The sequence below is a fragment of the Gallinula chloropus genome (genome assembly GCF_964237585.1).
Source record: "Gallinula chloropus genome assembly, chromosome: Z".
Lineage (NCBI taxonomy): Eukaryota > Metazoa > Chordata > Aves > Gruiformes > Rallidae > Gallinula > Gallinula chloropus.
This window is the reverse complement of record NC_140089.1, coordinates 34,092,913-34,381,270: the sequence shown is the minus strand read 5'-3', so window position 1 is coordinate 34,381,270 and position 288,358 is coordinate 34,092,913. Positions and strand designations below refer to the sequence as shown.

Genomic DNA, 288,358 nt, shown 5'->3' with positions numbered 1-288,358 from the left:
ATGCTACTGAGGTGTGTAAGTTACTTATTTTCTAGGCAAGACCACAAATGGGTAAAAACCTGAAAATCTGGAGAAGTCCAATAGCTATGAACTCAGTCCTTCTGAAAATACTGTAGGCCAAGAATCATAATTTTTCTCATGTTTATACCCAGTCCTTACATCAAGGGCTGTTGTGAGCTCCTCTCTTGCTCCTTCAGGCTGAAAACCTTTGAGAAAGTGGCATGACCCACTTCCCCATGTGCTAGAGCAGACGCTGCAAAAGGCTCGTCTACCATGTCTTGAACATTTTGTTCCCCTCTCCCTGCTTTCTGTACATCTTTCACTTTCAAAGCTGACGCTAAGGCTTCTGGTGCTCCAGGCAAGCCATCAAATATCTGTTCTCACCACAGACACACAGACAAAAATAGTGATGGATTTCTTTACTGCTCCTCCTGTTTCACTTCCCAGGAGATGCAACGGTTCATGCAGATTCAGAAGGGATTAGGTTCTAGGCTGTGTTAAAGCACAGGGTTGGGTTTTTTTGTTTGTTTGAGCGGAACTGCAGAAAGTGGAGTTGGAATAAAAAAGAAGACGGTTTGAAAACTGTAATGGAGATCTAGACAGTGGCACTGTGCCTTGGGGAGTCAGAGATGAGCACCTTGAGGAGCTGGTTGTCCATTCTGTTGTAAGTCAAGGCCGCTTTTGCTTTTTGCATCATCCTGGAAGTCCCTAGCAAGTTGCTTCCATATAACAATTTATCCAGCCTTACTGAGTACAGATGCAACTTTATTTTCCGGTTTTCCTCCTGCAGGCCTTAAAAAGGACTCACTGCTCACTCACTGAGGTAGGGTATTTCTACTCTCTTATATTAGGCCATTTGCAAGGCCAGGCAGCATGTGATGCCTGCAGATTGCAGAGCTTAGCACTGACCAGGTAACACTGTGGGGAAGATTAAAAACAAAAAAAAAGGTCCTGTTTTCTTGCTGTACTCTTACATCCTATATGCCACCAGCTATTAAAAACACCCTAAAATCAAGCCTCTCCCTTTTCTAGCTGGGGCCCATGAGTACAAAGCCTGATGTTTTAAAAACTGTTATCTATATCAGCTGTCATTGACAAAGGATAAAAGGAAACTGGGCAGGCTGTGATTTACAGTGAAATCAACATTTCTTCCAATACCTGAAAGAGATGTTGACCGAGATATGACCTGGTTAATTTCTTAGCTGCCAAAAATTGTGAATATGTTGCTAAATGCAGTATGGATGCAGACTCTGAGATCATAGAATAGAATCATAGACTCATAAGGGTTGGAAGGGACCTCGAGAGATCATCGGGTCCAACCCTGAAACATGGAGCTGTGATATTCACTCACTGTGTGGATCTGCGGACAGTCCTATTCCACTAATTATGAATCTGCTCACCAGGAGGCATCTGTTGGCATTGTCTTACCTGCAAGTCTCAGACTGTGTGGGCTTTTTTGGTGCATGCTGGGACAGTACAGCTGGTACACAACAGATGGCACGAGGGAGTCCCTAGTCAGAGGATGCATATGTGCTCAGCCCCAAAGTCAAATCCGTGTTGCTATAAACCAGGGAGTTGTCAGGCAGAGCCCGAGAACGTGTCCAGAAGGTGCCAAGAGAAACTAGAGTAGAGCTGCTAAGTTTGCCATTTTTGCAGTGGCCTAAGGGATGCTGTAGTTTAATGGACCATGCTGGCTCATTAGAGGTTTGCTTTCATTTTTGTCATTGTTCATTGTAGCTAAAGGTATCAAAAGAATTAAACACCAAGGGACAGCACAGTGGGCAGTTCTCAGCTCTTGGCTATTTTACAACATCCAGGAGAGAACCTCAGGAGGAAGTTGAAGAGTGGGAATGAAATTTGGAACATACCATGCAGATAGGGTAATGTGCCTTGCTTGCAAAGAAGTGCCTGAATACAGGCATTTCCTGTGCAAAGAGAACCAAAGACATAATTTAAAATATACTTAAACACAGAAACCCAGGTGACTGTATGCAACCAGGAAGCAGGTGCTAGTTTTAAGAAAACCTCAGGGCTTGTTTAATAGAAGCACATCTGGTCTTTAAAATTCAGTGCAGGTGTTTGCATTTTAATTGCACAAATCTACCCTGCTGCCCCATGTTATGCCCTGGAAAAGTCAGAAGTCAACTCTGAGATATATGTACTATTAATACAGATGTGGCTAATTGATCACATGTTGGTCATGAAACACTGACTTTAGACCTATGGCATTACTTCTGTGTTTTCTCTTGTGGTTCTTTGTCATATTTCATTTCAGAGAGATATTTGTATCAATTAATGTTCTATAGTTTTATGGGTTCCTTCGACTTTATAAGATAGGCCAGGATTTTATCCTAGCAGAGTAATATCTGCTGTCATCATGAATTTATTTCAAGGCTTGGCAAAATAATTGTCATTGATTTTTAGAGATTTTTAAAAACTCTTTGGCTGTGTTTTGATCATTTTATGGGCTAAGTTGCAAAATACGAGAAGAGAAAAATATGTTTGAAGTGCAAAAGCTTTTCATAGTTAGAAAGAATGTTGGGAAATCATAGATGGGAGGAGTTGAGATTTATGTGCTGAAGATTAATAAACAGTCATGAAAAACAATGAAATATAGATGCACTAAATAAAATTCAGTGACGAGCAGTGAAGCTGATAATGGAACTAAACTGGCTTGGTTTAAGATAAGAATATTCAATAAACCTATCTTAAGCATTACTAGGTAATGGAAAGGAGAAGTGTCCATCTATAGCATCATTTAGACACGAACAAAGCCAGTATTACTGGGGAATATGGGAAACTGAACATCTATAGGCTAGAAATTACAGGTTGGTATCTGTTGTGGTCAGAAGGATACCCGTGTGCTGCCAAAGATTCTAACCTAAGAGAAAATGATAAAATTCAGAAAAAAACCGCAACAGTCTATGGAGGAAAACAAAACAAAAAAAACCCCAACCAAACTCCACAGCAATGAAGTCTGGATTTTCTGTGGATGTTTTGGTAAGGTCACTGTAGAGCAAGGAGTTTTAAATGATGATCTGCAAAGCCAGGATCTCAATGCTAGTCTGCACTTTGCAAGTTTGAAGTGTTTATTTTACTTTCAAGGATTTGTTTGTTTTGAGGGGTTTGGGGTTTTTTCACTTTAACTTTCAGCTCCTGAGCTGGAGTTCTGATTGTAGCATTATTTCTTGAAGTATCCTGTGCAGGTGGCATACTTGGAATGGAACTGGTTTAATAACTGAGGGATTTAAGTCAGATTTATTTGAGATAAAAACAAGGAAGAATTAAGCTAGTTATGTTTCCTTCCTGCTTTTATCTATGTGACACTTCAGTAGGCTAAAAATTATGGAGGAATGAGACATTTCAAGAGGAGAATAAAGTAGACATGAGATATAAACATTAGTGAGGAGGGAACTATTTTATTTTAAAAAGCCTTCTTTTTCAAACCTGTGTTTCCGGATGAGAAAGAAGGGAAGGTGAGGGAAAGCTTTCCTTTTTAATTTAGAGATGGCAGAATCAGCCTAGAATAGTAAAAAAAATGTTCTGCTCACAGGAGTGAAAGTCAGCCACTAAATGCCTGAAACTAAGACAGGGTATGGTAAAATCAGACAATGTTTGAAGACAAAGAAATATATTTTATGGCTGGGAGAGGACAGGGGGCAGGATGAGGAGCTCTATTTACATCAGAAGTTTCATGCATCTGGAGAATGCCTGACAGGCATAGAGCACAAAAAAAGGACTGTTTTAGCCATGGGGACCTCATTGTGAGGCTTTGAAAGCATATCAGGCTTTTGGAAAAGGACGGAAGCCTAAGTCAGAACCAAATTTAGGTTATTCAGCACAGTTATCATCCCAGTGACAAACGTGAGAACCAAGCGAGCACAAATACAATGGAAGGTATTTAAATTTGGATGGGTTTGAAAACAAATGCTTGATGAGGTTCATAAATGTCAAATGAACAGATGGAGCTGAGAATGAAAGCAGCAGGGAGATAAGGCAGAGATTGCTGCGAGCAGGGGTGAAAAACAGGAAACTCCAGTCGGTGGGCTATGGAGTGAGGATGAGGGATTGGGAACTGCCAAGATAAGAGCTCAGACAAAGGCGGATACGGATGGTCCTCAGGCTGCAAGGAAGAGCTGAGGTCAGCAGGACCAGTTAGCAAAAGAAAGACCCCTGCTTGCAAATCTTGGAATCAGAGAGGGTTCTGGAGTGAGAGCTGGGTGGGAAAGGGAACTTGTTCAGAGCTAGGGTGCATTTGAGTTTCCTTGCAGATCAGCTTGGTTGTCTTCATGTAGGACCATGTCCTGACACCGCCAAATTTTATCATTGCCTTATAGAGGTCCATATGTCCCTGCCTGGTTATTACTGCCTTATACATAACTGTTGTTGTGCAGTGTGTTTATATATGGCCATGTGGCTGTGTGGTCACCTGGAAGTGTTGAGCTATGCTTGCGCTGCAGCTGTGTCATAGGCACCAGAGACTGGAGAATAAACCAACCTACACATTTTTTGTCCTGATGAAATTAAGTTCTTCTAAAATCAGAATCAGCAACTTCATTTCCTTTCAGGGCATGTGCTTCCCAACATCATGCCTTTTATGAGGGTTTCCTGAGATTCAGCTGTCTACCATAGAAGAAGTGACCTAATGAGTGCATGCATGATTCAATGAAGTGCTGGTTTAGAGTTCTTCCAAGTAAATGACATCTTCTGTAAAGCTCAGCTGTCTCATAATCTCTGTGAGTGGTCTGTCTTGATGTTGCTGTCCAGTGACTGCTGCAAAATGGGGGCATGCTGCAGGCTTCGGTGACTATAAGACTTGGACACCTGCGATTTCCCTACATGTCAACTGCAACAGGTTTCAACATTCAGTGGCTCTCAAAACTAGGCTGTAAGCACATTACCAAGTATATGCTGGTTCCTCTCAGCATCAAACATCAGTTTTTTGTCCACACTTTCATTTACCTTACAAGAAGAAACATACAGCTTGCATATCATTTATGTTCGTTGGTTGTCTGATTTCCTTATACGGTCTGGTTTACCATAGTACAAAAAAAATGAGATTGCTATTCCCAAACTGTGTTTAAAAGACCCCTGACAAATTTTAAATACTCCTTTAGTTTCTTTTTTTTTTTTTCTACCTTGTTCTTGTTTCCTGTTTTACCACCACATTGCTTGAAAACAATGTGGCTAAAGAGTAAGGTGGTCTTTTTTTTCTTTAGTTTGAGCATAGTCAGTTTTTTACTGTCCTTGGGTACCGCTTGTGAACTGCCCTGTTAGGCTTACTGTGGTTTGGAGAACATCAGGATATGATATGTGTGCAGTAAAAATTTTACATGCACCAAAATTCAGCTGGTAAGAAATTTGATACTACACAGACTAATGCTGTTCCTTCATATAGTTACGATATTAAAGAATTGCATTCAAAGCAATTTATTTTCCTTTCTACCCCTCCTTTTTTTTTTAAAGATGAAATCACAACTGTATCAAAGTACCTCTTTTATCCATCCCCCACACAAAGTAGGAGCAACAAAAAGAGAAATGTAAAATGCTTAATGACTCCAAACACTTGATATGGACTACTTACAGCACAGGCAGGTTTCTTTTAAGAACTATTTAGTCTTCTGTGCCATTCTAGAATAATCACTATATATAGTGAAGAAAAAATTAAGAGTAAGTGAAAAATGTTCTGTAAGAATAAATGTGTTTTTTTGCAGCCAGATAAAGGCACTTAAAGATGTCCTTACATGAAGACTGCTCCAGAGTTTTTATTTCACTAAAAATGGTTCTGGTCCAATATTCCACCCTCCTTACACTCATTTAAAACTGAATCAGAATTCAAATAAGGATTAACCACCCACAGAGTCTGGCACGACAATAGAGGTGCTCACTAACTTTTTCCTACACTTTATTAACAGAGGGAATTTAGGTTAAAGAGTTTCATTACAAAAACATAATTTTTAATTCTTGACTGTCCGCCTTTTCTTTTTTTTCCCTTCTAAATGACTGAAAGTTTCCACATACCCTTGTGGCCCAGGGTAATCTTTATTCAATAAATATTTTAGATAGTGTACAACAGACATTCTTATGAGTGAGTGGAGAAGTCACTCAGCACGACAAATTGCTTTGGTTTGCTGAATTGGAATCTAGTACTGGGAAAGAAAAAGAAATTTCTTGTCTATCCCTCTTTCACCTTCAGCCATTCATTCAAAAGAGTTAAAATTGGACAAAGATAAATATTTATAGATGTTTATGACATCTGCATATTTCAGATAGCATTTTTTCAGGGTTTTTAAATATTTGTAGCAAAAGAATAAAAAAAAATATTCTACTTTGAGTTATCAAACACAGAATTTATTGGGCTAAAATAGCAGTGGTTTTTATTCCATCCTAATTTTCAGATGTTAATGTGTTAATGGATGGTTGAATCTTGGATGCTCCAACTGACACTAAATGCAACCACATAAAATTACTGTTATTAAGCTTGAGAAGGCGTATCCAAATGTGGAATATAGCCAGGTTATTCAGTCTTCATCCCTGGGTATCTGCACATACAACAGCAGTAATGAGGTCACAGAGGTAACTGCATATGTATGTAAATATCTTCAGCAGAGTTTGGAGCTGTAGTTACAAAGTATTGTGACATTGCCTGAAAATGTCACAGCGAAGGGGGTGGTCTCACAAAATGCTTTATTCAAGTTAATGCCAAAACTCCCACTGGTTTTTAATAAAGCAGGAACTTCATCTCTGAAAAAAAGCAGAATGCATTTCTCCCCAAACTACAAGGGAACTGTGGTAGTACTCCATGTTGCTAAACCATTCATCTGGAACTTCTGGTCCAGGGAGGTTGAGAAGAAAGCACTGACAGAGAGCATTGGCCTCCAGCATTGTGAATCAAGACCCCATCAGATTCTGTCTGCATGAATGTGCTAGCATAGGTTGAGCAGTAACGCAGTGCTAAGACAAGATGGAGGTGATGTGATCATTAAAGTAGGAGTTTGACAGAGCTTTACTCTCCTGGTTTATTGCATCACCCATGACTTTCGATAGAATTGTGCTGTCATACTATATAACTTCTTACCTAGGTTTATTAGAATGAACTTATGATTTTTAACCACAGCTAAAACTAAGGTGGTTGGCCAATTAATAAGAAGTTTCCTCCATTTACCCACACAATGGTGCATTTTTAAATCTGGTCCTTCCTTTCTATTGTCTAGTTTTCTGCCTTCATTTGTCTTCCTTAACAGCTAATTCTCTGTGAGGATGTAACATAGAGACAGAGTTTTTCAAACATCAGTATGTATTGTATGCGTTGTGACTAGCTCCACTGAAACCAGGCAGATGGGATGAGTTTTTGTAGGACTGGATGTGAAATCGTACCACTGGGCTTGCTGAAAAGGAGATTCTGCGACTAGATGCTCCTTCCCACTTTTGTCTATTAGAAACCCTGATCCAAGAAAATTAAAAAAAAAATCACATTTCAGCTGGAAAACTAGTTTTAGAAAATAATTCTTTCAATAGCTGGCATCCTTTTTAATTAAGAAGAGCTCATCTTTCAAGATATATATTTTCTCAGCTATGAATTTCTTGTCTGAATACATCATTTGCAAAGACACAATGTTCCCTGATTTAAAAGAAAACAAAACAAAAAATCCCATACCCCACCAAAACTAATTTCCTTAATTTTCTCTTGGCCAGACTGCTACATTTCTATAGAATTACATCCAGTCCAGAAAACAAACTATGCAGCAGGGCTTTTTTCCAGGCGTTCATAGCTTTTATTGTCTTTGGATAAAATTTTGTCTTGTGCAATGAGTCTGCTTGGGACCTTATCATACCTTAGATTTAATGTAATACTTCTGGGGTGAGTGACCAAATGGCATAACAGTCTTCAACAGTACTCTGATACCTCAAGTTGTCCTAGAGAGATCTTGCTAACCACAGGAAGTAAAAAAAATCTTCAATAGTCATCCTCTGAGGTGTGAGAGCTTTATCTCCAGCTTCAAAAACAAGTGCTGTGTCATCATGATGGGTAGGGCCAACTTTCCTCTCCTGTTTCCATGGGCATTTTACATTAATTGTGTTCTCAGTGCTTTTCCCTGTTTTCACTGTTTACACATTCCAGACGTTCTGCCTCAGATTACTGCAGGAAGCTGCAAATTTTGAGTATCTCCAAGGAACCAAAAAGACTGAACTTCTGAAATTTTTTCTCTAGTGGTGGGACACAGCTGCACCATGTGGCAATACATGGAGGCACTAGGTGCAGGAATGACATCCCCTCTGTTTAAACAGGAGCAGCAAAATATGTCACTGTTCCTTCAGAAAAGTTTAGGTCAGTGTGAGGGTTGCTTTGAGCATTACTTGTCATCTATGATCTTTGATGATCACTGGCATGGCTGTTGACTACCCAGTGGGGATGTCTCTTTCTGCTACCCATTCAAAGCCGAGCTAGACATCAGCTCTTCTACATGAAGCATGACTAGCAAGGCAGGTGAAAGTGGGTCATAAGCATTGCACCATGTATGGGACCGTGCTAGAAAACATTCAGACACAGAGGCTCAAGACTATTGCAAGGGTATGTAGTGGTAAGACGAGGGGCAACTGTTTAAAGTAGAAAAGGGTAGATTTATATTAGACTTTAGGAAGAAGTTTTATACTATGAGGGTTGAGACACGCTGGGACAGGTTGCCCAGCGATGTGGTGGAGGCCCCATCCCTGGAGACATTCAAGGTCAGTCTTGATGAAGCTCTGAGCAATCCAATCTAGGTAGGCATGTTCCTGCCTATTGCATGGGGGTTGGACTAGATGACCTTTAAAAGTCCCTTCCTACTTAATGCATTCTATGGTTCTATCACTGTGTGCTACCTGGTGAGCCCTAACTTTCAGCCCTACACTTGTATGTTTAAAATGGGAAATATGGAGGATGGGCTGAGATACCTTTAACCTTCCTCAGGGCCACGCCTGTTGACCTGACAAAAGCTTAAAAGGACAATCTGAACTTCACATGGGTAAAGTTACAGAGGTCCAACTACATGCTGCCAGGTAAAGTGCAAAACAAGAATTATACACAGGAAAATCTTGAGAAAAACATTTCCAGAAAGATACACTATTGAAGGAATTTTATGAATGGATAAAAGAAGAAATCTGCTAGTCAGATATTTTTCTGTAAAGTATTTCCTTGTTTCTTTTGTGACCAGTTCTTGGCCCTCAGTTCAAGAAGGTCAGGGAACTACTTGTAAGAGTCCAGTGCAGGGCCACCAAGATGATTAAGGGAGTGAAACATCTTCCTTATGAGGGAAAGCTGAGGGAGCTGTGTCTCTTTAGCATGGAGGAGAGGAGACTGAGGGGTGACTTCATTAATGTCTATAGATATATAAAGGGTGAATGTCAAGAGGATGGAGCCAGGTTTAGTGGTGTCCAGTGATAGGACAAAGGGCAATGGGTGCAAGCTGGAGCATGGGAGGTTCCATGTGAACATAAGAAAAATATTTTCACTGTGAGAGTGACAGAGCACTGGGACAGACTGCCCAGAGAAGCTGTGGAGTCTCCTTCTCTGGGGACATTTAGAACCCACCTGCATGTGTTTCTGTGTGATCCAATCCAGGTGATTCTGCTCTGGTAGGAGGGTTGGATCTTTTGAGGTCCCTTCCAACCCCTGTCATTCTATGATTCTGTTTAATGTTAAACTGGTCAGTCCTGCACTTGCCTTCCAACCTCATGTTTTATTATGGACCTGCAGACAGACTGAAAATGACCAGCTAGAGAGACAGATGGAGCACGGGGCTTTTTTATTGTGTTCTGGGTTTTTTGGGTGTTTTGTTTTCTTGTTTTTGTTTACATTTTAATTAAGAAAACAGGTATCCAAATTAAGTGTTCAAATTACCATGACCAACTCATGTATGCCATTTGCATGAGTTGCTAACACTTTTGCACATTTCGGGAAATTCATTTGCCTTTTAAAATTGAGGCTGCAGTGTTCAAATGAAGTGCCTACCCTTCAACTCAGTAGGTGCTTGATGGAGCTGAACAGCTGCACCAGCTTGAAAAGAGTTGCTATTGTGCATTGCACATTATGGTCCTGAGAGCAAGAACTGACTGCTGCCAACCCGCACGGCTCTCCACATTCACTGCTGATAAGTACCCTCAAGTTGCAAAAATGATGCGACTGAATATTTTTCCCTGGCTCGCTTTCCCCCTTAGTGACATATCTCAATGGACAAACCTTCTCTCCCGTAGTTATGGTCAGGAGAGGAGAGGTATAAGGGATGCTGCTATGGGTAATACAGATGGAAGACAAAGTGCTGACCTCTGCTGCTTCATCACTAGCTGGCCCTTTTTCTCTGGCTGCCGTCCCTTGGTGGCACACCCATGGCTAGTCAGCATTAAATACTTGCTATTCAGTCCACGCTGCAGCCCATCAAGAAAGAGAAGGACATTGTATTGCAAGTGTCGACTCATTTTGAGTGCCAAGTGCGATAGTGCTAGCCTCAAAAAAATAATGCTACATTCAAGAGCATACCACGTTGCCTTACCAGTGTGCTCTTTAAAGCATTGTATTCTAACAAGGCAGGAGGCTCCTATATGATGATGACCAGCGCTGGCTTCTTGCTCTGCTGGCTGGCAGGTGTGGGTAGCCCTGCAGAGGTGGCACAATCAGCCCCTGTGGAGGAAAGAGTCCTTCACACCACTCAGCAGCAATCTCTGCTGCCAATTAAGGAGATTTGTGGATGAAATCCAAGGGGAATTGCAACTCGTTTGCCTTGGCTGAGAGAATGAAGGCTCTGGTCTGTGCAGGCAGGGCTGCAAGCAGGGAGAAAAAGAAAGAGCTGTTTGCAAACAGCTCCCTTTTGGGAGACACAGATGAACTGGAGGCTATTTTAAGATTAAAACAAAATTAGTACTTTTGAAAGGACAGGGTGAAATTTTTAACCCTTCATCTCTTGCTAAGCTAACAGGCATTGGAGCAGAGAATGGTACAGCATTTTTAAAGACTCATACCCCCATTACAGTATATGAGTGAAATATCACTGAGCATTTGCACTCTATTTATTCAGTCTTGGTCACAATGGCATTCGCATCACGAACAGTTTGGGACAAATGCAGCACCGTGAAATGGATGGCTTTCATGGGAGTAATGGAGGTAGTGGAAGGAAACCCCAAAAGACTTATGTTGCAAGGCTCTGCCCTCTGTGTTTTCCACTGTCAGACAGGGCCAATTAAAATATCTTTTAGTGCTTGTAAGTGTATGTATGGGATATCTGCTGGATAACCTGCCCATACCAGAATGTCCTTGACTGCCACTCTAGGGAGAGCAAGATTTATTTTGGATTTGAGGGTGTCTGAGGTAATATCTTCAAATGAACTCTCAGTGGCAGAGGTGCTGGGGCTGAGCTAAAACCCACTAGACAGAAAAAGAAGATTATCTCTGTCTAATATCAGAAACCTTATCCTTCCTTCTCCTTTGCAGAGCTTGGGTTAGTCAGACTAGGGAAGGCTGTTGTTGTAGTGCCAATCTCTGTTAGATCAATAATCATTAATACTTCATGTTTTATAGAAATCTGTTTTTTGAGATGGTGAACTCATAGCAACCTCTCAAAAACAGGCATGACTGTGACCACTTTTGCATAAACTGAGTTTTTCACTTTAAAATACTGTGTGTAAGGCTCAGTTATCACAAGCCATTGGACCCATACATGCCTTCCCTTGTATACAGACTTGCCATCAAACTACTCTCTCTTATACCTAGCAAAACTCAGTGGTATGGAAAGTAATCTGTCTATGGAGAAATGGTCTTTAGTCGTTCTGTTGTTCTGTGGCAGCATTACTGTGTGGATGTAAATGAAGGTGGAAAGAATATGACTTGTTAGTATTTCTCTAGGTGTGTTAGTAAGATAACACTTTAGATCCTTCTCTAAACAGATTTATCTGATAGTATTAAATTTTAAAGGAAGTTGAAGAAAACAGCCTGCTTGGAAACTTGCAGTCATAGAACATCCATTGAACATTCAAAAAAATTCTTTTTGCAATTTTGTGTCTTCCAGAGGAATACTGCCTTCACCACATCTACAAAAGAGGTCTTTCCTTCCAACGATGTCCATTCATGGGGTTATAGTGATGTGACCTTGGAAATCCTTTCCTTTTCTTTGGTGAAGGGTAGTAGGATAAAAATAAAATTTTGAGGAGTAAATCACACTGATATATACTCTGCTGCCTCCAGGCACCATTAGAATTATATCTCCTGTTACTTTTCTGCAGTAGCATCTCTTGGCTTCCAAGAGAAATATACAGCTTGCGTTTCTGCAGTTAAGAAACAGGATGTCCTGACGCAGGTCCCATAGAAGCTCTCCAGACTGCTCCAGGATGTGCCTGTGCACTGGAATACACATTGTGAACACGGCACAGAGTCAGTTCCTCAAAATTTTCTAACAGTAGTCTTCAAGTGCTGTTTGCTGCCCTCTTCCTCCACACCTTCATCCTCAAGTATGAGACAACTAGCAGGATTTCTTTTTTTTTTAAGTTGTGGTGCAGTGTTAATTACAGGATTACCCTGACCACTCCAGGACATGTATCCAGCTGGTCTCATTTCTGTGTGAGGGCAATAAACACCATGCACATTTCCTGTTTCCTGATCTCACACTGAGTATATTTATATGTATGTAGATTTGATGGTTGATTTCAACATTTATCACTGTTTCCCAGATCATTTCCGGCTTTCCTTCTCCCCAGAGCACATTCTTTCCTGAATTGTGTCAAAGTAAAGTACATTTCTGGGTGGTGAACATTTGTTTCCGGACAGGTAACACCGAGCAGAAGCAGATAACTTTAGAGAGTTGATATTTCAGCATGCAAATATTTTTGCAGAGCCACTAAATCCCAACACAGCTCCTGCACATCCTACTAAAGTTGGCAAACCCCAAGTCTTTGCCAGCTGGTATGGATCAAACTTTTCCTCACTCTTCATTTTACTTGGAGCTATGTACCACACAGCAGTTGGTGGTGTGTGTAAATGTAGAGGAATAACAGAGCTGAATCTGAACAGTGAAGTCACATCGAGTCTGTCATCTTTGCCTACACATTATATTTCCAGTGCTTCGTCCCATCTTAACTCATGTTTAGCACGTAAGGGATGGCTTTCATTGCACATAAGATAATACCTTTGGCCTTAACAGGTGCACAGAAGTTCTATTTTGTTGGCAACTTTGTTGTTACAAGGTCTGCCTATTAATTGATGATTCTTTTATTCTTGTTTGGGTTAAGCTTTTTTATAGTTCTTCAAGCTTGGGGGACCCATTTTTTTGCCTCATCTTATGCAATTCCTTAGGAAGGAAAGCCAAATCTGTATGAATCCACTAGTCAGCATTGATGTATTCCTGGAGGTTCAGCTCCCAAAAAGAACTCTGTCCCCATACCTTTCTCACGCTTGTTTTGGACCCAGCTTGGATATTCAACAGAGGTGCCCTTTAAAACAGTTTTTCACTTACCTTTAAGAACTGAGAAAAGAGCATTTCATAAAGGTCACTGATACAACTATTATTCAACACTCTGATTTCAATGATTAGAACTGTTGACATCCACATGAAGGACTTTTTAGGCCATCAGTTTTCTCAAAACTCTGCATTAACATTCAACCAACCTGTCTCCTGCTCTTCACACAAAACCCCTTTGTATTTATGTAACTTAACTTTTCTGTCCAAAAATTACAAAAGTAGTATCACTAAGTTTTAGTGGTGGTTTTTCAAGGAGTGATGTAGGGGTTTTGCCTCATGGTGCTTATTAAATTTCATGAGTCATATGACTAAATCCCCTCACAAAATTAATGTAAAGTTTAAGTAACAGTCAGTTAAAATCAACAGACACAGATCTAGAGCAAAGAAAACTTACCCTGACTGGAGGGGGATTGGGCTAGGGAATATTTAAGTGAACTGGACACACACAAGTTTCTGAGACCTCACAGGATGCATCCATGACTACTGAGACAGCTGGCCCAGGTCACTGTGAAAACATTCTTGGTTATCTCTGAAAAGCCATGGGGATCAGGTGAGATCCCTGATGACTGGAGGTAATAAATGTCACTTCTGTCTGAAGGAAGATCAAGAAAGAAGATCTTGAGAACTACGGGCTGATTGGCCTCACCTCAATCTGTGGGAAGGCTGTGGGGTAAATAGTCCTGAAAACAATTTCCAAACATACTGAGGACAAGAGGGGAGTTGGAAGATGTCAGTAGGGATTTATGAATGGGAGATCATGTTTCCTACAATGAGACAACTGGCTCAATGGATGAGTGGCAAGATGTAGATGTAGTTTAGTTTGACTTAGCAAAGCTTTTGTTACTGTCTCCCATAATGTCACCATAAAAAATCTGGTGAGGTGTGGGCTAGGTAGTTGCACAGTGAGGTGGATTGAAAACTGTCAAAACAACTCAGCTCAAAGGGTTCTGAAGAGCAGCATGAAGTCCTGCTGGAGAACAATCATTACTGATGTACCCCAGTGGTCAATACTGGGTCCAACACTGTTTGACAGCTTCTGTAATGACCTCAATGATGTGACAGAGTGACCCTCATCAAGGATGGTATAACCCAAAATTTCTTCTGTTCAAACATAAGAAAAAAAACCCTTTTTATTAGGTTGTTTTTGTGTTTTGGGGTTTTTGTTTGTTTTTAAATTGCAGTGGCAGCCAAATGCTGGAACAGAGCCCAGAGAGGCTCTGGAGTCCCCATCCTTGGAGACAATCAAACCCAACTACACATGACTCTGAGCAACCTACTGTAGCTGATTCTGCTCTAAGCAGAGGTGGGACTGGGCAGTCTCTAGAGCTGCTGGCCAGGCTCAGCCACACTGCAATTCTGTAACTGAGACAATAAAATACAATGAAAAATTAAGTTTTCTTTATGTTTCTAATATACAAAGGAAAATGGAGATTAAGGATTAGAGTAGCTGTGTGGAAAAAAAAGTAACACAAGAGATGGTATTCTTTTTCCATCTTGGAAGTTGTTCCTGAACAGATTAATTTCAGTGAGATAGGATGCAGTGAGTAGAATCATAGAATCATTTAGTTTGGAAGAGACCTTTAAGGTCACCAAGTCCAACCACAGCCTAACCCTGCCTAGTCCACCTCTAGACCATGTCCCCAAGCACTATATCCACATGCCTTTTAAATACCTCCAGGGATAGTGACTCCACCACTTCCCTGGACAGCCTGTTCCAATACTTGACTACCCTTTCAGTAAAGAAATTCTTCCTGATATCTAACCTACATCTTCCGTGGTGCAATTAAATTGCAAGAACAACTCCAAACATTGATAGCTTCTTATTGCATTTGTGAAAAATATTTCATTCCATGGAGAGTACTTAAGGCTTTGAAGTGCTTCATTTGAGACCAAAAGATAACATACCACATGCAAAACAGAAGAGATATTGTATGTCTTTTCAGTGACTCTTCCCAAAATGTTCCTTGAACATGTTTAAAAACTAGATTACATGATTCTGGTGGATTACACCTGGGTTAATGCCAGTATGTTACACACTCCAAGAAAGGTGAAAATATTCACAAACTACAGTGAAATTAATGCTGCCAAAACTGGCTTGAATACTTTCCAAAAGTATTTCCAAATAAAACTCCTCCATTACTCACTTGGGTGCCAATAAACAGGTCAACTTTAAACCTTGGAACTTTAAATGCGGTGAAAGCCAAGAGCTCATTCGTTACGTTTTCATGACAAGCAGAGTTTTTTTCTTTTTTTCATTTAAGCTACTACAGGACACTTTCTATATTAAGAAACAAGTTGCATGTCCTGGATTTACTTAAGCTATCAACCTATTTTGTGATCTTAATAGAACAAAAGAACTGCAAAAATAGTTCCAAGATTAATTCCCTGGTCAATTAAATTGGTGAACTTAAAGGGTTATCGTTCTCATCTATACCATTGTAACTGGGGAGACGACACGTTTTTCATTTGGAAATTTATTGTAAGTGCCTAGCAATCTACCCATACTTTAATGCTTTTTTTTTTTAATAATGAAAGTTAGTCTAATGATTAAATGTTTAGTAAGATAATTCATGATACTGCCTATATTGAATCCAACTTCTCAGGGTCTCATGTGTGTAACTACGTAATTGAAACATCCTACCAAGTAAATGTAACAGTGAAACATAATAGTATAAATGTGTATGAAATAATTAGGAAAAAAAGTATCTAGTTATGCATATGTTTATTTTTTATTTTTCACATTCACTACTCTTTAGAAATCAATTTTTTTTTTTTTGTAATTGTTTTATCTCTACCAGAACACTCTGTGCCAGATTTTGCTTTTGTGCTGCTTTAGTCACTGTTGTGCAGCTACATCAGGAATATATTTGGTCCTCTACGGGACCCCTTCAGAGGTGGGGAGGACAGTTCATTTCAGACAATCGTACACATTTAGCTGTGACAATTCCAGGCAAGCAACACTATGTCATATTATACAATGTCATGCACATACGTGTGTGTAGTGGTACCTATGGGTGTTTATGGTACCTGCTGCAGACCAACATGCTTCTTATTCAGAATTCTGTACACATTTTAACTTTCCATTGAAGTCTGTGTGTGCATAATGATTTAAATAAGTAGAAAGGCATTTTAATGGTAAAACCCATCAGATTTTGAAGATGGAAAAGTACAAGGCAGAAGAGGAGAGACTGAACTGATTTGCTTTTGAAAATGGAATTGAAGTGTGGAACAGGGCTTCACAGGAAAAAAAAAAAAAGGTTCCATAAAATCTCAAAACTCTTTGGAGAAAAGGCCAATAAAAGACTGAGAAGAAAAATGATTGACCACTATTTAGAAGGGAAAAAACAAAGTAGAACCAGAAAAACAGGTATTTGGAACAGAAGATTAAGATGAAGGAGAATGTCTTTAATAAAACTAATTGTAAACACAAATTGAATAAAAATTTCAATGATATAGCTAAAGAAAAAATTCAGTGACAGGACAAAAATAAACCAAACACAACCCAATCCCCAAAAATCAAGGATTAAGTCTGTTATAACATGCATACATATGTAAATACATACATACATAGAGTCTACGAAATGATCACAGACAAGAAGCTCTGTTCTTTGGTTTCCATCAGTGCAGTGAACCTGCTAGAGAGATCCAAGATCCTCATCTGATGTATGATATTAAATGCAGTGAGATTTTATAACATTTTGCTTCTACCTATTATATTCCTATTCTGTACTGTGGATTAACTAGGATTTTAGACATAACAGTACAATGGGGAAAAAAAGTCCTAGTGTCTCTGCTCTTTTTTGCCCTTTACCCCTGGAAAGTGCTGGAAAGTTCTGGAAAGATGGTATCTTATAAGGCAGTTTACTGACTGATAAAACTCTCTGTGCTTTGGAGAAGGAGGGGAGACAAAATGGTAAGGAGCCAAGAGCATGGAGAAATGTACTTCCTGCAGTGCTGTGCTGGAGGAGTTTTCAGGGTCTCAAGCAGCGTCAGCAGAGGGTATCCCCAGCCAACCACTCATTCTGCTGCTGCCTCGTCTCTGCACCCATGCCTGGTTTGGCACGTCACTGCTCTCCTTTCTGCTACCCAGAATCAGATCTGCTCTGATCCCCAAATCCCCATCCCGATAGCAGAAAAGGGTCAATCCTTTCATCTCCTGGCCTAGGTCCCACTGCTTGCCCTCTCCAAAACTCACATGGAAGCCTGCCCAGCTAAGGCATTATTACAAGGACATCAAGTTCCCAGTAATAAGTCTGATGCTAGCAAAATTATAAGGTGTTTGCGAGAGCATATGGAGGGCAGAGGAGCATGGCTATAGCAGGGGACAACAGAATAGGATCAGGAGGATCTCATGGGGCAGGTAAGGTGTGGAAGATGAGATCAGCTGGGAAGGAGGGAAGGGAGAGGAATTCTGTTTGTCCACAGCACCTTGCTTTAGTAAGTATAATACTGTCACTTGATACAAATATTTTCATATCTGATTCTTGTGACTGTTTTCTGCTGCTTTTTACATGTATGTTTCGACATGGGACACACACCAGTGTCCTATGACCCCATGGCTTTACTATTTTTTTATTACAGATAGCTAAGGATTCATAGGTAAACACAAAGCAGGTTTTGAAGTAAAACTTTTGTTTCAGGGTTGTTTTGTATTTTTTTTCTCAGTATCTTAAAAGTGTCCAAATAATTGATCTTGGTACTTCAAAATATGTATGGACTCATTTACTCTTCACATAAAGGCTTTTCTGACTTTCTTTCCAAATTATATTGTCCCTGTTGGTTGTGTCAAAATGCGTGGCTCTATCAGTGTTAACAGTGTTGCATATAACTTGTGCCTATGGAAATCTGTGGGATATGGAAGTAGCTTCTCAGATCTTTCTTTATCATCCACTCTGCGTTTTGAATTTTTCTTCACAGCTCCAGGCCAAGAGGGGGGGGAAAAAAAATATTGTTTTCTCCCTGCATTGCTCACGGGGAAAACAGAGTGAAGCAATTAATCTGAAATAAAATTATTTTTATTATTAGTTCTCTCACAGACAAGTTCTAACTATAGCACAACTTCAGTGGAAAGCTCATTCAGCTATGCTGTAAATTTCCATGTACAGGCAAGCACTGAAAATGTAAAGCCAAGATACAAAGAAGAGTTATCCTTGCAAGCCCTTTGTGTAGATGGAGCATCTGTCCCAGGCATACCAGCCAGCAGAGACCTCTAGAGTCTGCTCATGGCTTCTTCCTCCTGCACATTGGCATCCATCATACAGGAGATGCATTTAAATACTCCACCATCTGTGGGACAGCCATTTGCTCCCATGGTGCATACATGAAAGTCCCACAGCTTTCCCATTTCTGGACCATATGCTGCTCTCATTTATATCCCATGGATTTGGAACTGAGGCATAATGTAAATGGGAAAGCCTAGTTATCGGGATCTGCTGTTTAATTTATGCAAAACTGGGGCACTGTCATTCTGCAAATCATATGGTACATATTTTAGGAATCCATCATTTACATAAAGATGGGGGTGTCCTGAAAAGTAGTATGTGTATGAAGACACACATCTGAATCCCAGAATTCACACCCAGATTTCTATTACTACCTCACCTTCAGACTCCGTGATATTCGTTTCTCACTTTTAGGTTAGATCGTTGCAGACACAAAGATGAAATTTGCATCTGGGTTAGGTTTCCAAATGCCTTCAATATTTAGCTGCATCTGTGGTTTTCAGTCAGTCGCTCTATTTAAAAAAGTTCTAATTTTCCTCAAAATTCTGTGAAGTCTCTTCTTTCTGTCTTTAAAAAGTACTTTTCTGACCAATTTAATCAACAGTCACACTCATTGCTTCCAACCATGCACATCCATATGTAATTCCATTACTTCCACAACACATGCTTTCAGTATGTTTGATTCCAGCATTTAGAGTGTTGTGAGCCCTTTGTTGATGCCAAGCCATTGGGGCTATGACAGCGCAGTCCTGAGGGCACCACCAAACTTTGACTAAGCTAACCTTGTCCACCCTTCTGTGTTCCAGTCTTGATTAACTGGACACCTGGTGCTATCTATAAAAAGGTGTGGAGGAGGCTGCAATAGGGCAGACTTGTCACTGCATTTGCTACTAATTTGCATACCCTTGTACATTTTTTGCCACCAATCTGCATGGCCTTGTACTTTTCTCAGATGACATGGGTTTTTTTTAATATTGCTCTGACTGAAGGCTGTTCTCCAAACAACTGTGGGCTAGGACCTGGGTGCCTAAATGTTTTATGGATTTGAACCTCAATGCCTTCCTCCTGGCACCATGATGGTATCGCCTCTGCCTTAAGCCACCCACCCGCTGAGGCAAACCACTGAACAACTGCTGATGGCACCAAAAGACTTGTTTATTGCTGTTGCTGTGAAGACTTTATTGGGGCAGACTGCTTTTCATGTCCCATTTGTGGGTCTTTCTCGTAACTCTCAGTATTGAAGATCCCCTTCAGTAAAAGGGGGGAAAAAAAGGTGAAGACCTAATGTCTCAGTTTACCCTCCTTTTACTTTTTGCAACACTACCATACAATATGGAGGGTAGGAGAACACATGGCTGCCCACTCTAACTCAGCCTTGAAACAAGCTAGTAATACCGCATATCTCATCAGGTTATGCCAAGTATTTGGTGCAAAGCTAGAGAAACCAGAGCGTCTTGCTATCTCATGGCAGTGCAGAATGCGTGTGTTGGGACACAATCATCGCTTGCTAAATTCATGGAAAGAAGTAGGTAGGATGAACGATGGTTTAGCCAACTTGCATATGTTGTTAAGTGATGCCACCATCTGGCAAGCTATCATTTTTTCACAACAGACTGTCATCACACCCTTCACCAATGAAGCACAAGCTTCAAAGTCTGTGGCTTCAGCTCAGGTCACCTGTGTCTGGACAGACATGCCTCTTAGAGGCTAGGATCAGGACAGCTGCCTTAGGGTCAGCCTAGCTGTGTGAAGGAGAGCAGTGAGCAGAGGAGATGTGTGACAGTGAGATCCTAGCCAGTTGTGCTCAGTGTTTCTCTTGGACATTATGATTTTCCTACTGAGGTCAATTTTGTGACCTGGTGGTGAGACCAAGTCACCTAAGGGTTATTAAAACACTGGAAGCTCTTGCACATGCAATAACACAAGGCATGACAAAGTGAACCCTCAGCCAGGAAATATTAGCAGGGTCTGAATGATTATGTAGCCTGGCAATTCAAGACAGGCAGTCTCCTATCACATTTTAAAGTAATTTTTAAGTTCAAGTAAAATGCAGTAGTACTTAATTAAGTGCAACCCTCTCTCTCTCGCAGAAAGTCTGTACTTGCTATGTTATACCGTGTGAAATTTATCTTCTTACTGATGGTTATAAACCTTCATCTCTCTTTTCAACTCCAGTTACTGAGAGGACCAAGTTTTCCCTTGCATTTTGTCGAGATGTCAATGACTGACTTTAGACGTTTGGCTCATCAGAGAGCAAGTGGAAAGGTTTTTTTCGTTCCCACACAACCCCTGCTCATGTAGTACCTTTTGCTGGGTGATTGATAGAAGCACTGGAGAAACCGGCAAAAGGCTTTGCAGTGTGACATGTTACTTTCCATTTGCTTTCAGGGGTCTGTTGATCTTAAGAGGCTAGTCCATTCTCTCTTGTAACAGAATATCTATTCTTCTCTGTCTTTGATCCTAATCACATTTCCGAGGCTGTATATTAACTACAGTCTCCTGAGTGCCTGATTTCATCTCTTTTCTTTCTTGTTCACATATCTGGTCAGAGAACTGACTGTCACCGAGGTATATTCATACCAAGGTCTGCAGCCATCCTCCTGTACTGGATATTGTGTACTTTATACATCTTAATGCCAGCTGTCTGGTAATGATCAGCAATGTGGGACTGATTATTGACTTTCAGGAGAACTGTAGAGATTGTAAATAATGCAGTCTGTTAAGTTTGATGAAGAGATGTGAAATTTTCTATGATTCATGAAGCCAAGAAGGATATTAGTCAAGAACAGACCTGTTGCTGATTAGCCTGGCGTCTTTCGAGAACAATGTGCATTTCTCAAATCTGTCATGAAATATTCCACTTCATTGTAGAAAACTGATATTTGTGCACAGCCAAGACACAGACAACAGGAGTCAGAGGGAGGAGACAGGAGCATGTGCCTTGGTGTAATTCCTCCATTTCACTCCAATCTGCATTCCACTTTGAGGGTTCGCATATGAGTTTCTAAAACTCTAAACAACTATAGCAATTTGTCCATAATAAGTTTCTTTAACATGATAGTGACATGTCTAAGATTCTTTAAAAATGGCCATTTAAAGTATTTCTTCTCTCTTCTCCTTCTCTTGTTTCAAATAAACATCTCAACTGATCTCATTCTTCATGATGTCCATGGACTTTGTGTTTTGGAGTGAGTCTTGTGTGTATCTCAATAATTAATTCCATAAATAACATTAAATCACCATGCAGAATATAATTTTGTGTTCTTCTTTAGGTGTCAGATTATCATCAGTTATTGCAGGAAAAAAATTTAAGAATTGCAGTCTTGGCACACACAAATTTAAAATCTTTATTTCTTAATGCAATAGAAAGCCACCAACTAAACTTATCTGACCTCACCAACTTAACTGCCGTATAGGCCACCATCCATACATATAGATGTGAAAAACATAGGTGTGCATATAAGTATAAAAGGAATGTGAAATACGAGAATATGAGTGTGGTGTTCAAACTAAAGCAAATTCTTTCTGCTTAGCTTGGATCTCATTATTTGCATGAATAAAATTTCTGTGCAAATTCCTCTGTGAGAAAAAAAAAAACCCAGGGCTTAACCATGGCTGTTGTAACACTTGGGGGTTTTTACCTTCAGTTTGTAAAACACACTGATGTCATCAGGTGATAAAGCAGCAGGAGGTCAAAAAGCTGTCAGAGCAGTCCAAATCCAAAGGCAGAAGCCAGGCCTTTGTGCTTCCAGTCTTGTGTCCTGTGGATCAGTCTGTCATCTATACAAGGAGAGTTGAAGAATCAAGGGAAGTGTATCCGCTGCACATGGATAAAAAGAGCAAGAAACAGGTCCCTGCCACGTGTGAAGTGCAAGCACTCTTCTCTACAGCTATCCCAAGGTGCCCCAAGGCAAATGGCCATGTGAATGACGCAGAAGTCCCACAGCAGGACAGTTAAAAACATACACACTAGAAATAGCCAAACTGGCACAAGAACAAGAAATCCATTACAACACTGCTCAATCAATACTCACCAACGGGGAGGAAGGGTAGCACCAGCACAGAAGGGAAATCCTGTGCTACCTCTGTGCTACAGCTCTGCTGTCTTCTCTAGGCTCATGGGGTTCACGCCCTGACTCTGCCCCTGGGTCCACCACACCCAAGCACCTGCCACACTCTCCATCACTGACCCACAGCTTTCCTTCTCTATGTCCAGGGCAAGGCAATGCCAATCTGCTTGTAGAAAAATAACGACAGCAAGTGACATCCAGGTACAGCTCCTTGGGCTTCTTTTAGAATATCTGTGGAGGGTGGTGAGTATAAGCATGTTGAATGTAATAGAACAATGTAAGAGACATGAAGGTAAGCTGGAATTTGACACTGTGTCCATTCATATCTACCATGTCTGACCAGCAATCAGTTTGTCTAGGTGGCACCTGAAGGCCTTGGAAACGGATCATCTGCTTGTGGCAGCTAAAGAAGATGAATGAGAAGGTACATCTCATGTCTGATTCTTTATTTTGATGGATGCTACTGTTTTGGTCCAAGGTAAGAAAAACCAGTCTCTGTTAAGGATTCAGTATTCAGCGTATTGATACTTGATAATATTTCTACCCTGGAAAGTAAGGAAAGTAATCTTTCCAGACCAGAGCTGATAAATGCAAATTTGCCTTGCCCTTGTGCAGAGATGATGTAAAAACAGTCTAGTTCTGCATTTGTTAAGGCTGTTATGATGCCATTCCTACCTTCTTTTTACTTTGAGGGTTAACCAATGCCAGTGACCCTGCCTATAGACCACCTCTAGTTTTTTTTGAAACTTCCTCATTCCCTTGAAAGTCAGAGGAAAATGTTTGTAATTTAGGCTTAATGGAACATGAGTTGTAGTCAGCTCAGTTCTGGAGTCATCCTTGAAAGGTCAAAGAAAACTACAGTTCTCTTTGGGAAGTTGTAACCATTCCTTTGGATGGACTTCTAATTCCAGGTCCTGGTTGGAAAAAGACAAGCCTTAATTCCTAATTCTGTAAACACTATGAATTTTAAATTGAACATACAAATGGTTTTGGAAGGAAAATTGAAAATTAGAGTTGCTGTTCAGGAAGTAAAGAAAATGCCTGGAAAATACCTTTGAAATTTCTAACACTGAAAATCTCTTCAAGTTCTTGATGTTATAAATTAAGCCATTAAAACAAAAAACCAAAACAAACCAAATCAAAAAAACAGGACTCATTCTTTTCCAAAACTGTCAGAGTGTTTCATGATGTATTCTCATAAGTATACCTTAATTTCATTCCATGCTGTCTGCAGTAGCGAATATGAAGAATATACTCTGCTATATTGAGTTCAATGATTGCACTGACATCTACTGGTACAATAATATTTTGACTATTATGTGTGATATTTGATGTAAAGAATGACAAGATTGTTAGTTGTGGTATAAGAAAACATAAATCCTTGCAAATTTTTATTTTAATTTTTCTGTGTTGGGTTGTTTTTTTTTTTTTTTTCTTATTAATACAACAAACTATGCTACTGTGCTCACATATTGATAATAATGGAATACATTTCCAGGAACTGTATTTTCATTGTAATGAAATATACCATTGCCAAGATTACAATTGGAGTGGTTTTGGTTGTTATTTTGGTTGGTTGGTATACCAAGCAATTTTGGTTGGTTTTTTAGCACTCCCTAGTTGCACACTGAACCAGTGATCAGGGATGCTATAGGCTAATTTGGCACTCAAAAAATCTCATTGAAATGACCATCACTCACCTCTCTACAACTACCTGAAGGGAGGTTGTAGAGAGGTGGACCATGGTTTCTTCAGCCAGATGACAGGAGATAGAACAAGGGGAAATGGCATGAAGCTGTGCCAGGGCAGGTTTAGAATGGACATTAGAAAAAAAATTTTACTGAAGGAGTTGTTGGGGCCTGGAACAGGCTGCCCAGGGAGGGGGGTTGAGTCACCTTCCCTAGATGTGTTTAAAAAAAGGGTAGATGAGGTACTTAGGGATATGGTTTAGCTTAGGATGGGAATGGTTGGACTTGATGACCTTCAAAGGTCTTTTCCAACCTTGTGTGTGTGTGACATAAAAATGATAGAAGACAAATTTAATGGTAGGCATAGGTTTTCTGAATGAGAGTTTAAATAGACCATTAGAACTTCTGTATTAACACTCCAGCAGTACAGATATCCTGCAGGACAACATCTGTGTGAAGACAGAAAGAGGCAAAACTCTCTGCTGAAGTCACCCTTGACTGAAATTATTTTGATACTTATTGGAGGAGTTTTTTATTTATAGCTGGCAATGCACACCCTGAAATGGAATTCAATACCATTAGGAATGAACATGCTAAAAAGCTAATGAGCAAGGAACAATACACATGAATTAGTGCTCTTCACAAGTCTTGTCTTTAAAACACAAGAAGACAAAGAAACAAGACCTTTTAAAGGCAACAAAATTTCCAGCGGAACATGTCCTCAGCCATATAACACATGAAAGAGGTTATGTTAGTCTTTTTTCAAAAATCAGTCTGTAACCTCCTAATAGATAACTTTTGCTCTATTTTAGATGCCTTTTTCCTCAAAACCTGAGAAAGAAAAAGGTATGTTAATGCACTGCCTTTTAAATGGAGCTTCATTGCTAGATTTCAAGTCACATTTCACAAAAAGTCCAATATGGCGAATGTTCTCTCTAATTTGGGTTGAGCGTCCTGATTGCAAAGCAACATTTTTATCTTGATCAGGGAAGGGAGACACAATGGGCACTGTGCCAGTTCAAGAATAGAGAAAAAGGACTAAGAAATGGGATCTTCTGAAATTTAGTAAGAAATTTGTGTGCTTTGTCTTTCAAACGATCTTTGAAAAGGTCTGTTTGATAATCAAAACTGCAGGATAAAAATAGCAGCTGTTGTTGCATTTCTGTATATGCTAATCACTAAATCTACTTCATTAATAAGATGTGCAAAACACCACATAAGACATTATAGGACCATGCTAGGTTGAATAGAACAAATCTTGAAACTCTGGATTTATGTTTTTCCTGAATTCAGGCAGTCAGGCAGGAGCTACAGTTTTATCCACTTCTTAAATGTGAATATATTTTTTATCTCTGGCTTTGGATTCTATCAATCAAAACAGTAATAAATTATGAAGGTTGAGAAGGAAGAGCAGTAGTCTTGATAAGTGATTAAATGCTTAATTGGGGAGGTGAAAATACTGACAGATGTCTTCATTACCAGTGGGTTTGGAAACAAGGATATTCTGTGCATGCGAAGACCTAATATTCTTTCTTAATTAAACATCATAATTACACTAGATAAATCCTTTTATGCTTCAATTATTATAAAGATACATGATTCATTATAGTTTGCTCAGAGAAACTGCTGACCAATAACTATGTGAAGTGCTTTTCCCTTATTGATGTGAAACTTTCTAAAACTACAGCAAATCACAATCTGGCCCAATCTAGCTATTTTGACATGGCACGTTCTCAGTGTGGCATTAGAACAAAGCACTAGGAGCAACTTATAATAAATAACTGGTTTATAATAAATGTTTCCTGTTTTAAATATATTTAAAAGAGTATTTGAAAAGGTATCTAAAATACTAATTTGTTACTGTAGATAGTAACAAGATAAAAAGAAGCTTGGGCTCCCCAGTATACAAAAGACAGGGGTGTCTTGGAAACAGTCCAGGGAAGGGCTACAAAGGTGATTAAGGGCCTGGAGTATCTCCCCTATGAGGCAAGGGGGTGTTCAGCCTAGAGAAAAGAAGACTGAGAGGGGATCTGATCAATGTTTAGATATATCTGAAGTGTGGGACATGGGGGGAAACAGCCAGCCTCTTTTCAATGGTCTGTGGGGACAGGACAAGCGGCAATGGCTGCAAGTTGGAGCACAGGAAGTTCCGCACCAACATGTGGAAGAACTTTTTCACAGTGAGGGTGACAGAGCCCTGGGACAGGCTGCCCAGGGTGGTTGTGGAGTCTCCTTCTCTGGAGATATTCAAGACCCATCAGGACACTTCCCTGCATGACTTGTCCTAGGGAACCTGCTTTGGCAGGGGGGGGTGGGCTTGATGATCTCTTGAGGTCCCTTACACCCCTACAATTCTGTGATTCTGTGAATCTGTGAAATGAGTATTGCACAAATATTAGTTAAAAACCAGTTCCTTTGCAGTGCTAGTTTATGAGAATTACATGATTTTAAAAATTTTTCAATACAAAATAATCCTTGCATATAAATCAATAATCCCTTATGCTGTCATAATGGAAAAATCTAAACTGACATCCAGAGCTGCAAATAGTGTATTTATTTAAGAAATTATGGAAATGTTCCTGTGACTAGAAAACCTAAATATTTGAAAATGAGAATTTTGTACTCCTAAATAGGCTTAGAGTTTATCTTTTATTTTCGAACTGTGAGAATATTGTGATAAAGCTTGCTCTCTAAAAGAAGATAAAGGCAAGGTATCTGTAAGGTATCTGTAACAATGAGGTAAGTTATGCTTAGGATAGGTAAGGAGGTAGGGATGCTTTTTAGAAACTTGTCATATTATTAAACATCACACTTAGATGCATATATGACCATGCCATCACGTGCCTTATGTATTGCAAAATTTTGCCATATGTGGTGAAATCTACCTCATACTTGTCATAGAAAGGGTATGAGTCTGATGTGTGGCTGAGGGATACCCACTTGTGGAGTCACAAGTTCCAGAAAGGACCCCCTTGCTTTCCAAACTCCTCAGAGAGGAGCCAAGTTGCAGCTAGGTCCAGTTCTAGTGCCAGACTTGGACAATAGCTTATGCCTAAAGGAGCTATATATCAAAAAACATATATCAGAGTCAATATTTTCCTTGAAGGACTTTCACTGAGACAGTTTTGCAAAGTTGAACCTCATAGAAAGTTTATTACAGTGACAGGGTTGCTGTTGATTAGTGCTCCTAGTGCAATAGTGTCAATACATGACTGTAATTAAGATGCTAGCAAAACACTATCCTGGGTATTCTCATGAAAAAGGCAAAACTGTAATTATTTACCAAGAAGGTGTCCCTATCTTGGGCAGAGGAGGAGCACAGCTCATTGACTGCTTCTTCAGGGTCATGAAATTCTTCTCTCCATACCCCAGGGTTACTCTTTACACCCCAGTCTTAGCTGGTACCCCCTCAGGGGTGACATTTAACATGATTTTAGTTAACATGATTTAATATTAATTTCATGGTTAGTGAAGCAAAACGTCTCACTCCAGGCACCGTGGCCTTCAAAATTCTTTGTAGAAACCGTCCGTCTGTCTATTCTGCATTCCCTAATCAGAACAGGGGCCTCCCTCCTTCAGCTTCTTCTCACAGCAACAGTTCAGATCTGCATCCACAATATTTGTATAAAAGGTAAGTGGACACCAGTGTTTTTAACTTCTTAGGTGCAATTCCCACAACAGTTTGTGACAGTTGACTCAACATCCACCTTTGAAGGACTGTCAATAAACAAAGCAAGGGTTCTAGCATGAACTCGTCAATTCACTGATGCTGTAACCATGAAGATAACCTTAGGAAAGTCAGCCTAACTTTCTCAGTAGTTTGCGGCATCAGATTTTAGATTGCTTTTGAGCAGGTTGAGAGATGGGCCACACAATTGAACTAAAGTACCTCTCCTGTGAAGAAATATTAAGAGACTCCACAGTGCAGTGATCTGAAGATCATTTACTCCAGCCCCCCTGCTAAAGCAGCAGCACCTACAGCAGGTTGCACAGGATTGCATCCAGGTTTTGAATACCTCTAGAGGAGGAGACGCTGCAACCTCTCTGGGCAGCCTCTCCCAGGGCTCTGTCGTCCTCACAGTGAAGTTTTTTTCTCATGCTCAGTCAGAACTTTGTATGTTCCAGTTTGTGGAACAAACTTGTCCTGTCACTGAGCACTACTGAGAAGGGTCTGGATGAGCATCAATGAGATCCTCTGCCATTCTTCTTTTATCTGGGTTAAACAGACCCAGCTCTCTCATCTGTTCCTTATACAAGAGATGCTCCAGTTCCCTAATCATGTCTGTAGCCCTCCAGTAGTTCCTGTTTTTCTTGACCTGAGGAACCCAGAACTGGACACAAAACTCCACAGGTGGCCACACCAGGGAAGAGTAGAAAGGGAGGATAACCTCCCTCAACCTGCTGGCCATACTTTTCTTCATGCACCCCACGACACCATTGGCCTTCTTGTCCATGAGGACACACTGCTGGCTCATGGAGAACTTGTTGTCCATCAGGACTTCCAGGTCCTTTTCTGCAGAACTCCTTCCTAGAAGGTCAGCCCCTATCCTGTACTTGGGGTTATTCGTCTCTAGGTGCAGGATGCTACACTTGCTCTTGTTGAATTTGATTTTGTTCCTCTTTGCCCAATTCTCTAGTCTGTCAAGATCTCACTGAATGGCAGCACAGCCTTCTGGTGTGTTGGCCACACATCCCCATTTTGTAACACCAGCAAATTTCCTGAGGGTGCACTGGGATCCCTTGCCTAGGTCATTGGTGAATATGTTGAATAAGACTGAACCAGGCATTGACCCTTGGAGTACACCACCGGATACAAGCCTCCAAGTAGACTCTGCACCACTTACTGTAACCTTTTGGGCCCTGCCATTCAGCCAGTTATCAATTCACCTCACTATCCACTCATCCAACCCACACTTTCTAAGTTTGCTTACAAGGATGCTATGAAAGATGGTATCAAAAGACATCCACTGCTCTACCCTTCATCCACCCAGCCAGTCATGCCATCACAGAAGGATATCAGATTGGTCAGGCATGATTTCCTCTTTGTGGATGCCTGTTGACCATTCCCACTAACCTTCTTCTCCACATGCTCACCAATAACCCCCAGAATAAGTTTGGGTTGTTCACCCTGGAGAAGAGAATGCTTTTATGGTGGCCATCCAGTTCTACAAGTGGGTTTATAAGAAAGACGGAGAGACATTTACCAGGGCCTAGTGACAAGGGTCAATAGTTTTAAACTGAAATATGTTACGTTTAGATTGAATTTAAGGAAGAAATTATTTAGCATAAGGATGGTAAGACACTGGAAGAGTTGCCCAGAAAAGTGGATGCTGCATCATTGGAAGTGTTCAAAGTCAGGTTGGATAGGGCTTTGAGCAACTCAATCTCTTGAAAGACATCCCTGCCCATGGTGGGGAGCTGGACTAGCTGATGATCTTCAGAGGTCCCTTCCAAGCTAAACCATTCCATGATTCTATGATTTTTCATTGTGTCTTCTTTCATGAAGATTATTGGTATCTATTTTAATAGAATATACATTCTAGTTAGCTACCTTACTTATTCTAGCAAGGAATCCAGGCATTCACTGTCTAACCGTAATGAAGAGTATGAGCAAATTATGATCATAAAAGTAAATACTTTCTGTACCCCTTTCTGTCTCATTTTTTTCACGCCTTCATATATAAATTTCTGACAGATTTACTTCCATAATTTTTTTAAGTGGAAGATAAAATGAACTTTTGTTTCCTTTTTTTCCCTTTTTGTCTGATTTTCTGCTCTACAGTGTCCCTCAATCAGTGTTGGCTTCCTGTAAGCAAAGACTGAAACAGCTATTATGGCATCTGTTGGGGAAAAATGTGATACCAACCAACTAAGTTTTACATCTTCAATTTAAATAACTTCTATTAAAAACATTGCCTGTATTTTATTGTATTGTAAAACAGTAATGTTAACCATTTGCATGCATTGTGGATTATTACTTCCCTATAAACTGTTTGATAATTACTTGTGTCTGCATGATGCAACCCCATCAGTACTGTGGGCAAGATGGTTACACTGGCACAGTGTCTACCTGGGCTAAAATGATCTGTTGCCTAGAGCTAACTAGCCGAGTCAAGGTACTGTAATAATGCAGATTTAGTGTTTCTGGTACCTGTGCCATGTCTTGAACACCTGGAGCTAGGTTGCCTGTCTCTACACAGGAGTGTGCTCTGCTAGGTAGGCATATCTGAAATGCTAGTTAGCAACAAGAAGCCAGGACTGGTCCCAACAGCAGCTTGAACCACCCGTGGGATCAGTTCAGCAGAGAAACTACTAGGGACCTGGCGCCTTTCCTGTCTGTAATATGTTCAGCAAATTGCAGTGACAGATACTTGATTACACTATCTGCTCCCTTTGACCGACACTTATAAAAAGTAGTTTTCTCTAGCTTTCTCTTGGGGGTTCAATCGATTTGTCTACAATTTTGAACAGAAATCAAGAAACTCCTTTTTGAGCCATCTGCCAAATTTATTTGAAGTATAAATCTCTTTTGTTGATTCTCTGAAAGCTTTTGTGCTGAAAATCTATCAGATTTATTATTTCACTCATTGGAGAAATGCTTATTGAGTTTTAACAGATGTTCAAATTCCATAATTTCTAGAGTTTGCAATTCCCCCATGGCATTAATGAGCATCTTTGGTAACTGTGGGTTACTAGGCATTTATGTTCCCACAGAAAATTTGACTTCTCAAATCTCCCATCAAGGTTGAAAAATCACTTACCTCCTGCCACACTTGTAAGGAAAATACCCTTGCAAGCAATGCATGACTGTCATGGCTGTACTTGGTATACACACTCCCCTATCAGACTGATGATGCTTATGGCTTAATGAAAGCCTGAGGCAGCTGAAAGTCAGAAGGAAAAAATGGCACATTATTTTCTTTTCTTAAAACTGTCTAAACCTGGGAATAAAGAGACTGTTCCTGAAGATAATTGCAGAGGTAAAATCTTACTACACTACTCAGAAGATAAATTTGCCTGTTGAAAATATTTTGATGATATATTTTACAATTCATAGAAAAGGATTCAATTAAAGATGTTCCCAGAGACCTGTTTGGATGTTTTCCTGAGACAAAAGTAGAAGGTAACCAAACTGAACCTGGACCAAAAGAAAATGTGATTAATCTAGCCTGGTATATGGTTACAAATATATTAGATGCCTACTTCTTGCTAGGATTTCACGTTCTTGATGGAAGTACTGAGACATGAGATGTCTTACGGAATGGTTCCGGGCCAAAAGCTGCCCTAGCAAGGAAGAACTTACTTAATCTTTCTTCCCTGTTGCACTGAGACACTTCCTGTCATGTAAAGTTTGTGAATCATGAAGTCCTCTAGGTAGTTGGTACCTAAAACTAAAGTTTGGCTCCTGTTCATGCAGAGTAGAGATGGCCACCGGGAGTGTAGCAGACAATGATTCAATTTATATTCCTCCTTTTGTTTGGACTAAGGGCTCTCTTGATCAGGAACACTACTGTGACTTTCCTGGAGTGAGCTAGGTTTTAAATGTCATTTTAAATGCCATTAATACCATGAATGAGGACTGCAAGATCACAGAATCACAGGGTTGGAAAAGACCTTTATGATCATCAAGTCCAACCATTCCTCCCCTATGCTAAACCATATCCCTAAGCACCTCATCTACTCTTTTTTTAACATATCCAGGGAAAGTGACTCAATCACCTCCCTGGGCAGCCTGTTCCAGGCCCCGACAACTCTTTCAGTAAATTTTTTTTCCTAACATCTAACCTAAACCTGCCCTGGCACAGCTTCATGCCATTTCCCCCTGTCCTATCTCCTGTCACCTGGATGAAGAGACCATCGCCCACCTCTCCACAACCTCTCTTCAGGTCTTTGTAGGTGGTGATAAGGTCTCCCCTCAGCCTCCTTGTCTCCAGGCTAAACATCCCCAGCTCCCTCAGCCATTCCTCATAGGATTTGCCCTCCAGCCCCTTCACCAGCCTGGTTGCCCTTCTCTGCACTTGCTCAAGGACCTCAATGTCCTTCTTATGGTGGGAAGCCCAGAACTGCCCACAGCACTCGAGGTGTGGCCTCACCAATGCCAAGTACAGGGGCACAATTACTTCCCTAGACCTACTGGCCACACTATTTTTGATACAAGCCACGATGCCATTGGCATTCCTGGCCACCTGGGCACACTGCTGGCTCATATTCAGCCTGCAGTCAACCAACACCCCCAGGTCCTTCTCTGCCTGGCAGCTCTCCAGCCAGACTCCCCCCAGCCTGTAGCTCTGCATGGGGTAGTTATGTCCCATGTGCAGTACTCTACACTTGGCCTTGTTAAACTTCATCCTGTTGGTCTCAGCCCATCAGTCCAGCCTGTTCAGATCCCTCTGCAGAGCCTCCCTACCCTCAGGCAGATCAACACTTCCTCCCATTTTAGTGTCATCTGCAAACTTACTGAGGGAGCATTCAATCCCTTCATCGAGGTCATTGATAAAGATGTTGAACAAGACTGGACCCAGGACTGAGCCCTGGGGGATGCCACTCGTGACCGGCCTCCAGCTGGATTTGGTTCCATTCACCACCACTCTTTGGGCCCGGCCATCCAGCCAGTTTTTAACCCAGCTGAGGGCCCAGCTGCCCAGGACAGTGGCAGCCAGTTTCTCAACCAGAATGCTGTGAGAAACTGTAACAAAGGCTTTTGACCAAAGATGGTGCCTCAGTGTAAAATGCAGGGACATTGCCTAACTCAGCATAACATTAGCTAGGAGAATTTAGGTTATTTTCACAAGAAATATGAGTTTAAATCCCTTCCAATTGAAGAAGCTATATGCCCTACGGTCACTGTGGTACTTTTAACAGAGAAGCCTAGGTACAGTCCTTAAAATCAGATAGAAAAATACCTGGTTTATGAATTCTACCAGGGCTTGCCTTAGGGTAAACCAAAAGTCTATCAGGAAACAAAGATGGAGTCATCTATGTAAATTCAGTATCACGAACAATGGCAATGGATTTAAAAGTATGATGAAGAAAACAGCAGACTTGTATGGGGCAGAGTGTTGGGTATAAACAATACTGGTAGCCTTTTCTAGGTACTTAGGTGGATCTGGAGAAAGGCTTTTCAATCTCTCCAGCTTGAATAAAGTCTTTAAGAACTGCTTATCTCTAACTTTTCTGAGGAGAAACATTTCTGAGGAGAAAGTTTTCTGAGGTCCAACATTTCTTTCACTACAGAGCAATAGACAGTAGCATCACTAGAAAAAGCACCTACAGAAGATCTGTGCAGGCACCAGCAATTCCTGCAGTGAAGTCCAGGTGAGTTGCCACACATTAGGTCCCAGAAAAGAACACACAGAGTAACATGTAAGGGGGAAAGAAAAAGGCTGCTTGTAGTCACATGAGAGGGATGATGGGCTCTGTGCTGTGGGACAGGGGCTTGTATGCAAATTGTGGTCTAAGTTTGCATATGCGGCTAGTTCTAGTTAGTTTATGCAAAAAGCAGTCATGATGTTTTGTTGGGTTTTTTTGTTTGGTTTGTTCTTTTCCTGCTGCTGACTTCCCTCTTGCCTCTTGTAAAGTCTTTAGTATTGGAAAACACTCAAGGGCGGTGGTGGTGGGGGTATCGAAACGTCTCTCTTGATGTCTGTGGAAGCTCCTTTCTGCTGTTAGAGCAGCATTTACAACACAGATGTGCATTTTGGACCTTCTTCATGTTCCAGAACATCTGCATACATTAAGGTAATGCAGGGTTATTGGTTAAATAATGCAGGATAAAATTAATTCAACATTTTTGTGCCCTTTATCTTCCCATGTTCATGTAGTTGCCTGGGCATTTAAAGTTCTGTTTTTCAAAGCTCAGGTTCTGAAAATATGTGTACCTGAGAGACAAGAGCATGGGAGCTAAAGGGTCATTTTTATTTAGTTGGGTTTTGTTTATTTTCTGAAATGACATTATTCTTCATTCCTTCTGCATACAAATTAGATTCAGAGTTCAAATATTATTAACAGCGGCTTTAAAATTCATCACTTTGCAGTTGTTAAATCCATTTCCTCTTGGTTTGTCCCCTTGGCAACAGAAATTAAAAGGCAACCATATGATGAAAAAAAATTGCAGCTCATCTGAGCCTGTCTTTGCATAACATACTTTGAGGTTCTGACTGGTGTAGACTTGATGTTGGTTCAAGTCAGAAAACTGGAGGAAGTTTACGAGTGGCTTGAGAGCTTGTCCTGTGCTCTGCATATTGTATGAATCCTTAAAAGGTTAGAGAAAAAAAATACAGGCTTGGCCAATGGAAGTGGAAACACCATCCAGCTAGAAAGTTAACTATTTCCTGCCTACACAGTTGTGAGTAGAGATGGGCAACCATTTTCCTGCTTAAAGGGAGGGGTTCTGCTTACTGGTTGCATGGTTTTATATGGAATAGTCATTCTTATTTTTTAATAATGATGGAAGCTTCTGGCATTTAGTGCTAAGGGTGAATTTTCACATTTTATATCATAGCCTTAGAAGCTCCTCATGGCAATCCCACCGTGAAAAGGAACCCTTATCTGTAAGAGATGCCGCTGACCTGAACCAAAGTGTACTTTAACAGAGAAAAAAGGATTCACTGAATCAGCTTACCATGATAACACAGCTTTTTTAATGCTGGTGAGAGCACAGTTGAACAAAATTTATATTTGTTTCATTTGCTTAAGTAGAATGGACCTTTCAGTTGTCAGGTACTTGTATAAATGGACTTATTCCTGAAACACCAACCTTTCAAAGTCTTTTAGCCAGTTCAAACCTCTTTCCTCACTGTGTTTTTTTCAGTTTTTGTTAGTACTTTCTTGGTGGCATGTATGAATGGTGGACTCCTTTGCAGTGGCTGGGCACATAGAGAAGAAGGCAAGTCTGGCACCAGTCAGATCAAATTGTAAGGATTTTTACATCAGTGAACCTGCCAGGGACCTTAAAATCTTGGCCAGTTACAGACATACTTATTCACATCTGGGCCAATAGTTGGTACCTTGAAGTAACAGAAGTTTCCACCTCTCATTCAGCTCGCTGAATAGGAGATACTCTCAATATGGGAAGGGTTCCCCCCAACTCCTCCTGTTTTTCATGAGTGTTGATCTTGATAGACAGAATAGACAAAATTAGTATAGGATGACAGGGATAATGACTAAGAGAACTTTTTTCCTGGGTAGCCTCTTCAAGAGATCAGGGCTATTGCCTTTGGAGATGTCACCTACTGTCCATAAATGACTGGGCTGATGTGAATGAGCAACACATAGTTTTCCAGTTCCTAGGCAGAGAGATGTGTACTTGGCATGTCTGAATTTTAGATTAAAAATCTCCATACCAACACCAACACTACATATTAATGGTATGAACTGAGTTAATAATGGTAGTAATACTAATAGTTTCAGTCCTAAACCAAAGTGCAGCTACACTGTAAGTGAGGTAAAAGAAGATCACAGATGGACATTTCGGTCTCTTTTCTATAAGTAACTTAAATTTCAGAGAGATAACACAGAGCCACGTGGTAACAGCCCTTTCAGAAAAGTATCCATCAGAGGTCATGAGTTTTGTTTGCAAGGTCTCCCTGTACACACAGTAACTTGGCAAAGTGATCTGTAAATCTTTGTTCCCCTCCCAAGCAGACCACCGTTCTGGTGCTTGTTCTTGTCTAGGAATGGGAGATACCATTTTGATGGTTCGGTGGGTAGCAAACTGTCCAAAATGGGCACTATTGGGACTGCTTCTGGGAATACAAGGCCCAAGACTGCAAATGTGGGGCTGTGTTTTTCCTAAGCTTTTCATTCTGAAAACCACTGAAAGAGAAACATGTCTCCAGTGGATCCTTTGGATCAGAAGCAAAGAATTGAAGATGATGTGTACTCTTAAAGATAGTCTGCTTCACACACTGTATAGGACAGGATCTCAGACACACTCATTAGCTAAATAGCGCATACAGAGGAAAATACAAGCTATTTGGACAGTGATAAACTGCTGAGACTTATGATAAATTAATCTATACATACTGCTCTGTTTCCTTGAGTTTCACCAATTCATCTTCAAGAGGATTTATTCTGAAAATAAATCAACCTGCCAGAGAAAGATTTCCTTTTCTTCCCATAAACATGTCTCCCTCTCAACTAATGTACTGTAGTTTGCCTGATTGTAAAACTGCGTAGTTACATGGCAATTTTTCAGATAAATTTATAGGCCTGTCCTGATACCCTAACACATAGGGAAGAGGTATCATTTTCAATACAAAGCATTAACATGCCCACAAACTCCTGAACTAGTCGGGTGAGTTCCTCCCACTCTGAATTTCTTAAAACTCAGGGAATTATCATGTAGGACCTACCAATTTTTCTGATGCAAACTCTATCAATGAGATAACTGTCTTTTGAAATAATGGAACAACTGTTGCACTGACAGATACCCCAGATCATGTTTTGCCCTGGACTGTGTCCCTTGAGGCACTTCTGAAAAAAGTTTTTCTTTAAATTAGATTTTCTGAGGGGGGGGGGAGTGTCTGTAAAATATGGAGGCACCATTGGTAAAACACAATGGTAGCTTTTTGGGGAAAAAAAAAGAAAAAAGAAAAAAGAAAAAGAAGCCTTAATCTGACAAAACCAGACTCTCCTTGTAGGTATAATGTGTCTGAAAAATCTACGATAAGGTTAATATGCTTTGTCACTTATTTGGCTTTACTTCTCTGCTATGGGCAAGGCCTGTGGTTTTAAACAATCCTGTTTGTGTGTAAATAAATGCCCTTTTAATTTGCCATAATTTCAAGTATTTTGTTTTGTAGTTATAAATAATTAACATACCTTTTATGATTTTTTTGCTCTGTTTTCCCTTACAGGGCATACTTTCTCTTCTACGCACATGTGTAACCTCCAATAGCAATAATAACACTTATGAAGTATGTCCCCAGGGGAAACAATTTCCCCAAAAACCTTTAAAATGTAAATCTATGCACCATTCTTGCCAACATGTATGCTCCAGTAAGTGAAACTAATATTCTGTACTTGCCAGCATAATAATCGAAAAACTGAATAAATTCCAAGCACCAAAGTTAAGAGAAAGTTCCGAATTTTAACTCTGTGTAACAAGATGCATGGTGTTACTTCCAACTGCATAGTTACTTTTTGCCATCTGAATTTTCAAGCATAACTTTTATGTTGAGGTGATGGAAGAGAAGAGCATTACATTTAATTTGACTGTACACCTCTGCTCGTATAACTTCTGGAAAACGTAGTACAAAAGTGTCGTATTTTAAAGAGCTCCAGGAAAAAGAAGAAGAAAGACGGTGATCGAGCCTAATTTGGGTAGGTAAGGATAGAATGCAAAACCACATACTTAATATATTTAGATTATCAGATATAGCAGTTAGGATTGTTGTTACCTTTGATCTCAGATTGGTTTTCAACAGTTTAATTCCACTTAATGCAATGGATTACTCTTGGTTTACACATCTGAGCATAAAATTTGATCTATAATAATTATTACAATTTTCTAACAAAGAAGACTGTTATTAGTTGTGTTTAACCTAAAATTTGAGTAAATGCTCTGCAGAAAAGTGTAATAGTGTGCCTATGTATTATAAATACACATGAATATACTTTAACAAAATGAATGCTGTAGTATTGAAGAGTAAGGTTATAAAAGCAGAAATGCATTTGTTTTTTTAATTAAGGTAGTGCTTATGAAAAGGGTTTGTTGGTCTCTTTTTATGTTTTATTCTAATTTCAGAGATGGAATTTTTCAAGCATAAATATAAAATAGATAAATATTTCTGCATCACTCCTGTCATTACTTCTTGTAGATCTCTAAAATACATACTCTACCCATTCTGTGGTTGGGCACGCAATACGAGTACCCATACCAAAACGTAACACCCAGAGTGATGAAACTAAACAATTACTACAGTGAATGCATCTCTTCTGTTAGGAAGTAAATTGACTTGTGTGCAAAGTGGTGTCAAATGTGTTCCATAGACAATATCCTTCTCACAGTGAAGTCAATTTTTGTGACATAGATGGAGCAGGATTAGACTCTCACTCACATTTCATTTGCTAGATCCTGTGCCCATTACTATTTCAAGAGATTGCATTCCCAACAGTGGTCTGATGAATGATTTAATGAACACATAGCCTTGGTTTTGGTGCCTCTGTTATTTTTGTAAATACTTTTTTTTCCCCCAAGTTTACTTCTCCTGCATGTTTTTTAATAAATCTAAGCAGTGTATCATTAATGTTAATTGCTGCTATTTTACCACTAGTAAGTAAATCAAGAGGGCAGACATCTCATCCGATATTGATACTTCTACCATGAGTATATTATAAACTGGCCTAAGAAATTAAATATTACTGGAGATTGATAACAGAGAACTTTTTTTTTTTTTAGTTCTTCACCATCTCCTTAAGAGTCTTTTCCAACAGAGCATTACATTATGGATTCTGTTGGTCGTAATGGTCTTTTGAAGAAAGCTTATGTTTTAAAAAATCTCCTTGTAGTTTTTATTTAAATTCATGTGGATAAATGTATGTAGGTATATCGATTAATTTTTTTAGTTTGCAAATATATTTACATTGAAATACAAAATAGATTCTATTTCCACAAATTTCAAGGGTATTTTAAGGACAGCATTTCTCAGAATGGCACAACATGAATGGCGACACTACTTCCAGTAATGAAGCCATAACATAATTTAAACATTGTTTGTCACTGTACATTGTCTGACTCACCCTGGGGAACCATGAATACGTGGAGACCTTCTTTTCCTGGGAAGGGGCTGGGGAGGTAACATGGGTTCCTCATTGTGGAAACAGTGAAATGATTGTCTTTTTGTCCTACTTTATAACACTTACAGCAAAAGGAAGAAATAAGCAAGTACTGATTGCTGATGTCTTTCTAGTTCTAAACCTCTTAGCAGGTTATATCCACAGGACCACTTACTGTACTCCAACCCCTAGTAGTGTGCTTTGCTATTTTGCTAGAACTGTGTCTGACTGACTTCATTGGAGTCATCAGTTACTGAACATGAGAGCTCATTAGTTACTGTCATGTGAATTTCTGTCACTGATATGCTGTGTGCTTAAGCAGAGAGTTAGGTTCATGGGTACAGCCATGTTACCGTAATTACACCAATGCAAATATTTTAATACAGGCAAGACCTTAAGGTAGCATGATGTTTTGAACTTCATTAAGTATAATCTACTTATTATGTACTGAAGGGACTTGACAAAGTCAGAATATAATTGAAAATGCAATCCTATTTGAGAATTTAGGTTTGAATATTTAAAAATAAATCCGAAAGGTATATCCCATACAAATACAAATTGAAGAACTATTATACAGCTGATACTATTATACACCAGGAGTGAAATACAATTGCCCCTAATTGCCATCTGGTTTTAGATCCAAATAAACTGACTAGAGTCACCATATTTTATTTCAGTGGGATGCCATGGTTAAAGCCTGAGCAAGCGGAAAAAATAACAAAAGCTGTCTGATATTTATCTAATCTACTCTGGTTTATTTATTGAACTATGATACATGCAAACAAATTGTCCCTTCTTTTTTAAAGATTGCATTCTGGATTGAATTAAGACTATATGTAACAAGAGAGTGGGTCAGACAATTTACAGAGCATTCTATGTCTTAGCTATGGCAAGCAGCATCTATATTTAATTTTTAAAAAGCAATATGCTCATCAGCACATGCTGGATCTGTAAATAAAATATAACTTGTGAATAAATATTCTGAAAATTACTTTTTCTTAGGAAGTGAATAAATGTAAGTGTTAATTACATGTGCGTTTTAATATACAGCAGAGAAAAAGGTACCTAATCATTTGGAGTTCTTCAGTCTGCCAACTGCAGTAGGAAAGAGAAATATTTTTGGGAGGGTGAACTTTTTTCAAAAGTTAAAATTTCAAATTAAAAAAAAAACCCCACGCGAAGAACTGTGTTTCCTAATGCGTGCATGACAAATGTTCCGCTTGTGAAAGTGGCTGTCCTGGGGCTGCATTTGTTGACCTTCCCTCAAATAAATACGGCGGTATTTCGTTCGTTCTCCACAACAACAACTTTCTTTACATTGTTTGTGGCACCAAAAAACCCCACAAAAAGCAAAAAAAAACCTACCCCAAAACCCTACTAAACATCCCTCCCTCCCCCCCCTCCCCAATCAACAAATCCCACCCAATGATGCTTACGGATAAAAGCCGCTGAGATAAAGAAACAAACTAGACCCGAAGGCGAGGAGGTGAGGGGGCGCGGGCCCGGGCCCGGGGCCAGGCCAGGCCGCCTTGCCCAGCCCACAGCCGCGGCTGCCGCCCCGGTGCAGGGTGGTACACGGACCGGGCCAGCCGAGCGCATCGGCAGCGATGAGTTACCGCCTCGCCAGGGAGAGCGGGCACCGCCAGCCCGGTGACGTTTGCTAAGGGGAGCAAAGTTTTAACAAACAGCAAAACACTTCCACTTTAGGGCAGACTTTTTTTCCCTTTTCCCCCTGGTTATCACTAACGCTTCTGCGTTACGTGCTGTATCGTTACGACGTGCGTACGAACGTCGAAGGTACCCAGCATCATCTTTAAGACCTTAGCCAGACGATGGTTAGAGAGAAAACCATCCTCTCGTTAACCCTATGACCTTGCTCATCATTTTGCCTAACGTCACGGCGAGCTCTTCGCTATTTTTTTTTTTTTTTCTATTTTTCTTTCCTTAACGCTCCCAAACGTTTCCCGTTCTCCGCTGTTCCAGCCGGGGCTCATCGTGTTGAACCAGAAGGGGTAAAGCGGGGCCGCGCCGCTCGCACCGCGGGGCCAGGCCCACCCGGAGAAGGTACAGCACCACCTGAACGAGCCGTCCTTTCACGGGCAAACCGTCAACCCGGGAAGCCGGGGAAGGAAAACCAGGACAACCCGGCTCCTCGGAGTCATCCTCCGCAAGGCTTGCGCTCCGCCGCTCGCCTGCAGCCGTGGGAAACTTTGCTGGACGCGACACGGCAGGGAGGGAGAGGCCGGGGAAGCCCTCAAACAAGCCTCCCCGACCCCCTTGACACCCCCGCCTCCCGGTCGGGCTGTAGCCGCAGTCCCGGCCTGCGCGGTTCCCGGGGAACGCCTGCCCGGGGATCGGCCTGCGGAGGAGCCGCGTCGCGCCGGCGCGGGGTCGGAGCCGGAGTCGGGCCGTGTCGGGGGGGCGGCAGGGCAGGATTAGGTTTCAGGCTGCCGGGGCGTGCCTGAGCGCGGTTTCCCTGCGGCGCGGCTCGGCGCCGTTACTTGGGGTGAGGGAAGGGCGGAGGCGCAGAGCGGGGCCGGGACACGGGGCCCGCCGAGCCGTCGGGGTAAGCGGGGCGCCGGGTTGCGGGGTGAGCCCGCCCGTGTCGTCCTCTGGGGATGCGGTCGGGGCGGGGAGGGGCCCGCGGTGCCGGTAGAGTTTCGGGCGGCCTTTTAACATGTGCTTATCTCGCCGAGTTTTATTTCGTGTTCTGTTGATCCGTCAGGTTCGCGGGGCGGGGGGGTGGTTAGAGAGAGAGGTCGAGGAGCCGCTCCCTACCCCGGACCGAGCTGTTCGCGGGCGGCTGGGAGCGGTGCTGGGCGCCGGGCCGGGCCGCAGCTTCGGCCTGCGGTAGGCGGGCTCAAGCGGCCTGGCGGGGAGTCGTCCTCATGTAAACAAAGGCCGAGCTTCCCCCCGGCTGCTGCGGGGAGCGCTGCTCTCCCCCCTCCGCTCACCTTCCTTTTCCCTCCGCTCCTTTACGGCGGGAGCGTTTCATGCCGGCGGCGGTATCACCTGCATCCGCCACAGACCTGCGAGCGGCGGGGGTCCCTGGGCGCAGCGGCCCTCGCCCAGCGCTTGCGGTTGGCGCCGCCGAGACTCCTTCGGAGCCAAAGTCGGCTCAGAGGCCCAAGCGAGACCGGCGGCTTCCCCGGCAGCGGGTGTGCGGGCTCCGGGCGGCGCGGCGACGGCGAGTCCGCGGGTGCCGGTGCCGGTACCTGTTGCCGCGCTGGTGTTGGCGCGTCTCGCAGTGCCAGACCCGGCTGTAGCTCTCAAGCATCCTCCCGGGTCGGCATTTAAAGGTGACCCTTGCGGCAGGGTGGAAGCGAAGGGGTGAGGCGCAAGCGTCGGTTGTGCCCTGTGATGGGTCTGGCTGTGCAGGGGAGCGGGTCTGCTTTTTTTGGGATGTTCGTTTCTCGTGTGGTGTTCTGCCTTGCTGTCAGTACCTCCCCTCATTACTGGGCAGAGTAATGGGTAGAAAGGAGAATAAAAAACCACAAACCTCGCAAAGCCGACCATTTGAACTCCGTGTACATCACTTAACAGATTTGATCTGCTCTCTGGCTGAACAATCCTGTATTCTTTTTTTCCCCTTTGCCTTTTATTTCGCTTTTATAAACGCTGCCTCATCCCTTTATATTTTTTGCTTCTTAACACGTGCATAATATTTTGTTAGTACAGGCTGTTGTACAGAAAATGTCCTTACTGGCTGTGATGCCAGAAAGGGTAGCAGGAGTCCCTTGCCAGGGCGGGAGTAGTGATTTACTGTAATCAAGCTGAAAGGTCTGTATTCAGCCCTTGTGGAAGTCTATTGTGTAACGCCTTGCGGTTTCCATATCAGCCCCGCAGCTTGCAAGGACGGAAGGATCTAAACTGGGAAACGGGAAGGGGTGAAATATTCTGGGGAAATGTTATTTGATGCTCCCGTGGAAATGGAAAGTAATGTGACACTGGGAGAAAACGCAGAATCATGTAGACGTAGCCACCTGAACTAGCAGCATTTTTTATGGCAGGGGACTTTGCCATATTTTTTTCTTTCAAAAAAAGTTAAACGTTTTTGGTATACGTATATTTTATCTGTCAGTATCTTGCTAAGAGTATCATGAATGTAACATCCCCTGATTAGCATGGGTATTTCTAATGGCTTCCGTTGTCCTTTCAAAAAGCTTTTTCATCAGGAACTGGATACATTCTGCCCTCTCTTCACACAAAGTGCACTAGGAAAGTTAGATCAGTATCAGCACTAGGGAAAAAAGAGAACTGCACTACTTACATACTAATGGATGACCTTTATATTCCATCTGGCTCTGTGTCTGTGAATTCTGAGAGGAATGCCATACAACTTCTCAGTTGTGCTAATTGCTGTAAATAGTTTTGTTTTAATAGATAAGACTTTAATAAGTGTATTGAGAACCATTATAAAGACCTTTTAAATCATCTCCATGTTTCTTGTAAGAAAATTTAAAATTCTGTGGAGCGTATCCAGTAGATTTTCTAACTGGCTTTCTATTTGAGCATCCCGCTGAAGCAGTTTAAGTCAATGCAATGCTGTGCTAGCAGTATACTATATCATCAGTGGTAAGGGCACTTACATTTCAGCATTGGCATTACCAGCAAGTCAAGATATAAATAGAACATTTTGTTTTCAGTGCTGCCTTGTCACATAGAAATTGCTTTGGAATGCAGGTCACTGCTTATGGAATAATCATCCTATGCGGTATTTGAGTATTTATTTTGTGGGCTTTCCAGACCCTGTCCTTGCCCCTGAGCCACACTATGCAGTAGTCAGTAAGACTGTAACGTGCTGTAATGATTTTTTTTGCATTGCTCACCTGTTACTGTCACAATGTATAATGAGAAGTTTGTGTTTTCAGTTTGTAAGGAAAATGGCAACTCCTGGTTGAAGCTTACTGGCAACTGTTCAGTGTGGCTTCTTATTTATGTATGCTGTTGTTGCCTCTGTGAAGAATCCAGTATACATTAAGAGGTGCGACTGCTGTAGGAGCTATGTTTCACCATTTAACTGAGTTTAATGAATATGGTAATCAATTGCCTATGCTGAAAACATGAAGAGACAATATTAACTATGCGTGGGTTTCATGCATTAATTCAGTATGTGTAGTGTCACTTGTATTCTGCATATACTAAAAAGTTGATTTTAAGTTTCTGAAGCTAATCCTGTATTTCAAAGTTACAAGAAAGTGATGCCTCTTAATGTCAATTTAAAATATTTACTGAAAGATTTTTTTTAATAAACAGATGATCTGTCAGTTTTCTTAACAAAAAAACCCAACCCAAACCAAACCAAAAAACCTACAACCCCCCCCTCCCCCAACGAAAACCCAAAACCCCAAAACAACAGTCAATCCCTGGCAGAAGAAGTCTCCTTATTATGTTGCCATTTTTGCAATACTTTTTGCAAATTACTTTGGATACCCCTTATCATACAGAGCTGTCAGTAGGTGAAGGCATTAAGTATAGTTTAGGCCCATTTCCAGGTTGAAATCATGACTTTCATATCAGGTAACTTGGACATTGCATGCATGTCGTGCTCTGTAATGTGTTACAGAATATTATTAATTAAACAGAACCAAAGAGAGTGCTTGTTCATCCATAAGCAGTGTAAGTTTCCTTGATGCATTAGTGTGATATGTGTAGAAGCTTAAAAATAGCTGAATATTCACCATTCTATTTTCATAGTTGTTTCAAAATACATAATGCTGTTCAGTTCTGTCACAGTACTCTGTAACATACAGAGACACTACTCTCATCTTTTTACATCTTTTTTGATGCATTCAGTGTTGTGCTAAATTTCAAGACGATAGTAATGTCACTTTTCAAACAAAACTGCTTATAGTCTTAATATAGGCTGTGAGTTTCTGAACTGCCTTTTTATTTCTGCTTTGAATGTTTCAGAACAATTTTTCATTAGCATAACTTTTAAATGTAAATTTCTGGCTTCTGCTTGCCTGTTACATTCCAAGTAGTCAGTGGAAATCTGCTTTGTTCTTTGTGGAACAGTGCATGTTAATTTTGCTTATATTAAATGCTTAATTTGAATCAGTTCTCCCTTTTGTCATCCAGAAGTGTACACTCCAAGGTCTCTTGACTGACCAAACCAAGTGGTTGATGCTGATTTGGCAAGCTGATGTCCTGTCAGTAAAACGGTAGGCTAGCCTTTTTTCCCCTTCTTTCTTCCTTTCCACTTCTTTTCATTTATCCTGCTTTTCTTTTTGTCCTCCTTTCCCTGTTGGTGACCACTGTCCTGCATCTACTTCCACACCCCTTCTCTGTGTGCTCAAGTATGGGTATCACTTTCACTACCAGTCGTCAGGGCTATACCAGTCAGCCTGACGTTGTCAAGTCCTTGTGATGTTGCTCGTCATCCTAGAACATGTTGTCTGCAGCAGCAAAATCACCTCTGTGACAGTGGAAGTATACATAGAAAATCCCAAGATGTACTGTGAGTGGTTTCAGCTACCTTTATGTTGACAAAACTCCCCCCCATGGGACCTGGGGATCCCAGGGATGGTAACCAGCGTGCGATCGGTCACGGGGTGAATGGAGTAGCTCCTGGAAATTGCAGGCTAAGCAGAAGGTTTAGCTGTAATTAGTATCTTCCACTTCCTGTGTGGTTTGGTTTTTGATCCCGCGCCAGACTAACAAAACACGCTTGTTTGAGGAATACCCAGAAAGTAGGGAAGGGGAAAGACATGGGATGAAAATCAAGTAGAAAAGGGCATCTCTAGCCCAGCCAAATCCAGGCCTAGATGTTGAAATTTAGAGCAGAATCATTTTAGCAGCTATAAATTGCATATTGTGATTAATGCACTGTTTAATTGAAACAAAATTTAATCTCAAGGAACTCCTAGTTTGTGCCTGGAGATAACTCTTTCAGATAGGCATTTCTTCTGTATCCTCATAGCACTTCAGCTAATGCAGGAGCTGTGGGGCAAAGCCTGTTACTGTGTTGTCTATCTTTGGCATCACATGTTTGCTAATCCAGTGCTCTGAGCATTAGTTTCCAGGGTATTATTTGAAATGGGTCCGTGAAATAGTAGCTGGAGTATCTGTCAATGAAACAGAGTAAGTTTCCTTGTAGGAACTACGTGATTAGGTGTGAAAGAGTAATTATTGGGAATGAGTCATCTTTCCTTTTTCTTGACACTTGTGGCTGTTTAGCTTAGTGGCTTGGGTGGTTGCAGTGGAAATGGGGTGATCAACATAAATTTTGACGTCTTTTTTAAAAAAAAAATTATATATATGAGTTTTAGTCTTTTAGGAGTGGGCATAAAGAAACCAGAGCTGCAGCATGCCAGCTGTTGGGTTTTTTTTTGCAGCTGCACTTTCAGAAGAACAGCATAAAGAATGGAGAAATATACACATATAACACATTTTTGTTTGGTAGCGTAGGAAGAATCAAATTCCAGATTGAAAGGGATCATCTTTAACTTTTATGTATAGATCATAGGAGACAGCATGTTTCTTAACCATGTACCCGTCTAAAATTCCTTGTGTTTTCTAAATTCCTGCTATAAAACAAGAGGAGGAAAAAAAAGAAAGTGCTTTTAAAAAAAAGCAAACAGCAAAACTCAAACCAAAAAAGGCCCAGATACCTGTGCCTTTAAACATTTGAACGTGAGTTAAAGTTGCTATTCACTTCACAGTATTTCCTCAGGTTACAGATAAAAAAGGTCTCAGTCAGCCTGTGTTCTTACTACTGCAAAGAGATTAATGAACTTTAGCACTGAAATACAAAAATAGTTAAATCTACTTTGGGGTTAAGCTAGTAAGCTCTTTGAGGCATGATCAGTATTTGTATCATGTATTGGAAGGCTGGGTTTGGCTTTGGACTGTCAGGAATACGCAGAACTAGAGAATCAGAACTAAAACACCCTTTTGTGTGCACTCCTGGCCAGGAGTTGGAGCTGTAGTGTGTGGTGGTGGCTCTGGGTATGTGCCTGTGGTGCATTTTGGAGAGATCTGTGCTTGCTTCCCCTGTACCCTGGCAATGTTCATGTGCCACTAAGCTGGTGCTGACAGATCCTGCTTGTTAGCATGGATGTGGCACAGCAGGAGCACAGTCACGTGGCCTTTCGCCATTTCAGAGTTCGGGCAGAGCGAATGGGGGTCATCTTGGACTGCAACGTGTAAGAAGGGCTGATGTGCCTCTGCGTATGGCCGCTGCCTCAGGAAATGTCCTGAAGGAAAACATCCGGACAGCAGCTTCTCTCTTGCTTCCACTTAGTGTCGCAGTTGACAAAAGCATTAAGCTGATCAGCTGAGGAGGGATTCCCCACTAACATAAACACAAAATAAGGAGAATTAGCTGAGAGTTAAAAATGGATTTACTGATGCTGAGGTGGTGCTGGAGCACTATTCTGACCTCTAAAGCAAGTAAATTAAATAGAAAATGACATTAGTGTCTTAGCACAGCTAAGGACTTCCTTTCATTGCAAATTTGATAGGATCATCTCCATCTGTAGAGTACTTTTAAGAATTGTGTCCACCTTTAGAAAGTTTCCATTATAAATTATCAGAGTTTGTACCCCTGAGGTTGCACAAACACAGCGGTGACATTGTCCATTCTGTTACTTGTAAAGCATGCCTTTCTCTGGATACCAAGAATGAGATTTTGATCAAGTTGAAACATAATATAAACCGATATCCAGCTACTCCACAAGATACAGACTTTTTACAGCTGCATCTCTTTTTGAGCTTCTCAGGAAGCTATATCAGAACAACAGTAATCCTGTATTTTTCTTGTTTAGTTTCCCCAGAAGATGAGACCTGAACATACAATGAAGTGGTCTTGTGCATATAGTACAGAGATAAACAGGATTGTGGCACTGAAATGACTGAAAAGTACTCCACAGTTTTCAGGCAGTTCTCTGGTTGCATTCATAACAGAGCACAGTAGCTGTAGAGGAAGAACTGGAATGGTGAAACCCAGAAGAACTGCTTTGGTTCACATTGCCACTGAAAAAAACACCTGTGAGCATGACATTAATGCCTCTATTTGTAAATAGGGGCTCTGAATAGAAGAAGAAGTTATTGTAGCTTGTTAATTTAGAAGGAAAAGCTATGAGTGTTAAGGTTTGGGGAGGCCAGCTTTCTTCCATGTTTAAATCCTACCGATCCCTTCCTATGTAAAATAGACTTTTTTTGGTCTTGTATTTATAGGGTGATATGGTGAAAACACAAAATACTTGTTCTGTTTTTCAGGTCTGGTAATCATGTGCAGGGATTTTCCTTGCTGAATAAAAAAACCCAAATTCACGAAGGCCTGTGTTATCTGTTATTGATATCCATAATTTGGATCATGGAATAAGGTGACTTTGATATTCAAAGGACTTGAACAGGACATTGTCCTTGTGGTGGTTTAGCCCTGGCTGGAGGCCAGACGCCCACCAAAATCAGTCTTTTACTCCCCTTCTTAGTTGGACAGGGGAGAAAATATATGTTTAGAATCCCAGGAGTCAAAATAAGGATAGGGAGAGATCATTCTGTTAGCAATGACATGGGCAAAACAGACTCACAGAATCACAGAATTGTAGGGGTTGGAAGGGACCTCGAGAGATCATCGGGTCCAACCCCCCTGCCAAAGCAGCTCCCTAGGACATATCACTCAGGTAGGCGTCCAGATGGGTCTTGAATATCTCCAGGGATGGAGACTCCACCACCTCCCTGGGCAGCCTGTCCCAGGGCTCTGTCACCCTCACTGTGAAAAAGTTCTTTCACATGTTGGTGCGGAACTTCCTTTGCTCCAACTTGCAGCTATTGCCCCTCGTCCTGTCTCCACAGACCACTAAAAAGGGGCTGGCTAATTCCCCCTGCATTCCATGCTTAGGATACTTATAGACATTAATTAGATCCCCCCTTAGTCTTCTCAAGGCTGAACAGCCCCAGCTTATTCAGCCTCTCCTCATAGGGGAGATGCTCCAGGCCCTTAATCATCTTTGTAGCCCTTCTCTGGACTCTCTCCAGGAGATCCCTGTCCTTTTTATACCAGGGAGCCCAGAACTGGACACAATACTCCAGGTGGGGCCTGACCAGGGCAGAGTAGAGGGGGAGGATCACCTCCTTTGACCTGCTGGCCACACTCCTCCTGATGTACCCCAGGATCCCATTGGCTCTCTTAGCCCCCAGGGCACACTGCTGGCTCATGGCCAACCTGTCATCCACCAGGACCCCCATGTCCTTCTCCACTGAGCTCTTCTCCAGCAGGTCATCCCCCAGCCTGTACTGAAATGATTCTGATTATCAAGAAAACAAAGACACCATTGTGAAAGATAAGAATAAAATGCACAAGTCAGTTGATATGCCTGCGGTGGTATTTGGACTCTTGACTTTCCAGCTGTACGTCTCCATCAAACTTACTCTGTCACTACAAGTTTCTGAGCAATTCCAGACACATTGTTGAAAAAAAAAAAAAAACCAACAACCCAAAACCAAAACTCACTCCCCAAAAAGCAACAAAAAAGAATAAATAAAGTCATCTAAATTTTTTTTCCAGTTTGGAATATTCTGCCTAGAAACCCACACTGGCAAAAGCCCAGCCACCATCCACATCCAAGTCTTGATTCCAACAGGGCTGAACAATAGAGGCTGTAGTGTGAGACTCCTGCAAGTCAGTACAGCGTGAGGACTGTGGCTTCGGTGACTTTTGTCTTTAAAGGCAACTTGAAAATATGTGCTGTATCTCATGTACCTGCACAGAGCTTAAAAACTGAACCCACAGGGAATGTGGTTTTTTTTTTTATGAATCACTGAAAAGGAAAGCGGTGAAACCCTGTAAAGTATCAGTGACAGATGTGAATCATAACTGCTGATTAAAGCAGGGGAGAACTTGTGCAACAGTATGCAGACAGCAGCTTTGATATGGAAATACAAAAATACTAGAAAGTCTATTTCTAAAACCAATTTTCAGGCAGGTTTTAAGCTCCAAAGTGACTCCACTCAGAATATGGTTCCTTTAATTATCCAAGGAGATACATTTTTTGTGTACTGTTACTTTGTAGGGCTGTTTCTTGTTTTCCCAAAGTCAGGATTTTTTTTCTCCTCCTTCATAGCTTGGTGGTTCTATAAATGTGACTGTCTTCTTTTTATGTTGTTTTTCAGGGAAATACTATATTTGCTACTCATACTGGAATAGAAGCTGAGAAGCAGAAGACATGTTGGAAACAATTGGTAATCATCTTATTTGTATGACAGTATCTTTATGGCCAAATCAAGTGTGCATGATAAATTTTAGGACACTGATATATGATATATTGCTGGGAGAGTTTTTGTAAAAAATACCTACTGTGTTTAGAAATACATGATGTACTTGTGGGGATTTTTTTGTATTTTGTATTTGAAAACAAAAGGTATACAATCATTTGTTTTGTGTATTTAATTTTTAGTTTGTTGTCTTGATTTAATTGTTTTAATCTTTACCAGAATTCAAAAAGTCTGTATTAAAAAGACAAATTATTTCTGTTATGACTGGTTTTGTCATTACTTGTGTCCTACTTGATACTACTTTGTATCCACAGTTCCTTTAACTGTAACAGAATTTTAATAAAAGCTCTTTCAGTTCTGTGACCCAGTTCTTGACTGACAAAAGTACAATTTTTGCTGGCTTCTGTTTTGTGCTCAGGCTGATTCACTGTACATGTTTGAGTTAGGTTTTCTGTTCAGAACTGAACCATTCAAGTCCTCTGTAGTTTGAGCAGTACAGAGGAATACCTTTAAGCCTGTTGCTTGCTTGTATGTGTCTGTTTCTGAACTGCTGACTTGGGATGTTTGTCATTGCAGATACACATCGGGCCCTCCAGGCCATGGAACGCTTACAGGCAAAACTTCGGGATCGAGGTGACATTGCACATGAAGAGAAACTGAGCTTATTAAAGTCAGTGCTGCAGAGTCCTCTCTTTAACCAAATTCTCAACCTCCAGACTTCTGTTCAACAGCTGAGAGATCAGGTAGGAAAAGTAGCCTCCCAGGCACAAGAGAGAACTTGCTAAGAAGGTGCAAAAACGTGTGTGTCTCTTCATGTTGAATAGTTAAATCAAATAGCCTGAATTAAACATCTGATCCAGAGCTTCAGGGAAGTGGAGGGGCGGGTAGATACCCATTGAATTGTCTAGGCTTTGTAGAGATGTGTTGCTGTTTGTGGCTTTTTACATATAAGCTTGTTACTTAAGATATATATGGTAGGGATATGGTGATATTGGGTGGGAAGTTCACATAAAGCTTTCTTTCTCTGTCCTTCAAAAGGGAATTGTTTTGTAGGAGATCTTAGCATTTTTTTCAGAGGAGCTTTTTTACTGCTCTCTGTGTCTTACCCTGCCAAATGAGAATATATAAGGGAAGCTGTGGAATGCTGACTTTGTAAGGAAGTGAAGATGTCTTTTTTTTTTTTTTTTCTTTTCTTTTTTTGTGTACCGGAATAAAAGATCAAAGAGAAGCAAGAGCTCCTGCCTCCTTTTTCCTTCCTGAGGGTTTTCAGTAGAAGTATTACTTTTCTGCGTATCGTCCACAAGGATGAGAAAAGGGGCAGTAACTCAGCTATATTGACTCGATCATTTATTATTATAATTTAATTTCCTTATGAGTAGAATAAGATCTCAGAGAATATAAAAAGTAGTTCAGAAACTGTATCTGGCTTTGCAAATCACACCACAAGATGTGTGTCTCTGTGGCTGGCATGCGGAAGTGCTCAAGTGGGAGGATGCAGCCTCTGAACACTGACCTTACAATGGTCAGTGGGCCTTGCTCCTGCATCTGGCCTCTGACCAGACTGTGGCTGCTGAGTTGTCCTTGTGGTCTTGCTGCTGCTGTAACTGTGTGTCAGAAGAGCGTGATTTTGCCCTTTATTGCCTCATCTTCATGTTACACAGACAATAAAAAAGTTAGAATAGTGTCCACAGTGCTATACCTGGCCGCATTTTTGAAATTGTGCATGTTTCTTATGTAGAGGCTTGATGACACTGGAAGGATTTAAAAAAAATGTATGAAAAAAAAGCTCTTGTGGAGATGTGTTTGCTCTGCTATTTGAAAAGGAGAAATTAACAGCGACATCCAGAAATCAGGTGGATTATGTGGTGATGACTCTGGCATCATGTAGTGAGAAATGAAAGTGTGCCTGAAGCATTAAATTAATGGGAATGTGGTGAAAAGGCAAATTGAATTTCCACATCCAGACATCAGATGTGAAGTTAGAGGATTCTTCCCTTTTTAAATACAGCCACGTAAGGAGGTAAAATGAAAAAGCTGATACTACATATGGGTAGTTTCAGATGTGTATGTTTTAAAAAGCAAGTAGGAATTTTACCTTCTGTCCTAACCCTTCAGGTTTATCTGTGCAGGAACTTCAGAGGCCTATGCTTGTTGCATGGTACATACCCAGTCTAGTTGACAGGGGATCTACGTGGATGTGAATTTCCTTCTTCATATGTGCTTGTATGAACACATGAACGTGTGAATATCTGTTTCCAGGTTTTCTTAGATTTGGGTTAGTTTTTCACTGTATCTTCTCCATAGAATCATATCTGCCCTACAATGCGACATGAGATTGTCTGTTTCTTTTTTGCTTTAAATACTTATAAAGCATATTGAAACACACAAACAATAAAATTATTAAAAAGGCAGTCATGTTATAAAATTACATTTCTTGCTATTTTCAAAGGCTCAGTTTTGTTCAAGGACACCTTTTAGTTTTCTTTTTATGTGTGGGAAGGCATTGTGCTCTTCAAACTCTTAAACTACAGGTTGGTGAAAACTACAAGCGGGTGAATAGTGACCAGGCTTTTCCACCAAGCTGTGCCAGACAGAGGAAGGAGACAAGTCTGTTCCCAAGTGCTTGCAGGCAGTGCTGTGTTTCAGACAGGATGACAAGTGGTACTGAGCTGTGCAGTGGCTAGGTGTTGCGGTCATTACCCACTTGAGAGTAAGATGAGTGGGTCTTTTTAATGCTTTACGATGGGCTGCACTGAAAATTGAATGGTGGTCTGTTTCTGCTCAAGGTTAAATGTAAGTGACAGTCTGTTAAACTGCTCATATGTTTTTAATTAGTTTATGAGTTTTTAAAGAGCTACAAGGCTATTGCAAAATCCTCTGGAGAAGGCCATCTTCTAGGATATAGGTTGAAAGAGAGAATGTGAGCAGAGAAGCAGTAATAGCATTTTACTTTCTAGGACAAACTGATTCCTTGCAGACATCCCAGCTAGGTCACTAAGTGAGACCTTGTTGTGGGCCTGTAATGGCATCAATAAATTTGAGGGTGGGACGTATTCCTGTCTTGAGGCACCGTGTCTGGAAGGCACAGAGGTAATAGTGAGAGCCCGATCTTCTGCTTGTGTAGCGAGTCTGGAAAATGAGCTGGCAGATCTTGTAAACATCTGTCATGTTCTCCTAGCAAAAACTAGGAGGCAAACACGCAGTTTTAGCAGACTTGCATTCCAGTGAGAGTTGCTACCACTTACTACTAATAATTAATAATAATAAAATTATTATTAATAATAAAATTAATAGTAGTGATGCCTTGGTAAGCTTGAATCAAGCTGGGAGGAAGTGTTGATCTGCCTGAGGGTAGGGAGGCTCTTCAGAGGGATCTGAACAGACTGGACCGATGGGCTGAGACCAGCGGGATGAAGTTGACATGGCCAAGTGTAGAGTGCTGGACATGGGACATAACAACCCCATGCAGCACTACAGGCTTGGGGGAGGTTGGCTGGAGAGCTGCCAGGCAGAGAAGGACCTGGGGGTGTTGGTTGACTGCAGGCTGAATATGAGCCAGCAGTGTGCCCAGGTGGGCAAGAAGGCCTATGGCGTCTTGGCTTGCATCAAAAACAGTGTGGCCAGTAGGTCTAGGGAGGTAATTGTGCCCCTGTACTCAGCATTGGTGAGGCCACAACTCGAGTGCTGTGTGCAGTTCTGGGCTCCCCACCATAAGAAGGACATTGAAGTCCTTGAGCAAGTGCAGAGAAGGGCAACCAGGCTGGTGAAGGGGCTGGAGGGCAAATCCTATGAGGAATGGCTGAGGGAGCTGGGGATGTTTAGCCTGGAGACAAGGAGGCTGAGGGGAGACCTTGTCACCACCTACAACGACCTGAAGGGAGGTTGTGGAGAGGTGGGCGATGGTCTTTTCAGCCAGGTGATGAGATAGGACAAGGGGAAATGGCATGAAGCTGTGCCAGGGCAGGTTTAGGTTAGATGTTAGGAAAAAAAATTTTTACTGAAAGAGTTGTTGGGGCCTGGAACAGGCTGCCCAGGGTGGTGGTTGAGTCACCTTCCCTGGATGTGTTCAAAAAAAGGGTAGATGAGGTACTCAGGGATATGGTTTAGCTTAGGATGGGAATGGTTGGACTTGATGATCTTCAAAGATCTTTTCCAACCTTGTGATTCTGTGATTCTCTGAAAACTCAGTAGCCTTGTTGACTATTGAGCCTTGGTAACCCCTTTTAGCTGAAAACATTGGTCGTTGGTCTCATTATTTATGACTCCTCTATCTTCACTTTCTTTAACTTCAGTGTTATGCAGTGTTATGGCTGAGTTTTGTAGCCGTTTTCATAAAACAGCCCACACAGTTACAGCCATAGTCTACTAAAATCCAAACCAAATCTATTCTTAAAATACACAGTTATATTTTCTCAAGATACATCTACATTAATCTATTCAGCATTATTACATTTCATTGAATCAGTAGACTTCCTTTTCTTTCTTTCTTTTTCCCTAGAGATAAATTTTCTTTTAAGCAGTAGAAGTGAAAAAAGTGCATGTTTCTGCATGCATGGAGGTGTTTTAGATTTGCTGTCACATTTACTTAAAGCTTCTATGTGTTAATTGGAAATTGATCCCCTTCATTTCTGGTGTGTACTTCACAAGAGCTGCCTGAGTTTACACTTGTGTTACATGCAGTGGGGTGAACCTGGTGGTATGTTGCTTCCTCTGGATGTTGGTGAGGCATGGAGCTCAAGTCAGCAAATCTGATGCTTTGCTGCCCATTAGTTGGTGCTCTAAAGTTTGGGATTTTTCTTAAAAGGATAAGCAGGGTTTTGTTGGCATTGCAAATTGTCCTTGTGAAGTTAAGAACTGGAGTGGGAAAACTCTACAGACAGCAAAGGGATGTTTTTTGAGAATTACTATCCTGACTTCAGTATTCAAGTTGGGGAGAACTAAAGGAACGTTTGAGTTGGTTTTTTTTCATATAGTTTTTTTTCTGGGGGTAGGGGGGGGGTGGTCTGCTTGCTTGTATCCTTGTTCTTCAGTGGATGTTTGTTTTCTCATGCTGAAGAGCAGTCTCATTGTTTGAAGGTAAGGCAGTGACAGAAAAGAAAAACAGACGTTGTGATGTTTTGAACTTTTCAATAACTTTTTTCCTTATAAAATAATTTAAATAATAGACTGTGGTGTTAGTCTTCTCCACTTCTCTTCCTTTCCTTTTTGTCTCTCCTTTGTCTACCTCCTCCTTCTCTCTTACTCACGCTTCCACGGCATTAAGGGCTCTGCCAGAACAAAATTCTTCTCCTTTGCCTGGGGTGCATTCCTCAGATTTTTTTTGCTAGTCGGTGCTGCCATAGCGTTGTAGCAGTGGTGAAGAGCCCCCCTTGCAGCGTGGGGCGTTGCATAGGGTGCCAGGGTGCCCGCGCTAGAGTGGGTTTAGGGAAGTGCAGATACTGTGTCTTTTCATCTTGCCTTGGAACAGTTACCCACCTCTGGTTGGTGCAGCTAGAGGAGACTTCTAGTTCCTATCGTGAACTCCTTTCTGCAATGACACCGTTTGCTCTGTTTTGAAATGAAATCCTTATAAGAAATGCTATTTTGGGATGTGCTTCTCCTGCCCTGAGGGTGGAGACCTGAAGGAGCGGTGAGCAGGGTAGTGCTGCAGCAGTGCCAGTTCCCTGGCAGTCGGGGGTGTCTGGCTTTGGGGCAGGAGGCCTGGCAGCCTGGTCCTTCACTGTTGCAGCCACCTTTTTTGCTACTCAGGGCACTTGCAATCTGCTGAAGTACTGCCCTGAGCAACTTGGGGTCTCCAAGGATGGGGCTCAGTGGCTGGAGAGCAGAAACACTGAGAACTTGTTCTTAAGTTGATACCTAGCAATGCTGATTACATTGCTTCAAATGTGGGTACACTGCAGACATGTCTTGCCATTCTCCTTTTTTGTTAAAAAAAAAAACCCCAAACTTTAACAAAAGCATTATTGTGGTTTTAACTTTGCAGACAGCTAAAAAAACTACACAGCTGTTCACTCAGGCTCCCCCACTTGTGGGGTTTGTGAGAGAGCAGTCAAAAAAAAAAGGTAAAACTTATGGACTGAGGTAAAGAGCATTTAATACAACAGAAAAGGAGGATAATAAAAGTGTATTTCAATCGTCATGCAAATAAAAACCACCCAGAGTCTTCAGAATAATGGAGTTAATAGTTACGGAAAATGTCTTAGAAAAGCATGAACTTCCATCTTCTGGTTTGGAAGACAGAAAGAATTTCAGAACAGTTGTTTCTTTTATGTTTGCAGTGATGTCCCAGCTCATGTGAGTATACAGAAGGGATGAAATGTCAGACTGAGAAGGCGTGTCCTATATTCCCAGTCTGAACAGGATTTGGAGTACGAAAACAATGTAAAAATAAAATACGTATTGGCCTGGTGCTACTTATGTTTTAGCATGGGGATCTGCCAGCTTCCTATGGGAGAGAAAAGCTTAAATCCCTAGGGATACTGTCATGTCTTAATTGAAGAATGCCTTCAAACCTACCTGGAGAAGAAAATGGTGATACTGGGCACATGTTCAGATGGAAGTTAGAGTGCCTGTCGTGGATGGCCTGTTGTTTGAGCATCACAAACAGGGAAATGATCTGCCTAAAGCAATATGCTGTTAGGCAGTAGTAACAGAACATATAGAGAACATAGGACAGGGTGTGCACAGAGTTCTAAATAACAGTGGTTGTGCTGCATGTGATTTTGAGTGATACAAGAAGGATTTTGGATTCAGGGAATCATATTATGCAATTCATGGTAAGGACAATGTGTCATACTCATTAACCTTTGATTTTTGATGTGTTGTTCCATTTTTCCTTTGCTGTTTGTGCAAACAGGAAAGTGTTTTACTGTATATTAGAGAAAAACAATAGCATGACGTAAACACCATTTGTATCATTCATGCTGTTCTAAAATTGTCCTATCCTCAGAATACTGTTGCTTGCATGTTCTAATTGGTTGCGAATTGCATACTTTTTCCAGTGTTGGAACTTGCTCCCAATGCATTTCTGTGTAAAGGAGTCCTCTAGTTACAGGAAAGACATTGACTTTCTATGGAGAGAGAGGCTTCACAGACTGGATCTCTCTCTGTTAGCAGTCTGCACATAGTGTGGTAACATGGGAAAAGCTTAAAGTGGAATTCATGAAGAAAGGTGAAAGAGAAGTAGACAGTGGGATGGGCACTGCAGCCATTACTCAGCTACAGTCAGATTCTGTGCCTTAGAATTCCATGTCTGCATTTTTTTACCTGCATGATTTATACTTTGTAAATCTGTAAGGGTGCTAGCTTTCTGTATGTAGTATCAAATTTTGGTTTTAGCATTATTGTAGGGTTTTCTTTCTTTTCCTCTTTTGTCTCTGAGGATGACTGCACACTCCATTCAAAGCAGGGAATTCATGCACAGTTGGGTTTTATAGGGCTATCAGTAATACCAGTGACCTTTCCCCTTCTGCCATCCTGAAGGATGAAACCTCAGGGAGGTTCTGCTGCATTAAAAGGGCCCCAAGACAGAGTAATGCCATTCTTAGAATGGTGCCAAAAAAAGTGAAAGCATTTAATGTTTTTTTTTTTCCTCTGGGTTTAACTGTGTTGACCACAGTCATTACCACTCTGATCTGCTAAGCTTTGCCTATGTAGCTTGAGGTTGCCACTCCAAAGGCTGCACCAAAGAGGTTATATGAGCTCTCACTAATCTCCATTGGGCAAAATCTGTAGGTTTTGCACATACTACCCTGTTGTGTTTAGTCTGACCTTGCTGGCTTTCCCTGAGTGCGTGATGAGTTCTGTAGTGACTCCTTTCACCAGGCAAGCTTGGAGAAGGGCAGACTTCAGGAAGGGCAGTTCAGTGCTTTTTTTCAAATTGACCACTATAATTTAGAAAATGAACATATATCTATGACTTACATTTGTGATATCAAACCCATATAATATGGCCTGTGAGTACACGTGAGAAACAGTGTGTGTTTCCATATTACATACTCTTAGGCTGCTTTAACTTGCTGTGGAAATGTAAAAATATTTTCAAATCAAAGCAGGACAAGACTTATAAATAATAACTTGACCCATGACAGATTTTTACAGGAAGGAGCATGACACCAGGATGTGTAAAAAGATTTGATGGCAGAGGAGAACAAGAAATGAAGCAAATTAATTGACCAAATTGAGTGATACATTTTAATATGTTGAAATGTATGACATTGGGAAGGTGGAGGTGAATTAACCTGTTGTATGGACTCATGCAGATCAGAAAAGCAGTATGGCATAGAATTCATTAGCTTCAAACCCGTGCATATAATGTAAGGGTAAGTCTTGCATTCACAGAAGGGCAGAATTTGATTATGTCTCTGGGTGTTGTTACATGTAATGGACTGTGAAACAAGGCTTATCTACCTGTACCTTACAGGCTTGCTGAAATGACTGTGTGTGATTAAAGAAAGTGCGTGTGTGCACGTTTTAGGCATTATGATTTGTTTGAAACACAACCCAAGTGATTCCTCACAAACACTGACAACAGAACATAATCATCATATGATGGAAATCCCAGAGTTCCAAACACCCTAGTTTTTACTTTGCGGTCTTTTATGGCAGAGCAGGCAAAGTGCTGTGGAGGACTTGTCTTTCCAGTGCTTCCTTGAGTGTTTTTTCTGTAACCTGAGGTCCTTCCCAGGCACATCAGATGTCAACAAGTTGGCTTTGTCCTATTACACTTTCCTAAAGCACCCAGATGAGCAGGAATAGAAGTAACATGCTTAAACAGTTGAGGCTGATGCAGTAGATGCTTAGAATACAGTTCCAGTTTTGAAATTTTTTGTTGATATTTGCAGTTTAAAAAATAAGAAGGGGGATCCCAGTCTTTTGTATTGTGTTGCATAATGCTAGAGAAGTTGCACTGTAAAACTATGGAAATTATTTGAGGCTGCAGTATGTGTGCTAGCCAAGTATGAAGCAGATCAACGTGGAGTTAAGACAGTGCCTGTCAAGTGAGACAGCAGCCAGATGAGGGTTCCTGTTTCGCCTGAGCTGTATGCATGTATATAATGTGCTGCCTCTACTCTCCCCTCACCAGCTATTCATTAGATTGGTTGTCTGAGAGGTGCTTCAAAGTAAGTAATTTATTATGGCTGGACACAGACAAGAATTCTCTCATGTTCTTTTCTGCTCTGAGGCGTGTGTTGTCAAGGCTGACTCTATAAAGGTATGACCAGATCAGCCTGGTCATTGTGGACTTGTTCAGTAATTTTCTATTTAATTCTACCTCATGTAGAGAGTCACATTGGCAGCCATAATGCTTAGTGATGCAGAAACCCAGACCAGTGAAATTTGTTCCCTGTGTAGCTGGTGAGGTTTCTTTCTTTTTTAATCCAAAGGCACATACTTTTCTTTATATATTTATTTTTCTTTTTGTTGTGATTTAACCCCAGCCTATAGGTAAGCACTACGCAGCTTCTCACTCACCCTTCCCTCCACAGTGGGTTGGTGAAAAGAATGGAAAAAAAAAACCTTATGGGTTGAGATAAATTAATAGGATAAGAAAGGAAGATAACAATAACAACAGTCATAATATTTTTTTTAAATGATAGACAAATGCAGTTGCTCACCACCTGCAAAAAATCCCCCCCACACTGATGCCTAGCTTATCGAGCAGTGATCCCACCTCCTAGCTACCTTTCCCAGGTATATCCAGCATGTGATGTTATATGGCAGCGAATGTCCTTTTGGCCAGTCTGGGTCAGATGTCCTGGCTGTGCTCACCCAGTTTCTTGTGCACCTGTGTGGTTTAGCCCAAGCCTGTAGCTGAGCACCATGCAACAACTCACTCAGCTACACACCCCCTCTAGCCTCCTCCATGGTGGAATGAGGAAGAGAATGGGGACACAAAGGCAAACCTCATGTGTTGGGATAAGGACAGATTTCTGGGACAGCACAGGGAGGGTGAAATAGCAACACTTAGAACATACAAGACTGGTGATACTGTTTCTCACTAAACTGCACAGCTCAGACCATATAGCTCAGGGATGTCACTCAACTGGACCCTCGTTGAGCGGCATGTGCTAGAGCCAGCCCCTCCCCCTGTGGCTCCCTTTTATACTAAGCATGACATCATATGGTATGGAATACCCCCTTTAATTAGCTTGGGTTACCTGTCCTGGCTGTGTCCCATCCCAACTTCTGGTGAAAATTAATCCTATCCTAGCTGAACCCATGACAACTTGACTTAGTGAAGACATACTACTTAGCAACAACTGCTAGTGTCATCAACATTATTCTCATACTAAATCTGAAACAGCATTATGCCAGATCTTAGAAAGAAGATTAACTCCAACCTAGCTGAAACTGGACACTTGTAAAGTAGTTGATAAATTTGTTTTTAAAAATACTGGTATTGTAGAAGAAGTTTGTTCATACTCGTTTACTTCTATTATTTTGTGGAGCACTTCAAGCTGCTGCGCTGATACGAACAAAAGAATTTTAGGCAGAGTGTTGACAATAATTTTAGATTATTTTCATCAATTTCTTACATGTTTTATGCTTATAATTCACAGCTTTACATAAATTATAAATATTAAAAGAATACTCTTTTTTTTAAATGACTTGTTATAATTGGAAAATGGGATTTCAAATATTTTTAATGACCAATTGGCCTACCATAATGCTCTTTGATAAGGAGGAGGTGTCTGCTATGTCTGTAAATCTATGTTGCCATCAATCTTTTACAGATAAATATTACACCTTCAATACATTCCAGCAGTGAATTCCCCCAGCTTCATGGTGTGAACGTGGGGTCCTTGCCCCGTAATGAGACATATTCGTTGGCTCAGCAGAATGGCAGCACAACTAAAGAGTTAGAAGCATCACTAAGATCCATTACACCTCAGATCAACGGGAAGTCCTCTAGTGATGACTTTGAGCAGCTGATCAGAAATATGTCTCAGGTAAGCATGTTGTCTGGTAACCACAAAATGTGGATCACTGATTATTTGTAAGATTAAAATACGTACATGCTTATTTAAAAGCAATTGAGTTATTAACCAAAACAGAGCTCACTTGCTAGAAAACAAAAGTAACCTTTTAATTTAAGGACAGTTGGCCAGTGAGGAAACAGTTGGAGAAGGAGCCTTCATGTTGTCACAGCTGAGTTATTTGCCTTAGCTGGCTAGTATGCCTCTTACAGATCAGCATGCCATTATCTTTCTGTACTTATTGTAGGACTGCAGTTCTGTGTGTGAGGGAAGTGCTTTGTCATAGCAGGCTCCTGTATGCATAACTAATGAAATCTAGTTCTGTAACTTGCTTGGAAATAGGATGGAAAATACCTTTTCGGCTTTGCTATGCGTTGTTCTGTAATCTTGGTGCTTTCTGTGGTAGGCAGAAGTGATGCATGAGTTCCTTCAGTAGCTGGAGCTGAGAATGGCTAGACGTATATTAAAGCATTTTTCTAATTAATCTGTAATAGAACTAAATAGGGGAAATCTGCTGTCCTGGAGGGGCTTTTGTACAGTCCTACTTCTTTCCTCTTTCTGGAATTTAGTCCTTTTTTTTTCCTACTTCTGCTTGAGAGTTGGCTTGTACTCTTAACATTTTATGGACACATACATCGTAGTTCAGTCGCCACTAAACTTACATTCTGTATGTTGTTTCCTGATTTCCTCTTCTGGGACATAATGTCTCAAATCTTTCATCATTGTCAGTTTTCTGTATGATGGTAAAAAATTGAAACTGAAAAAATATTTCAGTTTCTAGCTAGTGTAACCTTGTCCAGTTGTTGTTGTCAAATTAGAAACTCATTTTCAAGTTGCTTACCACATTCATTATTAGTGCATTTCAACATTTTAAACATTTGTGTCTTTTTTTTGTTCTACTGAACAGGGCCGTCTTGTGGAGACCATTGAGCTTTCTAAACCTTTAAGTGGTGGCCTGGGCTTCAGTGTTGTGGGACTCAAGAGTGAAAACAGGGGAGAACTAGGAATATTTGTGCAAGAAATCCAGGAGGGAAGTGTGGCACATAGGTAAGATTGCTAGTGAAATACTTTACAGTACCAAGTGTTAACACAAAACTGCAATTTAGTTGTGTAATTGCTGGTTTGGTTTTGGTGGGTTTTGTGTGGGTTTTTTTGCTTGTTTGTTTTTGGGGCTTTAATTTGTTTTGGGTTTTTTTTTTTTTGGCAGTACAGGGGCACTGTTCTGAGGCATGTATCATAGCAGATTTAAAATTGCTCATCACTGCAATTTATGTAGCGGTAGAACAGGGCAGCATATGATTTGTTCTGAATTTCCAGAAACTAAAGGTGTAGTTTCTCTGTGGTTTGTTTATAGTATGTCCTTTACAGCAAGGAAAACGGGGAGTTTACTGCCCTGTGTCATGGCTTTTAAAGCCAGACCCCACATTTTGTCACCCATGAATGCATGTAAAAATGATTAAATGCATGTAAAAATGATGAAAAATGATGCAAAAATTTGTTTGTAACTAGTAGGGTTGTTTGCTAGGTATAGTCCCACTGGGCAGGTGTGAAACCCATCTTTAAAGTCAAGCAAGGCTTGAACTGAAGTTATTGCACTCTTAGAAATGGATACTCAGCTGATGTTACCAGAAACTCAGCAGTAATAATAGTTTGCTGAACATATGCTTTAGACTTTAATCCTGATTATATAAGTAATTTTGAGAGAAATGGATTTCTGCTGCAAGAACAGCCCAAGTGAGCAAATTAACTCAGTGGTGAATGGCAGCAGCAGTGGTTCACTGCAGACTGCTGAAGTGTATCGCTGTGTGTGGATTTGCTCATCAGGATCCCAGCCAGAGCTGCTTCATGGTGTACTCCGTATGTTGTATGGTACGGCAGAATCATCGTATTGCTATTTCTCACTGTGCTGTGGGGGGAACTTTTCTGATTACTTGTGGTTTGAACACTGTCCTTTCAACAGTTATTTCATGTAAGAGAACTGGCGTGCTCTGTGTTATTGCGATATTTTTTGATCTGCCTAAATGTCCCTTTCTTTATTTTTTCCTTCCCCTTCAAGATGTCTTTGCTTTTACTTCTTATATTCCATGGAGTTGAGAAGCTTCTTTAATGAATAAGGCCTTGCCTGATTCACTGGTGAGAAGAGAAGCATTCAGCAACTCTTACAGGGTTCATAAACAAGAAAGCACTGGCAGTAATAAGTTTTTGAGAGCATTCTGCAAAAAAGTCCAAATTCACAAGTGAAATATTGCAGGTTGAAGCTGAATAGTCCTGGATGCTGTTGAGTAAGCTGGCTTCTACACTGTAGATGCTTACTAAAGCTGGTGTAATACTGGTGTTTTTGTTGTTACCCTTTGTTGTCAAAGCATTGCCAATTTGGGACATTGAAGACAAGACTCCAGAGGTTTTGCTGTTTTGTTGTGGAGGCTGGTGGAAGGGGCAGAGGGTAACTCATCTATCTAGACTTCCTACACTTCTGTTGAAGTAGGTCTGGGGAAGGGCTCAGTATGTAATTTTACAGTAGTGCTTCCTTTGTCAGAAAATGAAGAGTTGCTTTTAATTTGTTCAGGGATTTCCCCCCCCGCCCCCCATTTAAAAGGATGTGTTTTCCTTTTCTTCCTGTTTCTCTCTCTGCCTCGCCTTTGTCTTTTTTTTTTTTTTTTAACCCCTTGGATTTGTGCAAAACTAAATTTGTTTCCATAACGTCTTGATGAAAGTGTGTTCCACTCCATAGTTTGATGAATATTCAGAATGGTGCACTGAACAAAGTGGAGCACTTGGTCTGTTAAGCAAGAGGCTCAAAGTCAAGAATAAACATAAGTTCCCAGGCTATGGTTGGGCGCGACTGACATCTAATATGCTTAGTCTCGGATGGGGGTACAGAGAGAAGAAAGCTGGCTAAGGGGTAGTAGCCAGGGGAGAGTGGCAGTGGGATTAGCTTCAAAGGAAGTGATCACCAGGGTGCCGCATCAGCTCCTTTCAGCAGAACTGCAGGGAGAGATTAAAAAGTGGGGCGAATAGAGAACAGGCTATTAAAAATACTGGAAAATTGTCAAAATATTGTAATTCCTGTGGCAACACTTCTTTGTTTTTTCTTGTTTGTTTATTTTGTTGTCCTCCTTCTGTGTTTACACGTCCGTGACAGAGATGGAAAGCTGAAGGAAGCAGATCAAATCCTTGCTATAAACAGACAAGCCCTTGATCAGACAATTACACATCAACAGGCTATCAGCATCCTACAGAAAGCGAAAGATAATGTCCAACTAGTTGTGGCCAGGGGCACATTCCCTCAGCTCATCAGTCCTGTAGTTTCCCGGTCTCCATCTGCTGCTAGCACAGTTTCAGCTCATTCCAACCCGGTGAGTATACCCCAAACATCTGTGTATTCAGTCCTGAGCATGTATGCGCTTACTGTGTCTGGTACTTTTAGAATAATTTTTGTAACTTGTATCTACATTTTCTTGACAGTTCTTGAAGTTTTTCGCTATTTATCTTACTACTTTTTCCATGTGAAGAGTAGAAAATATTCAAGGCTAGCTAGGAGAGTATCGGTATCTTGGCTATATTCCTTATTCCCACCTGCCAAACTCTGTACCCACCAATGCAAATACATCATGTTTACCTTACTTTATGAAGCTTTATTTTGAGATAGCAGTAAATAGGATCTTTATTTCATTCTCTTCTGCTTGGGCAAACAGATGTTGGCAGTAACTGCACCTTCTCTCAGGGCATCTTCCTGGTCTACTGGTTTGTCCTGGGATGAAACAGCCAGTGTAGGTTTCAAGTCATCTGTCATTCTTGTTTAAGGGAACTGATAATTAGAAGTATGTGGAGCAGTCAGTCTGGGAAAAGCAAGCTATTTTACTGTTTATTTTAATTATTAGTATTTATTTTAGTAAAGAAATTTCAGAATTATTATTTTCTTCTGTGTGCATGAATAAAGCTGATTGGTCTAATTTTTCCTGTGTCAGCACATAGAAGAGGCCTGCTCTTTTCCAGTATTCCTGCAACACACTTCTTTCTCTGGATGATTGCCTCTGTATTCTCTGATCAGCTTCCCTTGCTTGAAAAAATGCTCCTTTCAAACATGACACAGCCCCTTTGTTTTGATTTTTTTTTGTTGTTGCTTTTTTTTTTTTAAAGCATGCATTTCCCAGACCCTGTTTTCCCTTCACTTTCAAATGCTGGGGGAAAGCAGCTTATCTGGAGCCATTCTTTTCCTGTCAGGCTTTGCTGTGACTTACCTTAAGACTGTGGATACTCAAACAGGTACTACAGGGCTTTGAATTTGCAGTACCTTGATTATTCCACAACAACCGCTTATTTTCAAGATCCTACCTGGTGGGGCACCATCTGCGGTTTTAAATTTCAGATGAGTTTACAGTGTGGTTTCTTCTTCAAGGAAAGAATACCAGAAGATTCCTGTTGTCCTTTCAGTACCACTCCACATGAGCGAGCTAGCCTTTGTCTTTCTCTCAGAGGAGTTTCGCTTCTGTCAGAACACGAAGCCTGCTGTTAGAGCCACCAGTGCTGTTGACATCAAGCAACCCAGAAATCTTTGTTCATTACACAAGGGGCAATTCTGCTGAAGAGTATTGCACAATACCTGGTGCTGCTGTCAGCCATAACCTCTGAATGGGGTTTACACTTTCTCCTGTGCTTTGTTACAATGGCCATTGTGAACATACACTTCTCTGAAAATTTGTGGTTCCTGGTCTGTAAGATTTCTGAGCAGCAGTATTTTTCTGACTGACTGCAAGGGAGCATGGAGGTGGACAGTCCTAGGTTGTGGCTTAAAATCATTCAGCAAGTTTTGGAAGGCCTGACAACTGCCCAGCACTGATTCCCAGACAGAGAAATTCCATCTGTTACGAAATGAGCAATTTCTATGTAATCTGATGCCTAATAGTAATTGTTTGAAAGGTCCCATATTTCCACTTTCCTCCCACCCTCCTTTATTCAGAAACATACCCAAGAAATAAGATAAATTGTTTGCAAGTTTTAATACCATTTTGCCATTTTCAAGCTGATATTTATTCCTTTTAGGTTCACTGGCAGCATGTGGAGACCATTGAGTTGGTGAATGATGGCTCAGGTTTGGGATTTGGGATAGTGGGAGGAAAGACAACTGGAGTGATTGTTAAAACCATTCTCCCAGGAGGTGTGGCTGATCAGGTAAATTCAAACTCCCCTTGTATTTACTGCTCAATAAGGTATGAAGTTGCTCTTTACATTTATAACCATGCTAAATAGTGGTATCTTTTTTCCTCCTAAGGAAAGAAAAAAGAGAGTAAAGATGTGTTCAGTGCATGGGATCTGTGCATTTTGATTTGAAAGCTGGGTTAGGCTCTACATCATATTTTCAAACCTGTTACATTATACACTTTTGGTGCAGGTGTATTTAAACTCCTAATTCTTTAATGAATATACTGGTTGCAATCCACAGGTCAGGGGGACACCAAATACTTTGTTGCTCTGCCTAGACAGCTAAGAAGAACATCTTTCTGATGGGCTTACTGAAGCTGGGAGCAGTCATGTGGATTTGTGCATCCACTTCAGGACATAGGCTCTTCTCCTGCCTGAAGAGCTCATGAGAATTGAATTTGGTGATCACATATCATTTCAAGCTCGTCCATTGGACAAGCATCTAGGATTGCTTTGATGATGGTCAAGGATTGAATAGTCACAGGGATTGATCTATCTTCCAATGACAGAAGCAGTAGCCAGATAACAGGTCCTGGAGATACATGGGCAGGATTTACTTCCACGTTCTTTCTCTGAGCACATAGATGTGTTCCTTTCACAGACCTGTCTCTTTAATGCTTTTCACATAGGCTAAATGAATGTAAAGTGGGTTTTTTTTTTTGGTTAAAGATAAATTGTGAGGAGAGTATGTGAGTGTGAAGCAACATAAATAACTGGATCACATTAAGGAATTTTATACTGAATTTATGATTAATCCTGAGGACCAGTTTTTAAATAGAAGTGCAAAGCTGGATTTATGTTTGGATCCTGTATTTTGGAAGTGCGTTTGGAAATGAAACCTGAAGTTCTCTAATCTTCATATAGTTGTTAAATATTAGTAGGTGGTAACCATATGATTTTTTTCTGTGCCTGGGTAACTGACCTCTTGAAAATGGATGTCCTGGATAATTCTAGTCAAATTAGCATGTCAGTAGGCAATCTTCTCCATGTTAACAGGATGGGTGTGGTACCATATCACCTGGTTCATATCTCTTAAAAGTGATTAAAGCTATGTGGTCTTTGTCTAATTGTATGGTACATGGGGGAAATGGCAGAATGTTAATAGACTTTCTTTTTTTTCAATCATTATTCTTCCTCCAGCATGGGAGATTGTGTAGTGGAGACCATATATTGAAAATTGGTGATACAGACCTGGCTGGCATGAGCAGTGAGCAGGTGGCACAAGTTCTGAGGCAATGTGGAAATCGAGTGAAACTAGTAATTGCAAGAGGCCCTGTTGAGGAGCCACCTCCACCAGCAGTCCCTCCAGGTACTCCAGTACCCATCTCCACACCAGAGAAACAGGTAAGCAACTGTTCTTAATTTATGGCAAACTTTTGCTTCAAACTTCCTTTTAACTGCTATTTGAATATCTTTCACACTGTTTGCAAAAGGCAAGATTTCCTTTGCTGCTGGCAGCGTTCTCAGCCGAGAGTCTGGGAGACTTTAAACATTACGAGTCCACAATGCAAGGAACTGTATGCTTGAAGCCTTTTGGGATAAAGACATAGGGCTTCCATAGGTATGATCTGAATAACTTCTGTTCCTGGGTTGCTTGTGATTGTGCAGTAATATATTGAGAACAATCGAAGCCTTGAAGCCTTTTCTCCAGCTGGCTCTGGAGCACTTCTCTGTTCACCTGTCCTTTTCCTCTCCAGTAACGTTTCTTATTTCCGTACCATCGCAGCCATCCATCAGACAGTTCCTCCCTCTGCCAACCAGCACACAGATGCTCCTTCTTCCCTACATCAACTGGCATTGCTCATTTTCTAGACGTCTTCCAAAAAAAGTCAGCCAGCTGCTACCCTTATTCCCCCGTTGATGATTGTGCTCTCTGTGCTGTTACTCCTCTACAACCGCCAGCCCCTTAAAAATTGCTGTAAATACTATCATGTCCTGTCAGCTCAAAACCTCTACAAAACAGGTCATTTGCATGTTTGTGGCAAAGCCTGGTTTCATGAGAGCCAGGAACAGTGGTGTTTTGTCACATACAGTTATGACCAAATGCATTTAAATATGAATACGTGGAGTAAGTGAATGAAGGAAGTAAAAAGGTGGTTGGTTTTGAGCCTACATCTAGATGGAATTTATACCTTATAAAGAAATCATTGTTTAGCTTTTTCCTGTTGTTTTTGGAGACATTTTCTTCCCGGTTACAAACTGCACTTTGGCAGAAAAAAAAAGCCTTAGCAATTTTTGCAGGTTTAAGATTATTTTGTCTTGGTCCATTGTATTGTTACTGTGGAAGACAAACATATATTCATCCCATTTATGATGGCTATGAAGCAAAGAAAGTTAATTTTATCATAGAGCATCTTCAAAGGAGAGACAGACTGGTACTTGTGTGTCTCTGCAGCACTCAGGGACATGAAAACCTGACAGTATTTTAGACAGAGGGATCAATATGTAGTCCAAGTATTATTTATTGTAAAAGCAGCAGTCTCAGAAGATAAATTTGACTGCTTCATCTGTGTATATTTCTTCAGTATTTGCCTTTCTGAGGTTGTAAGATGCAGTGTTGAAGGCTCAATCCGCGGCTGCAGGGATATACGTGATTTTCAGTACTGAGGAAATACCTTAGAGCTACCACGTAGCACAATTTGAGTGTTTTTGCCACCTTCCTCTCCATTTCCATCCTTTTCAATACCTTGTCACTAGTACGCCTCTATTGGCAAGGGGCAGGCTATTTTTAAACTGCTTCTGTCACCACAAAACAGTGTTCTTGGAAGGAAGACACAGTCAGTGGTGCTGCAAACCTTATTAATTTGGGTCTGGAGAGAAGATGATGATAGAAACAGCTTGGTTTGTCTATTTCTGCCTGGCACATACAGGGTGGGTGAAGACTTTGTAATGCTCTTAAAGCTATCGCTGAGAGCAGAGTGGCTTTCTGAAATGTCCCTGGTAGATGTATATCCTATAAAATTTCATGAGGCTATGGAAATTGAAGCATGTTTTTAGTGGCATTATTTGTGGCCAAAACAATCCTGTATTATCAAGCAGAGGTAGTTACAGCAGTAGAAACTTACTTGTCTTGTGTTTGATTGTAGTTTTGGGTGGAGTTTTGCAGGTAAAGTACTCAAATCAGGTTCTTTTTTGTCAAGAAGCATCGTATCTCTCCTGAAGTATCCTTTTTTCATAGCACATGCATCGTCATCTAGTCAAACTGGGTTTAGTTAGTATTTGCCTGGTTGCTGTATTGGCAGTTTAAAAAATATTAGCAGAATAAGAGTATAGCAGGATCTTAATAGATTTGTACTATATTTATGGATTCCTATTTTAAGTATGTGCATAATTATTAATGTTCATAGAAATAAAATGAAATTGAAACTTGGTATATCTAATCATATACCGATTTATATAAGCTATGGAAGTGTCTATTAATTATCTGTTTTAGACAGCTGAAATGTAAAAACCTGAAACTTTTAAAAATTGAAATTAAGTTTTGTAAGTTTATTTTTTCTTTTTAATATGAAAGCAATGAAATGAGATTTTAATAAGTATTCTACGCATCAGAAATAAACAAATTAATTCATTACCCCCAAAATTCTTTGCTAATAGATTCAGAGGGTTTTAGTAAGTATTAGCAGAGACTGTAATTATTTAACTATTTGGAAGTGTAATTGCTATTTCTAAATCAGAATTTTTAAGTCTTTCAAAAACAAAAATACCCCATGATTGGCTCATTACAAATAGTTTCTGTTGTTTTAAACTTGGCATTCTTAGGGAAAAAGTAGCTATAGTTATGGAAAAGGAATTCAAACAAATAGAATACAAAATATGATTTTGATCTTTTTTCTTCTAAATGACACAGCAATCTAAGGCTGCTTTCTGAGGAAGTTCCAGAAGGCTTGCAAGCTACATACTCTAATGTTTAAGCATGGTTTGTAACTTACTGTACAAGAAGTTCATTATTCGATTTGTACAAATTTTAGTCATCAAAAATATTTTTATATGTTGGAGGGTAATATCCCAGGGGCAGCGGTGTGGTGAGGACATGACCTGTATTACTCTACAGTGAGGAGTGTTACTTATCTCTCTGCTCCTCTGCTGAATACCAAATAAGAACAGAAACAAAGTTTGTGCTTTTTTTTTCTTTACAGTTGTGTTTAATTTTAGGTGTTAATTACATAAAAAAATGTGATGGAACTTTAAATGAAAAAAAATAATTTTAATCACACTTTTCTTATTAGGCAGGTGTTGCTCTTGATAGCTCTGAAGATGGTGAGAAATTTAATGTTGAACTCACTAAAAACATCCAGGGATTAGGAATAACAATTGCTGGTTACATTGGAGACAAAGCATCAGGTAATGATTATCTGTTATGCACTGTGAGTTTGTGCATCAAAGACTTTGGCTTTGGTAGAGCATATCTGAGAAAAAATAGCCTTGACTGTCTAAATGGTGTTTTTTAAAGTTTATGAAGAAAAAGGAATTGCTTACCTTATGTGAGAAGGACATTCAGTTTAGAAGCAATCAGTTATGAAATCCCACAATCAGTTTTTATATTCACTCTTGGAAAAATTTTGTGCCTGTATGTTTTTGCAAAAGAATTCTAAAATATATTGAGCTACTTTTGTTAGAACTGGCTGGACTTTTAAAAATATATTTACATTTTTAAAAGCCTCTTAGAAGATTACATTAGTTTTTTGAGTAGTTTTAGGAGATTTAAGGAGATTATTTTTTTTAGTGCTCTTTTAAACAATATATAGTTGTACTAACAAGCTGAAGAATTCCTTGATGACTTCTGGTTACAGTGAGTGTGCGTTGACCTTGCAGCCAATAAAGAAGCTGATTTAAATAAATAAATGCAACAGTCTTTGTGTACTGTTGTATATTTTTACTTTGTAATTTCCACTACATTTTTCAGAAAAATGATCCAGAACTCGTCAGGCCTCCCTACAGGCGATTTGGCAGATGCAGTATGCTAGAAAAGCACAGTTGTTGAAAATGTTAGAAAACGCAAAGAGCTGTTGGTTTGACCTTTACCTGTGTAATGTATTGGTAGAAAAATGCACAAACAGATATATACTGCTTTGTTGGCCATTTAATGACAAATTGTTGTTATGGATAAATTGTTGGCAATTTATAGACATAATTTGTGGGATTTGAGAAACTAGACTAATTGTTGACAATGTGTTCCACTGGACGTGATGGTCACAGTTTCTCCAAGACCACTTCAGCAGTTTCCAGTTGTATCTTTAAGAGGCAAATTAAATTGTTGAGCATGTGATAGAACTGATAGTGTATTTTAACTCATATAGTATTGGGAGTATCACCAATATTTGATTTTAAATTATTGCACTACATGTAACTCCTTTAGAGATTATTCTTGCCTTAAGAACTAAATAGACATCTCAGTTTTGTAACTTAACGCTTAATGATAGGTAGCTGTCTAAAATGGTTTTGGTTTGGGTCTTGGATTTTTTTTCCTTTTCTGTTTTTCTATTTATATTGGAACAAATACTAACAGCTGTAGTTAAAGGCTTGTTCATGTATGAAGTGTAGTTCTGTTTGCTTATTATTTTCTGCATTTGGTGCTTAATGCAGAAAAATGCATCCAAGCATAGATTTTCTTAAGCAGTTAAATACATGAAAAATCCAGAATTTACCAGGTGAGTATTCTCAAACTAAGTTTTTTTTTATCTTGCAGTTTTAAATTTAGCCAAGAGTCAGAGATACATTTTTTGTCAATGTTTGTTTTGACATTTAGTTTGTAAGTTAGAATTATTTTGCAGTAAGAATTGGGAATTTGAAAATCAGAATATTTTGAATGAAATCTTATCCAATGCAAGCTGACATTAATCAGGGTTATCCTTTAGAAAAATAGTAGTGTATATATATGTATTTTATCTACAGAATATGACCTTTTTCCTTATCTTATCTGGAGATTGCGTTTTTTCCCTTTGGCTAGTGGTATTGATTGGAGATTATTGCATTTATTTAAAAAGTTTCTTAATAAATTAGCTAATTTAATTTTCTCTGGTTTTTAATCCCAGAGCCTTCTGGTATCTTTGTGAAAAGCATTACAAAAGGCAGTGCTGTTGAGCATGATGGCAGAATCCATGTGGGAGATCAAATTATAGTTGTAAGTAAACACAGAAAGAAATTAAATCAGTAATTCACTTGTCTGCAAAACTCTGCTTCTTTAAGTTGTAAACAAATGCTCATTTAGTACTTGTTTAAAACATTGAGGATGGGTGTTAGAATGGTGAGCCCTTTCTTTGAGCATTTAGTCACATCTTTCTGATTATCTACGCATGTGTAACATGCTTCATAAGAAAATCTGTGTTGTATGTTTGTATCTGTCACAGTTTTGTGTAGCTGGGTGCTGGTAGAGAAGGGGGGAGGGCTGCAGGGGAATCTCTCTCTGGCACCTGGAGTGCCTCATTCTTTCCCCCACTCCTTCTTCCCCAGCTTTGGTGTCTGCATGGCTTCTTAAAGTTTCTCATTCCCTTCTCTGATAGCAAAATGCAGCTGCTAACTGACTCAACAAAGAATAAAGGAAAGAAAACTAATTTATTACAACTACACTACACACCCAGTGACACCAAAGTTGGGTTATGAGAAGCGGGGCCAGGTCTTAAAGCACCTTCTCCCACCCCTCCCTTCTTAGCAGACTTCACTTTAATCATGATTTTACTCCATTCTTCCTCCCACTGCCATGCCATAGGGGAGGGGCAGGGACTGGGGGAGTGGGGTTTTGGTCAGTTCCTCACAAGCTACTTTCCTTCTCCAGATCTTAACACCTCTACTTCGCCCCATCCCTCCCTTCTTCCCTGCATCCTGGCATTGGGAGGTAATAGAAGGGGGACTGATAGAAGGGCTGTGGTGGGCATTTGGCCTTTAACCAGAGCCAAACCATCACAGTATCTTATCAGTAGGAGCTTTGACACTGCTTAGTAAAGGCTAAATTTCAAAGTTCGATTCAAACGAACCAACTGTTTTCCAAATGATTTTTAAAGGTATGTCATTGAAGGTTTAGATGCTTAGAGAAAGAAGAAGATATTTTTTGTGCATAAAATACTAGTTGTAGGGTGAATATCATGGCATAAATGCAGGTACCTTGTTTTTGTGGTTGTCACAGGTCTGGTCTTGCAGAGTGTGAAGGCAGCAGTAAGAACAAGTTATGGTCTTTCTCCATGTACAGATGTGTCCAAATGTTTGTACAAGTAAATATGGCTTTTGTAATGATTTAAAAGCTGAACACAAACAGCTAATATAGATTATTCCAAAGTTTGATCTCATCTGCTGCTGCAGATGCATAAGGGGAAAAAATATTTGAGTGACTTCAGACAAAAGAATAATTTTATTTTTTTATATGGTTTGCTGAAGTATGGAGGAAAAATTAAATAACTCCAGCTCATTTTTAATAACATTTTATTTAGAAGAACACCAGAGTGAAAAGAAGTTCGGAGAAGGGCAACAAAGTAATTAGGGGTCAGTCATTCTTCATGCAGTAGGAGTCAAAAAAATGGACTGAAACATCTACAGGAGTCAAGGAATATAGTATTGTAGGAAGTATTTCCGAAATTACAGGTGCTGAAGGGTGAGACAGAGAAAGAACTTTGTTTTATAGCAAAACCAGCTTCTAGAAGGATTTGAATTATCCTTTTTCCTTTCTCAAATACTTCCTCTGCTGTACTGCCCCACACAATGATGTCATCAATATACTGCAGGTGCTCTGGGGCTTCACCCTTTTCCAGTGTAGTCTGGATTAGTCCATGGCAGATGGTGGGGCTGTGTTTCCACCCCTGGGGCAGATGATTCCACGTGTATTGGATGCCCCTCCAAGTGAAAGCAAACTGTGGCCTGCACTCTGGCGCCAGTGGGATTGAGAAGAAAGCATTTGCAATGTCAATTGTGGCATACCACTTGGCTGCCTTTGACTCCAGTTCATACTGCAGTTCCAGCATGTCCGGTACAGCAGCACTCATACCTGGAGTGACTTCGTTTAGGCCACGATAATCCACTGTCAGCCTCCACTCTCCATCAGACTTCTGCACTGGCCATATGGGACTGTTAAAGGGTGAGCGGGTTCGGCTGATCACTCCTTGACTCTCCAGTTGACGAATCAGCTTATGGATGGGGATCAGGGAATCCCGGTTAGTACGGGATTGTTTTCTCTGCACCATTGTCATAGCAATTGGCACTTGCTGTTCTTCGACCTTCAACAAGCCCACAACAGAAGGGTCCTCCGAGAGTCCAGGCAAGGCACGCAATTGTTCAATTTCTTCTGTCTCCAAAGCAGCTATTCCAAAAGCCCACCAGTACCCTTTTGGGTCCTTAAAATACCCTCTACGGAGATAACCTGTACCTAAAATGCACGGAGCTACTGGGCCAGTCACAATGGGGTGTTTCTCCCAGTCCTTCCCAGTTAAGCTCATTTCAGCCTCTAACACAGTCAATTGTTGGGATCCCCCTGTCACTCCAGAAATACAAACAGGTTCTGCCCCTTCATGATTTGATGGCATCAGCATACACTGGGCACCAGTATCCACCAGAGCCTTGTACTCTTGTGGGTCTGACATGCCAAGCCATCGGATCCACACAGTCCAATAAATATGGTTATCCTTCTCCTCCACCTGGCTGGAGGCAGGGCACCTCTATTGTTGCTGATTGTATTTGCTGTTCACTGGTGCAGCGTTCTTCCTGGCAGAATCTCCTTGTGCGCTTGTTTTACCTCGCAGCTCATTTACTTGTTCTTGAAGGGCTGAGGTGGGCTGTATACCCCACTTCATCATGTCCTCACCATGGTCACGCAGGTAAAACCTCAGCTTTTCTCATGGTGTGTACCTTCTGTATCCTCCCTTTTGGGACGATGGACGCTTTCTCCCAGTAGCTGCGACATTGCTTTATATGGGTTGGGAGTTGGACACATTGTTGTCAAGTCGTTTGACCAGTTTCTCCACCGCTGTGATGATAGAGAGGGAAACATTGTCTTGATATTTCGGGAGTCGGTAGGACATGTCATACACAGTTGACAGATCTTTATCATTCCAGTCCATTGATGCCAGTGAATTGGTGTGCCCTGCTGGTGCACTTCGTACAACCTTACGCCACATATCTGGGGTGCATAGGACCTCATCAGGATCAGAGGGAAGCTGTGTGTTGTCCAGATCATAATAAATTATCTCCCGTACAGCTCATTCTCTCAGGTGCTGGATAACTGTCTCTATGCTGTTACATTTGGGTGATTGACATGTAATATATTTCTTTATGGGATACCTTTCCTTTACACTTGACAGTAGTCACCTCCAGAGGCTGAGGATTCTGGCTTTTTCCCAATTGCCTTATCAATGCCTCCTTCTCTAGCTAGGGATCCCAGCTGCTTGGCCTCCCTGCCATCTAATTCCAGACTATTGGCCCCGTGATCCCAGCATCGGAGCAACCAAGTGATGATGTGCTCACTTGGGTGGCGGCTGAAATCTTTTCGAACCTCATGCAGCTCACACAGGGTCAGGGATCGTGTGAGAACAACCTCTGGTTCTGCTTCATCCTGAGATGCTCGAGATGGCCCGGCCTCATCCTGACGAGCTCCAGATGGCCCTGCTTCATCATCATTGTCATCATCCTTCACTATGCGAACCGATTTCTTTGTGTGTTTCCTCTTTCGTACGGGAGCAACAGACACTGGTGTGGGGTAGTTTTTTGTTTTATCAGCAGTATCTGCTGTAGGGGTAGCAGTAGCTGCAGCATCGGTTGGACAGGTTGCAATAGCCACATTTCCGGTCACAGGAGTTGTGGTAGCCACAGTGCTAGTCACGGGAGTTGCAGTAGCCTCAGTGCCAGTCACAGTGGTTACAGCTGCTGCAGTGCCGGCCATAGAGGTTGCAGCAGCTGCAGTCTCTGCTGGTCTGTTTTCTTTCCTTTCCCTCTGACAGTGCTGACAGTACTGACAGTGCTGACTGCTATCAAGCAGTGTTTGGTAAGTAGTGGCCAGGGCCCAGCACAGTGCAGTAAGGTGTGCATCTCTGGGAAACTTACAGCAATTTCTTTTCAGATACGCAGTCACTTTATCAGGGTCCGAGAAAGTGCCTCGGTACTTGCCCATACTCTGCCACATGCCCTGCCACTTGTGATTATACGGCCTCAGAGAAAGCTGAGTGGTATTCATAAACCTTTGCTTAATATATGACGAAAACTGAAGCATCTGCACCAACCTACCAACAGCGAAATGCTAGTTTGAATATCCCAGGAATATTAAAGATTTTCAAAAACTGTTATAAGAGCTGTTGTATTTAGCCCAAAGGGAAAGAAAGCAGTGTCGTCATTTCTTTCTGTACCCCCAACATACTAGCTGCCGTTATTAACCCCTTCCTGTCCAAAGAAAAGACAGGGTAACAAAATCTCATACAAGTACCAGCACAAGCTCATGGTCATTGATGTTACTGTATCATAGACTGATATCATAAAATACACCAAAATGAAGTATGGGAACAAAAACAGGAGCCGCAGCCCTGAGATGGTAAAGAATCCTGCCAGGATTGCATAGAGCATGCAGTGATTTTGCTGCCGCAGCTGTGACCACAGCCTTGTGAATAAATACCACAGCATCGTGACCAGAGACTGCTTAAACAACAGTGTTTATCACAACTTTGTCTTAATTACAATTGGGTCAGATTGTAATTAAGAAAGAAAGCAGTGTAGTAATTTCTTTCTGTACCCCCACCATTCCACCTGCCGTTATTAACCCCTTCCTGTCCAAAGAAAAGACAAGGTAACAAAATCTCATACAAGTGCTAGCACAAGCTCATGGTCATCGATGTTACTGTATCATAATTACAATCGGGTCAGGGTCAGATCTACCGTTATCCCAACCTTTCGGGCCCCACGTTGGGCGACAAAATGGACTGTCGTGGTTTTACTCTGGCTGAGAGCTGAGATCCACGCAGCTACCTGCTCTTTAGAGGAAAAGAGCAGGGGAAGGTAGGGGAGCTGGGGGGTGTGAGGCAAGGGAAGGGAAAAGGAAGGGGCAAATAACAACCCCAAAACCAAGAAACCAGAAGGCCCGTGGGTTGGGTTAAGGATAGTTTACTAAAATAGCAGAAAGATAAAATATAACAATGTTAAAAGGACTTTAGAGCAAAAAATATATGAAACTGTTGATACATAGTGCAGTTTATCACCGAACCACACAACTCAGAGCCGTCCCGGAACCCGACCGTCCCCCAAAAACCGCACGTCCTGGAGCCACCCCGCTCCTCCTCACACCAGCCCCCCCTTTATACTGAGCAGGACATAATTGGCATGGAATACTCTCTTTGGCCCATTTAGGTCACCTCTCCTGGCTGCATCCCCTCCTTTCTCATAAATAGGGAAATAAGAAGAACTGAGAAAGTCCTTGACTGTCTGACAGCAGCTAAAAACCATCAGGGTGTTACCAGCACTGCTTTCATTTTAACTCTCTAACACAGCATTCCATCCGCGGCTACAAAAGATGTTAACTCCATCCTGACTGAAACCAGGACAATGGGATAATAGGGAGTTTACAGGGACTAGGTGTACTAGGTACAATGGGGTGAAATTCAGCATGCCAAAGTCTTGAGTTTCAGAAAAAAACCCTGAGTGAATGGGGTATTAGGGTAGCTTAAAGCAGAAGATACGAAAGTGTTGTTCTTTGAAGTTTGAAAATGATGAACCAGAGATAACATCTGCCTGTCTGGGACAGTGTTTGATTAGGAAACTGGACTTCACAGTGTTCCGTAGTAGACCTCACCGTGTCTGATGTTAGTTGGTCTCAGAACAGCTGTTGTTCTTCCTGCCACAGTGGACAGATGTGTCTCTCCTCACCCTTCTCTCCCCAGCATTCCTGGTCATGGCTATGTTGATTTATTCACCCAATGTTTTCTCCTGGAGATGGCTGGAGCAATGAAGCAAGCAGGCTTCAAAGTGTACACTGCACAGTATATGCGTTCTTCTTCCACCTAGTGGAGCAGATCTGCCAGCAGATCTGTCTGTGGTGGATACCCAGAGCACTTGTCCCCCCCTTGCCCTTGCTACTGGTTGTTACTTAGCTCTGGAGTACTCCACTGAAAGTGCTTACTGTATCAGATGTTAAGTCATGCAGGTTTTTATTCTTGTCCTTCCACTTGCTTTGTGATCGGGCTAGCAGATGCTGAGAGCTCATTGTATTATTTTGCTCTGGATAGTTTTTTTTATTCCCTGAGTGGCGTCTTGTGGGCTGAAAAGCTGCTTAATCCTGCAGGTGGATGGAACAAATCTTCAGGGTTTTACTAACCAGCAAGCAGTTGATGTTTTGCGGCACACGGGACAAACGGTTCAACTCACTTTGATCAGAAGAGGGCTTAAGCAGGAAAATCATATTCAGCCCCAGGAGGACTTCAATGCTGCTGTTGAAAAGGACTTGCTGTTCCAGACAATGGATAGTAGCACAGCCAAAGGTAATTAAAACTGGCTTTGCTTTAAAGTTGGCTTGAAACATTTTTCTTCTCAATTGCAATCCGGAAATAAAATGGACCAGATTCATTCTGGGTAGCTATTACTGATGGCAGAACTGCCGTACATGAGGGGAAAATTTGGTCTACTATGGTTTGATTAATCTTTTAGACACAGTGGTATTATTTGCTATATTTTCAAAGTGAGTGTTGAAAGCTCTGCACTGCATTGTATGTCTGGCTGAATTGCTTCAAGACTTTGATCCTGTAAATCTTCAAATACTGAGAAGGCAGTGAATGTTTTATTCGTGCTCCAGGGTGAGAGCTGCATTCAAGAGCAAGCAAAGAGATACTCCACAATGAGCAAAAGCAAGTCTCAGTTCATTTCACCCTTGCTTGTCAGTGTCACAGACTGAAGGTCTGAGAGGAGTGGCCTATATTTAGAGGTTATACATGATTTGATAGGGCATTAACTATATATGTGTACAAACTTCAGAAGCGGATAACTGATATTAATTTTGCTGCTGATGACATGAGGTTAGTGAAGCTTAATCTTATACTGTGCACACCTTGAAGTATACCTGTCAGATCTTGAAAGTCGGTGCATTTGAACAGAGCATCTGCATAGAGGCTGGATGCGCAGATTTTTTTTCAGCTACTTGTGTTACAGGTTCATGTCAGCAGAAGTATGTAGCTCACTGATGGAGTCATCATCCCCACTTCAAACAAGATTTTGAAAAACCCAGTCGTATTTTATCTGTATGGCATCCTCCCATTCCCCCCGTTAGTGAAAATTACAGAGAAAATACTCCGGAAGCACTGTTACTTCAGCCTAAAGGTGTTCAAGAAAGCTGACAGCAAGCAGCATACCTAGCAGAACTCTGCGGTAGGAACAAGTGCAAAGCCTGTCAAATATGCAGGTCTCCAGGTCTCCAAATCTATAGCATTTTCATTTTTTAGGGTCAGCTTCCTGAATCACACAAAGGAGAAGAGAAGAAGGAGAAAGAAAGGTAACACAAGTGCGCTAAAAGAAGTTATCTTTATATGTCTCCAGTTACTTTTCTTTCAATCATAGAGATGCAACTGCTGATAGCTGTGATTTTTTTTCCTTGTTTCATTGAAATATTAACTGTAGACGGCGAAACACTGACAGAAGACAAAATGTCTTTGAAATACGGCATTTCTTCTGGGCCCCTTATGCCAGATTCCATTTGCCAAATATGGATCCTCTGAAGTCCAGGGGAAGAGAGAGTCAGTGCCCGGAGGCATGCCTGTGATCTTGATGAATACTACAACACAGAAAAAAGCTCAAAAGGCTGCTTCTTCTCTTTTCAGATAACAGTGAAATAGAACAGGGATCCCCATCGCTGCCATGCAGTGCCAGTGTGGTAGATACTGGAGAGGATGTGAAACAACAAGAAACAGGTTTGCAACATTTAATATTATAATCTGTGAAAATGCACTTGGGAGTGCTTACTCAAAGATCAGGTATTTTGTGTGTCATTCCATCTCTTGTGTGCTGTGTAGTTGAGGTATAGCTAGAAAGTGGAAGTAATCACACATGTAAGCATGTATTCTTAGGTGCTGTAATATTACTGACTACTGTATGTCTCTGAAAATAATTATGTGTCAGAGATGTGGCATGAAGCCATCTTCTTTTGCTACATGTTCAGATCTCTTTTTAATCTAGTTTTTGTATTTGTAGTCTTTTTAGTCTAGTTGTGTATTAATCATTTTCCCTCTTTGTTCCCCAACATGCCTTATCTTTCTAGCTTCCCACAGATGCCCAGCTGCATGGCTGCATTTCAGAGACTTTTACCTCTTCTGATAAATTACATTTTCACAAATTCCTGAGCTTGCATTCATTTCAATTTATGTTCTCTTACAGTGTTTAAGATGCAGTCAGTTCTGGTGCATTGATATGCTCTGAGGTTTCCCACCTGCTTTGTGGAAATTCCTATTTTCTAATGTGCATACTCCTTTTCTTCGTGAGCTGTTAGGGCACTGCAGTGCATTTCTGGCTTCCTGTGGGATGATATGTTTTCCAGATTGAGACAGCACTGAAAAGCATCACCTATACAATGAGTTCTGTAATACATATTTTTTTTTTATAAGTCATGCTTTCCATTAACCTGGATAGCTGAAGAACTGATTTTTTTAACACCTTTCCTGTAGATACTGAAAGGTCTCTGCTATGGGGAAAGTATTGTCATATTTCAGTGCCACGCAACACCTGGCTTTATATTTAGTAATTGTGCCAAGCTGGATTGAAAACACTGTTTGAGGCTGTTAGTCACTTTATATTGTTACTTGTGGTTTTACCTCAGCTGGCAGTTAAGCCCCACACAGCCACTTGCTCGCTATTCCCTGTCAGTGGGATCGGGGACAGAATCAGAAGAGATGTGGTAGAAAATTTGTGGGTTCAGATAAAGACAGTTTAATAGGAAAAGGAAAAGCTGCACATACGAGCGAAGCAAACCAAGGAATTCAGTCACCAATTCCCGTTAGCAGGCAGGTGCCTAGCCTGTCATTGTATTTTACACAGCATCATTATTTTTTTCCTTTTTTTGCCCCATTTTGCCTTCCCATTTCATTTCTGCTCTTTAGCTATTAGGATTATTTCTCACTGTATGTCTTCATCAATGTGTATCTTAAAAAAAAAAAAAAGAGAGAAAAGAAAAAGGCCTAGGATTTAAATTCTCTCAATGCCTTCTAGGGCCTGCAGTTCCAAAATACCCTTTATAGTTGTGCTCATAGTTCTGAAAGTACAAAACCTCCAGATTCCATTTGAAAACTTTACTTGAACACTGTGTAAAATGCAGGGTCTGTCCGTAAGGATCAGTATGCAGTATCGCATGCCTAAGTGCTTCAGCCACCCCCCTGAACCAATCTGATCAGCCCACATAGGGCCTGATTTAATAAATGCCTGGAGCATGCACATAAAAGCTCTTTCATTTGTTTCCTGCCCATTATCTTGTAAAGTTGCATTGAATTCACTCAAAACTTAGGCTGGTTTAAATATTTGTCCTTTCTTTCCAGCCATTCTTCCCACCAAACTTTATGACTGAATTTTATGTCTCTCACCATACAGGTCACTTTGCAGGGGCGGGTTCTAATCCTGCTTTGCGATATTTTTCCCCTGGTAAATCCAAACCTGGTGAGACAAATCATAACAAATTTTAAGTCATATTTAGGAGATTTCTGGCATCACAGGAATGATGGTGTAGTCTTGTATGTTTCATATATCAGTTATATGAATAGACAGACCATTTTACTTTTTGTCCTGGTAATCTCAGACATAACTTTCAGATTTCCAGCTAACTGCTGCAGAAGAAGCACCTATGAAGGCAAAGTGGCAGAGGATTATGGGTTCAAATTATGAAATAGTGGTAAGTAAACTTTGATTACTATAACCAAATCCCCTTTAATCTGTCTACCTGTTAAGTTGCTAAGAAATATATAAATATGTCTGTATTCCACTTGTTTCTTTATTTCTGAAAAATCATGCATCTGTTCCTTAATATCTTGATATTATTTTGATTATGAATTTTGAATATAAATATATACTTGCATGTACTGAGGTTACTGTGCCTATGAGTATCATTTCACAATTTTCCTAGCTTCAAGTGGATAAATGTGTATTACAGAGAAAGAAAATTATTTAAGGTGAATGTCAAAGCTCCCTTCATTAGCCAACATTTGACACTAGTGCTTGTAACGTCCTACTGAATGAATTGTTTGAGGTAATGATCTAAATAATGCATAGGACATCTACTGTAGATACAGTTGAAAAGCAGTATCTGAGTATAGGATTTTATTTCAAAATTACATGTCAGAGCTGAAGTCTCTGCAAAAGTATGTCTTGTTAGATACACTGTTGTCATACACAGTTCCCTCATGTTTATGCTGAAGTGGTGTGAGGTAGAAGTTTCAGTTTTTGCCTGCCTGTGTGCTGGTCTAAGCATCTGTCACATTTTCACTTATACAAATGCAATGCAGAGCCTCTTTCCCATCTGGCATAGATCATATTGGATTCAGCTGTGTTTCAGTTTCTGTGCTTCTGGGGCTTTTCGTTTTGTTCTCACATGAGAATCTGAAGTACCATGTGAAGGCAGGTGAAAGGAGGTCTGTGATACTGACTACCTATCTACATACATGGAGCAACATAGTCATGTTGTCCTCCGAGAAACAGATTCAGTCCCCCGAGTGCAACAAGCTAATTTTCACAGGCACAGGAGAGACACCGCTTTCATTCAGGCCTGGTGCTCAGGGGGGTTCTGAAAGCCTGCATTACACGTCACAGTATTTCTGGTGTCTTGCTTCTGGCACGGTCACCTCATTGTAGGTAAACTGGTGTGTGACGCAAACAGGTACAGCTGTAAATATATCAAAACTAACCATTTCTTACTCTTATTTTAGGTGGCTGTAGTTAACAAATTTAGTGAAAGCAGCGGGTTAGGGATAAGCCTTGAAGCTACAGTGGGACATCATTTCATTAGATCTATCTTACCGGAGGGACCAGTTGGACGAAGTGGCAAGCTGTTCAGTGGAGATGAGCTGCTGGAAGTAAGAAAAATGTGCTACTTTATCGTAGACTGCATGCAATGAATTTTTTGAGCAATGACTTGCTTCTCGATGGCTTGGGAATGTAGCATATCTAACTGCATACTAGCCATAACCAGAAGTGCATGAGCAGTCATTTCATATGTACTGAGGCATATTTGTGTGAATGCATATGCTTACATGCTAATAGCTGATTTTTCAGGTAACCAAAAAAAGAATACCTAGCAAAAAACATTGAGATCACTAAACAGTTGTCCTGGTTCGGTCAGGATGGGGTTAACTTCTTTTGTAGCCGCGGATGGAATGCTGTGTTTGAGAGTTAAAATGGGAGCAGTGCTGATAACGCCCTGATGGTTTTAGTTGCGGTCAAGCAGTCAAGAACTTTTTCAGCTCTTCATATTTCTCTGTTAACGAGAAAGGGGAGGGAGGCAGCCAGGAGGGGTGACCTAAACGGGCCAAAGGGGGTATTCCATGCCAATTATGTCCTGCCCAGTACAACGGGGGGCTGGTGGGAGGAGGATCAGGGGGCTCCAGGACGCGCGGTGTTCGGGGGACGATCGGGTTCCGGGACGGCTCTCGGCGGCACAGCCTGAGTTGTGTGGTTCGGAGAGAAACTGCACGATGTATTGACAGTTTCATATATTTTTTGCTCTAAAGTCCTGTTAGCATTGTTATATTTTGTTTTTGGTTTCTTGGGTTTGGGTTGTTATTTGCCCCTTCCTTTTCCCTTCCCTTCCCTCGCCCCCCCTCCCCCCACACACACCATCTTCCCCTGCTCTTTTCCTTTAAGAAGCAGGCAACTGCGTGGATCTCGGCTTTCAGCCGGGGTAAAACCATGACAACAGTGAAAGGACTACTCACCTGCTTATTTTTCTAAATAATTTTCTTAGAATTAAAATGTGAATTTGATTCACGTGAATGCAGGAAACATGGTGACCTAGTATGTGATGTTTGTAGGGTGGTGTCACAGAATTTATGAGAATATGTATTCAGTTCAGGACTTCTCTTAGTCCTGAGTCTGTACAGCAAAATTGAGTTGTCAAAGTGCATTAGCTTGTTTGCTTTTTTTTTTAATTTCTTTTTTGTTTGCTTCTGTGTTTGTAAATCAGGTGATTTGGGGTCAAAGGTCTTTTTTCACTGTTTTTTCTTCATTGTCGTTCTAAACATCGTGTATTCTTTATTTATTGAGGTGAATGAGATCTCTTTGCTTGGAGAAAACCACAAGGATGTGGTAAATATCTTGAAAGAACTGCCGATTAAGGTTACAATGGTATGCTGTCGTCCAGTAGCCCCCCCCATCACTCACCCAGAAGTACTGGAAAGTCTAAGTCTGTCTGAGGTTCAGCTCACAGAAAAGGTAATTTATCTCTGAGAAAATGTCCTTTTACTTAAGAAAAAAAAAAAGCTCTTGTACAAGATGAGAAATACGTTTTAATATTTTAGGACTTGGAACCAGATAGATAGAAAGAGGCTAATTATATTAATCAACTGTAGTTTAGGCCAACCAGAAGATGTCAATCCTGGTAGGTCACAGGCAGGAATATCCTGAGATACAGGTCTATATACCTGTTCCGCAGGTGGACTTTAGGGGTGATGGCAAAGTGAACTGTGTGTTAATTAGAATTTTAATATATTTAATCTGGTTCTGAAAATTGCTTTCTGGGTTTGTGTTATGCAGAGCTGCCTATGTGTTCAGTGACAGACACATCTGTTACTCAAAAGTGCAAAGCTTTGGGAAGCCTGGTGTAGTAGCTATGTAGGAATGGTCTGGTGTGTAGTATAGAAAGCAAAAGCATTTTTATTAAAAGTGTCACAGTTAATTCTGAGTTTTGGGTAAAGTATTGAGTTCACTGTATTGGTGCTAAGCTTTTCTCTTCAAACAAGGAAAAAGACAAACATGTATGTGTGTGCCCATTTGTCTTTTGAAATGTTCTGACTCCTGCCAGTGCTACTGTGTTTGGATCAAGGCCTATCTGTAGACATACTATTTAATTACAGATATTTCCTATATATTTGAGTACAGAATCTCATGCAATTTTCTGAAGTTTTTAGCTTCACAGAAGACTACAAAATTTTTCCCAGGGAGTTTTTTTGTGCACTTGCAGCACAGCTGTTCTGTTACAAGGTCATAACGAATTCTTTGCTAGGCTAATCAGATTTGTTTTAACTCTGCAGCCAATTACTTCTTTCTCTTTGTTAAAATAAGTGTCAGTTAGTTTTTACTTTTCTTTGTGAACAGAATTTTGTCACTCGATCGTTTACATTTTTTGGTGACCATTTTCTGGTTTTCCCAGGCTAACGTAGAACTCGGACTCCGTTGCTCCTCAGACATCGAGAGTACAGTGTTAGAGTTAACTGACGAGAGTCGTAGTACTGGAGAGATACCAAGCTCATCTTCGGCGATGTGGGAAACAGACGTACAGCACGTTGAGCTGGAGAAGGGGAGCACGGGGCTTGGATTTAGCATATTGGACTACCAGGTAACTACTGCTTTCCTTTCTTTGAGTAGAGGACAAAATAATTGTTTTGTTTGGATCTGGCAGTATGATCTATATGTGTATCTTAAAGGAAAATATTAATGGAAATGAAGCAATACAGTAAAGCTAAATGGATGTCACTACTGGTAGACATTCCACTAGCTATATTATTTATTCCTCTAGCAGAATTAAGACTACAGGTTCTAATGATAATGGTAATAGCAGCCCAGAAAAATAGATAATCCGTAATATACTAAAAAGCTCATCTGCTAGTGCCCCGGGGCCAGTGAATGATGTCGTCAGAATATTCAGGCACTTAGCCATGTATTTGCACCTGCAGCGAGGTGCTTAGGGCAAGGTCCGATAAAGGACTTAGGGGCTTAAAGCAGGATTTACTGCAATTCTGAAATTACTAGCTGCAGTCTGTCCAGGACGTGCCTAAAAACCCCCCTGTTCATTTTGTATTTGACTTTAAAATTCCCAGATATCTCAAGCTTTTATTCTTGGTGTGTCCTGAAGAATAGCTCGCTGCCTGTCCCTGCCTACTCAAAAGAGTAAATTAAATGAAACATTTTTCTTTCTTTTATTTAATTAGGATCCTGTTGATCCTGCGAACACTGTAATTGTGATACGTTCGTTAGTGCCGGGTGGTGTGGCTGAGCAGGATGGCAGGCTCCTTCCCGGAGATCGCCTGATGTTTGTCAATGATACCAACTTGGAAAACGGCAGCTTGGAGGAAGCAGTACAAGCACTGAAAGGAGCCCCGGCAGGAACAGTTAAAATAGGAGTTGCCAAACCACTGCCAGTAAGGATTTGGGAATTTGATGGGTACTTCTTATGTCATTTAAGCTGCTAGATGGTGATCCTGACTTCTGCATACAGTTTGTGTATTTTGGGGTCCAGTTCGGTGGCTCAAAACATCCAGAAAGCGTCTGTAATGGATTTTCAGATCTTGTATGTAGGAGAGGACTGTGTATGTCTTCTGCAGTGATTGCAGGAGCTAGGAGCCCTGTCTAGCAGCTGAGAAAGCAGCGAAGCGTCTTGCAGCTGGTACTGTCTTTCAGGGCTGCAAGCTGCCAGGCAACTTTACAAGGTTCTCTGAATGTGTGAGATGGTGACATAAAGTCACCTTTTTTTGTGATTTGCCTGGGATTTGCCTATGCTTTTTCTTTGCAAGGTATAACACCTATGCAGTCTTCGTATTAAGACTGCACGCTTTATTTTGAAAGCACAGCAGTTAATCTGAAGTGCATATATCTGATCTTCCAGCCTTGGTTTTAGAAGGTAGTCTGTAACAATTAGAAGAATGAGGTTGAAGGGGGCTTAAGGCTACCAATACAGCTTGTGGTAAGGGTGTAGTAGCTTGTAGGTGCTAGCTGACTAGTGTCCTTGGTGTATTAAATTTGAATCAGTAAAATGGCATCATTTTATACATAGAACGAAAAAGCAAGAAGAGTTGGAAGCCATAGTGCGGCAGGCAAACTATGATCTGGTTGCCATAACAGAAACATGGTGGGATTGCTCCCATGACTGGAGTGCTGCAATGGATGGCTACAAACTCTTCAGGAGAGACAGGCAAGGAAGGAGGGGTGGTGGTGTGGCTCTATACGTTAGGGAATCCTTTTCTGCTACTGAGATTGTGACTGGGGATGATAACATTGAATCCCTATGGGTAAAGATCAGAGGAAGGGCTGACAAGGCAGACATCCTGGTGGGCGTCTGTTATAGACCGCCAAACCAGGATGAAGGGACAGATGAGGTGTTCTACAAGCAGCTGGCACGAGCTGCACGGTCATCAGCCCTTGTCCTCATGGGGGACTTCAACTTCCCTGACATATGCTGGGAGTACAGCACAGCACAGAAGAAGCAGTCTAGGAGGTTTTTGGAGTGCATAGAGGATGCCTTCCTGATGCAGCTGGTCAGAGAGCCCACAAGAGGAACTGCCCCGCTAGACCTGCTGTTCATGAACAGGGAAGGTCTGGTAGGAGATGTGAAGGTTGGGGACTGCCTTGGACAGAGTGACCATGAAATGATACATTTCTCAATTCATGGTGGAGCTTGGAGGGGAATAGTAAAACTGCTACCTTGGACTTCTGGAGGGCGGACTTTGATTTGTTCAAGAGACTGGTAGGGGGAGTCCCTTGGCATTTAGTCCTAGCGAACAAAGGGGTACAAGAGAGCTGGTTGCTCTTCAAGAAGGAAGTCTTAAGGGCGCAGGAGCAGGCGGTCCCCCTGAGCCGCAAAATGAGCCGGCGGGAAAGACGACCGGCGTGGATGAATAGGGAGTTATTCTTGAGGCTCCGGGAGAAAAAGAGAATCTACCGCCTGTGGAAGGAGGGACGGGCAACTGAGAATGAATTCAAGGAAGTCGTCAGGATGTGTAGAGGTGAAATCAGAAAGGCAAAAGCCCAGCTTGAATTTAACCTGGCCGCTGGGGTGAAAAGGAATAACAAACTCTTTTATAAGTACATTAAGAGTAAGAGGAGGACAAAGGAGAATATCCACTCTTTACTGGATGAGGCTGGGAATATGATCACTGAGGATAAGGAAAAGGCGGAGGTTCTGAATGCCTTCTTTACGTCTGTCTTTAAAGGTCAGACCAGTTATGCTCAGGGTACTCCTCTCTCTGACCTGGTAGTCTCGGCTGGGGAACATGCTAACTCACCTGTGATTCTGGAAGAAACGGTCAGAGACTTCCTGCTCCAACTGGACTGCCACAAGTCCATGGGGCCTGATGAGATCCACCCGAGAGTGCTGAGGGAACTGGCAGAGGTGGTAGCCGAGCCGCTTTCCATTATCTATCAGCTCTCCTTGTTGACTGGTGAGGTCCCAGAAGACTGGAGGCTCGCCAATGTGACTCCCATTTACAAGAAAGGTTGTAAGGAGGATCTGGGGAACTACAGGCCTGTTAGCCTGACCTCGGTTCCAGGGAAGGTTATGGAACAGATAGTCTTGAGGGAGATCATGCGGCATCTGCGGGATGGCCGGGGGATTAGGCCTAGCCAGCATGGGTTCATGAAGGGCAGGTCCTGTTTGACCAACCTGATCTCCTTCTATGATCTAGTGACCCATCTGCTGGATGAGGGAAAGGCTGTTGATGTGGTCTACCTAGACTTCAGCAAAGCCTCTGACACTGTCTCCCACGGTATTCTCCTGCAGAAGCTGGCAGCCCGTGGCTTGGATGGGTACACCCTCGGCTGGGTAAGGAGCTGGCTGGAGGGCCGGGCTCAGAGAGTGGTAGTAAATGGAGTTAAATCCAGCTGGCGACCGGTCACGAGTGGTGTTCCCCAGGGGTCGGTGCTGGGGCCTGTCCTCTTCAATATCTTTATTGATGACCTAGATGAGGGCATTGAGTGCACCCTCAGTAAGTTTGCAGATGACACTAAATTGGCTGGGAGTGTGGATCTGCCTGGGGGTAGCGAGGCCCTACAGAGGGATCTGGACAGGCTGGAGAGCTGGGCTGAAGCCAATGGCATGAGGTTCAACAAGAGCAAATGCCGAGTCCTGCACTTTGGCCACAACAACCCCAGGCAGCGCTATAGGCTTGGGGTGGAGTGGCTGGAGGACTGTGTGGAGGAAATGGACCTGGGGGTACTGATTGATGCACGGCTGAACATGAGCCGACAGTGTGCGCGGGTGGCCAAGAGGGCCAACGGCATCCTGGCTTGCATCAAAAATAGTGTTACTAGTAGGAACAGGGAGGTGGTTGTCCCCCTGTACTCAGCACTTGTGAGGCCGCATCTCGAGTACTGTGTTCAGTTTTGGGCCCCTCACTACAGGAAAGACATTGAGGCCCTGGAACGCGTTCAGAGGAGGGCTACTAAGCTGGTGAGGGGTCTGGAACACAGGCCTTACGAGGAGCGGCTGAGGGAGCTGGGATTGTTCAGCCTGGAGAAGAGGAGGCTCAGAGGAGACCTTATGGCTCTCTGTAGCTTCCTTAAGGGGGGTTGTAGTGAGCTAGGGGTCGGCCTCTTCTCCCGTGTAGACAGCAACAGAACTAGAGGGAATGGTATCAAGCTGCGGCAGGGGAGGTTCAGGCTGAACATTAGGAAGCACTACTTCTCTGAAAGGGTAGTCAGGCACTGGAATGCACTGCCCAGGGAGGTGGTGGAGTCACCGACCCTGGGGGTGTTCAAGGAAAGACTGGACGTTGTATTGAGGGACATGGTTTAGTGGGAGCTAGTAGTAATAGGTGAATGGTTGGACTGGATGATCTTTTAGGTCTTTTCCAACCTTGATAATTCTGTGATTCTGTGATTCTGATTCTGTAATCATTTGCTGTATTTATAATCTCAGGTGCGGTCTTTTAAAATGATAAATTTGTAATCCTTGTGGATACAGATAACAAATTTTCATTTTTTATGAGTCTTTGAGGAGAGGGTTGGAGGGAATGGCTGATGTTCAAGGTGCTAGAAACTTGCCTTTTTTCATTACTTGGGGATGTAAAATGAGATCCGAAGCGAGGTTTTTGGGGGACGGTCGGGTTCCGGGACGGCTCTGGGTGGCACAGCCTGAGCTGTGGGTTTGGTGAGAAACTGCATTGGGTATCAACAGCTTCATATATTTTTTGCTCTACAGTCCTGTTAGCATTGTTATATTGTATCTTTCTGTTATCTTAGTAAACTGTTTTGGGGTTATTTGCACCTTCCTTTTCCCTTCCCTTGCTTTTCGCCGCCGCCGCCGCCGCTGCTGCTGCTGCTGCTGCCGCCGACCCCGCCCCCCCCGCCTCTTCCCGTGCGCTTTCCCTGTAAGAAGCAGGCAGCTGCGTGGATCTCGGCTCTCAGCCGGGGTAAAACCACGACAGTCTATTTTGCTAAATTTGGTAAAACAACAAAAATGTCAAAAAGTCTCTTTACCCTACCTTATACCATGATTGTGATTGAAATGAACTCTTTGCTGCGTCTGGAATTCGTTTGCCTCTCTAAAGCCCCACCGTAATGCACGCTGCACGCTCTGTGTTCCTGCCCATTCATGCAACTCAGAGCTTCGTTTTTTCGGCAGCTTCCACCAGAGGAGGGCTATGTCTCTGCTAAGGAAAATTGCTTTTTCTACACTGCCCAGTTACTTGAGGAGGGGGCAGCTGATGCAGCCCTTTTCCATGCTGAGCTGGCTCTGGTTAGTGGCCCAACTTACCAAAGATCTCTTACGTCTTTGCATTGTGTTATGAGGAGGGTTGCTTTGTCACTGTTCATGCTTATTTTTTAGTGTTTACTGTCACCACATTATTCATCCATCATAGTTGGGATGGATCACGTGGTAGCAACTGGCATCTGGAGATTTTGGCTGTTTGCATGAACTGTGAATCCGGTCTACGATATTTTAGTTGCTCAGGAAAAAAGAAAGTATTTTGCTGAGATACATGGCTACCCACTTCTTGCATGCACTGAATAACCCTTTGAAAATCTCACCTTATGTGGAGGAATGTTCGTGTGCTTATTTTGTAAATGAATCTCTTCACCTATATATTGTAATACACCACTTCTCTACCTTAAAAAGTTTTTGGAACTTCCTTTCTGCATGCAAGCCAGCCTTAAAAGGAATGCTGTCTGTCTTCAGAAGCTGCCAATGCTGCTTGCTCTTAATAGTGTCCTTTAGCCTTTAGCATCCATCAGTGATTATGAGATTTGCAAGGTAAAAGGTGTTCACTTGTACAACGTGGCTGATCTGAGTATTCAGCATCCCAAGAGTTACCAATAAGAACTCAGATAAAAAAAAAAAGCAAAAGGAAATAGCACTCTAGGGAAAAAAAAAAAAAAGAAAAAAAAGAAGCAAACCCCCAACCAACCCACCCCCTCCACCCACAAAAATATAAATATATTCTGAATATATCTTCTCATGGTTATTTGTACTGATCTGGGCCTGATACTGAGGTTATTTGGCCGTTGTTTTCTAAGGACATTAGCAGGGAAGCAGTTTCTGATAAACACCAGAACTTAGAAAAAAAACTAAACAGAAACCTGAAATGGACTCTTCCAAGGCAAAAATATCTGAATTACTAATTACATCCAGTAAGTTTGCTATTTCTTTCACATTTGCAAATGAAAGGTTGGTTTTAATAACTTGCTTTTAAATGAGTGCCTATTTTTTCTTCTGCAATTTGTTACCTCTGTACAGTAAGGACCAATAATGGGATTTTCTGTTCATTGAGAAGAAATATGAAGAAGCTAGGTTATATACTGTAAACACCCTTTAATTACAGATTTGTTTAAAAGATCAGAGTAAAACTTAAGTGTTCAAAAATTTGACTCCTATCTGTGATTGATAAAAAAGATGTGAAAGAAAAATGAAAATATATGGCAGATAATAATATGGTTAAATTCTCAACTCTGTCCACTGTCTAATTAAATGTGCAAAAAACGAAATTGAATGTGCAGTGACCCTGTTGAAGCTGTGTTTGCAGAGTACACTCATGAGATACTGTTTTTCATAGATAAATGTACACTCAGAATCTACAGGTCTGTCCCCCTTTTTCACTGTATTTTTTTCAGGGCATAGCTTCAGTTACACTAGTCTGCATTTTCCAGAAGACAGACCGCCATTAAGTTACACTAAAGGAGCAGCTTGAATTAGCTATTAGGTCTCTAAGGTTGAGGCAATAAAAAATGGATCATTTGCACCCTGAAAAGGAATCAATATGTTATGAATCTGTCAGAATTAATTCATAGTATGATTAACCACGGAGACTGAAAAACACCACTTAGATCCCATCTCTGCAGATGGGTACACTTGGCTGCTTCATGCAAGTTTATGGTATGGGCATGGCTCTGAACTCACTGATCATTCTTGTTAGCATACACTGCTTTCTTGATCTCTGCCAGCAGAGATGAAATTACAATAAAAATGCAGTATGTGAAACACCATAAATGAAGTCTTTTAGGACTCAATCTTGAAAAACCATATTTCATTTAAGAAAAAAAGCGCAAAAATATTGCCCATATCTATATCTGGAAGTCTTTAAGAAATGTTATTTCTCATGTAAGACAGGAATATTCTCCATATTACTCTTGTTGTAAATGTATAATATTTTGATAATTGTAAAAAATCACATCATAAATACTTCTCATACATGTATTGGAAAGTATTTCAGTGTCCAAAAGGTTATTTTGGTACCCTTTTAAAGTGACCAAAGCTATCAAGTTGAGTGGAGGGAACATTCCTAACAAGTGGCACTGGTAGAAGCTCATTTATTTTTCAGTGCTAATTCTTGTAAAAGAAAATTTAAAAATAAACCAGACAACAAAAATCAACAACAAACCAACCCTAAACAACTCAATTTCCATGGTAAGGGAGTATAGCAGAATTTTCCCAACACCTCATACTTCTGTTAACAGTCATCAGCCTGCCTCAGCCCTGCAATTCATTCCACCTGAGACTCTCAATTCAGCTATCCTTTGCCACCCCTGAAGATACAGTAACATGAATTTTAACTGGAAGCGGAATTTTTTCCTGCTGTGCTGTGCAAATATAACTTCAATGTAAAACATGGAGGAGGAGGGGAAAAAACACAGAAGGAGAGTGTTAGTGAGTACGTAGCATCCGAGGTACATGTGTTCGGGGTGCGTGCAGTGGGGAGGTAACAGCCTGTCTGATTGAATTGCTTTTGTTGTTAGGTGAACTCCGGAGCAGCAGATGTAGTGGATGAGGCCACGTTTGCATTACAGTATCCACTAGATAGTGACGTTGTCCAGTCTGCACTGGCAGCTCTGCCTAGCGGTTCCTGTAGCAGCGAGGTGGACTACAGCTTCCCACTTTCATTGTCAACTGCCAAGGTAAAAAGGAGGATGGTTTTATTGATGAAAAACTTTGATTATAAGTGTGAAAAGGCTGTATTACTAGGTATAAATGTTTTATATCATCCTGGTTCAAACTACAGTATTTATTGCAAAATTGAATCACAGCTTTGTTTAGGATAGTGCTGGCGTTGAAGAGAGAGGCAGCTAAGAGGTTGGAGGCTTGGATTTGTGTTTTGTATAGCAAGGTAAGGTAAGATGCTTGTAGTGTTAAAGCTGTGGTGGGGAGTCTGCTACAAAAAAGTGTATTAGAGAGTCATATCGTAAAATAACTGTTATTCTACAGTATTTTAAGTATGAAAAGCAAGAGATTTTATCCTAAGCTTTGCTTTTGTACTTTATAGTACGTTTGCTAATTAATTTACTTCATTCTTAAAAGAAATGTTCATAGTGATACTGCAATTAAAAATAAATTTGTATCTATCAAATGTCTGGTTACTAATAATTTCTATTTAAAGTCAGCAAATGAAACTAAGTTCTTCAAGGGTGCTACAAAGATTGATACATTTTGTTCTTGCTGGTCACATACCTATAATACTTGATTGTATCAGAGTTGGTGTTTTGTTTCTCTCTGTTGCTTTTCATGCTCCTTTTATTTGGCAATCTATAGATTCATTTTGCTCATCTGGAATCTTCCACGTCACTTCTCCTAGCAGTCATTTTTGAAAGCAGCATTGTAGGAGTTTCTTCCAGGATTTGCCGTCTGTGGTCTTGAATAGAGTAGCTGCTGCTTTTTATTCCACACCTGAGCTGCAGTGACTCCCTTTATCCCTTCTGGAATATGTTCAGCCCTTATGAGGGACTGTTTGTAATGCGAAATTCATCTTCTGATCGTTTCTCCCAATCCACAGAAGGGAACATCTCTGTTGTGCCAGTGGGACAGATTGCATTGTTTAACTCTGTAATTGTTACTTAAATGGATTATGCATTTTGCATGCTGAGAAGCATTTTATGAGATAGAGGCTGGATTTACATTATATATCACGTTGAGACTCTAGAAGTTCTTAAGATACTTTTAGCATTGACTTAAGATATCTTCAATTTGCATGTTTGTGTAAAGATTATGGCCCTGACTTGTCAGTGTGCCTCTCTGCACCAGTATGAAGGGAGTAGTAAGTTCTCATCGTTTTGTACTCCACAGTTCTGAGTGACTTCATAATGTAAATGTAGCAAGAAAATATCCTCATAAAAATCATAAAAGAAGATTTTGAAACAAGTGAAAAGCAGTAAAAATGAAAAAAATCCTATTTGACGCTGTGAGGAGTGGAGAGGCATTTCAGCTATTTCTGACTGCAGGGCAGTTGACACCTTCTGATTGCCTTTGGTGTCAGTTTTAAAACAGGAGACTTAAAGGGTACTTAAATCCTCCAATAAGGCCACATGTTGCCCTAGTTACAAATTCCCGAAATAGTGGTTTTTTGTAAAAAAATTCAACATTAGCTTTTTGTTTAAATGAAACAAACAAAAAAAAAAGCATATGCTGCAACTCTAATATGTGTATATGGTATATGGCACAATGTTGACTAAGTTCTTCTTTTCACTGCTTTGGAAATGGACACAAACCAGACTTATGAGTAGAAGTCCCAGATTTCTTTGAAACCTAGTGACATAATTTAAATATATTATAGTACTGGTGTTCTGTTCTCCAAAAGGTAGGACATTATTTCATCGATTACATCATACAGATTAGTTGTACTTAGGCTTTGATCAATTATCTTCTTAGATGTTACTTAAACCAATTACTTACAGGTGAACCATTTTTGATGACTGGGGACAGTGCAAATACATGCACTTCATGAAAGATGAGAAAGACTAATTCTAAGGCCCTTAATACAAAATGTTGTAAAATACCACAAAATCCTGGGAGAACATGCTTTCCCCATCTTCTGGAAAGGAAACAGAAGAATTAGTAGGACCAGTGGATAATCACTAAGATGGTGGTAGACATTCTTGTGTCTACATTTACTGATTGCCAGAGAAAAATAGCCCTAATACTGATTTACAGCCTCTTAAGTCCAACCTCTAAGTCCTGATACATCTTTCTAATATATAATGGCCTACATGTTTTTTAATGTGCTTATTTTGAAAGCTCAGGACGAGAATATTTTAAAATTGTTTTACAGAAGGTTGTGGCTGTTGAGATATCTTAAAATATTTGAAATGGAGGATCTTGGAATCTTAAAGTCTGAACAAACTTTGCGTAGAGAACTTAGTACTACAGGATACACTTGCAGTAAGTACTAGCTGCTAAGCTTCTGCAACTGCATCACTGTATTTCATTGTTGCTATAGTTCAAGATCTCCATGTTAACTTTTTTTCTGAAATTTGACCGATTTTTTTACTTTTCCCTCTTTGTGTGGAAGGGATGTCTAAATATGTATCTACTCAGTTAAATGGATGATGAGATTGCATGCTTATTGCCTGAGCTATGTGAAGTTGCTCTTCACTTGCTCAGTATTTTGAAATAAAAGACCTTGATCTTGCAAAGTTCTACCTGAGAAAGACAATTGGATGATTTGTGTTTAATATCTTGTTGGATTTATGTCTGGTTTGAGAATGTGCGAGTGGACATTACTTTGCTGAAGTTAGTAGAGATTTATTAATGAGTACCAAATTCAAATGTGGCCTTCAGCAGTAACTTTATTTTCATTCATTTCTGGTATTTTACAAGAAGAAATTGTTAGAGTAATTGAGTAAATTTTGTAGTAAAGTGCCTGAAGGCATCTACTAAAGACACTGATGTTAAAAGAAATACCTTTAAATTCTGTGAGATTAGTTTCTGTTTAGGATTTTAGCACAAAATGTACTTTCAATTATACTGCAAAGGAATGTTGATTGTTCACTGTCTCCTGTGTTTAACAGTCTGTCGAAGAGGAATATTCAAGTACTACAGCTGATTTCTATGCATTGAACACGAATTTGTACAACATGGATCTGAATCAGAACGAGGAAAAGTCCGTTGCAGGCAATAGTCTGGAAACGGCAACTGATTTTGCGAAGAAGGATCTTCTGCCTATGGATATTTCAGATAGCAACCAAAATGAAAATGAAAATGTAACAACTTGGACTGGACCTCAGAAAACAGCAGAAATTAAACAAACTACAAGCCTTCCTACTTCTCCACAGCTTGATCCCACTGACAAAGTAAAGTTTTTGGGGGTTTAAATAATAAACAACAGAGAGGCCATATTAAGCCCTAGAATCTCTTACAGAAATTGACACTGGCCAAGAGCAATGTATTGTTCTTTGATTTTTAAATGTGGTAGCTCATATCAAAACTTAGGGTTTTAGACCTATCCAAAACAGAAGATAACTTAGGGTGTCAAGATCGTTGTGCCCCAGAGATTGGTGATGAAGGGGTATATAAAAGTCTGCTCACAGCAGTAGACAGTGCTGGACCACATTGTGCCCATTGGGCAAGCTGGAAACCAGGCCTGGGAAGCCAAAGGGAAGTGGTGTGAAAGGCTTTGATCCTGGTGTTTGTGTGAGCCTGCACAATTCAGCTCACAGCGTGGCCTGTGATGCCACACTGTGCAAACATAATATTCCCTTACATGACAATCACTGTGACATGTGTTTGTTTTTTCTTCTGTTCGGTGATTTATTAAGAAATTCTGAACAGAGATGGAATTTCTTATGGGGTTTGTTACTTTAGCACTGGCAGATTGTCAGACAGCTGTGATGAACAAGTCTGACAGTCCTTGAATTCATCCTGCTGATTTTAAGAGTGCAACTGATGCCCCTAAATTAAAAACATACTTTGTAGTAGATTTTCTATATTACCCAAACAAAACCAGAAACCTCACATATGGTGGTTTGATCTTTGATGAACTGACTTTTCCAATCTCTGTGTAAGGAACCTGTATTAATTAGGTGCCTAGCTTTTGGTAAGCTAGATAGGTAAGCTGAGGTCAGTAGATCCAATCGTGATTTAGTCCCTATATTAACTGACGATGTTTTCCCTTGTGTTAGAATCAGGGGCTTTCAGTGGAAAAGAGATGCCCGGTGCCTTTGGAGGGAACCTCCACAACCCCGAATTCAGCTGAAAACATTTATGTGAAGACTATCACTATTGCAAAAGGCAATTCAAGTCTAGGTAAGGAAGCTAACGTTTTTTGTAAACTATTCAGGAACGCGGCTTTCTGTTTTTCTCAGAAGTTTCCTGGTTTATTAGTAAATCTTAACATTTTTCTTCTATCGAGAAAAGCATTACAGGATGTTCATTCTTTGCTGCTCTTGCCCTCTTTGGCTGTGATGGCAGTAGATTACTGTCACAGTGACACAAAAGTAAAGTGTTCTGTCTCACTGAAATAATTTGGTTCTTTTGTAAAGGAGTTTACTCATTTCTCAATGTTAACAGAACAATTTTAACACATTGCTATGCACTGTCTATACATTTATATAATATATGGGAAAAATTATATAGGAATGGTTGTGACGGAAAGACACTAAACCACAGGTTTTTAAAATAGAATTAATAGTAATTTATTCTAAAAAAACCCAGAATGCAGATTCAGTACGTCACTTGCAGGTTATTGTTGGATACAACGGGGAATTCACTATTGCAGTTTGGAAGTATGACCACACTGATTACAATCACAAAGATCCACAAAATACTCTGCTGCCAACACGACACACAATAAAATGATCTGCAACACAGTCACAAACCCCACGGTTACACTCCCTGTAGGCAATTAGCTTCCCTACGATCACAAAGATCCACAAAATACTCTTATTACAACCACTGTGGCTTCCCTATGTTTTGCCCGTTTTTCCTGTTTGACTTGATGTACAATCAACATGATTGAAGCCTGTTCGTTGAGCCTGATTTCCTTAAATTCCAGCCCATGTCCTCAGTCACGATTTAACCCCTTATCTCATTGTCCAGGATCATCTGTATCTTTTAGCAGAGCTATGTACTCAAATTGAACCCTTATTTGAGAACAGTATTCCCCCTTACTTTATGTGCTATCCTAAATTCTCTACACAGGATTCCTGATGAGGCAGCCTAAGTCCTTTAAGTCAGTAAAGAATACAATAACATTTTTCAGTTTGCAAAAGCAACATTTCTTAGCACTTTCCACAATTCCCCCCTTCTTTTCTTTATACTAACTGTTGTCTTTTGCATGTTTTCAATGTCCTGTTTCATATGAAGCTTCTAAACTGGCCAGTATTGCTTCACATTCTTTTTCCTGAGATCCTCTATTATCTGTTTCTTGTTCCTCTAGGAGAAGCATATTATAAGGCAGTGGTCCCAGGGGCATCTTCTCATTTATTGCAGTTTCTATTAATCTCTGTATAAGACCCCTAACACAAGGGATTATACAACACCCTATGGCCACTAAAATTCCTGTTACCACTATCAGGGAAGTGAAAACTGATATCACCATTCCCTTCCATTTTCCAAACCAGGATTCCCACCACCCAGTAAGAGAAGTATCTATTCCTGAATTTTCTGCTAGTTCATCGGCCAAAGTGGTAAGGCCTTGTAAGGTTCTGGTAATCGTTCCATCAGGAGCAGTATATTATTTGGTATAAATGTGCAACACTTTCCCCCTAACATGACACATACTCCTCCTTTTTCTGCTAGCATCATATCTAGGACCATCTGATTTTCCCATGTCATTCTGCTATTGGCATCCAATTGTTCTGCTATTCCTTTAACAGCATCCCTTGTATGACTTATGAATCTCTGTTGATTATAACAGATATTTGATCCAATCTACATTTTTATTTACTATGACCCACAAAAAAAGTGATTCAAAACCTGCAGTAATCTGATTCCTAGCCTTAAATTCATCAGGAACCCCTCGAGGAGCTCCAATTGAGTCTATATATATTCTGTCATCAAAGGACGTTCCTAATATGCTTCTTTTGGCCCTGATCTCTTTTTCTCTAGAAGCCCTATCCTCTCTGAATGCCAGGGTGAATGGGATGGCCAATTGTACTATAGCACAAGTGCCTTTCCAGTTGGGCGGAAGAATTTTTCCTCAGAACTCTTCCTCCACAATACCACCACAAGTCAGCTCTGGGAACCTGTAATGATGAATAGTTCCCACCTTTAACATTTTTCACATTCAGCGTTCTCTTACATCCTGAGAACTCCCCTACAAATTGTGTAGCCACTCTGCCCTGTCGTGAGAGACAGGCCGTGTGGTTTCCAACTACACCTGTGAGAACAGGGGGTGTTTGAATGTCCTTATTCAGCAAGGCTGGGAACAGAAGTGAGAGTGTTTTACAGGTATCATTTCCCCAGGCTGTTCTTTCCTGGTACAGTGCAATAATGCACTCCATTCCTGTGTGATCATTGGATCATCCTAGGGGAAAAGGTACAAGTTGTGGTTTAGGTCAACCTGAGGCACATACATAGCAAATACTCTTGTTTAAACTTTTCACAGTGTATTTTACCCATTCCACCCAGGCATTCGTCTCTTCATATCCTGTTTCTATTTCAAATGTCCATTTCAAATCCTCAATTCTAACTACTTTTACTATTGTAGGATCATTGACAAGTCCTCCTATCTTTGTCCTAGGTTTCTGTGTAATTTTCCACTCTTTTCTCTTATCTGAAGTTTTATTTTCAGGTTTTTTCTACCGTTATTTTGAATCACCCTACTGGATCTTTCCCTCTTTTTCTTGGCAATAGTGGGTAGTATGTCCTTTTGAGATGGTAATCATCTCTTTTAGGGGTTCCTAATATAAACTTTTTCGATTTACATCTGCTGTCCATCCATTAACCTTAGCAGTCCAAACATTGTTCCAACAGGGGCAAGGACCTATCCCATAAAGTGTCCAACCCTGTATTGGTTCAGGACACATGTACTTTTCTGCATGGCTCAGTGCCCTTTAAGGTTTTTTTTAGATTCCCACAATCCAAAATTTGGCAAGCATCAAACAATGCTCTGGATCCCGGTCCCCTCTGGAATGCTGAATTGTAAGTTCTTTTGATTACTAAGGGGTTTTCTAGCATGACCGAACACTCCTATTTTCACTAAAGTGACATACAAATACCATATTAACATAATTTTGAACATTTTCAGACCTTTTACCCCTCCCCAAACACAACAGTATAATAAAAACTAAACAAAATCACTACTAAAACAATATTTCAAACAGTCTTTAAATTACTGTTTCTTCAGTTTGATGAGCAGAGGATTCTCCGTGGGCTGTATACACACGAATGTTTGTTCTCAGATGGTTGTTCCACTGGTCCTTTGAGCCAGGTGTAATGAGTCCAACCCTTCTCAGCAGTTCTCATGGCAGTTTCAGTTGTCAGTAGAACCTGGAAAGGGCCTTCCCATTCAGGCTGTAGCTTGGATTCCTTCCATGACTTAGTCAGAACCCATTCTCCAGGTTGGATATTATGGGCTGCAAATTCCAATGGTGGAGTTTGTGCAGAGTCCTTTATTCCTGAGAAAGTCTAAGGAACAGATTAGCCCCAGTACATAGTTCTTATGAAAAGTATCTTTGGTTTCAAACCTTGGGATTTTTCTGATTTCACCCATATAATGCAAGCCAAAGAACATTGCATAGGGAGATACACCTAAGTCTTTCCTAGGTGCAATTCGAATTCTCAGCAAGGCAATGGGCAGGCATTTAATCCAAGGTAATTTGGTTTCTAAAATTAACTTTAATAATTGTTTCTTTAGGGTTTGATTCATCCATTCAACCCTACCAGAGGAGGGCGGATGCCAGGGAGGATGAAAGTCCTAGGATATCCCTAATCCTTCCATAGTCCCTTGAAGCACCCTGGATGTAAAGTGACTCCCTTGGTCTGAATCCACATTTTCAATTATTCCATACCGGGGAATAATTTGTTCTGGAAGGATTTTAATGACCTCTGCAGCTGTGGCTGAAGCCATTGGATATGCTTCCACTCATACTGTTAGGTGGCCAACCAATACCAGGATATTTCAACCTTCCATGAAATCTATAGATTTGAATACTTTGAAAAGGTCTTAAACCAGGTTCTCTTCCTCCTTGAGGCTGTTTCTTGAGAACCTTTTTATTTATCTTTTTACAAACAATGCATCTTTTACAGATTTGTTTAGCTACAGTATACATTTCTATGTATCCATACTTCCTTAGGATTAAATCGCACATTATTTGTACCCCCCCAATGACTCTCTTGGTGTAAAATGGCCATTATTTCCTTCATGATTTGTTTGTGGGTTTTTTTAGCATTTTTCATCCATCCGAGAGAATCCACTTCCCTTCTTTTGTTTCAATAGTTCCAAATTCCTTCCATTTCTATTTCTCTCCTTTAATAAAAATTGGAACCTCCTTGGGTTCAGATACACAAGGAGTAAGATTACATGTCTTAACAAATTCAGGCCCCAAGGTAGCTTCTTTGGCTACCTCATCTGCTAGTCTGTTTCATTACCAAGCCATTACGCTCTTCTAACAATTTAAAATATAATCCCTTTGTTTTTAGTGTATGTGATTCAATCCACAGGCGACAATAGCCTGTCAATTCCAAAAATTTTCGCAGCTCTTTCTTAGTTCTCGGGAGAGGTAACTCAACTATTCCTCTTATCCTCTCCAGGTTTATTCTCCTTCCCTTCACTGATTAGATGTCCTAACTATTTAACTTTTTTTTCCATGGACTGCAGTGCATCCCAACATTCTATAACTTATCTATCCCCTGGGCCAGGGAAGAGACATCATTAGAGATATTGACTGCTTTAGGGGCGGCCATCCTATAATTACGTACAAACTTCACAGGGGCAATACATCCTGAGAGGTCCACACTGTAGTATCCAAATTTCCCCTATTCACTCTCAGGAGGTCACACTGTAGTTACACAGTTTACGTTACCCATATCTGCCAAGGGCCCTTGAGCATGCTGTGCATCCCAAATTCGCATCCCTGCTTTCCTAACCATATTTCGCTCCTCAGCTGTAAACAGAATATTCAATATGGATTGTAATTCTTCCCAAGTGTAAATGCTAGGTCCCAGAAATTGATCTAATTTTTCCGAGACTCCTAGTGGGTCTTCTAAAAGGTTCCCCATCTCCTTCTTAAATTCCCATACATCCCCCGAGCTTAGAGGAACCGATACAAATCCTATAATTGGATTTGGGCCCTGGCCACCAATGGGCAATTCTCGGAGTGGGTATAAATTTTGTTGTCGGGCCCATGTCCGAGTCATGGGCCCCTGGGTGTCATTCACTAATTCAGGGTGGCCTTCTACTGGGGGTGGTGCATTAGGGAGTGGATTGTCTTGAGGTGATACATATGGGGGTGGAATTAATGGGATTTCTTCCTCTTCCCTATTTCTCCCTCTTTTTTCCTTCAGAGGAAATAATAATGTATCAGTACCTGGTCTAGTTACCCATACGCTAGCATACTCACTCTCCTCTTGGCTCAAAGGGGTCTTACTGTTTACCCACAGATTTAATTTCTGCCTAACCCAATCCTCCAGTGACCCAAACATTGGCCAAAAAACACTTTGGGAAATCTCCTTCCCTCCCCATATTACTACACAATAATAGATCATCCTCGCCTTTTTCTTATCCCCTGTGGTGGGATAAAGTTCCCAATTGTCTAACATAAAGCCCAGTGGACTATCCCTGGGTACCGGTGGAAATTTTATGGGATTTGGGGGCTTGCTTTTCCCTTGTCCCATCGTCTGGAGCGCACTCAGTCAACAATATATTCACTCGCTTCCCCTGGTTCGTGGCTCACGCCCTCGCAGGCAATGAGAACCGCACTACTGAGGGTCCACACTCGCTTGGGGTATCTGAGCTGCCGGTCCCTCTCTCATGCACACACACACTCGCCGCGCTTCCAGGATCCCTGACCCAGACCGAACGGATTTTCCCCACAGATACTCATGCGTCCTGCGTCTTCGTCCGGACCTTTGTGCACAAAGTTTATAGGGTCTGCCGGCCTCCTTTGCCTAATATCTTGGAATTTGGGTTCGTCGGTGCAATCGAGATGGGAAATGGGCTACCAAGGCCGCCAAACAACAGGCGGGGCGCCTCCCTGATAAGACCAAGAGTCCCGTCTCGTGAGTTGCATCCGAGTCACGGCACCAAATTGTTACGAATTTGAGACATACTCCAGTTGATAAAGCCAAACAACAATTTATTAATTAAGCAAGCCCGCAAGATATAGGCAAATATCAGCGCTGGGCATCCGGAGGAGACCCTTGCTCCTGCAAACGGCACGCACCTCACCCTTCTGGAGTCCCCTTTTTATAGTCCCGTAGTTCCGGGTACACGTGGCATATTCCGGTGTTTTTCTGTAGCTGTGTAAGCTGGTAGTGGGGGTCGTCCTGGTCCCCCATAGTCCTCCTCTACGTTGTGTTCAGTGTCTTATTTGGTTAACTCATTTAATCCTATCAGGATGTTGCTAGTGATAAAACAATGGTTCCCCTTTTGACCTGGTTACCTATTCACAGCCATAGTCTACCACAGGCACCAACTCAGCAAGATCTGAAGTTCTTTCAGGGTGTCACTAGTGATGGAACAATGGTTCCCCTTTGCCCTACTTGCTTATTTACAGTCATAGAAGGTTTGAGAACAATTCCTAGTTAGTCTACTTATTACACTATGCACTGTCTGTACATTTATATAATATATTGGAAAAATTATATAGGAATGGTTGTGACGGAAAGACACTAAACCACAGGTTTTTAAAATAGCATTAATAGTAATTTATTCTAAAAAAAACCAGAATGCAGATTCAGTACGTCACTTGCAGGTTATTGTTGGATACAATGGGGAATTCACTATTGCAGTTTGGAAGTATGACCACACTGATTACAATCACAAAGATCCACAAAATACTCTGCTGCCAACACGACACACAATAAAATGATCTGCAACACAGTCACAAACCCCACGGTTACACTCCCCGTAGGCAATTAGCTTCCCTACGATCACAAAGATCCACAAAATACTCTCATTACAACCACTGTGGCTTCCCTAAAACATAGGATCACAGCTCACAAGCACACAAAATATTACCCATACGTTAGTTACTCAGAACGACACACTTAAAACATATCAAATAGTCACTTACCCCGTCTCTCAGGTAAGGGTTCCCAATAAGTTACCTCAGCCAGCCGCCCGGCTAAGGGGGAAGGGTCTCCTCCTAAGGTTGGAGGAAGGGCTCCCACTACGAGCTCGAATGCCAGGGCTTTTATTTGGTTCATTTTGCTGATGTGTGTGACAGGATGCAGGGCTGGGCCTGACATCTTCCGGCCCTATCTTTTGCATATTCCCATTGTCTTGGCCCATCAAAACCAAATGTGGACCCTTAGGGCTTGTCAAACACTTTGAGTAGTGGTTTGATTGGGACTCAGGACATATGTTTGTGGAAGGAAGCCAAGGCTTAGCAAGGCTCCATGCAGGTTTTTCAGGTTTTGTGAAGTGCCCGCTTCAGTCTGTTTACAACACAAGTCGGAGCCATCTACACAGCTCCCCATGAGGTGTCTCCACAGAGCTTAAAAGCAGCCCAAGACTGAGTTGTGTATTACAACTCCCCGTAGGCTGCCTGCTCTGCCTAGGCACTATTGAAACCTGCGCGTGTAGCTCAGCCTTACAAAGGTGTAGAACAGATTGGTCAAAGAATTGCAGACTGGAATTTCAGATGCATGTGAACACAAAATTATTTTTCAGTGGATGGTCAACAGGGTCTAAACAAACTGTTTAATTCCTTGCTACTAACTTGTGCAATACTATGTGCCTCAGTATTTCTGAAAATCAAATAATTGATACATTTAATAGGTGAGCATTTTTACATCTATGATGATATAAATTTGTAAGGAATTTCAGAGTTTCAAATATCTGCAGTCTACAAGTTCCTGAGGAGCATTTTAGAACAGGCCCAACAGATGGAAAGATTTTTCAGTGTCCTCTCCTGGTCTCTGGTATAGCCCTGGGCAGTGTGATGGGGATTATCAGGATAGCATCCTCCCAGGCCAGTTCCCAGAGATTGTGTGGAAGAGCTTTTGTAGTGGAAGGCGGTCCTGCTCCCATCCTGTTAATGGTCAATGTATTCATTTGCCTTGGTCTAGTATCCTGAGGCCATTTATTCCAGCCAACTGCATGTTCTTGCAGACTCTCTGGTGTTGGTAGGACAGGACTGTGGGCACTGACAGTTTGCAGCAACTCTACAATTGCATCGTCCACAAAAGTACCCTGAAAGCAGTCCATGGGACCTTGTTCATGGGCAGCCACCACTCAGAACTCCCTGTGCGGAGGTGGGTGGGGTGCTGTGATGCTGTAATTCAGTGGGCACTTCTGCCTAGAATAAACAGCCTTCTGGTAACTGGATGCTCAGTGGGCCCCATACCACCTTCTTCTTTCCAATACTGCCAGCTTCCAAACTGGATTGGGAATTGATCTGGTTTAAAATCGGCTTCCCCAAAATTTAAAGCTGTAAGCAAGGCTGATGTGGCTCTAAGTTTTTTGACTTTCATTGTTACAAGGTACATGGGTCACTACTGCCTTTACTGGCCTTATTGTCAGGCTGTGTGAAGTGCAGGTCATAGTGCAGTTCTGGGCATTTGGATTTTGTTTAAAATGTTTTGTTTGTAATAACCTCTTAACTTGATGGAGTGGTGTTTTTCAGGTGTGTCTGTGAGCATTTTAAGTGCCGTGAAAATCCAAAACAAACTTCAGACTTGGGGCAGGGTGCATATTGGCAGACACTACATGCATGAAAATGACTGGCCTGTCATGTATACATAGTGTGAATGTGAATAATGCTTTCTCTTGGCTTTTGACTGCAGTCTTTTTCTCCCAGTGCATATGTGCTCTGGTCTGGGAAGTTGCCTGGGCACACTGACCAATTTACATGCATGGCTGCACTGCTTTTAACTTTCATTTTTACAAAAGGAGCTAAATCAAGAGCTGTTAATGGTGTTGAAAGCTGCAGCTGCATCAATTATTTCAGTTGAAAAATGGCATTTCTTTTTTTCCTTTTAAATGGTGTCACCCATAGCTTGCAACAGCTCTTCAGATCCAGCCACAGCTGGAGCTTTAACCTTTTGATTGTGATTTTTGAAAGGTAAGAGGATGGAGCACCCACATGTGAGAAGAGCTGAAATGCCATTGTCTTGTGTGATGCATTTGGCAACTTGACAGCGGCATTTGCATTTTTAACCTGAAACCGTAGCTGTCCGAAGTGTGACATCAGCCTTGCATATCTGTTGCGATGAGATTGCCAGCATGGAAAATAAAGGTGGTACTTTTCTGAAGTGCTATTACACTAGCCTCAGTAATCGTGTTTGCTACTGGCTTAACCAAGCATCAAAGTTAGGTTCAGAATTTCAAACCACAATCCAGCTGTTTCCTTGTCAGTTTGCTGCTCTGTGCACACTGCGCGTATTTGGTGGAGACAAAGCCTGTTGCAGAGTTGTGTTTATGTTCAGATCTGACGGAGTAACCTGTGCAAGCAGATCTGTCAAGAGATGGTTGTTGGAAGGTGTATGTGAAATGTGAATGCTGGGGGATTGATCCCAGGACGGGTGGCACCTGTAAATGCTTCTGTGAGGTGCTCAACATTACTAATCCAAGGAGTGAGTGACAGGCAGGTTACCTCTGTTTTTTTTCTAATAGCAAGGCCATAAATCAGTGGCATTGTTTATATCACAAATCTTAAACACGCATTTAAATTATGCGTGACCACAGCCAACATCTCTAACTGGCAAATCATAAATACAAGTTTCCAGTCAACAGTAACATCATATTATTTCATCAGTTTAATATAAATGGCCATGATGACAGTGGGTTTTTGCAGTTTTCCAAAAAGATAAACCTGGACTTTCACATACTAAAGTAGAGAAGTACAAGTATTCCTGGGTCTGAATGTTGGGCAGTTCATTGCCAGTCGGGGTCACCGTCTCATACTTCAGACAGCTGTGTTGATCTCGGCTACAAGTGGGTATAAGAAGTCATCACTATTAAGAGATTTTTAATTTTTGGATGGAGTCCTTAAAAGCACAAATGAATATCCGGACTAATGTTTATCTTTAAATCATTACAGTATTTTATTTTTATTTGCTCTCAGATGGATATATACAGATGTTTGTATGGTTGGCTGTGTCTGGGTAGCCTGGGGCTCATAGCTGCCCTCTAAACTCTCTTCAGCTGGTGTGTCTCCCAAGATCTAGTGTTACAGAATAAAGTGTTCAGTCTCTTGTCTTCTGTAGCCATATTTGTATATAAGTGGTTAGAATTTTTTCAGTCAGTGTCCTTGGAGGTTTTGATTTTGGTATCTATCATCTTTCCACTCATAGTCTGGAGAGTAAGATACAGGCTTCAGACACACAACTGGACTCCCAGTGCTTGCTAGCCTAATGTTTACGTGCAAAACCAGGAGAACATATAATAGGGTAGTCGATGTCTCCTTTTCCAATAGATACACCTCTGTAAGGCACTCTTACTTCGGTGACTTCATCTTGTTAGTAAAGGAAAGCTTCCATGTTAGTGCAGAAAAAATAATAAAGACAAGTTTGGTGGTATTAAGATAGTGGAAGTCCACCCTATACTACCTTAGTGAATATTAGTTTTTCCTGGAACCATCATCAGGGTTGATTTCATGAGCACCAAGTGCCCTGAAATTAACAGTGAAGTCTCATACGTGTAAGAACAGCCAAAGAGACATGTGAAACCCATATCAGTCCCCATGGGCAAGGAAGAGGATGACCATCTTTGTTTCATTTCCCATTAATGAAAAGAAAGTGGAGTTAAATGGTGTGTGTAAGCATTGAAGAGTAATGTCCTGCTGTGCTACAGGTGGGATCCTGGTGTAATAAATAGTGGGCTGTATCCATCAGTAGTTCATGGGCTCTCAGAGAAGTCAAGATGCTCTTATGGGCGCAATCAATGGCACATCTAGGAGGGCAGAAAAGCAGCCACTATCTCAGTTGGATCTGCTTCAGGCTTTGTGTTGAAGCCTGTGTTTGTATTTGCCCGAGATCCATGCAGCTGTCTGCCCTTTAAAGGAAAAGAGCAGGGAAGAGGGGCAGGGGGGAGTGTGTGAGGCAAGGGAAGGGAAAAGGAAGGGGCAAATAACAACCCCAAAACCAAGAAACCAAAGGCCTGTGGGTTGGGATAAGGATAGCTTACTAAAATAGGAGAAAGATACAATATAACAATGCTAACAGGACTTTAGAGCAAAAAATATATGAAACTGTTGACACACAATGCAGTTTCTCACCGAACCCACAGCTCAGGCCATGCCACCCAGAGCCGTCCCGGAACCCGACCGTCCCCCAAAAACCGCGCGTCCTGGAGCCGCCCCCCTGCTCCTCCTCTCATCAGCCCCCCTTTATACTGAGCATGATGTAATTGGCATGGAATACTCTCTTTGGCCCATTTGGGTCACCTGTCCTGGCTTCACCCCTCCTTTCTCATGAATAGAGAAATAGGAAGAGCTGAGAAAGTCCTTGACTGTCTGACAGCAACTAAAACCATCAGGGTTTTACCAGCACTGCTTTCATTTTAACTCTCAAACACAGCATTCCATCTGCGGCTACAAAAGAAGTTAACTCCATCCTGACTGAAACCAGGACAGTTCCTAATTTTCAGTTAGGTCATTTTACCTCCTTTCCAAAAAGAACCATCATATACAAAATTGAGGTGTGGTGTATAAACTAGTGAACCATCCAAAAGAGTGGTAAATTTGGGTGTTTCAGAAGTGATGTCATTTTGGGTTTTTTGTTTATTTTCTGCTTAAATTTTTCACTGTTTTAGGTTTTTCTTAGTGAGACTGGTATGTGAATGACAAGGTAAAGGTACTGTGACTGTGATTCATAACTTCTGTCTCCTGGTAGAAAGAAGGAAATGAACAGACAATAAGAACATTATTTATTGGTTTGCTGACATTGTCAGGTTGGCTGGCTGGCTTTTACCTTCCCTGCTCCAGGTTCCATTTTTTTTTTCCTTGGCATTCAAAGCTGGAGCTCAAAAATGTCTTTAACTGTTTCATGTGGTTTTCACTTTAGGGATGACAGTAAGTTCCAACAAAGATGGTACAGGAATGATAGTCCGCAGTGTCATCCATGGAGGCTCAATAAGTCGTGATGGACGGATTGGTGTCGGGGACTGCATCCTGTCAATTAACGAAGAGGAAACCACTGACTTAACCAATGCACAAGCCCGGGCTATGCTAAGGAAGCATTCGCTCATCAGACCAGACATAAGGTAGGTAAAGGTAGATGACAAATTATGGCAGGAAGAGGCGAATAATAAAAATTTGGTTAGTTATGCAAGTATTCTAAATGGTGTTTTTTACAACATGAACTTACCTTTAAGTTACAGCTTCAGATGGACAGTTCACCTTCAGATGACATGTTCATGGGTTTGAAAGATAAAATCACTTGTGTGAGATGTTTTGGATGTTCTCAGAAAAATTATTGACATTAGTAACAAACATCATTACTGCCCTGCCTGGTTTTATTGAAAGAATGGGATTAGACAGACTTTTGTACGATGCTTCTAAAGAAAGTAAGGATTTCCTCAAGGTGTTCTGGTTTCTTCTCAAAGGTGGACTATCCTGGCCATTGCACAAGTGATTACATTTGGTGAAGATCTTTGTAATGGATTTTGGTTCTTACTGCCAGAAAGAAAGTATGACACGCGATGTTAATGCAGAAAGTAATACTTCAGACATTTTCAGTACATCTGTGACAAACAGCAGAAACAGTCAATTTTGTAAAGTCACTTCCAGGTTTTTATTAGTACATATGAAGGAGCTATTGCTCTAGTGCATAAATATCTGCTCTTGGGAGTACCACTTCAAACTTCCAGTAATGAATACTACTTTTGAAAAATATGCTTGCTTGATTAGGAAGTTTCTTCTTCTCAGGTTCACTTAGTTTACAGAATTTCAGCTTTCCTTTAAAGTGCAATTTTTTCTGCTGTTGTGGTTATGGAATTTGCCCACATGCACCATCTAGAATCGAGGTTTTTCCTAAGCTTGTGGATGGTGCTCTGGACACACCAATGCTGGGCTGAAAGCTCAAAAGGTCTGGTTGGTGCTTTTCTCTTAACCATGTCAGGTAACAGAGCTGTTGGTAATAGAAGCCTCTGTTTTATATTTAAGAGAGTAGCCTTGAATGGGATCAATTCAGTCCCAGTGAGGTTGTAGGTAACTGTCGTTTATGTCAGTTCAAAGTGGACTGCAGAACATTCCCCTCTTCCTTTTCTAGAAGTATTCTAGCTTTGAAGAGACCTGGCATTTTTAGAATGGCATGCAGAATATCTTCACTATGGATGGTGGGTTTAATGGTCTGCCTCATAGGCTGTCATGCATTTAGGAGGATGAGTTAATGCAAGAATGTTTAAATAATAGGATATGCTCATATAATGAATTAGATTATTGTTGCTAAATGTAACATTGATTATTATTATAGGCTTTCAAACTGTATTGTAATTTCAACTGCCAGGACTTGAAATCACTTGGTATGTGTGCTTGCATGTGTGTGTATGTCTGCTTAGATACACAAATGCTACAGCACCATTCTACTGTGAGGAATCCTTTATTAGTGCTGTAGTTACATGATCAAACACAGATGTGTTCATTATTTGTGCTTATCCTTTTATAGCCACTGCATTTTACTCTGTATGACTATAAACTTTGGTTTGTAGTCTTAGTATTTTGCAGATATGTCAGGAACACCAAAATCTTGTCTTAGATATGGTTATTCAGATTCTCCAAAGAAAAGCACATTCCTCTTCTGAGAAATCTCATAATAAAGGGCCAATTGTTATTCATATTCTTACTTAAGATTTTTGTCTTTCATTTTATGTTTATGTTCTTCAGTGCATTCCCATCATAAGGGTTTAAAGTGAAGCCAGCTTCCGCACTTTGAAGAACTGGAAGACTAAATCCTTTGCTAGCTTCTAAAGGAGTCTTGCAAGAATAAGGGCAATATTTTTGGGCCTTTATAGTTTTGATACAAAACTATTGGGCAAAATTAAACTTCTCTATAATTAATACTTTCAGGAGCAGGGTCCCAGGAAGATACTATGATACAAATACATGGTTTATGTCCCAAAGCAGAAATTTTGAGATGCGGAGTATAATGTTATGATAGTTCTTCCAGTTTACTGAGATAAATACACAGCTATATAGCTGTCATTTTAGAGCCAGTGTGGTTCACCACCATGCAGGATTTGCAATTTAAGCATTTCAAAAAAGCAGGTTGAATTTCTTTGGTGTCTTCTTCAGGAAACAGGGGTGCACAAGCACTCAGGTGTGGCCATCTTGCTATCATTCCTCATTATCCATACAGGACTGCAAAGTTGGCACCTTAACTTTTAGACTGAGATTTTTTGGGGTAGCAGGGTGCCTCCAATGAAATGATTAAATGGTTAAGCAGAAGTATTTTAATTTCAAAGCTGTGTTTCAGTGGTAGACATTATTTGCTGAGAAAACATAAGCTGTTCTTATTTGCCACTGAAATTGTTCAAGAACCATCAATCTGAGTTTCAGACTTAGGTATTCAGGTTTTTTCCCCTTTGTGTGTGGAATACCAGATGCGTGGTCTTACCAGAATGCATTCTGTTTCACTTCTCACTCCACCTTGCCAGGAACTCTTTATTATTTCTGTAATAATAGCTAGGGTTTTCTGCTCAGCAGCAGCTGCTTGTAACATCTGTCAGATAATTACAGAGCTGAATCAGAATTCACCTGCCTAAAGTGTAGGGATGAATCCGTGATCAAGAAATAAAAGATAGATTGCAATTCTATTTTCCATGCTTGTTAATAATCACTGCTATAGACAGTAATAAAGAGCAGATGCTTTCTGGGGGAGGTGTAGATGAAGTGGAGGTGAAACGGGAAAAAAGAGGAAAAGGAGAAAGGCAAAAAAAAGCCGCTCACACTTTTAACTACATAAGTATGCCTCTCGCATTCAACATGAGACTGACATTTGTTAACACCATTGTAAAAAGATGCTGCATCATATGCTTCACATTCTAGATCTTCTCCAGCACCTGCTGATGATCAGGCCCTCTTTTATGTGTGAGTATTGGCGATTCAGAAACTCATTATGGCTCTATGTTGCAATTTGTCTGTAAAACCATTCCATGCTTCTATGACATCCATAGTAATGTCAGGGATATATCCAGATATAGGTACATATTCTTTCTGTGTGTGTGTGTGTGTGTGTGTGTGTGTGTGTGCATGCCCATGTGGCTGCAAATGTCAATATGCATATATATATATATATGCATTTCCAAAAAAAGGGATGAGAGTGTGTGTATGTGTATCTCTGCAGCTTTAAACTTGAAGATTGGAGCATGCTTCATAAGACTGGAATGAAAACACCTGAATTCTGAAAGATTATTGCTATTATTTTTAAATTTCATCTATGACAGCCACCTCAACTGTGCCTAGAGCACATGTGCATGTATATGTGTGTGTGTGTGTGTGTGTGTGTGTATAGGGTTCACTGCTCAAATTGGCATTGAGTATGATGTACTGATATCTGGATTAATCTCAGTGTCATATTTTCTGTGGCACTTACATTTTACTTCCTTCATGTATAAAAAGGTTCAAATTAGACCTTAAGTGTTAATGACAGTAATTTGTCCTCAACATTTTCCATACTTTGTTACTTGGTTTGTTAGTGTTTCAAGATTTTTGTGTGGCTGTTCAGTCAAGCATGTGATAAATGTTCCCCTGTACTGCATGTGGTGTTGTGTATACAACGTATTTTCATACATACACTCTTTGGTGTTTCCATTGTCACTGCTTTCATTGCTAGTGCATATCTCTGGGGGGAGGAGGGTCATCGTAGCTCTGAAGAAACGAATCCAGAACACTTTCTTCTTCAAGCTGTACAGCTGTGAGAGAGAGGAAATGATTAAACCCTGCATATACTTTCCCTTGAAATTATTGAACTTTAACTTCTCTTGCAGATAAGAAATGCAACACAATAGTAGACCAGACATTTACAGATTCACAGACTCACGGCATGGCAGGGGTTGGAAGGGACCTCTGGAGATCATATAGTCCAGCCCCGATACTAAAGCAGGATCAGCTATAGCAGGTTGCACAGAATTGTGTCCAGGCAGGTTTTGAGTATCTCTAGGGAAGGAGACTTGTCGCCTGGTTCAGTAACGGCACGGCGGCCACACTCTGGCCACTCGGGCCACCACCAATGTGGTGGACGGCAAAATGGCGTTTAATGGTTGTTACAACAGCCTTATATAGCTTACATTCATGACATCACTTCTGCCCGCTTACATCATAGGCTTAACGCTATTGGCTACCTAAGAAAGTCCTGAGAAGGTCCTGGAAGGGTTCTAGCAGTATCCTAGAAGGGTCCTATATTTCCGTACAGCACGACATCTTCCGAACGCCAGACCCTAACTACCTACATCTCCCCCCCCCTTTATGCTTACTTAATCTACTGAAAGTGCAAAGTGGCTTACAACACTGATAGCTTATAGTAATGATAGCTTATAACACTGATAGCTTGTAATACTGACAGTATAAGGCACACTAGGTAAAGGATAGAGGTAATTTGGATAGTAGTTCATACTAAGGACAACTAGATAGTACAAGATAGTAAAGATAGTACCTATAAGTTGCATTCTTAAAGCCCGGGACTAGGTCACAGGGGGACACCTCAAAGCTCGGGGGGCCCTGAGGTGACGATCTTTTGTAATATTTTCTGATCCTCCCATCTTCCTAGTACCCATTCCCATGGTTGATGTTCATACAAACCCATAGTTGGTGCAACAAACCCAAAAAGTAAAAGCACAGAGAACCACCTCTGCGCTTCCCCACGGAGGTTGCTTCGCCGTTGTTTGGATTCTGCCAGCGTGGAACCTCCAAGTGCGAGCAGGATGTTTGCCGACTTGTTGTCCTCCTTTGTCACCAGGGTGCACGGGTCACAAGGGCATCCGATGATCTGATCCTGTGGATAAAAACTCACAGTTTTCATTAGTTTTATTCCGGAGGTCTGGCTTAATGGATTTAAGTGGACACCATTTAACTCTACCATCTTTTTTCACAGCAGCATAGCCTCGTCCCGTAAGGACCAACCTCCACCCTTGTTCTCATTCCCCTAGTTCATTTCTAATTTTAACCAGTGGGCCTTCTTCTAACGCTTGCGTGGCCCAATGTTTTTGAGTGGGGCTATTCACTTCCTCTCCCCTGGGGAATTGGTTTAGTGCTAATAGAGCAGTTGCCAACAGGTGTGCTTGATCTCCTGGAGGAATGGTATTTGTAAATCCTTCTGCTTTCGCTAACACTATGGCTTGACCTGTGCTGTTATACGGAATCCCGTATGTTAGGGTGATACCCCATTTGTGAGCGAATGCCTGAACTGATTTAGAGACAAAATTTGAGCCATTGTCTGTCTTAATTTGACTAGGAATGCTGAGCCATGCCATGGCTGTCAGCCAATGCTGGATGGTCGCTTTATAGTCGACCTTAGAGTGTTGTGTAGCTACAGTTACTCCACTGTATGTGTCCACAGTTACCGCTAGCCACGCTCGAGGTTTCAGCAGCTGACAGAGCGTAAAATCCGTCTGCCACACCTCAGAGGCTTTAAGGCCTCTGGGATTGACTCCACTGCACCACAGGGCACGTGGCTACCACGTGTTTCGCGTCCGTGACTGAGATCCCGCATCTCTTTGCTAATGCTTTAGCTCCAATATGGAGAGATTCGTGCAGCTGGCGAGCGTCTCTTAGTGTCCATAGTCCTTTCACAGCGGTGTCTGCTTTGTCATTGCCTGTTTGGAAAAACCCTTTTATCGGGCTGTGGCTGTTGATGTGGATGACTGATATGGTGCCCTCTCGGGAAGAAAGTGCTTCTTCTAGCATTAAAGCTATTGCAGATGTTGACACACCAGGTCCTGACATGGCTAAGCAAAGCTTGGCTGCAAACATTGACTCAGTCACTATATTAAGGTGCTCTGTTGGAAACAGTCCGCATGCCAGTACGATGGCCATTGCTTCTAGCTGCTGTACTGAAAGTGCATAGTCAGTCATTTTAATGCAGTGCCATTCTTCTTCTGATTGCCATACCGCAGCTGCTGTTGAGGTTGCTGAGGATGCATCTGTAAAAACTGTTGGTCCCTGTTGGGGTCGGTCCAAGACTTTTTGTGGAAGGTCAATGTCGACGATTTTCAGCATTTGAGTCCAAGGGGGCTTTGCAGCGTACCCGATTTCCCCACCGAATCCAACCAGGGCTATAGCTAGACACTCTGACATTGCCACTGATTGTGTTGGGAGCTATTTGCGGAAGGGTAGGTATATCTTGGCTGGTTTGACGCCCAGGTGTCTTAGGGCGAGTTTTCTGCCTTTCATGATAAGGTTACCAAGGCACTCAACTCCTGGAGCAAATGCACGCGACGGCTTCCCCAGGACTATCCACTGTATTGGTTGAGCTTTTTCAGGGGGGCCTTGAGCTAATGCTCCTACACCCCCTTCCTCTGTGAAATGTACATACAGGTCAAGTGGTACCTCCGGGTTCCATCTGTTGGGTGTACTTGATGGTATCTGTTGCTCGATAAAGTCGAGAGAGTTCCTTGCTCCTGCTGTCAGACTTTTCTGCTCCCAAGGGTGTTTCCCTTTCAAGAGATCATACAGGGGATTCATGATTTCTGGAGGGATCAGGACGATATTACGGAGCCATTGCAAAGATCCCACTAACTGTTGCATGTCATGAAGCGTTTTGATGTCCCGACGGATTTTTATTAGAGGCAGGGTTACATAAGAGCTTGTTATCCCCACCCCCAAGAAACTTACACGTGGGCCTTTCTTAATTTTCGCGCTCGCGATTTCGAACCCATTCAGTTTTAGGGTCTCAGAGACCATTGTTACCAGCTGGTCCACTTGACTCCCTGTTGGTGCAGCGATCAAGATGTCATCCATATACTGAATGATAGTCACGGTTGGGTCGCTGCGTCGTACTGGTGCCAGCGCTCGATCCACTGTGATTTGGCAGATGGTAGGTGAGTTGATCATTCCCTGAGCCAGCACCTTCCACTGGAAGCGCAGGTTAGGGCATTGGCTGTTTGTAAACACGACAGAAAAAGCAAACCACTCCTTGTCCTCCTCATGCAAAGGTATATAGAGAAAAAACAGTCTTTAATGTCAAGAACAGCACAAGGTTGCCCTTTTGGTATCATAGAGTTCATGGGCAGCAGTGTTTGGACAGGGCCCATAGGCTGAATTCTTTTATTTACTTCACGTAGGTCATGCAGGAGGCGAAACCCTTGGCTGGTTTGTTTAGGTATTACAAAAACTGGAGTGTTCCATGGACTGGTGGAAGGCTCTATATGACCTCGCTGTAATTCACGGTCAAGTAGCTCAAGAAGAGCATCCATTCGAGGCTTTGATAGGGGCCACTGCTCAACCCACACTGGGTCAGATGACTTCCAGGTCAGTTTAATTGGTGGAAGCGGGTATGCGGCAGTGGCCCTCATGGTAAATTTGTCACCTTAGCATTCAATAGGGCCAAAGAGTCCCTTCCCAGTAAGGGTGGGACTCCTGATATGACATATGGAAAGAGGGTGATGGGTTTCTCTGGCCCTCCTTCAGTATGGAGTGTGATTACTATTAATTGGACACTCTTCCGGGCTCGAGACACTCCCCCAACTCCACCCACCATGGGGGCATCTTCCAGTCTCCAGTGCGGGGGCCAATTTGTTTCAGGGATGACTGTAACGTCTGCTCCGGTATCAATCAAAAATGGGACACTGATGGTAGTGTCATCTAAAGAATAGTAGAGGGAGCAGACCCCCCACACCACTGGTGGACCATCACACCTCACGGCTAGGGCCACCCTGGGGTCCCGTCCGTGGGTTTTTGCTGTCCCTGATGGAAGGTCAAATTTGCTTGAATTGTCGGGGGCAAAGTCAGGTTTGCTTGTAGTGTCGGTTGGGCTGTATAGTTGGTCATACCTTGAGGGGGCAGCGAGTTCGGGGGTGCCCCACCCCATCCGGGGTTGACCTAATCGGGCCGCCTCGCACTCCAGGTGGGAGAAGGCTGTGTGCAGCCCGGGCGCCCTCTCCCCCTCCCGTTTCCCTGGGGTTTACACCTGCAATCCCTGGCAAAATGCCCCTTTTTCCCACAGGCCAAACACGGTCCCCTGGACCGGCATTGATGCAGGGGAATTGCTGCTGATGAGTTCTTACATCGGGGGCAACACGCTGCTTCGTGGCCAGTCAGACCGCATTTGAGACCCGCCACCGTGTCAGCTACTGCGGTGCGAACAGCTGCCTGGAGTGGAACTAGCTGTTCTTCCCTTGCAACGTGCTTAATCATGTCTGCAAGGCTCGCCCCTGGTGGCAGTGAGCGCAGAATTTCTCTGGTTGCCAAATTGCTCTGCTGACGTATGCATTCTGTCACAACCGGGCCTTTTGCTTCCGGAGGCAGCGACCGCTGCCTGGAGGCGATCCACAAATTGTGTGAAGCTTTCGCTTTCGCTTTGCTTTATTGTAGCCTATGGCAATGGTTTGGCAAGTGTTTTAGAGACTGTGCGAATAGCCTCCCTGGCTGCACGAGTAGTTGCCATAATCTCAGCATCTCTCAGTTTCTCAGCTTGTGCTTGGGGGTAATTATTGTCGGATCTGAGCCCATTAATCGCTGCAAGCTGGAACCGTCTAGAGGATGATTATTGCCAGTTACTTGTGCCAGTAACCTTGTACAGCTATCCCTCCATTCTTGTTTAAAAACGATCACCCCTGCGCCCCCAAAAATCATTCTACAAATTTGCATTATGTCACAAGGGAGCAGGTCGTCTCCCCCAAACAGACAATCTATGAGGCTAAGGGCCATGGCCGAATTGAGTCCCTTCTCAGCGGTCGCTTTAAGAATACTTTGCACAGCCTTACGGTTTACTGGCGAGTAAGCTCTCTGTCCTTTCCCTCCGCCCACCGCCCGGACCGGGAATGCCGGCACGGGTGGTGGGACCCAGTCGCCGCATGTATTCTGAATTTCCTTCCAATCCGTGAGACCAAGTGTTTCCTCTCGCGGCTCCTTTTTACTTTTGGTGGAGAAAGCCAGGTTTTTAATTTGATTGGTTCCCGATTCCTCCTCCTCCTCCTCCCAGCTGGAATCGGCTGTGAGCTGCTCGCTCTGACTCAGAGCCGGAACTCGACTGCCAAGCCACTTCCGGGTTCTTACTCATTTTCCTTGGGCTCCGGCCCCGCCCATAACGTCACCGATTGCGTCGTTCTTGTTTCCTCCCCCTCGACCCGCCCCGCCTTCTAGGCGGGTCCCGATTGGTTCTCCGCCTGTCGCTCAAGTTGTTTTCCCTTCCCCGTCTACGTGAGCTAGCCAGCCGCGGTATTTCCTGCCTGTTCTCGCGAGAGGCGCCTTCGCCCCGCCCTTCCTCTTCGCTATCGGCTGCATCATTGGGCGCACGTGGGGGCGATCGAGTATATTTCTTGAGATTCCAAGATTGCAGCCGCGCTCTCGGTTCCCTTAGCTGTCCCTTCCCGCGAGGATCTTGCTCCCTGTCGCTCCTTGGAAAGCGGGGGAACAAGCGAGGTTGAAGAGGTATGTCACCCTCAGATGAACCCTTAAGGTCTGTAGCTCTATTAAAGTCTGAGGGCTGCAAAGTTTGTGTGGCAGCCCCGACTCCCAATTTCGGGGTAGCCAGCAAACACTTCCTTGCAGCTTTCCAGGTGTCCTGTTCCTGAAAGGCTTTTTGCAAAGCCTGTACAACTTTTCCCCACGATAAAAGGTATTTCCCTTTGCCAGAAGACATAGCCTCCTTGGCCAGGGTCTTGGTATATTTGTCCCACACTGCAGGATGGAGAATATCCACTGGCTGCTCAATAACCCCAGCTTGTAGAAACCTCGTAACAACGAGGGTGAAATCTTTAGCTTTGCAATCGATACCCCATTGCTTATGCAATTGTAATACGACCTTCGTAAGGGCTTCTATCCTCCTCATGGGTCTGAGGGCGGTCCCTCTGCCGGGCTGGTCCAGCCGCACCGGCTGCCGTTCCCCGAAGTCCAGGCAAGTTCCCCAGCACGACATCTTCCGAATGCCAGACCCTAACTACCTACAGAGACTCCATGACCTTTCTGGGCAGCCTGTCCCAGTGCTCTGTCACCCTCAGAGTGAAGAAACTTTGCATCACATTGAGGTAGACTTTTCTGTGTTCCAGTTTGTGTCCATTGCCCTTTTTCTTGCCACTGGGCACCACCGAGAAGAGTCTGGCCCCTTACTCTAGACATCCACCCTTTAGATATTAGTAACTGTTGATGAGACCTTCTACCATTCTTCTCTTTTCCAGGTTAAACAGACCCAGCATTCTCAGCCTTTCCTCATACAAGAGGTGCTCCAGTCCCCTCATGGTCTTTGTAGCCTTTACTATGAAGTTACATGTTGCTGTTTTCTGTGTCTTCTTTTGTACTTACTAATACTTGTTTCTTGTTCTCTCTTCCTTGTGACCATAAGGTATAAATCCAAGGTATTTATTACAATTTGATATTGCTGTGTGTCACAGAAGGCAGGAACAGGACAGACACACACTTAACAAAGATTAATTTCTGGTGTACGTATTTTCTAGAAGGAATTTTCAGCAGAGATGGGGTTTTTGTCTAACTTTTCATTTCAGCAATAACATACAATGGAGAGGGATGAGGAGAACAGTCATATAAGTAATACAGTGTTGCTTATAAAAGCAGCTAGGGAAACCATTCCTTAGTTGAGGTAACTGAACTTTGGAAATCATCAGCAAGAAACACAAATGAACTACTACACAGAATATACCTTTTCATGCATTGGATCTATGCAAATAAGTTTTCTATGTTTTTTGGTGTTTTTTGTTTCCCAAAAATAGAAGTGTTCTGCTTTTTATTTCTGAAATAGTGGAAGTATTGAAATCACAGAAATCACAGATATCACAGAATTATCAAGGTTGGAAAAGACCTAAAAGATCATCCAGTCCAACCATTCACCTATTACTACTAGCTCCCACTAAACCATGTCCCTCAATACAACGTCCAGTCTTTCCTTGAACACCCCCAGGGTCGGTGACTCCACCACCTCCCTGGGCAGTGCATTCCAGTGCCTGACTACCCTTTCAGAGAAGTAGTGCTTCCTAATGTTCAGCCTGAACCTCCCCTGCCGCAGCTTGATACCATTCCCTCTAGTTCTGTCGCTGTCTACACGGGAGAAGAGGCCGACCCCTAGCTCACTACAACCCCCCTTAAGGATGCTATAGAGAGCCATAAGGTCTCCTCTGAGCCTCCTCCTCTCCAGGCTGAACAATCCCAGCTCCCTCAGCCGCTCCTCGTAAGGCCTGTGTTCCAGACCCCTCACCAGCTTAGTAGCCCTCCTCTGAACGCGTTCCAGGGCCTCAATGTCTTTCCTGTAGTGAGGGGCCCAAAACTGAACACAGTACTCGAGATGCGGCCTCACAAGTGCTGAGTACAGGGGGACAACCACCTCCCTGTTCCTACTAGTAACACTATTTTTGATGCAAGCCAGGATGCCGTTGGCCCTCTTGGCCACCCGCGCACACTGTCGGCTCATGTTCAGCCGTGCATCAATCAGTACCCCCAGGTCCATTTCCTCCACACAGTCCTCCAGCCACTCCACCCCAAGCCTATAGCGCTGCCTGGGGTTGTTGTGGCCAAAGTGCAGGACTCGGCATTTGCTCTTGTTGAACCTAATGCCATTGGCTTCAGCCCAGCTCTCCAGCCTGTCCAGATCCCTCTGTAGGGCCTCGCTACCCCCAGGCAGATCCACACTCCCAGCCAATTTAATGTCATCTGCAAACTTACTGAGGGTGCACTCAATGCCCTCATCTAGGTCATCAATAAAGATATTGAAGAGGACAGGCCTCAGCACCGACCCCTGGGGAACACCACTCGTGACCGGTCGCCAGCTGGATTTAACTCCATTTACTACCACTCTCTGAGCCCGGCCCTCCAGCCAGCTCCTTACCCAGCCAAGGGTGTACCCATCCAAGCCACGGGCTGCCAGCTTCTGCAGGAGAATACCGTGGGAGACAGTGTCAAAGGCTTTGCTGAAGTCTAGGTAGACCACATCAACAGCCTTTCCCTCCTCCAGCAGATGGGTCACTAGATCATAGAAGGAGATCAGGTTGGTCAAACAGGACCTGCCCTTCATGAACCCATGCTGGCTAGGCCTAATCCCCCGGCCATCCCGCAGATGCCGCATGATCTCCCTCAAGACTATCTGTTCCATAACCTTCCCTGGAACCGAGGTCAGGCTAACAGGCCTGTAGTTCCCCAGATCCTCCTTACAACCTTTCTTGTAAATGGGAGTCACATTGGCGAGCCTCCAGTCTTCTGGGACCTCACCAGTCAACAAGGAGAGCTGATAGATAATGGAAAGCGGCTCGGCTACCACCTCTGCCAGTTCCCTCAGCACTCTCGGGTGGATCTCATCAGGCCCCATGGACTTGTGGCAGTCCAGTTGGAGTAGGAAGTCTCTGACCGTTTCTTCCAGAATCACAGGGGAGTTCGCATGCTCCCCAGCCGAGACTACCAGGTCAGAGAGAGGAGTACCCTGAGCATAACTGGTCTGACCTTTAAAGACAGACGTAAAGAAGGCATTCAGAACCTCCGCCTTTTCCTTATCCTCAGTGATCATATTCCCAGCCTCATCCAGTAAAGAGTGGATATTCTCCTTTGTCCTCCTCTTACTCTTAATGTACTTATAAAAGAGTTTGTTATTCCTTTTCACCCCAGCGGCCAGGTTAAATTCAAGCTGGGCTTTTGCCTTTCTGATTTCACCTCTACACATCCTGACGACTTCCTTGAATTCATTCTCAGTTGCCCGTCCCTCCTTCCACAGGCGGTAGATTCTCTTTTTCTCCCGGAGCCTCAAGAATAACTCCCTATTCATCCACGCCGGTCTTCTTCCCCGCCGGCTCATTTTGCGGCTCAGGGGGACCGCCTGCTCCTGCGCCCTTAAGACTTCCTTCTTGAAGAGCAACCAGCTCTCTTGTACCCCTTTGTTCGCTAGGACTAAATGCCAAGGGACTCCCCCTACCAGTCTCTTGAACAAATCAAAGTCCGCCCTCCGGAAGTCCAAGGTAGCAGTTTTACTATTCCCCTCCAAGCTCCACCATGAATTGAGAAATGTATCATTTCATGGTCACTCTGTCCAAGGCAGTCCCCAACCTTCACATCTCCTACCAGACCTTCCCTGTTCATGAACAGCAGGTCTAGCGGGGCAGTTCCTCTTGTGGGCTCTCTGACCAGCTGCATCAGGAAGGCATCCTCTATGCACTCCAGAAACCTCCTAGACTGCTTCTTCTGTGCTGTGCTGTACTCCCAGCATATGTCAGGGAAGTTGAAGTCCCCCATGAGGACAAGGGCTGATGACCGTGCAGCTCGTGCCAGCTGCTTGAAGTTTAGTTCTAGATTAGAATGAACAGTTAAAAACATATTGAATGTTTCTTTGAATGCTTAAATTAGATAATTAGAACTGTAGTTTAGCACTAGATTAGAAATAATGTAATTTTCAAAGAGCTAATACGTTACAGCCCCTGTGATACTATCAACAATGGGAAATCAACTTGGGTAATTCAGTTGCTCCATTTTAGGTGCATTTTTAAAAATGGTGTAATGAACCTCTTTTCATCTCAGTTCCTGTGTTGTTTGCAGAAAGGCAGAAAGAGAAACTTACTTTTGGGTGCTGTTTGTAAGCAACCTACAAGGGTGTTGAGACCATCAAGGGCAGCTTTGGCACTAGTAGTAGAGTTCAAGATCCTTAGGGCAGTGAGGAGGATGCACCACAAGCTCACTACCCAGGACTTCAGGAGAGCAGAATTTGTCCCCTTTGGGGACCTGTTTGGTAGAGTACCATGGGACAAAGACCTGGAGAGAAGAGAGGCCCAAGAAAGCTAGTTAGCATCCCAGGATCAGTTCCTCCAAGCTCAGGAGCGATGCATCCAAATCAAGTTCCTCCAGGCAAAAATGCCTGGACACCTGCATGGATGAACAAGGCACTCCTGGGCAAACTCAAACACAAAAAGGAAGCCTACAGAGGGTGGAAGCAAGGGCAGGTAGCCTGGGAGGAATACAGAAATACTGTATGAGCGGCCAGGGATTAGGTTAGGAAAGTTGAACACCTTCCAGAATTAGGGACAACAAGGACAACAAAAAAAAAAAATTCTGTAAGTTCATCAGTGATAAAAGGGAGACTGATGAAAATGTGGGCCTGGTTTGGAAGAAAACAGGAAACCTGGTTGTCCAGGATATGGAGATAGCTAAGGTACTTGGGAACATTTTTGCCTCAGTCTTGACTGGCAACTTGCTCTGGCTACACCAGCCAAGTTGCAGAAGGCAAAGACAGGGACTGTGAGAATAAAAATAAACACTGGTGAAGATCAGTTTTGAGACCATCTAAGGAAGCTGAAGGTGGACAAGTCCATGGGACCTGATGCATCTGTAGGTCCTGAGCGAACTGGTAGATAAAGTGACTAAGCTGCTGACCACTGCATTGGTGAAGTTGTGTCAGTAAGTTCCCAATAACTGGGAAATATTAAACAGAACCCCCATTTTTAAAAAGGGAAAAAGGGAGGCCAGGGCATTACAGGCTTATCAGCCTCATGTCTGTGCCTGGAGATCATGGAGCTGATCCTCCTGGAGACTATGCTCAGGCACATGTAAAAAAAGGAGCTGATTTGTAACAGCCAGCATGGCTTCACTAAGGGCAAATCCTGCCTGACAAATCTGGTGGCCTTCTTTGATGAGGATATAACATTGGTGGATAAGGGAAGAGCTACTGACCTCATCTGCCTGGACCTGTGCAGAGCATTTGACAATGCCCTGCACGACAACCTTTTCTTTAACTTTGGGAAACATGGATCTCATGTATAGACAGCTTGGTGGATAAGGAATTGGCTGCATGATTGCACTCAAAGAGTTGCAGTCAGTGCTTTAATGTCCAAGTGGAGACCAGTGATGAGTGACATTCCTTGGGTGTCAGTATTGGGACTGGAGCTGTTTAACATATTTGTTGGAAAAAGTGCAAGGGCCGGCATGTGGGTTCGCACAATCCCAAGTGCAACTACCAAGCTGGGTGGATGAATGGACTGAGAGCAGCCCTGAGGAGAAGGACTTGAGGGTGTTGGATGAATGACCTGGCAATGTGTGCTTGCAGCCCAGAAAGCAAACTGTACCCTGGGCCGCATCAAAAGAAGCGTGACCAGCAGGTTGAGGGAAGTGATTCTCCCCCTCTATTCTGCCATTGTTAGACCCCTCCTGGGGTACTGTACATAAGGAGAACACTGACCTGTTGGAGCAAATCCGGAGGAGGGTCACAAAAATGATCAAATGACTGGAGCACCTCTCCTATGAAGATGAGCTGAAACCTTACAGCAGCTGCCCAGTACCTTAAAGGGGCTTGCAAGAAAGTTGGAGAGTGACTGTTTACAAGGGCATGTAGTGATTGGACAAGGGGGTAATGACTTTAAACTGTAAGAGAGTAGAGTCAGATTAGATAAAAGAAAGAAATTCTTCCCTGTGATGATGGTGAGGCACTGGAACAGATTGCTCAGAAAAGCTGTGGCTGCCCTCTCCCTGGAAACATTCAAGACCAGATTGATTGGAATTTTGGGCAAGCTGGTTTAGTGGAGGGTGTCCCTGCCCATGGCAGGGGGATTTGAACAAGATTATATTTAAGGTCCCTTCCAGCCCAAACTGGTTTATGAATCTCTGATCTTTTGAGCCATACTTTTTGGATATCCCAGCACAGTGTCAGTTACTCATTTCGTAATGAAAGAAGAAAGGATATGCTAGAAACTGGAGTGTCTATTGTTCCCCCCCCCTTAGCTGATCTCCAAAGCTGATGTCTCACAGAAGCGTGATGCAAAGGACTGCTACTCCTCTTGGACCTTAGAACCTTGCATAATGGTTTGCTACGTACTCCTTGCCCAAAAGGGCAAGAGTTGAAAGGTGTTTGACACTTTACCATCAGTGATCACACTAACCGAGGCTGCATCTCGGTATATCTCTTTCCTGTTAAGGAGCCTGGCATTCTCCTTTCTCTACTTTGAACAACAGCTTCCAGCTGCAGTTTAATATAAAGGAGATTGTCTAAGCCTTCTAGCCAGCAGCAGTGTTGCTTGCAATTGTGATTTCTTTCCTGCAGCTGTCTTTCAGTGGAAAATACCTTATTTCCTACTTATGTTTATAGGATGAAAATTGATGATTTTGCTTGGGATAACTGATGAATCTGACTGAATGAATGATACCTTTTCTTTCACTGAAATTCAGTTTGCTTTTCTCTTGCAGAGGCAAGGCATTCTTACGGGCTTACTGGGTGGTGCTTTTGCAGCAGCATTTGCCGCATGAGAGTTTTGTGACCATAATACTAGCACTTTGATAAACTAGCACTTTGATATACTTGCACTTGGAGATGGCCAAGAAGTGCTTATTTATTGTAATAGTGGTGGCTTTTTTTCAAAAACTTTCCCTCTTTTTTCTCTCTGCTTCACTGCTAGGGCTTCGCAGAATAACTGCTCTGTGTGTTGTTGGTTTCGCAGTGCTGGAGTGCCCTCAGGAAAGACAATTTAGAGTCAGTGACCTGCTGCTGAGTGTTCCCTAAGACATGTTGACTCCCCAGCACTTCAGACACATGGCATCAAGTACATAAACAGTTTGGTGTTTGAAAAAAAGGCCAAAGCAAGAGAGGGAGCACATTTAAGAAGCGAAAATAAGCTGGTGATAAAGTGGGTGATTTAGAAGTTTACATTGAAAGAACTGGTAGATTCTCCCTGTTCCGCACCCTAGGCACCTCCTCAATGACCATCTTCTGCACTTTTCTAGACACAGTAGGTGTGAGAGGAGGTAGGGAACTTTCTTGGGCACAGCCAAAGAAGACAAAGATAGATGGTTGTTTTGATGACTTCGCTAAAGTGTTTTGGATAGACAGCATTAGTCATATGAAAGTTCATTTGCTTTGCCTTCTGCTGCTTGCTGTGTTCAGCAGAAGAGCAATGAGAGTGGAAATTTAGACAGCCAGTCATGGAGTGACGTACAGAAAAGGACTCCTGTCAGGGAGTGACAGAAAGGAGCCCTTCTTAGATCATTCTTAGATCATGGTGTCCTTTTGCCTTCAGAGAGAAGTTTCTGTGTCCTTCATACCTTAATCTTTCCTCCTTCTCTTTGTTTCCCCCTCCCCAGTCTGTTGGGCCATTTCTGTTTCTGGCATCCAGACTTGATGGGGTTACAGGAGGGCTTCAGGAGTCTGCATGCCATCTGGCTGTGCCAAGCTGGCTGAAAAGACAGAGAGCAGGGAATTGCTCCCTGTGGCATGGGTGGTGTGCTCTAACACAGTTGTATATCCAAACCCATGCAATATTTTTCATCAAAAGCACAGAAACCTAAAATAGGTACAAAATGCCTAGTGAAACACAAAACCTCCTGCAAGCCACCTCCCAGGCACATTATGATGCAGCGTTTAGGATGGTAACCGTATTTCACACCTAAAAGATCCTTCAGTGTTTGTCTTTGCTTGAGGAATCTGTTTTGACTGAAGCTGGATTTTCTCTATCACACTCTTGTCACTGTTCAAGTAAAATCGAGTGGCCAGCCCACAGAAAATTAGGTGCTGTTCAGCTCCCTATTTTGACCATAACTGCATGTTTATTGCAAATCACAAAGTATTCGTGTAACTCCATGTTTCCAGCATAGCAGTGTTGTGGCTTTGAAGTTAATGACTATATGAAGTATTCTTGGGTGGCTTCCTCATTTCCTTTCCTCACACCTACTAAAGGTAGGAGCAGCAGTCCTCATATCATTTTAATCATATCCCATTTTATTGCAGTATTAAGTATGTGAAAGCAGAAAATTTGGACAAGTACAAGGCCAGTTTAGGAGAACAGACAGAGGGAGCTGTGAGACTCGAAATTTTTCATTCGTATTCTGTCAGGTGAGTCAATAGAGTTACTCTTTTCTCCCACAGGGGTCTAAGATGTAACTCTTCCCATATAATTTACGCAGTTCAGGAAGTTAAGTTTTATATAGAAGAGCTGAAAGATGGATTCTTTTCTTCCGACTAGCAGCCATTATAATAAAAAGTTGTTCAGAATACAGTTTTTGCTTTGGCTAGCAAATTTTTCTGACATTTTTACCAGGAGTAAAACTTCTACCTATAGATGGTATTTGATCCTACTCAGAAAGGAAATTGAATGCTGCCTAATCCTAAACTTCTCTTAAGTACCATGTAATCTGATTTATGGATCACCACAAATAGGCAGTGCTTCCAACATAAGAATCTGGCGTCATGGTCTGTCCAGAACATACACCAGGAAGAATGAAGGATGCTGTCCTTTTCCTGGAGTTTCATGAATTCATTACAGTTATGGGCCAGAATATTCAAAATAACTAATACTTTTTGTTTTCTTGAAATTAGTCTCCAAAAGCATGCTGCTTTTTCCATTTTGAAAAAAAAAAAAAGTAATTACCTTCAGCTTTGATTTGGTTCTAGTTCCAAAGTGTAGTCTTTTATTCTGTGGCTGTCAGTTGATAGCAACTTAATTGTGGAGACCAGTGGACAGGGAATCCCAAAACAATAGGTATTATAATAGACATCTGAAAAAGAAGTATCTTACATGAATCCTGTTTACAGATTCTAATCCTGGCAGGGTGAACCACTACATAAATTTTTGCAGTGAAATCTAGGGCTTACCTAGGTTCTTTAAAACTTAATTGCATGTTCTTGTTCATCAGCATGGAACTTCCGGAGCTTCCAGAACGTGAAGAGGGAGAGGGAGAAGAAAGTGAACTTCAAAATGCAGCTTTCAGTAATTGGAACCAGCCCAGAAAGTAAGTAGAGATTTAGTTGCACAATGTAAAATCTCATCTGAAATTAAAAAATTTTAAAACCTGTGTTATATTTGAAAAGGAAGAAGAAAGCAGCAGAAATGCTGCACTTAATGTATAGTATGCATTACAGGAGTAAATCACCATTGATGTTTACTTCAGTTGGGCTAAATCCCTGCAATCTAGCAGTTTCTCGATTGCTTTCATAATTTATCTGTATGGACTGGGAGCCCATAAGAACAGATGAAGGGAAGGATTCAAAGTTTTGATTAAAATCTAAAATAAAATGAAAAGAATTACAGTTTCTGACAAATTCAGAAGTCCTGCTAAAACTTTCCAAGGAGGAAGTATTCTGCATCTGTTTAAACCATTGTGCAAATCCAGGTGTACTCAGTGCCCAACACAGTCGTAACCACAACCGAGTTAGATTAATGTTAGTACTTGTTTTGTCACAACAGGGTTGAACTCTGGAGAGAGCCCGGCAAGTCATTGGGGATTAGCATTGTTGGAGGACGAGGGATGGGGAGTCGCCTGAGTAGTGGAGAAATGATGAGAGGGATCTTTATAAAGCACATCCTGGAAGACAGCCCAGCTGGGAAAAATGGAACGTTGAAAACTGGAGATCGGATCGTGGAGGTACCAAATGCCTTTTGCTTGCAATACCCCGAGCAGCTCGAGATCTGCTGAGGTGGATGTGTGATCTTGGGTTGAAAGCTGTGTAATTGTTTCAGCTAGCATCACTTGAGACATACAGGGCGTAGTACCATCTGCTGATGTTTGTGTGCAGTACCATCTGTGATGTTCAGTATACAACCTAGAACATAGACTGACTATGAACAGGGGTCTACAAAGCCAGCAGTTGTACCTGCCTGTTATAAAGCCAGCATATGTAGGAAAAAAATGAAGTTTAGTGAAGCTGAAAGGTTTTACGGTTGCACATTGGGTAGCATCAGAAGTGGCCAGTGAATATAAAATGATGCAAATAAATGCTAAGATTATTTTGCTGTTAAATCATAAACAGATCTCATTGTTCTTGTGCATCTTGTGCAGGAATTAGAGGGGACAGAATTTTTTTCCTGCTGACATGAAGAAAACAGGTTTTGATACAGAGCACTTGAAGAGTATTGTGCCATACCTGAGGATAGGGTAGCCACTGGTGTTAGAACTTACCTACATTTCTCCACTGCTTAGCACAGTCCTGTGCTTGTGCAGCCACTTCTGCTTTCTTGCTTAAAGATACTGAAGAACGAGCATAGAGAAAGGAGTGTGTCATTCCTGTGGTGATTATTAATAAGCCAGACATTAACCCCATGTCCAGTGGCAGGCCATTAGGCACTGCACTCGTCTTCACCCTGCTGCATGTACTTAGCTGGCTGTCCATCAGTAAGAACGTAACATGCAGGGTGTTGGAGATGGTGATTGTTCCCCTGTATCAGACTGGTTTTGCTTTATGTAGTTTACCATCTGCTACAGGATCCATGAAAAGGATCTTGAATTAATACCTTCATATAGATAGCACTTTCTGCACCAGGATGGAAGAGTTTCCAGTGTATAACAAGCTGGAAGGTAGAATTTTACTTCATGGCCACAAAGTTAGAAAACATTCATATCTGCATTTATTAGTGCAGTGATTGTCTCTGACAATGATGCTTGCAGAAGATGAAGTGGGTGAGTGAAATTAAGTAGCTAATGTTGTGTTAGTGTGACTGTTTCTGAACGGATTATTTCGGTTCCTCAACCTATGGTGTGTCTAGGCTTTTCTCTCTACTAGTGCTTGCGGTATTTTAGGCACAGGGAGTTGGAGAGCCTTAGTGTTATTGTTTGGTTCCTCATAGGTTTAGAATTTCCTCTCTCACGTTGTTTTCATTCTCTCTTATTTACATTGGATGGTTAAGTTTAAAGTAGGGTTAGACAATTGAAAAGTAGGGGTGATCCTCACTATGTAACTTTGTGTGCAAGAATTGCCACTAACAAATAACCTTTCTGTGATAGCTTCTACCTTCTATTGTGTCATTGTGAGAATGCTTTACTGATGCTAACCTCACCATAACTTGGTTCTTTCCTGGATCAGAAAACAAACTGTTTTACACACCAGTACATCCAAAGACATGAGGAAAAGCAGCACGGCAAAAAATTTGTCCTTAGCCATCCTTTGTAAATGCATTTTTCTAGAAGAGAGAAAGCTGTTCAGCGATGGCCTAAAAAATTAACTTCTGGGGAGAGTGTCTAATAGCTAAAATTGGTCTTAGCTTGCTTTATAAAATAAAAAAAAAGGAAAAAAGTTCACTGTACTGACACAATAACCCGTAGTGAAAGACTGTCCAGCACCTTAACAAATTTCAGTTTGTAAATCTCATAAAGTCCTGGGGGGTAGGTTATTCAGAAATAGGATTTATAGGAAGAATATTTGGCAGACACTACCAGTCTCTTCCCATTGCCTTATCTCTTCTTACTATCATATCTTTTCTATTACATTACCTGTGGGAAAATGTATGGAGACTGAACCAAGAATGTTGAAAAGCTTATTTTTAAAACCGTGGAGAATATTTATTTGATGTCCTTTCAGTGCTCTTGGAAATCTCAAAGCTGAGAGACCTTCGGCCAACTCAGTGGAAAACTTTCCACCAGTAGTAGAGGTTTTAGTAGCAGTTCCCTAACCAAAATCCAAAGCTGACTCATGATTCTTGTAGCTTCTTGAAATGTTAAGATGAGGCCTTCCAATTACAGGTGGATGGAATTGACCTCAGAGATGCCAGCCATGAACAAGCTGTGGAAGCCATACGGAAGGCAGGCAATCCAGTAGTCTTTATGGTACAGAGCATTATAAACAGACCAACGGTAAGCATAACGAACATGAGAAGAGGTGTAATAAGTAGTATTAGATGAAAAAAATGTTCAAGGTGGTGGTGTTTGGGCATGGGATATTTAATCCTGAAAGTTCCATCTCAGCTATTTTAGGAACAAAGATTTGATTTAAGTATTATTTCCGTTTAGAATGAAATCGATTTGGATTTGGAATTACCCTCCAGCACGCCGTCCTCAAACTATTTTGAAAAGCCTCAAGAAAGATAATTTGTTGGGGGGCAGAGTAGGAGTCTTAACTAAAACCAACTCTTAGAGATTGACAGCATGTCTGAGGAGCGCATGCAGAAATACAGCACCTGTTAAAAAATTCATTGGACGTTAATGAAAGGACCTAGAAGTACACGGAAGTTTTCCGTCACTAAGCTGCATGGACATTGCAGACAAAAGCTACTAAGCTTTAAAATAAGTTGCTTGCATCACTAGAAACTAAATTTCCTCATTGTAGAGTTTGTGTAAGCTGCATGTTCATTTACTAGTTGTCTCGTAACTCTTGTTCCCCAGCCAGTGTCTCTTTATAGCCCTTCTTCAGCTTCTGCTCCCTGTGGGCAGAAAACTACTAACCCATTTTGTCGCCAGTCATTTAAGGTAAAGTTGCATGGAAAAGCTCTATTGAATGTTGGTGACTGATACTCAAGCTACTAAAGTAAGGCTTTTGCATTTGCTGTGATGTGAACAAAATTGCCACTGCTGAATGTTTAGGCCAGTTTGGAATGGGAACGATGCCATTACTTTATAACAACTTAGTTTTATTTTGAGAATGCTCCTTTGCTATATTTAGTTCTAGTTGTTTGTTTTCTTCATTTCCCAGTTATTAAGCTTGTTGGTTATTTCTTGACTGTTTATTAACACACTTTTGTTTCTTTGTAAGCAGAAATGTTGCAAATGCGCTTACTGTACACGTGCTTTGTGTTGTGAACTTTGTAAATGGCATTTCATTTATTGTCTTCATCTTCTGAAGCTTGCATCTGTACTTCATAATAAGATCTTATAAGGGAATTTCCTGCCTTCCTTCATGTACCGTCACCCAGCTAGCTAGCTGCTTGCACATGGCAGCTGTATTTAATATGATAACACTATTTATTTAGAATGGCGGGCAGTTTCAAGTGGCATGTTGCTAATCAATCAGTATCTTCCCCTTTGTTTTCTTCATTCCTGCTGCTTTGGTAGTTAAAGAGAGCCTAAATGTACTGCATAATAGCCTGAATAATGGAAAAGGACTGGGAAAAAGTAGTTGATATTTTTGCTAGCAATAGTTATCCATCAAATCTCTGTTTCATACTGCTCTAAGTATTGCTAAGTAAGAATCAATCCATCACCATGGTTATATAATAGAAAGATTTGGATTGGAAGGGACCTCAGAGATCATCCTGTTCCAACCCCCTGCCATGGGCAGGGACACCCTTCACTAGACCAGGCTGCCCAAAGCCCCACCCAACCTGGCCTTGAACACTGCTTGAACCTGTTCCATTTATGGTCCCAGATAATTTGTAGGGTTTTAGCATTACTCTATGTGAAATGCTGAATATATGTTTGTTGAAAAAATGAAAAATAAAAAGAAGGTAGAGTAAATCCTCTTATTTTGGCGTTTGCTTATAAAAAAAGTACTCCACAAAAAAAACCCACCGGTAAAAGAAAGAATACCCTTTATTTTAGCATTTTGTTTTCTTGTCCTGGACTGTGCAAAAAAAGCATACTTCATGCATATTGTTTAAAACCTAACTCTTTAGGCAAACTCAGATGTTCTATATTTTATCACAGTAGTCAGTCCATGTTAGCACAACACAGTTGCATAGATTAGGATTTGAGCTAGCAGTAGTATTTTAGGTGCTCTGCTGTCATGACAAAATACAAAAGGCAAGATTTTGAATTGCTGTGTCTGATGTTTTGGTTTTGTTTTTACTAGAATTTCAGTATTTATATACAAAATGTTTGTGATGCTTATATGAGTATCTTAAAATTTCATCACGATACAAATTAAAAATTTATGTAAATGACAGTTCTAATGGTTAAAGTGTAATAGGATCATTACTTTCCCCAAACTTTTCTTTGTAAGAGACAAAACCAATGTGAATCACTAGTGTAATCAGAGTATCTTGTTGTATGATAGGGAAACTGCCTGTTAAATTTGAGTGGCTTGCCAGTGAAGGAAACATTGTTCATGCACAGCTCTAATTATTCATTGCTAAAGATACTGTAGAACTAAGACACATGCAGTCTTTCCAAATTACATTACTTTTTGTACTGCAAAATCATATTTGAGAATAAAAATTTAGCAATGCATTTTTAAATTTATTTTCAGGAGCATTTAAAAGAGCAAACTAATTTAAGGAAGTTTTTAGACAGCAACATGGATTAAATTGCCTTGATAAAAATGTGTCAGTTGATGCTGCAAGCTTTTCACATTTCTTTCCACTTATGCATGTTGCTTTCCAGAAGTGTTAAATTAACAGCACTCAGACATATAGGCAGTTGCCAGGTAGATACACCTAATGTCGAAGTTGCTCTTAAGTATACATTCAGCAGTATTTCCAACGTAGGATACAAAATCAGAGCAGTCCCCTCTATTAAACAGGTTCTGATATCAGAGAATGGCACAAAAACTGCTAAGTATGAACATCTGTCTAAATATGAAAACTTTCTTCTCTATGCTAAAGTACGTTGTTTAAGAAGACAGGAGTATTTAGTTTCATTAAACTACAGATTCAGAAAATTAGATGCGCGCACTCACATACAAGGTGATCTGTAAAAGTTGTTAGAGATGGAGTCTGTTTGGAGATGCCTAACTTTACTAAGCCTCTTATGAAATACACGAGTGTGTTACAGCAAGAGATAAATCAGATTGTGAGAACTAATCTGTGGTTTTCAAAATAAAACTAAAACTACTGCACTATTACAAAGAACTGTGTTTATTCTAATCCAGACATCCACAGTTTTGTAATTAACTCGTGTAAGAGTATCCCACATGCTTTGATGCTTTTACAAAATTGTGCAAATAGCACAGCAAGAATTTTTTCTGTTGTTCATGTAGCTGAATTCTGGACTTTATGCACTTTATGGGCTAGAACAAGTATCAGGATCAGTGCTTTTCCTCAAGACTATGCAACATAGCTGATAGAAATACAGGGCAAATACAGTTTTGCTTACCTGTAGCAAAGTGCAGGAAGCAGACCTTGTTTGGGTAGCACAAATTGCTGAAAAATATGTTTTGTTCCACGAGTCACGAAGGGTTCGTTTAAAAATGGTTTTGCTTAGTGTCTATTGTTTTCCTTTTAGAACCCTTCCCTGCCTTCCCTGCAGAGCAGTCTTTTCTGTAGGTCAGCTGTCTTCAGCAGCACTAACCCGTTTGCTGATTCTTCTCAGTTCAACACTGACAAGGTTGGATAATGACACACTGCTTTTGAGTCATCAAACATTATATGTGTGCTTCTTTGCCATTAGTCTCTCTCTGGATTTAATTTCTTTTATAGTAATTTGTGTAAAATATTGTGCTGATGAGAGTGGAAATTCTGTGTAGAGAATTAAAAAGACACACACACATGCACATAGAAAATTTTATAGAGATTAAAATATGCCAGATCCATTAATCATAACCACTAAATCTGATCTAACCAGAGCTACCAAAGGAATAGGTTCTCAAGTACAAAATCAGTTCCTGTCGTGTACGTTAAAATATCCACCTGAGCATAACTCTCTCATCAGTGTGAAGTATTTTTCTGCTATGAACTTAACTTCTTTTTGTGTGATTAGGACTTCACAGCTTTGAAATCTCTTTTTTTTCTTTTCGCATTAAAAATGCCCAACACTGGCAGCTTTTATTTCATGATGATGAAAGTATTTTCCTTCAGCTTCTTGAAAATTCTTCTAATGCACCGTGAACAGGGTGCTGACATCTTTGGAAATAGGAGAAGAGTTAGGTTTTGTGTTTTTTGTGGGTAGTGCTTACTGCATGTTATTCATATTGGGAACCGAATTAACCACTAACACTATAATAAATAACGGCTTAATTCTGCTGTGCATGCATTTCTGATTTAATAAAATAATTTTCAGTTGGTTATAGATCTTTGGAGTGATTGTGCCCTTTATCTTTTCCTATGTTGTCAAATATATTGAATGTACAATTAACCTTTTTGTGTTATGAGGTGAATAATTGCATGTGTGTTTTTGAAATCTGTCTTTGTGTTTGTTACAGTTCTGAGGAAAAGGGACTAGAAACGTAACATAAATGATGGCTTGTATTTTCTACATTTTCAAAAGTATTTCTGAAAAAGATTACACATATTTTTAGAGAAAACTTGATGTTTATGCAGTTTCTGAATAATTCCGTTTTTAACTTTGAGATAAGAATGACCTCATGACAGCTCTGTCCACTTCTGCTGAGCTAAGGTTTATGTACAGGAGAAACTTTGCTGAATCAGGGTCCTTAATAACTCCTTAAATACTTTTGTCCATTTAGAAATGGAGCTAATAAAGTTGCTGCAGTTGGTAAAATGCATCTGTAATTAAAAATTAGTTATTAATAATTCTGTGTATTGCCAAAGGTGCTGTAATATGTGGATTGCTGTTTTCTGTCACTGTAGGAGGTATCGAATCCAATTAGGGTTACCTTCCGTTGTTCCCCAACTAACCCTTTTGCTCCCACACCATTCAAGGTTTGTCTTGATTCCAGTGAGTGGGTCCTACTGTATGTGTGCTGTACGTTTGTACATGGCCTGTGATACTTTACAGAGTATTGCTTCTTCCTCCATGTGTGCCTCCTTTGTTGAAAGTGATACTGCTCCAACCTTGCTGCCATTTTTAATATTTGCTTGGCTGTAATTGGAGTGACCCTGGTAGCCAGATGGGTTCGTGCACTGTCTGATGCTTTGCATTTTAAATGAAATACTGTGCCATGACACACTGAAAGTATTTCATGACTTGAAGCATTTTAGGATTTTTGTGTGTGGCCCGATTCAGGGAGCAAAAGTCTTATGTGTGTGTAAACTATAGGGGACAGCTTCTGCTGCTGGCAGTGCATGTGTGGCAGACAGTTCTGAAGGTGGGACATGGTCCCCTCATCCAAATCCCTTTTTACCCTTCTTGCAAAGGAGTCTTGCTTTTATTTTCATTTCAGCTTTTCCTTAAACGTCAGACATGTTCAGATTTATGTACACGTGCACAGAGATACAGTAAGAAGCATTTTTATCAATCAGATTATGGTGGCTGTAGTTCATAAGTGCTAATATGTCAAGATGTAGCCATACACTTATAAATCTCATAGAGGACCTCAACAGCATTTTTTAATTCTATTTTTGGTCATGTTTCCTTTAATTTTGCAAAGTTCTTGAACACTGTCAGTTACCAAGAACACCATAAAGTGACATGTTAGTTTTGGTTTTAAAACACAGAGACTACTGTAAGGTCTGCTGATCTGGTCTGCTTTCACACTGTATTTCCTTTTTCCCCCCCAGTATGTTATGTAGCTTTCTAGTTAAAACTCAAGGAAGCACTCTGAAAAATAAGTGTTTCTAGAACTGTTTTCCCCTTCACTCTTCTTTGAGGTAGAAGTCTGTCACCAACTTTTCTCCATGGTGGATACATGAATTTTTGATTAAGAAAAGTCGCTTTGAATGTTATGAAGTAGTGTTTCCACCCTTCTCTGATTCTGATAGCTGTCAATGTCTTTTCTAGGCCTTTGCTGCTTCTGTTGAGGTTTATGTCTGCCCTGTAAATATTTGCGTGTTTTCAAGTATAATCTGCGTAAGCTGTAAATAATTCCTTAATGAAATTTTGTGATGCAAAGTATCATCTCAGCAGGATGGCATTGTCTGCAATTTGAAGCACAGATCAGTGTGACTCATATAATGATACAAGATAATTATATAGTGTTTTGATAGCATTTTTTAGATAAATGATTGGCTTGCGTGCCATATTAAAACTTCCCACACTTTTGACATTTAATAACTTCTTAATTAAGCTCCTAGAACAAGTTCCTGAATGAAAGGAAAGTCTTTTTCAAGCAGAAGCAGAATGAAGGAACTGAAATAGGGCATTTGCATTTTCTTTAAAACTGTGGAGTATACAGTGAATGAAAGTAACTAATTTTCCCTCAGATAGGGGACCTTCCTTAAATCTCGCTATGACTAAATTGATAGCTTTCTGGGTTTTTTAAAAATTCTTAATTTACAGTGGATTGAAGTCTTCCAGGTTGTTGTTTGTTATCCATTTCACTGTTGCCTCTGATGAAGAAATTGGCTGTTTTTGGCACCCAGAGGCACCATCTGAGATACTGTGTTCAAACTTTTGCTGATGGAGATGATGAAAGCTGAAATAATGAGAACATAGCTTTGAAGCTAGGACAACACCTGAAAATCCTGGTGTTGGAAAAACACTTGGTTTTAATCTAAAATTTTGTTTGTTAACGACAGCTGATCTGCCAAATACCAGTCTCTTGGGCATGCATAAGCTTCAGAATGATGATATTCAGACATGAGTTTTTCCTACATGTTTACTGTGAGCAAGGCAAAATAATATAAATTACAAACACTTAGCCAAATCCCTGATCAGAGTCAATATTCATCAGGGAAACTGACTTGAATGGAGGTGCACCAGACTGTGAATTTGGGCATTTAACCATTATATTGCAGTAGTCGTGTGTTTCCACTTTTATCTTTTTGTGAATATGAATATACCACATAATCAAGACCGAAAGTATTTTTCTTTTTTGTGATATAGTCTGTATCCTCCTTTATTTGATCTCCCTTGTGTGTTTATAGGAAAACAGTGAATAAGATAAGACTGAAAAAGTCCAGTTACTGTGGATTTCTTCAGTTATTGTCTGTTTCATTTCAGTTTTAAATTGTCATTTCATTAAAAAAGCCAGTTATTTCTTTTTTTCTGGAGACATTTTTGAAAGCACCAAGGTCATTGTTTCCTTTCCTCCTTTTTGGCTTCCAAAGCATATCATAGGAAGAAATTACATGCGGTGTTTTTTAAAAAATAAAATGAAATAGAAGTAATTTACAAATGTGACATTAAAAAAAATCTTTAGTCTTTGTATGAGACTTTTCTGCAACGTAAAGTGGCACATAAAACTTTACTGAATTGGGCTTTTATTGTGCGTTCTGTTTGCTTCTGAATACATTTTGGAGTGATGTTATCTCTTACCTTGCCTGGTGTTTGTTTCTATCTTTGATCTCTTGCAGCCTTTCTGTGCTGTTACTCATTTAGAATTCCAGCTGCTTGGTATTTAAACTTCAAAGCCATAGTTATTGCCATTTCAACATTTTTTTGTACTAGTTTATCCTGCACAGAGTCTTCATTTGGTTAGCCACTGCATTTTTTTTGTTCTCCACAGGCACTTGGTCAGTCTGATGTAGAGCCAGAAAAGACTTTACTTTGTGACTTGCCTCTGCCCCCTCCTTCGGCGTTTTCAGGAATGACCTGTGATGTTGCACAGTCATCTAGCAGCGTCCCAGAGGACGTCGAGAAGGAGGATGAGTTTGGTTACAGCTGGAGTAAGTTGATCTTTTGTGATAATGTTTGGAATATTCAGTGTTGAAATAGCACTGTAGTGATGGGGGGTCCAGTATGAACTACTTTGCTCTCGTGTGCTTTGCGGTTCAGATGTTAAGTGTTACTGTCAGCTTTTAGTTGTGCTTGGTCAGATGTGTGTGGTGAAATATAAAACTAATTTGTTCTTCATTGCACTTCAATATTTGTTCTCCTCTGTGGTCCAAATTCACTGTTTCATATGTAGGGCTAGTTTAAGAATTCCAGTGCACTGCAAATAACTGATGGCAGTGATTGATGTGACAGCTTCTGTTACCTGAAGGTGTTACTGGATGGAAGATTATTGCTTTTATGCGTGAAAAGTCTTTTTCTAAGAGATGTTTAAATGCTTTCTGAAGTTAGAAGGAGAACAAGGAACTAGAGCTTTAGTTATAAAACACCTAAGGCTTAGATTAAAACGAAGTGTTGGTTACACTTAAAATTTTCTCATCCGATTTGGGATTCTTCTGTCAGATATTGCCCAGTGCACACAGATCTTGACTCTCTAGGTGACTTGTGAAACTTTCTAATGTAAATCCAACCTCTGCTGCCTGCGCTTTTACATTTAGAAAAGATCATGCAGCGCTATGGAAATCTACCTGGGGACCTACACATGATTGAGCTGGAAAAAGGAAGGACAGGTCTGGGACTTAGTCTTGCTGGTAACAAAGACCGATCCAGGATGAGTGTCTTTATAGTGGGAATTGATCCAAATGGAGCAGCTGGCAAAGATGGCAGGTTGCAGATTGCAGATGAGTTACTAGAGGTGAGTTTTTTCAATTTCTACTGAACTCAAAACATACCGACTTATTAAAATATTAGATTCTTCCTGCAATATAGCGGTCTAGTGTTCTTCAGTGGACTTTGAAGTCCCCAGGTTATCCAAGTTCACATCTTTATGCTACCAGATTTTTATTCTGGTACATGCCAAATAATTGCAGCTGGGATGTTTTTTCTTGGTTATAGTAGTGGTAAACAAAGTTGCCTGTGTGTAAAATGGATTAAAAATGGGAGATGATAGCAGTTTCTGGGTCATTGAGAGGTATGGAAGGGCAATGCATTTCAGACCGTGGAAAAGTCCTTTAGTCCATCCATCTGTGGAGCACTCCAGACTTGTTTGTTTACTTCTCTGCCTATTGGATGTGTGGTAAGATGAAAATATTTCGATGTTGTGTAACGTACAAAATGAGTGTTAAATTGGTGAAACAGATCCATTTGTATTGTGGACTTTTGTCTCATGATCTCATTTGGACTGTTTCCTAATGTTTTTGTGGAGAGACCCCACCACTGAAGGTGCAGCTAACACTCCCAGTATGTATGTGAGCACAAGGTATATTTTTGTATTGTCGCACTTCAGTTGAGGACACCTGCAGATGTATTCTCTGCTGTAGCTTTTCCCATTCTTTCTGATAATAGTAAGATTACTGTCATAGAAGTGCTTTTGTGCAACTTCAAAACTGTATGTGAAGGTATTTGAGGATGCACTGGAGAGGTGGATCGGGGAGGGAATAGTGAGACTGAACAAAGCTTGAGGGAGATGCTGAGAGGGTGAACCATGTAGGCTGGCGGTTGCAGATTAGGAGAGAAACTAAAGGATTTGTGGCAGTGTGCACAAATCTTGTGGAGGAACCGGTTTGTTGCAAAGCCCAGTGTGACTTGGGAGCTCTCTCTTTTTTTAAAACCTTGATGTGGTATCCTCAGAACACATCGAAACATCTGAGTCTACTCTCATATGATTTCTTGCTTACTGTCCATGCTGTAAACCTAAAAACTGATGTTAAGAGATTGTCTCCACCTCTTCTGAGAGGAGACCTCTGAGCTTGCTTCTTATGTTTCCAAGTAGCTGTCCATCAACTCTCACAGGCCGTGCCCTGTCCCCCAACTAACAGCCTGGTGGTAATTGTTCACAAGCCAATGGAAAACACTGGAAGCAGTGCTGTATCTGGATTGTCACCTCCAGCATAAATGTCAGGGTTTAGTATCCATGTGACCATGCCTGGTGTCTGTGGGAGCTGAGGGGTTGCTGTTACGCTCAACTTCCAGTTCAGTGTCTTGTGTCTGTTAGTCATTATTTGCTGTGTTTCTGCTTCTATTAGTATTACCTCAGTGTGTGTGGAATTATTTCCCCTTTGTGTAGGCCCAAGCTGTCCTTTTCCAATCATTTCCCCTTTCTTAAAGTGGACTTCTGCACTGTAGTTTTCCATTTCCAAGAACAAATGCAGGTAATAAAATGTGAGCCAATAATATCCCTATTCTGCAAATTCACACTGATAGCTCCTACCACATCTGAAACACAGGAGCTTCAGGAGGTTTCAGAGAATGTGCTCTGCCAAGTCAAGACAATGATAGCCAGGTCAAATCTTCACATTGTGAATGTACCAGTGTACAGACTTCTGTGTATAAAGTGCCTGGCTTGGAGTTGAGATTCAATAAAAACTAGCAATCTCGTTGCTGGATATAAGCAATTTCTTTATTTGTTCTGCCTAGAATTTACCATGGCTCTGCTTCATCACCAGGTCACTCATGAGCTGACCAATGGCAAGTAGAAATAGATGATGTACCAAGTCAACCCTGTAAAACTCAAAGAATTAGAGTGTTATAGTGTTAGTCTGAAATCAAACTATTAGGATTATTTTCCTGGAAGAGGGAGCAAAAGCAGGACAGAATACAGTCTTACTTTAATACAGTTGCTGCATTAACCAGAGATGTAGGGTAATGGATTTTTTTAAGGCTTAAAAATCAGTTTAAGGATAAGGGAATGAAAATATTCTCAGAAATAATTACTACCTTCTTTTGTATAGATAAATGGGGAAATACTCTATGGAAGGACTCATCAGAATGCTTCCTCAATAATCAAGTGTGCACCATCTAAAGTAAAAATAATCTTTATCAGGTAAGTTCTGGTTAAACATTTGGCTAAAGATTTATTTTTAATATGCCCAAGTTCTTCACCAACTGTTTCAGTTTTAATGTTGGCAGATGTGATTGTGAACCCAGTTCTTAGTAGTTGTTTCATATGTGTTGAGTTTTCTGGGGGTTTTTTTGGGTTGTATTTTTTTTCACTGTGAACCCCAGAAATAAAGTAACAGAAAGCTTTAGATTTAAACTTGTTCTAAGAACTGTGGTGCTGTACTTCTACATTCTTACTTCATTCTTTAAATGAATCTCTTGTAGAAATGAAGATGCAGTAAATCAGATGGCTGTTTGTCCTACAGAGTCACTTCAGGAGGTAAAGTAAATTTTAGTTGTTCTCATTTGAATGAGATACTAACATTGTTGTGGATATAGGAATGCCCTGTCTATGTAGCAAATACTACAAAAGAAAATAAGCGAGCTTTTAGTAAAGCTGCTAAATTTAGTACAGATGTACTCAATTCTGTTTTATGTTCATCTGAACTATGAAGTAAATCTAACATTCCCTTGAATAGGGTTACAGCAGTTTAAATTAATACAGAAAATTGTAAGACCCACTTTAAGTGTTTGCGTGCTACTTTATTTTGATGCAAAATGTGGACTGTAGTTTCTCACGGTTATGTTTTAATTTTCTGCTAGATGGATATCACTACTGGAAGCTCCAGTGCTTGTTCTGACATCAGTTCATTTAAAAACATTCAGTATGTGGAACTCCCTATGGTATGTGCTGAAAATTAGGTTCACATCAGCTACATCTGTATACACTGGTTTCCTTTTTTTTGTAATAGAATCCCTCTTGTGACAAAGAAACTCTGTCTCTTTCTGGAGTTGGATAGAGATTTCTGTAGGTCTTCTCTTCCTATTTGTGAATGCTCCCCAAAGTTTTCCTAATGCAGTATCTGTCTTTGGCAACCTCATGAGTCTGTAATGTCACATGGATTTGCCAGTTTTTCTGTGTCTCTGGAATGTCACTTTTTGTCTTGTTTGCAAAACGTGTGGTAACCAGCTGCTGGTGGTGCCTCAGGTAAAATCATTGCCTTAGTTGTAAATGAGTTAGCAGAATATAGGCACCAAATCCCCTCAATAACATATCTATTTAGTGGAAACTGCAACTGGAAGAAAATAGATAGATGTTCTATACCTATGAGGCTGCCAAATAAGGGTGGAAAAATGCCTCTTCTGTTTACTGAGTGGGAGAATACAGTTGTATTCAGTGGATATAGAGATAGAAACTTGCAGACTATTGGTAATTTTTTCTTTTTGGAAGTCGTCTAGCCTTCTGTTGTTAAGTAGGAATATATCTTACAGATGTTGGTATCCAGATGATTTAAATTCTAGGTGAGAGCATTAGGGAATTTCACTATGCCACAAACATTTACTAATTTCACAGGGAGATTTTTCCATCCTCTGTATTTTCCACTCCTGTATGTGTTTTTTTTCTGTGGTTTCAAATAATGGATTTAAGCTGTATCATCAAGTTTTATTTTCCTTAGTTTGTAGTTTCCAAATATTTTGTGTTTTTTACCCCAGCGTATAATGACTGAGTCATAGCTGACCTTGTAAGTTTCAAAGGACTGGGATCAGTACCATTTAATATATTCATCAATAACATTGATGGTGAGGTTGAGTGCAAGTTTGCAGATGACACCAAACTGAGTCGTGCAGTTGACATGCCGGAAGGATGGGATATGATCCAGAGAGATCTGGACAAGTTGTAGAAGTGGGCCCATGTGAACCTCATGAGGTTCAACAAGGCCAAGGGCAAGGTCCTGCACCTGGGTCAGGGCAATCCTCATCATTAGTACAGACTGGGAGACAATGTGATAGAGAGCAGACCTGCAGAGAAGAACTTGGGGGTGCTGGTGGACAAGAAGCTCAACATGAGCTGACCGTGCATGCTCACAGCCCAGGCGGCCAACCATATCCTGGGCTGCATCAAAAGGACTGTGGCCAGCAGGTCAAGGGAGGTGACTTTCCTGCCTACTCTGCTCTCGTGAGACCTGGAGTACTGTGTCCAGTTTTGGAGTCTCCAACATAAGAAGGACATGAAACTGTTAGATCAAGTCCAGAGGAGGGCCACAAAGATGAGTGGAAGGCTGGAGCATCTCTCCTATGAAGACAGGCTGAGAGACTTGTGGGTTGTTCAGCCTGGAAAAGAGAAGCTCCAGGGAGATGTTATAGCCGCTTTCCAGTACCTGAAGGGAGCCTACATACAAGATGGAGAGGGACTTTTTATCACTTTTAAATAGTGATAGGATGGGGAGGAATGGTTTTACATTGAAAGGGGTTAAATTTAGATTGGATATTACGAAAAAAAAAATTGACTATGTGGGTGGTGAGGCACTGGAACAGGTTGCCCAGGGAGGTGGTGGATACCTACTCCCTGGAAGTGTTCAAGGCCAGGTTGGATGAGACCTTGAGCAGCCTTGGGGGGGTTGGAACTTGGTGGTCTTTAAGATCCCTTCCAGCCCTGGCCATTCTATGATTCCATGACTAGATTTGAATTTGGAAGTATTTCAGGTTTATCCTGGTAACCAGTGTACTGTTTGTAGGTTGGCAAAATCTCTTTCAGAAATTGATTATTTTAAAATGAAAATATCTATGCATTCAGAAAACACAAACTTTTTTTAAATGTGCAGGCTTCACTGGTATTTAGTGAATGTATGCTAACATTTTGATAAATGCAGTACGTAACCATTTGCATTTTTCTGTTTTCCCCAGGATCAAGGAGGCTTGGGAATTGCCGTTAGTGAAGAAGATACAACTAATGGAGTAGTTGTTAAGAGCTTAACAGATAATGGTGCAGCAGAAAAGGTGTGTGAACATTTAAAATCCAAATAGGGAATGAAGTGGTTTTTTCAAGTAACATCCAGAGCTCATATATTTTTCTTCTGTGTTGTTTCCAGGATGGACGAATCAAAGTTGGAGATTATATCCTGGCAGTAGATGATGAAATTGTGGCAGGCTGTCCAATAGAAAAGGTGCTTCTGATGTGTCAGGAATATTGCAGAACTTAACACAGGTGGTGATTGTGTCTCAGACAAACCAGCGAGGCTTTCATGACTACACTCTCAGTTAATTTTCAAAGCTGGCTAAAGAACCAAATATCCACTGGCATTGTCTGGATAATGAAACTACTGCAGAAAAAAGATAAAGCCTGTATTAAAGTTCAGCTTCTATTTGCATTAATTCACTACACTAATCATCTGTTTCTGTGCTACAAATACGATTTTTTTTCTTTGTTGTTCAGATCAGATGTCTGAGAGTCACTTGGTTGTGGATTGAAAGCTGTGAACTGTCACTCAGTAACAACCTTCACAGACACTCCATTTTAGGAGTAGTAGGACCAATAAAATAAATATATGTAAATTTACATGGATGAGTTGCTTTAGTGGTAAATCAGGTCATAAACTATACTTATACATGGGGAATGTCTGCAGTAATGGCTTCGTTATATTCCAAGATTGGTAATTCAGCCACTTGGAGAAAACTGTCTCCATTCCTAAATAACAACATTTGTTTCTAACTTCTAGCCTTGCAAACTCAATTTCGGTTCTGTAATGAATCAAGAAGGGCTTTTTTTAGCACTTGCCTTGCTACCAAGTGAAGTGATTCTTCAGGCATAAGAAGATCACTTTCTGTTTGTTAAAGACCAATTAGGAGAGCATCCATCTTACTCTTTGATGCACTGCTATCTCTGAAACAGTAAAGGAGTCAGAGATAGTGAAGTTGTCCGTAGGGAAGTAGGTTGGTGTTGGAAGAAGAGACAGAGATTGAGTAAGTAATTTCCGAGAATGCTTCTGCTAAAATGTAAAGTCTCGGGAGGATTTGCTGTCTTTTCTGTGAGATGGCAATTAATTTTGAAGGTTTTTCAGTATCCCTTTAAACTAAATTTTGCATTAGACCCTCCCTTACGCAGTTAAGATGATAATTTCAGGTTTTGTTTCCAGCTGTGCATCCGATTAAGGAAGAGCAATACACTTAATTGTATCAGAAGATGTTTTGTCATTGACTTCTATGGGATTGGAATTGGTCTCCATCCAAGCATTAAAAGACAATACTAGTTTTCGGATCTTCATAATTGTTGCTATAAACATAGTATTTTGTACAGAGGAGCAGTTGAAAGACTGCCACATTCTCATCTCACCTGGTATAGTTTGGCAAAGTTGCATAGAAGCTCCTTGATCACAGCCAGACCTGACCCACAGTTAACTCTGTTGCTGTTTCTTATAAGAAACATCAATATTTGTCCTTGTTTGTTACCAAGAAAACCTGCAGAATTGAGACTTATACATCCAGTTTGCAGAACAGTTCTGCTTTATTTTTGTTTTACAACTGAGAAATCCAGTTACACTCTTGACCAGCTTTTCTCTTTATCATTCAGTTTATTGGTCTCCTGAAGACATCCAGACCAATGGTGAAGCTTACAGTCAGCTCACCAGAGACAGATAACCCGACTGCAGTACCAGTGTCTTCCACCCACACCGCAGCAGTCAGGAGGAGAATGCAGCAACCAGCAGCTGCATTTGTTTGCAGTACACCAAATCCAGAATCAGTGAAAAGTAAGGTTCTCCTAGTGTCTGTCTTCACTGGGGTTGTAACACAAAAATGAAGAGCTAGTTTATAGACATTTCTTTCTCTTTTTGTATGCATTCAGGTGCCTTCTGAGTTGCATTCTTCTAGTACTTCCAGATTACAGATACATCTAAATAAAGCAGTGAGGCTCCATGCCTCATAGACCTACCTCTTGCCTTCCCAATGGGTTCTTGTAGAGGCAAGAGGATGGAGGCATTTCCTTCTACATCCTAAAAATTGTGCAGCAGGTGCTTCTGTCATGGTTGTCTAGAACTAAGACTTTAAATGATGGAGAAAAGTCAGGTCATCTTTACTAAAAGAGGGGAAATGGTTGAGACTCTCCTGCCACTTATGACTAGCCATGTTTGACTCCCTCCCTTTAGAGTGGAGAGCTGAGATGCAATTGATGATGGTTATTAAACAACACACTGCTAAGAAGCCAGTAATAACTTAATTGAACAACACACACTTCACTGTTAATTTACATGTACATCACTGCAAGTATTACCGAGTCATATTTCTGCTGCTATTACTTGCAGTAATATTGACATGCAATTATATTACTATAAAGAAATCTTAAGAAGCACACAAAAGACCTACTAGGTAGTAATTATGTTGTCTTCCTTTCACCCATCCATCTCCACCGTGCCACAGCAAGTCTTATGAGTAAACCCCTGATGGAGACTGCAGCAGTGATCCCTCTAGCATCCTGGGGATTTGTGATTGTAATTTTGCTTCACTACCATTTACAGGCATCCACAACCCAGTTGTTGGAAGATTTCCTTCCTCTTGGTTCTCCACCTGATATTTTATTCCTCAGCTTTTTTCTACCAAGCCCACCCTTTTGCTGCCCCTGCACCTTGTTTTCTCTGCACAGGCTCCTTCCAAATAACCAACTCATCCCTAACTGCTTTTTCTCTATTGGCCTGGTTTCTTCTGATCTTTGGTGTTTCCAGGAGTACTATGTAGGCAGCTTTTGGCCCAATAGTGATGTAGCTATGTAGATGAGGTCATATTTGCCTACGAGACTTCCAAGTCTTTAGTTTGTATGTTGCGTGTACACTTTATGCCTTCTGGACAGAATTATTTTATTTAAGTCTTGGCTACTCAGGTTGAACTAAGCATGAGCAGTTACGATCATGCACGTGAAGAACTTGCATAACAGAGCAGTAGAGTAATCTGTTCTATACTTGCACAGAAGCTGGTTCCCTCCAGAAGCCAAAATTCTTAGTGTTAAAAGACTTGTTGTTCTTGAAGGACCTATCACACCCTACACCTACGTATTTGTCTACATAAGTTTCTGAATGGTCAAGTCCTCCATTAGTGCCAGTGGAACTCTATTTAATGAGTGCCCTTTTAAAGTGCCTCAGAAGGATTTCTATGCCTGTTAAGTAATACTGAGTCCCCTCTCTCTAACTGTTGTTGTAGACATGAACTGGGGTTCAACTGCCACCTCAACAGTCACCTGTGACCCATCTATTTCTCCCATCATTCCTGGGTGTGAAACAACCATTGATATCTCCAAAGGACAGAGTGGTCTTGGTTTGGGCATTGCTGGAGGAGCAGACACTTTACTGGTTGGTTGGAAAGATACATGTGTCCCTGAAGTAAAATAACAATAGTGAAATTAAAATGTCTGATAAATTCTGTCTTTGTTTTTTTCCTGTAACATTTGTAGAAAGATAACAAAGATACTGGTTCAGGAAAAAAAAAATCCAAAACCCCAACAACCAAACTTTAAAAACTGACAGTGTAAATTAACTTCTTAAATATTTTGGTAATTTGTTGATCATACATCTGTCTGTCTATCACCAATAAATTGTTGTAGAAATTGTTAATTGCTTTTCATTCAAAGTAGGGGCATGTTCTTTCAGCATGCTTCATTCATTCATTCATTCATTTATTTATTTATTTGCACAGGGAGCCATCATGATCCATGAAGTATATGAAGAAGGAGCAGCATCTAAAGATGGGAGACTGTGGGCTGGGGATCAGGTATTAGAGGTGTGATGGTATATGAGTTCATTTTTATTGTCATTTGCTGGCTAGGCATCTTCTGGAAGGTCCTGAACACATTATCATTGTATGCTTTCATTGCAGGCGAATGGGATTGACCTCAGGAATGCCACACATGATGAAGCAATAAATGTCCTTCGACAGACTCCTCAAAATGTTCGTCTGACTGTGTACAGAAATGAGACCCAGGACACAGAAAATGAGGCTTATGAACTTCTTACTATAGAGCTCCAAAAGAAGCCTGGAAAAGGCCTTGGGCTGAGTATTGTTGGGAAGAGGTATGAATGTACCTGTAGAGTCAAGGTCTGGAACTTGCTGGGCATGTTGATGTTTCTGTTGGAATCTGGTGCTCAGATCTTGTGGGCTTGAAGACCGTATGTGTCATTTTTGTGCCGAGTAAAATTGCCCATTTGTAGAAGAAGTAGCCCAAAGTTACTTTAGCTGAAAAATGAGACAATGTTTATTGTATTCCTAAGAGCAAACCGTGAAATGTCCCTCAGATAATACTGTAATGCAAAATCTATGTGTGTATTTGCAGAAATGGTCCGGGCGTGTTTGTGTCAGACATTGTCAAAGGAGGAATAGCAGATACAGATGGGAGATTGATCCAAGGTGACCAGATATTGACAGTGAATGGAGAAGATGTTCGATATGCTAACCAGGAGGCTGTTGCAGCTTTGCTAAAGGTATTGGGAAAAGAGAAGGTGCATGAAAGCGAAGATTTGAGATCCAGATTTTTTTAAGGCTTTAGTTCTGTTCAGACTGTTACTCAGATGTCAGTGAGAATGAGCTGTGGATCCAGATTGAAGCTTCCTGAAGTCTAGAGCATTCAGATTTTGATATGTTGCCTGAGGAAAATTTGAGTAGTGGTGATGCAAAATGGGAGTGGTGGTGCAGAATGCCATTGCTTAGAAGGCAATAGAAGACCAGTACTTGGAACAACCTAAAACCTGCCATTGTATTTGCTTCCAAGAAACTGGTAACTGTTTGACTATCTCACCTTTTTAGGAAGATAGGCAGAACTGACTTTAGATGGTGGAGAATTCCTCAGAGTCGCTGTGCCAAAAAGTAACTACTTCCACAGCTGATGTTCATCTTGTTTTTTCTTGTGTGTGCCTAGTGTCATAGCCATTTTTTACTGTAATGCATTTTCCAGTGACAAAGGCATCTACTATAAGAAACGGATTTCTCACAAAGATGACAGAAGTAAACTCCTACTTCTTGAACTAGAATTTCTGGTCTCAATAAATTTTCTGCTTCTGATGTCCACCCCCAGTTTTCAAATCAGAATGAAGTAAAATACACAACATTTCCTGTAGTCTGGCAGGAAGTCCAGCTGGTCAGCCATTTGTCTGTTTTCCATCCAGGGTTTTGAGACATTCCTTCTGTATGGTAAGGATTCCACCAAGCCAGCATTTTCCAGTGGTAAACCATTCCACTGGAAAAAAACTACCAGCAACTACTCGTAGCTGACCCTGTGTATGAACACATAGTCATCCAACCAGGCTCCTTTGCACTCACATGCAAAGCTATATTTTTCCAGGTTTTGAACAGTTCCTTGAGATCTTTTTGTTTGCTTTTGGTTTTGGTTTTTTTTTTATTTTTACCTTATTTTAGGGGAGTGGAAGAGGGGTGGGGAGTAGAATGGGGAGGTTGGAGCACTTCTGTGCATGTAAGTGAGAATGCCAGAACTGGGTCTGTGCTCTGGCAATGAACTCATTAATATACTTATTTTTCTGGGGTAATGTCCATTCTGACATGATACTTTATTTTCTGTAAGGATGGTGTACGGCTTCTACATATGCTGGACTTCAACATCTCTAAACTAAAATGCCATTTTATGTAGAAATTTTCTTTTCTTTTGGCAAGCATTTTGAAGTATCTGATTGAAGATTCTTAGTTCCCAGTTACCATTCATATGTTACTCATTTGAGTACTTCATACCACTTGGTAGTGCTTGCAATTAATTATCGTAGTCCTGAGAAACAAGGCTTTTAAAATACCTCAGATATATTATTGTTAATGATTGATTGGGTTTTTTTTTCATGCAGTATAGACTGAATAAAGCACAATCATTCACATAAAGATAGTCACCAGTGTTAGTTCAGGTATCAATTCTGCTTTCATTCACACAAGTAAGATCTAGGACTGACTTGTCTTGCACTGCCTGAAACAGATTTTGCTAGAAAATTATTTATGAACTTTGGAAAATCCCAATGTATTGTAAGTAGCATGAGACCACTAGAATGCGTTGTCAGTCTGAGGATTCTTCTTGTTCTTGCAGTTTCTTTATAAGTGTCCCTAAAATCTGTGAAAAGCTGATAATTTTCCCCTTGTTTGACTTATGGATTTATCAAATGGGAGGTTTCAGGAAAAGAGAGAAAGCTGCAGTAAAACTAAATGGGAATTGATTTATTCACAAGTTCACTTGGAAAGTATTACCTCCCACTTTCACACATTATAACTTTTAAATCTTATTTTTGGGTTTGCATATTATGTGAGGATGTGGTAATTTTAGGTACATAGATAACTTTCTGAATTTTCCATTTCAGATAGAGTTGTCTTTATCGTTTAATATGATTCAGGCCATACAAGCAGGAAAGGATGGTTATGCCCAAGCTTTCAACAAGACTTCCAGGATGTAGGGAAGTGTGGGGTTTTTTTTAAAAAAAACAGTTTAAGAATGAATCTCCCTTAAGATAATAGCAACAGGATATAAGTATGGAAACCCTATTTGAATGGTTATGTCCTGTTGTTGGTTTATTTCTTACTGTAAATTTTCTCACAAATACATGAACTCATCTTAGAGGGTAACAAAGGTAAAATATGATGAATAAAAGAAACTTAAGTAATATAAGATTATATCTTATCTTATAATAAGATTATATCTTACTATATCTTGGGTACAAGATTCCAAAATCAGCCTAATGTTTTGCTTTCTAAATATTAGACTGCAGGTGAAGCCTCTTCCTAGACTTGCATTTTATGCAGGCGTGTAAATACTTTTTACTATAATTAAGAGCTTAAAGAGGAGTGAAAGGATTTTCCAAATTGCAAACGGTCCATATCACCCAGCTTCCTGTTGGGAGTCAGATGCAGAAAGATCTCTTAAACCATAGATAGATGCTTGGAACCTCCTGCCCAAAATGTCTTAGGTCGGTATGGATCCACAGTAAAAGTTTCAAGAGTGGGAAAAAGAAGACTAACTACCAGTTTAAGTACCTTGTTCTTGGTAATCAACAGAAATCATGATTATACTTTGAAATGTTATACTTAGTTGCTAAGTGCTTATGGTAAAAATAGTAAATTTTATTATTCCTTGAAAAACATCATCTTGAAAATCTTTGTTGACATTGCAACTGAGAAACCCAAACTACTCCCTGTTAAGTGAAAGGTAACAGAATTAATCTTCTTGTGAATTTTCACATCTGTACTGTCATACTACTTAATTGAGTAAGTGTCCTGTTCACTGCTTAGTATCATGGCTTAGTTTGTGTGGCTTTTTTCTTGCCATGAGCTCACGCTGCTCTGTGCTCATGGCAGGGTTGTTAGCCCATTATGTTCCCCTATGTTCATTTTTTCCCACCATCTAATAAGTGACTTAAATATTGTCATAGGCTATAATATTGTCGACAGAAGAGATGTTATAAATGACTGTTTTTTTTAGTGTTCATTAGGTACAGTAAGACTAGAGGTTGGAAGAGTAGGACCTGGTCCGTTCCGCCCTGAGAGGAGAACATCCCAGAGCAGCCAGGTGTGTAACTGTAAAACTCTTTAGTTTGGAAGAAATAAAATGTGGTTAAATAATGAAAGCAAATAAAAATAATTGTTTTTATGATGACAGTGATTTTCCACATAACTGATCCTAGATGAAGAAAAGTACTTTTTAGCTTTTCATTAACAATTTTATGTTCACTTTAACATATTCTGTCGGTTAGACATGATCCACCCAAAACCATATTCCAGTAATGGCTTTACTGTGTTTCCTAATCTGCTTTTTATGGCTCCAGCCTGGGAAGCAGAGAGAGCTCTGATTCTTTCTCATAGTTACCAGAAGAAGTTGGAGTGGACTTTAAACCTCTGTGTTAATTTAGGAGTGTTTGGCATGCAGTGGAGTATGGTTTCAGTAAACTTAGTGACTTTCTTCACTCCTTACTGTAATCTTGGTCATCAGAAGCTGGCCCTTTCCATCAGGCCTCTCTCAAGTTTATTTTGGTTTTGGTCTAGTGGTGGAGTTTTACAAACTCACATCGGTTTCCATATTTGAATTCTTTCTGATTCTCCCAGTAGGAGCTCTGTTTTTGAGAGCTCACAAGTTGCTTTAGAACTGTCTCTGCTTTTAAACCGGTGTGCATATCATCAACTAATGAAGATAGTTTTAAAACATAAAGTTTCAAATGACCAGGTTCAGACTAGGTAAGGCTAGAAGTGTTAAACTCTCTTCAAAACAGCTAATGCCAAAAAGGATGAAAACATACAGACTCTGGGTGGACTTAAGCTAAGCTGTTAAGTAAAAAGTTCACAATGTTGAATGCTTTGAAGAATCTGGAACAGTCAGCAAACTAGTCTCACTGGCAGCCACATTGTTCCTTTATATTGTCCTGTGGGCCTAGTGAAAATTTGTCTGTAAATTGTGCTGAGTGAGAGCCTTATCTTAGTTTTAGCTGACAGAGTGGGTGAACCTGAGCCTACATATGAGGATGTGTAGAGGTGTGTCTTTTGTATTCTGTCTCTACCTTGATAATTGTGGCTAACATTTGCACCAGAAGTTCTCTATGAGGTGCTAGAAGGTGCAAATATAAGGGCACAGCCTGGTCCTCAGAAGCAGTACTTGAAAGATTGTGTGGGTTTGTAGGCATGCAATCTCTGCTGGTCTAATGATGTTTCAAACAAGGAGTCCTCTGAAGTGACCAAGACATATGTGGAGGTTCACCTTGTCAGCTTTAGCTGGGCACAGAAAAAGTAAAATATAGCAAAATCCACTGAATACAGTGGGTTACAGTTTTATCAGTTGTGTTTCTGAAGCTACTCTCTAATCCCAATCTAACCCTGTATTTAGGTCAGTGAAGAAAGTGACAGTTTCTTATTCACTTGCCTGCATTCTGGGTCCATTTCATCTGACATCCTTGAAAGTGATCTGCCGACTAGTACCAGTAAGGTTTCTTTGGTGCTTTCAGTAGTTTGTAGATGTGAACTGGTAACTGAGATGTTTCACTTTCTCTAAAATATTGTCATTATGTGCCATAGGCCTGAAATGATTCCTTGGTCATTAAAACTCTGCAGGGGTGGTTATTGTGCAGTTCATCATATGTATCTTTGATTAGCCTTTTAAAAAAGAAACTAGCAGCTTGTTATACCAGTGGTTTAGATAATGAGAACTTGAGACATAATTTTCTATTTAATGCTGTGTATGTCTCAAGTCAAGCTTTCTCATTCATAGAAATCTAGATACTGTATATTTAGAATAGATGTGAAATAGCTGTCTTATGTTCAAATTTAGAACAAAGTTACTTCTGACCCAAGTATTGGTAGCCAATACTAGGTTTTTTCTATTCTGTTTGAGTATGCTTAGCAGTCTTTTTCCAACATATTTTTAAATCGAGAGAAGGAATGACCTTTTCACCCATTCAGGAAGTATTTCAATCCTATTAATTTAATGACAGCCACTTTCAAAATCTGCTTAAAGCATATGTGTGTAATAAACCAGCAGAAACTTAGACTCGTCATAGTGGTTTGGATAACTTTAGTGGAAAAGTTTCCTAAAAATGCTAGTTTAACTTTTTTTTTGTTCTTTTTTTTCTGTAAAAATTAGCTTTGACAGCAGCTTCTGAAATATGGGGACAAAGAACAGTTGAAATAGAAAAGGTAAGTTATGCAATGCTATATATCAGGAACTGCTTTGGTAGATGTTGTCAACAGGTGTGTTGTACAGAAAAGAAGTTTGGCCATGTTAATAATTTTGAGAGATGATTTCATGTGGCAATACCTAACTAATTTGCCTCTCTTTTCAGGTCAAGATTGTATGATCTCCATTACCTGTATTGTTATGTAAAATCAGTGTGATTTATGCTATCACAATTGTGACCTGTTTTGAAAGTGAAAGGGAGAAAGATTAGTAAGAGATCATGGGACCTAATTTTACCTTACTATGGGACCTTATTAGACTGAGTTAAATCCAGACTATGTTTTAGAAACTCTACTAAGGTTACAATCCTTTTTTTTTTTTTTTCTAATCAAGTATCTTCCTTCACACATATTTTAATGGGTAGGCTCTTGGATGACAGCTGCCAGCTATTCTCTTTCTGCAGCAGCGTCTGCATATACCAGTTTACAACAGCAGCTTTTGCAGTTAGGGTGTTGAACAGTAGTGGAGCTAGTTTTGTTCTTCAACAATAGGACACTAGGGGGAGCGTAAAGATTAACTCTTGTCTTTGGGAGGTTCATAATAGCAGATGGATATAGACAATATTAGGGGCAAGTGGTCCCATCTCTCCAGCTTTCTTTGGCCAGGCTTTATGTGCTGACATAAAGTGTCTGATGCTGAATTCTGTAAATATTTAGTTAAGATAAAACGCACAAGTATGTCAGCAAATTGTCATCAACCACTGATAGGAAGAAATACATGTTATGGTCTCTCCGCTTTCTCAAAACGATGCAAAGTGTATTAGATTAAAAAATGGCCTGAGACATAGGAATTCTGATTTTTGTAAGACAGTGGCCTTAGTAATTTTTTGAGATAAGCCTACAAGTCTATGTATGTGTTTTTCTTTCCAGAAATATCTAATCTTTTTTCATGACAATAACAGGGCCCTGGAGATTCACTAGGAGTGAGCATTGCTGGAGGTGTAGGAAGTCCTCTTGGAGATGTTCCAATATTTATTGCTATGATGCATCCTAATGGAGTTGCAGCTCAGACTCAAAAACTCCGAGTAAGTTAATTGTTTATAAGATTGTAACATTTCTGTGAATAATGCCTAGTAATTACTCTAGGCAGGCAATAAATTAGTGTTTTAGTCATACAGTCAAAAATGCTTCTGAGACAAGAAGTTTTGCTGTTTGGATTGACAAAACAGTAGCTCAGATTGGTAGCATGGTGAAAGGCAATTTTTGAAAGATACTGACTTTGGTAAGGAAGTCCTGAAGCAGTCTTGGATGATAGAGCTTGTGGTAATTAAAAGTAGAGAGAATGGTTCAGAAAGGTGGATTCTTGAAGTGACCTCTGCCAATGAACATGGTGGTCATTCCTGCAGCTCTGTGTATGCAGTATGTTCTCTTACATTTTCTACGTTTATCTGTTTAAGGATAGAGAGAGTACCTTTTAGGTTCTGAGTTAGTGGGAGGTCATGTCTGATATGGCACTTAAATGCATACTGTATCAAATCTGTACCAGAGGTGGCTGAATTTGACTCACACTCCTTGAAAAATGGACGGTGTTATTTCAGCATGCATTGACACATATAATCTGATGACAATTTAATTTTTTAACTTGTCTATCTTTGGATGACCTGCAAAATACACCTCTTTTTTCAACATGCTGTGTGTACCTAGGCTTCTAGGATCAGTTCTATAAAGCATCATTATTTTTTTGCAGTGAATACACTAAACCAGTGTAATTTGCCAGTAGTGATGTTGAATCTTCTACCTTTGTATTGGGTCATTATGTAGATCAAAGGTGATTTGCCTCTGAGAGAAAAATCTGGCTAAATGCAAATACACAGATCTGCTATTGTTGAAAAAAGTGACAAATAAATCTATGTAAATAAATGTACTTTTAGTTCAATTTTCTACTTTTTTTCCTTCAGGTTGGGGATAGGATTATTAGCATATGCGGAATACCTACTGAGGGCATGACTCACTCCCAAGCTGTTAATCTCCTAAAAAGTGCTTCAGGCACCATTGAGTTGCAGGTAAAAAAGTCTTCTATGACATTTGGAAAGTTTTCTGAATACTATTTTGCCAGCTGCTACAATGAATTATTTTACTGTCAGCATTCTCATTTTACTGTCTTACAAATTCTCTTCCTAGGTGGTAGCTGGAGGAGAAGTAAGTGTGGTAACTGGTCAGCAGCAGGATCCACCAACATCCAGTCTTTCATGTGCAGGAGTAGCTTCGACCATCATTTTTGACGATGATTTAGGGTCAGTAACTTTGGAATATACAAAATCTGTAGCAAGCTATTTGGGTGCAACTTAACATAGGACACAAAAATTCTAGCAAATAATGGATGAATTGTTTGACTTATTCATGACTTATACATTTGGTATACATGGGAACTGTAGGCCATAGGTCATCTTCTGTATTTTTCATGCTGCGATTTTCTGCGCTGCTTTATTTTACCCCTCTGTAGAGTTATGATGTGATTTGATTTCTTATCTGTTAATACAGCCTTTGTTTCACTGAGCGTTCATAGCTGGGATTGTAGCCCAAAATGTTTTTCCTCAGATGTAAATAGCAAGGCCCTTCCCACAATCAGGAGCATTGAACTTTTCTGGTATACAAGCTTCTGGTATGCTTCAAGGTACAGCTATGTAAGCAAGTTTTGCCTCAAACTCTGTCATAAATCTGAGGCATTTTTCTTGTAGGAGCAGTAAGAGAGAGAATGACTTTCCTTAGCCACTCAGATCTGCTTCAAAAGATAGATCTTCAGAATTCCATACACTCAAAGTATATGTGTGGAAATACACCTATAAATAGTCTGCATAAGTGCATGCATACAGATACAGATTAAACCTTTAATTAAACCTTACAATATAAACTTTTAGATGTTTTACAGGAGGTGTAATGGGTTACAAGATTTATAAAGTAGATAGTTATAGTGGAGATTTGAAGTACTGGCATTGCATCTCTACTTCATGAGTTAGCCCTGTTAATGTGACATTGCAGCCATAGCTATGCCCCGAGACACGTGGAAGAGGACTTTGAAATAGCTGCCTTTAAGTAATGACGAGCATGTTAGTTACAGTATTTTACATAAACTAAAGCAATTAGTCCATTATACTAAAAGCATTTGTAGGCATAATGGAAAGGGAAATGCACTACTTATCTTTCAAGGAAAATTGGTTTTTGTTGAATATTCTACAGGTTAAATTAGAAGTTCAGACAATGTTTTAATACTCTTTTTCCTTTTCTTAGACTTCCTCAGTATAAGACCATTACTCTGGATAGAGGACCAGATGGCCTAGGCTTTAGCATCGTGGGCGGTTATGGCAGTCCCCACGGAGACTTACCGATTTATGTCAAGACAGTGTTTGCAAAGGTAAGTGTAAATTTGTCAGTCCATTTGTTAGTTAGCTCACAGCAGCTACTGTCTTCAATCACGGCCTGAGTGTGAAGCCAAAGGATTGTTAGAGCTTCTCACAGCTCTTCTCCCTTAGTGCAAGTGCTGGTCAAAATGTTCTTGCAGCATTTGAAGCTTGTCATCTTAGGAAGATTCAAAATTTCCAAATGCATGAGATTCTGCATAAGGCTGAGCCTTTTTCAACTGTCAAAACTGTAACTGTGCACATACTTGGAAAAGTAGTCCCCTTCCCTTATGTGCAGAGCATCTTTTCTCTGGGTAGTAGAAGGTACTGATTTATTTATTTTGACTGAGACTCTGATAAGTAGATCAAGATAAAATAATTTAACTCAGTGCAAGTATTTGGAGAAGTTGGGGTACTGACCAGGATTTTGTAGTTTTCGACTACCTTGAGAAACAGCCCTGAGTCACAAAAACCTAGAATCAAGGATTACAAGCTTGTGTGATAAATCAAAGTACTGAGGTGGGGTTTGTTTGCTACATTTCTTATACCAGTTGCTGAAAACTTCTTCAGGTCTTGAAGATTTTACTTCTATGATAGCAGAGTTTTAATGTTACACTAGCTGGATGAACAGGAGTAATGGTAAAAATCTGTAGATCCTGTTTCTAGATGTTGTGAAACTTAGGGCAGGGCATAACGCAGGACTAGCAGGTTGTACTACAACTGTAGTTGAATCTTGGAAAATCAAAACAATTTTGAGGGGTTTTATGCACTGAATCCATTGCTTTTGGACCATAAGGACAATGTGACAAGAAGGAAAAGAAATAGGTAAGTCTACAGTTACATGCCGTATCGTTTCAGGGTGCAGCAGCAGAAGATGGACGCCTCAAGAGGGGTGATCAGATAATTGCTGTGAATGGGCAGAGTTTAGAAGGCGTGACCCATGAGGAAGCAGTTGCTATTCTGAAAAGGACAAAAGGAACAGTCACTCTGACAGTTCTGTCATGAGTTCGCTGCCCAAAGGGATAGGATTAATAAGACCGTGTTATTTACATTCCACGTAGCAAAGAGAACGGAAGTGATTATGTAGCCCTCTTGCTCTTTCAGCTGCACATTATTGTATTACAATACTGAAGAAAAATAACATCTTAACCATATTTTTATATACAACAGAAATATTTCTCTTACTGACAAACCAGTGAGATGGAGTTCTCCCTGTTAGTGTTACAGTGAGTGCTTTTAAGCCACCAAGAAAAAAAACCCGACCCAAACCAGCAAAGGCCACAAAAGGAATGTTTGCATTAATAGCCAGACAACAAAGCTGGAATGTTTTCCTAAGAGGCCTTGCATATTTGAAATATGTTGGAAAAATTGTATTTTAGTTGTGTCTAATAAAGCAATAAAGAAATAAAGAAACTCTTAACTCTTGATGAACAAAAAAAGTTGTGTGTGTGTGTGTTCCTGGTTGCTTTACAATGGCCTGCTTGCATTGTTTGTTCTGTTGTAGGGAGCACTTCTGTCTTAGAATCATAGAATCATAGAATGGCATGGGTTGGAAGGGACCCCAAGAGTCATAGACCTCCAACCCCCCCTGCCACAGGCAGGGACACCAACCTCCAGGCCTGGATCTACACAACGTTGCCCAGGGCCCCATCCAACCTGGCCTTGAACACCTCCAGGGATGGGGCATCCACCACCTCTCTGGGCAGCCCCAGTTCCATCCGCTCACCACTCTCTCTGCAAAGAAGTTCCTCCTAATATCTAATCTAAAGCTTGCGTCCTTTAGCTTTAATCCATTCCCTCCATTATCTACCCTTTTAAAAAGTTGATTCCCCTCCTGTTTCTCTGCTCCCTTCAGGTACTGGAAGGCTTCAATGAGGTCCCCCCGCAGCCTTCTCTTCTCCAGGCTGAACAAGCCCATTTCCCCCAGCCTCTTTTTGTAGGGGAGGTGCTCCAGCCCTCTAATTGTCTTTGTAGCCCTCCTCTGGACCGTCTCCAAGAGTTCTACATCTTTCCTGTAGAAACACAGGTCCCAGATGGGGCCTCATGAGAGCAGAGTAGAGAGGGACAATCACCTCCCTGTCCCTGCTGGCCACCCCTCTTCTGATGGAGCCCAGGATACCACTGGCCTTGCGAGCTGCAGGAGCACACTGCTGGCTCATGTTAAGTTTCTCATCCACCACAATCCCCAAGTCCTTCTCAGCAGGGCTACTCTCCAGGAGCTCTTCTCCCAGTCTGTATCTGTGATTCCTCAGCCCTAGTGCAACACCTTACACTCTGCAGTGTTGAACCTCATTAGGTTCACCCAGGCCCACCTTTCCAGCCTGTCAAGATCCCTCTGGATGGCTTCCTGTCCTTCTGTTGTGTCGACCACACCACTCAGCTTGGTGTCATCTGCAAATTTGCTGAGGGTGCACTCAATTCCATCATTGATGTCATTGATAAAGATGTTAAAGAGCACCGGTCCCAAGACAGACCCCTGGGGGACACCGCTTGACACCAGCCTCCACCTGGACATAGACCCATTGACCACCACCCTTTGTGTGTGTCCTTTTAACTGGTTTCTTATCCACTGGATGGTCCACCCATCAAATCCACATCTCTCCAATTTAGAGATAAGGATGTGGTGGGGGACTGTGTCAAAGGCCGTGCACAAGTCCAGGTAGATGACATCAGTTTCCTTTTCTTTATCCCCCGATGCTGTCACTCCATCACAGAAGGTCACCAGATTGGTGAGGCACGACCTTCCTTTGGTGAAGCTGTGCTGGCTGTCCCAGATCACATGTTCACCCCTCATGTGCTCCAACATGTCTTCCAGGAGGATCTGTTCCATGATCTTCCCAGGCACAGAGGTGAGGCTCACCGGCCTGTAGTTCCCTAGGTCGTCCTTGCTCCGTTTCTTATAAATGGGAGTGACGTGACCCTTTTTCCAGTCCCCAGGGACCTCTCCTGGCAGCCACGACTTTTCAAATGTGACAGAGTGCAGCTCAGCAACCACATCAGCAGCTCCTTCAGGACCCTGGGATGCATCTCATCTGGCCCCATAGACTTGTAGACATTCAGTCTCATGAGGCAGTCTCAGACTTGCTCTGCCCTTACAGTGGGGCAAGGGGGAGGGGGGATTTACTCCCCCAATTCCCACCTAGAGGTCCAGGGATGCAGGGTTCTGGGACTTAAGAATTATGAGAATCCTGGCTGCCAGAGAAGACCGAGGCAAAGAACTCATTCAGTACCTCAGCCTTCTCCACATCAGTTGCAGCCAATTCTCCATTCTCATTTTTCTCTCTTTGGCCTGTCTCTTCTGGCCAATGTACCTGTAAAATCCTTTCTTGTTGTTTTTAACATCCCTCTCCAAGTTCAGTTCCATCTGCGCCTTGGCTTTCCTGATCCTGCCTCTGCAAGTCCCAACAGCATCCCTGTATTCTTTCCAGGCAACACACCCTTGTTTCCAGAGCTTGTACTTGCCTTTCTTTTCCCTCAGTTTGGCCAGCAGGTCCTTGCCTAGTGATGCTGGTCTCCTGCCCCTCCTGCCCACTTTCTCTTGAGCTCTCAGAAAGACATCTTTAAAGAGTAGCCAACTTTCCTCAACATTTCTGCCTCTAAGGACCACCTCCCAGGAGATCTTGGCCAACAATTCCTTAAACAGCCTAAAGTTTGCTCTCCTAAAGTTCAGGGTCCTGATCCCACTCTCTGCCAGGCCCACATTCCTTGAGATCGCAAACTCAACTAGGGCATGGTCACTGCAGCCCAGGCTGTCTCCAACCTTAACACCTTTAATGGTCTCCCCCACATTGGTGAGCACCAGGTCCAGCAGTGCATCACCTCTGGTCGGTCTGTCCAAAACCTGAACTAGAAAGTTGTCATCTATAGACTCCAGGAGTCTCCTGGATCTCTTGCAGCTCGCCCTGTGGTTTTCCCAGCAGATATCCGGGTGGTTGAAGTCCCCCATCAGGATGAGTGCCTGGGACCACGATGCCTCCTGCAGCTGAAGGAGGAAAGCCTCATCAGTAGTCTCTCTTTGATCAGGTGGCCTGTAGCAGACCCCTATCACCACCTGTTCTTTATTAGTCCCATCCCTAATTCTGTCCCACAGGCTCTCAACCTGCTCCTGACCGCTTCTCAGAGAGCTCCTCACAGTCTATCCACTTTTTAACATAGAGGGCAGCTCCTCCACCCTTCCTACCTAACCTATCCCTTCTGAAAAGGCGATACCCTTCTACAGGGGTATCCCAGTTGTGGGAATCATCCCACCACGCTTCTGTGATTACAACTAGATCATAATTTTCCAGTGACGTCACGGTTTCCAATTCCTCCTGTTTATTACCCATGCTGCGTGCGTTTGTGTAAAGACACTTCAGCTGGGCTTTCTGACTCAATACCTTTTTTGAGGAGCTCTCCCTCAAACCTCTTGGAGGAATCTGTAGTTTTCCCCCACTGCCTCCTAGAGGGACATTAAAAGGTTCCGGAAAGCAATACTACCTCCTCTGAGGAGTCCCCAGAAGTTCCTATGGGACACTTTAGGGGTATTTGCCTACAATCTTGTAGAATTTCAGCATCCCCAAGCCCTTCTCTATCTCGTAGAATTTCACCCTCTTTATCCTTTGAATCTAGTATAAAGATAGAGGCTACTTGCTCTACCCTAGCAAGCCTCATTACAATCCCTCCCCCCTTCCTAACTAGTTTAAAGCCCTGTCAATGAGGCCTGCCAGCTCTTGAGCAAGGATTCTTTTCCCTCTTGGAGACAGGTGGCACCCATCCGCTGCTATCAGGCCAGGTGCTGAGTAAACTGCCTCGTAATTGAAAAACCCAAAGTTCCTAAGGTGTCACCAGCCCCTCAGCCATCATTTCAACACCTCTACTTTGTCAGCCCACTTCGTGTTCTTTGCTGCCCCAAATGGGATAGAAGAACTTGCACTCCTCCTCCCTCAGTCAGCCTCCCTAAACCCCTGAAGTCCCTTTTGATACTTCTCAGGCTTCTTTGAGAAATTTCATCACTGCCTGCCTGAACAATGAGTAATGGGTAGTAATCAGAGGGGTGAACCAGATCCGGGAGTTTTCTAGTTATGTCCTTGATCCGCACCCCGGGGAGGCAGCACACTTCCCTAGGGGTAGGGTCTGGTCTGCATATGGGGCCCTCTGTTCCCTTGAGAAGGGAATCCCCAACAAAATCACCTTTCTGTCTTTCCTGGTGGAGGCAGTCTTGAGGCATGGACTTGCCTTCCTCACTCTTGGCCTCCCATTAGGGGGATTGTCCCCTATGTTCCCATTTGCCTCCTCTTCTACTCCCAGCACCTCAAACCTATTGCTTAGGGGGACCTGGGGAACCAAGGCAGGCAGGGAGGAGGTTTTCACATGGTGCCAAGCCAGGACTATCTTCCAACCATCTCCATCTTTTTGCGTCACCCACTTCTCCCCATTCTGCCTGATAGGGCTGGGGATCCATCATTTTTTGGGGAAAATTTCCCTGGTGACTTTCCTTCTGGCATGCCAGTGAGTTGCTCCACCAATCAATCTCCCTCTCACACTCCCTAATTCTTCTCAGACTCTCCACCTCTTTTTTGAGCTCTGCCCCCACGCTAAGCAGATTTTCCACCTGCTCACACCTCACACAGGTGGAATTGCTGCCACCATCCACCAGCAGAGGCAGGCTCAGGCACTCCCTGCAGCCAGAGACTTGCACAGCCCCACTCCTGGGCAGGCCCTCCGTCTGGGTCTCCATGCTCTCAATGGGGCAAGCCCTCTGTCTGCTGGAGACCACATGCCTGGGCAGGCCCTCGGTCTGGGTTGCTACACTCTTTATGGGGCGAGCCCTCTGTCTAGTGGAGACCACACTCCTAGATAGCTCCTCGGTCTGGGTCCCCACGCTCTTAATGGGGTGAGCCCTCTGCCTCTTGGAGGCCATGGTAATCTGTGGTCTCAGAGACTGTCAGTAGGTGAGGCAGTTCCACGGGTGTTGAGAGACAGAACTTACCTGCCTGTCCACACGAGCTTACAGGGTTAGCACTGCACACACTCTGACCTCCTCTCTCTGCGTCAGGTGGGTAGCAACTCTATCACTCTATCTCAGGCTTTTTCAAAGTGATGGGCGGTGCTGGGGCCGCTGTTGCCCTGGCAACGCCTACGCCACGTCAGCCTCTCTCACGAGAGAGCTACTGCTTACTGACGGGCGTCTCCACTTCACAGGGGGTTCTCCTGGCAGGACAGTCACTCCAAACACTCTTCCAGTTCACGATCTACTGCTACAGCTCTGGCTGTGCCAGTTCCAAGCAGTCAACCTCATGGTGTTAGGCACCACTTGAGACTACTAAGAACATACAACAATTTTCACTTCCTTTGCAAACACTATTAAAACTGTGAACACTGTTGTCCTTAGCGCGTTCAACACCTGGAGTGTGTATATACGAGATTTTTTTACCTCTTTCTGAATTGGAGATCATGCATCTTGGACAACAACTGTGCAGGTCTTGATTTTAGTGTGTTTTAGTTCATTGCCACTGTTGCAGGGTGATACGTTAGCTTGTGAGGTTATGCCACCGTTGCCAACAGTGCCAGGGTTAGATGGAGCCATTTCAAACACTTGAGAACAGTATATCTACTAACGGAAGATGATGCTTAAGTAGATCAAGTTTCCTAGCTTCTTTTACTGTATGTTTTCATTCTCCCATGGTAAAATCTTCCAGAATATAATTAAACTTTATATTCCCAGTGAAAATGGCCACGTGAAATGAGGAGGAAAAAAAAAATGTTGCTTTTTCCAGTAGAAAGGAGAAAAGATTCTGAAAACTGCTAATCCTGAAACCTGCATAAATCTCTGTTGAAAATAACAGAATTACCCAACCTGGATTATTAATTTTTAACTCAAGACTTTTTGTTAAGTGACCCAAGGAGGCTTTCACTCAGTTTTTCTCATCAAACTACTTTCTGATCAGTCCATTTGTCTGGTCTTCCGAGAGGTAGTTTATTACTTTTTCTTACATAAAGGGAGTAAAATAAATCTTACTATGTTCTTAGCTGGCAGTGCTACATCGGATGTTTTAAGTGCTTGCAGGTAGATGTCCAGTTTACCCACAGATAGACAAGTGAAAGGGTTTTGTCTAAGATGGGAGGCTTTGAATTTGTTAGCACTTGTCAGTGTTTTCTGGTATGTCAGCCTCTGGCCGTTTGCTGGTTAGGTTATACTTTGTTAAGTGTGGTGCAGTTTAGTTGAGAGTACACTTTGAGCAAGGCATGCATTATCACTAAAAGGGAGCGAGTGTTCTTCATGGATATTTCTATGGGATGTGGGATGCCTTTTTGAGACTCTCATCACTGGTGAACACCAGTGTCAGAGTTTGGTGTGTTTTCATAGCACTTAACTTAAGCTCCTCACTGTTTTTCGTAGCCACAGAATAGTGCACAGTGCCAGGACTGGGAGGACTAAGACCCCAGGATACTTTTTCAGGATTCCTTATCAGGTTTCCAGTACTGCACACCAGCCAGAAACAAGGGAGCCTAGGTTTCTTGTCCCTAGGAACAAGTTGGAGCCTATGTGCTTCCAGAAGCACATAGGCTGAGGCACGTTAAAGGTCTTGTAGAGGACAGGAGTGGTTGGACTCAATGATCTTAAAGGTCTTTTCCAACCTAGTCATTCTGTGATTCTTTGCAGGCTGTGACTTTGTAGTACCCTGTCATCTCAGGGATGCCAAACACTTCTATTCAAACACTTCACATTATTTGGAATTTTACAGAAAGCAATGGGAACAGCTTCTTGGGTGGTTAATAGGAAACAAGTTATTCTCTGTTTTGGGAGTCTTTGATTGTAACTGTCAAAGACATACGTGTTTTGGCTTGAAAAATTTACTCATTACTCACTGTGAAACATGAATAGGTCTGATGGGAATAGAATGGCCAGTGTTGCAGATGAGTTGTATAAATGCTAATATAATCCTAATTGTTAAAGCAGCAAGTGTTCACTAGACAGTCGTGTTTGTGACAGGAACCACTGAGGACAGATGATAATAAAAGATTGCCATATGGGGAAACCATTAACCTTCGTTACTGTCACCAAGACCAGAAGATGGTTAGAAGTAATAGCATTAACATTTTTGCCATACTTTTTTAGTAAGTCCAGACCAACTCTTTTAGCCAGATTTTATACTTTTTCCCCAAGTGTGAAGTATCTGCAAAGAGCTAGTTAAAGTGTTATTCTTCTGATATACTTGGGATGAAAAAAAGGACTCGGTCTTGGTTTTGGCTTTGATGAATTATATACAAATGCAGGTAGTAAAGGAAAATGTCTCTCAGTGTTACAATTCTCTTGCAACTCAGGCAACTGGAAACGTAGTGTCTGGGCTGGTGTCTTCAATTTTGGTAGTTGAGGATTTTAAACAGGAACATGTGACACTTTTAATATAGTAAATTAGTGTAGGTTTATGGTGATCTTCAACACTGGATAATACCAGTTGCATCTACAGCTGCTTCTTTTTCCATGTACCTAGATGGTTTACTGCTTGAATTCTCAATGTCCTGGAAAAGTTCCTTTAAAGAGAAGGCTTAGACTCCACCATTTTGCTTGCAAGTCATGCTTCAGTGCAAAATAGGATCCAGTAGCATTTTGAAAGAAAAACTCTATATTTCTCTCTGTATGAGAAATTCTGAATGTTAGGTTCCAGGTGGAGAAGAGATTTAATGCTGTTCCTGACATACTTGCTCTCTGAAGGATGTGGTGGTTAGAAACCCTTCCTAGCCCAGGGCAGTCTCTCATGCCTCCTGTCAGAGCAGTGGTGCGTGCCACAAATCCCACAAGCTTCACTTGCAGTCCTAGGATGCAGAAGCTTGTAGACTGGTTGTGTCTTTTTTTTTTTTTTTAAGATCTAGCCTTGCAGGTCTTGGCTTTAATTTAAAGATCATGCAGAGGGCAGTCCTGCATTCATTCTACCTGTACTTCCAGTTTTATCATATAATTCTTTTTCTTTTTTCTCCTCATATACATGAGGAGAATGATCTGCTCAAATTTATTAATTAGAGTTAGAGGGTTGTTTTGATCAAATATGTATGTCAATTTCTTCACAAAAATGTTTGTGGACAGTCTCCTCTTGAAGCTTTTACAGGCCCTCTCACAACAGTGGACAGCAACAGTGATTGCCTTTGTGTTAAACTGTGTGTCTAACAAAGCCTTTGCAATAAGAATAAATCTGTCCTGGCCAGGAAAGGGAATTACTGAAGATAAGGTGGGAACCTCCTGGACTGAGCTGAACTTCCTATTAGGACCGAGCATGCTCCCTTTTAAATCTGTGCCCTATCTCTCTAGGAACAAGTTGGCTTTTGTTCATGTCAAATGGCAGCTGACCATCAGAATTCCGTGTATATGAGATCTTGCCCTCTGGAAAAAGACCTTCACTTTTCCTGTTGTAGTTGCTAGAGCTGGGAAAAAACCACACCAGGACTGTTGTATTTAAGTGAAGGTTTATGAAATATTAGCATTTAGTGGGAATAACTTATTTCACTGTTTGCTGTCATGTGTCATCCTCTTCTTTCCACCCTAAGAAGTGGTATCATCAAAGATACTTATTTTGCCAGTTCAAACCATTCCTGTCCACACTTCTCCTGCTTCCATTTCTTTTGGTTTGTGTGTGTGTTGAGGGTTGTGGTGTTATGTGTGACGGAAGGATGTCAAAGGCTTTTTGCACATGCACACATCTATATATGCATATACATGTGTACTTTGGGGAACAGTACTATTTAAGCACTAATTACTAGCCTGCAGATACTTCCTTCAGGCATGACTTCCTCTTTAATGGAAGAAATTATTAAAAGCACTCTAACCCTTCTTTATCCATAGGTCCCAAAGGATTTGTAAAAAGGGAGTAAATGTTTGATGTGTTTCAATATTAGGAAAAGCTACAGCAGAGCAATAATGCGTTTCTTCACCATTATTGTGATTATTGTGATTCCAAATGAATGTTTTTCTAACATGAGTGTACACTTTTTCCATTAGCCTGGTATGTGCAATAATAGAATACATTCCAATTTGGGCTTCTGGGGCAATGAAATCCTATTTGAAGCTGAGAAATGTTTGGGTCTGAGATAGTGATGCAGTGTTTGTGGGGCTAAGAGCACCTCTTAAATTAGGGGTTGGAAGGGACCTCAAGAGATCACGAAGCCCAACCCCCCTGCCAAAGCAGGTTCCCTAGGATAGGTCACACAGGGAGGTGTCCAGATGGGTCTTGAATATCTCCAGAGATGGAGACTCCACCACCTCCCTAGGCAGCCTGTCCCAGGGCTCTGTCACCCTCACTGTGAAAAAGTTCTTCCACATATTGGTGCAGAACTTCCTGTGCTCCATCTTGAAGCCATTGCCCCTTGTCCTGTCTCCACAGACCACTGAAAAGGGGCTGGCTATTTCCCCATGTCCCACACTTCAGGTATTTCTAAACATTGATCAGATCCCCTCTCAGTCTTCTTTTCTCAAGGCTGAACAGCCCCAGTTCTTTCAGTCTTTCCTCATAGGGGAGATGCTCCAGGCCCTTAATCATCTTTGTAGCCCTCTCCTAGAGTCCCTCCAGGGGATCTCTGTCTTTTTTTTATACCAGGGAGCCCAGAACTCCAAGTGAGGCCTGACCAGGGCAGAGTAGAGGGGGAATGTATGAATAAACTCCAGACTTCCTCACTGCTAAAGGCCTTTTTTATAGGCTCATGTCAAAGATGTCACGCAACTGTACTCAGTTTTACTCAGAGGACAGTCTGAACTCACATACCTGTATTGACGCTCTGACTTGAGCTTAAGCCTTACACCTGTTGTCCAAGCTAGCAGCTCTCTTTGACCAAGGCCAGAAGTGGCAACCCTCAATTAGATTAATTTCCTTTCCAATGTCAAAGAGACATTGAAGCAAGAGAGGTGAACCTTTCCAGCACCTGAAGAGCCCTGCAGGAGATCTGGAGAGGGACTGTTAACAAGGGTATGTAGTGATAGGGTGAGGGGTAATGGCTTTAAACTGGGATAGGGTAGATTTAGATGTGAGGAAGAAATCCTTCCCTGTGAGGGCAGTGAGGCCCTGGCACAGGCTGCCCAGAGAAGCTGTGGCTGCCCCTCCCTGACAGTGTTCAAGGCCAGATTAGATGGGGCTTTGGGCAGCCTGGTCTAGTGGAGGGTGTCCCTGCCCATGGCAGGGGGGGTTGGAACAGGGTGATCTCTAAGGTGCCTTCTGACCCAAACATTTCTGTGAGAAAATCTGGAGCAACAAGCAGCAAGGAGTCAGAGGCATTTGCTGGCGTCTGGCAGCCTGTTTGCTTTTCTCTAGCGAGACACGTCTGGAACTGCCCTATTCTGAACTTCCAGTTCAAAAGTGCATGGAAACAGGGAGGGGGGGAAGTGCTCACCCATTTAGGCACAAATAGGCCTGGAGGTGGCCACCAGCAATCAGGATTACGTGCCTGCATGAGTGTTTCTTTGGTGTGTCAAGGCAAAAAAAGAAAGTGTTTAAGGGGGTGCTGACATTTTGGGGGAGAGACTTTCTGTTCGGGGTACCCAGCCCACACACAACATTGAAGTCAGACAAGCCATAGAAGAGGGACTTTTAGGTGCTGCCTTCAGGGTAGCTGCAACTCTACGCATTAATCATTTTCATCAGTAGCCGCTAGATAGCACTAGAGAATCAAGGTAGCGTGGGATGCAAGGGTCCCATCGAACTCAGGCCCTCCAAAGCAAACAGCCAGCCGAGCCTGCGGTTGCTGTTCAGCTCCCATCGGCTAACCTAATAGAAATTATTCAAGCAGGAGAAAGTTATTTTAACTTCTGTTGTATTTAAAATGTCTACACTGATGTATTCTCAAACAAAATTAAAAAAAAAAAGAAATGCCCAAACCTACCCACAACATAAAGTAGCAAGGTTACCCTACTCTAGCTCTCTTTTTAATCCTTTTTGCTCTTTATTGAAGGCCACAAACTTCCACAAAATGGGCTTTAAATCCAAAATGTTTCATGGTGGCCATTACGAAATGAAGCAAAAACAGCTCCCAAAAATATCCATAGCGATATGGATTCCAAAATTATGCCTCCAAAATCATAACCTCAACAGAACTTATTTGTAGAGAGGGTAAAATGTTGTTTATGTCTGTCCCTTTCTGCAAGTTTATCCCTTGCAAAATTATTTGGCACCTTTAGCTTTCCAATAAGAATTTAAAGTAAACAAGAAAACATTCTTGACCATTTATCTGTGAGAAGCTAAGAAAGGATGTTTTTGATCTCTGCTATGAAATGCACTAGAGGTCCAAATTCTGCTTACATACTGATAGCCTTTCAAGAAGCCCCATATGAAGTTTTTTTCCTGAAAGAACACACAGGTTAGGGAACACAAAAAGGTCACAAGAGAAAGGCATGGGTTTCTACCTGCTTGTGGTGTGTGTTTCCATAGGTTTTGCACCCCTTAGTGCATGTAAGTGCTTTTGATCTGCACATCCATAAGCAATTTTGTGCCAGTCCTGAGGAATATACACAGGTACATGTGGTGCTGTGCAAGGTAAGAAATTTGGTAGTTCCTGAAAACTGCATTCCTGACTTTGGTTTCAAAATACTGTGTAGGTGATCACAAATTCTATTATTTATTAACAGGGTTTGTATACTGAAATGCCACATCCCACCTTGATAAACATGTCTCAAGAGTTTTTGGCAAGGGTCTTAAATTTCAAGGTCTTGAACTCCTGGAGTAATGTCTCCTAAATGCTTCTCTTGAAGGAGAGATCCATAATCAGCTCTGGGTATCTGGCTCTTGTGGCTTGCTTCTAAAGTACATTAAACAGACTGATAAAAATACACAACTGTACTTCATGTTATTTGCTATAGGCATACTTCATCTCAGGTACAGGAACTTCAAGGACTGCAGTCTCGGCTGATAGAAGCTCGCCGGAGCTCCCAGCAGACTGAGCTGATGCATGTGTGAACTCTTACAGCAGGGAAGCTGTTTGTTGCAGAATTGACAGCCTGTTATTAAGAGATGCATGGGCTATCTTTGAGGCTTGCTTACACAAACAGTAGATCTAGAATATCACTACCTACCAGCTTTCTATAGAAATTCAACTCTTCCCTTCAGTATGTGAGAGGCATATGTATAAAGAAGATAAAGAGATTTAACAGTGCTGAAGTTTGTTCATCTGTTTCTCCACAATTTAAATAAAGATTTTGCAGTGCCTTCTTCCCACTCCCATACTGGTCCTTCAGCTGCAGCTTGGAGGGCCGAACTTCCTCGGTGGAACAAGCCTGACATAGTACCACAAATCCTTCCAGCCTCTTTCTGGCCTTATTTATTTACTGCATGTATAAAACTGTAGTAAGCCTGTCCAGGTGAAGACTATACTCCATTCTCAAATGCTGCAGATTTTACAGTTTGTTCTGTGATTTGTTTTGCTCCAAGTGCCAGTGGCAGGGAAGCTGTTTTTGTAAAGTGCTTTGAAAACAAGTTCCAGCAAAACTGATCTTTATCAGATCCAGTTGAAAAGGCTGCACATACTGAATAGTGAAACAGGCCAGTTAAACTTTAATCTGGGTTACATAAAAGATTGTTCTCAAAGTGGCACATGTTGACATTGTTCTCACACCCATTAACTTGCAGCTGGAAATTGAAAAGGCTGTCAGAGATGTAAAACCTCAGCGTCTAGATAAGTTATGGTAGAATCACAGAAACCTTTCTGGAACAGCTTGGTTGTTTCGGTATTTAGTTTTTTCCTTGGGGAAGATTGGGGGGGAGGGTTGTGGTGCCTTGCCAATTAGGAGTTAGGTAATTCAAAAGCTCTTTCTGGGGAAGAGTCCTTGTTTGTGTATCTGCTGTCAGTGCACTGAGGATCTTTTTCATGCAAGTTCAGAGGACTAGGGAGATTGTGCCCAGAAGCCCATGTGTGGCCTGGGCTGGAAAGGTTTCTAAGTAAAGGGAAAAGGATGCAACACATATACTTGGGCAAAAGACAAAGTGCATTTAGCTGTTACACGTGATAAAACTTAGTTTAGTTGCCCGAGTACAAGTCTAGCCAGTTGTTTTCAAAAGTATATGTGTTGGGTGCTGTTCTTCATGAAGGATCTGCAGTTACTGCAGGAGAAAAAGCAAGTAAAGGCAGACATGCCTAGATAAGCCCAATCACCACTTTGATTGCTGCAGGACTGCACTGGTGCAGCCTAGGAAAAACAAGAAGACAGCCTGGTTCTTTAGTTCTTTTTATAAATTTTGTTTCTGATAGTATTCCTTATCTGTAATGAAACTCAAAGTAAGAATTTTTCCATGTAAGTAACCCCTGATTTGTAATACTAACTTGATGTATCTTCAAGGTTTTCTCTTCTAATTAGATTTATTTTAAAAGGACGCAAGTAAGTTCTGTAGTGTGCCAAACTCAGAGGTCATTTTCATACCTGTGATGCCTAATAATCCACATCAGAGACCTTTAGTATTTACACCTGTGCACCTCAGATGATAAAAGGTCCTGAGGCATCTGTCTCCCCCTTTGGTTTCAAATGCTGTTCCATTAGCATTGGATGTGACTTCACTTACGTGTGGGACTACTTCTTGCATCACCACGGGGAATTTTTTCCTCGATTCATTTTTTGCCATGGGAATTAACTATTAATCAAAACTTCCAGGAACACTGCTGCAATTTAAGGTTTAGTCAGAGGGGGTTGGTGCAGCTGCTGGGTGAAGTGGTAAGGCCAGGTGAGAATGATGCATGTGTGAGGTTGGAAACAGATGAATACAAAAAAATGTTGAGTTAGAGAGCTCAACTCACTTTCCTTAATCTATTTTATGCTGAGTCTCTGCAAGGCCACGCATCCTCCTTGTTAATTGTATTTGGTTCCCAAAGACTGATAAGGATGCTTTTGAGACCATGTCTTCAATGCAGGGAGGTCTCAAAATGATGGGTAAGGCAGTCTTCATCTGCGAGGAAGGATCAGAGCAGGGAAGAGGGGTCAGAAATAGGGACATGCCCTCCATTTTGTCACTAAAGCTGTGCCTTTTATTCAAAGGGCTAGGCTCAAGCCCTGGCCCAGGAAAGCTAACCACACAATAAAAGCTTATGGTCTGTTGACCAAAAACAATTGTCAAAGCCACACTTCACACATTTTAGTAGTGATGATTAAACCCAACTTCCTCCCCATGGTGGATGTGGTCTTAAACTTTCTTACATCAAAGTGGTGTGGGTAATTGTTTGCTTGTGTGTGCTGCCCAGCATTATTTAATCAGGAAAATGTGTTTGGCGGGAGGGAGATGGAAGCTAGAAAAGGCAGAACCCATGTCAGCAACTCATGTGGTTCCCAAAAAAGCAGGGTAAAAGTGTGTGAAAGTTGGTAAAATACCTCATAACTGGTGGTACGTGTGGTTGCTGACAACCCAAAAATTGAGGATGAGCAAAGGTATCTGATTGAAAACTTGAGGAGCCACATGCGATTCTACCCTGTCTGAGGAGAGGTGCAGGAAGGCTCGTCATTCCCTTTCTGGTGGTCAGTAATCACTCTTCTAGTGCTCACAGTGCAGCTGAGTAAAGCACGGCTCAGAGACATTGAGAAATTTCCTGCCCGGGTATTTCTGCTGACGACAGGTATTCTGGGAAAACCGTGCTCTCTCACTAAGAGTCAGAGGGGAGATCTGCTAGGCAATCTCCTTTCTGTTTTCCTTAAACAGCGACCTTTGTCTTCCACACATCTTACAGACAGAGCAGAGACTCGAATTTGTGCATTTTGATCCCTACAGCTGAGTTAAGATTAAGCAGGGACACCACCAAAAAGAAGCAAAATTACCAACTTGAGTTACACAAGAAACTTTCAGCTCTGCTGTGGCACTCAGAAGAGATGAGGCGAGCTGAAAGCAAGCAGCAGGCAGTGTAAAAGATGGCCAATACTTACGGCCAGGCTCAGTTCTAGAGAGAAGTGGTGCAAGTAGTGTATGCTTTATTGGTAGGTGATGTGGGAAAATACATATGAATTCCAGCTGGAAAGTCTTCCTTCCCCATCTGTGTAGTTGTTGTTTCCCTCCTTGGCTTTTTCCAAACACTTATAATTACTACTTTAGGAGAGAAAACCTGTAACTGGAGTAACTACAGTAAGCAGCTGTCTTTGCATTAGTGATTAAGTTAAGCAGGGCAGATCTGAATCAGATTTGTAAAGCATACATTTACCTTGTAGCCAAACCAGCTACACACATCACACCCCTTGCCATCTGCTCAATGAAAGTTTCCAGCAGTCCTGCTGGAAACATCCTTTGGAACTACTGTTATGGACAAATAATTGACAAACCGTCCAAATGTTTTAAGGGATGATCAATCCCATGGGCGAGTGGAAGCAGGGCTCCCTGGCCTTCAAGGAGTCAGAGCAAGTGCCCATTTTGCATCCAAATGTACGTTTTTAAGCCAAAGTGTGGTTGTGATACAAAGCCAGCTACAGGATTCCACCCATTGAAGATATAAATTAAAGATATGAAGAAACTTGTTCGAATACCTCAATAGCATATAAAGAAAATCCTTACTAAATGCTTTTATTTATCTAGGACAAATATGCTATTAAATTGCCAGGAAAGTCATACCATAGGTTAAGGACTGTCTGCTCTTCCATATTATCTGATGGAATTCAGGAGTGTATTTCAGTTTTGAGAGAGGCCTCAGGTCATACAGTTAAGTATTGGTACAACTACTAGTTTGGGTTATTCCAATGGGTTGACTTTGCTGAGGTCCACCTGCCACAATGACATTCAGTTATGATTTGATTATTCAAGGAGATTTGGAGAGGCACTCCCAACAGGAGATGCAGGTGACCTGGACAGGATTTTCAGGCTACATGTTTCCAAATAAATGAATTTTCAAAGTGGAACTGTTGTTTCTGAAGACCTGATCTCTCTCTTATTTTTCACTGTAGCTAATTCTGGACTAATTCTTCTGTGTTTCCTACAGCTGATTGCTCTTGCGGCACAGCTTCAGCTTTAGTTTCCTCCAAAAAATGTCCAGTTTGGGTCATCTGCTACACAAGGAAAATTAGTATGGGCAAAGGCATACTTCAGGACTAAGTTCTGATAGAGACTAAGTGCTAATGTAGGGAAATCCAGACAAAAATATATGTACTTGAAATAAGAGTTTTGATGATACAAGGTAGTGGCTAGCAATAAAAATGTGGTTCATAATTTTTATGAACCCTTTTAACTAATATATTTGTTGTTATGATACCTGTGCCTTGCTACAGAGAGGTAGAGTTCACTTGAGGTCCAAGTCTAACCTGTTTCAGATGAAGGATACAATGAATGTGTTTGCACCTAAGAATACAAATAGGGAGGAACTGGGGTGTGGCTCAGGCAAAGCTTGTGTGTTCTTGTACAGAACAGCATCTGAGTGATGCCATTGAAGTATGTGCTTTAGTCCTGTCCTCAACATAGATGCTTTCATGTTTTCCAGACATTAAATATATATATATATAAATAAATACATAAATAAAAGAATCCTTTTTCTTTGCACATGTTTTAGGAAGGAAATACTTGGTGGCATTCATGAGCTGCCACAGAAATACACATCTCTACAGCATGTAGAGCCTGTGTGTCCAAGTTACTAGTTGCATAAATCAGTCCTCAGCTTAATGTATTTAGTCACTATGACTAATCATAAGCAGCATCTGGGAAGTGGCATTCCTGACTCTTTGCCAAAGACAGTCACCTTCTCTTTGAATTGTACCTAGGATCTATCTTTACAAGCCGTTACACTGAGCCCACCAACAATTCTAGCTTATTTAAGGACCATACAGGGAATGGGGGTCACATGCAATTTGATAATGTAGAACTTCGGAGAAGAAGCTCTTGCTTGTCTTCTGTGTCCAGGAAAGCTGCAGTGCTAAAGGGAAGAGTGATCAGAAAATCAGCAAAGCCTTGATTTTATTTAGAGCTTTGTCCCTTGAAATCGATGCTATCTGCTCTAACCAGAAAGTCAGAGGTGGTGAGGGAAAGAGGATGATGGTTCGGGCAGATGGAGTGAGCAGCGTTGTTTCACCCAGGGTGGGTAGAAGTAATGCTGAAGTTGGAAACTCGGTGTGCTTCTCTGGGCAAGAACAGTGCTGTGCTGGTCTCAGGAGGGAGGACTTCCAAAGTGCCGTGCTCCAGCTGGGCCCCACCATGCTGTGGGTTTTGCTTCCTGCTCAGACAATGGGCTCTGCCCTCTGATGCAGGGCACAGCATTTCACAGATCATAACTGCAGATACGTGGGACAAGGGCCAGTGGGCTCTGGTAGGTTAATGTGAATTTTGGCTTTCTTACTCTCCTTTTCTCTTCTGTGCTTTTCAGCAGCTGTTGGAAATGGCAGCGATAGTTTTTCAAGGGTTGTTAGCTCTGTGTGTCACTTTGCCCTGATTAGCTGTGAACATATTGCTGAGACACTGCTGGAGCACTTTTGGAAAGATCCAGTGAAGTGGAACAATCTCCACTAGATTGCTGCCTGTGTGATCAGTAGCTTCTGGTGTTGCACCTTATGCTTCATTTATTTAATGGAGACATCGCAGGAAGAGGAGTGGTTTTTTTTTTGTTTTTTCTTTCTGCTCTTTCTCTGTGAGTGGTCACAAAACCACAGGTTACTCTTCGTGTTTTCACCTCAGTATTTCCAAGGTAGTAACACATGAATCCTGAATTAGGTATTTGAATCAGAGGTATGAATAGATGTACTACATGTACAGTACAGTGTGCTGCAGTGTGTATATGGTACATAGGTGTACTATATAATAGCATATATGCATTCTCTGTGTAAAAGCATACATAAACACGCACTATTTTATGTTACGTTTATATATATGCAAATGCTATTTTAATTTTGTTTACCCTCCTGGTTGCTGATGGGTGCAATATTTTTGAAGCACGAAGCCGTGTAAAGCAGGGTGCAATGTCTCATTGCAAACTGCCTTGAGCACAAAATGAGTGAGTTAGCCTTCACATTGCTTTAAAGTCAAATGGTCCTTTCACACTTGTTACGAACCTCCAAATAATTTTTCCCAATTCCAAGTACCTTCACAGTGTTTGCTCTTAGGAGCTATCTTAATAACTTCCTTTTCACTGTCATGGGTACATATTTGCACATTATTAAAGTTATTCTCCAACTTGTCTTATTATATAATTATTATTTGCTTTACTGCATAGAAGGGTTGCATTTTAACACACCATGACAACTCAAAAATTATAATTTAAAACCCAGAGTCTATACGGTATATACTTTTTGCTTCAGGGGAATGAAAATATCCAGGTAATAGCCTCTACTTGCCAGATACGATGTGTGGGCCACTTGCCTCTGTTCAAAAGACATTACAGCTAGGACTGCAGAAACAAGACTGGTCTAGCCCATACGCTGGTGCACATTTGTCATCAGCAGTGCTGTTTTTCAGTGTCAGCAGAGATCCCATCCCATGGTGCTCCACTTTTCATGACGAAGAAGAGCAAAGGCAGGTCAAATGCCAGCTGGCTGCTGAACTATGCAGGGCTGAATCGGGCATGCCAGGACAGAAGAGAGGCACCATGAACTGTGTCATGGGTTTCCCACCTTGCAGGACAGCCTGTCCAGAGAGGAGTCACAAGCAGAAGCATCAGGCTTGGAAGAGCACCACGCAGTGACTGCTGGCATTCTGAAGATGGCCAGGGACCGGTGGGAAGAGTTGAAAAGAAAGCTGAGGCTGGAGATGATTTCACTCCCCTCCCCCAGGACACATTCCCCTTGCCCCATCAAAAGCAACAGCTAAAACAAGACATTTTGCGGACAAGGGAGAATTTACCACTTGTGCAGGAAGAAGTCAACAGAAGCAGATCCTTTCCATATGTCAGTGACCACTAGAGAATGCAGGTGATGAAATTAGTTCAGCCAAAATGATCAAAGAAGCACTTTTTTTTTTTTTTGTTGTAGAAACTATTACAGTATAATGTTTTCCTGAGAGATGTCTTAGATTTATATATGTGTGTGCGTATACATATATATTTTAAAGAATGTTTTGAAAGAGGGATTTTATATGAAATGACACCACTTCAACGTAGAAGAGCTCTGTCTCACAGTAGTCTAAATATTTTGATATCTGTATGCCTATTGAGATTACAAAATGTGTGTATAAAAATAGAGGAAAAAGTCAAACATCCACAAATAGATTGCTTAAAAACAGTTCTCAGATTAATTAGCCACCTACCTTTCCTTTGGGGGAAGTTTTTTACAGAGAGAGTGGTGAGGTGATGGAACAGGCTGCCCAGAGAGGGGGTGGATGCCCCACCCCTGGAAGTGTTCAGGGCCAGGTTGGATGGGGCCCTGGGCAGCCTTGTATAGATACAGGCCTGGAGGTTGGTGTCCCTGCCTGTGGCAGGGGGGTTGGAACAATATGATCCTTGGAGTCCTTTCAAATGATACTATTCTGTGATTCTATAATTCTACCCTAATTAGCTGAATTTCTTTCTGAGATCTTGCCCCTCACTTCACCTTTCATCCCATTTAGATTATGAACCTCTCAGGCCTCTCAGGAGCCAAAATCTTGAATATTTGCCTCATCTAATACACAGGTAAGCACAGTAAGGAAATGGGATGACCTTAATCTGTTTAACAGCAGTACCAGGGGAGGTACCAGCTGACAGCTGCCTTAACGACAAAGGGCATGTTGTCCTGCTCTATGCACAGTACTGAAACTGCCTTAGAATCATAGAATTTCCTGGGTTGGAAGAGACCATTTTAGATCACCGAGTCCAACCATAGGCTAACCCTGACTAGTCCACCTCTAGATCATGTCCTTAAGGACTTCATCTACATGCCTTTTAAATGACTCCACCACCTCCCTGGGCAACCTGTTCCAATGCTTGACAACGCTTTCAGTAAAGAAATTCTTCCTGATATCTTCCCTGTCTTTGGCCAGCACCTTGTAGAGTGTGAGACTGCTTGTGTTTCTCACTGATTGCATCACATAATGTAAGTCATGTAGTGCGTCTGCATTGTATAACCTAGGGTAAGACATTCAGTAGAGGAAGTGACTGCAGTTCTCCCCCCTAAATAGTAAACTAAAGTAAGCTGACAGTACATTAGTAGTAAATTAGTAGTAACTGAGTAGTAAATAGGATTAGAAAGGCTGAAATACCACAGCCAATAAGAGTCAATAGAAGCATTCAAGTGGGAGAACATGAAAGTTTGCATCAACATACTGGATCTGACACAAAGTTGACCAGGGAAGTTTTATTTGGTTGAAAATATCATCACAAGATAATGTCAAAATATTCAAGGGAACTTGAAGCATGACGGAAAAACTGATGGTTACATATGGAGTCCTCAAGGACTCTGGAAGAGCTGCTGGCAACCTGAGACAAGATTTAACTTTGATATGGCTGGCAGAGAAAATGGATCTCAGATACAGGCTAAAAATTCCATTCTAGCTGTTACTGAGCTTGAGTCCTGTGGCCTTATGCTTTGGGGTTGGGAGGGAGGTGGTGGGAAATGACTGTCAAAGCAGAGCAGCACCCACATGTCAGCCAAACGTTTCTTTCTGCCAGCTCACAGCCATCATCTTAAACTGGGATTATCCATGCAGCCTGCAGAGATGCCTCAAACCTCGGAAGGGCCTTCTGAAAGACTGATACACACACACACACACACACGGAGCCCACTTGTTCTAAGTCCACCAGCTCTGGGTTATGTGGCAGCACCTATTGCTCTGCACACACTTGAGTAGGAAGCCCCAAACTCAGTAGAATAAATTCTGACCACACTGAACCTGATTGCAACAGTCCAGCTGGTTTTAAGAGAGGCAATATTTCACCTGAGAAGCCTACTGCTTAGTTTCAGGAACCTCAGAATCTCAGCAAGAGGAAAATAAGACCTCTTCAGAGGTTTCCAAAGAAACAGAAAGTTGTGTTAGAACTGTTCTCATATCCACCTAGAAGGTATAACAAGTAGGGGCAGGTAAGCAGCAGTCCTCAGATAAGGTGCAGTTAAAATTGTCATGTGATCGTGACTTGGTTATAGTTGCTGAGAACAGTAACGACCTATTTAATGCAGTATCTGTGATGGGTTAATAATTGAAACTTGCAGCTGCTCTTGCAAGGACATGGTGTTCAGCCCTGAAATCATATCCAGATCTTCTGTTAACTGCATCTTAGGTAGTGGGTTTGATTAACTGTGCCCCGGTATCAATAGTATTCCAGGAAAAAGAGAAAAGACAATTCAGTAGAACAAATTGGGGTGACTAAAGAACAAAAAGTGAACTTCTAAACTGGCTCCTGAAATAAAGAAAGATGCAGCTTGTTTTTTTCAGGATGGAATTGTGTATATGCCTGTGGCCAAGAAGTAGAATAACCATTGTGATTGTAAAATTAATTTCCCTATTGGTCTCTGCATGAAGGAATCTTAATTTTTGCCAAAATAATAGGTCATTTGTGTCCAGTACTGTAAAGGGGATGAGGTTTTTTCTATCCAAGAAGTTACTTCATGCAGGAGAGAATCTTACAGACCATGTATAAAAATACCATGATCTCTGACCTTGTTTGTTGGAGGTTACATAACTTTCCCCAGATAATTGATGAAAACCTATTGAACTGTTATTTAATGCTTAGCTACTGTGCAGTGCTTTTGGAAAAGAGGTCATAAAAGGATTTGTCCTGTGATGCCTGTCTGTCTCACTCTCACTTTCATAAAATTCAGTATGACTTTGTGTCCTGAGACTGTTCTCCTTTTCTCAACTCAAGGTCTTAACAGTTTTGGAAAGTTCCAGCTTGGGCCCAAATTAAAGAAGTCACCTTCCATTGCAACATGGAAAAATACACTTGCCTGCAGAAAATCAGTTGTATAAAGGTGTAAGTGGAACTGAGCTGATTGAAGACAACTGTTCAGTGCCATTTATGGTGCTTTAGCTGAGACATCTCCATTGGGGTAAAAGAGACGATTCAGCTCAAGAAAATACATATTCTAGGTTTGCTTCAAGGGTAAAAAAATGCCTAAAAATTCTCAGGTTCTGGAAAATTGTCTCCAATTCATGGAAGCACTTTAGCTTCACGGAAGTCTCTTCACACATTTATGTTTACACCAGTTGCCTTTTTGGATTCATAGCTTTGAAATCTTAACTGTGGCAGGTGATTGATTTTCTTCTCTTGGATTATTTAATTTTCTTGAGAGCCTTGTTATGGAACAGAACACACAATGAATGAAGAGGGACAGTGTAGGCATTAAAAGAACCAACCCAAAACCCTAAATCAGGAATCAGGAAGTAGAGAGGGTCAAATGAGTCAGTAGAAACTACAGCCACACCTACACCTAATCATTTTGATTGCACATTGTTCCTACAGATTTGAACTCTCTAAAAGAGACATCTCATCTGAATTTTTATTACAGTCTTGGTTGCCAGGTAAAGTAAATAATAACATTGCTTTATGCAAAAAAATATTTTGCTTTTTTTTTTTTTTCTGAGGCATTCATTTTGCAATTCCTAAAACCTGAATTCAAGCACTGGGATCATCCTCCTGTCTCAGTAAGAGCACTGAGCAGTCCAGCCAGATTTCTTTCACTTCCTATTCTGTTACCAAGGGATTCTCCTGTTGCACACAAGCTTTTGACTGCCTCTGAGCCAGTGAAGAAAACTGAAGACAGGAAATCTGGAAGGAAACAACTGGATATGCATCCATTGACACTCACAAGAAAAGTGTGCTGTGTTCAGGGGATGAGTGTCTGCTTCAGACAAGGCTCACTTACTGTTGAGATGGGATCTGTAGTAGATGAGGATCCAGTGCTGATCCCACCCAGCTGCACAGCCCTGTCTCAGAAGTGATACCACTAAACTGGTATGAGAATAACCAGAAAGAAAGCCTGCAGAGAGATAAGGATGATAAGATTAAGGCAGGAGGGTAGTTGAAACAGGATCATCAGATGTGTGAGGATCCAAGAGGGGAAAACACCTACATGAGAAGTGTAAAGGCTAAAGAGAGCAAGCAGAGAGGTTAATCTAAGGACTGTGTGGCATCACTAAGTCACCACTGTAAGATCTGTGGAGGGAGCTGGTGGCGGAGGGCAGCTCAGCAACACTGAAGATCTGGGGAACTCCAGGCACTGGCTGTTCTCCCGCAGTTCACTGACACCTGCCTCATCAGCAAAGGACGGTTGAGTGCCTCATCAGGGTGCCAAGAAGAACTGAAACCTACCCCTCTTGTGTGTATCAACTGAGAAACAGCTCTTTGATATTTTTCAGTTTCATTTGTCTTGCCTGTAGGGTCTTTTCATGTGGGTGAGGGGGCCCAAACAGACTCACCCAGACACAGGTTGTTTAAAAGGTACGTATGTTTGAATCCCTGCACCCTTTCTTTTTTTTTTAAGGAACCATTACTTATTTGCACTATTTTGCTGTACTTGAATTGAATGTGATGAATGTCTGAACTGAGTTACTTCTGAAAACATGTTGCTTGAAGCAAGCTAGTAATACATGACTCCAGGGTGAAAGTGACAGCAGGTAACATTGAGTCCACAAAAATATGTTAAAAGTTGTTATCTCTTACTATGATAACAGGCAGAGTTCTGTAATGAGTCAAATGGCAATAACCACCTCTTTTACTTTAAAATTTCTGTGGAAATAGGTGTGCTTTCTCTTTTGGCTATTTAATTATTGAGATTTCTCTCATCTCCTTCTTGTTAGTACTTTATCAGTTATTAACCAAGTTTTCCCCATATTCACGTATTTAAAACAGCTGGTGTGACTTCAGCAGTCCCTCATGATACTTTTGAAACCTGGTGATTTACATCTGTAGGTAATAACTTTTACTTTCTTTTCGTGCTGCCTGATATTTTTCCATCACTTAATATGTAACAGTGACCTAATGATGCATTTATGTTACCTGCATATATTAAATTAACACAAAGTCAGGCTTTCAGACTGTTGCAGCAGGAAAGGCTTCATGCTTGGGTTTAATATGTTGGAAGTCATTGATTAATTCTGGTACAGTGCTTCTCAGAATTCATAATGCTGTGTGTCTAACCTTTTCTCTTTCACCCTTACAAGCTGAAGAAGAAGAAAACAAGAGATAGTTGTCTTGGGTTTAGACTGTAGAAGTTAAAGAGCAACTCAGTGAGATAGCTTTTAATTTGGAGCCACGGTCTGTGCAAACGTTCAGCTTGTGATCTTTCAATCTAACTTGAATGGCCGGGCCACTCTGAGGATCTGTTTCCCACTGCCGTGCAAAAGCAGAATGTCCATTGACATGATATATTGCTGAAAGCAGCTCCAACAATGGCCATGACTCAGGCCATGCTGCGTTCAGTGGCATGCTTACGCTCTCAAAACACGGCCTCTGCAACTACTAGGTGACAGATGGGACTACTTCTCAGAAAGTTTCTCTTCAGGCCCTCACATATACATAGTTTTTCTCTCCCAGGAAACAGGGAGGTTTTAGGCATTAAGGTGCTGCTGAAGTTCCCGCAAACAATTTACGTAAGTATTGCAATGACACTGCTTTTCTTCAGAACTTGTGGCACTACCATACAGGCATGTATTATGCAATTTTGTTCATACTTTTGTGGAGGGCTAATCGATGTAGTGATTGTTCATCTTAGTGTAGGTTGCATACATTTTTCAAGCAATGAACATTCTTCTTCAGATTTTGTGGAAAATCTTATCTATTAAAAAATTGCACCTTCTTTCTTGGCCCAGTCACATATCATAGGTCAGAGCAAGGAAAGTTTTCTTCTGTTCTCTTAGTGAACTGCACCAACAAAGTTATAGCTGGCATGTGCCAGAACCTGATGGAAGTACTTTTTCCATGCTTTACTGTCATATGGTTTGATCACCCAGGAAATACTGCCCTTGGGCTGCCCAGTCCCCATGAATGTGGGAACAGTGACTTTCTATTTGTGAACACAAAAGTTGTAAGTGATGAGCTGTATCAAGCGGAATGCTGACAAGTCCATATGACCTGACAGGATTCATCCCAGAGTACTGAAGGAACTAGCAGTTGGAAGGACCCCTCTCCAGCATCTACCAAACGGTTTGGGAGTCTGGGAAGGTCCCTGATGATTGAAAGCTAGCCAAAGTTATTCCAATCCACAAGAAGTGTCTGAGTGAAGACTCAGGGAACTACAGACCTCTCAGTCTAAACTCAGTTCCTGGAAAAATTATGCCATTTGTACTCCATACTGTTGAAAGGCATTTAAAGAACAATACAATCATCAGGCACAGTCAACATGGGCGCACAAAGGGAAAGTCCTGTTTAACTAATTTAATATCCTTCTATTGTAAGGTCACACACCTAGTAGATGAAGGAAAGGCAGTGGATGTAGTTTTTCTAGATTTTAGTCAGACTTCTAATATTGTCTCTCACAGCATCCTTATGGATAAGCTGTCCAACTGTGGGATGAGTGGGTTCAAGGTGCACTGCATGAATAACTGTTTGATGGTCAGAGCTCAAAGGGCTGTAGTGAATGGGGCTACATCTGGCTGCTGTCTGGTCACCAACAGTGCTCCACAGGGCTCAATTCTAGGGCCAGTTCTGTTCAATATTTTTATCAGTGATCTGGATGGAGGAGTTGAATGCCTCATTAGCAAGTCTGCTGATGAAACTGTAGTGGGAGGTGCTGCTGATTCTCCTGAGGGACAAGAGGCCTCACAGAGGGATCTAGATAGCCTGGAGCATTGGGCTATGGTTAACGGGATGAAATTTAACAAGTCCAAATGCCAGACTCTGAACCTAGAGTGGAGGAATGCCAGGCACAAATATAAATTGGAAGAGTTGTGGCTGGAGAGCAGCCCTGCAGAAAGGGATATAGGGGTGCTGGTGACATTAAGCTCAACATGAGCCAGCAGCATGTCCTGGCAGCCAAGAGGTCGAAGTGCATCCTGGGGTGCATCAAACACCGCGTAACCAGACAGTCAAAAGAGGAGATTGTCCCACTGTTTTCAGAGCTGGTGTGGCCTCAACCTGGAGTACTGTGTACAGTGCTGGGCTCCTCCATTTAAGAAGTATGTGAAGGTCCTTGAATTCATCCAGATGAAGGCACCAAAGCTGCTGGAAGAGACAGAAAGCTGTGAGGAGTGGCTAAGGACTTTGAGCTTTTTTAGGTTGGAGAAAAGGAGACTGAGGGATGACTGCATAGCTCTCTGCAACTTCCTGAGTAGGGGAAGTGGAGTGGGAGGTGCTGAGTTCTTCTCCCTTGTACCCAGCGATAGAACACCTGGGAATGGTTCAATGCTATGCCAGGGAAGGTTCAGATTGGATATCAGGAGGGATTTCTGTAGCGTGGTCAATGGCCCAGGCCTGTAAATGGCATTCAAACATTGTCCTTAATTTGCTTTAACTTTGTTTGCTGTAACATTGTTTAATGTACTTTAACTTGGCTCAGCCCTGGGGTGATCAGGCAGTGAGACTAGATGACCACTTTAAGTCACTTCCGACTAAAATATTCTACCCTATTCTAATCTAAATGGTGGTAACTTCATGTGAGCAGATATATGCAATGCAAGGACCATTCCGGTCTTCTAGGAACAGAATTTATTTCCTGCAGGTACTGCACTTGATGGATTTTGAAGGGAAGATTTGTTAAATAAGTGCAAAGGCAACAAAGAAGAAAGCTCATCTTTCACACAAAATAAGCACTTTTTAAAGCAGCAAGCATGTTGCCAGTGGCTGCTATAGTTTAGCTTAAGGCCATCACATAAATTATATTTGCCAAATTAGTTATGGAAGGTTATGCACACCTGTTTGCATCAGTGCTATGAAATAATTATTTCAATGCATCTTCTGTTTAACTGAACACATTATTACATTCTTAAAGTTGTTTTAGGGTCTTCAATATGACTAGGCATACTGATAACCATATCTTGGTTTACAACTAATCAAGGCAAATATGTTATTCTTCCTATTAAATCAATGCTAACGATCCCCAATGCTAATGATTAAGAACTTCTGTGAAGCTTTCAGAAAATTCAGGGGACATTGATTTATGATGCTACATCAATTACCTTTCATGCTGAGGTAATAGACAGAACATCATTGATCTGTTCAGTTAAAATGAAGTTGCAATGCACAATGCATTTCTGTTCAGTTGATATTTTAATTTGTCTGGAATATTTTCAGCTGAACTCTATGCATTGAGCTGTCAGAAATTTGTTAAAACATAAAAATGGCAGTGACCAAGTTTGAATTGAAATACAATATCTGTGATAAAAAACCTGGTAGAGTATATTACAGCACAGGCATAAACAAATAAATCTTCCTAAATATAAATTACTGTAGCTGTATTGACTAGGCAATCTGCCTCAGCGTGTCCCAGGAATTTTTTATTTTAATGTCTATACATTTCTGCTAGGAATGTTAAAAATCTGGAGTTGTAAATATACCAATAAATTAAAACCAACAGTGATTTATGGTAAATTCATAGTAGAAAGCTGTCACTGCAGATTACAACCAGGAAGGACTTGAGCTGTGTCACTTTTACCCTTTCCTTTTGCTGACATTTCTCTAATATTCTGCATTGCTTAGCAGCTGTGGTAAGACACCTGTATATTGAAATGACTCCCCACCCTGCCCTATCCACCCCACCCCAGAAAAAAGAAGGTACTGCAATGAAAATATTTGGATTGAAAAGCATTGGGCTTGTGATTGAACACATTTCCCTCATCTGTGTTCTGAGCTGTGCTCTTTAGAAGACGAGACTCAAGACTCCAGATTCAGGGTGGTGCTTTTCCTTATTAGGTCAAAGATAGCAGTGACTTAGTACAGAATACTCAGCATTTCTGTGAGGCTTTGCACAGTGGCAGAAACACGTGCCAGTCTTGGGTAGATGTGCTTGGAATATCTCTTAACACACAGCACGGTTTTGGATCTCTGTGTGTTGCCTACAGCATTTGGGAACTAGACTCAAAGCTCAGGGCACAAGTGGAATTTAATTCAAACTACTTTTTCTGCTGGCCTTGTCTGCATCTGCTTGATGTGTCCTCTTAGTGCGTGGTCACTGAGTGATTTGAAACACAGCTGATGAGAGCCTGTTTGTTATCCTTCCTGTTGCGCGTAGATGATTTGACTAAATGTGATGCCAGAATTCAGGAGTCAGATCAGAAGAGATCTTCTCAGGAAAACATCTCCCAGTGCTGACACAGAGCATACTGCTCCTTTGCCCTTCCCTGCTGTTTGATTAGCTGCTAATCTTATGCTTGAAGGATGTATTTATACTCTCCTCAGTGGGCATGGCCTCAGAGATGTATTTTCTGGCCTTTCCTGTTCCTTGGGAAGATGTCCAAATATGACACACTGCGGTGCTGTCTTCCCAATCCTGCAGCTGGCTTGAAAAACCAGTAGCAGAAAATAGTACACATGCTTAACTTTGAATTTTACTGATAACATCTAGGTGATGCTAATTCTGGTAAGCTTCCTTAGGGCAACTGGGAAAACTTGACCCTTCTTGCCTTGAGCTGGATTTGTATTTAACCAAAAGCATTTAAAACCATTTTCTCCTCAGTTTCTAGGTCGTGGACTGACTCATGGTTACTGAATAAAATTGCATAAGAATTACCAAACTGCACCATCATGCAAATCATGGTATAGCTGATCCTTTTATGTGGTGGTCCAAACAAATACTGTTCTCCAGTACTGGGTGTAGTGACAAGAAAACTGCTATCACCAATGATGCTCTACTGTTTTGGACTGTTACCAACAGTGATTCTCTACTGTTTATCAGTTAACAGACACTGGAAGGAGAACTCCCGCAAGCACCTCCAGCAGTTAGGAGATGTTAGTAAATGCTGACTTTTGTTAATAAACAGAAGGAAAAAAGGTAAGAATTGACAGGTATATTGTGTTTGACCTGTATCTGATAATGTTACCTTCCAAAACTTTAAAAATTTCTGATAGAATGCTACTTAACTGTGGTCATATTATATTTTCATGCTTAATAACTTACGTGGGTTAAACTGCATTTAAAAGTAGAAAAAAAAGAATTTTCAGGCAGAAAAAAATCTGGGTTCTCACAGTTTTCACAAAGAAAGTATAAATTGAAGCTCTCTTCAGAGTGAGGAGAGAGCCACACACCAAGGGTGACCATGGTGCTCATTCTTTATTACAGCTTGCAAAGACTGTACCTACACATACGCACACTTGATCTATGACTGGCTTTCCTGTTCCCACTGTTCAGTATAGATTCAGTATGTATGCACAAGGATGCTGAATATTTGCAAGGTGGTGAAGGTGGATTAAAAAACAACAGGTATGAAACATTGTACCAACACTGCCCAATATGGATTGGTATTTTTGTTTTTTCTGTTTAATTTCTTACTTGCCTGCCAGCTGTCTAGCTGTCTAGCTATTGCCGTGTGTTTATCTGGGCAAATCCAGACTGGAGTTGCCGTGATATTGCCATGTAGGACCTAATCCAGTATGTGTGAGTAATGCTCATCTGTATTAATGGTCCTGCTGGCAACATTGGTGTTACTCATGTGAACAAATCCTGAAAGAGTAGATACAGACTTATTCTAGAGTTGCAGATTAAAACCCACTGGGAGACCAGATATGCCACTTATTGTAAACTATGAGGTGACGGGCAGAGGGAGAAACAGTGTCACTGACAGTTCTCAAAACTAGTTATGAGTGTCTTTCCTCTGCCACCCTCGAGATACATATCCTTCTGCCTTAGACCATTTTCCTAGAAAGGGCTATGTGAATGACACGCAATGAAAGTGACAACTATGTTAAGATGTGATTCCAAATCAGCTGCAGAGGAACTTTCCCTTTTGGCTATATCAAAAGACTTTCTAGTCCAAGGCCTGGCAGTATCTGATCCTTCTTTTCTCTGTCCAGACAGCATCCACCCACCTGTTCCAGATGTAACGCGTTTATCTGAAGCTGATGAACAGTTTCCCCTTCAGTAAGATGGAGAGGATTGGAGCCTTAGCTTGTCCAAATTAGTATATCTTACTGAGAAGATTTGGTCTGTTTGCTAGTATGTGGGACTGCTGGCTGGTAAAGAGCATGGATGAAAGCAGCCCTCTATGAGGAACCTGCTTGGCTTGTTCTTGGCAGCAGAGACAGCCTGTGCGTGAACTCACCTCCCAGCCGGTGTCTTACTGGGGACACTCCCCGGTCTCCCAGAAGAGCAGAGACACAGTTTCCACACTTATCACCAGGATGTCAGCCTCTCTGCAGGCATCTGGCTTTCTCTAGCTCAGCCTCCTGAGACAATGACACAGTCCCTTGGGCATCTGTTTTAAAGCACAAAAGCTTTTGTGCAAGAGCTTACAAAAGAATGCAGAAATCTTTGAGCCAAGAGCTGAGATCACCATGTGTATTCAAAATAACAACAGAAAATGGCCATCTCTAGGGGCAATGGTGACTCAAAAATACTCTTGAGCAGTGTAGTGTGGGAATCAGCTGGAATCAGCTTTTGGCTGCAAATGTACAGCAGCTTCTACGTGTCTTAGTGCTTGGGCACTGTTCTATTAATACTGAATTCAGGCAGCTACTAATTGGTAACACACACGGGAATAAAGCAGACAGGCTGCAAAAGCTCTCCTCACTTTGACAGAGTATCTGCCAGAACTACTCTGCTCTAGACTTGGTGGTCAGTGAAAACACTAGGTGGTCAGTGAAAAAGTTAACCCCTTCTTTTCTTGGAGTTTTATAACTGGTTTCACTTAATTACTGCCTGTTTGTATGCACTAACACTTCTCTGTTCTCCTTTCTTTGAAATAAACTACCACTAAAGTTTCTGGAAATTTCTTTGGGAGAATGCTAGAAACCTTTGGTGTATAGGTGCATAAGAATACTTTGAAAAATTAGAGCTTGGGGTCCAAATATTAAGAAAATTACTAAATATGTGTATCAAGAGATTTTTCAGTTGTATCTCACTGCATTAATTTGAGTCCCTAAAAGGTAGAATGGGAGTTGACAGAACTCCCTTTGCCAGATATGACATTGTCAGAATAAGACAATGTATTCCTAAGTATCTTACACTTCAGGCCAGTAGTGTTATTCGTTTCCTAACAGTAAACAAACCCAAAGTAATCTGGTGTAGGCCTGGAATAGAGATACTCAGTATGTTCAAACTAAAAAAAAATCCCAACCAACATCCCCCCCTCCAAAACACACAAACAAACAAAACTTTAGAAAAACCACAACCAAAATAAAAATCCCAGAAGTACCAAAGTCAAGATATAAAGCAAAAAAAAAAAGGTAGTAGGCAAAAAAATAAACACACTTTTCCTTCAATTGGTCATACTGGTTCCCATTATTCACAGGACAGTGTCTCTTAAATCTGCAAGTGAAAACAAATTTCCAAGTGAATAAGGATTGTTTTTCCTTTCTTTTTCTCTTTCTCTTTCAGAAGTTCTTGCTTAGATAGGAACACCAATAGAAGAAAAGATTTTTTCTCAGTACAGAAATATTTCCGTAAAGAGTAAAAAGGTTTGTTTCTTACGACCTGCAACCAAATAGATGGATTGACCAGATGATGGATTTATGCTTAAGACATTAGGCCACACTTGGAAACACCTGATCCAAATTCCTCAGGCTTTTAGACTTCATATGTATTCTTGGATACACAGCTGTTGATTTTCATACCACCTTTAGTTTCCATGTTAAATTGAAAGATGAAAACTGCTTCTCTGCTTCAGCAGAGTGAAGGGAGTGCTATCAGTATTTATAGGCATAAAGCTTATACATTCAATTGTGTGGTTCTTTTATTCCTCTGCTCCTGAGTTCTGCTTTGCATAACATGATGGGCTTGGCCTTGCAAACAGAGTTAAGTAGTGTTACAGTAAGTCCTCCATGAACTTCTCCAACCTGAGTCCTTTCCCATGGGCTTCAGCTCTTCATCAACTGCCCCAGCATGGATCACTTCTATGGGATGCAATCTCTTGGGCCCAGGCTGCTCCAGCCTGGTCCCCCGTGGAGTCACAAGTCCCCACAGCAAACCTGCCCCAGCATGGGCCTCTTTCTCCTTGGGCCGCAGGACCTGCCAGGGCCTTGCTCCACTGTGGGCCACAGTGTCTTCCTTATGGCCCCACCAGCTCCAGTGTGGGGTCTCTCTGTGGGCTGCAGGTGAGGTCTCTGCTCCCTGTCATCTTACATGGGCTGTGGGGGGACAACTGATTATACCATGGTCTTCTCCATGGTCTGCAGAGGCATCTTGCTCTCTGGTGCCTAGAGCACCTCCTCCCCCCATTTCTTCACTGACCTTGGTGTCTGCACAGTTTCTCACATCTTCTCACTCCCTTCTCTGGTGGCAAAAAGCAGCTGCTTGTGTTTTTTCCCCCCTAAAAGTGATTCCCTGAGGCGTTGTGACCATCACTGATGGGCTTGGCCTTGGTCAGCAACAGCTCCAGCCTTGAGCCTGCTGGTGTTTGCTCTGTCAGGCCTTAGAGAGCTTCTGGCTGCTTCTTGCAGAAGCCACCCTGCAGCCCCCCCTTCTCCACCAGAAACCAACCATGCAAAGCCACAACAACTGTCCTTATCTCATGAAGTTTTCCTTTGTCTTCCCTATTTTTTTTCCTTACCCCTCTTTTTTTCTTGCTATGGGGGAAAAGCAAGTGAGCGGCTGTTTTTGTCCTCAACATCTAGATGGAGCTAAACCATGACAGTTGTTTTTGGCAGCCCAGATGGGACTTGAAGGTTTGGGATAATGAAGAATACAGCATGGCACCCAAGTATCATTAAAATGTATGAGGGAACAAATGAAAGGACTGTTGTGGTTTTGCTCCAGCCAGCAGCTGAGCACCACACAGTTGCTCACTAACCTCCTTGGAATAGCTATGGAATTTTCCTTTTGGATATTCTGTCATGTTATCAGGGTCCTGTAGCTGTTGGGGAGTGAAGTTCCAAAGCATTGGGGGTGAGAAGTTCACTAGATACCTGCCCATACTCTCCCCTATGCTATGCAGGTATTCCTCTCTGTGCCCCCCCCATAGACTGGGTGCCATTATTAATCCCTCCCTCTCTTAGGAATGGGCAGCACAGCAAGACCTCATATAAATACTAGATTAAGCTCATGATCACTGATGTTATCACATCATAGGTTGATATCACACAGTACAGTAAAATGAGAAACCGGACGCCACTCCCAGAGATGGTAAACATTACTGCAAGAAGTACATACAAGTACAGGTTTAAATACCACAACCATGTGATCAAACATAACACTGTGACCAGCAGCTGTTTCTATAATATGATGAATGCTTATCACAATTTTGTTTTTAATGCAATCAGGTCAGACCTATCATTATCCCAACCCTTTGTGCCCCACGTTGGGCACCAAATCACTGAAAACATTGAGACTATCCTTGAAAAAAAGCTTTCATGGATCAGATACTGTGCTGCCAGAGATTCTCTGAAATAATCTTGTAAATGGCTTATCATTGTAAAAGTGGGCATACATCATGATCTGTCTCAGTCTTCTTCCAAATGGGTTGAACAGACTGCTATGCTGCACTTTCTTAAATAAGTACATCTCCTGTGATCTTTGGTTAGCAAGGTGCAACTCAGAATGTCCTTGTTAGATGAAAAAGGGCTCCACTTGATTAGTTTCATCTCTTCTCTGTATGATTCATGGATGCAGCTTTCAAAAACTTATCGAGTGTATTGTATGATGGAGAAGTCTGTCATTTTCATTCTTGCTTTCAGGAATGCAGCATACCACAGATGGCAAATACTCTATAAGGGGAGTTTATATCCACATGGGGTGGGTGCAGCCGTACAGATTCTCCCACTCCCAGAGCTCTGCACAGAACATAGAAAAGGAGCACCTACTGGCTTTTCAATGTTTGCCAGCAGATGCTAGTGCCAGCAAGTGACTTCAGTGGAAAAAAGTACTGGAAGATGTACACAAAATATCTGTAACACAGCTTGCCAGACCCTTTTGATTCAAGATGACATCTGCTAGTGAAAACATGAGAAAATAAAAAAATTTAATGTGAGTAAAGAAAGGAGTAAACTAAATTTTTATAGTAAAAGCAGATGTTGGGAAGAATCTACAAATGAAAAAGGAAAATTTTTGTCAAGCAGAAAATAATTCATTGGAAGGCAGCATTGTCTGTGATATGTTCACACAGTTTCAGACAGGGATATTTTTAAAATTCCTTTGGACTATACAGACCAAGTAAGGACAATGAAAGACTCTGAGTGTTGGTGTTGTCGTCTTAATTTAGAATGTGTGGTGAAGGGGCATGTTTATGTGTGAAATATACACATTGGACCTGCAGGCAGGGCTGCCTGTGTGTTAGAAGAGATGGAAGTTTTGAGTGGAAAACTTACTTATTTTTTCAATGTAGCTTGCCTTTTTTTTCTTTTTTTTTTTTTTTTCTGAGATGGTAGTTAATTTTCTTCCTAGCAGTGGATATAGTACTATGCTTTGGATTTAGGGTGAGAATAATATCAATAATACATTGATGCTTTCAGTTGTTGCCAGGCAGTCAAGGAATTTTCAGCTTCTCTTACTGCTCCACCAAAGAGAGAGTGAGGGGAACCCAAGAAGCTGGGAGGGGATACAGCCAGGACAGGTCACCCAAACTGGCTGAAGGGAATTTCCATACCGTATGATGTCATGCTCAGTATATAACTGGGGGGTTGACAGTGGGGCTTGAGAACTAGCTGAGTATTGGTTTAAGATGATGAGCAAATATTTTGTGCATCACTTGCTTTGTGTGTCCTTTTATCCTTATAATTACTATTAATCTCTTCCTTTTCTGTCATATCAAACTTTCTTTATCTCAACCCATGGTCACAATAGCTCAACATTGCTTAAAACTGGACAGACCTTGTACTGCTCTGAGCTGTTTCACTCAGTGCTACATTTCCCTCCTGCCTTTCTTATTTGTATGGAGCATGAGTTCATGGAAGTACTTGCATCTCTGTGATCCAAATCTATTAAAGAGTCATTATATTAAAAAAATCCATCAGATTCTCATCTGAAAATACTCTTAAGGTAATATATATACATACAATTTTTTGTATGTCTGTAGGTAGGTAGATAGACAGACCATGTGCATCAGACAATGCAGTCTCATGGGTCATTAAATACAATCTAAAATGTATGCGAGTCAGTGGTAGATCCAAAAATAATTTCCACAAAAGTGAATGTAGAAAATCTGTGTTTCTGCTGGGATGACTCAAATACAAGAGATTTTCCTGCATATTGTATTGGAATAGCAGTTGCTTCTATATTTATTTGATCTTAATGAACCTTTTGGCTAATTCTGACTTGATAAGAAAAAAAAACACTGGAGGTTGGCTAGAAGTATTGCAGGAAGATTTACCAGATCACATTAGCATAAGTATGGCTTGGTGAAGAAAAGGAAGCATTTTTCAGAACAGGCTGTGCTCAGGAAAAAATCCCCACAAAATTGTTGAGATATAGAAAAGAGGAGGATATATGAATTTGACAAACAATTAATTGTATGTTAAGAATACTTGTAAATAGGCTTGGTGAATAGAGGGGGTCAAGGTAAACGTTTGGTTTGAATTTCTCACATGGGTTTGGTTAATTTGTTTTTATTTTAATTTTATTTTTCATTTCATCTTTGTATTTAAAGTCCACTTTGGACTTTTTCAGATTTACTACAGAAAGCTGGCATATTTCGTCTCTGACACTGCCTATGAAAGAAACACAATACTATATTGTATGTGCTAGTGACTGTCAGCAATTTACTAAATTCAAATTGTTTCCTTTTCTCTCATGTGAAGAAAAATTACAGTTCATCTGGAATATAAAAGAAAGGTGTGTTTTGACCTTTGAATATTTATATACTCATTTAAATCTTAGGACTTGAAAATCTCCTTAGAGCTCCAGCTTTGACTTACCTATTCAACTGAGCACTGAAGCAAATACTTTAAAACAACAATGGTCTGTTGAATTTATAGGACTTCAGGACAGCTTCTTGTAAGTCTCTGCTGAATAGAACTGTCTTTTAATTATCTCAGTGTTAGGGATAGTTTGGAGAGTTTGTTTCCATCATAAATATAATGAGCAGGCTTGGAGCTCTGAGGGACAAAAGGCCTCTAACAACTTGTGATCACTGAGCGTTGCAAGTGATCCTCTGGGGATGACACATGCATGGGTCAAGTGAGGATGCGAATGGATGAAATGCTCACAAGTGAAAGAATGGGAAGGCAACTAAGTGGGGCGAGGGCCCCATGAGATGGCGAGCCGAAAAACTACTGGCACATGCTGGCTGTTGAAATGCATTCGGTCAGCCCTGACCAGCGGCGCTCACCCACAGGGTGTGGGTGGATGGCTTTTCTCCAGGCTGTGTGTTCTGCCTCCAGATCAATGGCTGGCCCACCCTGCCCTCCCCACCCCCCCACTCCCCGAGGTTTGGGGTTTTTTTTCTTTTTCTCTGCAGAAGCTGGTGTGAATGCCATCGAATACACCACCCCGCTCTTTTTGACGGGTCTGTTTGGCACCTTGAGCTGCTCTGAGCTGAGATACTAGAATGCTAGGCATTTTTCATATTTGTTTTTATAGGTCCTTTCTATCACTCCATATTTTTTAAGATGTCTGAATGATAAAGTATGTTTTTAAAGTTGCCTGACCTGAATTTTTAAAATATTTAAAGAGCATTACAAGACATTACTTAGAACATGCTAAAGATTGTCTTGAAATTTATGAGGTTTTAAATTTTTAAATTTTATTTTTCACTAGCAGTTTTCTGTATTACTGTTCAGAAGCAGACAGTTCAATGACTTCAATAGTAGGAAGATCTGTTGCCACAATTTTTTGTAAATAGCAATTGACCATAAAACATTACAACAGCAATATTACAGACATGAGAGAAAAGAAGAATGAGCGATGTTCAGGGTTTTATGATGTAATTTCAAAAACTTTCACATATACCTACTTCCTCTATACCATTGCATTTTATGTACTTTTTTGCACATTAATTGCACACAATATACTGTTGTATGCATTTTTCTTCTCAAACTCTGATAATAGAAGCAGCTTCTCACACTTTTGAAAAATTAAACAGCACATGTGGGGATGTGAAATCCTGAAGTGTCTTAATTAAGATTTTCTTCCCCACATCCCCCAACCCCACATGGGAGAACCTTGTTAGCATGGGCCCAGAATTTTATGGTCACTAAGTCAGAGACTAAGATTTAACAAACAAAACCTACTTGTCCAGTGCAGTATCACAATCATAATATTTTTAGCTTAATCTATTTTGGGTTTTTTTGCCAGGTTGATTCACGGATCTTTTTTTGTTTAAATCAAGTTTTCTGTAAAGTCATGAATTAATGTCAAGTATAACTGAACACTAGTTATCTGTAATAGTTTTATAATGTCATCTTTACAAGAGTAAGGCGAGCATTCCAAGACGAATCTTCTAAAAATGCAGAAACAAGTATAAAGTAAAAAAGAAACTCAAATTGAGATGGTTTGCTCGTGGTAAAATGACAAAATTTTATTTCAGAGTGACTCTACTGGGAAAAATGATTACATTTCACCCAATGAGTTTTTTTAAAAACCATCATTGTCAGGTCCTTACTGCAAATTCTCTGGTAATCAGTGCAAGGAATATGAGGGAAATTTGGCTTAAAGACTGTCTTCATCATAAGGTGGATTTATTTCAAACTAGCCCAAATTACATCATTGATAATTAAATTGTTAAAAAAGAAAAAAGAAAGGGGGTTGGGTGGGTTGTGAAAAACAAGGAAATTTGATTTCCCAGAGATATTTGCACTGAATGAACAATTTTGACTGCAAGGCAAACTACAGCAGGACTCCAGCTCAGCTTCCCTTTCCTCATTACTGCATGCCACAACCCAAAGTGATTCTTGGTTGTTACACAGGTTTCATTGCCCTAGCGATGTTGGTTGTGGCTGTAAGGCACTGGGTCTGCTGGCTACAATAATTTGCTTGTTGTCTGTCCACAGTGAGCAATGGCTGCTCGGTGCCCCAGTGATAAGAGAGCTGCCAAATAACCTCCTGTGTACTTTGGACAGAAATCTCAGCCTCAAAGTGTTTATCGATGCCTCGTTTCTGTTTGTCTTGTCACTACAGCAACAGGGCATTGTATTCATACATTTCTATTTTGTATCATGTCTTTTCCCATTGATGACCCCATGTCTTACTGATGACCTTGAGATTGTCAATTTTTGGTTGCAGGCTGGTATACTGGAACACAGAGACCTGCTTTATTGAATATAAACAATTATTTTATTGACATTGAAAAAATAATAATTTTATTTGACAAATTAAAATAAAGGAGAAAAGAAGCTCTGTATGGGAGAGAAAAGGAAAATGGAGAAATGCTTGGATTTGGACTTCAGGTCTGCTACTGTTATCACAGACACAACATTCCTAGATACATCTTTTGCCAGGAGTTACAAAATTGTCAGATTTTAAAATATTTTTATGCTGAGCAAATAGCTAGTCTTCAAATTATCCCTTTTTTGAAATACCAGTTAGCAGATTTGGTCTGCATGATATTTTACTATTAACAAAAGTTACTCCCTAGCATGTGTCCTGTGTGCCAGGTGGGGGAGTTGTGATATTACCCTCACTGATGTATAAAATCTCTGTTACTGCAGATCTATGGAAACTGAGACCCCTGTTATGCTAGAGGTCCCGTCTTGTATGAAAGCCCAGAATATAGAAAAATGCTAAGCACATTTGTTTACACATAAAATGCAAACATACTACTGAAATACATTGGAAGAATGGACATTTAAGTGCTAAGCCGCAGACTATGGAATCAAAACAAAAGAAAAATTGTTTAGATGAACTTAAATAAATTAACAACTTCAAAAGTTTCTGCAGGATGCAGTTAAAAACTTTGTATGTGAAACAAACACTTAAAATCAATACAAATGTCATGCTGCAAGGATGAAAGCACTAAAGGGGCATCTCATTTCTTCTGGCTTTCCCTCTCGATTCTCTGCTGTGTGGGTGAAGAGCTACTAGAGAAAAGAGCCTGGACTCCAGCTGGAAGTGAGGGGGCTGCACAAAAAGCAAGGCTGTTTTACTACTGGTATTTCAGTTGCATTATTGTGTGAAGTACAATGCTGCTTTGCAAAGAGAGACACGGTCACAAGCTTGGAAATTACCACTGCAGAAGTCTGAATCAGGTTCTCTGTCTAATATATGCATCCTGATTTCTGTAATAGACAATAGTAACCCCTTATTTTCTTCCTTTGTATGTACAGGCGAATTGTGTGGTGATGGAGATGGCACAGTGAGGATATTTAACATTCAGTGCTCAGCACTGAAACGTATTTTCAATTTCATATGAAAAGCATACAAATAAGCAAACCATATTCAGTAGCCTCTGGCTGTGGAAGGTTTGGCCAGTATATTAGAAGCAATTTCACTGCTGTTAAATGTAGAGTGCATGCCACACATTAGTTAATTTACTCTATTATTTAATTCCTGTAGCAGAGCCAAGCCACTAAAAACATACTGCAAGGCCAGCAATTCAAGTGACCAGTATCTACTGCTGATGCAGTGCTGCTGTGGGAAGACCTGATCGTGGTGTTTTAAGTTGTCGTGGTTTCACCCCGGCTGAGAGCCGAGATCAAGGCAGCTGCCTGCTCGCACTTAAAGGAAAAGAGTAGGGAAAGGGGGGGGTGGGGGGAGGGAGTGTGAGGCAAGGGAAGGGAAAAGGAAGGGGCGAATAACAACCCCAAAACCAAGAAACAAAAAGGGCTGTGGGTTGGGATAAGGATAGTTTACTAAAATAGCAGAAAGATACAATATAACAATGCTAACAGGACTTTAGAGCAAAAATACATGAAGCTGTTGATACACAATGCAGTTTCTCACCAAACCCACAACTCAGGCCGTGCCACCCAGAGCCGTCCCGGAACCTGACCGTCCCCCAAAAACCGCGCATCCTGGAGCCGTCCCCCTCTACTGAGCATGATGTAATTGGCATGGAATACTCTCTTTGGCCCATTTGGGTTACCTCTCCTGGCTTTGCCCCTCCTTTCTCATTAATAGAGAAATATGAAAAGCTGAGAAAGTCCTTGACTGTCTGACAGCAACTAAAACCATCAGGGTGTTACCAGCACTGCTTTCATTTTAACTCTCAAACACAGCATTCCATCCACTGCTACAAATGAAGTTAACTCCATCCTGACCAAAACCAGGACATAAATTAATGCATCTGTAACTCAAGTTTTGTTAACAAGCTGACTCCAGCATTATGGCCAATGTGTTACAGGTGCATCTGGAGCTGTTGTTAGCTCTCTTTTTCACACTTCACTGCAGCAGCTATTCCATAAATACACAACTGCAGTAAGACTGAATGTTGTGTTCAATTTTGTGAGTTTATGGTAATTTTTTACATGTTTTTGCAAAGCTATTAGGCACAATCCTTCCATGGACATTTTGGGTCCATGAGCTGCTCAGAAACAAAGTTAGGATTTTGAGGCAGTTAACAGCAGGTCTGCTGAGTGCGTGCAGAGTACAGATGTCCTTTCTCCAGCAAATTCCTTCAGAGAGAGAAGAGCAGCACAGCCTGTGCTGAGCTTGCTTTTGGGTTCAGAATATTGGTACGCTATAAGCACCAAACCATAACATCCACATGGAAGGATCTTCCAGCCTGCAGAGGAGTAGAGGACAAAATGCAGCTTGGCAGTACAGAATGGGTTACACCATACACCCTAAATGGCTGGGTGATCTGCAAGGTGACAATGCAGGAAAGTTGTGGTGGAGCACTGAACCCACAGTGGCTGCTGCCTTTCATAGTAAATGCATTTCTCCAGGGAAAGTTTGCCAGGGTTCAGTTCCCACTGGTGAATATGGGCAATCTGTATGAAAAGGGGTGAAAATCTTCCTATGCATGAGACTAATTTCCATGCCAAATGAAGGTAGAATTATTAGCATGTGGTTAACAGCTTTTCTCTTTTTATAAATGCTAATGTTGATTTATTGGGAGAAGAAGAATGGCAGAAGAGCTGCTTTTCCCTTGATTTTCCTGTAGATTTCCCCTGAGTGAAACCTGGTATTTAATAGATGTGCAATGTGTTTACCAGACTGATTAGACTGTGAGGTGAAGTAAGAGTTTTTAAATTTTTTTTGAGTGTTATTTTTTTATAACCTTTACCTCCCTTTTTGAAGGCATCAGGGACCTCTTAAAAAATAATAGAAATAAAGTTTGAAAAGAATGATCCTTCACAGCTATGCAGCATAACCTTTGAATGAAGAGGCATTTAGGAAGAGTTGCAACTGGTAGTCAGTACACACTGCAGAAGGAGTAGAAGATTTCTACAGACCCAAAGGCATGGTTTAAACCCCCACCGAATAGTAAAAACATAATGTAATATAAAACTGTGTCTATTTTCTGCCACTGGCAGCTGGACGCAGGAGCTAGACTTGGGATGGATATCTGGATCATCCTGTTGCAGCTGTGAGCAGGCTATCCGTGTCCTGTTTTCTCTCTGATGAGCTTCAGAATTGGGGCCTATGAAGAACACTCAACTTTTTGGCACAGTGAGGTAAGACTTCAAGACTTTCTCCCTGGAGTTTCAGATTTCCATCTTACTGCTTTGGGCTGACAGCCCATGTAATGACAGCCCTTATGCATTGTATAACTTGGTCTGTGAAGTACTAGACTTCACCCTCTCTCTCTCTCTCTTTTTTATACCTCACAATCTCTGAGCAAGGCACGAACTGTTCCCTAACAACTCCTAAAGACTGGTCTTTGGCCAAGATGAGAAATACACAGCACCTCTCTTGACTGACTAAAAACCATTAAGTCAAAGTGAATAATTCATTCCACACTGAGTACAAGGTAAGATGAACACCTGTACATCACACATACCCAAACCAGCTTGTTAGAAATCTCTCTTCTTCTCTGACTTGAGCAGGATGGTTACCATGACAGCAGCATCAAACTGTGGTAAAATATCCTCTGAAAATCTTTCACCTTCATAGCTTTCCTTCTACATCTAAGTGATGACAAAAGACAGCAAACACAGGGATCTTCTTTGTATCTGTTGCCATTAGAGAAATAACCTTATTTTCTCAACAGTGGCTAGGTTGCCTGCTTGACCTGCTTGGATGCTACAGAGATTTTTAATGGGAGCTGTCTCCTGACTGATGGTGTGGGAACCTATTAGATGAGAAAAGTTTTCAGTAGAGGTGAGAAAATTATTTTAAGCTATTGACTATCCCGTGCTATTGCTAAAGACTTTTGTGAGCAGTGGATCTGGAGGTGACAGCACCCGTTTCTGACAGCAGCAGCAGCAGCAGGGAGTTAGAACCATAAAACCATTTAGGTTAGAAAAGACCCTTAAGATCATCAAGTCCAACCATTAACTTACCATTGCAAAGTCCGTCACTAAACCATGTCCCTAAGCACCACACCTCCATGCCTTTGAAATACCTCTAGGGATGTTAGCTGAACCACTTCCCTGGGCAGCCTGTTAAAATGCTTGGTAACGCTTTTGGTGCAGAAATTTTTCTTCATATCCAATCTAAACCTTCCCTGGAACAAATTGAGGCCATTTCCTCTTGGACAGCCTCCTTTTAGGTAGTTGCATATAGTTATAAGGTCACTGCTCAGCCTCCTTTTCTCGGGGCTAAACAACCCCAGTTTCACCAGCATAAAGTTCTAAGACTTATGCTCTAGATCCTTCGCTACATTTGTTGCCCTTCTTTGGACACACTCCAGCACCTCAATGACCTTCTTCTAGTGAGGGGCCCAAAACTGAACACAATGTTCACCAGTACCAAGGCGATGATCACTTCCCTGGTCCTGTTGGTCACGTTATTTCTGATGCTGTTGGCCTTTCTGGACACCTGGGTACACTGCTGGGTCAAGTTCAGGCAGCTGTCAACCAACACCCCCAGTCTTTTTCCACCAGCCAGTCAACCTCAAACCTGTAGCATCACATGGGGTTGTTTTGACCCAAGTAAAGGACCCAGAACTGAACTTTGTTGAACCACATGAAATTGGACTTGGTGTATCGATCCAGCCTGTCTGGATCCATCTGTAAAGCCTTCATATCTTCACCAGTTTCTCCAGGAGAATGCTGTGGGAAACAGTGTGAAAGTATTTACTAAAGACCAGGTAGACAACACCCATGGCCTTTCCCTCATTCACTAAGCAGGTCACCTTGTCAAGGAAGATCTGGTTAGTCAAGCAAGATCCACCTTTCATAAACCCATGCTGACTGGTCCCGATCACTTTGTTGTCCTCTACGTGCCAAGTGGTGGCAGTCAGGATGATCTGCTCAATAACATTTCCTGGCACTGAAGTCTGACTGAATGGACTGTAGTTCCATGGATCCTCCTCTCACCCCTCTTGTAAATGGAGGCCATATTGTCTAACTTTCAGTCAACTGGGACCTCTCCAGTTAGCCAGAACTGCTGATAAATGATGGAAAGTGTCTGGGTGAGCACTTGGTAGCTCCCTCAGGTGGATCCAATCTGGCCCTGTAGAACTGTATGTCTAAGTGGTGTAGCTGGTCACTAAGCATTGGATTATGGAGTATTCATTCTGCTCCCCATCTCAGTCTTCCAGTTCATGGGGGATGTGTGCCCTGAGAACAATGGTCTAAGTCAAAGAATACATTCAGTTACCCAGCCTTTTCCATATCCTTTGTCACTGTTCTTCCCACCTCCTCCCATCCAATAAAAAAAATACAGATTGTCCTTATTCCTCCTTTTGTTGGTAATATATTTATGGAAACATTTTTTATTGTCTTTTATTGCAGTAGCCAGATTAAGTTCTAGTTTGACTTTGGACCATCTAATTTTCTTCCTGCATGACCTCACAACATGTTTGCAATCTTTCTGAGTTGCCTGCCCTTTCTTCCAAAGGCCATAAATTCTCCTTTTTCTCCCCGACTTTTAAATTACATAGGAATTTTCATGGGCCATCAAAATGAGAACTTTGGTCTTGCCAATAATACATCAGTAAATATTCTTCAAAGATTGCAAGCCAGTGTGTTCTTGGAAAGGAAGAAGAAAGGTGGGGAGTGGCGAAGAGAGCTGTGGCCATGTGATCACTTCACAGGGCCCTGAAGATTACGAAGAGTCAGTGAGAATTTTGTGGGTTGTGGAGTGCAAAGGGTGTAGGAGCTCTCCAGGGACAGGAGATGTGGTGTGTTGACCTGGCTCGACAGCAGGTTTCCACCCTATCTGCTCTAGCAGTCCCCTCCCAGCTAAGCAGAGAAGAGAAAATATAATGAAAAGGTTTGTGGGTTGAGAAAGGGAATGGAAGAGATCAAGATCACCCAGTTACTGCCATTGGCAAAACAGATTTGACTTGGGGAAATTACTTTGATTATTGCTAGCCAAATCAGAATAGGATAATGAGAAATAAAAACAAATCTTAAAAACACTTTCCCACTGTCCCTCCCTTCTTAACTTCACTGCAGATTTCTCTACCTCCTCTCCAGGTAGCACAGGAGAATGGGGAAAGGTCTTGCAGTCACGTTGCAGCAGTCTCTGCTGCTCCTTCTTCCTTAGGGGGAAAACTCTTCACATTCTTTCCCTACTCCAGTGTGCTGTCCGTCCCACAGGAGACAGTCCTCCAACTTCTCCCATGTGAATTCTTCCCACAAAGTGCTCCAGCATGGGGCCCTTCCATGTGGTGCACTCCTTCAGGAGCAGACTGCTCCAGCATGGATCCCCCATGGGGTCACAAGCACTGCCAGCAAACCTACTCCAGCGTGGGCTTCCCATGGGTCACAGTTTTCTTCAGGCATCCACCTACTCCAGCACGGGGTCTTTGACAGGCTACAAGTGGATATCAGATCCACTTTTAACCTTCATGGACTGAAGGCAGACAGCTTGCTTCACTTCAGTTCTTCACTGTGGACAGCAGAAGAACCTGCTCTGGCACCTGGAGCAACTTCTCTCCCTCTGTCTTCATTGACATTTGTGACTGCAGAGTTGTTCCTCTCACATCTTCCCAGTCATCTTTCTGGCTACAGTTGCACAGTGGGTTTTTTTCCTTCTTAAAAGCATTATCCTAGAGGTGCTACCACTGTCCCTGTTGGGCTTGGCTTTGCCCAGCAGTGGGCCCATATTTGAGCCATCTGGTGTTGGCTCTAGCAGCTTCTCACAGAAGGCACCTCTGTAGCCCCTCTGCTACCAAAACCTTGCCACCCAGAGGCAACAGAGGATGATAGGTCCCATTTTGCTCAACCACCTCTAGTAGGTCCTATTTGGCTGTCTGCCACATGACTGGGGAGGAGGTCAGAAAAATGAGATGAAGCCCAGGCAGGATCTTGGAGATGTAAGTGGATCTTCACTATTCCCTAGACTCCCATCACTTCTGCTAGTGATGGGGAGATGGAGAGGCTACCACTGGAAGAGCCCTCTGTCTCCCATGTTACTGCCAGCCTTCACAAGAAACAGCCAGACAGGGCTGGAGTGAGCGAGATCAACCATTTGGGCAGCTGTGATTTCTCTACTGTTTGCCCTCTCTCTCTCGCTGTCCTCAGTGCCCATCTCTGTTCCATGACAGGCAACAGCAGGGCTGATGAAATCTCTCTTCTCTCACCAATTTCCCCTGAATGCTAATTTTCCATCTTTTTAAAAGTCACAGCCTTGCCTGAACAGCCTTTGAGCTTTTTCTTGGTCAAGATGACTACTATGCAATACTTACGGCTGTAGGGAGATGCTTGACTTCAGAATCTGCTGGCCAAAGCTGGTCAGTATGCAATGTGTTCAGGAGCACCTGCTCTGCTTACACTGATTATCTAAGCAGCTGCTTAGGTTTGTGTTTGTCCTGAAATGCTGGGTTAATATTTGGTGTACATGCATTTCCATAGCAAGATGAAGAAACTTTTCAAGGATCCAAGACTGTTCACTGTCCTCCTCCAAGGAGGACTGAGTTGTAAGTTGCAGGGTGAAATGAAGGGGTTTGAATTCAAATGCAGTCACATATTGCTCACATCTCTTCAGAAGCTTCTGGTACTGTTTCATTTGCAAGAGTCTTGCTGAAACAGTGCTGTTGACTTCATAAGACTTCTGATGAAAATGAAGGCTTTTGTTTGACACCAGCTCACTCTGCCAACATCTGACAATGAATTAGGTTTAATTCATTACATCAGATTCTTGTTTTAAAAGTCTGCATTGCCTTCATATCTTCAGATTTTCCTGAGCACATGATGGAGTTTTCAGTTGTCCTGAAATAACCCTGGATTGGAACTAGGTCTCAGCTTTGCAGATGATCCCTTTGCAAGGAATTATGACTTTGGTTATATTCTTATATGTCCTATGCAGTGAAGTGTGCCTGTATGTGATGCTGTCAATCCTTGAACAGCAAAGCTGGAATAGTGTTAGTGGTCAGATAACTCCCCAGAATCCTGCTGAAGACAGAAAGAGCTATAACATGTTTCTCAGAAGCATGGTGCTTTTTTTACTCTGTAACTACTATATCCTGCTTTTCATGACTCCAGATAAATCCTCCCTCCAAGTACAGGAAAACCAATAACTTCACTATTGCCTAAAAACCAAACAGATCCTGGATTTTACTTTATATGAACTGACTTCTGTAAATTTTGACTGTATGATGTCTTTTCAGTGGTAAATACCTACCTGATGTTTTTGAGCTCAAATCCCAGAGAAGATATCTACTTAATAATGGATGATCTATGCAGCAACATATGAGCAGTTCATTAAAGGGGTTCTCATTATCTAATGACATACAGCTTTCTGTTTGCCTTTCCACACAGTCAGTTAAGGCTTCACTTGCATCTTTGCTTCCCAGCTTCCCCGGGAGGTTGAGATCAAAACTGGACTAAAAAGTTAACTGACCTGAGATGACCCATTTCCAGCAAATCCTGCCTCTCAGCCCCCAGGTGCCCCTTACCAAGTAGCTTTGAACCTCATCTGGCTGCTTGAGGACTACATGGGGTTCATTTCTCCTCTACGGATCTAGAGTGTCCTGCTGGAAGCTTAACCATGGACGAGCCCACTGGCTGCAGAGGAGTTAAGAAAGGGAAAACACCCCAAGTAGCTACCCCTGGGAGCGTGAAGGCTACCTTATAGTGTTGATATTCACTGTATCAAGATGTACTTACATTCTATGAAACATTCTCTAAAGTGCTTCTTCCTGGTGCTCTTGGCGGCATCGCCCTGGACAGACATCCTTCAGAAACTTCTCATGCCACTGCCAGTGTTTTGATTGTACTCTGCACAAATCCTTATTATTCCACAGAGAACGCAGCTAGAACAAGGTGCAAATACAGGTACCATACAGTTTTTAAATGTGGACCTAAAGGAAGTTAAATCTGGAATGATGTTGGTAAAGGATTCTAAAAGCTCTAACATTCATGCTTTTTTACTTGCTTTTTTGCAACCCTGTCTTACACTTTCCATTCTTCATAACCTTCAGTGTATGATACTTTGAGTACCTGTTACACAGGACTGTAGTCTTGCAGTTTAAAACTTGGAAATACTGGTTTTATGTCTGTATCCAACAGAACTGAATGGGATCAAAACTACAGCAACTAAAGCCTAATCATTCAAAAGTGAAACTCCCTTTCATGTCTTTGCCATGGAAAATTTGTATCATATTTTCTTTACTATTGGTTTGCAAATCTCACCTAGAAAAATGAGGAACTCTAACCTCCTAATCTTTAAAACATTTTACCAGAATATCTCATTAAAGTTCTTAAAGAATTAGAAGAAAAGCCAAACAGCCACCCAACATTTTATTTTTTTTTTCCTAAACACCAAATTAAAATAATGTAATTTGCCTCATAAATGAGCAATTGATATTCCTCCTGGCTTTTGAAGAAAATATAAAAGGCCGCATAAAATTCTTGGCAGTTTTTCAAAGTTGGCATCTGTGGTGTGGAGGCTTCAGTAACACGCCTTGCTCCTTTTTCTCAATGCTTTGGATACTCAATAGGTCCCAAACCTAAACTCTGCCAAAAGGTTTGTTTCAGATTCTAAGAGACAGTTAATTAGTGGTCTGGGCAATTATTAGGTTTTTCAGGTCACCAACCAGTATTATCTCTCTAATCTCACCTTTTTATGATGTGTAGGTTGGTTTTTTTTTTGTTTTGTTTTGCAGATTCTGAAGCCATATACCACCTTCTTTGTCCTAACTGCTGCAGGGTGGCTGAAATCCATACTGGATCTGGCTGGGATGGCATTAGCCTTCTTCACAGAAGTTGGTATATATGGTGCTCTTTTTGATCTGTGACATAAACAATGTTGAGAGCACACCAGTATTTTGGCTGTGGCTGACCAGTGCTTGCACAGCACTGAGACTCTTCTTCTTGCTCCACTCTGCCCCATCAGCAAGCACAAACTATTGGGAGAGGTCACATCCAGAAGAGCTGAGCCAAATTGACCAAAGGAGTGTCCCACACCGTATGACATTGTGCTCAGCAATAAAAGCTGGTGGAAACAGGAAGAGGGGTGGGATGTTCATGGTTATGCCATTTGTCTTCTCATGTAACTGTTACACATAGAATCATAGAATGCATTAGATTGGAAGGGACCTTTAAAGGTCATCTAGTCCAATCCCCCTGCAGTAAGCACGGACACTTTTAACTAGATCAGGTTGCTCAGACTTTCATTAAGCATGACATCGAATGTCTTCAGGGATGGGGCCTACACCACCTCTCTGGAAAACCTGTTCCAGCGTTTCACCACCCTCATATTAAAGAACTTCTTCCTAATGTCTAATTTAAACCTATCCTGCTCTAGTTTAAAACCATTGCCCCTTGTTCTATCACTACATGTCCTTGCAAACAGTCCCTCCCCTGATTTCTTGTACGACCTCTTCAGGTACTGGAAGGCAGCTATAAGGTCTCCCCTGAGCTGTCTCCAGGCAGTTCCCAACTCTCTCACTGTCTTTGTCACCATATAAGAGGTACTCCAGTCATTTGATCATCTTTGTGTTCCTCCTCTGGACCTACTCCAACAAGCCCATGTCCTTTTTGTGTAGAGGGCTCCAGAGCTGGATGCAGTACACCAGGTGGGGTCTCACATGGGCAGAGTAGAGGGAGAAAAGCACCTCTCTCAATCTGCTGGCTACACTTCCTTTGATGCAGCATAGGATGTGATTTGCCTTCTGGGATGAGTGTGCACATTATTAACTCATTCAGCTTTTTGTACATCAGTACCCCAAGTCCTTCTCTGCAGAACTGCTTTCTATCACATCATCCCACAGCCTGTACTGGTAGTGAGGATTGTCCTGATCCAAGTGCAGGACCTTGCACTTGTTCATGTTGAACTTCTTGAGATTTACATTGGCCCACCACTCTAACCTGTCCAGGTCCCTGGGTATGACATTACATCCCTCCTGCCAGTCGACTGCACTACTCAGATTAGTGTAATCTGCAAACTTGCTGAGGGTGCACTCGATCCCACTATGTCATTGATGAAGATATTGAACAACATTGGTCCCATTATGTATCCCTGAGGGATACCACTTGTCATCCCTCTCCATCTGTACATTGAGCCGTTGACCACTATCCTCTGGATGAAACTATACAACCTATTTCCTACTCATTATACAGTCCACTCAACAAATCCAAAATTCTTCAATTTAAAGAGAAAGATGTTGTTGGAGACCATGTCAAGGGGCTTGCAGAATTCCAGATAGATGGCAAACTTGACGTGTTAAAGCCTTGCTTTCCAAGAAGTAGATAAATATCTGCCTGCCACTGGGGAGTGGTGAAGTAATTCCTTATTTTGCTTTGCTTCCATGCATAGCTTTTTCTTCATCTAATTGTTTTTGTCTTAATTCACAAATATTCTTGCCACCTTTCCATGAGCTGCCATGTGTGCACTTGGTTGTTGACCAGGGTAAACAGACAATAAAATCATAGTTCTATTTTTTGTAGGTTAGCAGTAGGGGCAAAGACTTTTCTGTATGACTACCTGGTTGCTTATGACTCCAAAGGAAAAGCATGTTGTTCTCAATCCTTGTTTCCTAGGTGATTGCCTCCTGATTAGACTTACCACTTGGCTAGAAGTAAGGAAAATATGAACAATGTTACCACGCTCTGGTAAAACAAATGTTCAGTCACTTGTTTTTCTACTTAGAAACAGAACGGAACATGCAGTTTGTATCCATTCTGAATAACATATTGTGATTCAGAACTTGCTTGTCATATGTTTGCTTAATGCAGATGATGGGAAAGTTCCTTTCACTTATAAGGAAGGGGGTTCCTAGTCCATGACTGCTGTACTGTCATTTTTCTGTGGTATATGGTCTTAATATAGCATACAGTTAGGTGAATCAGGGATAGAAGAGCTTGGAACATTGCATGTGGATGGCAAGCTGTTTAGCTTTTGAGATATCCTGCCCCAGGGCCTGCCAGAGGTTTACATTCCCTGGTGTCTTAATTCAGGCTGATAGACTCCAATAGGCTGCTCATGTAGTGCTGTCTTCTGTTTTATCTCCTAAATCATACTGAAACCATGCTGTAAAAGCATTGTTTTCTGCATTCCTTTGCTATGTTACAGTTGAAATTCTAAACTGAACCTGTGTTTCAGAAATGTAATTTCTAGACAGTGATTATATTTTTTTTTAATCTATTTAATGTGCTTCAAGATGGATAAGCAAGAGCCTTCCTCTTTGCCAAAACTTGTTTCCGATGCACCTTGTAACAGCAACACAGTGTGCTACAGTATGTAAATGCATTGTAAAATGTACCAAAGATTCATGCTTAAACTGGTTCAGTAGACATACAAATCCTGGAAAGCTGTTCTCTTGCTGTCTGTGAACAAGTTCGTACAGCTTTACTCAAAACACCTTGCAACTTGCTCATTATTGTGTTTCAGTTCCTCAAAGCAGTAGCTCCTGGAAGATTGAACACCGCTGCCAATGAGGACAGACACAGAGAGTGATCACAGACCACCCAAACAGTCCCATGTTATCTGTGCATGCATGAATTCTCATAGGTTTGGGCAGAATCCCTTTGCCAACTGACCCCGCTGATAATGAAATGGTAATTTATTGCCCATTCAAAGAATTTGTCGGATGTTTTCTACTTCCTCTAGGACAAAGGAAAGGCTACATGTGCTCCTAGGACAGGCCATGTCTGAGACAACCCTAGAGAACCCACAGCAGAACTCCAAAGGGCAGATGTATGAGTGTTTTGCTTTAAAACGGCCACTTTGGAAGCTCAGTTAGGTAAGGGAGGTACTGCATATATATCCTGAAGCTATTTAATTTGAGTACCTGTGTATTTCAAAACTAAAACAAATACAACTCATTGGGACACTAATGTGTAGCTTGAACTGACTTGAAGTAACTTGTGTATGTTTTAAATGCACTTTTTCCATGTCTAAAATGCTAAGGTATCAGGAGACTTATTAAACTACAAAGGCAGATGGTTTTTTTCTGGGTTTGTGGTGGGTGGGATAATTAGACTAAGGGATCAAACAAAGAGATATATATCTAAATATAAACTTTTCATATATTGCCTTGTATCAGTGAGTGTCTCCACTAATGGTGCTATGTCTTTTTCATTCCCCACACAGCAGAATCTTTTTCTTTTCCTTTTTTTTTTTTTTTTTAGGCTAATCAAGCTAGCATTATAATTTAAGTGGAATTAATGTGGTATGCATATTCCTTTAGCTAGCATATGATGAAAGATGACTACTATATACTGGAGGTAATCCAACAAGGCATTAAATATGCAAGTAATTCTAATCATTTTGCTGGAGTTAGTTATGTGCCTGAAGAGAGGAGCTGAAGTGAATATATTACTGGCCCAGGATTACTGTTATCACACACCTGAGACTGCAGGAATGTTTATTTTCAGGTTGCCAGTTTTAATTTTTCAGTTTTTATGATGAAATTGAAGATTTTTAGTATAAATGACATGGGATAAAAGGTATGAGTAAAGAAAGAAGTAGGTTTTCCAGAGATTTATAATTTTTCTTTCATATCTCCATTTTCTCCATTTATTCCCAAGTGTGAACATCTTATCATTCACTTACTCTGATGAAACTGGAAAATCTCACACTGAACTACAAACAGTGACTAATGCAAGACACTGAATATGTACAGTTTGTTCAGATTTCTTCCAAATCCATTCATCATCCTACTTTATGGAATAGAGATTCTAATTCTTCCTCCCCTTAAACATATGAGATAAATGAGATTGTGACAGTCAGTATATAGTTCAATGAAGAATGCAATGTTTTTATTTTCCCTTCCCTTCCCTTCCCTTCCCTTCCCTTCCCTTCCCTTCCCTTCCCTTCCCTTCCCTTCCCTTCCCTTCCCTTCCCTTCCCTTCCCTTCCCTTCCCTTCCCTTCCCTTCCCTTCCCTTCCCTTCCCTTCCCTTCCCTTCCCTTCCCTTCCCTTCCCTTCCCTTCCCTTCCCTTCCCTTCCCTTCCCTTCCCTTCCCTTCCCTTCCCTTCCCTTCCCTTCCCTTCCCTTCCCTTCCCTTCCCTTCCCTTCCCTTCCCTTCCCTTCCCTTCCCTTCCCTTCCCTTCCCTTCCCTTTTCCCCTTTCTCTTTTCCCCTTTCCCCTTTCTCCTTTCCCCTTTCCCCTCTCCCCTTCCCCCTTTCCCCTTCCCCCTTTCCTTTTTCCCCTTTCCCCTCCCCTTTCCCTTTCCCTTTCCCTTTCCCTTTCCCTTTCCCTTTCCCTTTCCCTTTCCCTTTCCCTTTCCCTTTCCCTTTCCTTTTCTCTTTACTTTTCCTTTTCCCTTTCCCTTTCTTTTCTTTCCTAGCCTCCTCTCCTCTTTTTCTCTTTTCTTTTCTTTACTGTATATATCTAGTCTTTGAAAAAAGGGATCACATAGGAATATTGTGAGGACCATTCAAGGGTGAGGAACAAATGGAGAAAAGGGATTGTGGGGAAGGAGGGAGGGAATATTTTGACATTTCAAATTCTTCTGCTCTGTTACTTCAGGATTCCTGTTACATAATAGCAATAAGACCAATGCTGAATTTAGACTTCTGCCACAAAAGGGCCCATATGACATTATTATGACAATGTTCTGTCACTGGAAACCTTCTTCTGAAAAGAAACATTTCATTGCTTTACATTAAATTGCCACTTAAACATGAATCAGAATCTTACTCCAGCTTGCTTTTACAGATGTTTGAATGTGAGTTTGAATGTGAGCATCAATGAAGGTAATCAGAGTCCTTGGGCATCATGTTTTTACTTAGGAAAGACGGAAGTCCTCAGTTGTGGAATACATTGAATCCTGCACAGGAACTTAATAGTTAGGCCCTGTTTAAGATTACTTTCTTTTCTTCTTTGTATGTTTTTAAGAGTGAAACACCAAAGTTGTAAACAAATCTCTTTCTGTGGATTCTACATGTTAATTGTTGAAAGACAGCTATAGAACTATCGGTAGGAGAGACAATAAATTAAATTCACCATCTATCTCCAGTGAAGAGAGCTGTACAGACAGTAACTGCACTTCTGTTTTCCACACTAGACAAAGTATGCTTTAATTTGAGTTTCCATTTCCTATAACTCAATACCAGTCATGATATAGTAAACTGTAATGAGAAAAACAGCCTGGATTTCAAATACATTAAGGCTGGGAAACATGGTTTTTAACCCGTGCAGGGTACTTCAGGTGGTTAAATAATAATTGATATTTAAATGCTGAGCAGCTTTTACTGAATTTGTTCAACGAGTGGTATATTTTTACCTCAACACAGCAGTAATATTCACAGAATCACAGAATAATAGAAGTTGGAAGAGACCTCAAAAAGATCATCTAGTCCAACTCCCCTGCCAGAGCAGGTTTGCCTGGACTAAATCTCACAGGAATGCATCCAGGTGGGTTTTGATGTCTCTAGAGAGAGGCCACATGCTTGATAGCTCAGTATTTCTGATGTTGAAACAAAGATGTTCATTCTTAGAAAAGCATCTTGGTGGTCTCAAACACTGCCCTAAAGTGAAAAGGAAACAAAAACAAAGTCAGCACTGGGCTTATTGTTTTTGTATGGGACTGGCAACAGGAGATTAAAGGAAGATCCATCTCAGTATAATGATATGTTTGGTGAAGGGAGAAGCTGGAAGGTGACACCACCATGAAGTAGGTTAACAGCTTTTATGGATGCATTCTTCATTCAAGGTATTTATAACTATTGTTGTCACTAATGGTATTTGGTGATATGGACTGGTGGATTTAGTGACACAGCGGAGTAAATCTTGGTTTGAAACGCCAAAAGGGAGATAGAACTGCATTAAGCTGCTTTCCAAGAGGCCTAGTTGCAGCTAGGGTCAGTAGCCTTAGCTAAGGTTATTGCTGAGGAAATAATAGCCTCATATTTTACACATAAATCCATTATGCATTCCCTTCTTGCAAGGGTAGGGGAAAAGCAAAAGGAACAGTGGTCCCTGAACTTACTGTCTTTTCTTGAAATATTCTCTAGGCAGTTGAATTACTTTCCCTAGCTTTTTTTTCTGAACTGAAATAAAATTTCTAGGTTAAAGACATTATTACTACTGCAGTTGAGTTGATCTTATGATAGCACAGAGAAAATATAGTACATACTTCTACATGGAAGTCACTGTGACGAATACAAATAGTTAGGGAGGAACATACTTTGCCATTGGAAGGCATACTTCAATATATTAGACATCACTCCATATTGGATGCAAATCCAAGGTATTGTCAGGTATAACCATTTAAGAAATCATCTCTTCCACATTCCTTATTTATCTTCTTGACAGCTTTTACATAGGATTTTGCCAGTCAGATCATACTTAGTGAAGGGTCTGGGGAGATAACCATAACTCAGATTTGTTTCGCCAGGTAAACTTTACCTTCACTTCAACTTCACCTTCAATTACATTTGTGAGAATTTCTATTAGCTGAACTCATACGGGACTTAGTTTATATCAGTATAACCCATAGCAGAACCTGGGTCCAAATGCCCAATGCGAATAAACAAAGTGATTGTATTTTAATGGAGATGTCTTTGTCATCATGTTTATCATAAACAATCAGTGATTATTATATTGCCTTGCATTAGTTGGTTCTTGTCCCTTTTTTAGCTGCTTATTGTCAATGAAAAGATACTGTAAGTATTTAAGTGCTTTTAAGTTCCATGGAACTTCCAGTGGCTGTAGATCCTATTGCAGAGGGGAATTCAAAATCTGTGGCTCACTATGAGAATATAGAAAATCTTAAAGTTCGAGAATCATAGAATCATAGAATCATAGAATGGCATGGGTTGGAAGGGACCCCAAGGATCATAGAGCTCCAACCCCCCTGCCGCAGGCAGGGCCACAAACCTCCAGGCCTGGATCTACTCAAGGTTGCCCAGGGCCCCATCCAAACTGGCCTTGAACACCTCCAGGGATGGGGCATCCATCACCTCTCTGGGCACCTTGTTCCAGCACCTCACCACTCTCTGTGTAAAAAACTTCCCCCTAATATCTCATCTAAACCTTCCCTCCTTCAGCTTTAATCCATTCACCCTTGTTCAACTTTTAAAAAGTTGTTTCCTCTCCTGTCTGTATGTTCCCTTCAGGTACTGGAAGGCTGAAATGAGGTCCGGCTGCAGCCTTTTCTCCAGGCTGAACTAGCCCAGCTCCTCCAGCCTCTCTTCGTAGGGGAGGTGCTCCAGCCCTCTAATTATCTTTGTGGCCCTCCTCTGAACCCTCTCCTTTCTTGTATTGTGGGCCCCAGACCTGGACACAGTACTCCAGATGGGGCCTCACGAGGGCAGAGTAGAGAGGGACAATCACCTCCCTGTCCCTGCTGGCCACCCCTCTTCTGATGGAGCCCAGGATACCATTGGCCTTGTGAGCTGCAGGAGCACACTGCTGCCTCATGTTAAGTTTCTATCCATCACGACATCCAGGTCCTTCTCAGCAGGGCTACTCTTCAGGAGCTCTTCTCCCAGTCTGTATCTATGTCTGGGATTCTTCCAGCCCAAGTGCAACACCTTACACTTTGCACTGTTGAACCTCATTAGGTTCACCGGGCCCACCTTTCCAGCGTGTCAAGATCCCTCTGGATGGCTTCCTTTCCTTCTGTTGTGTCAACCACACCACTCAGCTTGTTGTCATCTGCAAACTTGCTGAGGGTGCACTCAATTCAACCATCAATGTCACTGATAAAGATGTTAAAGAGTACTGGTCCCAAGACAGTCCCCTGGGGTACCCCAGTTGTCACCGGCCTCCACCTGGACATAGACCTATTGACCACCACCCTTTGTCTGGTAGTTCTGTCAACTGGTTTCTTACCCACTGGATGGTCCACCCATCAAATCCACATCTCTCCAATTTAGAGACATTCAGTTTCAGGAGGCGTTCTCAGACTTGCTCTGCCCTTACAGTGGGAGTGGATTTACTCCCCCAGTTCCCACCTAGAGGTCCTAGGGATGCAGGGTTCTGGGACTTGAGAATTATGAGAATCCTGGCTGCCAGAGAAGACCGAGGCAAAGAACTCATTCAGTACCTCAGCCTTCTCCACATCAGTTGCAGCCAATTCTCCATTCTCATTTTTCTCTCTTTGGCCTGTCTCTTCTGGCCAATGTACCTGTAAAATCCTTTCTTGTTGTTTTTAACATCCCTCTCCAAGTTCAGTTCCATCTGCGCCTTGGCTTTCCTGATCCTGCCTCTGCAATTCCCAACAGCATCCCTGTATTCTTTCCAGGCAACACACCCTTGTTTCCAGAGCTTGTACTTGCCTTTCTTTTCCCTCAGTTTGGCCAGCAGGTCCTTGCCTAGTGATGCTGGTCTCCTGCCCCTCCTGCCCACTTTCTCTTGAGCTCTCAGAAAGGCATCTTTAAAGAGTAGCCAACTTTCCTCAACATTTCTGCCTCTAAGGACCACCTCCCAGGAGATCTTGGCCAACAATTCCTTAAACAGCCTAAAGTTTGCTCTCCTAAAGTTCAGGGTCCTGATCCCACTCTTTGCCAGGCCCACATTCCTTGAGATCGCAAACTTAACTAGGGCATGGTCACTGCAGCCCAGGCTGTCTCCAACCTTAACACCTTTAATGGTCTCCCACATATTGCTGAGCACCAGGTCCAGCAATGCATCACCTATGGTCGGTCTGTCCAAAACCTGAACCAGAAAGTTGTCATCTATAGACTCCAGGAGTCTCCTGGATCTCTTGCAGCTCACCCTGTGGTTTTCCCAGCAGATATCCGGGTGGTTGAAGTCCCCCATCAGGATGAGTGCCTGTGACCGCGATGCCTCCTGCAGCTGAAGGAGGAAAGCCTCATCAGTAGTCTCTCTTTGATCAGCCCCTATCACCACCTGTTCTTTTTTAGTCCCATCCCTAATTCTGTCCCACAGGCTCTCAACCTGCTCCTGACCACCTCTCAGTGAGCTCCTCACAGTCTATCCCCTTTTTAACATAGAGGGCAGCTCCTCCACCCTTCCTACCTAACCTATCCCTTCTGAAAAGGCGATACCCTTCTACAGGGGTATTCCAGTTGTGGGAATCATCCCATCACGTTTCTGTGATTGCAATTAGATCATAATTTTCCAGTGATGTCGCGGTTTCCAATTCCTTCTGCTTATTACCCATGCTGCGCGTGTTCGTGTAAAGACACTTCAGCTGGGCTTTCTGACTCACTACTTTTTTTGAGGAGCTCTCCTTCAAACCTCTTGGAGGAATCTGTAGTTTTCCCCCACTGCCTCAAACCTACTGCTTAGGGAGACCTGGGGAACCAAGGTAGGCAGAGAGGAGGTTTTCCCACAGCGCTGAGAGCATTCTGAATTTTCATGAGACAGATCTGAGGCCTTGAAAAAATAAGGCTTTAGTTCCTAATTCTGTTCTACTTTAGAGGCTTAATTTATGCCATGATTATGTCAATGTAGGTGAGTCCTGTTTACACCCGTGGAGACACAAACAGAACCCCAGGCGTATATAACCACATCTTGCACACTAGTGACCCTTAGATTAGTGAGCAAGTTTCTCACTGTGGTTTCCTTCTCTAGAAAACAAACACAATACAAAATTCTTACAAGGAAATGTCAGCAAAATGCATAAAGCTGAAATCTGTTTCTCGTTAGCAGTCTTACTGATAAAGGGTGGGTACTGATACTGCAGTCCTCAACTGCTCATGACTGTGTGATCCTTTTATTTTCAGTAAGTTTAACTAAACTCTGCCTGTTTAAGACATCTTCCTTTGAGCTCAGCTGATGAATTTTCTTTCTTCTTTTTAGACAACTGCAAGACCAGAAGTTTTCTGTCTCTAGATGGCAAGTTGAATTCTATATGACAATATTTGTTTACTCTAGTCAAGTCTACAACTTATGCTACATTCAATTACTAAGTAGCTTCATAAATTATATTTATCCCTTCCCTCATTGAGGCCCACTAACCTGAGAGGTGTTTGTCCCACTTGTTATCCAAGTCCAGATTTGCAAAATGCAGTTCTCAGGAGAAAAAAGCAATAGCAAAATATCTGTATACAAGGCCAAGCAAGACTCAGGATTATCTTTTTGAAAATAAGATTTATATACCCTAATAGTTGTTTGTGAACAGTTTTTGAAGGTAGTATAAATCCAGAAAAAAAGAAAAAATCTGAAAAAAGTTTCTGTGTTTCTGATCTTTTCAACAGAGGAAAATAAAGTTGTCTTCCTACATTGACCCTTGGATATCCTGAGTCTCCATTCCAAGATAACGTATAAAAATTAATTTTGTAATTATACGAAATCAATCAACATTATATTTACATATATTCACATCTGGGCTTCAAAACCAAGGCCTTTAATATATGTCTTATGTAAATGCATTGTATACTGATAGATAAAGAAGGGATAGACAGGCAGAGTGAGAGTCAGGTATGTGATGTCTGATGTCACAGATGCCATACATAATTTAAGTAAGGGAGGGAGGGAGGAAGGAAAGAAGGAAATTGCATAAATACAAAACATACATCAGGACAATTAGATCATTTATCTCACAATCTGTGAGATACAAAAGGAAAATTTTGACAAAGGTATATATTCACACACTCATGCAAACTGTCAGAGAAGTATGGAAAGTTCTAATCTTCCCATTTACCCATGATGGCAAGGGTGTCTGGACTTAGAAGCCCAGCATATACTTTGCCTCTAGGTTGCTCTATCAACTCACAAGTTATGTCCTGAAAATCAGGTACCATTAGTTAACTGTCTCACCAGAAATCAGCCTTCAATGGAGACAATTAGGCAAGAATGTAGCCATATGGCCTGACAAACATGGAGAATGATTCATTTCATGTTGAATGAAAATTATGTGTTCTGCAATGAAGACAGGCTTTACATAGTTTCAGATCAGACCATCAATAAATACTGCAAAACCTTACATCTTCTACTAAGCTAAACTTTTTTGAGTTTGTAGCTGTGCTTTCTGGTTTTTAAGGTCTCCCAATGTACAGTCCTGAAAGAAAAGGAGAGTTGTAGTTAAGATTTAGTATAAATTTTTCTGCAGAAGCATTCAGTCACTTTGAGGGCTTCAAAAAAAAGCTTTACATTTGAAAGGTCAGGAAAACTATTAAGAACCATCCTCCAGTGAGTTTTGTATCTTTTATATACCAGTGCAATTTAGAGAAACAAAATTAAGTGTCTTGTTCTTTGTTCTTGTAAGCCTTTCTGTGTGATAACTTCTCTTTGGTTCATGTTCTCCATTCTCAATAATACAGTGCTGGCACACAAAGCTGAGGGTGAGAGGAAGGAAAGGCAGTCAGCAGGTGGTTCTGGAGGGAAAAGATTGATTACACCCTGATAATGATACAAATGATTCAGACATCTGAAGTAATGAGAACCTTAGGGTGGATGCTAAGAAATCATGTGGATAAATCCTTCAAGCGAAGCTTATCTTTCATTATTTCCTCAGTAAAGTAAGCTGAATATCCCTCTTAGCCTGGTACAGTAACCCTCCCACCTAGAGTTTGCTGTAGCACCAAAGAATATCACAGGTCAATTTTATTTTTAGGGCCAAAAAAAGGCAGATCTCAGTCTAGAGACTGTTGGTAAGCTCTTTCAATGTAATGACCTGGGAAGTAATCTGGCTCTTAAGTGATCTGGCTCTTAAGTGACATGCCTCAATAAACTCTAGGGAGGAAAATCAAACAGTTTAACCATTACTTCTGTGGGGTTTGATACTACTACTACTACAACTTGTCTTCTATCTCAGTCAGTGGGTTATAGTAAGAGTTAAAAGGAAGATGGTTGTTGAAGGGGCCCATCAGTGCATTTTTTACAACCTTTGAAAAGTTACATATTAGAAATATTCGGATTTCACTTCCTAAAAATGTTTTTTGTTTATGACAGAGGAGATTAAAGAGCTATTGTAATGTCTGTCTGACAAGAGTCAGGACGCCTTAGTACCTCCCCAGTGTTCCCATCCCCTTTGACATCTTCATACTTACTGTAAGCACAAAGAATACAAAGAGGAAAGGAACACCATTAGATTGTCCTGATAGATTATTCAAGTTACTCAGTATTCTAGATAACAATTAACGAGTCACTGAAATAATTGCAGACATCTGTAAATAAAACCATATTCATTGTAGGAAAGCAGTCAATGGAAGGAATACTTCTTGGATAAATAATTTTACAATATTCCTTCCCCTACCCCATCATGCAGTCTTATCTTTTGAGGAAAATCCTGCTGAAGTCTCAAGAAAAACACATGCAAATGACAGCGGATGATAGACAAATTGTGGCAGAGGATCATTACAGATGAGTTGGTATGATGGAAGAGGGAACATTCCAGTGAGATTACAGACTGGGCTGATAATCAGAAAATTAATTTTTATCTGAAATGTCAGTTGTTACACTTGGCTTGTGGTATATCCTTTGCCTCTTCTTTGCCAGTATCTTGGTCTGTATTACATTAGCTGTCAGTAACAAAGGAAAAGTCAGCTAAGACAGTTATTTATATTAAAAGACTTCTTGCAAGAGTCAGTGATCTCCTGTCTGACAATCTGAAAGTCAGCATTTATTTTATAAACCAGTTCCAATGGTAAAAGAGCTCAATGGTAACTACCAAGAAGCAGCTAACTAAAAGTATGTATTCCTAAATAAATCAGAATATTGGGAAATGCTGATATGTGGTGCCCTGGTCCTTTTTGCATTTTTCTAGGGTGTTCAAGGCTGATGCTGTTGGCCAGGCATCTCATTGCTCAAGAGAACTCTATGTGAAAACATTAACATTATGTCTTCCACCATGATTATGGGTTTCCATTATTTCTAGTATAAGGCTTTTAAGGAAGTCATGAAAAGATTCTAATGACATTTAGTAAATCCAAATACTGTCTGTCAAGTAATTGTGTGTAAACTTGATCTAGGAGTATTTTTTTCTTTTATCTTTTTTTTTCCCCTTTAAGATTTTTCATGTCTGAGAATACATTGATTTAAATAATGAACATTTCCAGAAAGCAGGGAGATTGAGTAATAAGTTCAGGAAGGACATATGTCCATAGTCAACATTTTGAGATCACGAGCCCAAATAAACAAACCATTGCTCTTTCTACTGAGTCAGCCAAAGGCCTCCTTCCTGCATATATTATGACTAGAAGCTACTTACAATTTGTGTTTATTGCTTTGCTTCTTGTATTCCAAAGTCCATATGTAAACCTTTAATTGTTGACATGTTTCCTTGTCTGCAGCTGAAATATCCTCCTTTTTCCCTATAATTTTCTGGAAGATGAGTTTGCTGATCTAAAAATGTTTTAGCTGCCAATTGTCACTAGTCTTTTTGAATAAAATACTATAGAAATTGAATATTTTTTAAAAATTTCCATTACATCTTGCTGAAAATGTTTATATTTTTATGTTAACACAGCTCTAATCTATGCTGACACAAAAAGAGGAACTCAAACTCAATGAGTTCTCTGTCTCAGTTTTATAAATAAGCTGATCTACTTTATGTTGGGAATAGTGTATTTTTCATTGGAAATTTGCAACTTTATTTCTTAACACCAAACACTCTTGTTATGAAAATGAGATCATAACTGGGCAAATATGATCCCAAGTTCAGAGGAAAAAAAAATCAGCCCTTACCTTAAGTATTTTTAACTGCTGAAAGACTGGAATCAGAATGTTACTTAAGTTATTCTAGGTTACTTTAAGGATCAGTTCATCAGGAGGAGAAACTGCCACAGACCTGCTGTTGGAGCATAACTTCTGTCCACTGAGACCTACATCTCAAAGTTGATTGCAAAGACACTGTAGACCTGTGTTTATTGTTAACAGTGATCATTTCCAGGATGACAAGATGCTCTCAGCAATACCAAACCTTGAGATATTCTTGTTGTTATTGGGAGATAAGCACTGAGATTAGCACCTCCTGTGACTTATTTATCTCAGGCTGGGATGTCTAGAAGCCCGATTACAGTGTTTGCCAATAACTAAACTGGGAATATATCCAGGTTGTTCACTTCCTTTTACACAGCTGAAGTTGGGCGAGATCAACTCCACTCCTAGTGCAAAGTGCTGGATCTAAGGAATACAACCTGCTAGCTTTCAGGCCCTATAAAACCAAGACACAGGTAGTTGGGATTCCACGGAGGAGATTTTAATACTATTTCTTGGGGTATGAGTTGTAAATTATTAGCACACTTAAGACCTATATTAATATATGGCCGTGCCATATAGCCGCTGCTAAGATAAGGGGAAGGTAATACAGCACTAATGCAGAGGAAAGACAGAATAGAGAGTAAAAAGTAAGCCCTAAAACTGAAAACAACTCTCATCCTCCTGACCACCTCAGTTCCTGCTTCTTAATTTGTCTTTTCTGGTACGTACAAACTGAACCTTGAAGAGAGTGGCGTTAGCAAAGATACCATAGCTCAACCTGCAGTCAGCTTTGTGAAAAACATACTTTGCTGTAGTGTGACCGAAAACTGGGTATAATAGTTCTAAAAGATTGGTCAGCATCTTACACGTTTCTGAGGGTTCATCTGTAACTAGCTTAACTTAAAGAAAGATGGGATTTTTTTATTGAATGGATGCAGATTCTAGTATTTGGGTCCACAGAGGGGCTTGTTTGACTGCAGATATGCAGATTCAAAGTCTCATAATTTTCAGAAATAAATGACGGTGATGGTTATGGTTATCCAAAGGAAAACGTCTTTTTCATACATTCTGCTGGATAAACATGGACTAAAAAGAAATGGTGAGATAATTCTGGACAGCCATCATGTCATATTTGGGACTGCTTGTCATAAACCTTCCAATGACTGTAGCCTTCACTGTCTGATATAAATCCAAGAGCTTCTTTCTATTGCTGCTGTAAGAAATATTTTTGTTCATAGAGGGTAAAGCCAGGTTGGAGAACTGACTTCAGGGAATCTGTTTGATCCCACTTTTTTTCTTCAAAAAGGTCATCTGACTCTTACTACGTTTACAACTGTTGACATCATTCAGCCTTTGACTTGCTTAGAAAGGTCAACCTTAACTGGACTGCATCAAGAGACAGCTCTGTGGATGTGGCACTTGCTTGCAGGCACAGGAGTGGTGTCAGTCATGCTAGCAAGGACTGTGCTGAAGGGCTGATGATAGCAGCTGTCCTCCTTCTGCAGAGGGCTCAACGCTGTTCCCACGCTGCAAAGAGCTGTAAGTCAGTCTTAAGAGGACAGCAAGGCTGCTTACTTTCACTGGATAATCTTAATGAAGTTTGTCATCAAAAAATATCAACCCTTGCCACTAGCTAGGTGGAGGGCTGTAAATATCAGAGACCTACTTAAAAGAAAAACTGCTAAGCAAGTGACTCGCTTCTAACTTGTGAGCTACAAAAAGCTCCCAGAGAAGTAATTAAGCATGCATTTCCTAGGGAGTTTGAGGACACGTCCAAGACAGGATGTCTTAGGAGTGTGTCCATGCCGCAGACAGCAATGCCACTCTGTCTCAGCAAGGCTGTATCATTTGAAGTTACTGTAAGAGTTCCTGCACAGTTCCCAGCATGTTTCTCAGTTTCACTGTGCATATTTCACGCTTCAGCAAGAAAAGCTGATGGCATTGTTTGTGCAAAAAGGAGACCACTCCAACATAGCAATAAGTGAGTGGGGCAAGAGAAAGTAGGCAAGAGAGTGTGTTCGGGCTATGAGTTAGATTTTCTCCTTTGCAGCTTTAACTCATTATGTCATATATCAAAACATATATCTAAATAAACCCAAATATTTTTTCATATGTGTGTTTGTATATATTGTGTGTATGTATATATATGTACATAAATATATACACACACATAGTACAAAAAAGAAAGAGACTTCCAATGAATCTGTTCCTTCCACCATTTGGGAGAAAGCAAGTTTCCAAACATATAAAGATCTTCTTAGCAGAGTCAATGAGACACGTTAACAACATTTTGATGAGCTAACTATTTACAATCGTTTGAAAACGCAAGATCCTGACACACTGTTCATCTAAGGAAATTCAGTTCCATTGCACCAAAAGACACTGGGACTAGGACAAGTTGATCACAGATAATGTATATCAATCTTCTTAACTCCAAATTTGGACACACAAAATACGGCCAAAGTGTAGTTATTTCTTCCAAAGCTGAGGAATTCAGTAAGCACATTAAAGAGGGAGCAAAAGACGTGTCTCTTCTGATGCACGTTTTAACAAAGCACTTCAGGCTATGCTAAACAATGTTATCAAAACACTGACTGCAATTATCACAGATGCAGGTAAAGTGCTACATCACACAGACTACCCATCCCTCCTACAAAATCTATAACATTTCCTTATTTGCATTTACAGATTTTTTTACTCTTACCAGTATTCAAATGTCATGTTCAGCAAGTCTTCCCTTCACATTTGAACCTGTTTTCTTTAAGTGTAAGATTGTGATATCACTTAATTTGTGACAGCACACAAAATTGTATATATCTAGTTGAGTAGTATCTTAAATGATCTCACAAACGATCCTCATGATTTCATAGACAGAGGACTTGAGAATTTTCAACCACAGGCTGAAATGCCATAACTCTTCAGTAAAGAATCACTGCTGATCCGTGTTGGCATTTTTATAAGGCTGACTTACAAAGTGCTATACATCAAATGGCAGGTGGGGAGCACCACAAGTTATTTCACATGGACAGAACAAATTCAGCCAGAATGGAAGCAAAACCACTTGAATAATTATTATTTTTCACAACTTGTTAATCATATCTAGAAAGAGTGAATAATTCAGGAGGGAGACATTTAGGAAATGTTCACCAATGACCATATTTTACAAAGCAGTTGATTACCAAGAGGGTAACAGAAAAAGGATTGAAAATTAGATGACATCAATTTACAGTGTCCTATCTCCCAGACCTATGCTGAAATCAGACCAAGTTAGGCTTCTGCGCGAACATGAATAAACAAAGACTCTCTCCACATCCATGAGCAAATGAACTTGGGTAACAGCTGCCACTTCAGCCCTAAACTTGAAAGCCATAGAGATAAAGTGAGTGGAAGGAAGGACAAAAGAAATGTAATGGAAAACAGGAGTGTTCATGCTTAGGGATGTGGATCACAAACCATGAATCACTGAAAAGATACTTTAAAAGACACCTACTGCTCTAAGCGTCAGAATTCAATTTTCAAGCGAACCAACATGTCCAACATTTAACAAATCGTCAGCATCAGTTTCTTTGTTAAATCCCTTTCAAATTCTTCCAGCACTGGCTTTGCAGGAAATTTAGTGCAAGTCTTCACCTTCATAATGTTTCCCATGACCAGCCTTCCTGAGGAGTGTAATGGGCAACTGAGAGGAAAGGGGGCACAAGAATAAAGTACCACCCTATGTGTATAAGCATATGTAATCATATGTAATGAATATATGCTACGTGCATCTGTCTGACTGTCTATCTATCTATCCCTTTAAGAAAAAAGGCAAAGAGGAATTTGGCTGCTTAAAAAAAAAAAAAATCAACTCTGAAGGCAAGATATGGGTCATTATCTTCTTTTTCTAAGCAGTTCATTCTGTGCTGAGCTCCATATTTCCAAAGGAACAGAGATGCTATTAATCAGGATATTCCACAGCAGATCACCTTCAGATGTTAAATGAACTGTTGTGGGGGAAAAAAAGAGAAAAGAATATAAACTACCATTGCGTAAACGTTTATTGATCATGCACAAACTTTCCACTTTGCCTAGAAGAGATCTAATAAATAGAGCTTCAAGACAACTGAAAAACAGTGATAAATGCTAACATTAGGTCTCCTATTTCACCAAACTGAAATCTATATAAATGAGACTAAACCAGAAAGCAAGGTTGTGTCACTGTTTTCATGAGTTCTAGCACAATAACACTGCAGAAGACAGAAATATAGAAACATGAGGAATACAGTAACTGTTCTGCATTTACACTTACTCTTATATGCATGTCTGGAAAAGTTGCATATTGAATCACTGCACATGAAAACTGTAAGGTAGGTAACGACTGCGACTCTCAGGATCTTAAAACTAGAATTCCTTGTAAAGGTTAAATGATAAAACTGCAAAATGGCAGTGTGACATAGATGTCCACTGCATTTTCTTACCATACATAACCATATATTATTAGTACACACCTATGTTACACACTCCTAAATCATATTAAATCAAAGAAACGGATTTTGTTTCTTTCTCTTTATCCAACATGGTCAGCATGGCTATTATATCCAGTTAAATATGGTAATAAATATCTCAGTGAATGGCAATGTTAATTTTGGTTTCATGTACTTCATTGTCAAAGAAATACTAGCAGACCGAATGGCAACAGTGTGAAAACAAGCACTGGTAAAACTCATTGGAAAGCAAAGGTGGGCAGTTCTGTTTATACGTACCATACTGAAGTAAACAATAAAAAGAATGTTTTTTGTAGGTTACAGATCAAAACCTACAGTTTAGACTATGCTTTAATTGTCAGAACATTTACATATTTTTTTCCCCCCCATGGACCCTATGGTACTTCCTCTGCAAATCATCTTGGCAAAATCTGGTCCTTAGAAATAGCTGCATTCCATGCAGTTATATCTAAGACAGTGAAGGAAAGGATAAAAGATTTTAATTTATAGTATGTGCTGCCCCCAAACTGTATAAAAACTCACTTATATTCAGGGGATTTTCTCTGATGAAATTGCACTTTTTATAACTTTTATATTCTTCCCTTATATTCTGTTTGGTTTTGGCTTTCAAGGATAGCTATCAATGACAATTTTATATATGTCCTGCTAATACTATGCTCTAGCTCTGTTTAAGTGAATGTGACAGTGATGAAACAAGATTAATTTGTGTCTCCTAATTGCAGTAGTTGCAATCTTGCATTTGTGTGGCCAGAACAAATTTTTTTTAGTTTTCAGTGTTCATTTCTGCCATTTTACTAGGAAACACATTAGTCTTTCATATATAATCCAGACACCACTCCCCCCCCCCCAAAACCCAGTAAGATTATACAGCAATGCATATGGGTAGAATTTAAAGATATGTCTTTAACTGTCCAGAAACTTGTCTAGGTTTTCCATGCCTTTGCATTTAAGAAAAGAGAATATATAAATTTGCATGTATGCTACCCAAAGAGTAAAGCTGATTTAATACGAATATAGCTCAATTCAAACTCTCTCTGGCTTTTTTCAAGTTGACGGTCATAAAAAATGATATTAGCTAGGGTTTTGTTTTGGGGTCTTTTTTCAGTTTTTGAAAATGCAATGCATTCATGTTGAAATTGATAAGATTTTCTTAGCTTTCATCTATTTGATTATTATTTTATTTCTTCTTGGATGTAGGAAACATTTTCAAGGTCATTATGAATTCAACTGGAAACTCTAGTAGTAGAACTTTAAGATGTAATTCAAAATATTTTTCAATTAAGTCAGGGCCTCAGTAAAAGCAAACAGAAACAATGAAATCAGTGATTCTGATGAATATCTGATCACAGAAACTTTATTGCTGTGATGAGAAAGGAAGACTATTTCATTAACCATCTTTTAAATAGTAAACAATTGAGACAGCAAAAGAAAACTACTTTAAGTGGACTTCCTAGGAAAAATTAAACTTTGGTACATCTAATAATGACAGCTGCAAATAACAGTATAAAACCTTAAGAGCAATTATTAAGTCCACCTATAGACCTAATTCTCCAAATCCTATTATGAAACAGCTTGTGCTCATGTAGCAAATTTGTCCACCGACGTGCCTATCTGGCTTCATCTTTCATCATATTTTTCAGGGGTCTGGTAATTTTTCCAGAAGTCTGATTGTTTTCAGCACCAAATCCTCCTTCTCCCTCTCTTAACCCCAAATGTAGGACACCTATCGACAAATGCAAAGGTTAGTTTGACCTGCTGTGGTACAATATTTCCAGTGCACCATGAACTAAAACGTTTTATGTATCAGCAGCTTGTGGACAAATTAATAAGGCTCACAAAAGTTACTGAAGTTTCTTTAAGGAGAAATATTTTTCCCAGTTTTGATACTGCCAGACACTTTCCCCAGTCTCCACCTTGGAGGCTGTGGCCAACTGAAGAAAAGTGCAGGCACTTCACCAAGGTGCTGCACCAAGGTATGCTGGTTTTGTGAAATATGGTGTAAAGAACAAAGTCTCTGAGGGCAAAAGGATGCATCCTGGTGAGCTGAAAGGCTTCCCTACACTATTGTGATTTGCTGGCTAAAAGGATGGCTGTGTAATAAAACACAGTTCTGAAATCTTCATAGTCAATTGTTGTAAGCTTGTTTATCACCTGTGTAATGCGGATATGCATGTGCATGCACAGAATAATTTCAGCTCCTTTATTTATGAAACTGAAGCAAAATGTTAAGCCTGTCCAAGTCTGGTGCCCCTACAGTACTTAACACAAGATACCTTGAAGGAACAGTTCTTGTTTTGATTATATATTCCACTTAGCTATTTGCTCTGCTGTACATCCTGTCTGCTCTGTTTATAGCTTCAGTGATGCACATGGAACTGGAAAGCATCAAAAGTCAAAATACAGAACACGTAAAAGGTCAAATATATTGTAGGAGGCCATCATTGTCTGCAGACTCATTGCTTTGGAAAATTGTAATGAGACAAAATGTTAAGAGGATCTAATCTGTGATGAACTTGCTGACATACAAAGCTCTAAATTATTCCATAAGAAAAGAACAAGTGGTCACAAGTTGAGGAAAATGTTTTTATGAGTATGTGCAGAAATCACTGCAGCAGAAGGAATTGAATACAATCACTTGTTGTACCCTAGAATAAATACATAAAACTAGTATCAGTTTGCTAACTGGGTGGTGCCTGATTTCATAGATGATTGTTTTAGCTTGTAAATGTCTCTATATAATAATATCTTTATGTTCATTCTTAACAATAAATTTAGAGGCCTCTTATCAGGATCATGTATTAAGACCAGTTTCTTTTAGTGCTAAACATCCTTCTGCCAGGCCAAGAAAGGCTAGATCACACATATGGATTTATTATACTTGGACTTGGTGGTTCTGTGGATGAGGAAGGACTCCAGATGAATGGAAAATTTTTCATAGATTTAAAAAAACAAAAGTCACAGAAATACCTGGTTCACCAGGATCTGCAGACCTTATCCAACATTTATGTTTCCTTCTATGACAACACATACTGCAAAATGGAAACATATACGCTAAGCAGCATTAACATTAGTTGCTTTTGTGAGGAAAGAATCAAGATTTCATCACAGTTGTTTATTGTGGAGAAACTCAGATCTTATTCAGACCTTGTCTCTACCCAGACATTTGTTTTGATGTTTGTCCTTTCACTAGTGGCTCTCATGGAGGCAAAGCATTTCATCCACATCAGTGCTCTTTCAGCACAGTAATTGCTTCGACCTAGATTCTGGTTCTGCTACTTTCAATGAATGCCCCACTTTTTTTTTTTTTTTACTTTTTTTTTTTAAGAATGCTAGAAGAAAAGCTCTTTCACAACAGATGTAAAACTTTGTCTCTTGCCTTTAGTTTTCCAGCTGTGACAGTTGAATATTCTAATCACCCCAAAGTGGAAACTGGACTCAGACACATCATTATTTTTATCCCTTTTAAGTCACTTTTATCCTGAACTCAGAGATTAGTTTTGTGCCACTGAATAGTAAATGCTATGCAGATGAATTTTATATCTAGCTATAATTTTATCTACAATAATTAAAAGTTCGCTTAACAGTGTTTGCATTCCTTAAGCCCAGAATAGACAAATACATAGGAAAAGAGTTAGAGAAAACATTTCTGCATGTGAGAATTAATAAAAGGGTATCTATTAATGGATACTACAGTGGAAACTAGAATCACACAAGAAGGTTGGATCTTCAGAGTGCCATACAAAGTATGAGGTCATGATGCATGGGACTTACTCCATATATTTGTTAGAGGATTAGATGCTTCCCACACATCTTCACCTGAGTTCACCCTAAGGCCTTTCACTCACCACCAGCTGTCAGGCAGAAGAGCAAGATTATTGTGTCCTTATTGTGCCCTGTAGCACAGAGGGGCAGGCCATCCATGGCATCTGCCTGGCTCATGTTGCTAGTCACTCTCCTGCATCACACTCTCCAAGTCTGAATAAACCATCCTACACTTTCCCACAATATCATTGCCACTTAGCTCTCTGCAGTCATGGCATTTCAGCTCCTCCTTGCTTCTTAAATCAAAGGGCATTTTATTGTTTCACAAGCCCCAGACAACTCTTTCAGCTCTGGTTTTAGCTCAGTGCAATAACAAAATACCTCACTATGTGCAACTGCAGACTAAGTGAAAATTTTTATGACAACCCGGAGTGACAAACAAGAAACTTCCTGAACTTACTTATTTATTTCCTCTAACATCTTCCCCTTTCTCAGACACTAGAGACCTTCCCTTCATAGATTTAAAGTAGCTTCTGAGCTATCTTCAATGTTTGCCTCTTGGTTCCAGATTTTCAGTAATTAGGGAAACTAGAGGCATCTGGTAAACTCTACATTGTAAAAAAGTACTTATAAAATTCAGGCTTCTCTCAAACTCACAGTGATGGAGAAACAATGTCACATACACATCATTTGCAGCCTGCAAAAACTGCTTTCTATGTGGAAAATTTTAGATTTTCCTCTCACATAAACTGGGGAATCTGAAACTTGATCTGCTCAGGAGACATAGATGTGCCAAAGCACTGGAAAAGAAAAAGGGAAAAAGTGAGAAAGGAAAATTTAGGAACCTTTCATGGTCTGATTTATTTCACATACATTCCTACTGCTTTGATTGCTGTTTTGAGAAACCTGGCATCAAAATTGTTCTGTTTCCCTTCTATCTGCAAATCTCTTTGACAAACCAGTCAGACAGACACTGTAAAACTCAGGATGGATAAGCTTCTTCAGCAGTGGCATTTCTGGTATTTCTGTGTTTATATAGCTAGGAGCTTCAGTCCATGTGATTCAATGGAAAAGAACACCAAGGCTGCCTGCTTTTCAGGCTTCCTGTTTCCCACAGCGAACTGTGAGTGTTAGGTATCTAAAAGCAAAGTATGAAGAAAGAAATGATACATTTATCCTAATGCACCAGTTTTTCTTTCCTGCAGTATTGTCAAGCCACGAGGCTGGTGCACCTCCAAACAGCTAAACATCGTGGTGCTTTGAAGGAGTCCTCAAAGAGTAACTTGGTGAAGATTCGCCTTCCTAACACTTGCTCAGTCCTTTTGGATATTATTTGCCTTGATGCATGTTTTGTGGGATGGTGTCTGGCTGTGGGGCTACTGACAAGGGAGAAGAAGAGAGAAATACATTTTCAGGGGGTGCATGTGAGAGATCCTTGAATTCACTTTCTTGTAACACTTCATGGCACAGTAGTAGGCAGATAGCCTTCATGGGGCTGCAAAGGGAAGGTACTCAGGCAAAGCTATGTCTTGAAGGAGGGCTTTTTACGTATAAATTTAAAAGCATTTTCACAATGAAAGGAAAATTTGGAGGCTTTACGCTGTCCATCAAATTATTACTCAGCAATTAAAACCCATGTCTGCCAGGTGCTTGAATATTCAAAGGTGCATCTAAGTGGATAATAACATTTTTTCAAGTGGGCAGCCAACTTGACAAAAGTTTTAAAGATTAATGTGATCTTAATATGGTCCTTAAGTTCACTGAAATCTTTTAGAAATGCATACCAAGATTCTTCTGAAACCCTGAATGGGGCCTTTTAGAAATCTTCAAATACCTAAACAGATTTTAGACATGTATATAAATCCACTTCTCTAAAAAATACATTCCTTTCTTCCATATTATTAAAGGTACCAACCATGTGACAATGTATTAAAGCTACAACAGTAATCCATCTCAATTTCCTCTATAACAACACCAACATCTTCTCTGAGAACCTACAGACACAAGAATCCTATCACCTTTGCTACTAACTCTTGAAGTCAACAGTCAAACCTGAAGAAATCCAGAGAAACAGAAATTGTTGAAAACCACTAATATTAATATTAAACAATTTCCATGAAGGTTAAAGACTCAGTTTGAATTGTAATATGGAAACTAAACCCTTGCCATTTTTATGTACAGATCTACCTCTGTATGTATATCAATGAGCTCTGAAAGAAATAACTTTTAATGGGCCTCTATATTTTCTTCCTGGTTATATAGTTGATTCTGAAAGGGGTATGTCAGTCATTCGTGTCTAGAGACTTCATGGGTAGGCTGACATGGGACATCAGCAGTGCAAACAGCAAGAGTCACCTGGAATTTCACAGGTTACTGTGGAAACAAATGGAATTCCAGAGTATTTTAAAAGTAGATGTTTTGTCTAGAGTTTGCAGATAAAAGGGTAGCTTGCAGTCCACAATTACTGTTTTTACTAAAAGAGACAAAACACAGTATGCTTATAAAATAATGACTAGAAAGCAAACGGTGAATCACAATCAGTAGTTTATAGCATTAGTAGTTGGCGCAGTAATCACTTGTTAGTTGCTTTGGGCAGTGCATTTTCTTCTCGATCTCCCACCCTTTACTTTCAGAATTGTGATCACATTCTTCATTTCCACCTCTAGTTTATAATTTTATAATATCTATAACCATCAGGTGAAGGCTATGCTACAACCAAGCTCAAGGTGGGCCATATATTTAAGCAAATATACTGTTGATCAATGATTTCAAAAATGTATTTAATCTTTTGCTCACTAAGAAGTAGCATCTGACCAGACCAGAGAAAACCTGGAAAGGACTGTACCAAGTTCTTCCACCTCAGACCTGCAATAATTTACATTACTTGATATCCTTCAGAAAATGCAGCTTACTCATAACAGGGTGTCCTGTGCTAAAGGCAGAGACTCTTACTTTGAAAACATCAGAATCATCCTCATGCATACTGTTACCCATTTTAGATGGAGAAAAAAATGGAAGTGACATTTGACAAATACCAAACTTCAATGCTTACCAAAGTGAAAGATAGGAATACAACTTGCTGCTCTGAAGTCTAAGTTCACAAAACTCGTGTTGCTACAAAAATAAAATAGACATAATTTGCAGTAAAAACAAGCCTATTTGTTTACTGGAGACTGAAATTACATTTACAAGAAGGATGTCAGTCCTAAACCAGGATTTTTAAAAAGCTTTTATCAGAGCTGAAACATAATCTATGATTTGTTTTTTAAACAGCAATCATTTGACTGAGAGGGATTGCCAAAGCACAGGTAAAGATATTCTTAATTATTCCATAGAGGAGAACTGTGAGGCCAGATCTTCATACCACTTTTGACTACTGTCTGAGTCTAGTGACCCAGGACACATGATTTAAGAAACTGCAGCCAGCAGAAACTGATTAAAAAGGAAGTTTATTTAAAAAACTTGATGAACAGGAAAGCAACCTTGTCTTGCCTTGACATAGCTGAATAACTCTTACTTATTTTAAAGTCTTTCATCATGTTATTACATGATTGTCTTATGAAATGTGATACCTACAGATATGTGTAGGAAGCAGAAGAGACCTGTGGCTGTTGATATCACTTAGAATATCTTGTTAGTCTTGAAACTTTTTACATTTTGGGATTTTGAATGATCTACCATGACTGGATTTTCTAACATCATAAAATTTTTGAATAAGTAGCACTATCTTATGCTTTAGTTGTTATGCCTATACAATAGATCTATCCTTATGCAGCATTAGAAACCTATCTTTTATTTGCCAGTTCACAGGGTTGGACAAATAAACACAGTTTTACAGATGACAGATAGGTCACGTATGGGGATGCAGATATTCAGCTCTCCAGAAGATGATCAAAACATTTGGGGTTTTAGGAATAAATTGTAAAATGCAGAATATAAAGATGCATTCCACGTGCTCTAAACCCAAAGATCAGCGATAAGATTGAATCCATTCCTGTTTAAAAGTTGCACAGGAAACAACATTATTCAGGTTCAGTATTGCTTAGTTCACAAGGATTTTGTTTTACAGTTCATTGGTCTACTGAATCTATTTTTAATTAAAACTACTTTGGTACCCTAGGCTTAGGCTAATCCCTGAGAATTATAGACACAAACAGATATATAAGCCAGAAGAGAGAAAATAGTTGCTGACAGCTGCTCATGGAGAACAAATCTGGGCTCTTTAGTTTATCGGAAGTGAGGATTAACACTCAGGTGGGCATCCACGATTTTGTTTCAATCTGTAATAAAGTAGCCTCAAAGCATGAAGGTCTGCAGTTTCTCTCTTGTCTTGATTTAAATAGCTACAGCAAACCAATATAAGGGAGTGAGGGGTGGGGGGGTGTGGGGGGGGGGGGGGTAGGGTGGGAGGCAGGAGAGGAAAGAGGAAGGAAGAAAGAAGAAAGGAGGGAAAGGAAGATTGAGCGCTCACTTAGCAGCATGTTCTGTCTTTGATATTCTGTCCATTTAACATTCCTAAGCATTCTTCCTCATGGTATAACTGTCCTATTGCTGTTCAGAGCTGCTGTAGTTTGTATTGAGGCAGGTAAACACAGTGACCACTCTGGTGGAATAATAATAATCTGAGATATTTTTCCCTATTTGCGGATAAAATAATAAAATTTTAAAAAGTCAAGTAAAATATGTATCAAGTCTAAATTGCCTTTAGTAAATAGATGCTGTAAACTGAAATGTATTTATAATTCATCAGACTCTGACATTGATCAACAAGAGTCCTTTCAACCAGAGTTATGCCATTTCAGAACTCAGATATGTATGAATACTCCACAATAATGAAAATCACAATACTGTTTTACAAGTGAATAGTAACATTACTTGAAGTTAAGAGGAGCAATCTGGGGACAGAGGTTGTAAATTTCAAGCCACTGGGTCATATTCACAGTCACAGAATCACAGAATCGTAGGGGTTGGAAGGGACCTCAAGAGATCATTGGGTCCAACCCCCCTGCCAAAGCAGGTTCCCTAGGATAGGTCGCACAGGGAGGCGTTCAGATGGGTCTTGAATATCTCCAGAGAAGGAGACTCCACCACCTCCCTGGGCAGCCTGTCCCAGGGCTCTGTCACCCTCACTGGGAAAAAGTTCTTCTGCAGGTTGGTGCGGAACTTCCTGTGCTCCAACTTGCAGCCATTGCCCCTTGTCCTGTCTCCACAGACCACTGAAAAGAGGCTGACCATTTCCCCTGTGTGCCACACTTCAGATATTTATAAACATTAATCAGATCCCTTCTCGCCCTTCTTTTTTCAAGGCAGAACAGTCCCAGTTCTTTCAGTCTTTCCTCGTAGGAGAGATGTTCCAGTCCTTTAATCACCTTTGTGGCCCTCTGCTGGACTCTCTCCAGGAGATCCCTGTCTTTTTTATACCAGGGAGCCCAGAACTGGACACAATACTCCAGGTGGGGCCTGACCAGGCCAGAGTAAAGGGGAAAGATCACCTCCTTTGACATCTTGGCAATGCTTTGGATGCACCCAGGATCCCATTGTCTCTCTTAGCCACCAGTGCATGCTGCTTTCTCATGGCCAACCTGTCATCCACCAGAACCCCAGGTCCTTCTCCACAGAGCTCTTCTCCAGCAGGTCATCCCGCAGCCTGTACTGATACAAGCAGTTATTCCTTCCCAGGTGCAAGACTTTACACTTGCTTTAATTAAACCTCATCTGGTTTCTCCCTGCCCAGCTCTCCAGCCTGTCCAGGTCTCTCTGGATGGCAGCGCAGTGTTCCTGCGTGTCAGCCACTCCTCCCAGCTGTGTGTCATTGGCGTACTTGCTGAGGGTGGACACGATGAAGATGTAAAACAAACCTGGACCAAACACTGAGCCCTGAGGAACAGTGCTAGTCACAGGGCTCCAGCCAGACTCTGCTCCACTGATTACCACCCTCTGAGCTCAGCCTGACAGCCAATTCTCAACCCACCTCACTGTCCACTCATCTATCCTATACTTTCTCAGCGTTGTTATCAGGATGTCATGGGAGACAGTATTGAAAGCCTTGTTGAAGTCAAGGTAGATGACATCCACTGCTCTCTCTCCATCTACCCAGCCAGTGATGACATCATAGAAGGCTACAAGATTGGTTGACCACTATGAGTACATTTGGAAAAAAAAAAATATTTTTTGCAAGATTCAGATTTCCCCCTGTTCTTTCATTTCTGTCAAGGAAGGCTGCGATTTTCTCAGGAAATGGAGAGCTTGTCCTCTAAAATTACCCTTATTTATGGCTCTGACCCTAGTGCAAAGTGCACAGCATTCAGTATACTTCCAGGGCCTTCCTTCTTTTTTCTTATTTTTGGGTATGGAGGAATGTGAGATGTAGCATTATGTCAGTCCAAGGGTCAGCCTTAAAATCCTCATGTCATCGTGACAGAGTTAACAGGCATTTCAGTGTGGAAAATGGAGGGAAAGAAGACTGCTAAATTCAGACTATTAAATGATAACAAGACCATCTATTATGATGAAGATTTGATCTTAACTTTGACGTAGCATAAATTGAAGCCATGATGCATATTTGTAAAGATCATCTAAAAACTATACCTATTTCTGCAAGTAGAATTTAGAGCAGAGAAAAAACATTCATGAGTTTGTAGCTGCTTTCTTTCTTCTCTTCTAAAACTATTGTTGAAGAAAACATTGTAGACAGATAGATGATAAATAGCACAAGAAATGGAGTTGTTCTTGCTCCGTTATTAAACAGCTATCAAGGAAAAGCTTTTATATCAGTAAATAACTTTTTATTCTTCCCTGAGTTAAGATGAACAGCTTCCATAATATGTCCTCTAGAAGAATATCTTTATCTGATCTGAAATATGTTGATTAAACTTGGAACAAATTGGCAGCAAAATTTCACTGTTCTTTGCCAACGTGTTGGCAGGAAACAGAAACATTTGTCATAATGGAAGCCAAAGGAGCTGCTAAAACTAAGAATTATTTCTGTATTGTTTATCATCTTGCTCTGCATAAGATCTTTTTTTTTTTTTTTAATGGAGAGAAAGACAAAGTAAATGCAACATCAAACCAATTAAGGGAAACAGAGGAAAGTAAAACCTTGAAATAAGAAACTGAACTGCATTAAGTACATTTATATCTGCTCCTCAGTCTAAAGTAACCTTGCTTAAAGTTAGAAATTTCATAAGATTGGAAAAACCCCTGGCTGGGATCTTGGAATGCAGTGTGCCTTATTTGTTTAGCTCCTTCACCAAACACTAGGACGCCAACTTTTGATAACTATTAGGACAGGTCTTCCTAATGCTCCATGATAAACATCTGTGATGGCAGCTTCATGACACCAGTGTTATCTGGCAGTCCTTCCTTTCTGCTTTCTATGTTGTTCTTCGTTGTAGATAGGGATCCGATCTACTGACCTGAATAATTGTGCCTTCAATTGCACATATCAAAACAATTTATAAGCAAGCATTTTTAATAAGGAAAAAATGAATAGGGAATTAAGTACTATAGCTTATTAGTTCTTAACATCCTTATTACTAATTTGGAACAGTAAGCCAACACATCTGAAGCTACAGTCAAATAGAAATACAGCATTAATTCACTATTAATTATTAGTCACACACTATTATTATTCATTCCTTCACCGTTCACCATATAAATAAAATTATCTGTGGACTTACCTCCAACACATTTTAACAGCAATGATTCTTACTTGCCTGGAACATTTTACTGTCTTCTAATCCAAATTGTTACAAAGAGAAAATCTTGTAACATAAGCATACAAAAAGAGGATTAAACCCATAAACTTCTAGATAATAAACACTTTATAGATTAAAAGATATAATAATTTATATATATATATACCTTGGCTATGGAATGTTGTCTTTCAGAACATTTTTATTTCTCTTTCAATTGAGTAATTTAGAAAGACCATTTGAAAATAGAGACCCTAACAAACAATAAAACCCCTATGGAAAGCTGATTTATCAAGATTAGTTTTCTAAATGATCTATACTTGTACATTATATCTTTAACAACAGTAACCGAAGAAAGATATTACCGAGTAGCATCTTAGCCTTCCTAACACTCAAGACACTTACTATATGTACTCTAGTATCTCTCTGATAAACAGAAAACCTCCAACAGGTAATGCTATTCTTTTAACAACAGTGGAGGATTGTTTATCATCAGAAACATCTTAATTGTGAATGAGGAACTGATGACAAAACCACTCAGGAGCCTAAGGCTGTTCATAAGGCTAAGAAATAATAAGCTATCCACTGCTGGGAAAAGAAGCAGAAGTTTGGGAAGCTCACAAATATTGGGATACAACATTGCTTCTATTGCATAAATCATGTTTTTTCAATGTTCAGAGCAGCTTTTCCACAATTTCACCCCCATTATCTCTGCTCTGAGGAATATGAGCTTAAATGAATTTGAGAGCTAATTCTTAGGGTTGTCTCCAGTTCATGAGAGCAAAGCCCACGTGATGTCTTAGTACCTATTTTAATTTCATATAGTTTGACCAATCTTTTCTTCTAAGATGCCTGCCAGATAACGTGCAAGAAGCAAAGCACCTAGTGTCTATGTCACACTTTCATTGCTAGCTTTTGGACATTGGAAACAGCATTGTGCATGGTAAAAAGGTATAGAACTTCTGGCCTCTGGCATTCTGTCTCCTGAATTATCCCACACCAAAAGTAAAGCAATCTCAGTCATGGGAAGTAGAACAGACTGAGCTGTGAAGTACAGTCTGAAGCTTTCCCAGTCCACATAGGAGAAATTAAGTTCTGAGCAACTGCATAGCACTGGTGGTTCTGCACTAAAACTATCATTTCTGTTTGAATTATAGTGTATCTTTTGAAAAGGCAGCTTGTATTGATTTAATAGTTTCAGGTGGCACAGAAACCACTCCCCTGTTAATACAGTGCTTTATTTTTAGTTTGTATTCACCTCCACCAGCTTCCTTCTCTTGATCTTTTTATGCTTTTTTTCTGCTAAAATCCATAAATCTCTCCTATGTAGATACTTTGAAAATGAGATCAAGTCACAGGCTAAACTCCTGTTGGATTATTTGATGGATTGATACCTTAAATCTTCCACGGTAGAAGGGTCTTAAATCTTACACTACATTGTCCATTATTCAAACTTCAGACCATCTCAGTAGACCTTTTCCAATTTTATATATTACTTTCAAATATGCCTGTCAAACACAGTAATAGCCTCACTGATGCTATAAAGGGTAAGAGCATTTTCACTCATCCTCCTTCTCCTCCTCCTCCTCCTCCTAATATGCTCCAACTGCTCTGTTCTCAGGCCGTATTTGAGATGTGCTTCTCAACCTTCTTTTTCCATCAAAGGACTCCTTTTTCAAAAAAGGTGGAGCTTTTAGGAAAGCATGCTTTTTTTGGATGAAAAAGTCAAATTTATATTTTTGACAGCGTTTGTCTGTTCAATAGAGGCTATATGGACTGTACAGTGTGTTTTTAAAATCAGAGTATGTGAAGTGAGCCAAAAACATTTTCGGTCTGACTCCCTGTACAGTGAAGATACCACCCTACTCTGCAGGACTGTTTTAGGTATTAAGAAAAAAAGGCCTTAAGTCTATAAAGGCTACATTACTCTGTAGCACTTTCCTCTGATGCAGGCTATAAATATTTCTGCAACTGCAGAGCCGCAGAAAGGAGGACACAATAACGCCTGTATCAGAGCGCTACTGTGTTCAAGGTGGCTCCCTCAAGGTTGAAAGGAAAACTGCCCAACCAGACCTCCCATTGCTATTCAGATAGCAAGAGCAGAATGCTGTGTGCCAGTTACCTGCTGCAAGTGTTCCCCCAAGCACCTTTTCCCTCAGCGTGCCAAGGGAAACACAGGAGTGGGAAACACAAAGCACCGGGCCTGAAAGTTCACTTGCGGTACGACCGTAGAGGAAACATCACGAGAAAGAGTTTGTGCTTCCCTTTCCTTTGAAAATGAAAGCAGAACAAAACAAACCACATCTTGCTTCATCAGTAGGGAGGGTGAGGGTGCAGGTAAAAGCATATGGCAGAAGTTGTTCTTGCATTGTAATGCTGTATGGGACTTCCTTGCTCACAGTATGCTGCATCCTCACTGCACACCTAGGGCAATGCTGAAACAAGCACGGTGGTTTTTTGAGGCCAAGAAGAAAAAAAGCAATGAGTAAATCTGTATGAAAATATGACTAAGTGCTTTCTGAGTTTTGCCTCGTAGTGTTTTATAGGTATGCACTGTCATGCATGGGTCACCACACTGAAGCAATGAAGGTGGAAGTACTTGTCCAAGACCTGAAAAAATGTTAAGGGCAGAGCTGGTTACAGCATTCAAGCTTGTAATTTACAGTCCTGATTAATTAATTAATTAATTCATTGGGAAAAAGACAATTGCTTTGGGATATTTGAAAAAAAAATCTTCTATATGTTGACAAAAGAATCGCTACATTTAAATTTTATAGTAATCAGTCTCAAATTTACAACATACACTACAACACCCCAGCCATTTCTCAAAACCAGCGAAGAACTCGGTAAAATCTCATTGAGTGATATAATCTCTGGTTTAGGAAAAAAAATAGTTATGAACCTTTCATTGCAGAATTCCTGAACCAATATCTACATTTGCTATATGGTGAGTGAACTTCTCCAGCTCTGCCTGCTTTTAGACTCAAATGCACCAAAGTGTGTTTTAATGTTGTTTATTATTAGGTCCTGTCAAACATTTCCTCTTGAACAGTTCTGTTGTAAAAAGACTAATTTTTTTTAACCTGAAATGTTTTGGTTCTATGGATTCTTGCTGAGCAACAGCAGGTCTTCATTCACCTGTTTGTAGAAGGCTACGAAGTCACCTTGCTCACAGTTGTGTGACACAGTTGTAGACCAAACCAGTGGGGACCAGCAAAGGAGCCAAGCAAGATTTCAGGGACCTGTTGCGATTTTTCTACGTCTCTATAAGGTTTTGTAGGATTGGTGGATTTTACAAAACTCTGCTTGCAGACTGACTTGGGAAAGGAATTTGTAAAGTAACTCTTGAACGATGCTAAGCTGGGAGGAAGTGTTGATGTTCATCTGCCTGAGTGCAGGGGGGTTCTTTAGAGGTGTCTGGACAGGCTGGGTCGATGGGCTGAGACCAATGGGATGAGGTTCAACAAGGCCAAGTGTAGAGTCCTGCACTTGGGACATAACAACCCTGTGCAGTGCTACAGGCTTGGGGAAGAGTGGCTAGAAAACTGCCTGGTGGAGACGGACCAGGGAGTGTTGGTTGACTGATGACTGAATATGAGCCAGCAGTGTGCCCAGATGGCCAAGAAGACTAATGGAATCTTGTATCAGAAATAATGTGGCCAGGAGGTTCAGAGAAGTGATTGTGCCCCTGTACTGAGGCTGCACCTCAAGTACTGTGTGCAGAGAAGGGCAACGAGCCTGGTGAAGGGACTGGAGAGCAAACCTTAAGAGGAGAGGCTGAGGGAACTGGGACTGTTTAGCTTGGAGAAGAGGAGGCTGAGGGGGCACCTTATTGCCACCTACAATTACCTGAAAGGAGGTTGTAGAGAGATAGGTGTTGGTTTCTTCACCCAAGTGATAGGTGATAGGACAAGGGGGAATGGACTCCAGTTGTGCCAGGGCAAGGTCAGATTAGACATTAGGGGAAAATTCTTCACCAAAAGGGTAATCAGGCATTGGAACAGACTGGCCAGGGAGGTGGTAGAGTCACAGACCCTGGATGTATGGAAAAGATAGGTAGTTTGGTTTAGCAGAGGACAGATGTGGTTGGACTTGATGATCTCAAAGGTCTTTTCCAACCTAGTGGTTCTGTGATTCTGTGAATAAAAGGGAACATGTGTAGTCTGTATGTACTAAGGACACACAAGCATCTAACTGCCTACTAGTAACATCTTTCAAGGAATCAAGTCTTCATTTTCATGAGGTCCGTTTTGACATTTTACAGAATTTTGGAAATATCCGTAGCACCTCAGATCAAATTTCATGGTAGCAGTTAAAGCAAGGATTCAGAACTAGTTTTTAGAGGTACCACTTTAAGTTTCCAAGGGTTTATATTTTTTCTTAAAAAAGTAAATACACAAACTAAAACTCCTTATCCAACAAATCTATGCTTCAAGAAATTTAACTTTAAAAATCACACTTTATTTTTATTTCCTGATGAAAACCGTTTGGTATGTTCTTTGCTGACCAAATAAACCTCTAAAACATTTGGGGACACACTACTTCATCAGATTTGTAATACAGTGTCAAATAAAAAAAATATTTCCCATTCAGATCATAGACACGAATCTCATCATTGGTCCTCTATAGATGAGAAAGGGAAATCCAGACCTGTACTTCATAAAACTGATGCCTTCCCACATTCCAAAAAGCCATATCAACCATCTTCCATTCCTTAAGAAATAACAAGTCTTTCCACAGTTATTATTAATCTATAAAGTCTTTACAAGTACTGTTACTAAACTCCTTTTGAAGCTTATTCAGAATAGTTCAGGGCAGTGATTTTGCATTGCCCCGCCTCCTTTTTCAACAACACAGTGATTACAGAGTAAATACTTCGAAGCAAGCCTTGGAATTAGCATTCCTATGGGCAAATCTAACATTTTTTTGTGCCATTAGTGCTCTTTCTACATATGAATAGGTAGCTTTTACCTCACTGGGAATAATTCTCTGTAATAGGAATTGAAGCTTCTTCATTCTTGCGTTTTCCAGGACACCTTTTTCAACTGCTTCATTATTTTATTTTAATGAAATCATACGATGCATTCTCTCCAATTATTTAAATTTCTGAGAGTTACTTAGGACAAGGTCACCTGGATCATTAATATGATCTAGTGGTTAAGGTTCAAGCATGGCAAACCTAGATTTCCTGTTAGTCATAGCTTCAGTCTTTTGTGCCCTAGTCCCGCATGGAGAAACCAGATGAGATTCAAGAAAAGCAAGTGTAGAGCCTTGCACCTGGGAAGGAACAACTGCGTGTCTGGGTACAGGCTGAGGGATGACCTGCTGGAGAAGAGCTCTATGGAGAAGGACCTGGAGGTCCTGGTAGATGACAGGTTGGCCATGAGCCAGCAATGTGCCCTGGTGGCTAAGAGAGCCAATGGGATCCTGCGGTGCATCAGGAGGAGTGTGGCCAGCAGGTCAAAGGAGGTGATCCTCCCCCTTTACTCTGCCCTGATCACGCCCCACCTGGAGTATTGTGTCCAGTTCTGGGCTCCCTGATATAAAAAGGACAGGGATGTCCTGGAGAGAGTCCAGAGGAGGGCTACGAAGATGATTAAGGGCCTGGAGCATCTCCCCTATGAGGAAAGGCTGACTGAGCTGGGGCTGTTCAGTCTAGAGAAAAGAAGACTAAGGGGGGACCTTATTAATGTTTATAAATATCTTAAGTATGGGATGCAGGGGGAAATGGTCAGCCTGTTTTCAGTGGTCTGTGGAGACAGAACAAGGGGCAATGGCTGCAAGTTGGAGCACAGGAAGTTCCGCAACAACATGCGGAAGAACTTTTTCACAGTGCGGGTGACAGAGCCCTGGGACAGGCTGCCCAGGGGGGGTTGTGGAGTCTCCTTCTCTGGAGGTATTCAAGACCCATCTGAATGCCTCTCTCTGCAATATGAGCTGGGGAGCAGCTTTGGCAGGGGGGTTGGACCCGATGATCTCTCGAGGTCCCTTCCAACCCCTACGATTCTATGATTCTATGATTTGCATTAGGAAAGTAATAATGTAGCTAGTTATTTACATTTGAATTACATTTGAAATACATTTGTAATTACAAGTTAATTACATTTGAAATTCTGAGGTTCTTATATGCAAAAATAATATGTACATATAAACTCTCAAAGTAGACTGCGTTGACACAGTTATGACTCTAAGTTCCAAAGTAATTTTACTAATCTGAATTCTTGTTTTACCAGCTACCACAGGAAAGAAGTTGGGCAAGAAAAAGATGTCAGATGGCACGTATATTTGCTAGGGGTTATAGCAAAAACATTAACAAAAAAATAATGCTTTAAGTGGCAAAATTGCCAGTAAATGATAGAGACTGATGAAGAGATTCGTTTTATATTTTGTCTCAATTGACTTTCTCCTTGATTAACTAAAAAGAATGAGAAATGGAATGTAAATTAGATTTACATATTAGAAGATTTGGTATGGCATAAGAACACTGAAGCCAGAAGAGATATGAGAAGGGTTAGCTACCTGGGGCAATAAATAAAATTAAATGTAATCTGGTAAACATGTAGGCCGTTGCATCTAGGGGAAAAGTAACCTGAAACACAGATATTCAGCAGCAGAGGGATGCAGCCAGAATCTGTCATGGTGATACTGGGTAGTAAATTATAAAGGAGCTTGCAAAGGAACACAGCAACAATAAATGTAGAAGTGTAAATTTAGGCTGTACAAGTATAGGCACAATAATGTGGAGTAGGGAAAAGATAGCTTGAGTCTGTGTATTAGAAAGGAGACCACACCACAGATACTGCTTATTGTTACAAGTACCTCTGTGCCAAAAATTTTCAGCACGTTGGAGGGAGTTCAGAGAACGCAACAGAAATAAACATGTGGTTGTAGGGATTAATTTATGAGGAAAGCTCAAATGAAATAAATACCTTGGCTTGGTTAAATAGTTACTAGGAGGGGGTATGACTACATTCTTCAAACACTTCAAGACTGTTATCATCAAGCAAGAAGATAAATGGGATGCGTAGAAGATCTGGCTCTACATATACTTTCATGATGTCCACATGGTTGAAAATCCCTCTGTGTTGTCTTCCAGATGACCTCTTTCATCTTCAAATGAGAATGAAAACTTCACAAAAATAAAAGTGTTAGCACAGAGAGCAAACTATTAAAAAAAAATGCTCGCCCCCTTTCCCTTCCCTTCCCTTCCCTTCCCTTCCCTTCCCTTCCCTTCCCTTCCCTTCCCTTCCCTTCCCTTCCCTTCCCTTCCCTTCCCTTCCCTTCCCTTCCCTTCCCTTCCCTTCCCTTCCCTTCCCTTCCCTTCCCTTCCCTTCCCTTCCCTTCCCTTCCCTTCCCTTCCCTTCCCTTCCCTTCCCTTCCCTTCCCTTCCCTTCCCTTCCCTTCCCTTCCCTTCCCTTCCCTTCCCTTCCCTTCCCTTCCCTTCCCTTCCCTTCCCTTCCCTTCCCTTCCCTTCCCTTCCCTTCCCTTCCCTTCCCTTCCCTTCCCTTCCCTTCCCTTCCCTTCCCTTCCCTTCCCTTCCCTTCCCTTCCCTTCCCCCATCCTTTAGGTCAAATTTTATCCAGACTGAAATGCTGTATTAATTTTACTTCTCTTTCAGCTTGGTTTAGACATGGTGTGGTTTAGGACAAGGGGTAATGGTTTTAAAATGAAAGAGTAGATTTAGATTAGATTACTATGAGGGTGTTGAGACACTGGAACAGGTTGCCCAGAGAAGCTATGGATGCCCTATCCCTGGTAGTGTTGAAGGCCAGGTTGGATGGGGCTTTGAGGAAAAACAGATCTTAAAAATAAAGCTTAAAAACACCTTCCCACCACTCCTCCCTTCATTCTGGGCTTAACTTCACATGTGATTTCTCTACCTCCTTTCCCCAATAGTACAAGGGAATGGGGAATGGGGCTTGTGGTCAGTTCATCACAGTCTCTGCTTCTCCTTCCTCCTTAGGGGGAAAACTCTTCACACTCTTCCTCTACTCCAGCATGCAGTCCATCCCACAGGAGATAGACCTCCACCAACTTCTCCAACATGAGTCCTTCCCACAGGCTACAGTTCTTCACAAGCTGCTCCATTGCATGTCCCTTCCATGGGGTGCAGTTCTTCAGGAACACATTGCTCTAGTGTGGATCCCCCATGGGCTCACAGGTCCTGACAGCAAAACTATTCCGTCATGGACTCCTCTCTCCATAGGACCACAGGTCCTGCCAGGACCCTGCTCCAGTATGGGCTTCCCATGGGTCACAGCTTCCTTTGAGTTTATTCCCCTCTGGTGTGGAATCCTCCACAGACTGGTGGAGGTGGATATGTGCTCCATCCTTAACCTCCATGGGCTGCAGAGGGACAGTCTGCTGTACTGTGGTCTTCAAGGGGTCATCCTTAACCTCCACAACCTGCAAGGGAATCTGCTGTGGTGCCTGGAGTACCTCTTCTCCCTTCTTCTCCCATCTTCTTCATGAACCTTGGTGTCTGCAAAGTTTTTCCTTTCACATCTTCTTAGTCCTCTCTCTGTATGCAATTGCATAGTTGGGTTTTTTTCCTTTCTTAAATACATTACCTCAGAAGTTTTCCCACTGATGGGTTCACCCTTGGCCAGAGGTGGGTCCATCTTGGAGATGTCTGGCATTGGCTCTGGCAGACATGGGTTCTAGCAGCTACTCACAGAAGGCACCACTATAGCCACTATGCTACCAAAACCTTGGCACATAAACCAATACAATATGCTTTAAGATGGAAAAGTCTGTTAGAAGATCTTATTTTTTCAGAAGATGGAGTGCATCTATCCAAGGCTGGTTTGGAGACTTGAAAGATTGTATTCATAAAAAGTCCAAATGAGCTTTCTTAAGATCTCCAAATGAATTATCCTTTCAGTTCAACCTAAGCTATTAACTGAATATGGGATGGATCTATAAATAATGTTAATGTGGCAAAGTTGGCATTTCTCAGTAAAGACAACTATAAAACAAGCCAGGAATCAAAAAGAGATATCTGCCATTAGAACTCATTTAGGCTGTATATACTTCCTGCATAGATCCCTGTATTCAAGTCACATGCATAACTTAACTGATACTCATAAAGCCCAAGTCAATTTTGAATTTGATGGAGTTAAATCATTAATGAAGCTGTTCAGTCATGTGCATGGTTAATTGATTAATATGAAGTTAATGGGCATTCCAAACTTAGCTTCACCACTAGGGACTTAGGGCTGATAAAATTAATCTTTCTTAGTGGAAAGGTTTTCGATCTGGGTATATAACTCTGCCAGAGTCAAATAAGTAGCCACAGTCATATCAGTAGGACTTCTGCTGAATGCAGTCAAGCCAAAACCTTCAAGCTAACTGGGAAAAACTGCCATTCTGGCCTGCTTCATAGAATTCAAGGACTTCACTATGTGCACTTCCGTTATGTATTTGCTACACGATTCCAGACACAGATAATTTAAGATGTTGGTACTTTTCTGTTCAGATACTGGCAAAACTTTCTCCTAAGTAGAAAGCTTAACTGTCACAAGCATGTAAATTCACATTGCTCCTCAGTGCTTTGGGAAGCTGGACCACTTCCTTATGTACCTAAATGTGGATTTTTTTTGCTGAGTTTCAGACAATATAATTTTAAGCTGTTGGCTTTTAATTTACTCAAGTTAGTTAAACTCTCACTGAATTCATTAGAAGTAGTTAAACTGTATCTCATAATATTGGAAAGAATATCAATATTAATCTATTTCTGTTGACAGAGGAAGTCAATCAACCATATATGAAGTTTACATTGAAAATTAATTTACTGTAGCTGCATACTCTTTTGAAAGCATCGGGCTGCATATTTTCTGTGGGGAAAACATAAATACAACCCTCACACATAAAATCATAGAATCACTGTGGTTGGAAAAGACCTTGAAGATCATCAGGTTCAAGTGTAAGTGCTTGTGGTGGTTTAGTATGGCCAGGTTCTGGTGGGGTGTGGGTGTCTGTGCTACAGGGGTGGCTTTTGCAAGAAGCAGCTAGAAGCTTCCCCTAGGCCTGAGAGATTAAACACCAGCTGGGCTCAAGGTTAGACCTGCTCCTGGCCAACACCAAACCCAAATAGTGACAGCCATAGAGCCTCTATGATTCACAGTTAAGAGGAAAAAAAAAAATGCAAGTGGATACTTTTTGCCATCAGAGAAGGAGGTGAGAATATATAAGAAACTGTGCAGACACCAAAGTCAGTGAAGAAGGAGGGGGTAAGAAGCACTCCAGGTGCCAGGGAGAAAGATTCTCCTGCAGCCCGTGGAGAAGACCATGCTGGAGTGGGTGTCCCCCTCAGCCCATGGAAGATGGCTGGGAGTAGAGACCCCACCTACAGCCCATGGAGAGACCCCATGCTGGAGTGGGTGGAGGCACAGGGAAGATGCTGTGACTCACGTTGGAACACACCTCTGGCAGCCCACGGAGAGAGATAGAGATAGAGACAGAGACACACACACAGAGTGAGAGAGCAGGAGAGAGAGACACTCCACAGGAATTTTGCTGGAGGGAGCTTGTGACTCTAAGGGGGACTAGGCTGGAGCAGTATGGGCCTGAGAGATTGAGAGACATTCTATGATTCTATGAGTGTACCCCATAGAAGTGACCTATGCTGGGGCAGTTGGTGAAGAGCAACTCATGTTGAAGAAGATCATGGAGGTCTGTCTCCTGTGGGTGGGACCTCACGCTGCAGCAGGGGAAGAATGTAAGAAATGGCCCCCCTCCCCAGCAAAGAAGGAAAACAGCTCATGAGGAACTGACTGAAATCCCCATTCCCCCATTCCCTGCCCCTCCCTGTGCCACAATGAGGGGGAAGAAGGAAGAGAAACCATGCATAAAGTTAAGTCTTATAAGAAGGGAGGAGTTGGGGGAGGTGTTTTAAGACCTGGTCACACTTCTCATTATCTGACTCTGGTTTCACTGTCCGTGTAGTGTAGTATAATAAATGAGAGAGAGTTTTCTTTCCTTTATTCTGTTTTGAGTCTGTTTTGCCCGTGACGGTCATTGCAGAATGATCTCTCCCTGGCCTTATCTTGATTCCTAAGCCTCTCAGTATATATTTTCTCCCCTGTCCAGCTGAAAAGGGGACTGATAGAGCACCTTTGGTGGGCATCTGGCTTCCAGCCAGGGTCAAATCACCACAGCACTACACCACAATAACTTCTAAGCTGTCTCCTGAAGCAACATATCTACCCATTTTTTGAAGAGCTCCAGGGACGGTGATTCCATCACCTCCCTGGTCAGCCTGTTCCAATGCTTCATTACTCTTCTGGTGAAGAAATTCTTTCTTACATCCAACCTGAACAACCTCTGGTGTAATTTGAACCCATTCCTTTTTGTCCTATCACTAGTTATTAGGGAGAAGAGGCCTTCCACCCACCACACTGCAACCTCCTTTCAGGTAGCTGTAGGGAGCGTAAGGTTTCCCCTCAGTCTCCACTTCTCTAGGCTGAACAAGTGTGCCCTTCTTGGCAATCTGGGCACACCACTGGCTCTTGTTCAGCCTGCTGTCAATCAGCACACCCAGGTCCCTCTCTGCTGGGCTGCTCTCCAGACAGTCTTCCCCTGTAGTGCTGCTGGGGGTTGTTTTGGCTGAAGTACAGGACCTTGCACTAGGCCCTGTTGAAACTCATGCAATTGGCTTTGGCCCATTGATCAAGCCTGTCTTGATCCCTTTGCAGAGTCTTCCTATTCTCAAGCAGCTCCACCCAGCATAAAGTCATCTGCAAACTTACTAAAGGAGCACTCTATCCCCTCATGCAGATCATTAATAAAGTTGTTAAACAGGAGTAACTCCAGCACTGAGCCCTGAGGAACACAACTCTTGACTGGCCACCAACTGGATTCAACTCCATTTAGCACAACTCTTTGGAACCAGGTATCAAACCTGTTTCTTACCCAGAAAAGCGTTTGCACATCCAAGCCACAATCAGCCAGCTTCTCTCGGAGAATTCTGTGGGAAACTGTGTCAAAGGCACTGCTATGTCAAGGTAGGCAACATCCACAGCTTCTCCCTCATCCAATAGGCAAGTCACCTGTCATGGAAGGAAATTAGGTTAGTCAAACAGAACCTGTCCTTCATTAACTCATGCTGACTGGACCTCATCCCTTGGTTGTCCCCGCATGTATCGTGTGATGGTACCTCAGGATGATCTCCTCCATCGGCTTCCCCTGGGACTGAAGTCGAAATAACAGACCTGTAATTTCCCAGATCATCCTGCCATCCCTTCTTAGATATGGGATTTATGTTGGCTGATTTCCAATCTACTGCTACCTCTCCAGTTAAGCACGATTGCAATCAAATGATGGAAAGTGGCTTGGTAAGCACCCTTACCACCTCTTTCAGCTCACTTAGGTGCATCCCATCTAGTCTCATAGATTTGTGCACATCTATATGGTGCAGCAGGTCACTGACCATCTCCTCCTGGCTTGCCATTCTGCTTCTGGTCCCTGTTTTTTGTCTTAGGGGGTTGGATCCCCTCTACACAACTAGTCCTGTCACTAAAGACTGAGGCAAAGAAGTCACTAAGTACCTCAGCCTTTTCCTCATGCTTAATCACTATGTTTCCCCCTGCACCTAATAGGGGATGGAGGGTCTCCCTGGTCTTTATTTTGTTGTTAATATATTCATAAAAAAACTTTTCTTGTTGTCCTTTACAATTGAGGCCAGTTTAATTTCTATTATTGGAGAAATATCTCCAAAAAGACACAATAAAATGTCAAGGACAGTGCTGTATTAGATTTTTTTTTAAGAATGATAGTTCCGTTTTATTATTTTGGACAAACAAATTGTGTTTTGACTATCTATGCTGATACTGTTTATGACTTTGTCCTACACATCTGTGAGATGCTGGCCCAAAATCTTTCTGTGTTCTTCCACAATGATATGTAAGCCTTTCCTGTGTAATCAGCATGGAATCCCCTGAAGCCATTTTACTACCTGGCTTTCCATACTGAAGTGAGTATAAACTGATATTTTTTCCTAACGCAATTACAGACATTCCAACTCTTGTCAGACTAGATCAGACTCTTATAAACATTTAGACAATCCTGAAAGAATTTATGCCATTCATATTTTTTGCCACAAAGATATCATCATTTTTTGATGAGAATAACTGTCCACATACTGCTTCTCTGTTACACTGAAAGAAACAATCAGACAATAATTCCAAGGTTCTTTTCTATTTTGGGTCTCCAGTGCATAAACAGGACAGAGCTTCAAAAGCTCAAACACTCATTTGTGCTTATGTGCTTATACCCTGGGGATGCAATCTACTGTAATCATTCTTTTTTCAACACCCATTGATTCCTTATGCACTCACTGGTCAATACTTATTTAATTCCACAGCCTATTATAAATGTTTCTTGCTTCTTGCATTCAATTTGGTGTAATCCATTAAATGTGAACCAGCTAACCATTTGTCTGAATGTCCTTGAGCTTCATAGTGAATCAAACTAGCATTCCCTAAACAATCTTACATTTCTACTGAAAACAAAACAGATGCTGATTCCGGTAAGCATGAATCACCTTTTTAATTAAAATGTGAATTTTATTACAGAAATGAGGATTAAATACCTGGAACTTTCCTTGCAAGACAGTTTTCCATTTAAAATAAAACAAGCAATGCATAACAGAAATGGATTTGATCTGCAAAATGAGAGTTTTGGTCTCCTTTCTCTTTTGTAAGAAAACTGGCAGCTTCAAGACTACCACACCTTCTGGAGTTACACTAACTAGGTGCTTATGCTCTTAGATTAAGGTTTGATTTCTCCTACAAGGCCAATGATTTTTTTAGGCATGTGACAAGAAGATAGCATAACAGATAGAAAACAGTAAATCGCACTGGTCACACTATGTGGGGTTAAGGTTTGGTATACTACATAGTTTCTTGTCACACACAAGTCAGTCTTTCAAAACCCATAGGACTCTTTGGATAAATAAATCTGAGCAAACGTGTAGCTGTTGACAGAAAGGGCTAGTCCTCAAGTATTTTTTCAGGATGTAGTTGATACAAATATCTTATTCTCATCTTTTCATTTTAAATGCCACATATTTCTATACAGATCTCCTTCCTCATCCCTAGAACTATCAAGTCTACCTATTTTCTGCTTAATGGGGCCTGTGAGAAAACATGAAGATGACTAGGATGCATTTAACTTTGTTCTCTCATTTCTGGAAAAAAAGGAATCTCCTTTCTAATCCATACCCAGATCCATAGGCACTGTATGAGAAGTTCACCAATGTCCAAACTGCTTGATCACAAGGCACATATCATCCTCCACAGCAATACCACTTCTCTAGTATATCCCTACCCAGAAGGATATCTTCTGCTGCATTTCTCTCCATTTATCTGTAATAGTCCTCATTGGCTCTTTAGGTCTTTCTCCCATAGCTCCTTAGAAGAGAATAAAAAAGAGGAGGGTTTTGTTGCTTGTTTTTGTACATAGACAATAATGGAAGTTCAGCAGTAAAAGGTTCATTAGCACAAAATAAAAAAGGGCAAAAATAAAGCGCCTTTGTCTAGTCCAACCTATATCACTACCAGTTGACAGTTCATAGAATAAGGATATCAGTAAAAATAACATAGCAACACTATTATCTGTACAGAGCAGTTGAAAAATAGGAATAGGTTTATCTCTCCTACTGCGCTCACTTTTGTGGATTTTAGTAATACATGTAGTGTCTTCAGCACAACACTGTGTCACACTGCTGACAGGGGAACATGTCAGCAATACATAGGACTGCCCTTCAGTGCGGAGCGCAGTCTTTACTCGGTATGATGAAACAGCTTCCCTTAGCCTTTACAAAACATAGTAAGCCATTGATAATTTTTTCATTGGTTAATTTAAGTATACTTGGCAAGCTTACTAATAAATTAGAAAATTTAAACATCTCAAGCAGCTACCATGGCTTAAAGTAATACCAGTTTACCTACAGCTGAATCATTAGCATTTTCCCCTACTCCTCACCTGATGTATATTTTCCATTTTTTATTAGAAAGACTGACTGAAAAGTTGTCCTAGATTATTGCACTTCTTAAACAAAAAAAGAAAACTCATACTGTGACTAATAAACCAAATGCTTTTTGATGGAGCCCTGCTATGGTCACATTTTCAATGACAGCGCTATCAGAGAATATTGTTACATGATTATAAAAGTTAAGAAGGAAACAACTGAAAGCTGAACTATCTTCCAGTAATGTGATGATTACAGAAGCATTTCAGAGACAGTGAAAAGAATGAACTGTGGATACCAAGTGAAGACCTTTTGGCAGAGTTTCATTTGCAAAGATGCAATGTCTGCACAGAGTCAGCTCTGTGCAGGCTGAAAGGATAACCAGGAAGATTTAGTTCCTGATTCAGCCAGGCATTTAAGGACATGAATAGTCTTATTGAAGTCAATGAGATTACTCACTCACTTGAAGTTAACCACATACTTAAGTATCTTTCTGAAATGGATGCCCATGCTTGCAGAATGGTAGTAGGAAACTGGTTTGCCAGAGACTTGTTTGTTTGGAAGGTCTGTTAGAGCTTTCCCATGAAAAGGTACTTTTCTCCACCCCACTGAACTGCCAGGATAGCTACGGGCAAGTAGGTAAAAGAGATAAAATAGTCTTTTGCCTTGTTCTTTAAGAAGATTATTCTGGGGCATACAGTAACCTCTTTCAACTTCACCTTGTGTGCCAAGAGGGACAGTATTTTTCTGCACTAGATTTTCTCATATTGCAATCTTAATGAGTGAGCTTGTATCTGTAGCAAATCCTCCTCCTGTAAAATACTTCTAAAAAGAAATTAAAGAACAAGTGTTGATTGATTTGCAAAATTTACAAAATATAATTGATGTTGGGTTTTTTTCAAAAAGACCAAAATATCCTACCAGCATTATTCCAGAAGTTTGAAAGAAAGTCCGTGTCAATGATCAGCATTCCCACATGAAAAGAAATTGAAGCTGAAGGATGGTACTATTATTCTTATAGAGCAGTAAAAGAGAGAAAGTAATGCTTATGCTTTAGTGTTATGAAAACAAGATGCTAAAAAAAAAAATAGTTAAGCCATTCAATTAAAGTAAATTTAAATGGAAAATGAGCCTGAACACAGAACAAAAATCTGCTTAATTTCAAAATAAGGGTAACTATCCAAGAAATAACTATGACTTGTTCGTCTGGGGAAAATAAATAAATCTACACATACAAGATAATATACCTATAAAAAAAGATTTACACAGTAAATCATTTTTTTCCTTAGACGATGAAAGCCATGTTAGAAAATGAGATACCTACAGCAGAGAACAGTATTTTGTCAATAGGAAAAGTTAGTCCTTGATAAAATTATGTACTCTGGGCTTTATTCCAAATCGTACTTTGAACTTCCCTCATTATCAGAGAAAAGCGAAAACCTTTGTACTGTATTGCTCCAAATAAAAAACATAGATAGTTCTTTTTTGTTTTTGTTTTGGTTTTGTATTTAGTTTTATCTGTTAAATTCCTACATTGCAAAGCCTAGTCTTTCATGTGAGTCTTTGATGCAATAAGGCCCTATTCTGTATCAGGCTCCTACAAGCTGCCGAAACATAAACAGAATACAGACTGTCTCCGAATAAAAGAATTACCAAACCTATTAGCTTTCTCCCCTCATGACTACTTTTTGTCTAATAAAGTTCTGGTTACTGTGCTGGTCAACACAAATCAGCAGTTGGCAAAGCCTGCAGTACAGTTCTGAGAAGGGAAGGTGGGTTCCATAGTACCCCACTCTCTCTCTACCAGGATTCCTTCCCTGACTGTTAAAAGGTACATGTTAGAATTTCTTCCAGGCCCTTTGCAAGATGAAAAAGTTAAGTCATTTAGGAGAAGAGATAGAAAAGGCAAACAAGCTGTAGCATTTGGACTAGATGATCTCCAGAGTCCCTCCCAACCCTTATAATTCAGTGATTCTGTGTAGTTACCTCTTAGACGTGTAGAAACAGCCAGTGAAAGGGAATGGTGGCTTGTGCTTGCCCTGCAAGTGTACACAGACTACTGCAAGAGTAGGAAGGAGATAGACTGGGCAAATGAGATGCAATTCTTTTTCTGGTTCGTGCTTTTCATGATTGATCCTGCTTTGTGCTCTTGGTTTTCAACCACCATCTGGAATCTGCATAAAACCAGTATCTTTTGTCACTGGCTGTGTTGTAATCCTTTTTCTCCCTCTCTCCAACTCCTGATCTTTCTCACTGAACAGTTCTCTTCAATATCATATATATGCCAACAGCCTCTGAAGTTTTGCATCAAAAAGCCTGGCACTAAAGGAAATGTGTTCCTTTTCCAGGCCTGGTTGTGAGAAAACCCAGTCAGGCAAGCTGTAAGTTTATATCTGAGAATATGGCTTCTGTCCAATAACGTGTCAAGTTTGTCAAAAATGTCTAACTGAAGCCCTTCATTATCACACACTGGTGAAATTATTTGCCTGAAGGGGAAACAGAGCGTTAATAAATTGAATGAATTGCTCATTGTTCATGACAGGCAGCAATGGTACAGTCTTCTGTGTACTGTACATTCCAGATACCACCCCAGGTCCTATCTGATTAATATTCATCCACATAAAAGCATAAGAATCAACGTGGGATTGGTAGTACAAATCAGCCATTCCTAGGATGCCTCACTCAAAGTGTTTCCCAGGCTAGATCGTATGTCACTTAGTCTTAAATGATGACAATATATCATGTTTACATTGTCAATGGCTCATCAGCCTGATGACATAGCAAAACTGGCAATTCAAGCTTTAACTATTCCTGTCATAACATCAAGATTAACATCCACTTAAAAATATAAAGTAAACTAAACTTGTACTTTTTATTGCCCTAATTGCCATGGTAAAGGATCTTAGGACATGGATGATGCTTTGTAAGACCTACACAATTTTTCAACTTCAGAAAGAACATAGAAAATTTCTTTATTTTTCTAAATTATTCTTAAATCTTTATGAGCTAAAATAGCTTAATAGTCTTGCTAGAATTTTGTTGGCAAATGACAAAAGGGGAATTCTCTATAATTTTTTGTATTCTGGAAAAGAAAGCTACAAAAATTAAAGAATTCACATTGTGCAGAAATGTAAGGCAACTTTGGAACAAAAATTACTTTCTCCCTGAATCTGTTTAAGTTGATTTTCTACCAAAGAAATTCAAATATATATTAAATTACTTCTTTTATGCTTATTTAAAGGTGCAGAAATGTGATAATTTCAACAGGAAGTCAAGCTCTAGTCTTGGTGTTAGAGGTTAGCATTATTCAGGTGGTGCCTTTCTAACCTGAAACTTTCTAAAAAGCTCTTCTTACTGGCTCTGATAGCCAAGTACTTCAAAACACAGAAAAAGGGAAGATATTTGATTTAATTAATTTCAGAAGAAAAAGTACAATGATACTATTTTCACAATATTTTTGGTGTTGTCTTTGTCTTTTACTTATGCTTCTGCATAAAGGGTCATCAATAAATCAGTTTTCCTGTTACAACCTGAAACTCATCCTTCAGTTTTCTTCAGCTGCCAAAGTAATTTAAGCTATAGTATGACAGGTGGACTGATAAGACTCAAATCCCTAGGCTTACATCAATTTAAAAAAATAATAATTGTCTGAAAGCCTTTCTCAACTCAACCTTTCATGATTATGGTGTTCTAATGTGGCAATCTGTTCTATGTGAAGATTAAAACAAGTTGGTAGCTTCCCATATAGCACTATGACTCATTTTGGAAATTTCTGTGCTGATATCAGCGTGTTGAATACCAGAAAGTGACCCAGCAGTGACTTTGGGTAGCTTCACGGACTGAAGCAAATATTTACATTACTTCAGGCAACAGGGAGGTGGAGTGGCACAATGAAAGCCATATTTGTCCTAAGGATTATGTCACTGTTCCAAACACAGCCTCTCTGTGCAAAAAGTGAGGAACATTTTAATTACCCTTCTCCTGCCCCAACATCAAAATATTTTTCAGATTACTTGACTGTGCAAACTGTGTGATAGCCAGTTGTTAGGAAACAAAGGGCACTGTATTCCTGAGGGAAAGAGGCAGAATCACAGAATCACAGACTGGCTTGGGTTGGAAGGGATCATCTAGTTCCAACTCCCCTGCAATGGGCAGGGACACCCTCCACAAGATTAGGTTGCCAAAAGCCCCAACCAACTTGGCCTTGAACACTTCAGGGAGCTTGCAGCCACAGATTCTCTGAGTAACTTGTGCCAGTGCCTCACCACCCCCACAGTAAAGAACTTTTTCCTAATATCTAATCTAAACCTACCCTCTTGCAGTTTAAACCCATTGCTCCTTGTCCTATCACCACATGCCCTTGTAAACAGTCCCTCTCCATCTTCCCTGTAGGCCTCTTCAGGTACTGGAAGGCTGCTATAAAAGTCCCTCCAGAGCCTTCTCTTCTCCAGGCTGAACAAACCCAACTCTCACAGCCTGTCTTCATACGAGAGGTCGTGCTGCAATCATCTATGTGGCCTTCCTCTGAATTTGCTCCAAGAGGTCCATGTCTTTTTGTTCTGGAGACCCCAGAACTGGAAATAGTACTCCAGGTGAGGTCTCATGGGAATGGAGTAGAGAGACAGACTCACCTCCCTTGATCTGCAGGTCACAATAGTTTTGATGCAGCTCAGGACATGGGTGGCTTTCTGGGCTGCAACCATGCACTGCTGACTTGTTGAGTTTCTCATCAGTCAATACCCCCAAGTCCTTCTCTTCAAGGCTAGTCGTAATCCATTCTTCATCCAGCCTTTAGTTCTGCCAGGGATTGCACCAACCCATGTGCAGGACCTTGCATCTGACTGTTGAACTTCATGTGGTTCATATGGGCTCATCCCTCAAGTCTATTGTGGTGTGTTGACCTTGGCTGGAGGCCAGATGCACCCCAAAACCTCTCTGTAACTCCCCTCCTCTGCTGGAAAGGGGTAAAAATACATAATAAAAGGCTTAGGGATCTCAGGATAAAAAGAGATCCTTCAGCAATTAATGTCATGAGCAGAACAGACTAAACATGGAATAAAAGGCATCTAATTTATTACCCAATGAAAACAGAGTAGGTTAATGAGAAATAAAACCAAATCTTAAAACACCACACATACCCCTCTCTTCTTCCCAGGATCAACTTTATTCCAAATTTTTCTACCTTCTCCCCTCCAGTGGCACATGGGGAGTTGAGGAATGGGGGTTGTGGTCAGTTAGTCACATGTTGTCTCTGGCTCTCCTTCCATTTCAGGAAAATATCTCCTCATGCCCTTCCCCTGTTTCAATGTAGAGTCCCTCTCATGGCAGACAGTCCTCCACCAACCTCTCCAACACCAGTCCATTCCACAAGCTGCAGTTCTTCATGAACTGCCCCAGAGTGCTCCAGTGTGGGTACGCCACGGGGTGACAAGTCCCCCCAGAAAACCTGCTCTGTCATGGGCTCCTCTCTCCACAGGCTGCAGGTCTTGCCAGGAGTTTGTTCCAATGTGGGTCACAATGTCTCTACCCACTCCAGCATGAGGTCTCTCCATAGGCAGCAGGTGGAACCTCTACTCCCCATCATCTTCCATGGGCTGGACAACCTGCTCCACCATAGTCTTCTCCAGAGGCTTCAGGGGAATCTTTCTCTCTGGCACGTCTTCACTGACTTTGGTGTCTGCAAAGTTTCCTACATCTTCACAATTACTGCTTCTGGCTTTTTTTCCTTCTTAAATATGGTATCACAGAGGTGTTACAGGCATCACAGCAGCCATTCATGCAGCTCCCACCACCTCCCTCCCCTTATCTCTTCATTTCAGAGAAAAGAATGTTGTATGGGACCGTGTCAAATGCCTTTCTCAAGTCCAGGTAGATGACATCTGTTACTCTCAGTGTGGTAACCCCATCATAGCAGGTGGCTAAGAGGGCCAATGGGATCCTGGGGTGCATCAAAAGAAGCGTTGCCAGCAGGTCAAAGGAGGTGATCCTCCCCCTTTACTCTGCCCTGGTCAGGCCCCACCTGGAGTATTGTGTCCAGTTCTGGGCTCCCTGGTATAAAAAGGGCAGGGATCTCCTGGAGAGAGTCCAGCGGAGGGCTACAAAGATGATTAAAGGACTGGAGCATCTCCCCTACAAGCAAAGGCTGAGTGAGCTGGGGCCGTTCAGCCTTGAGAAAAGAAGACTGAGATGGGATCTGATCAATGTTTAGAAGTATCTGAAGTGTGGGACACAGGGTGAAATAGCCAGCCTTTTTTCAGTGGTCTGTGGAGACAGAACAAGGGGCAATGGTCTCAAGTTGGAGCACAGGAAGTTGTGCACCAATATGGGTAAGAACTTTTTCACAGAGAGGGTGACAGAGCCCTGGGACAGGCTGCCCAGGGAGGTGGTGGAGTCTCCTTCTCTGGAGATATTCAAGACCCATCTGGACGCCTACCTGTGTGATCTGTCCTAGGGAACCTACTTTGGCAGAGGTGTTGGACCCGATGATCTCTTGAGGTCCTTTCCAACCCCTATGATTCTGTGGCTCTGTGTCGTGGTTCCACCCGGCTGAGGGCCGAGATCCACGCAGCTGCCTGCTCCTTAAAGGAAAAGAGCAGGTTAAAGGGAAGGGGAGGGGGGTGAGAAGTAAGGGAAGGGAAAAGGAAGAGAAAGGGGCAAATAACCCCAAGATCAAGAAATTAAGAGGCCCGTGGGTTGGGATAAGGATAGTTTACTAAGATAACAGAAAGATACAATGTAACAATATTAACAGGACTTCAAAGCAAAATATATGAAGCTGTTGATACACAATGCAGTTTCTCACCAAACCACACAACTCAGGCCGTGCCACCCAGAGCCGTCCCAGAACCCGACCGTCCCCCAGGAACCGCGCGTCCCGGAGCCGCCCCAGGCCTTCCTCCCGTCAGCCCCCGATATCCTGGGCAGGACGTAACTGGCGTGGAATACTCTCTTTGGTCAGTTGGGTCACCTGTCCTGGCTTCGCCCCTCCTTTCTCATGAAGAGCTGAGAAAGTCCTTGACTGTCTGACAGTTATCAGCACTACTCCCATTTTACTCTCAAACACAGCATTCATCCGCTGTTACAAATGAAATTAACTCCATCCTGACCAAAACCAGGACACTCTGTGATCATAGAAGGCCACCAAACTAGTTAGGCAGGACTTGCCCTTAGTGAAGCCATGTTGGCTGACACCGATCACCTCCTTGATCTTCAAAACAACTACAATTCTCAGGGATGCACAGAAGTTGAAGAGGTTGTCCCTAGTGTGATCTTTCGTGGTATCAATTATGCAGTTAATAATTTTGCCTAAAGAATTTGATAGCAAAAAAATATAAATTTTGGGAGACTGATCTCATGTTCACAGTAAAAACACCTTAGAAAAAACGGTACCAACTCTAAGTAAGGTACGGCTCTCAAAATACGGATAGGGGAAGGGTAAATACCAAATACCCCTCTTCAACAGCTTTTTATATTTATGTACTGCTTTAAGACAACTGTAGCAGTTTGTCTTCAAATGTTTAAGCAGTCCTCTGGAAGTCAGTCTTAGGTCTAGAATGAGCAATGAAGGAAGCTGCCACTAAATGCCAAGCTTATAATATACTTTTTTTTAAATTAGTTTAATAAACACCTGTAGGTAGAGTTCAGAAAATGGTTTGCAATGGAAAATAAAGAGGCATTCAGATTTGTTTCCTATTATAAAACATTTAGGCTGCTTCCTCCAAGCTTGGTCGTAGGGTCACATCTGCCCTTAACATATTGAGATCCACTATCATTTCGATGCAGATAAGACTGAGTGCATTGATGACTACTCAGTTACTGTCTCTCTTCCTTCCCTTCATAAAAGAAAGTTTGGTTTTGGGTTGTTTTTTTTTTTTTTTTGGTGGGGGCTGGTGGTCGTGTGGGTTTTTTTCCTAAAAAAGCAGCACAATCACTTTTTGGAAGTACCACTTTATACTGTATTGCTTAATTCTGATTTGCCTGATAAGGCATCCGCTATTGTTTAGACGTTCATCTAGTAAGATGATGGGAACATTTCCTGACAGTAAAACTTGAAGAAAGAATTGACCAAGTAAGTTTCTACAATTACTCTCACATATTGTATTTGTTATTCTCTGTTTCTATAGTGGTGGTTCTTGGTATTCGACTTGGAATGCAAACAAAAAAGAACTCGAGAGTCAAAAATGAGGTTTGTTTCTCTTTAAAATGAAATTAATGGTGACAGCCATATTGCTTAACGATAAATAGCTGGTTTACAATTAAAATTTCTAAAGTCTAAAATATTTTTTTTTTTAACTTAGCATGTTAGTGCATTCTTTTAAATAAGAGACTACAACTGTTAGCTCTTACAACAACTTTGAGCAATTGTGACAAAATCTCACACAATGCCATCTAGAAAAAAGTTAACTGTTTTTTATTGTCAAGTGGTATAACAATTGAAGTCAAACACTGTCTCAAACAACAAAGAACAGAAACGTGATTTACTACAAGGTAGACCTAGCAAAAAGATTTTTAATTTTATTGTGCACTTTGTTCTTTAAGTTCGTAATTCGTAGACCAAAATTTATGTTATTCTAACAATAATGCTTTCCTTCACCAAAACCAACCAACCAATAAACCAGAACCCTTTTTAAATTAGAAAGGTTTTAGTGGTCTCACAGATTTTCAGAAGGTGAACAGTACATGAACAAGTTTTAATGTATTATAAGGTTATAACTATTAGCTATAAAATAAGTGAGCTCTACAGTCCACAGGCAAGCCCATGATTTCAGACCTTTAGGCTCAATATGCTGCTTTCTCTCCATACAGATGTCAGACGAAAGTGCCATAAGAAAAATTAAGATGGGTCAGGAATACCAAATGTAGTTTTTGCAGCCAATTTTGGTGGGGGAAAAAAAAAAAAACAAAACCCAAAAAACCCCCAAACTGTTACTGATATTTATTTTCAGATATTTGTATTGTAGTCCCCTAACAGTAACTAAAAGACTTACCTTTCCAAACGTGTTTATTTCAGGACTGAGACAATAAAACCAAGCAAGACTACAGGGAAATGTCAGTCCTGAAGAGCAGACTTGTTGGCTGGAAGACCATGCTTTTAAAAAGACTTCATGAAGATTGCTTATCTTCTTAGTGTTATGCCTTAGCATAGAAAATTCCATGAGGGGAAAAAAACCCCACAGATAAATTGCTTTATTTTTACGCTAGATGTACTTACCAGGGAAATTTAATCTCTGGCCAAAGGAAAGGTCAAGTGCAGGCAGCATTAATCTCGTTTTAATTTATATAAGGGAAAACTTCTATTTGTTTCAGAGCAGGATGCTCTTACGCTGTTTCTATAGTAAATTCATAGGTATTCTGAGAAAGAAAAACTTGCTGTAACAGAGCACATTTAAAGTGAAACAAAGCCTCCTTTGCTGCAAGGTGATGGATGCTTTCTACTGATCTCATGTTTATTGGGTATATGTTAATTCCTTATATCAAAGACACATCTTTTAGGCTTGGTTCAGAAGAAGTGTTGGCAACATGAAAAATACTAGCACAAGCTTTTTAAACAGCTTAGTAACTGCTTAAGATTACTGAACAAAAACCCCACAGTTTCTCAGTGGGGTTATATAGGGTTATATGAGATGCAGCTACATAGTGTAACCAGACATCATTTCAGACTGCACTTCTCCTACCCTGGCTAACCAGTTCTCTTTTCAAAGGGAAATGGGGAGAAAGTTTTTTGAAACTTCAAAGTTTCAAACATTTTTTAAAGTACTTCCAGCATTTTACCGCTCCCTTCAAAAGCCAGGGCTCGTTTTAGCAAGACACACCAGACTTTGCTTTTTTCAATTCACAGGAAAATGGTGGTGTGCCTTTCAAAGGCAGAGATGCTGTTCTGTCCTCAGTGTCCTAGAATGCTTCTGGCCTACTGATGGATCGAAGAGCTCCTGCTTGGTTCTTCATCCTCTCATAGCGTTTGTGGAGACGCAGGCATGCAGCCTTGAGATCAATACTAGACCCAGCAGCTGGGAGAGAGATTTCAGATGATTTTAATTGCTCTTTCGAAACTGCAACAAAACTTCACAGCTAGACTCTCCTGACAGAATCTTTAAAGCACCAAGATTTTGAGCTTCTGCCCCCTGCGCCCTGCCCGCCCCCATTCCCCCCCCCCTCCAGTTTGCTTGCAAACCTAAGAAGATGTATTTACTAACTGGTTCCTATTATTAGCAGGAATAAGCTATTTTAAAACAGAAAGCATAATCAATCTGTAATTTTTGACTGTCCCTTATTGTCTCTGAACTAATCAGCTTGCATAGTGGGAGGTTATTCAAAGACAAAACTTCAGCAGTGTGGAAATAAGAATGGACTGGGCGCTGCCTATTTCCTGTGAGAAATAGTTTGTCATACCTGGAAGTAAGTTAAGTGACAGAAGAGTCAAGATGATAGAAAATGACAGAAAATAAATTATTTTAATTGCTGTTTTATCCATTTAAAACAGACATAGCTTTGTAAAGTGCTTTCAGATATATTGCCCTGTATCACTGAATATTGTTTCTTTTAGGAAAAAAAAATTACAATGAGACACAAGGTAAAAAAGTATTCAGCTCTGCAAAATGCTAGAAGAGAGCATCTAGATAGCTTTTTACAACAGATTTTGCAAGACCAAGGTCGACAAAGTCAAGAGGAAACAGGAAGAAATATGTAAACTGTTTAAAAGCAAAAATAATTACCAAATGGGAATATATTTTAAGGAGCATAGAGCACTTTCCATTGTCTAAGTAGTGAAGTTCTAGTTCAATTTTAAGTTACTGGATTCATTTTTGGAGATAATCAACTTTCACAGTCTGCTTTAAGCAGCAAGTCAGAGTAAATTATTATCCTTTGGCCATGAAGTCCTACTAATGCAATGAAGGATTTCAAGTCAAACCTAAATCTTTGAAGTTTTTATGCTTCAAAAAGAAAAACCAAGGTGGTTGTGTTCCTGGATATGAAAAATGCAACATGTGGAATTTCTTACTTCCTTCTGACAGCCTCCTGGCATCTCTATTTTGTCATTTATACTCTTTCTACCCCTCCAGTCAAGAGACAAACAGGAATAAATTCTTCTAATCACAGTTTTTATTTCACCACTGTTAGTAATAGGCCTTTTTCCCCCCCTGCCCACTCTGATTCCCACTTAAATGAACTTTTTAATGATAATATGATAAATCTATCACTGATGTAATTATTCTTAATGCAGTATTATAGCCGTGAGTGGGTGGGTGACAGCTTGTATTTTCCTTGAAGTAATTTCAGCATAACTCTAGGGGTTATTTGAGATAGTATGTAAAAAATATTTTTGAATTTCCTTCATAGTAGAAAACTTTCATGTGCACCTTGGCTTACTGCCTAAAATTTGAGTTGGAGAAGATCGTGCAGAGGGAGTATACATCCTGATGTTTAACTTCCATGCCAAGCAGTAAAAGGTAGAAAACTTTCAAGAGTCACAGTTTTATACCAGGGAGTTAGTTCTGTTCCTTGGATCCAAATAATTTAATAAAATATATCTTGAATTCATAGTTTATGTTCTATTTAACGGGACACTGAGAAATAATTTTTTCCAAGATCTTTTCTTTAAACTTTTGTTTTTCCAAACTATGTCCAGCAGTCCTAAATTGGAGAAAGAATTAAAAAACCTGAAGTGTTATGTTAGCATAGCATTGTCATTTGAGGGCTTGCTTCTGTTTTCCTTCAAGGTGTCTACAGTATCCTGGTGCACTCAGAAGTTAACTGAGAAGTCTCATTCACACATTGCTTCTATCATTGTATTTAAATAAATCATGATGTCTCAAGCAAAATAAATGTAAGTTGGTTTTTAGTTTTGCTGGACATAGGCATCTACCACAGTGAGAAGTAATGGAGGTAACGACAAACACACTTTCAATTTCTTGAGTTTTTACCTTTTCTCCACATTTGGTGTTGGACATGGCTGGAAAAGACAGGTTCATGGTAACATGGCTTGGAAGAGCAGAACCTTATCGGATTATTTATGTCAAAATGAACCAAACTGACATACATTGACTGCTGCATATACTGACTTTGTTCCTTCAGACTGTGTAAAAGGTATTTTAAAAAGGGAGCCTGCATTATATTTGGCAAACATTAGTTTCTTCAGATAGGGAACTTCATGCTTTACTAGCAGTAGGAATACAGATGTAGCAAGAGAGGACATTTTTTTGATCATGTGTAAGTATCAACATCTTTTTCACTATCTGTGAACTGGAATTATGTGTTCACTAGTCCGCTAAGGTGCCCTGTTCAATTCTATTTCCTTTATTCTTTTTTCTTTACTGTAGAAGGATGAAAACTTGTTTCTTTACAATTCAGAAGCAAATAGAAGAATCTGCCTCCTAATCTATACAACAACATGGGCCAGGCAAGTCTCAAAGCCAGTCTTTCCACCCAGCAGTCTGTTCCTATATTTCACCTTAGATCCTTCCAGTATAAATGACTAGCCATTGCTCACAAGTGCACTAGTAGGCACGAAAAGATTAAAGCTAACTCTTATTTGTAAAACAGGAAACAAAAAGCAGAGCAACACTTTAGTAATAATATTTGGTAAACACGAAGCAAACTTGTTAAGCATGAGGGTGGGCATACAAAAGCAAAACAGGACATGCCTTCTAGCTAGCATGTTGCCTCCTGTAAAATGTTTCACCAGTGCCCTGTACATCCCTCAAAATTGAGACTTTAAATTAGTTTAAAATAACTCTGCTGAAGAATTTTGGATATTTTAAATGTGGGATTTTTTTGTATAGATCTAGACTGTGCTTATAAAACAGCAACTTCAATGAAAATCAAAGGTATGAAGTACCAAACTGGAATACACACTTATGCAGAGCTTCCAGTATTGCAATGCATCACTGCAAGACCTGTCAAGTCCAGAATTTAAAACTATAATCAGACAAGAAGGATAAGAACATTCAAGAAGAAAGAAAACCCACACAGAAAAGTTTAGTATACTTTATACTCCAAGTGAAGACAGCTTAACATAATAAAATACCATCGCTTACAAAAGGAAAATAATTTTGTAGAGGTATTTTCATGATTTAGATTTAAGGCTCAATAAGAAAAGTGTCTTTGGAAAGGCCAAACCTGGTAGTCAAGAAAATTTACCACAATGTATATGTATCAGAAGATATTTTATTGCCAACAAATACAAAATATTCCCTGATGTCTCATTTTAAAGCTAAAGCTTTTCCTTCACCACTTTTAAAGACCTGTAAATACATCATTGTAAAAAATTAAAACAAAAAAGGAAAAATTGCGACAATAAATTAAGAAAAAGTGAGGAGGAGAAAAGCCCAACCCACAAAGGAGAAAATGTATTAAAAGCAACAGAAAGCTATGGAATGGAATCAAAGTAACATATTATGCTTTCCTTCCAAGAGAAATATAGGGGTGTTGCAGATTAAATGAAATAGCAGCAAAGAAAAAGGATAAGTACAAGTGCATTTGTGTCCCACTGGAACTTGTTTTTACTAACCAAAACAGTAGTACTCATCAGAATCAATTTTGGGATGCTTATGCAGAGGTTGTGAATCCTCCATAATAGAAGAATCACTGAACTGGTCCATATCTGAAGGTGTTTGGTGGCCAGGGACATCATCCACTAAGGTATCCAAATAACTCCCCACTGATATTCCATCCAGTCCATCACTGCAGTCTTGTAAACTGTTACAGCTACCATGGAGGGATGTCTCCTGACTTTCCAGCAAGCTGCACAGGCTGCCACTCAAACTGCTACCTCTGCTGGCAATAGCCTTCTCTTCAATCATCCACTTGATTGATTCAATACTTTCATTGATGATGAGTAGCTGGCGCATCAGCTTCACATCTGTAGCTCGGAGATTGACCTGTAAGGCAAAAGCAATTAAAAAAATTTACTTATTTTCTTCAAAATTAAACTCTAAATAGCAAGCAGGAGGTAATGAATGAGTTTAAAAAAAATAAAAACCCACACAAAAACATTCCTCCATTTACATGTAGGATAAATCTATTTAAAGAATTAGGCTTTAAAAAAATAGTTAAAGTATTGCTGTACTAATACTTTCAATAAAGTTCAAGTGGGAGCCTCATCAAGCTGCATAAGCGGTCCATCCATAAGAATGCTAGCCAGCGACAAGACTTGTACATGCACTTGTACAACACTATTTAGATCAGAAGCCCAGCTGCTATGACAGCTTTTGGAGATAGATTTTCATTATTCAGAGAAGCAAGACAGAAACTCGTTTCCCTTTACAATTACTCTAGGCTTCTTAGCAGATTCAGGCAGCTAACCATGCACCCTAAATTGTCCTTATGGTTACTTGGGTAACCTAAAATTTTCAGAAGTGAATCACTTAGGAAAAAAAGCTTGTGGGATTTTAACTTTTATTCACGTTACACCTGAGTTTATGTTGCAGGCTGCTGTATAAACGTCTGAGAGATGAAATACTGAACTTACTGGAAATGTACATTTCAAATTATTTAAACCTGCATTACATAAAGGTGATGAGTTGTCAACTACTTATTATAGATGAGCAACAATTGGCCAAAATAACTAAATAAAAAATTCCCATGAAGCACAATGTCAGAGCTTCCACCTTAGTTGTGGCAGCTGATGCATAGCGGAATATTGCAGTCCTGCATTTCACAGATATATTTAAGTTAACTGACTTCATGCTTTCCTTCATGGACAAACTTTATAGGCCACTGTTTTACTCAAACTTCCACAATGAGATGACTCATAAAGGTGAGACGTAAGGGGTTTGTTTGTTGCTTCTTTCTTTTCATCTAAACACTGTTAAGTGTTGGCAAAATAAAAATCTGCATCACCTATTCACCACATGAAAGTAGCCTGACAGACTGAAGATTCTGAGTTTGACCACAGAATCAAACGTGGAGAGCCAGAAGCTACTTCCATTCATACCATGAGAAGATGATGCTTGTTTGTGATCTATTCAACTCTCCAGCCCTTTTCAACCTCAGCACTAATGAATATTTGACATCACAACAGACATAGTTCCAGTCTCATCACTTCCAGAGTAAGACCTCCACCTAGATACACTTTTGCCATAGTGCCAAGACAGGGCACTGGTAAAAAAGGTTCCAGCCATTTCATATGAACTTATAGGGCTACCATGACTAGCATGTAATTTGTGTCATATTTTATCACATGTTCCTACATGCTTTAATTGTACTAATCAAGAATACTACATGGAGATATGTTGCTTCTTTAATATATGCACTTGGAAATATAATTCCCCTTGCATATAATTTGAGTGCACTTCTCAATAAAAAATGTGTGCCATAATGCCTGATATATACATGTATATCACATGTCCTTCTTCCACAGGGCACTAACTTCTTAACTTTCAGATAATTAAAAAAAGAGAATACAGTATATCCAAAATTTGAATGTCCTCTCTAAATTGAGAAAGAAGAAAGAGAACAAGTGAGATCTGTTATACCAGACAATGGACATTTTATACTATTCTCCAAGCCTACAACTGTACAGAAATTTAGCATCTGTGATGTTCATCCACGATGGACTGGAATGGAATCAGTATTCCTGGGAAGTGAAGACTGTATCTTGTTTTGCCAAGAACACAAACTGTACATGGTTCTTTCCATCCTTAAAGGCCATTTTCTCAATACACTAAATTACACTGACATGTTATAGTTGTTAAAGAAGTTATTTTAATGTATTTTTATTCTGCTGATATTGAGGAAGACTGTACTGGCTCTGGCTGGGATGCTTCACAGCAGCCAGTATGGTGCTGTCTTCTGCATCTGTAACTAAACTAGTGTTGATAGCATACCAGTGTTTCAGCTGTCACCCAACTGTGATTGCACAGCATCAAGGGTCTTTAGTTCTCACTCCAGGCCTGCAGCAGAGACTGTGTCTGGTAAAGATGTTTGGAGAAGACAGAGCCGTGGCAGTTGACCAGAACTGACCAAAGGGGTATTTCCTGCCCTATATGGGCAGCATATATTACAGCAGTAAAACCTGTGGGCTTGGTCTTTCCAATGCAGTTCTTGCTTGGGGACTGGATGGGCATTGATCTACTAGTGGGACACAGTGAGTGACTGACTGTGCATGACTTTAACACCCTCCCCATCCTTTCCTTCACTTATTAAACTGCCTTAAATTAGAACCCATGAGTTTTTCTGACTTTTGTACCTCTAATTCTTTCCCCCATGCCACTGGAGGAGGACAGGTAAGTAAGTGAGCAGCTGGTGGGTGCTTAGTTACTGGCCAGGGTCAACCCAACACAAATACATTTTGAGCTTTGCTAGTAACATACTGTCTGTGCAACTCCCATATGCATTCCCAGTCTCCTTCACCAGTTTCCAGAATGACTTATGAATTATCCTTAATCCAGTATCACAGGATTTAACATGGTAAAACTGGTACTGTGCAAAATAGCTTTCCAATTCGCAGTTTTAACAATATTGCCCATCCATCATTGTTTCAGATGTGAGGCTCTGAAAACAGATGGACCATTTTGTAGCCCTCCTGCTCAAGCCAGTTCCTCTACTCCTACCCATAAATCACTATAAACCATTTGCTCAGCAACTAGGCTGTCATGAAAGCTGCAAATTACCCGACTTCTCAAATACAACTACAGACTTCAGCAACTTGCTGAATATAAGCAAGCTTGGAGACAGCAAATTTCCCAAAAGGCTGATTAAGGAAATGTTTAACAGAGCTAGCACCAATACGCCTCTAATGAAAGAGTCCCTTTTAGATAAAATAGACATCTCATATATTTCAGATTCAGTTCACAGGAAATCATTTTTTGCTGTAAATACACCCACAGCTTCAGCATTTCTGTGGAACAGCCTTACTGGGAGTAATTCTTTGCATTCCTACATACTTGAGTCCTTCCCCTAGAAGCTACCATGTCATCTCAAGTCTCCTGTATCAAGACTGTTCTTTTCCTAAAGCAAACAGTAAAAGTCAGTGTCATCTTTCTTTAATATGGGTTAATTCATCGTCTGCTTGATAACACAAAAATGTTGCCGCATTCCTCGCCTCTTACCTGCGTTAGCCCAGACACAACCACATTAGTTCACACTCACTTATGTAGCCACAGCCCATGTAAGTGCTGGACTCAGCAGGTTTGTTCCAAGATGGCTCAACTAAGGGGACTAAACACAGTAAAATGCTGTCATGCTTGACAGTGCCATTTGTTATGCACAGTAACAGGTGCACAATCTAAAATGAAGTGTACCACAGACAACCCCTGGCATTTCAGAACAGCTCCTACACCTGCTCCTTGAGTTAAAGTGTGGGCACACCACCACCACAGAGGTGTGTGTGAATATTTAGCAATCCTCGGCACAAACCTTTGGTGTACAGAGGAAATGAATTGTGACTAGAAAGCAAAAAAGAAATTCTGCTTACCAGCCAGCTTTTGTATCTTTTTGCTTACTTCTTATCATCACAATAGTGCAGATCCCCAGGAAGAATCATACATTTTTAATTTTAAACAGCTAGTCGTGGCAAGAGAAAATGAAGTTAAAGTGACAGTGAGAGTATTTCAAGTAACACAGGCTGACGACAGAGGTGCCTTCCTCCCTCTCAGACTGCCTGTTCTAACAAGATATTTCTTCCTTACACAACTAGCCTGGCTTATGGTCTTCAAAAGCAAGGTGTGCAACACTGTCACAATTTATTCAGGAGAATTTATATATAGATATATATATATAAAAACATATGGACATGTGTGTATATATACATATACACAGATATATGCAAACGTTCATGTTATTTTTTATCTACAGCATATTTTAAAATAATGAATTGACTAGGTTATTGGTTTTAAAACAAAACTCTTAATGACCTGGGCTGTTAACAAAGACAATTATTGTTTACTGGCAGTCGCCCAAAATAGTGCATTAGCTGTCCCTAGCCTGGTCACTTTGCCTTTGGATCAAAGTTGCACTTCCATTAACACTATGGGCAGAATGGTCTCGTGTTTTCCTGCTGCATTTTGTGCAGGCATCACTTCCAGCTGGCTCCCCTTCCCCTCAAAAAGAGACAAAAGCTAAAAATTCTGTTCAGTATGTTCTTTAATCTGCAACTCTAGTTCCTTTCTGAAAATTACTTTCTTTTATATTCCTGTGGTTGTATGCTGCTGCTGCTTCTTTTAAATACAGGAAGTATGCAGGAGTATATTAATGGTAACCATAAAATGTGCTCTGAGGAAAAGATACTCTAAGTTTATCTAGAAGATATTAGTTTCATTTTTTGCTCAACACCTTTATGTTGTGTGCTGTAAAGAGACCACTAGTTTAAGGAAGGGAAATGACCAAGCCTGAACAACAAGCTATTTCCTTTGAGACAAATCATTTATACAGAGCACAGTGAAGTAAGTCACCTGAGACACAAAATCTTAAGCTTACAGGTTAGTGGTGCTAAGTCCTCTTTTCAGCAGCTTGGCTCTGCGCAGCAGCTCAAGCAGGACTCAAACACTCATTTAGGGTTGGCCACTATGGAATCTAAAAGAGTATAATTTTGGACAGATATTCCACAATAAATACAATTCTGATGCAAATGGTAGCAAAATATGGTACCGCCCTGAAACACATGCAGAAGTTCAGTGTGTGAGCAGTCTTAAAGAAGAGGTGAGACGAAACGGGCACTAGAGCCAATTCCACCTGTTGCCAGACACTCCCACACCCATCTCTATCACCCACTTTACAGACGTAATTTCAGACAGTAGAATCTGTCCATGCCAAGCAGATGTGTATGACCAGCATGGTTTAGGAGTATTAATGCCCCTGCTGTTTCCCTTCTTCTACAGTGTGTCCAAGACAGCTTTCCAGTTTCTCATTCAATTCTTTCATTTCATGAATCATTCTAGGTAAACAGCTTTACAGTTACCCAGCTCTGTCGACCTCCCCTTTCTTTTTTAAAGGCAGATTACCCCAGTTTGCCATGGAATAACAGATTTCACTAATTCATTTGAGATGTAACAAAAAAATAAATAAACCTAACAATCAATGTCCAAATAATAATTTGTTCTGAATTCTGAGAAGTCTCTTCAAAAAATCTAACCTTATTCCACTTTCTCCTGGTATTACTTCTGCTATTAAAAACACTGAGCAATGATTTTTGAAGTAACTAAGAAAATTCATTTCCAAGGAGAAAGGTGAGAGTGTGAAGACTAAAATAAACACTGCTTGGCACTGTCAAATTATTTGAGTCTTGCTAATATATAAATTTACCAAGCAGATATAAAAGGCTATAAAACTCATAACCTCATCAACCAATTTTGTGAGAGAACGCACATAACAAGCTAAAACAACCATAAGCAACCTATTCAAGGTCCGAAATTCAGAATATATGAATGCAAGCATTATTTAATTGGAGTGACTGAGCTAACATGTTTACAACTGGGATGAGTGTGGTCACACGCACACGCTTTCTTTATTAAGCAACCACCATAAAACACAAAGTATGCCACTTGAAGGTTGGCAAGCTCAGAATTGTATTACAATAGCTTCTCAACACCACTAAGTAAAATATTTTTTTTTTCCATTTAACATGTCTAAAATAAAACCGCAAATGACAGATAAGGAACAAATGTCTGCTCCTTAAACACAGAGGATGATTAATAGGCTGTGCATGAGCTCCATCCTACTTTAATTAGCACATATGCATGTGCATGACTTTAAACCTCTCGCCTACTTCAAAACTGTCCCAATGATCCAGGATGTTTGCGTTGGTTTCTTCATATAATTAAGCCACTCTGGGCAATGGTATTTCAGGATGGAGATGAAAAAGCAGAATGGCTAGCCCGACTTCTGAATTTGAACACAAACTTCAACATCGCCTGTCAAAAAGCCAGGGAGCTTTTATGCGACAGAGCTCAAGAACACAGGTTTACTATCCTTAGCTGGAAGGGATCACCTACATACGGGTGGAACTCTAACTGCTCGTGGGAAAGATCCACGTCCACTCCACCACGAAGTCAACTAGCTTGGATTAATTCTGGCATTAAAAAAGATCAACCTAACCCAATCAACCCTCTCTCATGTCTTCCATTTATTCATACTCATAAAGAATAGAGGCAGGTTTTTAGGCAGCATTCATTGCAGTCACTGCGCAGTTACTCAGCTGTGCCCTTGACCTTGCTAGTTTAAAAAGAAGCTCTAGCCTAGTCACAATCTTGTTTCAACCTGCTGCAGTTCAAGTTCAATCCTGCACCAAATGCTTAACAATAAATATCAGGTCCTTCTGTAAGATTTGGCAGCCACACAGCATGGCTTTTTGAGCAGTGTTATCCAACTAGGAAGGAGAAGGAGAGACAGTGTGATTCGACAACAGCCAGAAGAGGATCCTCCTGTAAACTGAGTTAAATTCCTATGAGCTAAAGCAAGGAAGTGGGCAGCTCATATCTAAGCCACCACCAGAATAATCAGGAGGAAGAGAAACTTCATAAAGGAGGAAGTTAGTACAGGAAGCAATGAGTGTAAATAACTTAATGATCAGGTTTCAAGGACACTCGCAAATACATGAATGATATACTATGCTAGTATGGTTATCCGGTATAGGAAATTACAGTTGGTGATTTACATGTCTCTTGCAACACTCTATTTTAATATGATAATTTTATACATACTAATTGATCCCCTTCACACTTGACAGGAAAATGCCACCATCAAGTTGCACAATTGTTTGATTACATTATCTCTGTAATAATGAAAAAGGGCTTTCTCCATCTTCCTGAAATGTGCACAATCCTTTTCTGTGTAGTATCTGTGGGCAGCCTTGTTCACTTAAATGTAACACAAAATGCTCAGGAGACTTTTTTTTTTCTTTACTTGTTCCATTATTTTTGCCATCTTTTTATTTCACTGTGAAAAAGAAGAAACAATTTAAATATATCCATGAAGTAGATATGATGATGATTATCAGAAAGAAACACACTATACATTAGAGATCAAGTAGCAGGTAAAAAATGAAGGTTGTTTAAGTTCTTATTTCACTATGTTCTGCCCAAATAAAATAAATGCTAAATCACATCTTTAAATACAGAAGCACCACAGGATTCAGGGAGAGAAACATCCAGCATCAGAAGGAATAATGAATATTCCCGATTATTTTAAAGCTTAGCTGAATGGAAATGAAAGGGAGCAGTAAGAAAATGTAAAGGTTTGAGAAGAGTATAAATTTTCTAATACTACAGGAAGTTTAGACTGAATGCTTCCAAATATCCCGTACTGCTGCCATAAAAGCAGCATCTGACCTTAGAAATATATCTACTACGATAGAGGTGAAAACATCCAGAAAAATCCATACTATTGGCCCCACATATGTTGACAGACAAGATAATACCATGCAAACATTCAGGTCAATAGGCAGCGGTAACAATCAGCTGTGAGTGTCAGAAAGTGTTACAGCAGACTGACGATCACAGCATCATTGTAACGTGCTCTGGACACCAGCCACAACAAAGGACTCCCACCGACATGAAACAGCACTGGGGCTCAACAGAGGATCTAGGCATTTTTCTTTGCATTAGATTGCACCCTCTGCCTTATCTGCACTTGCCTTGACCAAAACACACTCTTAAAGCTGCAGTGCACCTCTCAATTAGGTTTCGTTAACGAGCACTCCAAACCTGCTCATTCCTTTAAGTTTAATTAAATATTGGCACCGTGTATGTATGCTCAAAAGCACAGAGATAAACTAAAATAAAATCATGGGGTTTGTTTACAGGTATATCTGAAGTTTGAAAGGTTGTTGCTTTTACTGAGACAACAGTGATCCTCACCCCCTTGCTATTTTTAAAAGAAAAAATCGACCAAAACCCCCCACTTGCTTCATTACGTCAGAACTGTGACACGACAATATTACTACTGGAGACAAATCTGAACTTTCTTGAAACTGAAGTCTGCTTTTGCAATCGCACTGGACAGACACATAAAATTAAAAATTTCCCCATTGGTGTAATCACCATCCTGCTGAAATATGGTTCATACACAGGCTTTGTACTAGCAAATTTGAGATCAGACAAGACGAAGCAAAGTTGCCAATTTTGAGCCTTTCAACCAAAAATACTCCAAACTTCCATATGCCTTCTAATAGTTAAATACTTTAGCTTTTTTTCACTCTCTAAGGAAGTATCAAACAGCTAGCAGCCAACCTTCATCTGGGATCTACAGGTTAAAAAGCTAGAAGCAAACAGGAGCCTAGTACTTTTTTAAGCAGCCTGAAAGGCCAAATTCGGCTAACACAACTAGCCAGGAAGGGTGTGGTAGGCTATACCAGCTACAGCTTTTGAGCCCTTTCGGCTCAAAATGCCAAGAGCCCCTTTGGCTCCTCCAGAACACACTGCAGTAATACACTCTGGAGGTCACAAGGCATGATATCCAGGTAATACAGTGAATGAATAAACTAAAAATTAAATAAACAAAAATCCTACACTTCTAGCCAAGGACATCTCATGAGAAGACAGCAGCAATAATCAATCATGAACTACAAAGTTCATGGCAAAACCTGGGTACCAGTTTTCCCATTTTACTTAACCCTTCCTTTCCACCAAAAAACGTCACGCGCATCATAATGTGTGGCAGACCTCAGACTCTCCCACACTACCTTAGCTCATGTCATATGTGGGCGTTTGGCGGTGAAGAAATTTACTGCTGCTTTGGTATGCTAGTAGTACAGCTCTTCTCTTGTAAAAACGCTTTTTCCTCTACTGTTGCAAGACTGACAGTTTTCTCCAACATACATGATATACTGGGAACCACAGTCCACTACTCGAGATTAAAATATTTCAGTGTATGGCACAACTTTCCTGCAACACATGGATAGCCCATTAATGGTTACAGAGGCCCGTGAAGCCAAAATGCATTTGCAGTCACAGATCAGGAAAAGTACTCTAAAAATTACTGCTCTGGCTTCATGTTCGCTCCTCCCGTAACTGTGTAGTTTCGAGAAGACTGGAACAATAGTCTCAAGTTGGAGTTCACAATGAGTCATTGAATTACTTCCCAAAGCTGTGGTGATTTTGTGTTCACCCATCCAAATTGTTATCCAGAAAACTTTCTTGCTTGAGGAAAGGATTCTTCCATACCAAACTATATAAAACCACTACACTGCCACTGTTTTACCATTATGCCCTTTGTTCTAAACACACTTTAGAAAAATTTGACTTTGCCCAACAGAGAATACAGTCTATATGAGCAGCCAATAGATTCAGGCTTGCAGTGGGGCTGGAACTCTTCCAAATTTATGTATTAGTCTCATCCCAGGAAAGACACCAGATATTCACTTCAATATTTTTTCTGAAGAGGTGACAAATCAATACAGATCCTATTTCTGCTTACGTAGAAATGATTCACAGTTTCCTCCTTGGTGTCAGGGCTGTTTTTCCTAGTCATTTATAATTATTGAAGGTTCAAGGCCAGAATCAGAAGCTTTGCAAATTAAAAAATCTTTTCAGCAAACACAGAGTATTAACAGAGTCATTCCCAGTGTTTGCTATGTCTCATAAGCACATATCTGAGTCACAAAAAGCAGTTCAACTATTTAAAATGGAACATTTCTTCAAACCAGTGGAAGTTCTGTAAGATGACAGAAAAAAAATACTCTGAAAAGCTCAAAGTAACAGAGCTGTTCTACTTTTGTTTCTGCCTTGGGGTAAAAACATGGGAGCCTGGAACCACTCAACACATACATTGCATTAGAGATCTTGGATATGTGCTTCCCTCTGTATCAAGAGAGAGGTAGGTTCAATGGCCAAAGCAGCAATGTAGTAAAATAACAGTCCTTCTGGAAGCGTATCAGTCATGAATGCAGATGGCATCTAACAACATGAACAATATTACATATTAAGCCAGCAATTGTTTATGAAATCTGAAACTCCTAATAGTTAAATAGCAACTTAGCATTGCTTTACAGGCACTAAGTGCTTCCACTTCGCACAGCACTGCACCCAGCAGAGCCATACAGTAGTGCAATGAGTAACCAGTACGGACCACTTTAGAGAACAGTGTCTGAACATGCTGCACACATGACCCTTTGTGATGGTTTGACAGAAGACACTACATAGCTGTGAATTCAACAACTACTGAATTAAGTATCCTAGTCAGACATGCATCTACTGCATGAAAGCAAAGAGCAATACCATGTGGATTACAGAGCAACTGATCAACTGATGCAGAAAAAAGTATTGTCTCTGTCATTCTGGGTTTTACTCACAGGACAGCTACAGCTTGCTACAGACTCTTTTAAGAGTGTACTTGGCTCTAGAGATACCAAGGCTGTTTTTACACTCATGTGGCTCTGTGCATCATGGTACAGATGAAAATCAAGCTCAGAAAGCAAATTACCCTCTGGGCAAGACTTACTACTACATTATCAGAACTACTATGCAAAGAGCAGGCACAGAAGGTTTCCCAGCTAGATCTGTTTTGTAGCCATTCAGCAGACATAGGAAGAGCCCCTCAGTATTATGCTTAACTGCAAGATACAGTGCAAGATGTGCAGGAATGTTTTATCTTCCACGTTAAAGAAACATCGTTATTTTAATTATTAATCTCCTCCTTGGCTTTTATTGCAGGCATATATTTCAGAAAAAGTATTTCAACCTCTTTCTCAAACTCAGTAGCAGTCAAACTTACCCATTTCGTGCTCAAATTCTTCTCCAGTCCTTGACCAACCTATCATGCCTGTTACAAAAGTGCTGACCCTCTGTCTTTTTACTTCTGTAACTTCAACCTCATTTGATCCAGATTCCAGTGCTCAGCCTCTCTTCTAGGGCCTGGACAGAAATGAAACACGTAGGAAATACATGTCCCATGTGAAAGTTTACTAGGTTTTGAGGCAGAGAACAGAGAAAGGTTCTCAAAACCCTTAAAAAAAGGATTGAAAATGTACTGTGGGTTTTTTTTACTATTTTGTGTTAGGAAAAAAAAAAGTACTGACGAGTGAAAATGTGGTTGTTGACCACGACCTCTGCTCAATATATATATATTTGGTATTGTGCTTTTCAATTTTTTTCCTGCTCATACACAAAAGGTACTTTTCAGTTATTGTTAACCATAAGTATCCACAACAAATGATGATCAAAGGTCTAGAGAACGTCTTATCAGGAAAGACTGAAGGAGTTAGGTCTTCTCTCCCTGCAGAAGTCTTGTGGGGGATCTCATCACAGTGTTCCAGCACATAAAGGGCAGCTACAAAAAGGACAGAGGCTCTCCCTTTACAAGAGCCATGTGAAGAAGAGAAGGGACAACAGGTACAAGCTGTACCAGGAGAGGGTTCATCTTCATGTAAGAAATAGAATTTTTACAGTGAGGACAATCAGTCACTGAACAAACTCAACAGGGATGTGGGGGAATCCCCGTTGCTGGATGTTTTCAAGATGCAACTGGATACAGTGCTTGAAAATCTCACCCACTCTCTCTGTCCCATAAAATGCTGAATCAGGTATCTTTTGAGGTCCCTTCTAGTCCAAGCTAACTTACAAAAGTTATGCTGCTCCACTGATTTAATCAGAAAGTTTATAAATCTCTTAAACTGCAGAATGTTCTGCAGAAGAGGTTTTGGTTTTGTATCTATTCACTATAAATTGTCAGCAATCAGACTTTAAAAAGCAACTTCAAAGCCAGAATGCTTCCTCTATCCTTGAAAGAAAGTAATTAAGAAAGAAACCTCATGAAATTATCTTTGAAATGAAGACTGGCAATAGTCTCACCTGGAAGCGTGAAGTGAAGTATCCCCAACACTGCTGTGACAATCCATACATGAGACAGTAGTACCTGTACTCAAGTTTCACACTGTTGTAGCTAGGTAAGGTATCAGCAATGTTGCACAGACTCCTGGGTCAAGCAGCAGCTAATAATGTTTGAACACAGTCACCTGCACTGGTGATGTAGATGTAGACCTCTCAGCAGCTGAATGAGAATGGCCGTAAGTGCTGAGTCCAGCATGGAAATGTTCTATAACTCAGATCCTTTTGCCAGGTACTGGCTGAGACTTGCCAGTCAAAAAATATGTTTAAATATACAAAAATATTATGTATTATTATTAAATAACTTTGCCCCAACAAAGATGGTCTGAAAAGATGGTAAACTTGGCAAAGTACTGGAACTATAATTAGGTTGACAATTTTTTCTTGTCAGATTTGATAATTTTCTCCATGGATCAATCTGTAAATCCATTTTAACCTGAGTATTCTCATATTGCTGCCCAATCCACATCATCTGCAAAAATTACAAATTCATTTATCACGTCATGCAAATAGGAGGGTAGGAAGGAGAGAAATTAGCAAGATCCAAGATTACCAGCTATTCCTGTGAATTTCAGAAGGGCTTAGGTAAATAAATTAATTTCTGAATGCCTGCCTTCTACTTCTAAGAAGGGTCTCACTTTAGGGATTCACTAAGTAACTGTTCACTAAGAAACAAAGGTTAATCAAACCCTCCTACACAGGCTTGAGGCTTAGCCACTAGTAATTTTATATTTAAGATTTTATCTTCAATCAAGTTTTTAAGCAAAAATTCCAATTAATCTAGTAGAAAACCAGCATCTGATAACACAGCTTTGCCCTGCTGACTAGACACACTGAACCAGATCTTGGCTTCAATTAAGTCAATTGATGTTATCATCCAAAACAGCAAATCTAGCAGCCAGTACCTAGAGTATGTGTTAAAGAGATACTGCAAGTCACAGTTGTTGACTTTTTTAAAAAGGTCCTTTAAAGAAACTAATAAAGCCAACACAACACCACCACACCCCCCTCAACTGTCGATCTAAGCAATCTAAGCAAATCTGAAGTTGTTAAAACTCTTAGGAGCTGGTAGAATACAGTTACAGCAGATGTGCCCTCCAACCTGCACCTTTACTGACAGCAGCCCTGAGAAGGACTTGGTGTTGACTGATGAAAAACTCTCAAGGTGAGCCATCAATCACAGAAGCACAGAACAGTCTAGGTTGGAAGGGACCCCAAGGATCACAGAGTTCCAACCAATCCGCACTCGCAGCCCAGAAAGCCAACCATGTCCTGGGCTGCATCAAAACCAGTGTGACCAGCAGGTCAGGGGAGGTGACATTTTCCCCTCTACTCCACTCTCCTGAGACCCCAGGTGGTGTACTGTGTCTAGCTCTGGGTTCAACAACAGAAGGTGGTCATGGAGGTGTTGGAGGGCCTGAAAATCATGAGGGCTGGAGTACCACTCCTATGAAGACAGGCCGAGTTTGGGCTGTTTAGTCTGAGGAAGTTAAAGATCTGGAGAGACCTTACAACAGCCTTTCAGTACCTGAGGGGGCCTATAGGAAAGATAGAGAGGGACTCTTTATCAGGAACTTTGGTGATAGGACAAGAGGTAGCGGGCTAAACTAAAAGAGGTAGATTTAGATTAGCTGTAAGGAAGAATATCTTCCTGGTGAGGCCCTGGCACAGGCTGCCCAGAGAAGCTGTGGCTGCCCCTCCCTGGCAGTGTTCAAGGCCAGGTTGGGTGGGGCTTTGGGCAACCTGCTCTAGTGGAGGGTGTCCCTGTGTATGGCAGGAGGGATGGAAGTAAGTGATCTTTGAGGTCCCTTTCCAACCCAAACCATCCTATGATGGCTAAGAATCTGAGGTAAGGGGAAAATTGACATCGTAACAATCATATTTGCCTTAATTCCAATCAATAAAAAGTACTTTTAACTGTGTTTCATTTTGTCATGGCTCCATGTTAATTAGCCTGTTAAAAATAGTTACACTAAAACAGAACCAGGAGAGCAAAGAGGGAGAGAACTAATGAGAAAGCATAGGTGTATGCCTCTATGTGAAGTAGCTTTAGCTTGACACTCTCAACTTCTTGGCAATAGGATTGTTAATTTCTTTATCCCTTCACCCTAAAACCTGTTGCACTCAGAACACCTTGTCTGGCCTTCAGACTCATTAACAATATTTTTGATCCTCAGCAGTGTTCACTGGAAGGAGTCTCATCTAAATGTCCCAGCAGTGTCATTTACCCTTCATTTTCAAGGCAAGAGGTTACCTTTCCTGCCTGAAGTATTTTTATGCAAAGCATGTTATTTCTTATTTATTTCAAGTAATGCAGACTAAACTCTGATTAATTTTTTCAACTTTTAAAGAAGCAATAAAAAGTTGTTTCAGGAAACTCTGGAATATAATTAAAAACCAAAACCAAACAACCCCCCCACTGTTTCCTCTTCAACTGTTGAGAAAAATCTCACTGAGTTACGGCAGAACTTGTGAAGGAGAAGTATGGCTTCAGAAGTAGTATCATTTCAGGCTGCACAACAGACCTCAAGGAGTATTCAATGCAGCGTGCAGCTGCTGAAGGCCTGTGTATTGAATGATGATTTCAGGACCACAATAAACCAGAAAGAGGACTGCAGCTATAAAGTTATTGTCATCTACCAATGGAAGATTCCACCTAAAACACCATAGGAGGAAATGGCTTAATATTAACATTGTGACAAATCACACACTGCAACAAGGGCACTTTGAGTAGTAGGAGGTATCCATCACATCCTAAGCTGACCAGAGCACAGCATCTTGACCCAAACTGGCAATCACATGTTGCTTCTCCTGTTACCTGATGGCCTCAAAGGTTTTTGGAATCCAACACTGTCTCCACCACGGCCTTGGTGGGTAAAACTGAAGTTAAAGAACAGAAAGGGGGCCTGGCCATACAGATCATAGAATGGTTAGGGCAGGAAGGGACCTTAAAGATTACCTAGTTCCAAACCCCCCTGTCATGGGCAGAGACATCTCTCACTACACCAGGCTGCTCAAGGCCCCATCCAACCTGGCCTTGAACACCTCCAGGGAGGGGGCACCCACCACTTCCCTGGGCAAACTGTTCCATATTTTAAGAAAGATACTGCACGGTGCTTTGTGTGTGATTCCAGTTACTACCTGCAAAATCAGGCTCAAGGGGAGAATGATAATCTGGCAGCACCAAAAGGACCTGAGGATGGATGATGCAAGCCTCAAGGCCTTTAGTCAGCGGATGCACATTTTACACACACACATTTTACCCCCCCCCTACCCTGCTGACCTGTCAGGTGCTTCAACTCACAGTCAAAACCAGCATTTCTAAGTCACATATTGACATGATAATATGCTTTGCTCTTAGCATTCCCCTGCAGCAGATGACACAGGAGAGGTACTTGCTTCCAGCATTTCATTCATGCTCTTCCAGCCCAACAACATGGCAGCTTCAGAGAGAGTTCTTAAAGCTTCCTCCATCTCTTACTCAGAAGTACCCAGTCCAACAGATACTGCTACTTAGTTCTGAAGCAAGGTAAGCACTGGCTTCTCACTTACAAGATGGGTGGAAGATCAGAAGACACTTTCTTTGGATGAATAAAGCATACATTGAGAGGAGACAAAATGTGTCTCTCCAGTTTTCAATGAGCAAGAACTTCCACCTGCTTCCACTCCTGTATCTTTGCATTTGCTCAGGTCACTGGAAGGATTACATACTCACTGAGCTAAGGCTTGGTGTCTACTCCCGAGCAAGGGTATGCTACCCTTGTTCTTTACCACACAACAGGATGTTGGGGGAATGCAGAGGTATTCTATAGTAGCTAGGAGCTGGAAAGCAATGAAAAAATGTAGTTAACAGTAAAATAGTTAGCACAGTCAAGAGCTTTGGGATCACCATGATTTAAATGCAAAGATAAGTCAAAACATACCAAGGCAGTATCTGTAAAATAGTGTTGTTTGTCAGATTTAGTTGAAATTGGCCAGCACAGGCATGGTCACTGTGACAAAAAAATAGCTTTGGGAAAGGACCGAGTTTGAGCTGCGTAATTGCAGTTTGTTTAATGCCAAGTTTAAACCAAATAAAAAACTATAAAATAGCTATATCTATCCAAAATATCTTCATTAATAAAAGCAAGAACACAAGAAGATAATGAGACAGCACTGCTTAGCGTCAAAGAACAAGATGTCAGCACTGAAACCAGTGTCAACCTTTTTTTTTAATGTGACCAGAAGAGTCTGAATAACCTTATTCAGTAAATGCTTTGAAAGAGCTGTCTGAAGCCTGAAGCAAACAAGCAAAAAAAGCACAAGGTGTGCATCCAAAGTTCAGTGAGTGGGCTGCTGAAGCTGCCATCGTGTACTGATGTGGCTCTTAAATTGATCAGATCTGTACAACATCACAAAGAAAACTGCAGAGGGGAAAACAAGAGATTAGGAAACTGAATAAAACTTAAGGATAGAGGAAAATCCTTAGTCCCTAAAGATAGTAGAAGAAAACCCCAAGAAGATAATTCACTTTTGTGCTCTGGATTACAGAACCACCAAGAGCTTGAAAAAGATGTAACTACCTTTCACAAATAGTCACTATACTAGTGGTTTAATGGGCATGCACTGACTAAAGTGAAACAGGAGGAGGTGTGTAACAGAACTCCCCTTACTTAGCACGAGCACTGAGTTCAGATGTGAAAGTCAATCAGTCATTGAAGTGATAAGGAACAGAAGAGGTCAAGGATGTTGGGACTAAAACACGTTCATGCTGGGGCCAGTGAGGAAAAAGCAGGAAATTGAAGACCGTGACATGGAACTGTCAAGTGCAAAGCAGGTGAAGAGACCAGCTCACAAGGAAAAAGTGATGAAGTCACTCATTTCCCCTCCCTGCCTTAATAGGTCTAACTGTTGTGACATATCCACACAGTCATGCCAAGACCTCTGGCTAATTTACTTGTTTCCTTTGCAGCTTGACATCCCTAACAGTTTTACATTATAAGCTACCTGCAGGTCTCTCTACAACCCTTGTGTGAGCTTAAAATTAAAAAAAAAAAAAAAAAAAAACATGAGAGATGCTGATAATTTAGAACTTAGCATTAAAAAATTCAGGGATCGCTACACTAAAAATACACTGGCAGTTCTATTTGTGAGGATCTCTTTAGCCATATGAAGCCATACAATAGCAAGTGTGATTTATAATTTCCTCTCAAGATTAAGGTCATGATCTTGGCTATTAACTCTCAGAACTTTTTTTCCCCCCTCTAGCATGCTCATTCTTTACAAACCTACCCACCTTTTGCTTATATGCATGTAAGGTTGCACAGGGACTGATGGCTTGGCATTATGCTTGTTTACACAGGATGAGATTTCTTTGTTTGCTGTAAACAGCTGAGTTCCAAGACAGTTGCATAAAGTTATCTCAACACATTGCCAGCAAAATCCCCATCTCAACAAGAACAAATTCCATACTGTTTTTGAATAAGCTTAGTGTCAAGAGCTATGGGAAGAACTGTTACCAAAAGGAGCCTTTTGGGACCTCACATAACAATTACACTCTGACAAAAATAGAAGCCAGTTATGCTTGTGTATCTTAAGTACTCTGCATCATCAGAATCATATCTGCTGAGTGTTCATTGCAAAGCACAGTTGTTTGGTCTGCCTTAAAAAAAGAAAAAAAAAAAAAAGAAGTTTTACAGCATCATCAAAAATAAATGTATTGAGATGATGACACACAGAGCAGGACAAGCACCTGTGCTGAATGCAAACAAGTTACAAGTTCTGAACTGCATACAGCACAGTCCCATCACTGACCACTGATCAAAACCCTCTCAGCCAAACTATTGTGCATCCTCTGCACAGTCTCTCTATGAAACTAAGTCTTTGAGGACCGGTGCCCAGATAGAGGGTCAGTGAACACTTTTCAGCCCGAAAGTATCTGGTGTCTCTTTCGGTGTCAGCCATCACCAGGGAACACGTGCCACGCGGAACGCGCGTTTGCCACAGAGAGAGAAGGCAGTGCGCTGTTTTGTTTGTTGACACACGAGCTCTCAGCACTTTTAACACGCTGACGGCGGAGCACGAGCCAACAGCGCGTCACGGCCGGGCTGTCACGCTGCGAGGAGAAGCGCCGGCGGGTTACGCGACCTCCGCGCCGCTCGGCTCCTCCTCACCTGGACGGCGGCGGCGGAGGTCGCAGCCTGCCGGCGGCACCGGCCCGCAGCGGCCGCGGCTTGACCGGACCGGCACGATGCGAAGCGGCGGCTGCACCCCGGGGCGGGCAGCACCGCCTTCCTGCGGCGAGGCCGGGCCGCAGGGCGGGGAGGGACGGAGGGAGAGGGGGGAAAGCCGACCAGGTCCCCGGCCGACGCTGCGAGGAGCGCTCCCCACGGAGCACCGGGAGGGAGGCGGCGGTACGAGAGGGCTCCAGACGCCCCAGGCGCTGCCGCTGGGATCGTCGGCCGCCGGCCGGCTACTCACCATCTCCTGCCTCAGGAGGTGAAGTTTCGTCTCCAGCCTAGCCAGTGCGGCGGCGCGGCGGCGGCAAGGGCCGGGGGCTGCGGCGGGCCCGCGGGCAAGCGCGGCGGCCGGGCGCTCCGGGAGCTCCTCCCCGCGCAACGGCCGCGCCAGGCTCTCGGGCACTTTGCGCCCCAGCTTTTGCTCGACGTCGCGGAGGTCTGGCGGGGCGCCGGGCTCCATGGCTCGACCTGGAGGAACCCGCGGAGGCAGTGCCGGCACTACCCGCGGCCGCCCGGCCGCTGCAGGGGCGCGGAGGCGCGGTAATCCGCGGCGGCGCTGGGGCCAGCGGCCGGGCCGCGCAGGTGACCCGCCGCAGACATGGGGATTTCCTGGGCGAACCGGCTGCCCTCCTTCCCCCCCACCCCCCGGACCCGGCCCTCCTTTGCCACCGAGTGGAAAGACAAAAGCGGGCGGGCGGGAACAACGGAGAAAAAAAAACCTTTAAGTTAAGGGGGGGGGCGCGCCCCGGCCCCGCTCGGGCTGCGGGACGGCGATGCACCCCAGCAGCTGCCGCCCGCCTGCCTGCCTGCCTGCCTGCCCGCCCGCCCCAGGCACCGGGACCCGAGTCATCGCGCGTCTCGGCCGGCTGCAACTTTAAAGCCCGCTGGCAGGTGGAAGAGGCGCGGCGCGGCCCGCCTACCGTAATGCCTGGAGAAGAGGCGCGGCACGGCGGCGGGGCGCCCCCGCACGGCGGGGAGCGCGGGCCCTGCCGGGACCTCCCGGGCAGGGCTCGGGAACTGCGTGTTCCTTCGGGGAAAGAGCAGAGGAGAGGGAGAGGGTCTGAGGGAGGCAGTGAAGGGGTGTGGGGGAAAGTCTCCATAGCTCGGTGATCCCGGGTCACTTTCTAACAGGGATGAGTTTAAGTACAGCATCAGTGTTATTCCGACTCATCAAACCAGTTTTCTTGTAGGCATGCTGGTCCTGCCCCCAGACCCCCTGCATGATTAAAATTATCATTAGTAGCATCACTACTATAGGCCCTGCCTGCTCTCCAAAACGGACTTCGGTAACCGAGCCAGTTGCTGTAACTTATGGTGAGGCAGTGCGGGAAGTGCCCTGCTGCTCCTCGGCCTGGGGTGCTGCTGCACACACCCGCCTCAGTGCGGAGAAACCTTTTGTGCATGAAACTTGGGGTACGAATAGCTCCATCCATGGAACTGCAGTTTATGCTTCGTGTGGTGAGAGGGGCCAGCTACTCTGGGTGCCAGATCCTTTGACAGCAACTAGAATCACAAAAAGTGATGTGCTGGGCTTGGGAAAACAAAATATTGTTACAGCAATCCAGATGTTCTCTGTGAAATTTCATCAATGCTTTAAGATCTAAGAGCTATTGATCAGAGAACTTAGGAAGAAGGGTTTTGTCCAGTCAAACAAAAATCCCACAGACAATGTATCTGAGAGGTGCATTGATTTTGGGCCAGGACCCTTTCTGCATCAATATAATCAGACCACCTGGAAATCCTTTCTCTGAGACATATGCAGACACATACATGCCTCTCATATTTGCCTGAACTGTTTAGCTGAGATGACAGAAAAAACCCACCAATATTCCTGTGAGCAAAGAAAGCAAAAACCAACCACACACACAGAGTTGGAATCCTCTTTCTTGCTGCCACCACCCCCAAACGATCCATTTTAATTTATGGATACTTAATTTATGGAACAGCTTTTGTATGACCTCAGATCAATGTTGATTCGTGCCATTCTGTCAACTAGCAAGGATCATGTTGAAGTTCTTCCTGTGTGAACTATGAAAATCTTGTTAAGTAGTAGTTTAAGTTTGTGTTACTGTTGCTACAATATTGATCTTTAAAAGGAGGGTTCTTTGTTATACAAGAAGCATCTAATAGAAAGGTCATGATCCAACTGTATTCAAACTTTATTTCTGAAGATACTTTCTAAAAACAAGATCTGCAAGTGGTATTTTTTAAGATTTCACATTGCCTGAATTATCAAGCTTTCTCAAATTAAAATATAAGAAGAAATAATTTAATGTTTCATGATAGTTTTGAGTGTTCCTATTGATAAAGAAGTTCCCCAAACCAAACTGTAAAGAATACAAAAATAATGAAAATAACTAATCACTCATTCCAGATGAGCAACATTCACAAAGTAAACTATATCATGTACCCACCTCATTAATGAAGCTATGCTTTACAATCCGATTGCCTGATGGTTCCACAGGCTTTGCTTCAGTATAACACCATGCAGGTTTACGATTGAATTGCAAAGAAGAAAAGACATGCCTATGTTAAAGCCACCCTGTTAAATCTTCATGGTTCTGAGCTTTGGTAATCTGTGTTTCAAGGAAATAGGTTTCTCTTTGAGTAAACAAAAACATGTACCACAAACAGTATTTTGTTGTGTGTGATGTATCCTCTATCTTTATTTTAGAGTCATAGAATGATAGTATCTCGAGCTCAGAATAACCCATAAGGATCGTCAGGTGCACCTCCCTGCTCCTTGCGGGATTACCTAAAACTAAACCATGTAATTAATGTGTCATCCACATGCTCCTTGACCTCTGACAGGCTTGGTTCTGTGATCTGGTTCCTGAGAAGCCTGTTTGAGTGACCAACCACCCTCTCAGTGAGGAACCTTTCCCAATGTCCGATCTGAAGTTCCCCTGAGGCAGCTTCATTCCGTTTCCTTCTGTCCTCTCACTGATCACCAGAGAGAGATCACCATCTCTGTCTTCAGTGCCCCCATTGAGGACATTGTAGGTAATGATGAGGGTGCCCTTCAGCCTTCTCCAAGCTGAACAAGCCAAGTGACCTCAGTCACTCCTCACAAGTCTTCCCCTTGAGGCCTTTCACCACCTCCTTTGGATACACTCTAATAGCTTCATGTCCTTAGACTGAAATGCCCAGAGCTGCACACAGTGCTTGAGGTGTACCAGTTCCGTGTAGAGTGTGACAATCCCCTCCTTTGAGCCTATGCAGTGATTGGCACACCCCAGGGCACAGTTGGTCCTTTTGGCTGCCAGGGCACACTGTTAACTCATATTCAACTTGCCTCAACCCAAATCCCCAGATCTCTTTCTCTGGGGCTGCTCTCCAGCCTCTTGTCACCCAGTTTGTGCATATAATCAGGATTGCCCTGTCCCATGTGGAGAATCTGGCACTTACCCTTGTTGAATTTCATACAGCTGGTGATTGCTCAGCTCCTCAAGTATATCCAGATCTCCCTGTAAGGCCTATCTACCCTCAAGGGAGTCCACAGCTCCTCCTAGTCTAGTGTTTTTGGCAAACTTAATGTACATTTGATTTCTGTGTCCAGATAATTTATAAAAACATTAAAGAGCACTGACCCTAAAATTAAGCCCTGGGAATTCCACTGGTGATTGGCCAGCAGCCTGATCTGACCCCATTTACTGTAACTGTTTGAGCCTGACCCATCAGCCAATTGCTCACCCAAGGTATTATGGATTTGGGTAGCTGTATGCTGGACCTTTTGTCCAGAAGGATACTGTGTGAGACAGTATTAAAAGGTTTGCCAGAATACAAAAATTCCACATCCACTGTCTTCCCTTGATCAATTAAATGTGTGGCCTTGTCATAAAAGGAAATTTAGTTAAGCAGGACTTTTCCCTTGTCAGCCAATGCTGGCTATCACAAATGTCTGCATTGTCCTTCAAGTATTTTTCAGTAACTCCCACAATAATTTTCTCCGTAATTTTACCTGGCACTAAAGTGAGACTGACAGGCCTGTAGTTACCAGGGTCATCCTTCTTACCCTTCTTGAAAAATGGGACAACATTTGCCAGCTTCCAGTTGACTAGGACCTCTCCAGTCTACTAAGGCTGTTGAAAAATAATGGAGAGAAGTCCTGCATTAATATTGGTCAGGTCTTTCAATGTGTTGGGATGAATCCTTTTAGGCCTGTAGATTTATGTGCATCCACCTGGAGTAGCAAGTCTTGAACAAGTTCAGTGTTTGGCTAGGTTTTTTCTTATCCCACCCAGTCACAGTCTTACAGTAGAGGTCTGTGAGTCCCATGGCTGGTCATTGGTATTGAAGAGAGGCGAGGTGTCTTGCCTACCTCCCTATTTGTGAGGTTACTGATCTCATCGAGTAAAGGACCAATGTTGTCTCTTCTCCTTTTGCTGTTGAAACATTTAAAAAAAAAAACATTTTGTTGTCCTTCACAGAGCTGTCCCTCTTGAACTCTTGAGCTTCAGCCACATTTTCTTCCTACAGAGATGAACAGCACCTCTGTAGGAACAGCACCTCTGTAGTCCTCCTGTATCACCCTGTTCTCTCCTGCCTTGTGCTGTCCACTCTCTGGGCGGGACTTAAGGCATTCAGAATTTCTTACCTAGTTTGAATCTCTAAATAAGGCTATTTAAATCAGTCTTTGCTAGCATATTTTTTAAGCCCAGATATACACATTCAGTGATTTTAACTTCTTGTTAAATCCTCTTGTTAACCAGTTCTCTCTTTCTGTAGCCAGAAGGTTCAATCCAGGAAAGCATGAATGCTTGTGTAGACAAGAAATGAGGCCATTTAACCTCTTGATGGATTGGCTCTCTGTTGTCACACCACGTTATCTGCATCTCCCACTGAGTGTAAGAGCCAAGGAACAGAAGTTTCT

The 288,358-nt window shown here is 41.2% G+C and overlaps 2 protein-coding genes across 2 annotated transcripts; one reads left to right on the top strand and one right to left on the bottom strand.

The window, feature by feature from the left end:
• Positions 1–45,384: 45,384 nt before the first annotated feature.
• MPDZ (multiple PDZ domain crumbs cell polarity complex component) lies at positions 45,385–159,220 on the top strand. Its single transcript, XM_084278647.1, has 49 exons — positions 45,385–45,406; positions 50,361–50,429; positions 51,039–51,205; positions 61,199–61,414; positions 62,349–62,488; positions 64,584–64,797; positions 66,485–66,613; positions 67,784–67,987; positions 70,873–70,987; positions 72,679–72,767; positions 78,888–79,083; positions 80,413–80,502; positions 82,387–82,466; positions 83,497–83,643; positions 84,830–84,997; positions 85,935–86,120; positions 86,713–86,922; positions 93,728–93,886; positions 96,770–97,051; positions 97,880–98,003; positions 109,869–110,067; positions 112,850–112,891; positions 127,653–127,757; positions 128,558–128,653; positions 129,109–129,286; positions 131,378–131,488; positions 132,017–132,100; positions 134,789–134,890; positions 136,093–136,164; positions 138,849–139,008; positions 139,612–139,808; positions 141,844–141,935; positions 142,217–142,271; positions 142,595–142,675; positions 144,677–144,769; positions 144,862–144,936; positions 146,340–146,517; positions 147,959–148,107; positions 148,451–148,525; positions 148,631–148,824; positions 149,085–149,232; positions 152,214–152,300; positions 153,606–153,699; positions 154,359–154,411; positions 155,353–155,475; positions 156,349–156,453; positions 156,572–156,684; positions 157,679–157,802; positions 158,647–159,220. The coding sequence occupies exons 2-49, from the start codon at positions 50,414–50,416 to the stop codon at positions 158,791–158,793; spliced, it is 6,264 nt and encodes a 2,087-aa protein (XP_084134773.1). The 5' UTR covers positions 45,385–45,406; positions 50,361–50,413; the 3' UTR covers positions 158,794–159,220.
• A 105,266-nt stretch (positions 159,221–264,486) lies between these two features.
• On the bottom strand, positions 264,487–283,945 carry LURAP1L (leucine rich adaptor protein 1 like; the record flags this gene model as incomplete). Its single annotated transcript, XM_084278152.1, has 2 exons — positions 264,487–265,387; positions 283,727–283,945. The coding sequence occupies 2 exons, from the start codon at positions 283,943–283,945 to the stop codon at positions 265,013–265,015; spliced, it is 594 nt and encodes a 197-aa protein (XP_084134278.1). The 3' UTR covers positions 264,487–265,012.
• Between the last annotated feature and the right edge of the window lie 4,413 nt (positions 283,946–288,358).

What these genes read in the sequence shown, in the direction of transcription:
- MPDZ (XM_084278647.1), top strand. An exon ending in AAAAGGCAATTCAAGTCTAG is followed by an intron (nt 98,004 to 109,868) that starts GTAAGGAAGCTA and finishes TTTTCACTTTAG; the next exon opens with GGATGACAGTAAGTTCCAAC. An exon ending in CTCATCAGACCAGACATAAG is followed by an intron (nt 110,068 to 112,849) that starts GTAGGTAAAGGT and finishes TTCACATTCTAG; the next exon opens with ATCTTCTCCAGCACCTGCTG.